This window comes from Mus caroli, unplaced genomic scaffold (genome assembly GCF_978045245.1).
Source record: "Mus caroli unplaced genomic scaffold, Mus_caroli_1 scaffold_13, whole genome shotgun sequence".
In the NCBI taxonomy this organism is placed as follows: domain Eukaryota; kingdom Metazoa; phylum Chordata; class Mammalia; order Rodentia; family Muridae; genus Mus; species Mus caroli.
This window is the reverse complement of record NW_028227268.1, coordinates 95,956,856-96,245,213: the sequence shown is the minus strand read 5'-3', so window position 1 is coordinate 96,245,213 and position 288,358 is coordinate 95,956,856. Positions and strand designations below refer to the sequence as shown.

At 39.0% G+C, this 288,358-nt stretch overlaps 1 non-coding gene across 1 annotated transcript; it reads right to left on the bottom strand.

Moving 5' to 3' along the window:
• Nucleotides 1–138,646: 138,646 nt before the first annotated feature.
• On the bottom strand, nucleotides 138,647–138,778 carry LOC115032695 (small nucleolar RNA SNORA17). The gene has a single exon (XR_003838323.1). It is a non-coding gene; the product is annotated as a small nucleolar RNA SNORA17 (small nucleolar RNA).
• Between the last annotated feature and the right edge of the window lie 149,580 nt (nucleotides 138,779–288,358).

Here is a 288,358-nt window from a genome sequence, read left to right as displayed (position 1 = left end):
CAGTTTTAGTTTAATACTAAAACTTCTGATAAGGAATAAATCTTATCTCAAGATTTGAAATACTAGTGGGTAACTTTCTGTACCTCAATATGCTAACATATTGGGTATGATTATAAATCTGTAACAAAAGCATCAACTTAAAACTCATAACACTTAGGTTGATAGTTAAAAATCTATACATATGCAATCTTAAAGCAAATGTGGCTTGCCATCATCATAGTTGCTGTCTCTACATTGGGATGAAGTCATGTGGCTGACAGCCATCTTCATTAGAGTTGGAAAGGGTGGATTTTGCTGTGTGACTTCATGCCCATCTTGAGTAAAAGTGATCACGTGGCCTAAGCCAACCAAGGAAAAATAACTCCTCCAGGCTGTGCAGCCCAAACCAGATGATTCCTCCACTGTTTCCAATCACACTAAGGAGCCTTCCCTTATTGTCCTCATCCCACAGTCCCTTCTCTCCTTCTCTGGCCTCTTCAGACTCCCTCTTCTTTCATAAGCTACTGAAATCAACACTCTTAGTGTTGCAAATTATTTAAATACCCCAGAAGTCATCCAGGGCAAACATGAAAACCTCTATCAATTCCTGGACTGTCTTACACAGGGCTTCCTACAGGATACAAATCTAGATCCTGAGACCCCAGATGGGAAATGACTCCTTATGATCTACTTCTCTCAGAGTTTCCCTGACATTAGGCAAAATCTGTGGATAAGAGAGCCCTGTCTTCACAAGAAAGAAGTCTTAGTGGTGGCCTTTAAGGTGTCCCATGGAAAAAATGAAAAAGACCCAAAACAAATATACCTGATGCTAGCTGTCCTAGCTAGGGTTTTACTGCTATGAACAGACACCGTGATCAAGGCAACTCTTATAAAGACAACATTTAATTGGGGCTAGCTTACAGGTACAGAGGTTCAGCCCATTTTCACCAAGGCAGGAAAATGGCTGTATCCAGGCAGCCATGGTACAGCTGGAGCTGAGAGTTCTACATCTTCATCTGAAGGCTACTGGTAGAATGCTGGCTTCCAAGCAACTAGTATGAGAGTCTTAAAGCCCACACCCACAGTGACACACCTACTTCAACAAGGTCACCCCTTCAAAAAGTGGCACTCCCTGGGTCAAGCATATATAAATCTTGACAGTAGTGAAGTTCTTTCAGCTTACCATAGCAACTCTCCAGGCTCCCTTGCCTAGAAACAAAACCTGAGGGCCTCTAGATTCATGCTTCAAACGTGGTCAGGAGGGTCACTGGACATAGGCTTACCCAAGCCCTTAAAATCCACTTCAACCACATCTAAAGTGTTATGATCATAAAAAGATAATGGGGTATTAATAAATGTTCTAAGGTGGTGTGGAGAGGTGTGGGGTAAGGGGATGTCTCAGCAGGTCCATGCCAAGGCATCCTTTCCCCCTGAGGGACCAGCCTCATGATGCTATAAAATAGAATAGAGTTTACTTAGGGAATGGGGAGAGGAGTTAAGAGGGTAGTAGAAGCAGAGAAGGGCAGAGAGAAGGAGAGAGTAGAGAAGTAGAGGCCGGCATGACCACGTGGAAAGAGGAGGAAAGGTAATGGGGAGAGAGGGGGAACAAAGGGGAAAAGGCAAGGAGTAAGAGAACAAGAGAGTGAGGAGGGGGCAAGCAGTCCCTCTTATAGTAGGCCAGGCCTATCTGGCAGTTGCCAGGTATCTTTGGGGAGGAGCATATCTGGCTATTGCCAGGTAAATGTGGGTATGGAGTCCAGACAGAGTACCAACACAAGGTGTCATCAAGGGTCACAATTGACTTTTAACTGTTCCATATCCTTTGCAGCATGAGGACATCAAGCCTAGACCATCCTCTAACTGACCTCCTAGGTCTGGCTATGGATAACTGTGGGAATCTGGGCTCCCTTGGCCTAGCCACTGCCATTTCTAATGGAGAGCCCCAGCTAGTCATCACAGTACTGTGAAGATCCATTTGCTTCCTTCTAACCGGGCACCTATTCAGTCCTGATGGAGTTTTGGGGATCCGCCTTTCCTTCTTGCTCTCCTAATGTTGGGGTAGGTGGAGAGCTTTACCAGCCTCACCCAAATCCTCCACTAAGCTGTACCTTTAGGAGCATTTCCTTGACCCACTCCTGCCTACTGCAACTAACTGTCCTGACCCTTTTCTGGGAAGGGATCTATTAGAACAAGTGGGGGCTTAAATTTCTTTTGTCCTTCTCCCCAACCTCATGTGTTTGACTCCAAATTTGTCATCTCTTCCTCCTCATTTTTATCCAAGATACATAGTCTGACACACCTTTTCCCTTATTGGCATCCCCAGTCATGGGTCACCAGAAACCCTTCTATAGCTAAATACCATCCCCTCTCATTATCCAACTACAAACTCAACCAAATACTTCACCCATGCTCGAAACCCACTCTCTTTCAAAAGTCTCAGGGGACTTAAACCTCTCATCTCTGATCTTGTAAGAAAAATATCTGTGCCTCACTTCTTCCCCCTTACTCCTGGTATAAAAAACAAATGGAATCTACTGCTTGGCTCAGAATCTCTGACTTCTCAGCTCATCAGCAGTTCCCTTTACCCTGTATACCCAACCACTTTACTCTCTCATCCATCATCCCCTCAGAGACCTCTCATTTCTCAGTCCTAGACCTCAAGTATGCCTTCTTTTCTAGTTTTCTTGACCACTGTCTGCCCCAACCAGCAGGAGAGTGAAAGAAGACCTGAAGAGAATGGGGGAACAAGATATGCAAAGAACAAAAAAATCTTATCAAGCTGACAAATTTTATTTTTCCCAGACAAGTTTTATACCCAATAGAAGGAGGATATGGGGTTGGGGATGATGCAGACTTGCTTTGTTTCTGGGGGAATGCACCTGTTCCCAAAAGCAGGATATTGGGTAGATAAAAGGTTCAACAGGAGGCACAGAACAGAGAGAGTTGCTAGGTACCTGTCCACAAGATCTATTGCTATTTGTTCTTAACTGGGGGTAGTGCTTTCCCACAGAGGCCTCAACTTTTCCCACAGAGATCTCAATGAAGCTAGTACTTTTTCACCAAGGCCAAGACTTTGTAAAAAGCACTTATGGCTAACAAGGCAGTTAAAATTCAAACAGGATTGCTACCAATATTTCCCCCTTCCTTTTAGTACAGAAGGACTGTGGTGATTTTATTCTTTGCCAAGGCGGGATAGAGGCCTGATCTCCAGTGACTAAAAGGGACCTTGTAATGACTCCTGTCCTCCTGGTGTTGTCCAGTGAGGCATGGGGGCCATATCATCCAGATATCTTTTTCCTGGAGAGGGGATAGTTTGGACATCAATCCCTATGCAGTCAGGCTTGTCCCTCAGGGAACCCAGAAAGATATTTTTAGTTTTTGCTTTATATTCCCTTGCAGTGCTTTGCCTTGCAGCCCAAGCAAGTCCACCAGTCAGAGGGGGTTCTGGATGGCCCCTCTCTACTTGGTCCTGGGGCAGAAGTCCCCTTTTTAGGTTGGGTAGACATGACCTTTGGGAAAACCCTGGATGGAATATCAACCCTGTCCTGAATTTCTTCAACCTCCAAAGCTAACTTATGCTAATGCACCTGCATAGATTTTGCTGTCCAATCATCTATCTGATATTTCACAAAATTGGTAAGTCTCCTACGGGCCAAAGGACCAAAAGAAATAAGCAAAAACAATCCAACTAATGGTCCCAAAATGGAAGGAGGTAGGGTTGAAGAGGTTGAAAACCAATTTTTATACTAGCTCTCTTCTCTCTCTCTCTCTCTCTCTGTCTTTTTTCTAAGGCTTCTCTTACTTTTCTTATGCTCTCCTTGACCATCCCTGTCTTATTTACTACATAAAAGCAACATAGCCCTCCCTTCTGTAAAAAGAGTAAGTCAAGTCCTCTATGATTTTGTAGGATGACTTCAGCTAAGGAGAAGAGCGAATCTGTGAAGTCACCAATTCCTTGATGTAGATGCTGGACACCTCTGTCAATGGTGACACTGAGTTATTGATACCTAAACTTAGAAAGAACATATGAAGAGATACCAGTCCCAGCACCAATGGCACCAAAGGCCGAGGAGGACTGAAATAGTGATGGCAGTTAGGGGCAAACCAGTGAAGGGGAGGAATCAGTGGACTGATCCCACTGAAATGAAAAAAAAAATCCTCTGAATGATAATAAATTAGTCGAGGGACCAATTGTACAAGAATGCAAAAAATCAGAACTTTTTGTAGAAAAGGCATTGGTTGAGAGGCAGGGGGTAAGGCCACCAAGGCAAACACACCAGGTATCACTTGGGGGAACTAAATACTGGCTACTAATATCAGGTGCAAGCGTAATATTACAAAGGTGGGCATACTGTGGATGGGATGTGTTAAAAGTCACATGGAGGCCCAATCCTGAGACCTGAGAGAAAGATAAACCATTCCACTCACCAGGTTGCCAGTGACAATGATGGGTATTATTTGTAGGGGTAAAATGGCCAGGAACAGCATTGCCTTCATAAAAAGGTAGTTGGGAATGGTAACACAGCCAGCAATTATCAACAAGATTAGGGGAGTATTGCAGTAAATCCCCTCCCAAATATGCCCCTGCAATGAAAACACAACACATTTAATATCATTACATGCTGTGTGCCTAGACTGGGCAGATCTACCTACCACTACACTACCATCTTCCACAACTTATGAGACTCCTTAGAACTTGTGGTTTCTCCAGGGCATATGTTTCTGCTCTGCTTTTCTTCATCTACCTCCTTCTCTCCATCCTCTCCCTCTTCCATTTTCTCCTTCTCTCTGCCTACCTTCCACTTCACTTTCCCTTTTAGCTGCCCAATCATCAGCTCTCCTTTATTTTACAAATTAAGGTGGGAAGCAGATTTACAGAAAGTCACCTGAGTGCTGATTCATTCCTTGTTCACAACCACTCACAGGAGAACAGACTTAACATCAAATATAATTCTCCCCAGGGCTATACACAACATTTCCCCCTTTCTGTCCAATTAAAAGACTATTTTATCTTAGATATAATTGAACATAACTATTACTATTTTGTAATTTTTAAAGTACAAGAGACCTAACACCCAGTCCATCATGTTTGTTAATTAAACAGATCCTCTGACATGTATCCTTTACTTAAAAGACTTATAATTCTAAAGCTGACTATGTCTTGGCTTTAAATTGAATGCAATCTGAAAACCATCCTCTCAAACTGTTCCTCTCAAAATAAAATGCCTGGGTTGGCTGGAAGACTATGTAGTTTTTCAACCCCATCAAAATCCAAGAATGACTGGTATTAACTGAAAATATATAGGAAGCCTAAAACAGCTTCCAAAACTTAGCCAATCCATAGAGGCCGCTAATCACCTGGAGAGTCCCTTACTTCAACACTTTGGAGCATCAGTCTTCAGCCTACTGGTTAGGGTCATGTGAGAAAAACAGGAATATGAAGGACTAGCCTATTCTGTCTCAGCAGAGTCAAGCTGTCCTAACCTGTAATTGTGTCCTTTCTTTGGACAGTATTATGTCTATAGATGAAATGAGGCAATTCTTGCCTAGTGGCTATTTTGTCACAACTGGAGTAACTCAAAGATGCTCAGTTTCTTCTTTGAATCCAAGACAGGAAAAGCTGTCAGGAGCAGACTGGTCTCAACAACAAATGAATAAATAACATTAAATGTCATATTCTGTGGACTTCTGATGTTTTTTAAAACCAACTATGTGAAGTAATCTAGACTGTTGTCTGTTAACTACTCTCAACCATTTCTAATTACAATAAATGAAAACACCCTAACAATAAATTCAGAGCCATGAATTTCCTATTTGGCTCTTAACTCACAGGCTTAAACATCTCAGATCTGTTTATAATAACAGCAATAGAAGGACTAGATCTTAGCCCTGTACTTCAAATTTTTAGAATCAAAGACAACCTATATAATTACCCCCAGCCCCAAAGATTAGGGAACTGGGATGACAACTCTTCATAACTTCTTCAAGCTGAATATGGATATTGAGATGTTTTTGAAGGGAGGGGGAAGGGTAGGGAAATGGAGTTATATGGCCTTAAGAAGGCCACAACAATGATTGCATTAGTCTCTGATGTCTGTGTCCTGACTGGATCCAGTTGAAAAACCAAGACATCAGGAGTTCAGGCAGGTCAGTTCAGCATGTTTGATGATGAAATTCACCAAGGTTGTATATTCTGTAATATATAAATCTCAAGACAAAATTTTAGTAGCATCAAGATAACCTTTTTGTTTGATTCTCTGGTATCTAGTTCTCAGGGCATCTCCTTCTATCAAATCTCATCCATATAACACTGGAAGGTGTAAGTACCTTAATCACCTTTTCCAAAAACACAGAGACAAAACCTTTTCTCCAAATCAGCTTATCCTTCAAGCAGTAACCAGGAAAACCTGTAGCTTGCCCTCTGTCCCAGAGGAACAATAAAACCACCACAATACTCAAAATCACACACATTTTAGCTGATTAAGTCTTTCCTAATTTGTCATATCAGGATTTAAACCCAAAATTCCCTTGGAGCGCATGTTAGACAGAATATGAGTTTCCTGCAGACTTCATTATACCATCTTTAAAACAATTGATCCACACTTCTATTTTCCTTTCCTCTTTCCTTTCCTCTCTTCTTTCCTCTCCTCAATTCTTTCCTCTCCTTTCCTCTCCTTTCCCCTCTCCTTTCCCCTCTCCTTTCCCCTCTCCTTTCCCCTCTCCTTTCCCCTCTCCTTTCCCCTCTCCTTTCCCCTCTCCTTTCCCCTCTCCTTTCCCCTCTCCTTTCCCCTCTCCTTTCCCCTCTCCTTTCCCCTCTCCTTTCCCCTCTCTTTTCCCCTCTCCTTTCCCCTCTCCTTTCCCCTCTCCTTTCCTCTCTCCTTTCCCCTCTCCTTTCCCCTCTCCTTTCCCCTCTCCTTTCCCCTCTCCTTTCCCCTCTCCTTTCCCCTCTCCTTTCCCCTCTCCTTTCCCCTCTCCTTTCCCCTCTCCTTTCCCCTCTCCTCTCCTCTCCTCTCCTCTCCTCTCCTCTCCTCTCCTCTCCTCTCCTCTCCTCTCCTCTCCTCTCCTCTCCTCTCCTCTCCTCTCCTCCCCTTTCCCTTCCTTTCCTTTCTATACTTGCATATAAGAATCAGCTTGTCACACAAGGATTTAAACCCAAAATTCCTGTGGAGCCCACGTTAGACAGAATATGAGTATCCCATAAGACTTATTAGGGCACTCTCTAACTTGAGCCACAGACATTTATTTAATTAATACCCATTATAATATCTATCTATTATGCTCTCTACCCGGAGCCACAGACTTCTATTAATTAATACCTATTTGTAGCAGGTGATTATCACTACTCTCTTTACTTGGAGTCAGGGACTTATATTCACTACCTAGTTCTGAACATGAAATTTCTCATAATTAATAAGCTCTTTGCCTAGAGCAGCCATCCTGTCTGTTGTGCTCTCTACCAGGAGCCACATTTATTTAACTAATACCTATTATAATTTCTATCTCTTATGCTCTTTACCTAGAGCCACAGACTTTTATTAATTAATACCTGTTCATAGCAGGTGATTATCACTGTTCTCTCTACTTGGGAGTCAGTGACTAATATTCCCTATCTGGTTCTGAACTGCAGGTGAACTTTCCCATCTTTAGGTACTATACCTACTTATAAGAGGCAGCTTTTTGTCAAACCAGGATTTAAACCAAAAATTCCTGTGGAGCCTACATTAGACAGAATATGAGTATCCTGTAAGACGTATTAGAGCAATATATCTTTATACCTTCTTTAAGTATCAAAAGGGTATATTTCTCTTTTTATAGAAATGAATTACCTGGTCTGGAGTCCTTTGTCCCTTTGTTTCCCAATTATTTATTCACAGGAAGAAGTTGAGTGTAAAAAGATCTGAATTATCTGTCTCTGTTTGGAGATGGGGGAGGCAGGGTGGGGAGTGAAGGATACAGGGAAGCAAACACAGAAAGACTCTCTCAAGCATAGATGCCTCTCTGCTGTTCTATGTAGGCCCTTTAAATCTAGTCAGCTTCAAATCCATACTACTACAGTCTAGGTCACTGTAGGCCCTTTAAATCTAGTCAGCTTCAAATCCATACTACTACAGTCTAGGTCACTGCCCAAGCCCCATTCAGGGGTTGGGGTTCAGTGAATTTTTATCTCAGGTTAGTTGAATTCAAATCAATATGTTGGGTGCCATTTTGTTGCAGTGAATCTCCTCCCAAATATGCCCCAGCAATGAAAACACAACACAGTTAATATCATTACATGCTGTGTGCCTAGATTGGGCAGATCTACTGTACTGCTACACTACCATCTTCCACAGCTTAGGAGACCCCTTAGAACTTTAGGTTTCTCCAGGCCATATGCTTCTGCTCTGCTTTTCTTCATCTTCCTCCTTCTCTCCATCCTCTCCCTCTTCCATTTTCTCCTTCTCTCTGCCTACCTCCCACTTCACCTTCCCTTTTAGCTGCTCTTTTATTTTACACATTAAGGTGGGAAGCAGGTTTACTGGAAATCACCTGAGTGCTGACTCATTCTTTGTTCACAACCACTCACAGGAGAACAGACTTAACATCAAATATAATTAGCCCCAGGGCTATCCACAACAGGGGAGGTGGCATTGCGGGTAAGAAAGGTTTGATTCACTAAGGTAAGGATAAGATTCTTGATCTGAATGAAGGCGGAAGAATCAGCTATGGGAGCAAGGGAAGTTTCTGAGGTAAAAACATGAGCTATTTCTGTAAAAGATAGAGGATCAGGTTTTATGGGTGGCTGTGGCTGGGAGACTAAAATAAGGTTGGGACCAATCTGAACTGACAATTTGGCATGAACAGATTCTTTAAGGAGCTTAATGGTAAAGGTGAGGCCAATATCTGCATATTTGATAAAGGCAGAGACCCCATGAGAACCTTCGTACCCAATTTTTGGACTTAGCATTGTCTGTAAATATAATGGATAGGGGGAGGCACCAACCCAAGGTAACATGGTCAGAATTTTTACAAGAAGAATTGACAAACAAGAACTCAGGGGAACTGAAAAATTTTGGGAGACAGTAATATAATCCCAGGAGGAGGTGGGATTCCAATAAACCGTCCCCAAGGTCTCACAACCCCAGCTAGCAGTAAAGGTCAGTTTGTCACCACAAATATGATAGAAGGAATGATCATGATGGTGCCATGGGCAGACATAAAAATCTGTGTCTTGAATTAAGGTTCACCTGATGGAATTATTGCAGCCAGGTTTGACTGACCGATGAACAGAAATAAATAACTCTTGAGGAGAAATAATATGGGAATCAGGCATATTATCTTCTGGAACCTCATATAAATCTAGCTGGGATTCAAGACCCCATGGGAATGCCCCTCCCTGTGCTAGTTTACAAAGATTGGTGATAAGTCTGGCTGGCCACCAAATATTGGTGGGAATCTTGGAAATGGCCCAGACATCATCATTTCTTTCGGAGAGGACCACTCAAGTGTAATTCCAAGGGAGGTATCTATAATTAGGAGATTTTGGTGGAGGCAGTTGAAGATTGGTGGTCATTCTGATCAGCCACATTGTGATGAATAGGCTCAGGAGGGTCTTCATTTGGAGCAGCATCTGGAAAAGAAATAAGATTTGTCTCAGGATGAAACAATTGCTCCATTCTGGACACAGATGAGTTAACAGTTTTTACTTGTTCCATTCTGGACACAGGTGGGTTAACAGTTTTTACTAGCCTCTCTTGTAACCATCTTGGGCCAGCATTTTCTTTGTCATAAATACAAGTGGACCCTTGTCCCCAAATAAGGATGGGATCTGGTCCATTCCACTGTCCAGTGAAGGGATCTCTCCATAACACTAGTGTGTGAGAATCTTGTGATTTAGGATGCCATAGGCAGTCAGCTGCTCACTTGCCTTCATTGTCTAGGGACAAGAAGTTAAGAGTAAAGAGAACATGATTGAACCTGTTTTGAGGCCTCAAGGGGGAGTTAGCATCTGTAACTTCAGTCAAACGCTGAAGAATATTTTTTAAAGTCTGATGGCCTTATTCTATGATGCCCTGGCCCTGAGGATTATAGGGAACACCAGTGACATGTTTAATGTCAAACTGGGAACAAAACTGTTGGAACTTGGTTCCTGTATAACCAGGGCCATTGTCAGTTTTAATGATCTGTGGTTTTCCCAAAGCAGCAATGCACTGTAAAGTATGTGTTATTACATGCCTTTTCAGAAAGGGGAGATGTGTGTATAAATCCACTATAGATATCAACTCTGACATGCACATATCTTAATTTTCCAAAGGAGGGAAAATGGGTAACATCCATCTGCCATCGTTCATTATGAATGAATCCCCTAAGGTTAACTCCCAGGTGAGGAACCAGCAACACAGTGGTACATCCACCACAGAACTTAACAATTTCTCTTGCTTGATCTCTAGAAACCTTGAACATTTGGTGCAAGATAGAAGCAATTGAATGATGCAAAGCATGAGCCCGTTTAGCCAAATCAATGGAATCAAGTAGGGTGGGGAATGCTACTCAGGTAGCCTCATTGGCTAGGGCATTTCCATGTGACAGAGGAACACCCAGGCCAGAATGGGCTCTCAAATGTCTCACAAAAAAATGGAACTGTCCTTTTAATAATTAGGAATTAAATCTCCACAAATAATTTGTAATCAGGCTTGATATATGGGACTGTCTCTAAGACAGGAATAGAATGAGCCACATAAGCACTATCAATACACAAATTAAATGGTGTCATTGGTAACCTTTTAAAAACCTGAAGAACTGCATACAATTCTACCAGTGGGGCAGAGGAATATGGGGACTGCACTGAAGTAACCTTATCTTGTACAACATAGGTGGCTTTGCCTGTTGAGGAACCATCTGTAAACACTAAGGTGCCTTCAAGGAATGGAGTTTTGGAGGTAACTTTGGGGAAAATCAAGAAGTGAATCTTTACAAATTGTATAAGGGGGTCATTTGGATAATGATTATCTGTAATGCTTGCAAAAGAGGCACAGGCCATGGCTTAATCATCATTAGATTGAAGAAGACATTCAACTTGATCTGAGATATAGGGAATAATGATAATATCAGGATCTTTGCCAAAATATTGTCTGGACATTCTTCTTGCTTTGGCAGTTATGGCGACAGACAAGGAATAATAAGTTTCCAAAACCTTACTTGGACTTGAGGGGAGATATACCCATAACAAAGGACAGCCCTTTTTGGTGGAAGTCTGGGACTGCTGCCAGAAGACCCCCACCAGAGTATGTGTTGTAGCACAAACTATAAAATAAAGTGGGGCAAGGAAATAAATTTGTAATGAGGTTTGGGAAGATATGGCTTGACTTATCTGCTGCAGGGTTGAAATGGCTTGGGGAGTGTGATGGTTTGGATATTCTTGGACCAGGGAGTGGCACCATTTGGAGGTGTGGCCTTGTTGAAATAGGTGTGTCACTGTGGGTGTGGGCATAAGATCCTCACCCTAGTAGCCTGGAAGTCAGTCTTCCACTAGCAGCCTTTCGATGAAGATGTAGAACTCTCAGCTCTGCCTGTGCCATGCCTGCCTGGATACTGCCATGATGATAATGGACCTGTAATCCAGCCCCAATTAAATGTTGTTTTTTATAAGACTTGCCTTAGTCATGGTGTCTGTTCACAGCAATAAAACCCTAACTAAGACGAAGTTGGTACCAGGAGTGGGGTATTGGTGTGATAGACCTGATCATGCTTTTATTTGAAAGAATGTGGATTTCGGGACTTTGGATTTGGAACACAGTGGAATGCTTTCAATGGGGTGTAATGGATCATTCTAGTAGGAATATGGAAGATTTTGTTGCTGGGAGTAATTTGAACTGTCAACACAGATTCAAAGAGATTTATTTCAAAGGAGAAGAATTTTAGAATGTGGCATAAAGACTGTTTTTGTGGTATTTTGGTGAAGAATCTGGCTACTTTTTGCCTTTGACTGAAAAGTCTGCCTGAGACTAAGGTGAAAAGACTCAGATTAATTGCATTGACAAAGGAAGTTTCAAAAAAGCCCAGCAGAGACTTTGTTTTCTGGTTAAGTCTTATGAAGAGAAGTTTGAACAAGCATAGCAAGCTTAGAAAGGAAAAATAAAAAATACATGGTGTGAGTATTAAAGGAGTACCAGGAAGTGAAATGGAGCAAAATCCTGTGTTCTAGGAGATTAACAGATTAAGGGAGTGGGACCTTGGGGCAAGATCCTACCCAGCTAAATTTAGATCCAGGCTTGGTGGTACACACCTTTAATCTCAGGAGACAGTCATGCTGATCTCTGCATTCAAGGTCAATCTACAGAGCAAGATCCAAAACAGCCAATCTTAGGTAGTGAAGGAGTTGGAGAACGGAAAGCTGGTGATAATGTAATAGAACAAGGGGGCCATGTTCCAGCTCCTGCAAGCAGCAGAACTCTGCAGCTTCAGCCATGTGGCTCTGGCTTTAGAATGAATAATAGAAGGGACAGCTTGGACAATTGATGCTGGTTAGCTGGAGCTAAGAAATTAGCAGTGATTAAGAGAGACCAGCATCACTGTGGTAAAATCTTCTGGGAAGTGTTTTCTGCGAGCACATAGAGGCTGTGTTCTAGAGATAGCCAAGGTTTTACCTCCAACTGCAGCTTTACTTGGTAATGGGAATGGATTCACTAAGGTGGTACAGGTTTTGAAAGGATGAAGGGGTTATGAAGAGTAGCCGAAGCTTGGTATTGTGAGAGGCCTTGGAAGACCATTGGTGAAGGTGCAGCCTCAGTTGAAGTTGATGGCCCAGGACTGAAGGGGTCATGGAAAGGATTTGAGGGTTGGCACCATGAAGAGAGCCTATGAGAGGCTATTCGTGAAGCCTAGTTGGAGTAGAACACCCTTGTGTATTGGAGATGTCAGTATCATGGGATGATCACCAAGAACAGAAGCTGTAGTGGAGTGAATCAACCTGAACTTAACTACAGAGGGCAGAGCTGGAGAAGTGATGCCAGCCCTTAGGAGGAGCTCAAAAGATCAAGTGGAATCCCAGACACTAAAACAAGAAGCTGTAAGATTGAAATTTCCTTGGAGTCTCAAAGATGCTAAAGATGCCAGAACCATGGGATACATGCTGAGGACTTTGAAAGTTGGACTAAATGCATTTTGCATTATGCTATGCTTAAGAATACCCCCCCCCCCCATAGACTCATGTGTTTGAACAAGTCTATGGGGGCCAGGTAGTGGAATGTGATGGTTTGTATATTCTTGGACCAGGGAGTGACATCATTTGGAGGTATGGCCTTGTTGGAATAGGTGTGACCTGGTTGGAGTAGGTGTGTTACTGTGGGTGTGGGCATGAGATCCTCACCCTAGTTGTGTGGAAGTCAGTTTTCTACTAGCAGCATTTTGATGAAGATGTAGAACTCTCAGCTCTGCCTGTGCCATGCCTGCCTGGATGTTGCCATGCTACCACCTTGATGATAATGGACTGAACTTCTGAACCTGTAAGCCAGCCCCAATTAAATTTTGTTTTTTATAAGACTTGCCTTGGTCATGGTGTCTGTTCACAGCAGTAAAATCCTAACTAAGACAGGGAGTAAGGCTACGAGGGGACAAAAGATGGGAATCTCCTGAAAGGAGTTCATTGAGGGGAACTAAAACCTTGAAAGGAATCTTTAAATAGGGGTGAACAAATTGAATGTTCCCAAGCATCTGTTGAAAATCATGCAAAGTCTTAAGGGAGGAAAGCTTAAGCTCAATCTTTGGGGTATGGACCTGTCCCAATTCAAGCTCATATCCCAGATAGAAATAAGGATCTTTCATTTGAATCTTTTAGGGGGCAATTTTAAGTCCTGTGAGCCTGTTGAAGTTACTGAAAACATGAAAGGGCCTGTTGTCTATTAGGGGCCACAAGCAAAATGTCATCTATCTAATGAATGATGTATATATGTGGCCAAGCACTCTTAACAGGCTGAATTACATTGGCTACATATTTCTGGGCCAAGGTAAGCCTTACTCCCCAAGTCATTTCATTCCTGCAGCAGATAAGTCAAGCCATATCTTCCCAAACCTCATTTCAAATTTATTACCCTGACCCACTCTATTTGCCATGCCCTGAGGGAGAAATCGCCACTGAAAGCAGTTCATGGGTCCTTGGAAGTTAATTTGAGGAAGGAAAAATGCAAAATGATGACAATCATCTGGATTAAGGGGTATGAAAAAAAAAGCAATCTTTTAAATCAATAACAATTTTAAAGAGATTTGCTGGGATGGCTGCAGGAGATGGAAGACCAGGCTGCAGGGATCCCATAGGAATTATGAATTAATCACATGGAGATCTTGCAAGAGTCTCCACTTGCCAAACTTTTTCTTAATAACAAAAATCGAGGTGTTCCGGGAGAGGAAAATGGCTCAATGTGACCAGCTGCTAACTGTTCCTGCCCTGTTTTGTAGCTGCTAGTTTATCTTGAGTTAGAGACCATTGATCAACCCAGACGAGTGCAGTATCTTTCCAGGAAATTTTCTCTGCATGAGTCTGGGAAGCAGGCATGACAGTGGCCACTAGGGAAAAGGCTGAGGCTGAAATTCCAAGTCTTGTTGGTCAAATTTCTGTGTCAGAGTCAAAAGTTCTTTTATGTCTTGTAAATCTTTTCCTAACCCTTGTCCTGGCAGGAATCCCAGCGCCAGCATTTGTTTTGTCAATGCTTTGTTGGGGCTGCACATGAAAACATTCATTTGGGAGAGAATACATCTCCCCCAGAGATTGACTGGTAAATCAGGAATCACATATGGAACTATAGTGCCTGAATTTCCTTCTTAATCTGCCCACCTAAGTGTCTGAGCGCTGACTTCAGGGTTTTTAGATTGCCCAATTCCCTGTAAATGGGAGGCTGAATTTGTCAGCGGCCAGGCAGCTGGCCAGAATTTGTCAGAAATGACAGTGGCATCAGCTCCTGAATCTAAGAGTCCTTGAAATGTTTTTCCATTTGATCTTAAAGTAAGCACAGGGCGAGAGGAAGTAATCTTTTGGGCCCAAAAAGTCTCTGTTATTCCCCTCTCGCCTGGGGCCCTGGTATCTTTATGATAGGGATTTGTAGTAAAGACCCTGGGGAAAAGCAACAATTGGGCAATGGTCTATTGTGCTGGTATAAACACAGGACCACCTGTGGTACTTGCAAGAATCTGAATTTCTCCCTGGTGACTGGAGTCTATGACACCAGGTGTGATCTGAAGTCCTTCTGAAGAAAGTGAGGTTCTTTCCAGGACCATGCCAAAGGTATTTGGGGGTAAGGGACCTGTAGGCATGGCTTGAATGCCTTCCTCAGAGGTCAATATTGTGCTGGAGGTGGCACAGAGGTCCAATCCTGGGCTGTTTTTTGTAGCTCGACAGAGTTGGGCAATGGACTGGGTGTGTCATGGGAAATCTGCTGTGGAATAAACCCTATTGCCCTGGGGTCTCTCTTGGAAGTTGGGGCTGGAGGCTGCCCCCTCAGGTAGTTTCCCGAATGCCATGGCAGTAAGGGATGCCCCTGGTTGTCTCTTTTGGATCTACACTCATTGGCCCAATGTCGGCCCCTATGGCAGCGGGGACACAGGGCAGTCAGTGGCGCTCACATAGGAAGGGTGTTTCCTTGGCCCCCAATGGAAAGCCTCTAAGTCTGGTGGGGATGAGGACATTCCTACAGAAAGTGACTGATCTGTTTGCAATTAAGTAAGTCCTTTGAGAATTATTCAAGCCTGCTCTCCGAAGGGCAGCGCAGCTTGCCAAGTCGATGGTGTGGCTAGTTCCAGCACCAGCATAAAGGCGGACATATTCTGCCAGCGGTTTAGAGCAAGTAGGATTGGCATTTTCAAAGGCAAGCTGTTTAATACAGGGTATCTCAGGTTCCTCTACCCCAAACAAGTGCTCAGCAGTCTCTGTAAGGTGGCTAATGAAAGAACTGAAAGATTCATCCGCTCCCTGCAGCACTTTAGTGAGTGTGGCAGAAGTGCATGATTTAGGGGGCAGCTTCTGCCAGGCGGCCAATCATGCCTGACTAACCTGAGCCAGGGGGCCAGGGGAAAAAAAACAAAAAACAAACAAACAAAAAAAACATTTGGAACTCTAAGGTATTATAAGGAGGCTCACCCAAAACCTTTTTCGCAGTCCATGAGTTAGTGTCAGCGATTTTTGGTTTCAATTCTTTTGCCGTTTCTGCTACTTCTGTTTTCCATAATACAAAGTCACCTCCAGTGAGTGCAGTTTGAGCGAGCTGCGAAAATTCTTTAGGTGTAAGCCATCTCTCTGTAGAGGATTCCAGGAGTGCCAAAGTAAATGGAGCAGTGGCGCCGTAATTACAACTGCCACTTTAAGTTTTTCCAAAATCTTAAAATCTAGCAGGCGATACTGATAACAGGGCGGGACATCGTCAAGTTCTGGAAGCGCCACAGGGGCATCGTTTGCCTCCTGAGAATCAGGCTGAAACTCATCATCTGTTTCTCCCTCCTCCTCACCAGCATTCTGGCTTTCTTCCAAATCAGCTTTGGGGACAGGGAATTTCTAGGGACTGTAGTTCCACTCCTTAGGGAAGCGGGGAAGGCTAGGACACTTTTTCTGAACTTTTTTAGTTTTAACAGAAACCTGAGGCAGTTACTGAGGGAAGGTGTTAAATCGATCAATTCATCCTCTAACTGCTGGAGAGCTCTGAGCAGCTGCCCTTGCTCCTTTTGGGTTTCTACCATGTTGGGCAAAGATGCCACCTTAGCAGTTAGCTGATGGCAGGCACCAGACATAGCAGGCAGATCAAAAACTGCATCTAAAATCCCATAGGGTGGTGGCAGAAAGAAAGATGGGAGAGTAGCAACATTTCTCAGTGGAGGAGCTGAGGCCAGGGCGATTGTAGCCCGTTTGGGTGGAGCTGCCCCTCCCGTGAGAGCTGCCTCGGGGCAGGTGGTAGCTCATTATCAAAATAAATGAGGGAAGGATAAAGGTCAGCTATCCTAATTTCCTCCCTAGGTGGGGGCAAAGAAAGGTCCATAACATCAGCCACAGAGGGCAAAGTGGGCAAGGATCATTCTCTTAAAGGGGACAAAGGAGGTATATGAGTCACTAGATTAGCAGAAGGAGAATGGGGGACAGGTTCTTTAAGAAACTGCTCTTCCAAGGTATAGCTTCAGCTGTAGTTGATAGCCCAGGACTGAAGGGGTCATGCAAAGGATTTGAGGCTTGGAATTCATGAAGAGAGGGAATGAGAGGCTATTGGTGAAGCCTAGTTGGAGTGGAACACCCCAGTATATTGGAGATGTCAGTACCATGGGATGATCACCAAGAACAGCAGCTGTAGTGGAGTAGATCAACCTGAGCTTAGAATGCTACAGAGAGCAGAGCTGGAGAAGTGATGCCAGCCCTTAGGAGGAGCCCAAAAGATCAAGTGGAATCCCAGACACTGAAACAAGAAGCTGTAACATTGAAATTGCCTTGGAGACTCAAAGATGTTAAAGATGCCAGAGCCATGGGATACATGCTGAGGAAAGCTGCTAACAGGGAGTGAAACCAGCCCAGGAGAAAGAAGTTTGTTGTAGTCAACAAAGATGAAAAAGGAGTGGAGATCTGAAGACCATTTTGACATCAGCCATGGAGATGCAGAGTTTGGAATTTGCCCAGCTGGTTTCCTGCCTTTCTTTGAGGATTACAGTTAAGTGATTGGATGAATCTCAGAAGAGACTTTTAACATTGGACTTTTAACATTGTTGAGACTGCTATAGACTATGAGGACTTTGAAATTTGGACTAAATGCATTTTGAATTTTGCTATGTTTAAATATGCCCCCTCATAGACTCATGTGTTTGAACAAGTCTATGGGGGCCAGGGAGTGGAATGTGATGGTTTGTATATTCTTTGGCCAGGGAGTGACACCATTTGGAGGTGTGACCTGGTTGGAGTAGGTGTGCCATTGTAGGTGTGGGCATAAGATCCTCATCCTAATTGCCTGGAAGTCAGTCTTCCACTAGCAGCCTTTGGATGAAGATATAGAACTCTCAGATCTGCTTGTGCCATGCCTGCCTGGATACTGCCATGCTCCCACCTTGATGATAATGGACTGAACCTCTGAACCTGTAAGCCATCCTCAATTAAATGTTGTTTTTATAAGAAAAAAAAAAGAAAAATGAAAAAAAGGAGAAAGAAACTGCTCTTTCAGTGATGAGCAGATTCCTTAAGAGATCATTCTCCCTCAGACACTAAATGTTGGAGATCTGGCCATTCAGGGGTGGTTCTAAGAATGTCATTAATGAGGGACCAGTAGCTAAAGGCAGTATCAGGTATCTTTGTAGGTCCAAATGCTTCATAATAATCCTTGAAGCAATCACCAACTCTGAGCCGATGTTTCTCATCAATTGTTCCCTCTTGGGGTAACCATTTCTTAACCCTTGACTCCTTGAGCCCTGCCACAAAATGTAACTGCTTAGAAAATGCATGGCCCATGCCTTACTGTATTTTTCCTAAGATCTGCACCGCTCTCCTCACGGACTGTCTCATGGCAGGTCAGATCATGGTGTTGAGCTGAACTGAAGTCGCTCTCTGGTGCTTCTCAAAATGAGCCGGTAGGCCTACCCTCCAATGATGAGCGGTGTGGTGTTCTGTTCGTCAGTGACCCCTGAGAAGCCCCACATTCTGGGTGCCAGTTTGTCCTGACCTGCAGGATGTGGTGAACAAGGACTGGGGAACCACTTGGAAGGGAATGGGGGAACACGAAATGCAAAGAACAAAGAACAGACAGCAAGACAAAAAAAAAAAAAAAACCTTATCAAGCTGACAAATTTTCCTGTGAAGAGCCGTGAGCAATCGCCATTACAAGATGGTGCCTAACTGGTAAACAAGTAATGTGCGCAGGTGCAAGAGTGAATTTGTGCCAAGTCACTGCCCATCCCGGGGCGTAGCAATGAGGCGATGGGCAAGCAACAAATTAGGTGCTGACAAGCCACTCCAAGGTGTATATAAGCAGCACCATTTTCCGGGGTTCGGGGTCTTCCTCCTAATGGAGCAATAAAGCTGGCTGTAGAAGAATCCGGTTGTCCGAGTGTGTTCTTGCTGGTGAGGCACTAGCTTGGGACATTTTCCCAGGCAGGTTTTATACCCAATAGAAGCAGGATATGGGGAGGGGTATGACACAGCATTGCTTTGTTTCTGGGAGAATGCACCTGTTCCCAAAAGCAGGATATTGGCTAGGTAAAAGGTTCAGCAGGAGGAACAGAACAGTGAGAGTTGCTGGGTATCTGTCCACAAGATCTATTGCTATTTCTTTTTAACTGGGAGTAGTTCTTTCCCACAGAGACCTCAACTTTCCCCACAGAAATCTCAATGAAGCCAGTATTTTTCCACTAAGGCCAAGACTTTGTAAGTAAGCACTTATGGCTGACAAGGCAATTAACATTCAAACAGGGTCGCTCCCAACACCTGTCACAAAATATTTTTGCCTTTACTTGGACCAACCTGGACACTTATATTTCTACCCAACTCACTTGGACCATCCTATACTAGGGGTTCTGAGAAAGACCACATCTATTTGTCCAGTCTCTAGCCTCTGACTTATTCTCTTTGCCTCTTCCTAAATCCAACCTGCTATAGCACATAATCTCCTTTTTAGTCCATACCCAAAACTTAAACAGATTGACACCTCTACCTAATTAAACTTTCTATCTTCTAAGGTCCAACCTTCTACTCCTCAGGTAACTTATCTGGGATTATTACTCTAATTGATAAGACCATTACCCTAGATAAGAAACTTCAAATCCAGTTATTTACATTATTCCAACCACCAAGGATGAAATTCTATCTTTCTTATAAATAGAATAATAGGCTAGCTTCTTATAGTCTTGAATTCCTTCTTTCTCTCTCCTCAATCACCCTTTAGATGAGACAATCCTTGTTTACTTACATGAACCTCTGATTGTACCCATTGCCAAACCCTTTAGTAATCTTCAGCAATCCCTCCTCCAGGTCTCAGTCCTACATCTTCCAGACTTACCTCGCCCCTTTTCTCTCTATATTACAGAAAAAGTGGAATATGTCCTTGTAGTCTTGGCTAACCAACTGGGATCTTCATATGCACTATTTGTATACTTATTGGAAAAACTAGACCATATTATTCAAGGATGTACATCTTCCTTGTTTGCTAATGCCACCGATAAACTGCATTGTGAATTCAAAGGTTAACCTACATGTTATACACTAGTTTCTTCTCTCTTCATCACCTCTTCCATACCCTAACATGCAAGAATTTCCATTGTGTTCTCTTTTTACGGGCAGCATTGGTACAAGATATTTTGTTTGCCTTTCAGCCATGCCCATGTTTCAACATTTTAAAATTTACTCAAGTTACTGATTTGACTCTCTTAAGGTTATGTATATATAGCATTTGATTCTGTGGCTTCTGTCACCCATCATATTTGGTTCCAAATTCTAGAGTCCACCTCTTGAACTGCTTTCTCCCTCCACCTGCTCTACCACACATCTTCCCTTGCCTTCTTTCTAAGTGTCCTCTGACTTGTGAAACCTGTTATTCCCTCTAGGGCTCCACCATTCAGGCAACTCTTGTGTTATTAAGACATTCCTCTTCCTCTGTTGGAACCTTTGCTGTTTTCTTGTCTTCTTTCCCCTAGGAGCTGCCTGCTAAGTCCTGCAGCTTCCTTAAGCTCTTCTGACATGAACAGATGGATCTACAAAAATATAAGAAATAGCTCAATGTCTCTGGCCAGTGGATCATTGACAGTCCATTATGGAATTGGATACTACTTATTATCACTCATTTTTCTTTTCTTAATCACACTACTTGTAGGAAAAGAAGTCTCATAAACTTGTCTAGACTCATTCAGCAGCATATCCAAAGATTTCTAACCAGACCTTTAATCAGTTGCTATTACAGGATTATCAGAACCCACCTATGATTGCTGATTACACCCTGATGGTAAAGATAGAGCTTGCCCCATGGACGTCAAAGGCCTCATACAGCAGTAAATAGTTTAATGATATTGTTACCCTATCTCCTGACCCCTGATTTTACTATTTTACTATTTTTATCAATAATAAACAAAAAGGGGGGGTGAGTGTAGAGTAAAAAGCCGGAGCTTAATTCTGTGGCTTGAAATCCTACCAATCCCCACCATGGAAAACTCCACCCCCATGAAACCCTATGAAAACCTGCCTCCCAATCAATTCTCTGCTGCTTTTTGCCCAAGCAGAGGCCATCCTCCTCCTGTAATTTTCTTAGTAAATCTCTTGTGCGAGGTTTGTTGTACCCTGTAACTTTGGAGTAATTCCTTGGCTCTTGATTGCCAGGATACCTTTCCTTCAGAACTGTAACACCTTCATTGGGGATAACTTTCCCTGTAGAGCTGGAATATTTATAATAACCACATAGGGAGTCCCAGAATATGTTTTCATCAGGTATTTGCTATGTGTTCTAACACCTTGCTCACTCAACCAACCATGGGAAGGCAGGGCTGAAGCTTTACTCACCCATTACCAGGGAAAGACAGGGTGGGCTCTTCCTACCTCTGGCTTTTCTCCTTTACAGAAAACCTGTCCTTTTTGAATAGAAAGAAAAGCCATTGTACTGTTCAGGGAAGTCTCTAGTCACTGGCTGACTGATTTGAGCAGTTTCCCTGGTTTGTTCTTATGGAGAGATGTCGAAAACCCCTTGTAGAAAATATGACTGTTTCTTTAAATACTTTCTTTACTCTTTGCCTCCTCAACCTTTTTGTTGTTGTTATTGTTGTTTGGGAAAAGGTGAGTTTTTGCCACATTGTAAATAACTTTTGCTTTTTAAATAATTTAAATAATCACCGCCCTAGATAAGTTAATCTTTTTTATGGATGAATTTATTGTTTTTGCTGGGGGTGGGGTCTAATCCAGGTTTTCAGAAATATTGAGCAAGCATTACGGCCCTGAGCCCCATCTAAACCCTCATTTGGTAGCTGCTAATTTATTTTCTGTATCTAAATGCATGCTATCTCTGTGCCCCTTAACAGAACCCTTTAGGTGTGTTCCTCCCTTTGACTATGGGGTTCTGTAAATAAATTAAGAAAAAAAAAAGGAATTATCGAATATCTGATGCTACATGATCTGTTTCTGCTTATATTTTCAGATATAAATTCACAATCTGCTATGGCTTTATAGGGGAAGCTTTAGAATAGACTTTTCATATGAAATCACAGTATTACAGATTTGTCTTTATTTGTAAAACAAGCATAAAAAATGAAAAAAACTTGCAGCTTTCAAATGTAGTGACACTTTGTTCATGTCAACCAAATATACTTTTAAGTATGTTTGGATGCTGAAGCCCCATAGAAATTGAAATTCTCTCTACCTACAAAATCTTCATACTAAGGTAAATAAGGTACTATACAAAAAGAAAACAGTTTGTGAATTATAATGAAGTCTGGAATGTAAAATGGACCACAAAGAACCAATTTTATAAAGAAATCCCTATATACTTGACAAGATTTTGTTAGTCCCTGTATCAATCATTGTGACAATTGCTTTTTCCAGCTAAATTCTTCTTGATTCTATCCCTTTCATTATCCTTGTGGAGAAACTAACAAGCAGTAAAATGTCCAAAATTTAAGAAGCAATTTACAACTCTTTTTCTAGAAGTAGTCCTTATGTAAATAAAAAGCATTTAGTCCCTAAATTAAATTTGCTTTAAGATAAATCACTAGACAATTTCTAATAAAAATGATAAATAGCATCTGTATTTTTACTGCTGTGAAAGCTTTGGAGATTTGCATAACTTCATAACAAGCAAAGATAAGCAAAGAGTTCAAGATGCATCCTCAGGAATTCTGGCCAGAATTATCTGTAGGTATTTAATGTGAACAACCCGCTGTTAAGCTCAGGTAGTATAAGAAATTCTGGTGCAGATGTAGAAACTCCCCTTGGGGTTAAAATTCCCAATAAAGAAGGATAGATTTCCTCTCAAGCTTATTCTCCAACTCCCAGGGGCAGCACTGCATATAGTAAAAAGGTTGGTAATTCTTCTCTTTGATTGGTCCTAACCTGAATCATAGTTTCCTGGGCCATATATTTCAAGCTTTGAATATATACTATATGTGCTAGAGAGCCTTTAATATCTCTGCCCAATACATTTTTCCCTTGTCTTTAAGGGGACTATTTCAAAGAAAAGCTTTAAGAAAACATGTGAAGAAGCAAGAGATATGGCTCCGAACTCAAGAGTTTGGATTGCAGGCACGGTTCCTAGCATCCACATGACTTCTCACAATCTTCTGTAATTCCAGTTCCAGGCTACACTATACTCTCTTCTGATATCCATGGCACCAGTCGTGTGCATGCTACACATACATCCTTGTAGGCAAAACACTCGCACAAGCATAAAATAGAGTAAATAAATCTAAAACTACAACAAAACAAAACAAAAAAGAAGAAAACATTAAAACCACAGCAAAGTCATTATGCAAACGGAAGGACTTAAAGCTATCCTGCATAGATGTGACAAGGAATGAAAATAATAAATAAAAGATAAATTTTTCTAGTGTAGTTCACAGAATTTTAAATATGTTAGATACCATTGTACAATTATGATTATTTTACTAAGCAATATATAATGTTCAATATATAAACTCTTTGTCAAACCCAAATGCCTCCATTTTTTTTCACCCCAGGATTACACTAATTTCTTCCAGGTAATGTCAGACATTGTCACCTACTGTCACACCCTCTTTTGGCTGTGTCTTAATTTAATAAAAAGCAATAGACCTGAGTAAAGAATGACAGTGGGGATTTTCCAAAAGGTTCCCCCATTCTTTCCTTTTCTGCAAAATCTTATGAAATTTCAAAATATTTAGAACACAATTGGTGGAACAAATTAAAATCTCCATCCAAAATAAAGGAACTGAATAGAACTTTAAGGCAGTCCATAAAGACAGGGGCACATGTTAACAAATTCAAAGGGACAGAATAAGAATTTCATCAAGCATGCTCTTAAACCTTAATTGATCACATTATGATAGAAGAAGTCATAGTAGTTGTTTGTATTCCTGCACAAAACCTCATGACCAAGAAACAAGTTGGGGCCGGGCTGTGGTGGCACATGCCTTTAATCCCAGCACTTGGGAGGCAAAGGCAGACCAGATTTGTGAGTTTGAGGCCAGCCTGGTCTAAAGAGTGAGTTCCAGGACAGCCAGGGATGCACAGAGAAACCCTGTCTAGAAAAACAAAACAAAACAACAACAAAAAAAAACCCAAACAACAACAACAACAAAAAGCAAGTTGGGGAGGAAAGGGTTCATTCAGTGTACACATCCACATTACTGTCCATCACCAAAGGAAGTTAGGACAGGAATTCACACAAGGCAGGATCTTGAAGGCAGGAGCTGATACAAAGGACATGGAGGGGTGCTGCATACTGACTTGCTTCTCCTGACTTGCTCAGCTTGCTTTCTTATAGAACCTAGAACTTCCAGCCCAGTGATGGTACCACCCATAATAGGCTGGGCCCTCCCTCCTTTATCACTAATTGAGAAAATGCCTTATTGTAGGATCTCATTCAGGCATTTTTCAAGGGAGGCTCCTTTCTCTGCCACAACTTCAGCTTGTGTCAAGTTAACCCATGAAACCAACCAATACAACTTGGTAATCAAAGAACATATTTATAGCATTTCATGGTTGTAATAGAGAACAGAAAGAACAAAAATCAATAATCTAATCTCCATCTTGAGAAAACTATATGAGCAGAAATTATGTCTGAGGTAAGTACAAGAAAGGATAATACTAATTAAAGGATAAATCAAAAGATTTGCAAGGAAATTACAGGGAAGCCAAAAACTTGTTCCTTGGAAAAATTAATAAAATTGCTAAATTTCTGTCTAAACTAACCAAGAAAACAAGTGACTAGTCATAAATTTATCTGTACTAAAAAAAAAAAAAAATCACTGCCCATCCCATTATAATGAAAGGCTGCTAAAGAAATATTCTGAGGAAATCTATTACAACAATCAGTTTTTCTCAAGTTAGTTTATGTAGATTCAGCATGGTATTGATTAGAATGTTAAAGACACATAGACAAACTAAGCTGAGAGGACTGTTAGTCAGAGCCAGCCTGACACCATGACAGGCTGCAAACTGGCAGTTTGGGAGACTAGGCCTATGTTTCTTTTTCCCAGAAATGACAGCCCAGATGCAGCCAACCACAGCCTCAGGCACCCAATCTGAGGACAGCTTGTCATTTGGCCTGAAGTAAGAATAGGTAGCTAGAATGAATAAGCAACCCCTGGGAAGTCTCCAGAGCCTAAGCAATTGTAGAATCATTTAGACCCCTAGAAATAGAACTAACAAACCAAAGCACATACCTTTTCTGACAATAAAAGCTGGAACTGCAAGTCCACTAGGGGTCTCCATTTCCGAATGGGGAAACCCCTGCATACAGGAAATTCAGCTAAATAAATACTCTTTGCTTTTGCATACTAGTTGAGTCTGGTGTATCATTCTTTGGTGATTCTTGAATGCTAACAAAACTAGGGTTCTGTGGGAAGTAAAACCCTAGAAAGCCAATGCAGTATTACCAGGCTTTCAGAATTACCATGACAGTAACTGATTACAAGAGTATGGGGTCAGTCAAAGAACAGGAAAAAAGATGCATGTAGCACAAGGAGGGCCAATCAAATGGTCTACCTACAGAAGAGCCTTGCCTGCATGGATTCTTTGGTTCGGTGCCTTTTGGAAGCTCTTCCTGTCTCCCCACTGGCTTTATTGTAAATATTAGGAACCTCTTATAAAAACAAGGTTAGCTATCCTCTAAGTATCTGCCACTCTGGGATTCTTTGTCTGCCTGATGCCATTTTAACAGTATACATATTTCTTATCTTTTCTGTAAAAACAAACAAAAAATGATATCACAAGCCTTGGTTAGTTCTGGGCTTAAACTTCTGGGTTGAGCACATGTCATAGCTGATGTCCTGTGCTCTCTGTGGTTTTGTCAGAATGGTTTCGCACAGGTTTTCATTCAGTCTTTCACTGAGGGAGAATTTTCTGAATCAAATACTTAATTAAAACTTGCAGAACTGAAATTTCTAAATACTCTTCCATGCTTACCAACTGTAATTTTTCTGTAAAGGTGGTTTTCTTCTTAAAACAGGTGGATTCTTAATTGCTTCCTTTTAATTGGTAACTGCTGTGCAAAGGTTGGTTCCTTAATTATTTCCAATTTTGTTAGTTTTTTGCATTATACCTATTTTTTTCAAATTTTTTCCTATAATCAGCTTCTAAACGCTGACACCATTGCATACACTAGCAAGATTTTGCTGAAAGGACCCAAATATAGCTGTCTCTTGTGAGACGATGCCGGGGCCTAGCAAACACAGGAGTGGATGTTCACAGTCAGCTATTGGATGTATCACAGGGCTCCCAATGGAGAAGCTAGAGAAAGTACCCAAGGAGCTAAAGGGATCTGCAACCCTATTGTTGGAACAACATGATGTACTAACCAGAACCCCGGAGCTCTTGTCTCTAGCTGCATATGTATCGAAAGATGGCCTAGTCGGCCATCAATGGAAAGAGAGGCCCATTGGACTTGCAAACTTTATATGCCCCAATATAGGGGAATGCCAGGGCCAAAAGAATGGGAATGGGTGGGTAGGGAAGTGGGGGGCGCTATGGGGGACTTTTGGGATAGCATTGGAAATGTAATTGAGGAAAATATGTAATAAAAATATTAAAAATCAAAAAAAGATATTTTCTTCATTTACATTTCAAATGTTATTCCCAAAGCCCCCTGTACCCTCCCCCACCCTGCCCCCCAACCCACCCACTCCTGCTTCCTGGCCCTGGCATTCCCCTGTACTGGGGCAAATGATCTTCCCAAGACCAAGGGCCTCTCCTCCCATTGATAGCCGACTAGACCATCCTCTGCTACATATGTAACTAGAGACACAGCTGGGGGATGGGGGAAGGAAGGAGTACTGGTTAGTTCATATTGTTGTTCCTCCTATAGGGTTGCAGACCCCTTTAGCTCCTTCTGCATTATATCTTGTAATATTCAGAATATTTTAAGATGTTATTATAAAAAGAGACTAATTTTTGTAAAACTTTTAACTGAATCTTTGTGAGTTTTTACTTCATGCACCCCAGTACCACTCATCTCTCCATCCCCTTATATCAGCTATCCACCCTTGCACCTCCCCCAAAATAAAACACACAAAATATAAACAAAACAAAGCATAAAAAACATCTCATCATGGAAGTTGTGGCAAGTTACAGTGTGGCCCACAATATACCCCTCTGTCTACACATCTTCACTTGTGAATGTTCACTGCAATGAATCATTGGTGTAATTGGAGGTCTCTGGCTTCTGTCACACCATCAATCTTCGATCCTCACAGGGATTCCTCCCAGTTATGCTGCTTTTCCTCTGTGTCATGGAGATCCTGCAGCTTTAGATCAGCAGGACCAGACTGTTCTCAGGCCCCAACAGTTAAATTGTGATGTAGATTTTGGGGTGGACCAATTCAAAACCCTGGATCTGGGCATGGGTCCAGCCTAGTGGCTTTCTTTTATCTACACCACTAGAGTAAGCTCTCCAGCACTGATCATCTGGAGGCAAGGTCAGCTCTCCTGCTCTCATGTCCTCAAGGCATCTCATCCTCACCTATGCTTCCAAAGCCAGCCTGGATGTTTTGCTCAGTCCAGGTAGTTGGCAGGTGTGTGTTGGGGGTGGGGGTTGAGGGTGGGAGTGAGGGTGGGGTGGGGGGACAGGGTGACATTGTTCCAAGTGCTGCAGTCAAGAACGCACTGGGATAGCTCTTCTGAGCTCAAGTTCTTTGGGCAGCTTACCCATATTTCTCTACCACAAGGGTACAATCTATTCCGCTACCTGGGTGAGGTGCAGGGCCCACTCTCTGGGTCTCATTAACTTGGGGCCCCATATTCCAACTACTGCAGGTGGCAAGGGGCAAAGCAGGGAGACATCACCCACATGCCCACTTGCCTCGAAATAGACAAGTGACAGGTCAGTTCTTCTGCACTCATCCTCAGAGGTATAGCTTACCCTCACTCACAACTCCAGAGCCAGCTCTACTGTGCTATTCGGGCTCTGCTAGCTTGTGTGCTGATTCCAGCAAAGGGAAAAACGAGTTCTTCTGCTCCCATGACCTCAGGGACAACAACACCTCATAGCAGAAGAGGGGTGGGGTTACTCTTTCAAGTATCACACCCTGGGCCTAGCTCACCCTGGTCCCTGCCACCGGAGCCAGCTCCACTCTGCTGCCCCTTCGAGGCACAGGGCCCACTCTCCTGAAAGCTAGCACTAGGAGAAGCTCTTCAGAGTGCAGGAACCAGAAAGTGGTGGTCCAGTTCTGCACAGCCCCTAGACAACCATGTGATCCCAGGCAGCTGCACAGACCAGGGACATCCCCATGTTCTCTCATGGTACAATGAGCCATGGACATTGACACCAACCCCTGATGCTGCATAGCCAAGGATCCAGGCATGGTCTACAGAGACAGCCCTGCCAGGGACTTCACCATGGTGTCCACCTGAGCTGTGCAGCTGCAGGCTGGGCCTCTGGTATCTTTCCTGGTCAGGTCTGTGGATGTTTCCTGACTTGACTTTTAACCTCCATTGCTATCAGCACAGCCTTGGAATTCTCATAGGCATGTCCACAGGTAAATTTGGTGGAGATAATTTTTCAGTTAAGGTCAAGTTGAAAATAAAAATCGACCAATATAACCCATCCCTACTCAACTTGATGCACAAACATATCACTGTAAGATTGCAACCTTCCCTTTACTGTTTGTCTCTAGGACCTCATGTTAATATTTTATTTGTAATATGGTAGAACTTTAAACACCCCAATAGTCTTTAAAAATTTCAAAACTTTCAGTTGGGAATAGTGGCACACAATGTTAATCTCAGGACTTGGAAAGAAAAGACTGATAGGATCTGAGGACAACATGGTCTACATAGTAGTTATAGGACAGTCAAGGCTACAGAGTAAGACTTTGCCTCAAACCACAAAACAAACCAATACCAACAGATTCCAGTTTTAAAAGTTCAAGTTCTTTAAAAATCTAAACTTTATTATTTGTGGGTTTTTATAGATGTAAAATGAATTATATATAATTTCTAATTCCAAGAAGAAATAACTAGGACATTGTTACCTCAAGATAACAGCAAAACTAGAATTCCAGAGAGGAAAAAGCTCAGAGACTAATATATTGGACCCACTGATTATCCTAGCTCCACTTCTCCAGCTTTCTCTTCTTGCAGCACCTTGCCAAGTTCAGCTTCTGGCTTGGGCCAAAGCTTTGACTCCCCAAGAACATACACAGATTTGAAATATGCTTGCTTGTTTCAACTTTTAGAAACATATTTTTAACAAAATTTATGATAAAGCAAAAATTAAATTTGTCCAGAAAAGTTGTACTTCTAATATCATTCCTGTGCCCATTCCTTTCTTCCCTCTCCATAGGCATTAACTTGTATTAGATGTAAGTTTATCAAATAGTATTTCTTTTTGTAAATACTAAAAGAGCACATTTTATTTATATTCATAGACTACTATTATATAGTATAATTTTATTTTTAACTTTCTGTTGCTTTTAATTAATAAATGAAGAAATACTAATAGTGATTATATTTCCTATTTTATAAATGATTTCCAAATATTTAAAAACATGTTGTTACAATGGAATATTTGTAGGAATATACACTTGAATAGTAACATGAGGTAAACTAAAGTGCACTCATGAATTTTTAATGGATGTTTTTGGGGATTTGTAATGCCTGATGATTCCCATATTCTAAAGACCTGAGCCAAGGCTGACTTCAAGTGTCAGTATGAAGTTTCTAAGAGTAGATGCTACTCTGATAAGAACTGGCTTCAGTACTACATTGTGCAGTGGCATGAGCTGATACTGAAGTGAAGGTGTCTCCATTAGTCCCTTTAGATTTTTTCTCTACTTCTGCCCACAGAGCCTTGAAACCCTGAGAAGCTGAGGAACCAGGCTGAGAAGCTGAGGGGTCAGTCTGATAATCGGCAACCCCTAAATCCAGGGCAAGAGAAGATGCTGATTGATGGTGATAGGGAGGAGGATGAGGAGGGAGAGGGAGAAGAGGATTACGTGATATCTCTCCCACCTTTGTTCAGGAGATCACCCTCATAAACATCCATTAATGTTTATCCTGCCCTCTGGACATCATTTAATGCAATCACATTGACACAACATGAAGCACAAAGATGCACATGCTCACTCCTGGTCCCTGGTTTCTACCTGTTTCTAGCAATGATACCTACAGTCTGGGGCTCAGATGGAAGGCAGAGATTGTGATCAGTCCTGTATTCCCAGCATTCCCAGGGCATCATTTCTGACTTGGTCAAGACTATCTCTCTGGGCTCTCTCTGAATGTTCTGTCCAGTTACTACTGTCTCCTTCCTTCTTCAAGCTTTTGAGCTGAACAGCACCTGAGTTTCCTGTATGAACTATTCCTCTTAGCTCTCAGGCCCTGTCAAATTCTTGTCATTTTTTAAATAAAGCCTCAGATTTCTGAATTCATTCTACAATTTTCCTGCTAGGATATTTGATGGTATAGAAGTTGATCCTGGAGAAAAATATTAGTTAAATTGAAATGTTGCCAAAGTATGAATATCAGTAAGCCCAATGTTCTCAATGATATTGTTCATTTGTATTTTGGTGACTGATCCATCACCTATATAGATATTATATCTAACATGTAGACACTGTAATTGGTCAATAAATTGAAATAAATTTGTAACATTTATTTGAGCAAATAAATCACTGTACATTTAAAGTCAGCAGCATTTCTATTTTTTAGGACTAATATGTTCTTATATGATCTATGTGGTCCAGTAAAGAGTAAGTTGAATAAGTAGATACAGTATCCATATCCCTAATGAATCAGTCATAACTAGTGTTATTTTCCATATATTATTCCACTTGTTAGTTTAATTTTTCTATGAAAGCAATGGCACTATTATAGAAATTATTAAGATGTGTAGCTGTAAGACCCCAACTCAATGTGTTTCTTAGACCCCTAGAAATGAAGCCCAGCATGGAGTACTTTGTTCTTTCACCTTCAGCCTGAAAGAACGATGGCCTCTGGGTGACCCACCCAGGCACCTTACCCATTGTATAAAGAACCAAGAATGTTTACTCAACTTCCCCAGTCTTTGTGATCTTATCTTTCCCTCACTTCATTCTTTAAAAACCCTCGACTACAACTGCTGGGGGTCCATCTCCTCTGCCCCTGTGCGGGTTACCTTGGCTTCAGCATGCTGATTCCTGATTAAACCTCATGCGATATTGCATCAAGAATGGTTTCTCTTGAGTTATTGGGGCGTTGGCTCATTCCAGGACTTAAGCGAGGGTCTCCCTGAAATGGGGGTCTTTCATAGCAAGAATTAATAATAACAATATAAAAACTACTTTGCAATCCATGAGATGAAATCTTAAATTCATCCACGGGGCAGATTAGTTTTAAATAATTATCTGTAGACAAAAGGTATCAGTCAACTGGAGGGGTAGAAGAACAGGTCATGGGGGTACAAATTTGATCAAAGTACATTGTTTACACTTACAAATGTCATTGGGAAACCTATTATCCTGTAATATTAGTACATGCTAGTGAAAACATTCAGAAAAGTTGACATCATTACCTCAACTCAGTCTCAAAGCATGTTTTAGATAAATATATTGGTAATTGAGGGGGAACAAATACAAGGCAGAGAACATTTAGGGGTCAAGTTTTTAATATGGATGGAGGTATGGACTACTGTAAGCTTCTCTTGAGTGTTTCTTCAGCCAGCCTGGAATGAAATCTGAAGCCTGTTTAACCTTCCCCAAGGGCAAACTGCTGACTTTTCTTATTCTGCTTTGGAGTGGTGCTTTGGAGTCTAAAATGTCACTCTCTCCCTTTTCAATTTCATTGGCAGATGAATAGATGTCTGACAGTGACTAGTGAATTTCAATTGCTATAAATTCTCTTTATTTTTTTCTGTCTCTGTAATTAGTCTTCATTAAGCAATTACAGTGAATTCTGACATCCAGATCCACATAGTAATACGTTATATATATCCACTAGATGGCAGTGTTTCCAAAGCAATACAATGAAATAGAGCCATCCCATTCCCGCCCCCCCCCCCGCCCCTAACTGTTTTTTCCTGTTTGCCTTTCTCTACCCTTCCTCCCCTGTGAATTTTGCTATAAAAATAAAATAGAATTACATTTCTGCACTCATTTTTAAAAATCCAATCTTTTTCGTCAAATAAATGTCAACTTCAATATTTTGTGTATTTTAAGATAAAAACTATAAAATAAAGAAATAGGGTTTTCTCCTTAATTCTCTATCATATAAATACCCATAAATCATTTGCAGCAAATGCTGCGAGCAAGGGAAGCCATGGGAGCACGGGAGACACATATCCATGCCAGCTTTTTCGTGTTCTGTAATTTAGAGAAAGTACTTCATCTGAAATTCTGTGAATAGTACAATTCAAGATAAGAGCACCTCTGTGAGAGTTCCAATAGAATCAAGCAGCATACTCCATGCCAAAACTCATCAACGCCTCTCAGGGGGCTCAGGGGACATAGGAAAAAAAAAAACTGTCTGTAGCAATTCTTTGACAGAAAACAATCAGTAATATTTTTCAAGGAAAGACAGTAAAGGAAGATATTACGTATATAGAAAGGTAAGTGTGTAACAAATGGTTTAACTGTAGTGCCAGGGAAATATTAGTGAACCCCCCAAAGTGGACAGGAGCTGATCGGATGCAAATCACAACAGGATCTTTATTCCAGCTAGCTCAGGTCCCCCAGGCCACCGTCAACATGTAGAACGGATTTGGTAGAAGGGAGTAGGGAATATCTAAAGTTTTATAGGAAGCAGAAAGAGGCCGATGGGTGTTTCTAGCCTGGCAAGCATCTAATTGGAGAGCTACCATGTCCTTTAGTGTAAACTGACTGGTACTGGGAGTCTAACCATAAACTTCACTTCACTTCTCTTTGTGTTGATGGTTATTAGTCAGGGGGCAGGGTTGTTGAAATTAACCTGGAAATGCTGGATTTGTTGGGGATTAGCCTAGAAACTGGAGTTTCTAGGTTTGGTTGGGGAGTAAATTGAAAACTAATGCCTTTTAGTTTACCTGAGTTCAAGTTTTCTGAAATGAAGTCTGAATTTAAGATTTGGTCTCTCTGGGCTGGAAAGATGGCTCAGCAACTGCTCTTCCAGAGGTCCGGAGTTCAAGTCCCAGCAACCAAGTGTTGGCTCACAACCATCTGTAATAGGATTTGATGCCCTCTTCCGGTGTGTCTGAAGAAAGCAATGACGTACTCATATACATAAGATAGATAGATAGATAGATAGATAGATAGATAGATAGATAGATAGATAGATAAATCTTTTTTCAAAAATCAAAAAAGATTTGGTCTCTCATAACAACTTTGTAGAATTTTATGATTCTTTATATTTTACAAACAGCAAGTGCTGCTTGCCAGTTGGACCGATATATAAACCAGACAATTTGCTATTTTGAAACATTAAAGTACAAATCCCTGCTTATTTTCTCTGCAATAGCAACAGCAAAGAAATACTTCCTGTGCTGACAATATCTATTATGTTATTTATTTCTGCTCTTTTGTTGTCAAGCCCTGATGTCAGTCATTATTCCAGCTGTTCTCTCTTAAACTACTATGACAGTTTCTTTGTCAGACTTTTTGTCTTTTATTTCCATCCCAACACAGAAATCCTACTGATATTCAGTGATCCTCCTTCCCTGCCTCAAAATCTGATTTTTATAGCTTGTCAGAAGATGTCTGAGCTGCTACCCAGGTTGAATCTCCAGATTATCATGAACTGAAATTGCTATGCATCAAGGCTTGTGTTCTGTCAAGATGCTGTTTCCCTTCCTTCAGCACAAATCTCCTGTATATTCCTTAACAAATTGCCACACTCCTCACAGCTTAAAACAACAGGATTTTATTCTCTCACTGCAGACATTCTGAAGCTCACCATTAGGATGTCAGATGTGTTGATTTTCTTGAGGGACCCTACGGGATTTTCCAGTCCCACACCCTCCTTACCACTTCCCCCTCCTGCCTGGAGTCAAGGCTAGGCCAAGTTCCATTCTCCACCCACAGGAACATTCCTGAGTAAAAATATCTCAGAATGTACTAACTGATAGTTACTTGACCCTCTGGAAAGTCTCAGGTAGAGTTCAAATGCCTGTCATGCTTGCTAGCCAATAGATTTAAAGGTCAATATGTTTAGACAACAAGTTTGAACTGTAACCTTGCTGATGAAACCTGTGCCCCTAAATATTATAAAAACTGCTCATAATAGCTATTTGGGGTCACCTTCTTAGTAATTTGCCTTGAGGAACTAATTGAAGGTCGACCCTGATACACCCAAAAATAAACCTCTTGGTTTTGCATAGATCTGCATATCTTTTTGGGCATCTCAAAGTAAGTACAATTGACAAAAGGTCAGTGTCTTACACTCTCAAGATTCCTTGAGATAGGTTCCCTATTCCATGTCTTTTGTTGGCTGCCAGAAATCCTTGGTTTCTGCATAAGCTCCATTTCTGCCCCCCTCTGCTTCACTGTGAGTGGTGGTTTGAATGAGAATGGTCCCTAAAGGCTCATAGATTAGAATGATTGATCAATAGGGAGTGGCACTACTTGAGCAAGATTAGCAGATACTATCTTGTTTGAGGAAGTGTGTCATTGCAGGTTGGACTTTAAGGTTTCAAATCACAAGCCAGGTCCAGGGTCTCTCTCTTTCTGTTGCCAGCTATCAGGATATGGAACTCTCAGCTACTTCTCAGGCACTATGTCTGCTTGTATGACTCTATGATTTTTGCCATGATGAAAATGGACTAGACCTTTGAAACATGAAGGAAGCTCAGTTAAATGCTTTCTTTTTTAAGAGTTGCTGTGGACATGGTGTCTCTTCACAGCAATAGAATACTAAGACAGAAACTGGTACCAGAGATCAGGTTATTGCTGTGGTAGGTCTGACCATGCTGTTTATTTAAGGAATGCTGAAGACTTTGGGACTTTGGGCTAGAAAACTAGATGAATGTTTTAAGCAAGATTAATGGGCCATCTTAGTAGGAACATAGAAGACAGTGGTACTGAAGATAGAGGAAGAAAACCTGAATAACATTGCTAGGTGGCCTAGAAACTGTTCTTGTGATAATTTAAAGGATGTGGCTGCTTTATATCCTTGTTGAGGAAATATGCCTGAGGCTAGTAACTCCTGTGACTATTTCTATTCATTCTTATGCAGATCAATAATGAAAAGGATCAAGCCATACAAGACAAAACACACAAAGTCCAATTTAACTAAGAAGTAGCATCAGGAAATATAATGAGTGAACTACAAGTGCTCAAGGACATAAAAGGTTTAAAGAAAAGCCTGATGCAGCCTGGAATAAAGAGAGTGGTTGGTGACTTCAGGGCAGGACCCCACCCAGCTAAGGTTCGAACTTGTAAAAAGGAATTAAAGCAAAATTGATGCACTATAATGAAGGAAGGGCCATATTCCAGCCCTACCAGGCAGCAGAACTTGGCAGCTTCAGGCATATGGTTCTGGCTTTAGAGTCAGGAAATCAAGAAAAAAAAATGGGATCTCTCTCCATGGCCAAGGAATGCCACTGAGGAATTCATGTTTCAGAAATGTCCCTGAGAGGCCATTCTGTGAAACTGTGAAGGTGAATTCTGTACTGTACTGGAGACCTCAAGATGTTAGTGGAAAAGTATAACATAAAAAACAAAAAAAAATTCTAGGCCTTTAGGCCCAGGCTTGAGAATGTGACCTTTGTGACTCAATGTGACTAATCATAAAACAGATATCGACATTCCTCCACCCACCCACTTCCTGGGTTCATGGAGTGTTTGTTCAAAGAAAGTCACCCTGACCCACCATGACCATTGCTGGAACCCACTATGCAAATGTGCTATTGTTAGAGGCTCATAGAAAACTGTCTTGACTTTCTACTTCCTCGTGACTCTTAACTGGTATTTTTGGTATTTTCCAACAACACCCTCCCCACCCCCTTGAGTTGTGGTTTCTTCCTTTAAATACTCCCTTACCCAGCTACTCGGGGTGCCACAGTCCTCTACCCCTGAGTGGCGTAAGATTGTGGGCCCCAGAGCACTTTGGAATAAAAAGTCCTCTTGCAGTTTGCATCAAGGCCGTTTCTCATGAGTGATTTGGGGTGTCACCTCTCCTGAGTCAGAACATGGGGGAGTCCTCACGTTGTGGGTTTTTCATTAGGACGACCAGAATCATGGGACATTTGCCAAAGAAAGCTGTAGACCATGTGTGGACTACTAAAGAGAGAGAAGAGTGTGGCTGTTAACAAAGCCAAAAGGAACCAGAGTTCTGAAGAGTACCTTTACTCAGAAATGGACATGTAGAAATTGGAGTTTGAATGGCTAATTTTCGATCTTATTTTGGTCCAATATTTCCTCAGTATGCTTCATTTCCTCTATTTTAGGATGTTAATGAATATTCTGTGCCATTAATGGTTGGAAGTATGTAATCTGCATTTTTATTTTTATTTATTTATAATTAAGAGAATGCCATGTGTCTCAGAATAGACTTGGAACTTTGCACTTTTAAATTGTGTTGAGATTATGATAGACTATGAGACATTTAAAGATGGACTAAATGCATTCTGTACTATGATATGGCTACAAGCCTAATGTGAGCCATGGAACAGAATGTGGTAGTTTGAATGAAATGGCCCCTATGGGATTATAGATTTGAATAGTTGGTCACCAGGAAGTTAGGATTAGGAGCTGTAGTCCTGTTGGAGGAAGTATGTCATTGGGTTTGAGTGCTGAAGTTTCAAATGCTCATGCTTGCTCAGACTCTGTCTGCTCCTATCTATTGCTATAAGATGCCACTATGCTCCCTTATGTGTCAATAATGGAATAGGTCACTCAAACTGTAAGCAAGCTCCAACAAAATGCTTTCTTTCTTTTGTTTTGTTTTGTTTTTCTTCCTGCCTATCTTGAAGAAAGACAAGGTGACTATGAGTAAATGTTTTAATCAAATATTGAGGGAAAAACACTTTTGGAAAGTATAACGGCTGGTGGAGTGTCAACTTGACACAAGCTGGAGTTATCATAGAGAAAGGAGCTTCAGTTGAGAAAATGCCTCCATGGGATCCAGCTGTAAGGCATTTTTGTCAATTAATGATTAAGGCAAGAAGGCCCCTTGTGGGTGATACCATCCCTGGGCTGTAGTCTTTGGTTCTATAAGAAAGCAAGCTGAGTAATCCAGTGGAAGCAAGCCAGTAAGAAACATCCCTCAATGTCCTCTTCATCTGCTCCTGTATCCTGACCTGCTTGAATTCCAGTCCCCCTTTGGGACTTTTGGACTTTCAAAATTCCACCAATTTGGAAGTGTAAGTTGAATAAATCCTTTCGTCTCCAACTTGCATCTTAGTCATGATGTTTTCTGCAGGAAAAGAAACCCCCGACTAAGACAGAAAGCATACAGGAAAAGGCTAACCCAATGCACCCTTGGTCAAGTTTTGCTTCCTAAATTCCTTGTCTGACTTCTGGTTCCAGTGCATGTGGAAAGGACAGGTGCCACAAGAGGAGTGCCAACCTGGGGTGTGCCCTTTCCGTAGCCTTAAGCAGGCTGGCTCAGACCTGGCTTGCCACAGTGGGCTAGCCCACCTAGGGTAGAGTCTTCCATTGTAGGTAAAGTCTATTGTCCTGCCACATCTACAGCTTTCCTCCAAGAGGACACTACCTGCTGAGAGGCTGAACCTGTTTTTCTGACACTATCCTGACAAAGTAAGGAGATTTTGTTATGGTGGGGGATGGGATCCCCACTCCCATCCCTTTATAAGCTCGGACTCATAAGTAAACCTTAGCTTTGATCAGAACCTTGTCTTGGCTTATTATTTCTCTGGCAGCCTTTCCCATCTAAAACCCTATTTTTCTTTTCAGGAACCCAGTAACCCATGGCTGCTGGTGGCTACACTGGGGTGTACTCAGGCAGCCTCTGCAGCTTATCCTCAGCCTCTATCACCACCGAGTGTAAATAGCCCACGGCCACCTGTTCGGAGAACTTGCTATCCAGAATCTTCAACTACTGAGTTGCAGTAGAAGACTTGGACTTGTGTTCGCATATCCCAGTTCTCTTAATGTTGTCAAAGGACCCCAACTGATGTACTCTCTTAGGTAGTAATGATGCTGCTGATCTTCCCGCAGGCAAGGCTCCAGGAAAGGCTCCTGATCTGCCAGCCACAGAGGTACTGCACTGCTTTTGGGTACGTGGTAGTCTCTTGGGATGTACTGGTGGCCCCACCAGCAAAACAGGGCACCCAATTCACTGACAGTGAAGGAGCATGTGTAGCCATCATAGATCTGGGTTGCACTATGTAGTCATGGAGTCATGCTGTCGCTTCACAACAATAGGACACTGACTAAGACACTGTCTTCTCTCTTCCTCTGTGCATCTCATCGGCCTTTCCTTTAGTGTATGAACCCCACTAACTGGACTTAGGTCCCAATAAATTCAGTATAGTCTTAGCTGAAGAAGCTTAACTGCATCTTCAAGGACCTAGTCTCCAAACATCATGTTCCCAGGTTCTGTAGGTAATGATTTAGACAGATTTCTTTAAGGACATTAAGCTCCAATTACTGTTTCTTCACCTTCAATGGCTACTGCATCATGCAAAACAAGTGTTCCCTCAAGTACATTTTTTTTACACACATTGTAATTAAGGTTTTTCTAGATGGTCTTAATTCTCCTTGTGAGAGGACAATATAGACCCCATTTGTCCTGATTTAAGGACCTCATTTGTCTCCACTTTGAAGAACAGGCCTGTTATTAGAAAGGGCCATAAGGCACCAGCTTCAGGAATAGACCCTTAGTCCTAGAAACTAGGTCATAAGACACCAGCTCTAGAAAAAGACTCATAAAATCATAAAACCCTCTCCCAAAAAGCAGCCTGGGAATAACCACAAAAATGGGGAAATATCGTATCTCAGAGTGGGTCCTCTGCAATGTACAGCCTTATTTCATCACATGATTGAGTACTCATGGCACAGGCATGTAGATCACTTGTCACCTGTGACATCCTAACACCCACTAAGGAAATTTTAGCCTACCTAATCCTTCTAGAGAGTTCACCCAGTTCTCTATAAGAAGGCCTGCCTGACTTTATCGGGGGTTGCCACTGTCACTCCTCCTCCTCCTCCTCACCCTTCTTCTCCTTACATTATTATGTATATTTTCACAACTTTTACATAAAAACTTAACACTTTCTTGAAAACCTCTAAAGACCCACTCAGCTGTATATGCCTAGAATTAAAAGATTTTACCCATGTTCCTCTATGTTGGTCTGTCACTCTTTTGAGACCCCAACTATAGTTATTTTATTATTTCTTTTCTTTTTTGTATCCTGGGATATTATTGTTGGGCAATAAAATTCTTCATGACTAATATCTTAGGGTTTCTATTCCTGCACAGATATCATGACCAAGAAGCAAGTTGGGGAGGAAAGGGTTTATTCAGCTTACAACTCTAAACTGCTATTCATTACCAAAGGAAGTCTGGACTGGAACTCAAGCAGGTCAGGAAGCAGGAGCTGATGCAGAGGCCATGGAGGGATGTTATTTACTGGTTTGCTTTCCCTGGCTTGCTGAGCTTGCTTCCTTATAGATCCCAAGACTCCCAGACCAGGGATGGTCCCACCCACAAGGGGCCTTTCCCCCTTGATCACTAATTCAGAAAATGCCTTACAGCTGGATCTCATGTAGGCATTTTCTCAACTGAAGCTCCTTTCTCTGTGAAAACTCCAGCCTGTGTCAAGTTGACACACAAAACCCACCAGAACAACTACAAAAGTAGATAATAATATTAAACACTAATCCTGGTACATGGTGTTACCTCAGGAATAGAATTACCACACACACAAGATAGAAAGGAAGGAAGGAAAGAAGAATAGAAGGAAGGAAGGAAGGAAGGAAGGAAGGAAGGAAGGAAGGAAGGAAGGAAGGAAGGAAGGAAGGAAGGGGGATATGAAGAATGAGAGAGAGAGAGAGAGAGAGAGAGAGAATGAGACTCAGATGAGGACTGTCTTAGAATTTTGTCAAAGAGTGGTAATAAACTTTAAGCCTAAAATGTCTAAGTGTTAAGAACTAACACTTAATTCAATGAAATTAAAAGGAAGAAAACACACTGTACCTTCAGTCTACATCAAGAACATTGAATTTTAATGGAGGTCACACAAATACAGGCTTCACAGAATATGAAGATTAAAGCAAATCTTAATAAAAGGAGATTTTGGAGGACATATACTTTACCTAATATGAGATCTGTGGCTCTTCAGTTAGTTCAGTGCACCTAAGCAACACCTACGGGAGACTTGTATTAACAACAATAACATCTGATTGCACAGAGTAATAGAACACGGAGCCTGTCAGACATGGCTTCCCATTGTTCTGGACTATGTCTTAACCATGTAACCTCAGTAAATTTCACAGTACTCTTTTTTTTTAATATTTTTTATTACATATTTTCCTCAATTACATTTCCAATGCTATCCCAATAGTCCCCCATACCGCCCCCCACTTCCCTACCCACCCATTCCCATTCTTTTGGCCCTGGCATTCCCCTATATTGGGGCATATAAAGTTTGCAAGTCCAATGGGCCTCTCTTTCCATTGATGGCCGACTAGGCCATCTTTCGATACATATGCAGCTAGAGACAAGAGCTCCGGGGTACTGGTTAGTTCATCATGTTGTTCCAACTATAGGGTTGCAGATCCCTTCAGCTCCTTGGGTACTTTCTCTAGCTTCCCCATTGGGAGCCCTGTGATCCATCCAATAGCTGACTGTGAGCATCCACTCCTGTGTTTGCTAGGCCCCGGCATAGTCTCACAAGAGACAGCTATATTTGGGTCCTTTCAGCAAAATCTTGCTAGTGTATGCAATGGTGTCAGCGTTTAGAAGCGGATTATGGGATGGATCCCTGGATATGGCAGTCTCTAGATGGTCCATCCTTTCATCACAGCTCCAAACTTTGTCTCTGTAACTCCTTCCATGGGTGTTTTGTTCCCAATTCTAAGAAGGGGCATATTGTCCACATTTTGGTCTTCATTCTTCGTGAGTTTCATGCGTTTAGCAAATTGTATCTTATATCTTGGGTATCCTAAGTTTTGGGCTAATATCCACTTATCAGTGAATACATATTGTGTGAGTTCCTTTGTGATTGTGTTACCTCACTCAAGATGATGCCCTCCAGGTCCATCCATTTGGCTAGGAATTTCATAAATTTATTCTTTTTAATAGCTGAGTAGTACTCCATTGTGTAAATGTACCATAATTTCTGTATCCATTCCTCTGTTGAGGGGCATCTGGGTTCTTTCCAGCTTCTGGCTATTATAAATAGGGCTGCTATGAACATAGTGGAGCATGTGTCCTTCTTACCGGTTGGGACATCTTCTGGATATATGCCCAGGAGAGGTATTGCTGGATCCTCAGGTAGTACTATGTCCAATTTTCTGAGGAACCGACAGACTGATTTCCAGAGTGGTTGTACAAGCTTGCAATCCCACCAACAATGGAGGAGTGTTCCTCTTTCTCCACATCCTAGCCAGCATCTGCTGTCACCTGAATTTTTGATCTTAGCCATTCTGACTGGTGTGAGGTGGAATCTCAGGGTTGTTTTGATTTGCATTTCCCTGATGATTAAGGATGTTGAACATTTTTTCAGGTGCTTCTCAGCCATTTGGTATTCCTTAGGTGAGAATTCTTTGTTTAGCTCTGAGCCCCATTTTTTAATGGGGTTATTTGACTTTCTGGAATCCACCTTCTTGAGTTCTTTATATATATTGGATATTAGTCCCTTATCTGATTTAGGATAGGTAAAGATCCTTTCCCAATCTGTTGGTGGTTTTTTTGTCTTATTGATGGTGTCTTTTGCCTTGCAGACGCTTTGCAGTTTCATGAGGTCCCACTTGTCAATTCTCAATCTTACAGCACAAACCATTGCTGTTCTATTCAAGAATTTTTCCCCTGTGCCCATATCTTCAAGGCTTTTCCCCACTTTCTCCTCTATCAGTTTCAGTGTCTCTGGTTTTATGTGAAGTTCCTTGATCCACTTAGACTTGACCTTAGTACAAGGAGATAGGAATGGATCGATTCCCATTCTTCTACATGATAACAACCAGTTGTGCCAGCACCATTTGTTGAAAATGCTGTCTTTCTTCCACTGGATGGTTTTAGCTCCCTTGTCGAAGGTCAAGTGACCATAGGTGTGTGGGTTCATATCTGGGTCTTCAATTCTATTCCATTGGTCTATTTGTCTGTCACTATACCAGTACCATGCCGTTTTTATCACAATTGCTCTGTAGTAAAGCTTTAGGTCCGGCATGGTGATTCCACCAGAGGTTCTTTTATCCTTGAGAAGAGTTTTTGCTATCCTAGGTTTTTTGTTATTCCAGATGAATTTGCAGATTGCACTTTCTAATTCGTTGAAGAATTGAGTTGGAATTTTGATGGGGATTGCATTGAATCTGTAGATTGCTTTTTACAAGATAGCCATTTTTACAATGTTGATCCTGCCAATCCATGAGCATGGGAGATCTTTCCATCTTCTGAGATCTTCTATAATTTCTTTTTTCAGAGACTTGAAGTTTTTATTATACAGATCTTTCACTTCCTTAGTTAGAGTCATGCCAAGATATTTTATATTATTTGTGACTATTGAGAAGGGTGTTGTTTCCCTAATTTCTTTCTCAGCGTGTTTATTCTTTGTGTAGAGAAAGGCCATTGATTTGTTTGAGTTAATTTTATATCCAGCTACTTCACCGAAGCTGTTTATCAGGTTTAGGAGTTCTCAGGTGGAATTTTTAGGGTCACTTATATATACTATCATATCATCTGCAAAAAGTGATATTTTGACTTCATCTTTTCCAATTTGTATCCCTTTGATCTCCTTTTGTTGTCGAATTGCTCTGGCTAGGACTTCAAGTACTATGTTGAATAGGTATGGAGAAAGTGGACAGCCTTGTCTAGTCCCTGATTTTAGAGGGATTGCTTCAAGCTTCTCACCATTTACTTTGATGTTGGCTACTGGTTTGCTGTAGATTGCTTTTATCATGTTTAGGTATGGGCCTTGAGTTCCTGATCTTTCCAAGACTTTTATCATGAATGGGTGTTAGATCTTGTCAAATGCTTTTTCCGCATCTAACGAGATGACCATGTGGTTTTTGTCTTTGAGTTTGATTATATACTGGATTACGTTGATGGATTTCCGTATATTGAACCATCCCTGCATCCCTGGGATGAAACCTACTTGGTCAGGATGAATAATTGTTTTGATGTGTTCTTGGATTCGGTTAGCAAGAAATTTATTGAGGATTTTTGCATCAATATTTATAAGGGATATTGGTCTGAAGTTTTCTATCTTTGTTGGGTCTTTTTGTGGTTTAGGTATCAGAGTAATTGTGGCTTCATAGAATGAGTTGGGTAGAGTACCTTCTGTTTCTATTTTGTGGAATAGTTTGTGAAGAACTGGGATTAGATCTTCTTTGAAGGTCTGATAGAACTCTGCACTAAACCCATCTGGTCCTGGGCTTTTTTTGTTGGGAGACTATTAATGACTGCTTCTATTTCTTTGGGGGATATAGGGCTGTTTAGATCATTAACCTGATCTTGATTCAACTTTGGTACCTGGTATCTGTCTAGGAACTTCTCCATTTCATCCAGGTTCTCCAGTTTTGTTGAGTATAGTCTTTGGTAGAAGAATCTGATGGTGTTTTGGATGTCTTCAGGATCTGTTGTTATGTCTCCTTTTTCATTTCTGATTTTGTTAATTAGAATGCTTTCCCTGTGCCCTCTAGTGAGTCTGGATAAGGGTTTATCTATCTTGTTGATTTTCTCAAAGAACCAGCTCCTTGATTGGTTGATTCTTTGAATAGTTCTTCTTGTTTCCACTTGATTGATTTCGCCCCTGAGTTTGATTATTTCCTGCCGTCTACTCCTCTTGGGTGAATTTGCTTCCTTTTGTTCTAGTGCTTTTAGGTGTGTTGTCAAGCTGCTAATGTGTGCTCTCTCTAGTTTCTTTTTGGAGGCACTCAGAGCTATGAGTTTTCCTCTTAGAAATGCTTTCATTGTGTCCCATAAGTTTGGGTATGTTGTGGCTTCATTTTCATTGAACTCTAAAAAGTCCTTAATTTCTTTCTTTATTCCTTCATTGACCAAGATATCATTGAGAAGAGTGTTGTTCAGTTTCCACGTGAATGTTGGCTTTCTAATATTTATTTTGTTATTGAAGATCAGCCTTAGTCCATGGTGATCTGATAAGATGCATGGGACAATTTCAATATTTTTGTATCTGTTGAGGCCTGTTTTGTGACCAATTATGTGGTCAATTTTGGAGAAGGTACCATGAGGTGCTGAGTTCGGTGGAGTCCCGGAGCCAAGACGGCGCTCCCTGCAGGGCGGACCTCTGTCCTCCTGCTGGGAGGGTGCCGGATGTCTGCAGCCCCAAAAGGCTGCTGCCTCAGCGGCTCTGTGGCTCCCGCCTGTCCCAGAAGCTGTCTGCCTCTGTGGTCCTCACTCTCACCTGTGCAGACTAAGTTCAGAGGAGTCCCAGAGCCAAGATGGCGCTCCCTGCAGGGTGGACCTCTCTTCACAGTACTCTTATCTTCATTTTTATTAATGTGGTAATATGAAATCCTGGCTATCCTAGGATCACACGACATAAAGCAATAGTACTATTGAATGTATCTTGTTAATGTCTTAGTCAAGAAGATTGCATCTATGTCCTGTGTGTCTTGTTTACTTTTTCTTTTCTTTTTTTCTTCTTAGTGTACTTTATGCTTGTACCAGGGTATATCAAGATGATGCTAATATATATCTTATTAGGTGGTTTGAGTTAAAGATTAAGAATGCATAGAACTGTTGTAACTTTAGCTAGAAAGCATGCTGATTATTTCAGTGCGTTGTCATGTCACATAATATGGGAAGGTCATGATAACCAGATTATACTATTGCTTAGCCAACCAAATCCCTCCTCAGGAAATAGCGAGGAGAGCACAGTGCTTGTTCAGACTTAAGAGCCTCTCCATTGAAAAGTGCTAGATGTGCCATGAGTTGGTAACTGTCTGAAGTAAAAACATCAACTTTAGTTTGCTGGTTTTTCTCTGGGAGTGGGTGGATTGGGAAGTAGGGGGAAGGGGCAGGGGAGGAGGGGGGAGGGGATTTTTGGAGGGGAAACTAGGAAAGGGGATAACATTTGAAATACAGATAAATAAAATATCTAAAAGAAAAAAAAAGCTGGGAAAAAATAAAGTCTTCATTTTGTGAAGTTCCAAAAGAGCAAAACAGGGTAACTTATCTCTTAATGTTCTGGTATAACTACAGTGTGTCCTATCAACAGAAATGAATGTGAGACTTCCTGGAGAAGTTATTAAGGTCAGGCTCCTAGGCACTCATTTCCTGGCCTAACATTTTAGGCAGTCTGGAAGAATCCAGAACATGTGATCATCTGAGTTTCTGACATACTCATCAGTACAGCATGGCTGGTTGTAAGACTTATGTTTTGGGAAAACAACAATTCACAAAGGGTTTTGTCTTTCTGGTGATAGCATGTAACTGGCATCTATTCATGTAAAATAAAGAAAGAAACAGATAGATTCCTTTATTCTTACAGAGAAGACACAACTGCCTCATTTTTTCACTGCTACTACCTATTTATTCTACAGGTCCTGTGAATGCCGTTGTTTCCATGCTTCAAAAACACAGTGTGGCTTACATAACAAGGAAATTCCAACAGGTTGGTATAAGTTACTTGAAATACAATGTAAAGAAAGAGGCTGACTTTAGGATTTTCAGATAAAATGCAAAATGCCCAAAGAATCTCCAAAGAAACATATACTTGTCAAAGTTAGTCTTTGGCAATACTAGAATGTTGTGTTGTTACCATTCAGGAATAGATGAAGGAAGACCCCAGACTCAAATAGTATGCAAGAACAAAAAAGCATTTATTCTGCAGAAATAACTACCATGCTGGGTCACCAGTGCATCAAAACCAGCAACTACCCCCAAGAGAAAGGCATGCAGGCCTTCTTACAGGGAAAAGGGGAAACTCTCTAGAAGGATTAGGTAATCTGTAATGTGATTTGCAGGGGCCAAAGCCCTGACATTAGTACAAATTTAATTGACTACTATGTTAGAGTTAGGTCTTCTAAAACCTCATTATTTGGTACCAGGGTGACCTAAATGAACTGCATTCCTATGTCACGAATGACAACCACTAGTTGGGCTTCTCAGTATAGATGGCCTATTTCAAGGTAAGCTATCTTCCGTTTGTGTGGCTCTCTTCAGTCTATTCCTCCGTTGGGATTTTTATTGTCTTATTACTGGACTTAGGGGTCTTCTTCAGGAGCAGATGGCTTATGGTCTAGTTTCTGAGTGGAGACAAAAATGTAATGAATGGACCTCTTCAGTGTAATAGGCTTTTTCTGGGGCACACAGTTCCATTCTCCCTCAAAACGGAACTCACATAAGACTGAAGTAACTATTACATCAGAGTTCAACTTGGAGGTCTAATGAGTTAGGGTTATTAATAGAAATACTGATGCGGAGTTACAGGATCAAGGATGAGTTAAAGTAACAACTGCATCATGAAAGAGCACAAGCCAGGATGGGTGATTGTTCCAGAAGAATACAAACCTGAAAGCCTGCAGGAACATAGCCCAAGGATTTCTCTTTACCTTTGCAGCAGTTCATTCTTTTTTTTTTGTACTGCTGAGGAGGCAGCATGGAGAACTTTCCATGTTTCTGTTTTCCAAGGCATATGACACTGTTTATCTGGTAAATCTTATAAGCTGTTTTCTCCCTCCTGATTCAGAAGACATTGATTGAAAGCTAGTTTTAAATGTCAACTCAATGCAAGCTAGAGTATCTGAGAGGATACTCTGCTTTATGTTTCTGTCCTGTTTGAGTTTATACTCTTATTTCCCTGGATAATAGCTGTGATCTGGAACTATATACACTGAAATAAATCCTTTCTTCCCTAAGTTGCTTTTGGTCACAGTATTTCGTCATAGCAACAGCAACTTTAGTGAAGACACAGAAACATAATTTTATTTTTTAATTTATTAATTATTAAAATTTATTAATTTTTTCTCTTGAAATTAAAATTTTAACTGGCTATCTTACATTTTTAAAGCTTTAAATGGCTGTCCTGCTGATGGGTTGCTCCAGAATAAAAGGCATTATGAAATGATTTTGACTTGCCGCATGTATTCCTGAACTATTAGTAAGGACAAATGGTTGGGTATACAAACAAGTTAAAACAATATTTACAACTAGAATTCCCTATCAGTCAGTCATGTGTACTAAATTTGAAGGCCTTACCTTCAGCAGAGGAGAACAGAGATACACTTTCTGATAGAGTATTTCAATGACTTGTAGTAGCCATCAATCTGCTAGTCATCACTTGGAATCCATGGAGTCTGGCATGTAAAGGGAGAGTGAGGACAAACAACTTCTGGGGTAAGTGATGTATCATTTTGTGATAATTGCCCTGATAGTGAAAGACATCAATTGCTCTAGAATTAAAGCTTCATTTCTTTCACCAAACAAACATTTGCCACTAAGCCAGTCTCAGCCTCACAAACAAGCTTCTGGAGAAAAGACCATAGGATTCACTTGTACTTTTCTTATGAGTTTCATCCAACAGTTTCAAACAGACTCTTCTAATACTGTCAGTTTCTAGTTGTTGTTTATCAGATCCCTGGTAGTTCTCTCTATATTAAATATTTTAAGTGAAATTTTTTATTCTTTAATATCCTGAATAAATTAGAAGTACAGTTAGACTCTTTAATAAAACACTCCCTATCACTGAAATGCTGTTATCAAGAACATTAATTCCCAATGTGGGGAACAGAATCAGATAAGCAATGAGGAATATGTTGCGTCTATTATAAGAGCATATCTTTTACTAAAAAAAAAAAGCAACTATTCTAAAAGAAAACAAAAAAAGTTTTATACATTAAAATTTAAGAAATTGCCAGGTATGGTAGCACATAGCTGTCACTCCAATGAGAGGATTCTGAGTTCTAGGCCAGCTTGAGATATTTGTGGAGAAGTGGCTTCTCAAAAAACCAACAAACAACCACTACAACAAAAATGTAATCATAAAACTATGACTACCATCAAATTAAAATTTGATGTAATACACTCCCCTACTCACAAAATGTGAACTATTTTATATACTTTCTCTTTTATTCTTTTTAATATGACATATTCCATGGTTTAATTTAAAGCTTCTTACGGTATATATAAAATCCTGAGCATGTTGCCTCACAGGTTATCTACCATTGTATGATTTGTAAATGCTATGGAAATAAAATATTATGAAGTAAATATTTCTGTCACCTCCCCCATTTATATAATGAATCCCCAATCTCCAGGGTAATGTATTTGAAAGTGAGGCCTATAGAAAATAACTTAGGTTAGATGGGATCAGGAGGATGTTTTCATTCCATAATACCCTTCTGATCTTCCTTTATGAAGACATAGGTAGTCCTAGGGAGATAGCTCAGTTGGTAATGTATTTGCCATATGGTGGCCTGAGTTCTTTCTCCAAAGCCCACATGAAAAGTTGATCATATGGCATGGATGCTTACAGTCCTACCCTCAGGGAAGCAGAGGCAGGAGAATCAGAAGTTCAAAAGCAGCCTGGACCACCTGAGATTCCCACCTTCAAAACCAACAAACAAAACCACAACTATTACCACCCCCATCCCCGACATATACATCTCAAAAAGCATCAGCAACAATGAAACAAGATGAATGGACCAATGTTTTGTTTCATCTTTCCCCACCATATAATGATACCATGAGAAGGAAGACAGATATTAAGCAAGAACCAGACCACATCCTGAGGCCAGCAACCTAACCTCAAAAGTTTATCTCTCATGACTGTAAGCCACACCACTGATAAATATGATTTCTCCTATATGCAGTCTTTAACTGACTCTATCATATAGGAAGAGTGGGTCCTTATGAGATCCTCCTGAATCCATGATGGAATGTCAGTGAGATCAAGGTTTTTTCCAGGTAGTCATAGATACTGTGAGTTCATGAGTAAATAGACTGGTCATAGTGGTATATACCTTTAACCCATGTACTTGGGATGCAGAGACAAGTGTATCTTTGTGAATTTGAAATCTACCTGTTCTATATAATGAGTTCCTGACCAGCTAGGGCTATACAGTAACATTTTGTTTCAATAACAACAACAATAGAAAGAGGAAGAGGGAGAGCAAAGGGAGAGAGGAAGGGGGAAGAAGGAAGGGGAGGAAGGAGGGAGGGGAGGAGAAGTGAAGGAGGGAGAGAAATATATGTATCTGTGAGACAGAGAGAGGTTCAGAGGTCCTCATGCAGAAGATCTGGGTTCTGTTCCCAGCACCCACATGAATGCTCAAAGCCATTAGCAACTTCAGTTCTCATCTCAGTGAGTACTCATGTACACAATATATTTATACAAACAGGTGAAACACCCATACACATTCAATAAAAATAAATCTTAAAAAATTACATTCTTATTCCATGACTGTGCACACTATCTTGATTTTGTCCAAATAAGAGAAACAGGTGAAAGTTTCAGAAGATAAGGAAAGGAGCTATGGGTTTGAAAACCCAAGGAACAACAGTATAAGTTTTCTGGACATTCCTTTGCCTCACATGCTGCAGATGGAGCAGTGGATAATCAGAGGAAAAGCTTGGAAATGCCCAAGGACAATGAGAGAGGAACAGGTGCCCATTCCAAAGTTCATTGCCCATAATCAGAGGACAGGGAAAGGAGAAGTAGACAAGAACTTCTCCTGATGTCTCAATATTTAACTTGTACTGTGGCTTTGGTTCCTACCCCTGGGGAAGACAGAGTTGAAGTTGTAGGCTAATTCTTTCCTACTTTATTCTGTCATCTTATTCTATTTTTGACAGATCTCCTGACACCTCATCTTGATTCCCAGTGTCACCCTACTTTTCTATCTTTAGAATATATTTTTGTCTTTGTGACCTGGCTCTTCATACTCATTGTGTTGTGCAGAGAAAGTGTCTAAACCACTATCTAGAATCCACCTGTATGTGGAGACATATGCTTGACTCTTCCCTTAAGAGTCAATTCAGTGGTCAGATCACAGGAACCATCCTAGAAAGGTGGGTACACCTGGAGAAAACAGTCTTTTCTTTCTGAGGCTTCCCATACTCTATTGTAGTCCGTATAAGCTCCGGAGAAGTTTGGATAGGTTGGCTCTCTATTTCCCCCCCTTTTGTCCTTTTCTTTCAGATGCTCATGCAGCCTTGTACCTTCCCTAATGCTTTGGATTTCCTTACTCATTTTACAAAGCTCCCCTCCTACCTGCCATTTTGCTGACTTTCATGTTAGCTTATTTCAAATGGCGTGGCAGTTTTCACTTGTTTTCATTCTCTTCCTTTCTGGTGACTTGTGAGACTTACAGAGTGCCTGAACTTCTTCTTTCTTTAAACTCTAGTAAATTGCTCTTGAGCTTCACTTTGAATCTATTCATATTTTTTTCACTAATGAGACAAGGAACAGACAGAGGGACCCTGATTTCTATTGGAAACCCAATGATTCCTGGCATCACATTTTTTCTGCATCCTATTTCCCTCATTAGTGAAGAAAATGAATTAGTTCCTTCACTCCAGATGACATTAGCATTTGACAATGACTTTACCCTAGCAGATTACAATCTGAACCACATCATATATATAAACTAGAGTTATACACTCACCAGACCACAATGAGTCACTTAGCTCTTTTGCAAGAACAGTGACAGACAAGGCCAAATAGACAGGTGGACTTTCAATAACACTGTATTAAATGAAATAATTACTCTCAATTATTCCTAGCAAAAGTCCTGTGATAAGCAGTAATCATTTAGAAAGCAAGACACTCACTCTCACCATATCAGGAACATGGTTGTCTGCCTTAGAACACTAGTGAGAAGGGATTAAAGAGTTTAGAAGGCAAGGCTTTGTGTTTGCTAATCACACAAAAGTCAGACTGTAATCTGGTCTCTCCTGATTGTTATGTATACAGTTTATAATCTATGAGAATCAGTGGACACCGACCATGGAAAAGAAAAGTAAATAATACATTGAACTCAATAAGTAACACAAAGCAACATATGTTTATAAACATATAGTTATAGTATTGAAGAGACACAGAAAGCCTTCTTCTGCATCTTCTTGCCACTTGCACAGAGCTCCCCTCCCCTTTGTGATTTCTCATCGCTTGCACAGAGCTCCCACCCTTCTCTGAGAGGGCCAACCTGGTGCTGAAATATTGCTATCCCTGTTTTCATGGTGGCACTCCCTAACAACCCCCCCCAACTCCCCCGGGAGTGTCAGATGCCAGCTTGGTAATAGACAAATGGCAAGATCTCTCAGCTGCCATTATATACACTTAGACCCCAAGGTAACTGAGAATTCTAAAAAAGTGGTGCTGGTGTTTATAAATCAGTCAGCACTAGACATTAGAAGGAAGTTACAAAAGTTAGAAAGACTAGGGAAGAAGTCATTGAGAGATTTAGTAGAGGTTGTAGAGAAAGTGTATCATAACAGGGAAACTAAAGATGAGAAGAAGATCAAGACAGGGAAAATATTAAACAGATCTAGCCAAAATCCTGCTTGTTGATGGTAACCCAGACTGAAGAAAGAGAAAGTGCCAGCTCCAGAACATTACTGAGGGGGAGAGTTGGCCAGAGCCTAGAAAAGGTCATCGACCAACTTGAGGTAAGAAACAATGTTCCTATGGTAAGGAGGAAAGACCATAGGCCAGAAAATGCCCAAGGAAAAAGCCCCCAAACAAGACTATGGTCACCAAAGAAGAAGAATACTGAGGGTGTTGGGGCTCAGACTCCCCTTCCCGAGTTCAGTGTAATCTTTAGAGTATGTGGGGGGCTCTAGATTTTCTGGTGGATACTAAAGTCCAACATTTAATGGTTGTAAAGACTAAAGGGCCATTGTCTAATAAAAATCCTGGGTCCAAAGAGCCACAAACATCAAACAATATTCCTGGACTACCTGAAAAACAGTGGACTTGGGAATGGGATGAGTATCTCATTCATTCATAGTTATTCATGAATACCCCTACACCTTACTGGGGAGAGATCTGCTGGCCAAAATGAGAGCCCATATTCTTTTTAACCCTGGGGATATGTGGCTAATGAACCAGAACAGTGATCCAATCCAGGTGCTGACACTTGATCTGGCTTCTAAGACTGAGTATATACTATATGAGTCACCAGCTACCCCTGAAAAAGACTTGGATGTCTGACTGGCAAAGTTTTCCTAGGCATGGAAAGAAACTGGAAACATGAGATTGAAAAAATATAGACTCCCTATACTTGTGGAGCTTAAACTAGGTGCAGACCCAGTATGGGTCTTCTAATATCCCATGTTCTAAGCAATATGGAAGAGGATCATCCCCCATGTTTGAAAACTGCTGGCCTTGAGAGTCCTTAAGCCATGCTACTCAGCATGGAACACCCCATTATTGTGAAGAAGTCAAAGTCCAATGACTATTGCCCTGTCCAGGACCTATGGAAAGTTAACCACAGAGTGATGGGCACACATGCCACAGTGCCTAATCTCTCAAAAGGGTATACCCTTTTGAGCTCTCTACCTCCAGATTGGAAATAGTATTCTTGACCTAAAGAATACTTTCTTCAGCTTACTTTTGGGCCCCCAAAGTCACAAATAATTTGCCTTTAAATGGCATGATCTTGAAAGAGGTATTAATGGGCAAGTCACCTGGACCTGCCTACCTCAAGGCTACAAGAATTCACCCACTATTTTTGATGAAGCTTTACATGAGGACATGAGATTCAACAACCTAGACATAACCCTTATACAGTATGTAGATGATCTTCTAATTGCAGCAAAAACCAAAGAGGGGTGCAAGAAAGGGACCCAGAATCTCCTACAGGCTCTGGGAGACGTGGGATATTGGGTGTCTGCCAAGAACACCCTATCTTGCAATCTCTACAAGACTGTCACCTATCTTGGCTATATTCTAAAAGAGGGCCAGCAGTGGCTGTCTACAACAGAAAAAAGAGACTGTTCTCATCACACACACACACACACACACACACACACACACACACACACACACACAAGAACCCAAGACAGGTAAGACAGTTCTTGGAGTCCACAGGTTTTTCAGACTATGGATTCCAGGTTTCTCTGAAATAGCCAAACCTTTATATGAAGCCACCAGAAAAGCCAAAGACTTTGTTCAGGCTCAAGATCATCAAAGGACTTTTGAAAAAATAAAGCAAGCCCTGCTGTCAGCTCCTACTTTGGGGCTATCAAACATCATTAAGCCATTTCACTTCTACATAGACAAATGGACAAGAATAGCCAAAGGGGTTCTGACTCAAACTTTGGGGCTGTGGAAACAGCCTCTGGTTTATTTGTCAAAGAAATTAGACCCACTGGCAGTAGGATGGCCACTTTGCCTGCGTATCATTGTGGCTATGACATTATTGGTTAAGGATGCAGATAAATTGACTTTGGGACAAAATTTAGCCATGACTACTCCCCATAAAATGAAAGGGGTACTGAAACAGCCACATGGCAGGTGGCTCAATAATGCCAACATGACTCATTATCAGATCTTACTAATTAACCCTGGCCAAGTTACTTTCCAGCTGCCTGCTTCCTTAAATACCCTTCTCTCTGACCCTGATTTGGACCATGTTCTCCACCAATGCAGTGGAATCCTAGCCCAATTAAACAGTACTTGACCTGACCTAAAGGACTCCCCTCTGTGATGGGTAGAACAGACTTAGTTCACAGGCAGAACCAGTTTCACTTGAGAGGGTCAGAGGAAAGCAGGAGCAGTGGTAACCATGGAAACAAAGGTAATTTGGGCTCAGTTCTTACTCCCAGGTACCTTAGCTCAAAGGGATGAACTGATAGCACCTTTATCATAGGAAAAGGGCTGGCTGTCAACATCTATATGAACAGCTGATACACATTTGCAACTTCTCACATACATAGAACCATATACCAAGAGAGGACTATAACTATAGAGGGAAAAACTATTAAAAACAAAGATGAGATCCTACAATTACTCAAAGCTTCCAAAGAGAGTGGTGATCATACATTGTTCAGGCTATCAGAAAGAAATAATGGCAGTGGCTAGAGGTAACAATTTAGCTGTCAATGTGGCCAAAGAGGTGGCCCTAGAAGAAACAACTGCCTCCATGTTGGCTGTGACCCTACAAGAACTGCCCAACCCCAACTAGCTGAATGCTGAGTCTATACGAAAGAAGAGAACAAATGGGCCAAGAATCAGTCCATGAGCCTGTTCAGAGGTCTGGTGGCATATGGCTGAAGGTAAGTTAATATTAACCACTTCCCTGTCAAGATCTATCCTCAGGAAAATCTATAGAGTCACTCACATGGGAGTGATATGGATGGCTGACAAAGTGAGACAATTTAAAGTGACTTTCAGAAAGATGCAACATACTATCAAGAACTCAGTGTCACACTGCAAAGCTTGCCAATTGTCCAACACCCACAACACTGCCAAACATCCTGGCTCTCTTCTGTAAGGTAAGAGATTGGGGCCTACTGAGAAGTTGGTTTTACAGAAATAAAACCAGGAAAGTATGGGTACAAGTACTTACTGGTGTTCATGGACAACTTCTCTGGATAGACAGAAACATTTCTAAGAAAAGCTGAAACTGCAAAGGTAGTGGCTAAGAATTTTCTAGAAGATATCCTACCCAGGTATAGATTCCCTCATATGATAGGGCAGATAATGAGCCAACATTTGTGTCCAAAGTAAACCAGAATATATCGAGATTTTTTGGGGCAGATTGAAAATTACATTGTGCATGCCAATCCCAAAGTTCAGGCCAGGTAGAAAAGATAAATACAATGTTAAAAGAGACCTTGACCAAATTATCCATGGAAACTGGCAGTGAGTGGGTAACGCTCCTTTCCTTTGCTTTGTATAGGGTGAGGAGCAGTCTCTTTTTTTCTTTTGTAACATCAGTTCGGCTATCCCAGTACCTGCTCAGACTCTCCTTACTGGATGGAATCGACCCCCTTTAAAATTATATATGGTGTCCTCGTTCCTATCATGCCTAACCTTCAGTCAGCAGGTATTGCAGAATTAAAAAGATGATAAGTTAATAACTAAGTCAGAACAACCCTGTGGGCTCACAAGCAGGTTTGACCTAAACTGCTTGCCTTCTATGAAGCAGGCCCGTTTCTGGAATCACATTAGTTTTGACCCAGAGAGAGATTTCACTGGGACCTGCTGGAGCCCAGGTGGAGAGGATCCTACGTTGTCTTGCTGACCATGCAGACTGCCTTTAAAGTGGAAGGGATCACTGCCTGGGTACACTGCACTCATGTGAGACCAGATAATCCCCCCTCCTCAGAGGAAAACTGCTTGACTTCACCACCGCAGATAGAGTAGAGAGTTCAAAAGGGCACCACCAATCCCATCAAGTTAAAATTAACCCAATCTTACACTTGCTGTTTTTCCTAACTATGTGTGCCCCTAGCCCATTCCTCCATTTGGAGACTGGAAACCCACACCAGCCTTTTGACCTGACTTAGAAAATTGAGAATCCTGAGACTGGCTATCATGCCCAATTGGGTCATACAAAGAAGCCATTTGGGACTCCCTGTTTCCCAGATTTGACCTATGATCTGTGCCAGTTGTCTGATAACTTATGGCCTGACACTCAAAAAAGACTTTATGACATTCGTAGTCCCAATGTCGATAGAAAACTTTTTTTATATGTTCCAGAGAGAAAATGACTGTTACATGTGGGGGTCCAGAACAATTTTACTGTGCTTTTTGGGGATATGAAAAATCAATCACAGGGATAAGGAGATAGAGGGTGTCAAGGAAAGACCTTATCACAGTTGCCCAACAGGGGGACAACTCCAAAGTTTTACTGAGATTCACAAATAAAGAGAAATGAGCAAAGAGATGGGAAGCTGAGAGATCTTGAAGCCTCCGCGGCTCCACATCATAGGAGGAGTTAATCCCAGACTCCTTTTTAGTTAGACTCTTGATAAAACCATTTGTAAATCTTCTGCCTGTAGCTGTAGGACCAAATCAGATTTTGACAAACCATAAAACTCTATGGGAAAGCCCTGCACGGAGAAAATCTGTGCCCATGCCATTACTCAGACTAGTGGCTACTGTTCTTCCAGTCATTCCTCCCACTCATTCACCCCACCCCCCACCCCCCCCGCCCCTAGCACAGGGATCTTCAGCTCTGGAGTTTTTCCTGAAATACACAGAACCAGTGGACCCCCTCTGGTCAATGATGTTAAAGGCCTTCCAAATTCTAAATGTCTCCCAGCCAGAGCTAACCACCTTTTGTTGGTTATGTCATAATGCTAGACCCCCTTTTTTATGAAGATATCAGATTAATATCCAAGTACATTGAGTCTGAGAAGGACACTGCCTGTAGGTGGTCCCAGGAAGGCTCGGCCTTAACTCTACGGACCATATGGAGACATGGCACATGCCTAGGAAAAGTTCCTCTGTCATATCAGCACCTCTATGACCGAACAATACCTGCTATTCATTCCAAATAGATTAATCCCCCCCCCCAAACAAGCATGTAGATGAGGCATCCTTAACATTTCAGAACAAGACAAAGAAACAAAGAAGAGAGATGTGACCATAGTCAAGTAGGCTCAAAACAGAGTTCTCTGTACTATTGAGGTATATAGAGGTCTAAACCACAACAGCCACCAAGCCTATGTCTGTGAAGATAAGGACAATCATGCCTGCTGAGACAAGCCAGAGCTAGCCCCACCCCACCCTCCACCTTTCCCCCAGCTCTGGGCAAGATGCTACCCCCAGCCCACTGGCTCCCTGACTCACAGCAGTGCCTGGATATCCAAAAGTCTGAGAACCACAAGGTTCTGGCCTTGTCACAGGTCCAGGGAACCCTGTACCAGCTCCAGCTTTCCATGTCTCAGACTGTGCTTTACCACCCCCAGAGCAGTGTTTTACTTTTCCCTACAGCCCAGCACACACCCTTGTGTTGGGGTGGAGTAAGTGTAGTCAAACTCTCCAAATCTCACTTCCCCTAGTGATTGTGTCCAGTGGTGGAGTGGATGCAGCTACAACCCTATAACTGTAGACCCCCAAAAATCCTTAAAAAGCAAAACAATCCATTATAGTAATAAAGGAACCAAATCACTTCATACCAGTTTATTCAGAAAATGTATTTTTGTAAAATTCACAACAAAAACAACAAAGACATAGAAAGTACACTTTAAAACTTGATAGAAAGAACCACAGTTGCCATCATGTTAGGTGGTGAAAAGTTGATTTATTTTCAAATTATATCTTTTCTCCCTATTATTACCCAATATAGCATTGTAAATCCTACAATGTAAACCAGAATAACAGAACTAAAAATAATTAAAAGGAACACCAATCATATATGTATAATTGTATTTGAGGTTGAGATGACATTAAATCATAAATCTGAGGAATTTACAATGAAAGCTGGAGATTTCATGGGTAAGTTCAGTGAGTTTTTCATGTATGAATCAACCTACAGAATCAATTATATCTCTACATTGCTATGAACATATGGAATCTTGTTTAACTAGGAACACTTGCTCAAGTAAGTTTATAGCAGCTTTATTGGTAATAGCCAGAAAGTGGAAACAACCTAGATGTTCCTCAACTTAAGAGTGGATAAAGAAAATGTGGACTTCTATACAATGGGATAGTACTCAGCTTTGAAACAAAGACATCATGAAATTTGTAGGCAAATCATTGGAACAAGAAAATATAAACCTGATAAAGGAACTCAGACACAGAAAGACACACATGGCATGTATTCATTTATAAGTGGACGTTAGCTATAAAGTATATGATAGTTATGCTGTACTCCACAGATCCAAAGAAACTAAGTAATAAAGATGGCCCAAGGGAGGAATCATTAGTCTCACTCAATAGAGAAACTAAAATCGATATTGGAGATGGATAGAGGAAAGAAATTTGGGAGAAGATGTGGCAAGGAAGATGATGGAGATGGGGATCAGGTGTGAGTAGGATGGCAGAAGAGGGCAGGGAGAAAATCAGAAATTGTTGAGGGCCATCTCTGGAACTAGCTGTAGATCTGAGATGGGGGAAGCTCTGGAGCGTCTATGGGCATGGCCCTAACTGAGACTTTTGACATCCTGGTATATGGATACTGAAGTGGCTACTTCCTGTAGCAAGGGTGAGACTTTTACTGGAGGAAGGGGACATTAACTCATCCTTAAAACATCTGACCCAAAATTTGTCCTGCCTATAAGATGAGTATGAATAAAGATGGAGCAGAGGTTGAAGAAACAGACAACCAATGACTGGCCCAACTTTAGTCCCATCCCACGGGAGAGAGCTAACCCCTGAAAATGTTAATGATAATTTTCTATGCTTGCAGACAGGAGCCTAACATAACTGTCTTCTGGGAGTCTCCATCCAGCAGCAGATGTAAACATATTCAGAGACTTGAATCAAACATGAGGTGGAGCTCAGGGAGTCATATGGTAGAGTGGGGAGTTGGAGAAGTCAAGGACATCACAAGAAGACCTACAGTGTCAACTAACCTGGGCCCATCTGGGCTCACAGAGATTAGACCACCAACCAAAGAGTATGCAGGAGCTGGTCCTAGGTCACCTAGACATTTGTAGCAGATGTAAAGCTTGGCCTTCATGTGGGTCACCTAACAATTAGAATGGAGACAGTCTGATTCTGTTGCCTGCCCTTGGATCCCCTTCCTCTTGCCTGATCAGTCCTCAGTGTAGAAAATATGCTTAGTCCTTCTGTGACTTTATATCTCAGGAGAGTGGTGGTGATACCTAAGGGGGGGGGGTGGCTTTCCCTTTCTTGAGGAGAAAGAGATAAGGAAATGGAGGAATGGACTTGTAAGGGTGGGAATGGGGGAGAAGCAGTGGTGTGGTACATGGGATTGTGACCGGGATGTAAAGCAATCAAATCGATTAAAGAAAAAGCTGTATGAAAGTATAAATCTTGCAAAAAGTGACAAATAGGTATATGGTGAAAACTTCAAAATGGGGATAACCATAGTATGTTCATGAACTGTGTGAGTGAATGTAACAATGATGGCAATTCATGTAAATCCTTGGGATGGAGAGGAACACATTAAACAGCAAAGGAGAATTGAGAAATACATAATAAAATCTGACAAACGAAATTTTGAAAATATGAAAAATCTATTAAGTATAAGACAGAGAGCATTGCTAAAAAACAATGCTAGAGCAATTTTATACTCATTATAATGAAACTAATCTCAACCTACTTCTCTTACCCTACACAGAAATTAAATTTGATTATGGACTTAAATAGGAAGCATGAAATAAATTAGCATAATATCATTTACTTCGAGTCCATCATGACTACATAAAATCTAAATTAGGTCTCTCTTACACAATCATTAGTTCCTCTGTCTAAGAGGACATTTTACATCAATTTAATTCTCTAGATTTCTCCTACTGAAAGACCCACAACGTGAGGACTCCCTCACGTTCTGACTCAGGAGAGGCGACACCCCAAAATCACCCACAAGAAACGATCTTGCTGCAACTGCAAGAGGATTTTTATTCGAGAGCGTTCTCGGGCCCATGGTCATACACCACGCAGGGGTAGAGGACCATGGCGCCCCGAGTAGTTGAGTAAGGGGGTATTTAAAGGAAGAAACCACAATTCATGGAGGTGGGGAGGGCGTTGTTGGAAAATACCAAAAATACCAGTTAAGAGTCACAAGGAAGTATAAAGTCACAAGTGTCAGGTTATCTCTCAAGACAGTTTCTAAGAGCCCCTAACAATCTAAGAGCCCCTAAAGATAGCACATTTGCATTGCAGGTTCCAGTAATGGTCAGGGTGCCATTCTTTGAATTGAACCCAGGAAGCGGGTAGGTGGAGGAAGGAATGTCGCTATCTGTTTTATGACCAGTACCTGGAGCACTAAGCCACAAAGACTACACTCCCAAGCCTGGGCCCAAAAGCCTCGAATTTTGTTTTTACTTTGCTATACTTTTTTAATACTTCTTCATTCCCCACTTCTTCTAGTTAATAGTTCTAATCTTAGAACTAGACACTATCTTCTCCCTGACATAGTTGATCCTTTAGGGCATGGTACTGTTATCTCAAAACTAAAAGCCACACTGCATTAATTCTTGTTTTAATAAAGGTGACTTGCCTATTTAACACACATGGACCTATAATGAAAAGCAGAAGCAAAATCAAAAGGGGTCCCATAAAGGTAGAAAGTAGGGTGGTCAAGAGTACAAGATAAGGGCCTTTCCACCCGAGTCTCAAGGTTTTCTGCATGGAGATGTCTAGCAGGTCTTCTGGAGCAGGCCTTCTGGAGCTGCTTTTTTGCTCGCTGTCTCACTCACTGGAGCACCTTGAGCCTAGAGAACAAAGGCTGGGAAAGCAGCATGTCAGCACTATGTACAGAGGCTATTTTTACCAGTGGAGGGGGCCCCCTGTAGAGTAATTTATAAGGGGGTCAGTCTAAACTGTCCAGGGGTGTTTCTATCCCTGAAGAGCAAAGGGTAGGAGAGGAGAGCTATCCAATCATTAGCGCCAGTCTCCGCTGTCAATTTGGTAAGGGTCTCTTAATGGTTTTATTTATTCTCTCTACCTGTCCTGAGCTTTGGGCCTGCATGCACAATGTAACTTCTAACCGATCTCTAATATCTTGGCCAGTCCCTGATTTACCTGGGCAACAAAGGCAGGTCCATTACCTTGGGAAGATTTCTTTTAGAAATTCTACCTCATCATAGCACAGGCCTTGCAGCTTTTGGCTATTTCTTCTGCCAAGTCAGAGAGTCCTGTAACATAGTAGTCAAAGGACCTAACCACACCTTTTAATTTCTTGGCCCCCAGGCGAGTCAAATACTGTCCATAACTTGATAGTGCTCAGGAGTGTATCTAAAGCTGGTCTCTCTGATGTCATAATAATTTTTAGGCTCCTTGACTGCCAGGATCATTGCTCCTTGAGTCACCTGTTTGGCAGTTAGATCTGCTATCTGATTTTCTTTAGCCACAGCATCTTAGGTCTTTCTCTGCAGATGTCAACAGCCCTCTTTGTCTGTATATTGCTCCGTACAGTGGCAAAAGCATACCTGCTGTCAGTGTAGACTTTTCTTTTGCCATTTATGGACCTTGTCTCAAAGTCACAAGTTCAGCTTTCTGGGCCGACGTCCCTTCAGGGAGGCTGCTGGCCTAGATCACTTGCTTTCTGTCCACCACCATACTGCTGTCCCCGCCTTCTGCTTACCTTTAACCTTGAGGCTGCTGTCATCAGTGTACCAGCTCGAACCCTCAGGCCAAGGCTGATCTGATCCTTCAGATCATGTCAGCGCAGTGGTGAGTAGGTGCAGTCTCACGCAGTGGGACAGCAGGTGGAACGAAGCGAAGGTCACTCGTTCAGTCAACAAAAAGCTCTGATGTGTCACAGGAGCGTTGGTAGTCATCCATCAGTCAGGGGGCTTTTGGATAATGCTTTCAAGAGCGTGGGATGCCATTACAGCTAGTTACTGTCCCAGAGTGAGCTTATCAGCATCCTTGACAAGCAGATTATGGCAGCAATAGCTTTCAGGCAAGAAAATCACCCGCTGGCAACAGGGTGTAACTTCTTGGATAGGTAAGCCACTGGCCTTTTTCAAAGTCCCAAAGTCTGAGAAAGGACTCCTCTGGTGACCCCTGGTCTCTCTTCCACATAAAGAGTGAAAGGCTTGGTTAGGTCAGACAAAGGCTGGCCATCAGTAGGGCCTGTTTTATTTCTCTAAAGGCTTTCAGGTGATCTGGGATCCACACAAACACTTCCCCTTCCTTGGTTAGGAGGTACAATGGGAAGCTAAGGTCGCCAACCCAGGTGTCTAGAGTCTGTAGAAGCCAGCAAGTACCCAAGAATTTTCTTACTTGCCTTGGTGTAGTTAGCCACTACTTCCCGTCTCGAAGGGTGTATCTCAAGTAAGTAACTTCAGTCTGACACAGCTGAGTCTTTTTAGCTGAGGCTCGGTCTTCAGTTGCCCAGGTTTCCTGTCTAGATCCTGTCTTTTTCTTTCTCTCCTATCAAATTTCTCTCTTGTCTAAGATCCCTCCTGTTTTCTCTTTCTTCTGCCTCCCGCCTCTCTCTCTCTCACACACACACTTTCTCTGCCTCTTTCACTAATCACATAACTGTCTCCCTCTCATAATACACCTTCTAATCTCTGAAGTTTCTTTCTAGGTAAGATCAAAGGGAGTGAACTGCCTGAAGGCTTCCATAAGCCTTTCAAGGAACATTGAGGGAGGTTCGATCGGCCCCTGCATTACCTCTTACCTTAGCCAAATTAGTGGGCCTGTCTCGAGGCACCTTGGAGACCAGAGCCTGGCGTTAGATTTTCAAGCTCTCCTTACCTTCAGCCATGTCGCAGTCGCAACTGGGGCGAGTCAAAAGGAATCCCATGTCGATCTCATTTTGTAGCTGTGTAGACCGCCATTGGCTTCCGTGCCATTTTTCTAGCCTCTAACAGAATTCTCTCTCGCTCTTCGGTTGTTAAGAGCATCTGCAACAGCTGTTGATAATCATCTCAAGTAGGCTGATGAGAAAACATAAGGAACTCTACCAACCCTGTGAGGCGTTGGGGATCCTGAGAAAGGGGGTGGTTAGTTTTTCAGTTATAAATACCAGCAGAGGAAAATGACCAGTACTGAAGGGTTAAAGTTTGGGCGGGTCCACCAGAGTCCGCCCGGATGTGCTCTGCAGCTCCATGTACCCGCAGCGGTCCGTCTCTCAACACCCCGAGGGGTTTGGGGTTCCCTCCGAGGCTGGGGTTGAGGCTGTGGATAAGGGGAAGGTTGTGGACTAGGCCACTCAGGAGGCTTCATACAACCACAATTTTGAGAAGCAAAACCAAATTTTAAACAATCTATTTTTTTTTAAATGAACTCTAAAAACATTACTTGCTACAAAGTTTGGCTGTCCGTTCCTGCACACAAACACAAGAAGGTGTAGCCGCCAATATATCTGTTACAAATCGGGTTTCTAGGATAAGAATTAAAACATATTTATACTTTTGAAACTATTTAGAAACAAAAATGAAATGGCCGTATACATTCGCTCATTTAAACCAAACAAAATTCTTAATTTTTCTAGCTTTAATTTCAAGAGAGGAGCACCTTGTCACCTGATGAATCTAATTTAGAAGCTGCTGGTCCCTATAAGAGCAGCGTTTATAATCAGCTCCTAGCAGGGCTTCTCCAGCCACACTAGATTCCTAACTACAGGTGCAGGGCTCCAAAGACCAATTAAAACTGTTTATTTTATTTTTTTTTTTACCAAATTATCCCCAGATAGTCGGAGAGTATTGCTTTTCTCAAAACCCATTCTCTCACATCTCAGGTGTAAACTATCTCTAGTCAGGGTATAAAGCACCTATGAGAATTACCTTTGCTTTTCTAGATTTTCACATAGCTCTAAACACATACACAAAAACACAAAAAACAGAAAAAAACAGATCCAGAAACATTTGACCCTTTCTTGTCCTCTACAAGCAGGCAAAAGAATTAGACGATTTTGGAGGGGGAAGCTTCCGCTTCAACAGAACTCGGTCCCTCTGACCGATCCGGAGACGGCCAGGCGTCCCTGGCTCTCCTTACCTCCCAGGGCGTCCCCCAGGGCCACAGCCTGTGGTCCTCCTAGCACGTCTGCCGACCACAGTCCTCCGGTCCTTACGGCCCAAAAGGACAGCTGCAAATACCGACCGCGCGCGCATTTCAGACCCCATCACCCCATCGTCTACAAACACCAGCATCCATTTCTACCTAGACGACCAAAACCAGAGAAGCACACTTGTTCCTCACTCTGCCAGGTGTAAAACCAAGGCACGAGGTGGGACTCGAACCCACGATCTCGCAAATTGAAAACCAAGACACAAATTCAATAAACTCAGATGGATCCGAACTCAGACTTCGCCATGCTTCAGAAACATAGGACAAGACACAAACAACCCAACACAACAAGCACATGTTCCAATGTTCGTTTCAGAAAACAGACACTCAAAACAGAGACACCGGCCGGCACACACACAAGAGGGGATCCCCATACCTCCAAGTCGGTTCTCGGGTGTGAGGGGTGGTCGCGTTTCCCGGCCAACGCACCAAATGAAAGACCCACAACGTGAGGACTCCCTCACGTTCTGACTCAGGAGAGGTGACACCCCAAAATCACCCACAAGAAACGATCTTGCTGCAACTGCAAGAGGATTTTTATTCGAGAGCGTTCTCGGGCCCATGGTCATACACCACGCAGGGGTAGAGGACCATGGCGCCCCGAGTAGTTGAGTAAGGGGGTATTTAAAGGAAGAAACCACAATTCATGGAGGTGGGGAGGGCGTTGTTGGAAAATACCAAAAATACCAGTTAAGAGTCACAAGGAAGTATAAAGTCACAAGTGTCAGGTTATCTCTCAAGACAGTTTCTAAGAGCCCCTAACAATCTAAGAGCCCCTAAAGATAGCACATTTGCATTGCAGGTTCCAGTAATGGTCAGGGTGCCATTCTTTGAATTGAACCCAGGAAGCGGGTAGGTGGAGGAAGGAATGTCGCTATCTGTTTTATGACCAGTACCTGGAGCACTAAGCCACAAAGACTACACTCCCAAGCCTGGGCCCAAAAGCCTCGAATTTTGTTTTTACTTTGCTATACTTTTTTAATACTTCTTCACTACAAAGTAAGTATATTCAATAATTATGAGGTTGCTATGTTGCTATTGCCACTAAAGTGAGACAATGCAGTAAACTGTATGTAATCTACACTCAAGGTTAGTGTCTCATATTTACATGAACACAGTTTTGAAATTATATGGCTTCTAATCTGAGAAACTAAATACTTTAAAACTAATTAACAAATACCAAATAAAATTTATTAAAATATTGTTTTTATAACTGCACATTTAATTTCTGTAAATAAATTAAATATTTGTACAATAAGAATGTGCTCTATTGGGCTGGTGAGATGGCTCAGTGGGTAGGAGCACCCGACTGCTCTTCCGAAGGTCCAGAGTTCAACTCCCAGCAACCACATGATGGCTCACAACCATCCGTAATGAGATCTGGCGCCCTCTTCTGGAGTTTCTGAAGACAGCCACAGTGTACTTACATATAATAAATAAATAAATCTTTAAAAAAAAATGTGCTCTATTCTAAGTCAAAAGCCAAGAAAAGTTTATGACAGAGATAAGTCCAAAGTGAATGAACTCATGGAAGTATAAATCTCAAAATGTTTTTTTTTTTTAAATATGCTATGAGGGGAGATAGCACATAAACACTTGAATCATAACTTCCATATTTTTATTTATTTACTTATCATACTTTGCCTTCCTAGTATACTTTAATGTCACTAGGCATGGGTTCTGGGTACCTTCTTATATCCACAGTGCTAAGGACAGAAGTACATTAAATCCTTGTCTTCAGAACTATGTCATATACACTTAAAGAGTGGTAATTTACTTCTACAACTAAAGTGAAAACCAAATAATACTTTTCTTTTGAAGATTTAAAAGTAAAGGGTGATGGACTTCTCTTTAGGTAGATTTAATCTTCAGTTACACAAATGAAGGCTTTCTGCTTTTGGTATCCAGTTGCAGTCAGTGATGGCTACCATAAGTTGCTTATTTTTTGTGTGAGTTAGACATTGTTAAAATACTTTTCAAGATGTACCTTTAAATTATGCATCTGTGTTTGTGTTTTTCACATGTGTGCAGGTGTCCTCAGAGGCCAGAAGAGAGTGGTATATCACCTGGAGCTGTAGTTGGCTATCGCAGACTACCTGACATAGTTGCAGGAAAGTGAATTCACATTCTCTGCAAGAACATCCGAATCTATTAATTGTCAAGCCATCTCTGCATCTACTCAAAAACATTACTAATGTTTAGATTTATAGTGATCCTCTGACATAGATTATTTTTACTTAATATGATATATAAACTGATTTTCCCCCAAAGCTACAAAATCACTGTTTAAATTGGAACTAAACTTTGACCCAGCCCATACTTCCTGCTTCCATATGGCTTCACAATCAAAGTCCTTTTTTGTTTGTTTTAGTTCATTTTAAAAGATGGTAGGTTGCTTAATAGAAAATATTTGTCCTTTAGCATTTGTCTCATAAGTGATGGATATTCACGCCATTAACCTTATGAGTGTTTGCAATACAGAAGCTGGATTTATTAAAAATTATTGAGGAAAAAGATAAATTAGAAAAATTAAAAGAAATTCTGAGTGTGCAAAGAGTATATATGAAACATAGAAGACACTTGAGCTTCTGGTCCAGAGTTTTCATAGGGACATGGCAGAAACTGGACACAGAATGAGGCAATTTCTATTAAAAATAGTTAATACACTGAACTATCAATCAATAGCTAGCCAGTGGAAGGTCTACATGCTCTGTGCATACTCCCTTGGTTTTTTCAAGGATATGACTGCACATCACAACTACATTTTGGGCTGATACTACAGTTGTGATAATATTAGGTATCCGGCCAATAGATTATGATTTAACATAGATATTTGGGATTTTAAGTTTATATAGAGTATTTGGAGAATATTTTGAAACATATTTTGTTCTTACTTGAAAAACACAACTAATAGTAATCATATAAAATGCTTTCTTACTGATCTTTTACAATTTTAGTAAATGTAATGAGTAACCAGCACTGACTCACGTATAGAGGTAAAGCTATTTAAAATGTGTATTCCCTGACAGTGTCCACCATCTCTTTCTATTGTTAGACTCCCTGGGTATTAAAGGCTGATATATTCTCCTTCATATCCCAGAAGTTACTTCAAAATGGTTAATCAGAAATTTCTAATGAGATTGGTTAAAACATTTAGAGCTCACTCAAATGCACTGTATCAGAAACCTTCAGGGTGTCTCTTAGGAATTTGTATACTAACTCCTGCCCTGTTAGTTCCACAGTAGTAGTTCCTTTTATGATTAATACAAGTTTTTAGTATAATAGATAACTTGTTAGGTGAAAATAGTTGTATAATTATCAGGACTTGAGACATTTGTCTCTTTTTACATTTAAAATATTTTTAAAATTTATGATAAAATATATTTGATCATATTCCCACCCCCAACTCCTTTCATATTTTCTCCACCTCCTTGCTCATCCAATTTAATAATCTTTTTCTTTAAAAATACAAAATTAAAATGCAAAAGAAGAAAACAAAACAAAACCCATTGACAAAAACAACAGTAAACAAACAAAGAAAGAAACAAACCACCAAAAGCTGAGAGATGGGAGTCATGTGTATATTTATATGGGATGCCTTTAATCCCATACTCAGAAGGCAAAAGCAGAAGTATATCTGTAAGTTTGAGGCCAGCATGTGTACAAAGCCAGTTTCAGGGCAGCCATAGCTACATAGAAAAACCCATTCTCAAAACCCCCAAAACAAACAAACATACAAGTAATAGCAACAACAAAATTAAACCACAAGAAACAACATGGAGTCTGTTGTGTGTTGACCAACTGCTTCTGACCATGAGGCCTGCCAGGACTGTGGTTGATATATCTGGTATCACTCCACTAGAGAAAACTGTTTTTACCTTTCCAAGCAGATATTAATTCTAAGTCAGGGGTTTGTGGCCACTTCCCTTTCTGTCTCTGTGCTGGAATTTTGTTTGACTTTAATTTGTGTAGGTTTTGTGTAACAGTCTGTGGATCTCTGTATCTGCTCCCATCAGTTTCAAGATGAAGAGTCCCTTTTGGCAATTATGGTACTCTCCAGTCTACTAATTTAGCAGAGTATCATAGCAGTCATTTTCTAAATGTCTCTGGGCTATCCAACCTCTGGTTCCTGGCTCTCCAGAAAGTGTCAGGCTTAGGCTCCCTCTTCTGGCATGGGTCTCAAGTTGAACTAGTCTCTGTTGGCTACTCCCACATGTTCTGTGCCACCTTTATCTCAGAACCTCTTGTAGGCAGGACAAATTGTAGGTTGAAGGTTTTGAGGCTGTCCTTGTCTCTGCATTGGAAGTCTTGCCTGGTTATAGGTGATGGCTGGTACAGGATCTGTATCTCCCATTACTGGGAATATTAGCTAGGGCCACCCTCATAGATTTCTGGGAGTTTCCAGTGAACTAGTTTCAACCTCTCTATGGAAATGCTCTTTAATTCCAGTTGTCTATCCCAGTACTTTCTCCTTCTACCTGTCTTCAAATATTTTTAATGAAGCTGATCTCTGAGATGTTGTTTGCTTATTCATATTTCTTTAAAAGCCTGGAAGCAGTCATGAGGCAAAGAGTTTCATGGAAACAGCCTCCTGGAACCTTGGCATTCCAATAGACCATATACTCAAAACCTGTCCCCATGTTAGTCTGGTGTACTGGATCATGTGCTCTCTTTCAGGAGTGTTTTATTATAAATGTCTTTAAGGATTGATTTTGACATATAGCCAAGCCTTCGCCAGTATTCCAATGTCCTAGGCAGTCCTTGAAGCCTACCCTGAGCTTGGAATTCAGTAAGAATGTTACCTATTTAGTAACATTCAAATTCTAGTAGAGACAGTGAAACTAATTAGGTATTACTATTTACTCAAACAGAGCTAGAAAAGCTCAGGGCTAGTCTACATAGTAATTACTTAGGACAATAGCTGAGTCACACCCAAACAGGACTACACAATGGCCTAGGAAATAGGTGGGTTGCCACATGAAAGGGTTAGTAGAAGGTAATTACCCTGGTTCAGTTTTTTCACTAGGCCCAGAGGAATAGCATAATCAGGTATTTACTAAAGAACCCCTGGTGGTGGGTTTAACAATAGACTAGCATTGCATCAGAGCATTCACCTGGCTCCTGTGTTTAGCTGATCTTTTAAATTAAGGGTTGTTCCTATTCTCAGTGGCCTGGCTCCTGCCATCTTTTTTTTTTTTTTTTTAAGATTTGTTTATTTATTATATGTAAGTACACTGTAGCTGTCTTCGGACACTCCAGAAGAGGGCGCCAGATTTCGTTACGGATGGTTGTGAGCCACCACGTGGTTACTGGGATTTGAACTCTGGACCTTCGGAAGAACAGTCGGGTGCTCTTACCCACTGAGCCATCTCACCAGCCCCCTCCTGCCATCTTTTTATGTATGCATTCTTTCTTGTTTTGTGTTAATGTAACTTGGTGGATGTGTTCGCCTGGTTGTCTTGTTTTTCTTCTGTATTAAAAGTCTGGTGTTTGTTTGGACTAAATACATTCAGATTCAGCACTCCCCCTTGAGTCTGCATCTGTTTGTCAATTCTCACCAACCCTTGTTCACCTGCAACCAGAAACCCGTTCCCCACAGATAGGAGACCCAATAGAGGTTATTCTGTGTCATTTAAGCACAAACATTTTATTCAGGTTAAACCAAGGTTATGTAGATTTTGGGGAAGGACAGGAGAATATCGAAGGAGTGAAAGGTCATTGGCAGAAGGCTAAGGTTACTGAGTTGCCTCATTAGTATAGGGAGGTGTTCTAGGTATTTGGTATGTGACTGCCTGCCTGTGATAGCCTGGTTGGATGTCCTCTGGGTACAGGCACAGAAACAGGGAAGGAGCTAGCTTTACTATTGATCTCAAGTTCTGAGATTTCTGGGATTTGAACTTGTTCTACCTCACCAGTCCTTTGCTAATTTGTCTGGTGGCATGGTCCACATGCTCTACATCAGTTTGTGTGTGTGTGTGTGTGTGTGTGTGTGTGTGTGATGTTTTCATGGGTGTAGTAAACCTTTTTGGATTGGAATTTTTTTCTAATATCTTCTGTAGGACTGGATTTTAACATTATTTAAATTTGATTTTGTCATGGAATATCTTGTTTTATCCATCTATGGTGATTGAATGTTTTGCTGGGAATGGTAGTCTAAGGTGTTATTTATGGTCTCTTAGAGTCTTAATCCATATGCTCAGGTCCTTCTTGCTTTTAGAGTCTCTGTTGATAACTTCAGTATAACTTTTATAGGCCTCTCTTTATATGTTACTTGGCTCTTTCTCCTTGCAGCCTTTAATGATCTTTATTTGTTCTTTAAGTTTAGTGTTTTGGTTATTAACAAGGAATTTTCTTTTCTGGCCCAATCTATTTGGTGTTCTATAAGCTTCTCGTACCTTTTATAGTCCTGTTCTTAACATCAGGGAACTTTTTTTCTACAATTTTTATTAAAAATATTTTCTTGGCCTTTGAGCTGGGATCCTTCTCTTTGTTTTTTTCCAATTATTCTTAGCTTTGGTATTTTCATAGAGCCCCAGATTTCTTGGATGTTTTATGTTAGGAATTTATTAGATTTAACTTTTTTTTTGACAAATCTATCAATTTCTTCTATTATATCTTTTACACCTGAGATTCTTTCTCCTATCTATTGTATTCTGTTGGTGATGTTGGCATCTGTAGCTCCTGTTAGCTTAATAGCTCTTCTATTTCCAGTATTTCCTCAGCTTATATTTTCTTTATTGTTTCTATTTATACTTTCAGGTTTTGAGGTTTTATCTGTTTACTCCACCTGTTTGTTTGCTTTTTCTTCCCTTAAAGGGGTTTATTCATTTCCTCCTATTGTTTACATTTTCCTGGATTTCTTTAAAGGATTTATTCATTTCCTTTTAAAAGAACTCTATCATCTTCATAAAGGTCATTTTAAGGTCATTTTCTTGTGCTTCACCTGTTTTGGAATATCAGGGTTTGTTATAGTGGGATGACTGGGCTGTAGTCAGAACACATTATCCTGATTGTTGTTTATTGTGTTCTTAAATTGGCAGGTAGGCATCTGGGCTTGGGATAAATATAGGTCTAAGTGCCACCTTTTGAGTTTCTATTAGTTGAATGGGTTTTTGTATCTTGGCTTCTGTTTCTTCTTTTGTCTTCCAGTCTTTTGGGTTTGTATTTCTGGCAGGTCACATGGCCTCTGGTTCAGCAAAGAGTTGAGGGCTGGTCTTCTGACAACCAGTGTGGCCTTTGGTCCATCAGGGGTTCTCTGTTTTTCTGATTGGAGTGGCTTGCACCTATTATGACTGGTGTGACTTGTACCTGAGTAGTGAATATGTTGGTTTTCATTTTTATTTTTTAACAGCTCATTGTTACCTTGTGTAAATTCCACATTTTCAGTATCCATCTATCCATTCATGAATATTTAGGCTGTTTGCAATCCTAGGTGTTTTGAATAGAGCAGCATTGCAAATGGTTGAGCAAATGTAGTAGAATGTACAGTCTTTTGTTATATGCCCAAAATTGGTATGGCTGGATCTTGATGTAGTCTAATTCCACCTTCCCAAGGAACAGCCACACCAATTTCCATAGTGGGTATGCAAGTTTGCACTCTCACCAGCAATAGATTAGTGTTCTCCTTATTCATTCTTGCAAGCATAGGCAATTTTTAATTGATCTTAGTCATACTGATGGTTGTAAGAGGAAATCTCAAAGTAGTTTTTATTTTCATTTTTGTGATGACTATTGATGTTGAGCATCTCTTTGTTTCTCAGCCATTTGCGTTTTCTATTTAGAGAATTCTCTGTTTACCTATTTACATAAATTTTAATTTGGATATTTATTTTCTGGGTGTCAAGTTTTTGAGTTCTTCATATATTTAGGTATTAGTCACCTATTGGAAGTGGAGTTGGTAAATTTTTTTTTCCATTCTGTAGACTGCTGCTTATTCTGAACAATGGTATGCTTTTCCTTACAGAAGCTTTTTTAGTAAAATGAGGCTTTGTCTAATAATTTTTATCTTGCTTCCTGTGCTATCAGTGCCCTATTCAGAAATTCTTTTCTGGTGCTAATGAGTTCAAGACAATTACTCACTTTCTTTTCTATAAGATTTAGTGTGTCTTGTCTTTTTTGAGGTCTGTCGTTTGAATATGCTTGGCCCAGGAAGTGACACTTATTAGAAAATATGGCTTTGTTGGAGTAGGTATGACCTTGATGTATGTAACTGTGGAGGTGGGCTTTGAGAGACTCTTCTCCGAGTTGCTTCAAAGACAATCTTCTCTTGGTTGCCTTCGAATCAAGATGTAGAACTCTCACCTCCTCCAGTGTTATGCCTGCCTGTATGTTGCCAGGGTTCCTGCCTTGATGATAATAGACCAATCTTCTGAACATGTAAGCCAGTACCAAATAAATGGTATCCTTTATAAGAGTTATCTTGGTCATGGTGTCTCTTCATAGCAAAGGAAACCCTATCTAAGACAAGGTTCTTGGTTCATTTAAAGTTGAGTTTTGTGCAGGAAGGTAAGTGTGGATCTATTTGCATCTATCTATATGTCCTCATCCATATACTGAACAATATGATACTGATTATGGAAGATATTATTGATTTTTTTTCAGCATGCATTTCTAGTTGCTTCATTAAAAAAATCAGGTGTCAATAGGTGATGGATGTATATCCAGGTCTTCAGTTCTATTTCCTGAACAATGTGTCTATTTTTATGCCAGAATCAATCAGGTTTTATGAGTATAGCTCTGCAGTACAATTTGAGATGATCTTATCTACAGGAATTCTTTTATTATTCAGCACTGTTAAGGGAAGCACTTCCCACATACCCAATAGTAAATAGCCAACACCAAATTAACTCAAAGGTCATTTTGGATATTTTTCCTTTATAGATCTTTTGCATATATATATATATATATATATATATATATATATATATATATGTGTGTGTGTGTGTGTGTGTGCATTCTAATTTTGTTTTTATGAGTTCCGTGTGTATGGTGTGGTGGGGAATCTGTGTTTGTTGTGCTTTTTCATTGGCTTTTTTTTTGTTTTTTTATTTTATAATATCCTGGTTTGTTTGTTTTTATGTTTTCTTATTTCATTTTAGTATCATAATTTTAATGAGACTTGATTGCATTCTAATGAGAAAGAGAAAGAAAGGTTAGATGGGGAAGTAGGGAGATTATGAAAATAATTCAGGGAGGGGGAACTTAATCAGAATATGTAGTATGGTAATTCTATTTTTAAGAAAAAATAAGATTATATAAGGGAGATCTGGCAATCTGACTGAAATGCAATGTTACCAGCTGTCTCATATTCCTAACTCCATGATTTTTCACTCCCTATTGGAATCCCTTGAAATGTGAGTGAATATAAATCCATATTTCTGTATGTTACTTTATCAGGTATTGTTTTAGTCCAACAAGTAATAACACAACTGTGAGGAAACTACAATTCCCTTGAGCTCAATTCAACTTCCATTGAGCTACATTGTTAACTCTTTAACATTATTTTTGAACAGAGTATTGATATGTTGATCATCCCAGGCTAGAAATTTTTCTATTGCCTAGGCAATCCTTTGCCTGGCGATCTTCCTTCTCTACCTCTATGTATTCAGCATCACAGGCCTTTACCATGAGCTACATGCACTTCATCACTAGCTGCAGTATAGAAGTTTATATGACTTAAACTATGGTAATATTTTGACTTAATACAGAGTTCCTTCTTAAGTACCTACTCAATGTTCAGAACTATGCTTTATGTTATATGTTGAATGTTTTAACCAATGAGGTTCAAGGGACAGAGTCCCATGGAGCTGAGGGTATTTGTAGAGCATTTGATATAGGATGGTACTGACTATAAACACAAGAGTTAACCAAAGGTGCATGAGTCTAGAAAATAAATATTTAGCTTAGCTGAACTGCAGAACATTGAGATTGCTTTTAGGTGGAGACATTCTTTGAATTGGACAGATCAAATTGGACCAGCCTGAAGGAAACACATATGGATGGGAAACCACCTCTGGTTTAACCAGGAGTGTTTCTTTTGGCAGTGAGTCCAGTTGGGCAAAAAGATTGGAAAGGCATTTTGGGTTCTGTTGATTTGACAGGGCCTACAGTGACTGGGTGCATTTGGATTTGACTCTGTAGACAGTGGAAAATATATGAATTGGGAGATAATTACTGTCAGGCATATAATTAAGGCAACATCATAGGAGCCAAAAGGGAACAGCTGTGGTGCTGGTGTAGCAAACCTGCAAAGAAAGTGGAACAGTACCAATAGAGGTGGTTACATAGATAGTACATGGAAAAGTCCATTTTCGAGATTTGCAAGTTAGCGAGTTAGACTTTCCACACAAAATTTTGCCAAGAGAGGAGTGAGTAACAGACTTGAGGGATAGTTTGGTTTTATATTAGAAACTTTGGGGTACACAAAAACTCCCAGGTGATAGATAAATGCTTAGCTGGCAGAATGAAGCTCAGGCGAGTCTTGTTTGGAAGAGGCTTCTCAGCCCTAAGGCCTGGGCAACTAGATCCCAGCATTCCAGTGACTTTCAGGTTGTGGCTTCATCAAATACTCAGTTCTTTTTGTCATTTTGAAACAAACAAACAAAAAAAAAAACAAACAAAAACAAAACAAAACATGGCAGCCTTTTTGAAATCTGGATTCTCTCTTTGTGAGCTGAAATTAGTCTTGGAGAGAAAAGAATCTTAAACGACAAATGTTTCAAATGTTGGTAGGCTTTCTCAAGACAAAGTTCAAGAGAAAAATCTCCAGTTGGAAGCCAGTAATTTTGGTTTGCTGCATATAAAAAACAGCCAGTGAACTAACCAGACAACTCTTTGGCTTCCTGAAGAGGGAATTTAAGTGAGAGGTGGAAAAAAATTAGACTTAGGTTTGGGGAAGGCAGCTGCCACCAGAGGGCAGTCGCACCTTGAGATGAGATAAACAAAGAAATTCTGCCATGGTTTTGTAATGGAGTGCTTGGTTACCAGGGAAATGTGCCATGTGACACCAATCACCAGGACAGCCACTTCTAGAGGACAGAGCTGGAGAATCCCACAGACACCTAAGTAGGCAAGCAATTTGATGTTTGCTCAGTAATTTAGAATAAACCAGTTCCCAATTTCTCTACATAGAAAATTGGTTTGTTGTTTTCTCTCAGTAAGAGGAATCACCTCTAGCTTTGTCTACAGCAGTGTCAGACCAAATCTGATTGGCAATATTTTTTGTATCTTAGGAGGCTGTTATGATTACAGTCACAGACGATGCCAACATTTACAAAAATGTTAATCTGTAAAGGTGGCCCCTCTATGTTGGATTCAGAAGACAACACATGATACCCTGTTTAGTAGCAGCTGTGCTTTCTAAAGAGTCAAAAATAATAGGAACTTCCCTTCAATGACTCTATAACAATGCCACAAGCCATGCCATAAAGCTTTATTTGACAGAAGGACAAAGGGTGCCTTGGAGAACATATATTACAAATTGTCAAAAGTAGAAAATAGTAAGAGTGACTTGAACAGATATGTTTTGTTCCCATGTCTTATATCTCTGTAAGTTCTCCACCTTGGATCTAGAACTTCTTGAGAAGCATGAAGAGGGAGAGGGCAGGAATGAGATATGAGAATGTGGGCAGGCAAACATTTAATTTGTCCTCATGTCTTTTTTTTTTTTTTTTTTTTTGAGACAGGGTTCCTCGGTGTAGCTCTGGCTGTCCTGGAACTTACTTTGTAGACCAGGCTGGCCTCAAACTCAGAAATCCGCCTGCCTCTGCCTCCCGAGTGCTGGGATTAAAGGCATGGGCCACCACGCCCGGCGGTGTCCTCATGTCTTGATTCAGAACAATGTACATGCTTCTTCAAGGAGGTAGCAGCAGCAATAAGGTTTTCAGGTAGCACTGTGGGCCGTATGAATCTTCAGTTGAGATCTTCCCTCATCTTACTCTGGAAATTAAATCATACATTCCCCCAGCTATATTTTTAATAAGCACAGGCATCTCCAGTGGACAAAGGAAGTGTCTAGAATTCAGAATGAAAGAGGCCCAGCAAAGAGAAAGAAATAGGTTAAGTATTCTCAGATTTCCAGAGAATGAACACTTTGTAGCAGCTTCTCTAAGTTGCATGCTAGAAGAACAAATACTTTTCATTCCATTCCACAAATCACAGAAGGAAATAGAGGAGGGGTTGTCCCTTATAATCTCAAAGTGAATGGTACTGCAGTCATGAGTCAAAGGTGGGGCTCCCTACTCTTCAGCTTTTGAAGCTAACTAATCTTTTGTAACAATAATGATGATGATTCCAATAGTTGTGGGTACCATTCCCTGAATAAACACAAAATATACACCATTTTCAATATTGGAATAATGTTAAAAGTATGATGCTCTTCATAGAAAACAGTAATTTCAAACAGCATCAAGACCAAATGACCCTGTTTTCAGCTCCTCTTCCCCCACCCTCCCTTGATGTCACCGCTTGGTGCTGTTTCAGTACATTGAACACAAGAGCATATGCAGCATTTTGTTTGGTATAAATGTTTGGAAGCTGGTGTTGCTATGCTATGACTAATTTCAAATGAAAAAATATATACTTCTGGAAAATGTGCTTGCTCCAACCTTCATGCCACTGAGGGGATAACATTTGAAAGGTAATTAAAGAAAATATCTTAAAAAAATAAATAAATAAAAAAGAAAGAAAGAAAGAAAGAAAGAAACAAACAAACAAAGAAACAAAGAAAGTCAGTCAGTCTAGGGAAAGACTTTCTACTGTGAGATGTAACACAAGAACAACATATAGGGCATCTCCTAATCAGACCAGACCAAACCCAAAGGACTGGGTAGCAAAGGGTTGTGTGTCAGCTTTATTTTAAGAACTTCTAAGGATATTAAAATTGTCCTACCGAGATAGAGATTTGTTAAATAAATAATATTAGACCTTTCTGTTTATTTTCTAAGTTTCTATTAAGACCCTATTTCATTGTATAAATATCACTTTAGGTAATATATTTTATACTGAAGACTCATAGATAAGTACAAGAATCTACACTGTAAAATAAAATGTAATTATGTTTTTATACACGAAACTATTGTTATTTTTCATATTTTAGAAAAAGTATTTTCATTTCAGGCATATATACAAAATAACACATGTACATGCATGCACACATATGTGTGCACACATACAGAGACAACTCTGGCACAAGAGGAGTTTTAGAGATGGCAAAAGCAACAGGCAAAGATGAGGGAGGCAAAGGGACTGACATGTGCAGTCTGACAGGAATAGTCTCAGGCCCAGGTCTCTTTGCCTGAGATATTTCACTATTGTTATTCATTTCTGTGCCTCTTATTTTATAACTCTCAAACTACAACCTTTACTTCTCTCAGTGTCATCTTCGCAGAAATTTATTTACATAATTTTGTGTCTTGTTCTTTTTAATAAAGTCAAAGTACACATTCTACTCTCTAGCTACGGAAAACCCTTGCTATTTTGTTTAAAAATATTATCGTGCTCACTTTTATGCTTTTCACAGTTCTATATGCATATGTTGAGTAAATTGCCTTATAGTCCTTTACAGGAGGGATAAAAACCTTTCTCCTTCAGAGACAACCATGTTTTCACATGTTGGTCAATCATAATGATTTCTAACTAAGTTGGTTATATTGTAGCCTCTTGACTTTCCATTCTCAATAGTTAGATGAACTCTGCTTTAAGTAAGGATTTAGAAGTTTTATGTATATATGTATGTATGTATATGTATATGTATATGTATATGTATATGTATATGTATATGTATATGTATATGTATATGTATATGTATATGTATATATGTATGTTAGTGTGTGGAGGGCAGAGATCAGTCTCATGTTTTGTTCAATTGTTCTTTTTCTTTTTAATTTAATTTAATTTTAAAAATTATTCACTTTACATTCTTCTCATTGCCCCGTCCAAGTCACCCCCTCCCACAACCCTTTTCCCCTCCCCCATCCCTTTTTCCTCTGAGCAGGTGGGGTCCCCCTGGGTATTCCGCAACCCTGACACTTTTAGTCTTTGCAAGGCTGGCTGCTTCCTCTTACACTGAGGCCAGACAAGGCAGCCCAACCAGAAAAAAATATATCTCAGGTAGGCAATAACTTTTGGGATAGCCCCTCTCCAGTTGTTTGTAACCCACATGAAGACCAAGCTGCACATCTGCTATATATGTGAGGGAAGGCCTAGGCCCAGCCAGTGTATGTTCTTTAGTTGGTGGCTCAGTCTGAGAATCCCAAGAGTCCAAGTTAGTCGATTCTGTTAGCCTTCCTGTGGAGTAACTATCCCCTTCTAGGCCTGCGATCTTTTCTCCTGTTCTTCCATAAGAATTCCCAAGCTCCACCTACTGTTTGGCTGTGGGTGTCTGTATCTGTTTGAGTTAGCTGCTGGGTAGAGCTTCTCAGGGAACAACATGTCCATTTGTTTCTCAACACAGCCTGGAGTTTGCACAGTAGACTAGAATCCAGGAAATGCCAGTGATCTTTCAGTGTTTACCTTCCCAGTATTGGACTAACAAACACATCCAGCATATCTGACCTTTTAGCATGAGTATGAAAAATATTAGGCCTTCATGTGTGGCAAGTACACTCCTGGTCAGCCTATTTCACTAGTCCCTAGGAATTAGACCTTTATTTTTTCTCATCACAATTTCCACCATACATAAATGCTATTCTTATACTTCATCCTCTCAATCTCATCCTATAGAAATTTATATGTAATGATTATTAAGTACTTCATTATCATACTATGCTAATGAAAATGTTGTTCATAGTTGAACCAGTTAATAAGTTGCATTTTTCTCCTCCTAGGGATACTTTCTATATTCCTGAGTGCAATTGTTGTTGTTGTTGTTTTTTATCTATGTTTTTTTGTTTTTTAGGTGAACTTATTAGTAACAAGATTTCATCAATTTCTGAAATCTACACTGAGAACATTTGCTTGTTTTACATATTCTGGCTATCTCGTCTCTCAATGCAGTTACTTTTCTCATGTGATCTGGTTGTTCACCTTGTTTGGTATAGCACTATTTTCCTGGGCCCTAACTGTATGTGTACTCCAGAATTCCTTCAATTGCTGACATGTTGCTATGTCATTATCTTTCTATGTTTATGACTCTGTCTTCATAGAACACATTCTTCTGCAATTTTCTTTGAAGGCTGTGTTAAACCTAACACATTAAAAGTACCATAATGAAGCAAACATTAATAGCTTGCATGCTATTATTTCTATTTATTTACATATTATTTGTGAGACATTATAGGAAATCTAGAGATGATTTAAAGAACTTAGGAAGACATGTTTAGATTATATGCAAATAAATACTTCATACAATTAACTTGATTTCCTGGGGATTTTGACATCTGCAGCATAGTCTGGAGCCAATCTTCTATAGACACTGAGCAGCAATTGTATCTATGGGCAGGATAGGAAAAAATTCTACCACAATGAATAAAGAAACAAACTACAACAAGAGAAGCAATGTGATGCATACTGTAACAAGGCAGGAAAGGGAGAGAAGATGGGGAGAATTTCAGAATAATGTGTAAAGCCTAAGACACCTATCTTGTCTTTAATACAAAAGCCAATCTCCAGATATTCTCTTTGATCAAATCTCTTCCTATATCATGAGAAGCAACAGTCATTCTTCCAGGCCTCACTAAGGCTTGTGTGCAGTGCCTTTATAACTTCAAGGGTACAGCTATTTCATAATTGTGTGTATTTTTCTGTGACAACAAGTAACTTTGTTGTTTTTTCATTTTCTACAACTTGAAGAACAATAAGTAACAGAGTAATGAATATCTTTAAAACAGAAGAAAGGTGTTATGTGGGAGGAGTTAAAGGCAACACAAAAATACTAAAATTAAGTAATACTTAAGTGAGTTACTTTGCAAGTTTAAAATATTTATTACTTTTTAATATTTCAAATTTTTAAATTAAAATTTACTGATAGTATCTTCCTTCCTTCTTCCTATTCTAGCTGCTCCCAAGTCACCTTTCTCTAACTTGCTCATGTTCATTTAAATATCGTAATATAAAATAGACTAATTTTCTATTACTTGTAAAGTAAATCAACATTAATAGATAAAATTTTAATATTAGAAGAAAGAAGCAGATAATAGGTCTTAGAAATATAAAAGATCTAGACCTCTATTCTACAGGAGAGCCAAAGAAATGCAGATTCTCACTCAAGAATTTAATTTCTGCAGAGAAGAGAGGAGATATTCTGCATTTCTAAAACAACAAAAGGTATCATGCATTAGGGACTGCCCAAAAGCTTGATTTTCTTTCCATGGTCAAGTTCAGGCTGTCACCTGACACTTCAGTCCTCTCTGTGGAACTAAATAAGTGTTGGTCAACTATTGTCAGATACCTAGAGAAAGAAAGCTATATTGCAATTGAGATGCTCTTGGAAACTGTGCAGTGGAGCAATAAGGAGACCAATTTTCTTTTCCCAAAAGGTCAGCTAAAAGAGCTAAGGATCTTTAGTGGATATGGTATTACAAAATGGCTACAGTTTCTGAGGATTAAAAAAAGTTATCTTTCCAAATAAAAGAATTAGAAATCCTTTATAACTGGATATGTGTAGTGAGTTGTTGGCTCTCAAATAATCCTGAAGACAAGACTCACCCTTAGATAAGAAGCTATGGGCAATTGATGGCTGCTGGAGGAGGGGGAACCAGGTTTATTCAGAGATGTAGCACCTGAAAGGCTACCCATGGTTCAGTAGATGATTTTACTCCCAAGCACATAGTGTTATCAGTAAGTGGGCTAAATAGCTTTGAAAGATGGGAGAGGAAAGTGGTAGAGGGATAGGGTAAGTATTGTATTTCTGTTGAATCAATCCCCATTACCCTTTCCAGATAGGAGGATAATGGGGGTTGACTTAATAGAAATACATTATATATATGTATGTATAAAGTGCTTTATTAAAAGAGAATCTGGGTCTAGATATTTTCTCGGTTCACAGTGTTGAGAGCTAACTTAGAAGTAGATTAAGTAAAATCTTTCCCCATCCCTTATGATTCTAATGTGATGGCACATCCTTATGCAGGGATCTTTGAATTTGAGTGATTCTAAGTGATGTCACCTATCATAATTCAGAGAAATTATAAGGAAATGATAGTTCTGATTTTAGGGTCTAAAAATAAAAATAATAATTTTTTGCCTTCTCTCTTGGAGAGAAGGCAAAAGGAAATCATCCTCCATATTGGAAGGACACATTTGCAGCCCCAGAAAAATTCTCAAAGCAAGGAACTGAGGCTGTGGTCAGTATTCAACAATAGCTTCTCATGAGTCGACTCAGAGTTTTTTTGTTTTTTGTTTTTTGTTTTTTTTTTTTTAATGTAGATCTATCCCACCAGTCATTCAAGTCAGGTTTGTTCAGGGATGACTAAAGAAGACCTGGCTGACATCTTAAGTTCAACCCAGTAGAAGATAGTGAATTGGGAAGCCCTTTCTAAGCTGTGCACTCAAATGGCGTGAGATAATACATGTTTATTATTGTTTACTTGTTAAAGCTTCAGCTAATTTGTCTTAATGAGACAGTTTTGATGTCATCATAATTTGGCTTCTCTCTGACTGTCATTCTGATCTTTGATTCTTTCCTTTGGTTGCTTGCTATTTTTTAGATTTCATAATCAATTTAGGAGCAGCTTTTCTAGTTCTATTTCAAAAATATATCTTTATTATGATTACAATTTCATTTGCATATTGATGGTAGTACAAATTATATAGGCTATTATAACCAATATCTAAGTTTTCCCATCTTGCTCCCAGAATAAGTATATGCACACACACACACACACACACACACACACACACACACACACACACACACACACGTTTCTTAACTATCATCTGAGTTTGAGACTTCTTGTCCTAGCCTAACTCACCCATTCTAATTCAGAATGGGTTTTCCTTTTGTGACACTATTTGAGTCAAATCCCTCTGCCCTGCATTCCAGCCTCACTGATGGTTTTTGATGGTTTTAATGCATGGCAGCTATATTACCACTGTAAAACTTCCTTGCAGTGGTTCCAGTCTTTCATAATACTTCTCCCAGGCAGAGCATGGCTGGCCAGCTTTGAGTGTGGCTGGCTCCACACTGTTTATTCTCTCTCTGACTACTACATTTCTAGTTCTACACAGACTTCTAGATACTCTTTGTTCCATTACTCTCTTATGGTCTTTATAACATTTATTACTACTTGATTTTATAGCATTTTTGCATGTAATGCCTATATCCCTTCTGTGGAATATAAACTTTAACAGAATGTAAACTTCATGTCTTCTTCAATATATTCACTTTTTCTTATACTTCTACTCACCAACTTCTTTTGATACTTTTAAGTTGAGAAACTATATACATACATACATACATACATATATATTCAGGGTTTTTTTTCTGTGTAGTCTTAGATTGTTTTTCTAGTTTTGTCTTCCCCATCCACTCACTTCTAATTATACTCCCTCTATGTTGTTTTTTTAGAAGAAATATTTCCTTTCCTCATGACATTTAGATTTTGGCAAATTAAAAAACTGCTTTATTGTGAATGAACTCTTCTTTCAAGATATTTTCTATATAACAATGATATAATGTGGATATATTTCTCTCCAGATTGCTGCACAAATAATAGGTTCAGATATCTTTTCTTTATTCTGTTTAGTTAATTGTTCCTTACTATCAAAAACTTGGTTTAGATTACTGTTCTTCATTTCATAAATGTATTCTGATCAATTCTGTACCATGGTATTTTCTTGTTTACTTGATCAGAAATGCTAATTTATTTAGAAGCCTGGTAAATAAGATATCTGTGTAAGATGTGATCCACAATGCTAGATTTCTGTGGTTTGTCTGAGAATTTTAATCTTATCCTTTAAAATGAAAAGTATTGGAGGGGGACTTCGTCATGACAACTGTGATTGTCTTTCAACCTATGCCCTCTTTCTCATATTGGTCATTCACCAGTTGCTGGGGCTATGTTCATCATAATTCATAAGTCCAACTCTGGCAAAGCATCAAGGTTCCAAAGAACACCTATATATATATATATATATATATATATATATATATATATATTTTATATATATATATATATAATATATAATATATAATATACTATATACTATATACTATATACTATATACTATATACTATATACTATATACTATATACTATATACTATATACTATATACTATATACTATATACTATATACTATATACTATATACTATATACTATATACTATATACTATATACTATATACTATATACTATATACTATATACTATATACTATATACTATATACTATATACTATATACTATATACTATATACTATATACTATATACTATATACTATATACTATATACTATATAATATATAATATATAATATATAATATATAATATATAATATATAATATATAATATATAATATATAATATATAATATATATATATATAATTTACATTTGACAATTGTGGACTAACCTCTCTAACTATCTACTAGCTATTTCTAAAGCTGCAATTGTATCTAGTTTTAATAAACAGAAAATCTCTACTATCTATGTTTTTATTTCCGTCTTCATTTTGCTATTTTCTCATTGTTGAGCTTTGGTGCTTCCCTATAATTAACTGCTTAATGTCACTATCAGCAAAAACACTCCCTTCATGAAATCAGATATAAGTCCATTTATATTACTTATTTTCAACACCTAAAGGAAAGTAATGTGAGATACCCAAGACATAGTAAACATCATGAATATACACTAAATGCTTGAGTGAGGAAGGAATAATTAAATCTGTTTTTGTTTGATTGATTTTGGTCTCCTTACTTCAGCAGGGCTCAAAAAGATGTCTAAGTTTTAAGTTGGACAGGGAAATTAACTCAGTGGTATAGTTCTTCTCTAGTACGTGAATGGCTCTATGTTCAAACTCCCACACCACAATAAGAAGAAAAAGAATTGAAGGAAAGTGTTAACTGTGTCCAGAGTATGAAGCAAAAGCAGGTACTTTGCCCTCAATCACATGGCCAAAGCTGAGCCTGATATATTTTTGATGCCTGTGGTATTCTACATACCATCAACCAAGGCAGAAACACAGAAAAATTATAGTTAAGAGATGATTTTTTTAGGAGGGGACTATTTAAATCAGATGTATTATATTACCCCCTTAACTAAAAGAATACATATTCAGGGCACATTTCCTGAGTCAGAGTTCACATAGGAACCAGAGGAGTATGAAGCTTTTCTGCAAGCCATGTTAAAGGAGCCACTTATTGCCTTTATTTCTTCATCCTCCATATGGAAAGCACTTTCAGAAGTGTAAAGTAGTCCCTGGTCTCGAATGAGTACTCATCATAGCAGACAAGCTCATTTAAGATTATTGTGCCCTTAGATGCTCATCACAGGCCCTGAATGAGTTAGCTGACTCTATGAATGGAAAAAAATAGACATACTTTGAATGGGATAAGATGTGTCAAAAATACCCAATTGCTTCACATTCTATGTCACTTACAATTAAAAAAGAAAAAAAAGCATGACACAATTGGAATGGTACCTTTATTTATTACAGCTTTTTTTTTTTAGTGTAGACTTTATATATATATATATATATATATATATATATATATATAATGTATTTTCCTCAATTACATTTCCAATGCTATCCCAAAAGTCCCCCCATACCCCCCCCCCACTCTCCTACCCACTTATTCCCACTTTTTGTCTCTGGCGTTCCCCTGTACTGGGGCATATAAAGTTTGCATGTCCAATGGGCCTCTCTTTCCAGTGATGGCCTACTAGGCCATCTTTTGATACATATGCAGCTAGAGTCAAGAGCTCTGGTGTACTGGTTAGTTCATAATGTTGTTGCACCTACAGGGTTGCAGATCTCTTTAGCTCCTTGGATACTTTCTCTAGCTCCTTCATTGGGGGCCCTGTGATCCATCCAATAGCTGACTGTGAGCATCCACTTATGTGTTTGCTAGGCCCTGGCCTAGTCTCACAAGAGACAGCTATATCAGGGTCAGCAAATGCTTGCTAGTGTATGCAATAGTGTCATCGTTTGGAGGCTAATTATGGGATGGATCCCTGGATATGGCAGTCTCTAGATGGTCCATCCTTTTGTCTCAGCTCCAAACTTTGTGGACCGGAAGGGACTTGTGCCCCTGATCAGGCCAGTCTATCGGCTTCCCTAGTTAATGAAGTCTCAGGTCCGGAGCGATTGGATTGGAGCAGACACTGTGCTCCACTCACCAGAGGTCTTAGGATCCCATGGGGGATCCTGTGTGGGTCCTTGTGGGTGTCCAGAGACTCTGTGGGCAAGGCACCCTGGTGCTGGAGTCTCATTAGAATTTTCTTAACAACAATGAATATTGTAATGCTCTTATATATGCTTGTTGCAATTTATTCAATTTAAGGAGTTTAATCCAAGACCACATCTTGTGTAAAACTTCTCTCCCATGGTAAAAATGTAATAGTGTATTTTATAGAAAGAACACAAAATTGTTAAGCTTTAGATTTAAGTTAACGTCAGAAAACTAATTTTAAAGCTGTATTTCTCAACCATCCTAGTGCTGTTACCCTTTAATACAGTTCTTTTTGTTGTGGTGACCCCCAGCCATAAAATTATTTCTGTTATGAATAGTAATATAAATATATGATATGCAGGATATCTGCTATGTAACCCCTGTGAAAGTGTAGTTCCACCCCCAATTGGGTCACATCCCACAGGTTGAAAACCACTTTAAAGTTTAAAACACACACACACACAAACACACACACACACACACACACTAAATAACTTCAATGGCTACAATTCATAGGCCTGAAAACACAAGGTTTCGATGACTGAACAATTTAATCATGCTAAGTTTATATTGTTTTATTTTTCTTCTCACATAACAATGAGCGAATTTAGGTTTTATAAACTCATTAAAACTGTGAAGATAGATAATAATCTCAGCTATTCCCTCCTATACTGGAGGCCTGGCTTTGATGAATTTCTTTGCTCTATTTTCCTTACCACTGTGGTCTGTCATTATTCAACTTGATTTGTTACTGAGCTACCTAATGTGATTAACAAGTGATCTTTCCTCTAGGCAGAAACTAAATCATGTACTTAGAAATATGATGGAGACATTTCTGTATGAAATGTCTGGCTATACTAGAAGAATTACATACAACATATTTATTCAAACTGTCTTCTCAACAGAAAGAAAAAAAGTTAGACTCTTGGAATGACAGGAACCTTCCTACTCTAAAGTAAGACATCAGAAGTACAGGCAGGTTTTGGTGAAAAACAAATGCATTTGCTTTACAATAAGTTGAGGTTTTCTAGAAGAACAGAACACACACACACACACACACACACCAATAAATATAGGTTCATTAGAATGGCTTACAGGCTATGGTTCAGCTAACCTAACAATGACTCTCTAAGAATAGAAGGTCCAAAAGCCCAGTAATTATCACAAGGCTGGATGTCTCATCTAGTCTTTAGTATTCACCAGAATCCTGAAGAAATAGGCTGTAATGCCAGTTAAGAAATGGACTTGCCAGAGAGAGGGAGAGCAAGCAGGTACAGAGAGTAAGCTTTCTTCTGCCTAGTCCTCTAAATAGGTTGCTCACAGAATGTGTGGGCCATGGGAGGAGTGAATCTTCCCACCTTAAAAGATCTAGATTAAAAGTGGGTCTTCCCAGTACAAATGATTTGATTTTAAAAAATCCCTGTCATATGTTTCCAGCATCTTGGAGTTTAGTTAGTTCCAGATTTAGTCTATTGACACCAAGCATACATCACAGTCATAACCAATCTTTAAGCCCAGGAATTATCTTCTCAGAAAATTCCCACTTTTTCTTCTGGCTAGTGTTCAGGGCACACATGGTAGTTTCAGTATACTAAGTTAGTGTTCAAGTTCTCAAGGCAAATGTTTCCTCTTGGTTTCTTCCTTTCCTTAGTAGAATAATGTTGAATTTAAACAATTTCTTGATTTCAGTGACTAGCACCAAACCATTGATCACCTGGCTGTCCCTGTCAGGAGTGGGTCACAAAACAAAACAAACAAACCCAAGAATCAAAGGGATTACAAGACTGGGACTAAGATAAGAGAGTGTATGGGACAGATTAACCAGAATTCATTATATAAATTTATAAATTCTCAAAGATCACACAATTAAAAAATGAAAGAAATCTCTCTTATTTAGTATTTCTGCATTGTATATCTTATAATCAAAGACATTTAATGAAATAATGTTCTTGCATAATCCCAGTTCAAATAAAACCATGCCAAATTTAGAGTAGCTCCTCTGCTGTGGCTGACATGGACATAAATAAAATGTCAAATAAACTACAACAAATTCACTATATCCTATTTTTATTGAGTTTTGTCTATGATAGTCAATAAAAGATAATGAAAGTAAAACTATTTAATCTACATTCTAAGCCACTTTATAATTTTGTTAATATTTAAATTTATGAGCACCCCATAAAATATTGCTGGCAATATTCTAAACAAATTTATTTTTAAATTATGTTCAATTTATTTAATCATTTTTGTTTGTTTTATTTTTCTTATTTTTGATTGTTTCACACATATAAATTTTTGTAAATGTGTATATAAATATAAATATTGAGATTATATTTACTCCTTCCCCATTGCATTTTATAATGTCTTTCTTTCCCTTATATCTCTTTTTTTTCCCATCTAGTCCCCCAGTGGTTTTTAATCACTAGAGTAAATGACACCTCCTTCTATTGCAATCATCAACAGTAACTAGCTTTTTAGGAGTGAGTTCTCAAGGGCACCTCCTCTAGCCATAGTGGAATGTTGGAGAACTCAGTGTTCTGCATATATCCACAGCTGCTGTATGTTTATGATTGTAATTCCATTATTAAATCTAGAAAGCAGGTTCCTCTGGTAGGTACCAGTGTGGTGTCACCTTGGGTGTGAACTCACCAGACAGTCCCGTGGTCCCCAGAGGACTCTTTACCCTCTAGGCCCCCTATCATGCCCAGGATCACTGGTGAATAGAACATAACATCTGTTCCAACACCACCAGGAGTGCCTGGGGCCAGCAGGAGCAGGGACACAGGAACTCCACCTGACAAGTGGCTCAGGTTTCTTCCAGTCAACATTGGTCTACCTTGGTTTCAAACTCAGTGGACGGGCCCATTGCCCCCAGAGGAGCTACCACTTCCAGGAGTTCTAACAAGCCCAGCATCTTAGGATCCCTGGATCCCAGGATCCCAGGAGCTTGGTCACCCCAGGGTCTCAGGGTCTCAGAGGAAGCTTGGCTGTCAAGAATCTCAGAATCGAGGCAGAGGCAGGCGGATTTCTGAGTTCGAGGCCAGCCTGGTCTACAAAGTGAGTGCCAGGACAGCCAGGGCTACACAGAGAAACCCTGTCTCGAAAAACTAAAAAAAAAAAAAAAAAAGAATCTCAGAATCACAGAGAAAGCTGGACTCTGAGGAGTTCTAACTCAACTGGGATTATAGGAAGGACAGGCTCCAATCAGATATATCAAGGGTAGGGAGCACTTGAGATAATCAGATGGCAAGAGGCAAGCATAAGAACAGAAGCAACAGAAACCAAGGTTGCTTGGCATCATCAAAACACAACTCTCCCAACATAGCAAGTCCTGGATACACCATGACACCAGAAAAGAAGATATGGATCTAAAGTCATTTCTCATGATGTTGATGGAGGACAGTAAGGATATAAATAACTCCCCAAAAGAAATACAGGAGAACACAAGTAAACTGCTAGAAGCCCTTTAAAGAGGAAACACAAAAATCCCTTAAAGAATTACAGGAAAATACATCCAAACAAGTGAAAGAATTGAAAAAACCATCCAGGATCTAAAAATGAAAGTAGAAATAAATAAAAATCACAAAGGGAGACCACTCTGGAGATAGAAAACCTAGGAAATAAGTCAGGAGCCACAGATGCAAGCATCACCAACAGAATATAAGAGATAGAAGAGTGAATCTGAAATGCAAAAAGATCCTAATCCAAAACATCCAGGAAATCCAGGACACATGAGAAGACCAAACCTAAGGATAATAGGCATAGGCGAGAAGGAAGATTACCAAGGGCTAGTAAATACCTTCAACAAAATTTTAGAAGAAAACTTCCCCAACCTAAGAAAAAGATGCCCATGAACATACAAGAAGCCTACAGAACTCCAAATAGGTTAGACCAGAAAAGAAATTCCTCCTGTCACATTAAAAAAAAAAAAAACACCAAGTGCACAAAAAAAGAATATTAAAAGCAGAAAGGGAATAAGGTCAAGTAACACATAAAGGCAGAGCTATGAAAATTATACCTGACTTCTCACCAGAGACTATGAAAATCAGAAGATCCTGGGTAGATATAATACAGATCCTTAGAGAACATAAATGCTACCCCAGGCTGCTATACCCAACAAGCCTCACAATTACCATAGATGGAGAAACCAAAGTATTCCATGACAAACCAAATGTTCACATTATCTTTCCACAAATCCTGCCTGTCAAAGAATAAGAAAGGGAAAACTCCAACACGAGGAGAGAAACTATGCTGTAGAAAAACCAAGAAAGTAATCTTTCAACAAACCTAAAAACAAAATAGCCACATGAATAGAATTCCAACACTAACAACAAAAATAACAGGAAGCTACAATGACTTTTCCTTAATATCTCTTAATATCAACAGACTCAATTCACCAATGAAAAGACATAGACTAACAGACGAGTTACATAAATAGGACTCAACATTTTGCTGCATACAGGAAACCCACCTCAGTGACAAAGACAGACACTACCTCAGAGTAAAAGTCTGGAAAACAATTTTCCAAGCAAATGGTCCCAAGAAACAAGCTGGAGTAGTCATTCCAATATCTAATAAAATCAAATTTCATCCTAAAGTTATCAAAAAGGATAAGAAGGGACACTTCATACTCATCAAAGGTAAAATTTTATAAGATGACCTCTCAATTCTGAACATCTATGCTCCAAATGCAAGGGCAACCACATTCATTAAAGAAACTTTACTAAAGGTCAATTCACATTTAACACCGCACACAATAATAATGGGAAACTTCAACACCTCACTCTCATCAATGGATAGGTCATGGAAACAGAAACTGAACAGAGACACAGTATAAATAACAGAAGTTATGAATGGATTTAATAGATATCTATACAACATTTTATCCTAAAACAAAAGGATATACCTTCTTCTCAGCACCTCATGGTACCTTCTCCAAAATTGACCATATAATAGGTCACAAAACTGGCCTCAACAGATACAAGATGATACAAATTATCTCATGCATCCTATCAGATCACCATGGACTAAGGCTGATCTTCAGTAACAACATAAATAATAGAAAGCCCACATACATGTGGAAGCTGATCAACACTCTACTGAATGATAACTTGGTCAAGGAAGAAATAAAGAAAGAAATTAGAGACATTTAGAGTATAGTGAAAATGAAGACACAACATACCCAAATTTATGGGACACAATGAAGGCAGCCCTAAGAGGAAAACTCATAGCACTGAGAGCCTCCAAAAAGAACCTGGAGAGAGCATACACTTGTAGCTTGACAGCACATCTGCAAGCTCTAGTGTGAGGAGCTGCCCTCACATTCGCCATTACAAGATGGTGCCGACATCCTGTGTTCTAAGTAGTAAACAAATAATCTGCTCATGTGCCGGGGTAGTTTTCCACTCCATGTGCTCTGCCTTCCCCGTGACGACAATTTGGTCAATGGGCTGCAGCCAATCAGGGAGCGACACGTCCAAGGCGGAGGGCAATCCTCCATAAAAGGGACAGGGTTTTGCCATTCGCCCCTCTTCTCCTCTCACTCCTGAAGAAGTAAGCAATAAAGTTTTTGCTGCAGAAGATTCCGATTGTCCTGAGCGTGTTCTTGCAGGTGGGGACAAAAGCTCGGGATACTCTAGCACAAAAAGAAGCAAATTCACCCAAGAGGAGTAGACAGCAGGAAATAATCAAAATCAGGGCTGAACTCAACAAGTTTGTTTCAAGTTGAAACAAAAAGGACCATAAAAAGGATCAACCAAATCAGGAGCTTGTTCTTTGAGAAAATCAACCAGATAAACCCTTAGCCAGACTAAGTAGAGGGCACAAAAACATTATCCTCATCAACAAAATAAAAAATGAAAGGGTTTCATAAATTAATTGTTTTTAATAGCTGAGTAGTACTCCATTGTGTAATGTACCACATTTTCTGTATCCATTCCTCTGTTTCGAGACATCTGGGTTCTTTCCAGCTTTGGCTATTATAAATAAGACTGCTATTAACATAGTGGAACATGTGTTCTTATTACCAGTTGGGACATCTTCTGAATTTATGCCCAGGAGAGATATTGCTAGATCCTCCCGTAGTACTATGTCCAATTTTCTGAGGAACCACCAGGCTGATTTCCAGAGGGATTGTACCAGCTTGCAATCCCACCAGCAATGGAGGAGTGTTCCTCTTTCTCCACATCCTTGCCAGCATCTGCTGTCCACCTCAATTTTTGATCTTAGCCATTCTGACTGGTTTGAGGTGGAATTTCAGAGTTGTTTTGATTTGCATTTCCCTGATGATTAAGGGTATGGAGTACTACTCAGCTATTAAAAACAATGAATTTATGAAATTCCTAGGCAAATTGATGGATCTGGACGGTATCATCCTGAGTGAGGAACCCAATTACAAAAGAAATCACATGATATGCACTCACTGATAAGTAGATATTAGCCCAGAAACTTAGAATACCCAAGATACAATTTGCAAAACATATGAAACTCAAGAAGAAGGAATACCAAAGTGTGGATACTTTGTCCCTCCTTAGAACGGGGAACAAAATACCCATGTAAGGAGTTATAAAGACAGACAAAAGTTTGGAGATGAGATGGAAGGAAGGACAATGCAGAGACTGCCCCATTCGAGGATCCATACCATAACCAACCACGGAATGCACACATAATGTCATATGCCAAAAAGATTTTGCCTACTGGATCCTGATATAGCTGACTCTAGTGATGCTATGCCAGTGCCTGGCAAATACAAAAGTGGAGGCTCAGAGTCATCTATTGGATGGAACACATGGCCCCTAATGGAGGAGCAAGAGAAAGTATCCAAGGAGCTGAAGGGGTCTGTAACCATATAGGAGGAACAGCAATATGAACTAACCAGTACCCCCTGAGCTCATGTCTCCAGCTGCATATGTAGCAGAAGATGGCCTAATTGACCATCATTGGGAGGAGAGGTCCTTGGTCTTGCAAAGATTATATGCCCCAATACAGGGGAATACCAAGGCCAGAAAGTAGGAGTGGGTGGGTTGGAGAGCAGGGTGGGGATAGGGTATAAGGGAATTTGGGAATAGCATTTGAATTGTAAATAAAGAAAATATTTAATAAAAAATTGTTAAAAAAAAGATATGAAAAAGGAGCTATAATGTCTGATTCTGGGGAAAGCCAAAACCAAACCAAACCAAACCAAACCAAACCAAACCAAACCAAACCAAACCAAAACCAAACCAAACCAAACCAAACCAAAAAAACTCCATCAGATCCTACTATAAAATCCTATACTCAACAAAACTGGGATACTGGGGTGAAATAGACAACTTTCTAGACAGGTAGCAGGTACAAATGTTAAATCAGGATTAGATTACTGTTTTAAACAGTCCCATATACCCTAAAGAAATAGAAACTGTCATTAATAGTCTCCCAAAGAAACAAAACAACAACAACAAAAAAAACCTGTAGCCTCACCCAGCCTGAAGCAGGCTGGTACAAACCTTGTCAGCACTGAGGTGGGGCCACCTGTGGTGCAGTTTTCTGACTTGGCTGGCTTCTTTTTGAAGTGACAACTGCCCTGCTCTTCTGCTACCTGCGGAGAGGCTGAACTTGTCTTCCTGAGACATTCCTGAATAGGCAACCAGCCTGGCAACCGTTTGCTGACAGAATGGCTCCAGGCACCAAGTGTGGATTGGCAGGGGGTGGGGGATGGGAATGGGGGGGGATGGGCCTTCCTCCTTATAAGCATGGTCTCTTAGTAAACTCGTGAACTTTGAAAAGAAAATGTGTCTTGGTATCCATTAATTTCTCTCGCAGTCTAAGTCTCTTTCAGCCCCAGCCTGCCTCCCAAGTATACACAGTTCATGTAGGCCCTGGGTCGGCATACAACAGATATTTCATCTGAACAGGGACCTTGGGAAACAGCGGGAAAACACTGAGGGAATCGCTCTCTTGTATGGAGTTCCAAGAGAAGGAAAGAATCAGAGGATCATATCAGGCACAGTGAGCAACAGGTATTTATGCTAGCACTGGTTTAAACTTCATTTTTTAAAGTGTTGCTGGAGGTACAATAGGATATGGGCTAAGTTTGGAACAGTGCTGACCTGGCGTTAGGTTCACTTAGGTTTGACAGTGAAATATGTGTGGGACTAGAAACTTCAAATCAGACAGTTGTCTTCAGCTTTCAAAAGCTGTTTCAGGCTCTTCCAGTCAGAACAGCACCGGGGTAGCTAGGGCGCAGGGTCGGCTGACACCCGCCAGCTACCCACGACACCCACCACAGGATTTTGAGACTTCTGGTGAGTGGAACACAGCTTTTGCTCCAGTCCAATTACGCGGGACCTGAGACTGCTTTGGTTGGGGAGGCAGAAATCCGGCCTGAGTAGGGCCACAAGCCTCTTCCAGTCAGAACAGCACCAGGGTAGCTAGGGCGCAGGGTTGGCTGACACTCACCAGCTACCCACAACACCCGCCACAGGATCTTAAGACTTCTGGTGAGTGGAACACAGCTTCTGCTCCAATCCAATTGCGCGTGGGACCTGAGACTGCATTAGTTAGGGAAGCAGAAAACCGGCCTGAGTAGGGCCACAGGCCTCTTCCGGCCGAACCAGCACCGGAGTGCAGGGTCAGCTGACACCCGCCAGCTACCCACGACACCCACCACAGGATTTTGAGACTTCGGGTGAGTGGAACACAGAGTCTGCTCCAATCTTTAAACAGTGACAACGATAACAACTAACCCCAGAGATTACCAGATGGCAAAAGATAAACGTAATAATCTTACTAACAGAAACCAAGACCACTCACCATTATCAGAACCCAGCACTCCCACTTCGCCCAGTCCAGGGCACCCCAACACACCGGAAAAGCTAGACACGGATCTAAAAGCATATCTCATGATGATGGTAGAGGACATCAAGAAGAATTTTAATAACTCACTTAAAGAATTACAGGAGAACATGGCTAAAGAGTTACAAGTCCTTAAAGAAAAACAGGATAACACAATCAAACAGGTAGAAGTCCTTAAAGAAAAACAGGATAACACAATCAAACAGGTAGAAGTCCTTAAAGAAAAACAGGAAAACACATCCAAACAGATGATGGAAATGAACAAAACCATACTAGACCTAAAAAGGGAAGTAGACACAATAAAGAAAACCCAAAATGAGGCAACACTGGAGATAGAAAACTAGGAAAGAAATCTGGAACCATAGGTACGAGCATCAGCAACAGAATACAAGAGATGAAAGAGAGAATCTCAGGTGCAGAAGATTCCATAGAGAACATCGGCACAACAATCAAGGAAAATGTAAAACGCAAAAAGATCCTAACTCAAAACATCCAAGAAATACAGGACACAATGAGAAGACCAAACCTACGGATAATAGGAGTGGATGAGAATGAAGATTTTCAACTCAAAGGACCAGCAAACATCTTCAACAAAATTATAGAAGAAAACTTCCCAAACCTAAAGAAAGAGATGACCATGAACATATAAGAAGCCTACAGAACTCCAAATAGACTGGACCAGAAAAGAAATACCTCCCGACACATAATAATCAGAACAACAAATGCACTAAATAAAGATAGAATACTAAAAGCAGTAAGAGAAAAAGGCCAAGTAACATATAAAGGCAAGCCTATCAGAATTACACCAGATTTTTCACCAGAGACTATGAAAGCCAGAAGATCCTGGACAGATGTTATACAGACACTAAAAGAACACAAATTCCAGCCCAGGCTACTATACCCAGCCAAACTCTCAATTAACATAGATGGAGAAACCAAAGTACTCCACGACAAAACCAAATTCACACATTATCTCTCCAAGAATCCAGCCCTTCAAAGGATAATAACAGGAAAAAAACCAATACAAGGACAGGAACCACGCCCTAGAAACAACAAGAAGGTAATCCCTCAACAAACCTAAAAGAAGACAGCCACAAGAACAGAATGCCAACTTTAACAACAAAAATAACAGGAAACAACAATTACTTTTCCTTAATATCTCTTAATATCAATGGACTCAACTCCCCGATAAAAAGACATAGACTAACAAACTGGCTACACAAACAAGACCCAACATTTTGCTGCTTACAGGAAACTCATCTCAGAGAAAAAGATAGACACTACCTCAGAATGAAAGGCTGGAAAACAATTTTCCAAGCAAATGGTATGAAGAAACAAGCTGGAGTAGCCATTCTAATATCTGATAAGATTGAATTCCAACCCAAAGTCATCAAAAAAGACAGGGAGGGGCACTTCATACTCATCAGAGGTAAAAATCCTCCAAGAGGAACTATCAATCCTATCTATGCTCCATATCTATGCTCCAAATACAAAGGCAGCCACATTCATTAAAGAAACTTTAGTAAATCTCAAAGCACACATTGCACCTCATATAATAATAGTGGGAGACTTCAACACACCACTTTCACCAATGGACAGATCATGGAAACAGAAACTAAACAGGGACATAGTGAAACTAACAGAAATTATGAATCAAATGGATCTGGCAGATATCTACAGAATATTCTATCCTAAAACAAAAGGATATACCTTCTTCTCAGCACCTCATGGTACCTTCTCCAAAATTGACCACATAATTGGTCACAAAACAGTCCTCAACAGATACAATAATATTGAAATTGTCCCATGCATCCTATCAGATCACCATGGACTAAGGCTGATCTTCAATAACAAAATAAATAATAGAAAGCCAACATTCACGTGGAAACTGAACAACACTCTTCTCAATGATACCTTGGTCAAGGAAGAAATAAAGAAAGAAATTAAGGACTTTTTAGAGTTCAATGAAAATGAAGCCACAACATACCCAAACTTATGGGACGCAATGAAAGCATTTCTAAGAGGAAAACTCATAGCTCTGAGTGCCTCCAAAAAGAAACTAGAGAGAGCACACATTAGCAACTTGACAACACACCTAAAAGCACTAGAACAAAAGGAAGCAAACTCAACCAAGAGGAGTAGACTGCAGGAAATAATCAAACTCAGGGGCGAAATCAACCAAGTGGAAACAAGAAGAACTATTCAAAGAATCAACCAATCAAGGAGCTGGTTCTTTGAGAAAATCAACAAGATAGATAAACCCTTATCCAGACTCCCTAGAGGGCACAGGGAAAGCATCCTAATTAACAAAATCAGAAATGAAAAAGGAGACATAACAACAGATCCTGAAGACATCCAAAACACCATCAGATCCTTCTACCAAAGGCTATACTCAACAAAACTGGAGAACCTGGATGAAATGGAGAAGTTCCTAGACAGATACCAGGTACCAAAGTTGAATCAAGATCAGGTTAATGATCTAAACAGCCCTATATCCCCCAAAGAAATAGAAGCAGTCATTAATAGTCTCCCAACCAAAAAAAGCCCAGGACCAGATGGGTTAATGCAGAGTTCTATCAGACCTTCAAAGAAGATCTAATCCCAGTTCTTCACAAACTATTCCACAAAATAGAAACAGAAGGTACTCTACCCAACTCATTCTATGAAGCCACAATTACTCTGATACCTAAACCACAAAAAGACCCAACAAAGATAGAAAACTTCAGACCAATATCCCTTATGAATATTGATGCAAAAATCCTCAATAAAGTTCTTGCTAACCGAATCCAAGAACACATCAAAACAATCATCCATCCTGACCAAGTAGGTTTCATCCCAGGGATGCAAGGATGGTTCAATACACGGAAATCCATTTGTATATAAACAAATTCAAAGACAAAAACCACATGGTCATCTCGTTAGATGCCGAAAAAGCATTTGACAAGATCCAACACCCATTCATGATAAAAGTCTTGGAAAGATCAGGAACTCAAGGCCCATAACTAAACATAATAAAAGCAATCTACAGCAAACCAGTAGCCAACATCAAAGTAAATGGTGAGAAGCTTGAAGCAATCCCTCTAAAATCAGGGACTAGACAAGGCTGTCCACTTTCTCCATACCTATTCAACATTGTACTTGAAGTCCTAGCCAGAGCAATTCGACAACAAAAGGAGATCAAAGGGATACAAATTGGAAAAGATGAAGTCAAAATATCACTTTTTGCAGATGATATGATAGAATACATAAGTGACCCTAAAAATTCCACCAGAGAACTCCTAAACCTGATAAACAGCTTCGGTGAAGTAGCTGGATATAAAATTAACTCAAACAAATCAATGGCCTTTCTCTACCCAAAGAATAAACAGGCCGAGAAAGAAATTAGGGAAACAACCCCCTTCTCAATAGTCACAAATAATATAAAATATCTTGGCATGACTCTAACTAAGGAAGTGAAAGATCTGTATAATAAAAACTTCAAGTCTCTGAAGAAAGAAATTATAGAAGATCTCAGAAGATGGAAAGATCTCCCATGCTCATGGATTGGCAGGATCAACATTGTAAAAATGGTTATCTTGTCAAAAGCAATATACAGATTCAATGCAATCCCCATCAAAATTCCAACTCAATTCTTCAACGAATTAGAAAGTGCAATCTGCAAATTCATCTGGAATAACAAAAAAACCTAGGATAGCAAAAACTCTTCTCAAGGATAAAAGAACCTCTAGTGGAATCACCATGCCGGACCTAAAGCTTTACTACAGAGCTGTGATAAAAACTGCATGGTACTGGTATAGTGACAGACAAATAGACCAATGGAATAGAATTGAAGACCCAGAAATGAACCCACACACCTACGGTCACTTGATCTTCGACAAGGGAGCTAAAAACATCCAGTGGAAGAAAGACAGCATTTTCAACAAATGGTGCTGGCACAACTGGTTGTTAACATGTAGAAGAATGCGAATCAATCCATTCCTATCTCCTTGTACTAAGGTCAAGTCTATGTGGATCAAGGAACTTCACATAAAACCAGAGACACTGAAACTGATAGAGGAGAAAGTGGGGAAAAGCCTTGAAGATATGGGTACAGGGGAAAAATTCTTGAATAGAACAGCAATGGCTTGTGTTGTAAGATCGAGAATTGACAAGTGGGACCTCATGAAACTGCAAAGCTTCTGCAAGGAAAAGACACCATCAATAAGACAAAAAAACCACCAACAGATTGGGAAAGGATCTTTACCTATCCTAAATCAGATAAGGGACTAATATCCAATATATATAAAGAACTCAAAAAGGTGGACTCCAGAAAGTCAAATAACCCCATTAAAAAATGGGGCTCAGAACTGAACAAAGAATTCTCACCTGAAGAATACCGAATGGCAGAGAAGCACCTGAAAGAATGTTCAACATCCTTAATCATCAGGGAAATGCAAATCAAAACAACCCTGAGATTCTACCTCATACCAGTCAGAATGGCTAAGATCAAAAATTCAGGTGACAGCAGATGCTGGCGAGGATGTGGAGAAAGAGGAACACTCCTCCATTGTTGGTGGGATTGCAAGCTTGTACAACCACTCTGGAAATCAGTCTGGCGGTTCCTCAGAAAATTGGACATAGTACTACCGGAGGATCCAGCAATACCTCTCCTGGGCATATATCCAGAAGATTTCCCAACCGGTAAGAAGGACACATGCTCCACTATGTTCATAGCAGCCCTATTTATAATAGCCAGAATCTGGAAAGAACCCAGATGTCCCTCAACATCGGAATGGATACAGAAATTATGGTACATTTACACAATGGAGTACTACTCAGCTATTAAAAAGAATGAATTTATGAAATTCCTAGCCAAATGGATGGACCTGGAGTGCATCATCTTGGGTGAGGTAACACAATCACAAAGGAACTCACACAATATGTATTCACTGATAAGTGGATATTAGCCCAAAACTTAGGATACCCAAGATATAAGATACAATTTGCTAAACGCATGAAACTCAAGAAGAATGAAGACCAAAATGTGGACACTGTGCCCCTTCTTAGAATTGGGAACAAAACACCCATGGAAGGAGTTACAGAGACAAAGTTTGGAGCTGTGATGAAAGGATGGACCATCAAGAGACTGCCGTATCCAGGGATCCATCCCATAATCAGCTTCTAAACGCGGACACCATTGCATACACTAGCAAGATTTTGCTGAAAGGACCCAAATATAGCTGTCTCTTGTGAGACTATGCAAGGGCCTAGCAAACACAGGAGTGGATGCTCACAGTCAGCTATTGGATGTATCACAGGGCTCCCAATGGAGAAGCTAGAGAAAGTACCCAAGGAGCTAAAGGGATCTGCAACCCTATAGTTGGAACAACATGATGAACTAACCAGTACCCCAGAGCTCTTGTCTCTAGCTGCATATGTATCGAAAGATGGCCTAGTCGGCCATCAATGGAAAGAGAGGCCCATTGGACTTGCAAACTTTATATGCCCCAATATAGGGGAATGCCAGGGCCAAAAGAATGGGAATGGGTGGGTAGGGAAGTGGGGGGCGCTATGTGGGACTTTTGGGATAGCATTGGAAATGTAATTGAGGAAAATATGTAATAAAAAATATTAAAAATTTAAAAAAAAAATAGCTGTTTCAGGTGAGATGAATAGGGTTTAAAATAATGAAACAGGCGGTTGTCCACAGTCAAGCACTGCATCAAGCTAGTGGAATAGAGTTTAAGATAATAAAATAAAATAAAATAAAATAAAATAAAATAAAATAAAATAGATGAAAATGGATTTTGAAACTCTCCCAGAGACAGAGAGAAATTGGGGGGTGCCATGCTTTATTCTATTTGGTTCTACAGCTGACGTTCTCTGCCTCTTTGTGCTGTCTAATGTCTAGTGCACTGGCCGGTTTACATGTGAAAGACCCACAACCTGAGGACTCCCCCAAGTTCTGACTCAGGAGAGGCAGACACCCCAAATCACACAAGAAACGGTCTTGCTGCAACTGCAAGAGGATTTTTATTCAAGAGCACTCTAGGGCCCATGGTCATACACCACACAGGGGTAGAAGACCATGGCGCCCCGAGTAGCTGAGTAAGGGGGTATTTAAAGGAAGAAACCACAACTCATGGAGGTGGGGAGGGCGTTGTTGGAAAATACCAAAAATACCAGTTAAGAGTCACAAGGAAGTACAAAGTCACAAGTGTCAGGTTATCTCTCAAGACAGTTTCTAAGAGCCCCTAAAGATAGCACATTTGCATTGCAGGTTCCAGCAATGGTCAGGGTGGGTCAGGGTGACTTTCTTTGAATGAACACTCTTTGAACCCAGGAAGCCGGTGGGTGGAGGAAAGAATGTCGCTATCAGTTTTATGACTAGCACCTGGAGCACTAAGCCACAAAAGCCACACTCCCAAGCCTGGGCCCAAAAGCCTCGAATTTTGTTTTTACTTTGCTATACTTTTTAAATACTTCTTCACATGTCGATTTATGTGTGTTTTGTTTCGTTGTCTGAATGACTGAATGTTCTGTGTTTCATGTTGGAAAATAAAAATGGCTAAGACTTTATCTGCTGGTTCAGCCAAGCCCGAGAGTGGCCATAATTTAGCCAGGGATCAGGCACAGCAGGGGAGCCACTGCTGGAAAAAGCTGCTTTCAAAGAAAGGGAGTCTGCAGCTTCTTAGTTTTGGGGCACAAAAGCTGAGAGTTGTTTTTTTCCTAGAAAATTCTCTTCAATCTTGATTATTGTGTTTAGCAAATGACAAAGTGCTTTTTTAATCTTATAATTATAGCTATAAAAAGTAAAATTCTTTGATTGGTCTAAATTTATAGGATTCCTGTAGCCAGTTAAATTAGCTTTTACTGGTCTTAAAGATATAATATGCTCTGCGTGTCTTCATCATAGAATATTAGCTTATAAGTTATTGGGTATGATTTAAAAGGTGTAAGACAGCTTTGAATTGGTGACTCAGGTTTGGAGTCTTTTAAACACGTGGCATAAAGCAGACCAAAACAAACAAACAAACAAACAAACAAACAAACAAAAACAAAACAAACCAAAACCAAAACCAAAACCAAAACCAAAACCAAAACCAAAACCAAAACCAAAACCAAAACCAAAACCAAAACCAAAACCAAAACCAAAACCAAAACCAAAACCAAAAAAAACTAGGCCTCTAAGGGATACTTCTAGTTGAGATAATATTTAATTCGATTCTTATCCTAAAGGGTAGACTTAGAGATAAGATTTAAAACGATGTCTCTTTAATGAAGCATTAATATTTGCACTGTCATGCATTCATAGGTATAAATTGGCAGCCAAACTTCGTAACATGATAGTAATGCTTCTAATATTGATTTTAATGATGATAAATTGTTTTAAAATTGGGTTTTGCTTTCCCAAGTTTGTAGATATCATCCTTTCATTGCAAAAGAAACTTGAAAATTATGGTTAAAACTGCCAGTGTTCCATTGACTGCAGCTTGCAGTTTGATCGCAAATTTAAGATTTTCTACTCACCCATATATTGTTAATTATGATTATTACAAGAGTAATCATCTTATGAGAGCACTAATACAGCTCTCTGTGGCCATACAGCCAGACAAAGCTCAGAGTAGCCTCACAGAGGCTTGTGTGATTTTCTTTTGTCTTGCAAATGGTGCCTAAGGAAGCTCTTGAAACTTACCTCTCCCTGCCTCCATGGGAATTTTCTTTTAGCTAAAAGAACACTGTTGCAGATCTATCCAGATGTTGTTCTAAATAAAGTTCAAATTCAAAGTTTATAAAAGGTCAATCAGGCTGTAGAACTTATAAAGGCATTATTATCTGGCTTGCCTACTTCATGTAAAGTTATTATAGATTTAAAAGTTTGTTTTTTCCTTTGCATTCTGACAATTGTAAAGTGTTTTCTCTTCTAGTGAACTGATGATCACTCGAAAAATTTGCCTCTAGGTATGACTAATATAGCTTTATATTATGTAAGAAAAAATTTTACTGTCTCTGCTTCTATACAAGAAGCTAACAGTTTGAATCTTTCAGTGTATATTGTTTCCTAAGTGGAAAGTATTTTATTAGCTAATGCCTCTCAAGGGAAGTTCACTTCAAATCTTTGCTCTCACACAATGAGCTTTAAAGTTCTGGGAAGTAGTTGTTGCTCCAGAAAATATTCAGAGACTATATCTTTATAATATTTAGGTTTTTATTTATACTAGAAAATTGTGGTACAGAAAATCTAAGAGGAAGAAATTGATTTGCTTCAAAATTTTATTTTCAAAACCTGCCAGGAGATGTTAATTGACTAAGACCTCACCTTAAACTCACCACAGGAGAACTTAAGCCCTTGTTAGATGCTATCTAGTGAGATTCATATTAACTGGTGAGAAACAAAAAGGCTTTACAGAAAGTAGAAAAAACTTCTGTGATCAATTATTATTAATTATGATCTATGGTAATCAAATATTAGCTGCTTATTTTAGTTAGGGTTATTAAATGTGCCCACAGCGATTCTCTGACAAGAGAAAACGTTATTGTAAAGTCATCTTTCTTCACCTCCCGGCCAATTGTTGGCCTACGCGGAAAGCTGATCCGCCAGCTGCTGGCTGCTGCAAGGCAGGGCCGTGGGGGTGCAGCTGCAGCACGGCTTTCCCTGAGTGGTGAAGGCGCTGTAGGGTGCCAGAAAATGGGCACCTTTGTAGTGGACTCAGCGGCGGGCGCACGCTGTGGCCCCCATGGCATCCGCCTGTCCCCACTGGGGGTGGCCATATTTTTTCTGCTGGGGCTCTGGGTGCTCCACTACCGCCTGGGCTTCCTGGCCAGCTGCTTCGGCCTCTTTGGCCAGGCCAAGGTGTCGTTCACCTCAAAGCAAAGTTTTGACATCCTATTACAGCTGCTGTGGTGCTAATAAAGAATTGTAAGATAAATTCATATACTTTAGAAAACCTAAAACAAAAAATTGTGACTTAAGAACCTGACAAAGTGTCTGTTCCTTGTTCCAAACAGCAATTAATTTGGTTATTATAGAATATTGATATTTGGCCTATTGCATACTATCATTTTAAATAAAATTGATAGTTACTATACAAAAGATAAGTTTAAAATTGTTTTTATGCATGCTTTTGTACCTTCTATAAATTCATGCATGCATCCCATTTACTGTGTTTAAAAACAGCCCTTCTATGGGAGAAAAGTATATGTGAATTGGATCACACACTTATTCTTTTTCAGTTTCCTCCTGCTTCAGCTAATTAAATTGTGTGCTGTAGATAGTGTTTTAAAATGTTGAATAATCAAGCTTTAATTTGTATATTTATCAATATATATCTCAGAGCTTATAATTGCTTAAAATTGTTCATCCCCCAGATACTTAAATTCTCAAATTGGCAATGGTTTATGCATATACAACTCATAAGAAAAAATGCTGTCCTTTTTAGAAGACTGTTTTTGGACATTTAAAATTTTGTTCTAGATTGCTTGTACAAGACCCCTTAAGGCAATGTCATGCTAGATTTATATCTTAGGCAGATTACAGACCTTACATAAGAGTAATCTCGTTCTTTATATAATCAAAACAGCAATGGCTTAAGATAATATTTTGGTATTTTTAGAGAATGTGCATGTCAAATTGAAAAAAAAATTGTTCTTGGTGTCCTCAGATTCTACCTGTTTCCACCATAATGGTGTTACTTCTTGAGGACTTATACTTAATTGCTGCAAAAGAATGCTCTTATTTCTGATTAATAAATAAATAAATTATTCACATGTGACTATTAATAACTTCTCAAGCCTTCTAGTTACAACCGTGAAAGACCCACAACGTGAGGACTCACCCACATTCTGACTCAGGAGAGGCGACACCCCAAATCACACAAGAAACGGTCTTGCTGCAACTTGCAAGAGGATTTTTATTCGAGAGCGTTCTCGGGCCCATGGTCATACACCACGCAGGGGTAGAGGACCATGGCGCCCCGAGTAGCTGAGTAAGGGGGTATTTAAAGGAAGAAACCACAACTCAAGGAAGTGGGGAGGGGTTGTTGGAAAAATACCAAAGATACCAGTTAAGAGTCATAAGGAAGTGTAAAGTCACAAGAGTCACAGAGAATACCTGGTAATTGTTTTGGTTAACTCTCAGTTTCTAAGAGCCCCTAACAATAGCACATTTGCATGGCAGTTTCCGGGTTGGTCAGGGTGACTTTCTTTGAATGAACACTCTTTGAACTCAGGAAGCAGGTAGGTGGAGGAAGGAATGTCGCTATCAAGGTATGATTAGCATACCTTGGAGCAATGAGTCACAAAGGTTACATTCCCAAGCCTCGACCTAAAGGCCTAGAATTTTGTTACTTCTTCATTCCCCCCCCTTTTTTTTTTTTGTTAATAGTTCTAATCTTAGAACTAGACACTATCTTTTCTCTGACATATTTGATCCTTTAGGGCATAGTACTGTTGTCTCAAAACTAAAAGCCGCACTGCACTAATTCTTGTTCTAATAAAGGTGACTTGTCTATTTAACACACATGCACCTATAATTAAAAGCAGAAGCAAAATCAAAAGGGGTATCATAAAGGTAGAAAGTAGGGTGGTCAAGAGTACAAGATAAGGGCCTTTCCACCGGAGTCTCAAGGTTTTCTGTGCAGAGACGTCTAATGTAGCAGGTCTTCTTCTCTTGAGTAGGCCTTCTGGAGCTGCTTTTTTGCTCGCTGTCTCACTCACTGGAGCACCTTGAGCCTAGAGAACAAAGGCTGGGATAGCAGCATGTCAGCACTATGTACAGAGGCTATTTTTACCAGTGGAGGGGGCCCCCTGTAGAGTAATTCATAAGGGGGTCAGTCTAAACTGTCCAGGGGTGTTTCTAACCCTGAAGAGCAAAGGGTAGGAGAGCTATCCAATCATTAGCGCCAGTCTCTGTTGTCAATTTGGTAAGGGTCTCTTAATGGTTCTATTTATTTTCTCTACCTGTCCTGAGCTTTGGGCCTGTATGCACAATGTAACTTCTAACCGATCTCTAATATCTTGGCCAGTCCCTGATTTACCTGGGCAACAAAGGCAGGTCCATTACCTTGGGAAGATTTCTTTTAGGATCTTCAGTCCTGGTAGGAAAAGCTTCTATCCATCTTGAAACGGTGTCTATAAACACTAACAAGTACTTGTTGCAATATCTAGCTGGCTTAATTTCTGTAAATTCTACCTCGTCATAGCACAGGCCTTGCAGCTTTTGACTATTTCTTCTGCCAAGTCAGAGAGTCCTGTAACATAGTAGTCGAAGGACCTAACCACACCTTTGAATTTCTTGGCCCCCAGGTGGGTCAAATACTGTCCAAACTTGATAGTGCTCAGGGGTGTATCTAAAGCTGGTCTCTCTGATGTCATAATAATCTTTAGGCTCCTTGACTGCCAGGATCATTGCTCCTTGAGTCACCTGTTTGGCAGTTAGATCTGCTATCTGATTTTCTTTAGCCACAGCATCTTAGGTCTTTTTCTGCAGATGTCAACAGCCCTCTTTGTCTGTATATTGCTCTGTCCACCACCATACTGCTGTCCCCGCCTTCTGCTTACCTTTAACCTTGAGGCTGCTGTCATCAGTGTACCAGCTCGAACCCTCAGGCCAAGGCTGATCTGATCCTTCAGATCATTTCAGCGCAGTGGTGAGTAGGTGCAGTCTCACACAGTGGGACAGCAGGTGGAATGAAGCGAAGTTCAACAAAAAGTTCTGATGTGTCACAGGAGCATTGGTAGTCATCCATCAGTCAGGGGGCTTTCAGATAATGCTTTCAAGAGCGTGGGATGCCATTACAGCCAGTTGCTGTCCCAGAGTGAGCTTATCAGCATCCTTGACAAGCAGATTATGGCAGTAATAGCTTACAGGCAAGAAAACCACCCGCTGGCAACAGGGTGTAACTTCTTGGTTAGGTAAGCCACTGGCCTTTTTCAAAGTCCCAAAGTCTGAGCAAGAACTCCTCTGGCGACCCCTGATCTCTCTTCCACATAAAGAGTGAAAGGCTTGGTTAGGTCAGGCAAAGGCTGGCCATCAAGAGGGCCTTTTTAATTTTTTAAAGGCTTTCTGGCAATCCGGGATCCACAAAACACCTCCCCTTTCTTGGTTAGGGGGTACAACAGGGCAGCTAAGGTCGCCAACCCAGGTGTCTAGAGTCTGTAGAAGCCAGCAGTACCCAAGAATTTTCTTACTTGCCTTGGTGTAGTTAGCCACTACTTCCCGTCTCGAAGGGTGTCTCTCAAATAAGTAACTTCAGTTTGACACAGCTGAGCCTTTTTAGCTGAGGCTCGGTCTTCAGTTGCCCAGGTTTCCTGTCTAGATCCTGTCTTTTTCTTTCTCTCCTATCACTGTGGCCAAGATTCTAGTCAAATTTTTTCTTGTCTATGATCCCTCCTGTTTTCTCTTTCTTCTGCCTCCCGCCTCTCTCTCTCTCACACACACACTTTCTCTGCCTCTTTCACTAGACTGCCTAACTGTCTCCCTCTTTTCTCTGAAGCTTCTTTCTGATATCGGGGGCCAACTGCCTTATGAAGGCCAGCCAGGCCACTGAGGCCTTCTGGGCTTCCGAGGTAAGATTAAAGGGAGTGAACTGCCTGAAGGCTTCCATAAGTCTTTCAAGGAACATTGAGGGAGGTTCAATCGGCCCCTGCATTACCTCTTACCTTAGCCAAATTAGTGGGCCCATCTTGAGGCACCTTGGAGACCAGAGCCTGGCGTTAGATTTTCAAGCTCTCCTTACCTTCAGCCATGCCGCAGTCGCAACTGGGGCGAGTCAAAAGGAATCCCATGTCGATCTCATTTTGTAGCTGTGTAGACCTCCGTTGGCTTCCGGGCCATTTTTCTAGCTTCTAACAGAATTCTCTCTCGCTCTTCGGTTGTTAAGAGCATCTGCAACAGCTGTTGATAATCATCTCAAGTAGGCTGATGAGAAAACATAAGGAACTCTACCAACCCTGTGAGGCGTTGGGGATCCTGAGAAAGGGGGTGGTTAGTTTTTCAGTTATAAATACCAACAGAGGAAAATGACCAGTACTGAAGGGTTTAAAGTTTGGGCGGGTCCACCAGAGTCCACCCGGACTCTGTGCTCTGCTGTTCCATGTACCACAGCGGTCCGCCTCTCGACAACCCGAGGGGTTTAGGGTTCCCTCGGCAGCTGGGGTTGAGGCTGTGGATAAGGGGAAGGTTGTGGACTAGGCCACTCAGGAGGCTTCATACAACCACAATTTTGAGAAGCAAAACCAAATTTTAACAGTGAAAACAATCTAGTTTTTCTTTAAAAATGAACTTCAAAAACATTACTTGCTACAAATTTTGGCTGCCTGTTCCTGCACACAAACACAAGAAGGTGTAGTCGCCAATATTTCAAAAAGACACTACCCTAAATCTTATCTTTTATAAATCGGATTTCTAGGATAAGAATTACATAGAATATTACTCAATTTAGGCGTATCTTTAGAGACCTGTTCCCATGGATTGTCTCATGCTGCATGTTGTTGTTCTAAATTACTCTAACCCAGAGTTACCAGTTTAAGTCAACTTTTTGTTACCAGTGTTACAAATTTTTAATCATAACTAATAACTTATGAGCCACTAATCTATAACCAAGACATATAAAAACATATTTATACTTTTGAAACTATTTAGAAACAAAAATGAAATGGCCGCATACATTTGTTCATTTAAACCAAACAAAATTCTTAATTTTTCTAGCTGTAATTTCAAGAGAGGAGCACCTTGTCACCTGATGAATCCAATAATCACAAGCACAGAGATTTTTGTAGGAAAAACAGCCATTTGTTCCCTTACCATAGAACTTAAGAACTTGAGAAGCTGGTGGTCCCTATAAGAGCAGCGTTTATAATCAGCTCCTAGCAGGGCTTCTCTAGCCACACTAGATTCCTAACTACAGGTGCAGGGCTCCAAAGACCAATTAAAACTGTTTATTTTATTTTATTTTTTTTACCAAATTATCCCCAGATAGTCGGAGAGTACTGCTTTTCTCAAAACCCATTCTCTCACATCTCAGGTGTAAACTATCTCTAGTCAGGGTATAAAGCACCTATGAGAATTACCTTTGCTTTTCTAGATTTTCACATAGCTCTAAACACATACACAAAAACACATAAAACAGAAACCAACAGATCCAGACACATTCGACCCTTTCTTGTCCTCTACAAGTAGGCAAGAGAATTAGACGATTTTGGAGGGGGAAGCTTCCGCTTCAACAGAACTCGGTCCCTCTGACCGATCCGGAGACGGCCAGGCGTCCCTGGCTCTCCTTACCTCCCAGGGCGTCCCCCAGGGCCACAGCCTGTGGTCCTCCTAGCACGTCTGCCGACCACAGTCCTCCGGTCCTTACGGCCCAAAAGGACAGCTGCAAATACCGACCGCGCGCGCATTTCAGACCCCATCACCCCATCGTCTACAAACACCAGCATCCATTTCTACCTAGACGACCAAAACCAGAGAAGCACACTTGTTCCTCACTCTGCCAGGTGTAAAACCAAGGCACGAGGTGGGACTCGAACCCACGATCTCGCAACCCGAAAACCAAGACACAAATTTCACTCTGCTAGGTGTAAAACCAAGGCACGAGGTGGGACTCGAACCCACGATCTCGCAACCCGAAAACCAAGACACAAATTTAATAAACTCAGATGGATCCGAACTCAGACTTCGCCATGCTTCAGAAACATAGGACAAGACACAAACAACCCAACACAACAAGCACATGTTCCAATGTTCGTTTCAGAAAACAGACACTCAAAACAGAGACACCGGCCGGCACACACACAAGAGGGGATCCCCATACCTCCAAGTCGGTTCTCGGGTGTGAGGGGTGGTCGCGTTTCCCGGCCAACGCACCAAATGAAAGACCCACAACGTGAGGACTCCCCCACATTCTGACTCAGGAGAGGCGACACCCCAAATCACACAAGAAACGGTCTTGCTGCAACTTGCAAGAGGATTTTTATTCGAGAGCGTTCTCGGGCCCATGGTCATACACCACGCAGGGGTAGAGGACCATGGCGCCCCGAGTAGCTGAGTAAGGGGGTATTTAAAGGAAGAAACCACAACTCAAGGAAGTGGGGAGGGGTTGTTGGAAAAATACCAAAGATACCAGTTAAGAGTCATAAGGAAGTGTAAAGTCACAAGAGTCACAGAGAATACCTGGTAATTGTTTTGGTTAACTCTCAGTTTCTAAGAGCCCCTAACAATAGCACATTTGCATGGCAGTTTCCGGGTTGGTCAGGGTGACTTTCTTTGAATGAACACTCTTTGAACTCAGGAAGCAGGTAGGTGGAGGAAGGAATGTCGCTATCAAGGTATGATTAGCATACCTTGGAGCAATGAGTCACAAAGGTTACATTCCCAAGCCTCGACCTAAAGGCCTAGAATTTTGTTACTTCTTCACCGCTCATCAAGAGAAACAACTGAAAGTGTAATTAGTCACTGCCCATGTTAAAACTAACTATAACAGTCAAGTATTTGAGATGTTTTGTCAACAATCTAATAATTCTCAAAGACAAGGTATTAAACTATAGCTTCTGAAAAACAAAGAAGGGGAGGAATTATATCCTTGCGCACATTACTTAAATCATATTTTTATTTTAAGAATTTTGAAATTTGGATGCCAAAGAACTTAATAAATGCCTTATAGAATCTTAAAACTAGACATAATCATGTCTAGGTGAGATGAAATGAATATACTTATTGGCATATGGCTTGATCCTGAACAGCTACCCTATTGAGGAAAGGGGAAAGCTTAGGTTCTCTCCACAGAATGCTGCAGAAGCTTGACAACTGTCAGAAGGATTCGTGTGACAAGCTGACCTGTGAGTTTGCTGAGTGTCCTAACTGTGGTGACAAGAAAGCTGAATTGGGTATAAGTTTTTGACCCACCTTTGCTTGCCTTTGTCCCAGATTGTTGCAAAGGTGCCTTGCTTCAAGCTTTTTAACCTTATGGGACATAGAACGTGAGAGACTGTGGAATCTGACTTAGAAGGATTATTTATAAGAAAGAGTTATAATGATTCCTTTCTTTCCTTCAATGTGACCAGTTATTCTAACTCAATCTTGGACTGGTCTAGTAATAATTCCAATATTAGAGATTCCTATTGAAGATAGCTAAAAATCTTAATTACCTAGCAAATTTAACTTGGAGATTATTCTATTACATGAGAAACAGCCTTTCTGTTAATTCTCAAAGCCAGCTCCCCCACACCAGGAGGTCAGAGTCTGAGCTTGATAGTTGCTAATTTGCAACTGAATAAAGTACCTGGGCTTCCACAAAGAAGATTTTATCCTGTTGCTTTTCACTGTCTCGACTTTGTTTTTCAAGCAAGTCAGTCAATGCCTCATAGTGTGATTTCAGCAATCATGCAGCCTCACCTCCAGCAAGCGCGGGTGGCAGAAATTAATCAATATGAAGAAGCATATTCAGTGTATATTGTAGCTTTGGTCTGATTTGGGAATAAGGTGTGCTTTGAGGGCCAGACAGTCAATGATGGGCAACCAGATTTCGGAGCCATATCACTCTAAGACAGAGGTATATGACAAGAGGCCGTGGTTTGTTAATAGTACACCACAGAGCCATATTTGTGCAAAATAAACACAAACAAGCTGCATATATTCTCCTTGATGGATAAGAATGGCTGGGGAAAATCTGAGATCCTAAAACAGGCACAGCCAGCAGCCACCATAACTCCCAGGCAGGACTATGGAACATAAATAAATCTTATGTCTCTGTCTAGCTATTTTTATTATATAATCAGGGAGGAATTGTAGCCTCCCCAGCCTGAAGCAGGCTGGTACAAACCTTGTCACCACTGAGGTGGGGCCACCTGTGGTGCAGCTTTCCAACTTGACTGGCTCCTTTTTGAAGTGACAACTGCCCTGCTCTTCTGCTACCTGCCTAGAGGCTGAACCTGTCTTCCTGAGACATTCTTAATAAGCAACCAGCCTGGCGACCAAATGCTGACAGAATGGCTCCAGGTACCAAGAGTGGACTGGTGGGGTGGGGTGGGGTGGGGTGGGCCTTCCCCATAATAAGCACAGTCTCTTAGTAAACTTGTGGGCCTTGAACAGAAAATGTGTTTTGGTCTCCATTAATTTCTCTCGAAGTCTAAGTCTCTTTCAGCCCCAGCCTGCCTCCCAGGTGTACCCGGTTCACATAGGCTGTGGGCCAGCATACAACAAATGCCCAGGACCAGATGGGTTTAGTGTAGAGTTCTATCAAACTTTCAAAGAAGACAATTACCAATACTCCTCATACTATTCCACAAAATAGATAAAGAAGGTACTCTACCCAATTCATTCTATGAAGCCACAGTTACTCTGATACCTAAACCACAGAAAGACCCAACCAAAAAAAAAAAAAAAAAAAAGAAGAGAATTTCATACCAATTTTCCTTGTGAATATAGATGCAAAACTACTCAATAAAATCTCACAAACCGAATTCAAGAATCCATTAAAAGGACCATCCATCATGATAAAATAGGCTTCATTCCAGGGTTGCAGGGATGGTTCAATATACAGAAAGATTCCATCAATGTAATCCACTATATAAACAAACTGAAAGAAAAAAAAATGATCATCTCAGTAGATGCTGAGAAATCATTTGACAAAATCCAACACCTGTTCATGGTAAAAGGCTTGGGAAGTTCAGGAATTCAAGACCCATACATAAACATAGTAAAAGCTATATACAGCAAACCAGTAGCCAACATCAAAATAAATGGATAGAAACTTGAAGCAATCTCAATAAAATCAGGAACTAGGTAAGACTGCCCACTCTTTCCCTACCTATTCAATATAGTACTTGATGTCCTAGTCAGACCAATTAGACAACGAAAGGAGATCCAAGAGATACAAATGAGAAAGGAAGAAGTCAAAGTATCATTATTTGCAGATGATATGATAGTATACTTAAGTGACCCTCAAAATTTGACCAGAAAACTCCTAAACCTGCTAAACAAGTTCAGTAAAGTGGCCGTATATAAAACTAATTCAAACAAATCAGTGACCTTCCTCTACAGAAAGGATGAATAGGCTGAGAAAGAGATTAGGGAAACAACACCCTTTACAATAGTCACAAATAATACAAAATATCTTGGCATGAATCTAACAAAGCAAGTGAAAGACATGTATAACAAGAACTTCAAGTCTCTGAAGAAAGAAATCGAAGAAGATCTCAGAAAATAGAAAGACCTTCCATGCTCATGGATTGACAGGATTAATATAGTAAAAATGGCAATCTTTCCCAAAGCTATCTTCCTATTCAATGCAATCCCCATCAAAATTTCAACTCAATTCTTCATAGATTTAGAAAGAGCAATTTCCAAATTCATCAGGAATAACATAAAACCCAGAATAGAAAAACTATTCCCAACAATAAAAGAACTTCTGGGGGAATCATTATCTCTGACCTCAAGATATACTAAAGAAAAATTGTGATAAAAACTGCATGGTATTGGTACAGTGGCAGACAGGTACAATGGAATTGAATTGAAGATCTAGAAACAAACCACCACACCTCTTGTCCCTTGATCTTTGACAAAGGAGCTTCTTTCCATCCAGTGGAAAGAAGACAACATTTTCAAAAAATAGTGCTGGCTCAACTGGCAGATAGCATATAGAAAAAGGAAAACTGACCCATTCTTATCTCCTTGTACAAAGCTCAATTCCCAGCGGATCAAGGACCTTCACATGAAATCAGATACACTGAAACTTATTGAAGAGAAAGTAGGGAAGAGCCTTGAACATATGGGCACAGGGGGAATATTTCTGAACAGAACACCAATGCTTGTGATATAAGATCAAGAATCCCCAATGAAGGACCTGAAGGGATATGTAACCCCATATGAGGAACAACAATATGAACTAGCCAGTATCCCCAGAGCTCCCATGGACTAAAACACCAACCTAAGAGAACACATTTTGGGACTCATAGCTCCAGCTGCATATGCAGCAGAGGATAAGAAGAGAGGCCCTTTGTCCTATGAAGGCTGTATGCTCTATGGTAGAGGAATGCCAGAGCTAAGAAGAGGGAGTTGGTGGGTTGGTGAGCAGAGGAGGGGGGAGGGGGTTGGGAAGGGTGTTTTTTGGAGGGGAAACCAGGAAAGGGGATAACATTTGATATGTAAATAAAGAAAATATCCATTAAAAAAAAAAAAGAAAAAAGAATCTGGAAAGCAGAGTGCCATGACACTTTTCCCTTTCTCTGATCATATTTTCTATACTTCCTCTTCAGTGATATTCTCTAGGACTCAGTGAGGATATTGACGTAGATGTCCAGTTTAATACTGAGTGCTCATCAATTCATTACCTTAACAATTGTGAGTGTTTACAGTGCTCATCTTTCACAGAACACAGGAGTGTCTCTTCCCCAGGCTAAGTGGGGCACCAGTCTATGAACACAAATATTTAGGCAGCCATTTGACAACTATGCCAGTAAATTTCCCCTCTTGTGTCCTTCTGTTCTCCAGTCAAAAGTTTTTGGTCAGAAAGCAAGTTGACTCTTTTGTTTCTTGTAGTATTAACTTTCTGTAAGTGTGGCCCTAATCCCAGCTTCCTCATCAGGTATGGGAGAGGGTTTGGGTTTATTTTCTATAATAGTAAGTGCAAAGAGGCATGGAAAGAGTCACCTTTACAGCTTTTAAAACAGGTTGAAATGCTTATTGTCGAGATCTCTGCAGCAAGTATTCTCCCTTTCCCCTTATTTTAGTTTTTGCTAGTCCTTCACAGATGGCACAGAATGCGTGAGAGCTCAAGCTGCAGACAACAGCATTTTTTTTTCCTAATCAGCAAAACAACATTCTTTCCTTAGAGAGAGAATTAACTTTTGAAGTCTTATAGAAGCTACTTATCTCTTAAAGAGACAGTTGTCAAAATACGTATCTAAATTTACTTAATATTTTGTTTTCATTCTGCCATTCTAGATGCAACAGATAAGTTAATTAAAAGCCCCAATATTCTACAATTGTTTACTGAACAACTATCATGTGCATAGATTTTGATAATGTGTGTGTGTGTGTGCATGTGTGTGTGTGCAGCTGTGTCTGTGTGAGATAAGATTGTGAAGTGAGTGAATGAGTGAAGGATGGAGGGAGGGGGACACACATGCACACACACACACACACACACACCCACACACACACACACACACACACACACAGATACTTTATGTACAAAAAGAGAACTTTTCTCCGAATCATAAATAATTTACTATGAGATACAAAATACAATACTACCAATCTTAAACATATGGTGTAACAAAGCTAAAAGTACATAAAATTAATTGCAGACTACAAAAGCATGAATAATTTCTTGTGGAACAGAAGAGATGAAGCTCCCTTGGAACTACCTACATATTGTATTGATGCTATTCTTCAAGGAAGAAAGGGTGATGTTTTATACTTTTCAGGATAGCATTTAAACTTATTGGAGCAGAGGTGGATATTTGCCATGGCAAGTTATTTAATGACTTGAAAAATATCATATGCTGTTACTTTACATTGAAAGTAATTGTGTTTATCTATTGATTTCTTATTAAGATAATAAGGTGTTCAAAAATGTTTAAATACAACAGCACAGAACTAAATATGTACTCATTGAAAGGACAATCTATATTACTCATAAGCACATTTCTAATTGAAAAGAATTCTACGAAAAGCAAGTAGTGAAGAGACCTGTGCACTGTGGGATGCCCCCTTCTCTACCCCAAATTAAGCACAGAACACCAATTCCTAGCACAAAGAAATCCTGTATTAAGCATCACAAAGAGACAAGTTAGCTTAGGCTTAGTGGAGAGACTCAAGTAGTGTACAAAGTAAGAAATGTTAATCCTTAGAAACAGCACCAGATACTGTTTCAGATTCATCTTCTTTAAAGTCCATGTGGTCAAATGATCTAAAGCCAGTATTTGATTTTCCATGATAGGTATCAGGAAAGGCACATCAATTCGGGCTTGTTTTAAGGATGTGTTTTATGAGGAAAGTAAGATATTTAGTCTACACACCAAATTATTTTGTTACTTAATAGGCATTTAAATATGTGAGTTTCATGTTGGTCAACTACTCCTTAGCATGGGGCCTTCCCTGGAGTGTGATTGATATAGCCAGTAACACTCCATTAGAGTAAACTGATTTTCCTTTTGCCAGTACATATCAATTGAAAGTAGCTTCCCTTGGTTAGAGTGGGACTTTGTGTCTGTTTCTCATTCTCAGTGCTTGAACCCCTTTTGGCTTGAACCCATGCAAGCCTATGTGTACTGCCATAGGCTCCGTGAATTCACATGTACTGTTGCATCTGGTGTGCTCTGTTACCTCTGGCTCTTACACTCTTTCCACATCCTCTGATCACCATAAGCCACAATAGGAGGGGCCTGACAAAGACATCGAATGTAAAAATAAGTGCTTCAAAATTTCTCAATAAATCACAAATTAGTATGTGGTGCCATGACTACAACAAATATTAGAATAAAATATATAAATAACTTCATTGTAGAAAATGTACTTCAAATGCATAAAGACAAACATTTTATGAAAAAGGGCAGCTGATGAAACAATGACATTAAAAGAAAGCTAACTACTAAAATATAAAATAAAGTTAGATTAATAAAATGAATCTGGTGTTGATATAAACCAACAATACACAATTTGATCCCTGGAAACCAGGTCTATTAAAATGTAGATTCTAGTATAGCTGAGGGAATTTGAGTTTTGTCTTTCAGCCAGAAACATATAGGCTTGCTTAAGAAATGTACTAAGTATTATGTTGCTGTATATTGCTTTTATTATGTTTAGGTATGTGCCTTGAATCCCTGATCTTCCCAAGACTTTTAACATGAAGGGCTGTTGTATTGTGTCAAAGGATTTTTCTGCATCTTATGAGATGATTATGTTTTTTTTTTCTTTGAGTTTGTTTATATAGTGAATTTCATTGATGAATTTCTGTATATTGAATCATCCCCACGTCCCTGGGATGAAGCCTACTTAATCATGGTGAATGATCATTTTGATGTGTTCTTGGATTCTGTTTGCAAAAATTTATTGAGCATTTTTGCATTGATGAATATAAGGGAAATTAGTCTGATGCTCTCTCTCTCTCTCTCTCTCTCTCTCTCTCACTCTCTCTCTTTCTCTCTCTCTTTCTCTCTTGTCTTTGTGTGGTTTAGGTGTCAGGGTAACTGTGGCTTCATAGAACAAATTAGGTAGTGTTCCTTCTGTTTCTGTTTTGTGGAATAGTTAGATAAGTATTGGTATTAGGTCTTATTTGAAGGCCTGATATAATTCTGCACTAAAATAATCTGGCCTTGGGCTGGTTTTAGTTGGGAGACTTTTATGACTGCTTTTATTTCCTTAGGGATTATGCGGGTGTTTAGATTTATCTGATCCTGATTTAATGTTGATACCTGATATATGTCTAGAAATATCATCCATTTAATCTAGATTTTCCAGTTTTGTTTTTGTAGTAGGATCTGATGATATTTTGAATTTCCTCAGTTTCTGTTATGTCTCCTTTTTCATTTTTGATTTTTTTAATTTGGATACTGTCTCTGTACACTACAGTTAGTGTGGCTAAGGGTTTGCCTAAACATAATTAAAGTAATATGCAGCAAACCAATGGCCAACATCAAACTAAATGGAGAGAAACTTGAAGCAATCCCACTAAAATTAAGGACAAGACAAGGCTGCCCACTTTCTGTCTATCTTTAGATTATAGTAGTCAAAGTTATAGCCAGAACAATTAGACAACAAAAGGAAGTCAAAGAGATACAAATTGGAAAGGAAGAAGTAAAAATATCACTATTTGCAGATGATATGATAGTAAACATAAGTGACGCCCAAAATTTCCCTAGCAAACTCTGACAGTTGATAAACAACTTGAGCAAAGTGGCTGGATATAAAGTTAAATCAAACAAAATAGTAGCCTTTCTCTTCTCAAAAGTATAAAGGGCTGAGGAAGAAATTAGGGAAATGACACCCTTCACAATAGTCACAAATAATATAAAATATTTTGGTGTGACTCTAACCAAGCACCGAATTTACAGGAGCAGCAAGAAGCTATAGACCTCACACAAAGTTGGTGAATTTTTCTCTATGAGGTCACCACAAGTGAAGCTCAGCAATGCAATGTCAGGTGAAATAGTACATGTATATCCTCAGCAAAAGACTAATGAGGTGGAGCAAAGCAAACCAATGCTCAACCTCTCACTCTCTGAAGGGTCATATTCATATTCTTTTAGATATCTGTGTCCTTTCACATGTTTGCTATAGCAAAACATTCTTGTAACCTAACAGTCTCCAAAGAAACCATAAATTGCCACTTTATGCCAGTGTCTGATACAGTCTATCAAGCTAATATAAGCTTTGATTTCTGTGGTACTGGAATGAATGTTTCAGTGCCTTTGGTGCATGGAAAGTAGTGATGAAAAGATGTACTTGTTTGTTTGTTTGTTTGTTTTCAGATGATCTCCGATGGAAATCGATTTATCACCAAAGAGCACTTCATGCAGGTTACATTTCATGCTTCTTTCTTAATTTTATCTCAGATGTCTGTCCATTGCTCATACTGCTGTGTTAAAGTGCTTTGCTTTACTGTACTTGAGTCTGTTCATACTTTAGTGTTATTGTTATTTGCTTTTGGAATTGTGTGAACATATAAGAAATATTGAAGGACCAAACTCAGCATTACATAGTGACCTCTGTTTCTTTGGCTGGATTAGATTTAAAATTAATTTAGATATAATTTAAAAATAATTGCATCTACATTCATTTGGATTCTATTTACAGGAAATATTTTACCTCTTCAGGCCTAGTTCTTAGAGGTAAAGAAATATTTTATGGCCCTTAGACATTTAATCTATCCCAACAGTCTGGCGTGTTTTAACTGTAATGAGGTTGGCCAAGGTTTAGGGCAGCACTAGACTATGGGTATTGTCATAAACATCTTGAAGGCAGTTGGTCAGATCATTTAGCAGCACAACAATTGCAGGTCCACCCCTGGGCCTGTGACTTCTAAAGTCATGAGCTTTCAAACAGATATATAGTATCAGGCAATAATTCTTTCCTGTAGAACAGGCTTTATGTCCAATTCCAAAGTGATTGGTTACACCTATAACCTCCATGACATTATTGTGGCAGATCTTACTGGGAGATCAATATTGTACATTGCCAGTTGTGTGAAACTTTCCACTGATATCCCTATTTTAAAAAGTAACCTGCATAACACTTTCTGACTATAAATACTGGAGGAAATTCTCAGGTCAATTCCAATTTAATTTCTCTATATTCTATAACCAGAATGTCTGTGTCTTCAGTGACAGAGTCTTACTATGTGGTTCTGCTGGGTGATCAAGAGCAATGGCAATGGCATGTGTTGTCTAGGAGCCTCTGTGAGGCCTCTGAGCCATGTAGCAAGGGTTCCCACACTGAGGTTTTTATTTAAAAACTCATGACTTTTGGAGTAATCATTGTCCACCCCTGCAGGATGTCTGTATTCAAAATATCCTTTGTGTTTTGAATTCATATATTCCAATTAGCTCATAAATGATTAGGTTTCTACTGTGTTTAATCATACATACTTTGCTTCACTTATATCCCACCCCTTCCTCTTGCCTCTACTTTCATACCTGCTTAAACCTTTAACTCCACACTGTATCTATTTAATGTGTTTTACTGTCTTCTGCATTATTTCCTTTTTTTTCTTTTTCTTTTTCTTTTTTTTTTTTTTTTTTTTTTTGGTTACGTTGGATTCTGATTTAATTATAAAAGGTTGCTTTTGAGATATTTATTTTTTATTTTTTTATTAGGTATTTATTTCATTTACATTTCCAATGCTATCCCAAAAGTCCCCCACCTGCTCCCCCACCCACTCTCCCACCCACCTACTCCCACTTATTGGCCCTGGCGTTCCCCTGTACTGAGGCAGATAAAGTTTGCACGAGCAATGGTCCACTGATGGCTGACTAGGCCATCTTCTGATACATATGCAGCTAGAGACACGAGCTCCGGGGGGTACTGGTTAGTTCATATTGTTGTTCCACCTATAGGGTTGCAGATACCTTTAGCTCCTTGGATACTTTCTCTAGCTCCTCCATTGGGGGCCCTGTGATCCATCCAATAGCTGACTGTGGGCATCCACTTCTGTGTTTGCCAGGCACTGGCTTAGCCTCACAAGAGACAGCTATATCAGGGTCCTTTCAGCAAAATCTTGCTAGTGTATGCAATGGTGTCAGCGTTTGGAGGCTGATTATGGAATGGATCCCCGGATATGGCAGTCTCTAGATGGTCCATCCTTTTGTCTCAGCTCCAAACTTTGTCTCTGTAATGCATTATTTCTTCTATTGAAGAACATTAAAGAACAAACAACAGGTTTTACTACATACATTATTTTTATTCTTCCATCTATACAAACTACAATTTCCATGCCCACTTCTACTTAATCTATTTGTCATATATATTAGAACTCTTTCCACAAGATGAGTACAGTTCATTCCTTTTCCTTGGCTGTGAGTTCTGCATCATGTGTTTTAGTTAGTATAAAGCTATTACATCTGGAAATCAGTATTTAACCCTTCAGAACCTTGGTATCTAAGAGTTCCTATATGCTCCTTTTTATGTGGTTCCATGCCTTTTCTTTCAGTGGGAAAATTACATATCTGAGCCTTTTATTTCTAGGAAGAAAGGGGGAAATAGAGGTACAGAGATTCCATATTAACCTCAGCCTAGAATAACCAATTGCCTAAGTGCCTCTTAGTGAATATAAAAATTTGGCTTAAGTCCATTCATCTTTTCAATAGTTTGCTATACAACAGAAATCATAAAACTATATACATATGTTTGAAAGATTACAGAGCATGTTTGGGAAACCTGACAGCACATGCCCAACAGCTCAGCAGTCACTGTTTGCGTTTTCTTACATGAAATAGCAGGGATATCTCCAAATCAATTGGTTACCATGCATTGGCAAGTTGAAAATGAATATGAAATTAAGTTTTCTTTTTCCTTTCCTGTAAGTGCAGGAACAATACATATACACATACATATGCATATGCTCATGCACATATACATGTCTATCTATCTATCTATCTATCTATCTATCTATCTATCTATCTTGGTGTGTGTGTGTGTGTGTGTGTTTGTGTGTGTGTGTGATTCACTCAAATGAATCACAATTTCCCTTTTTGATTTGTACCATACTTGTGATACAATATTAACTTAATTTAAATTTCTATTCCTCTGAGTGGAGTGAACCATAGTCACTATCTTCTTTATTTGGTACACAACATCACAAAATATTCTAGAATTATTGTTTAGCTATGAGGAAACTCATATCTGATATGTTATGTAATTTCCTCAATAGTACACAACTGAAAACAGCATAACTAAAATATGACTCCAAGCAGCATAGTTCAGCGTTCTCTCTGTGAATCTGTTGAGTGTCTTGCTTGTGCTTGTGAATTTATAGAGTCACCTTCATCTTGGCAATCACTGTTCTATCATCACACCTTAGTGAACAGCTGAGTTGTTGAAAGATTTACTTGAGCCAATGAATCACATACACTATGAAAAGAAGAGGATGTTCCCCACCAAAATATGTCTTCTAAGTAGTCTTAGAGTACATCTGTTTAATAGGAAACACTTCTTCAAAGATCTGATAGGTGGGAGAAGCAACAGAAAATATAGGTAAGACAGGACATAAGAGCCTCAAAGCAGGATAAAGCCTTTCTCTGGTTCCAATGCTGTCTGAATTTACCCTTCCATAGTCATGTTGACTAAAACTTGAAGGCTACTTCACAAAAAAATAATTTTCTATGAAAAAATATTCTTAAGGTTGTCAGTCATTGAGAAAATAAATTAGAACTACAATGAGGAGAAATTGGGCACACTCAGGTTACTGTGATATGAGATGTTAATTTTTCCAGTGCTGCAGCCACTGGTAAGTTGCTCTTGATCCAGTAAATAACCTTGATATATGCTCAGACAAGACATCTTAATTAAATTCTATGTGTCACATACCTCAGGAAGATATGAAAGAATGAGGGAGACTTCTTGAAAGGAAGAACTCAAGTGGAAGATAAGGTAAAAGAGATGGGCACAGGGCCTGGAAATAGCTCAAATTTATTATATAAGTGTATGAAACAATCAAACAACAAAAATTACTATACAGATACTATCATTTTAATCAGAATGGAGAAAATTATCATTGATAATGTCAATCTGTTCTCACAGGCAGAGAACAATGATGTCCTTCCTAGAGCCATGAATGAGGCTCAGTAAGATTCAGTCACTTACGGAGTTAGACATAGCAAGTAATGTACAGCCATTAAAGTTATACCCTTTGATATCCAAAGCAGTTTTTATTCGCAACAATATCATCCAAAAGACAAAACCCTTTAAATAGGAAAATGGATGAGAATTTGTTGTATAGTGGGTAGAAATGAGGCTAAGATGATCATTAATATTTCCACCCTCTAATATAAATATATTTGCTCTATTCAGTTCACTTCCTTGAGTATGGGGATGACCTGCAGGTATAATCAGTTATTAGTCCTGTAATGAGGTCATGTCATCTATCTAAGTAAGAGATATTTTCAGATAATTAATATTCTACATCATTTTTATTTTAAGTAAATTAATTTGAGATTATTTAAGGAGACCTGATTTAATTAGGTAGAAGTTCTTAAAAGTCACAAGTGGTTCTTTTTGAAGAGAGAAAATTCTCTTACTCGCTTTGAAGAAGTGAGCTCCAAGTTGGTATCATTCTTTTTCAAAGCCCACTGATGAAGAGCTGAAAGTCCTCCAGAAACTGATAGCATCCCGTGGTGAACAGAAAACTGTAGAAATAGGAGCCTTACTCCCACAGCCACAAGTAACTTAGATCAGTAAATAGTCATTGGATGAGAAAAAGTCACTAGCTTCAGAAAGCAGTGTGGTTAACATCAAATGGAAAAATTGAAAATGTTTTGTACTGAGTAAAAAATAGGACAGAATTCCTGGTTTTGCTAAGATGAGAAAAGTACAAGCTACCATGTTTTCTTATACTGTAGAAACTAATAGAAGTGCTGTTGGAAAATGTACCCGCAAAGTCTGTTGCTTAGGTTCCAGAGTAAATACAAAATTATACCATTTATCTTTATGTCATGACTACTCCCTGGGTCTAAGCCTTCATCATCTTTCTTATACCACCACAGTATGTATCCTGCTTCTTCAAGTTTTTCCTGGTCAATGCTCACGTGGGATAGACAGTTTAAAAATTCCCTAATTGCTTTTCTCAGAGACCTTCAAGAATTTCTCATTGTTTTGAAATAAAATGAAATATAAAGGGATCAATAGAGCCTGACTCATCTATATTTTAATCATACTTATTTCTTACTACTTATTGATCCAGTTCTTACATATTACTGTGTAACACCATTCATAGGGATATGGGAACAAATGTCTATTCACTCACAATAGAGAGCTGAGGATAGACCACAGTACAGATGCCAACAAAATCCAATATTGTGACACAATGACTTTTTTGTGATTGCCAACAGGAGTATGGTTGAAAGATTAATTATAGAAACTGACATAACTCAATAACAGCTCATAAAAGCTGGAAACCTGGCATGCCTTATAGGCTGCTCAACAGGTTAGAGGTGTCTCTTTTGGACAACTCAAGTAGTTTGAGTACCTTCTAAACAGCTCCTGTTGTCTGTGAACATCTCCCAGCACTCCTAACTGCTTATGTATGTTTGTATCAGGTGTATCCTACTAAATTTGGTCAATTTCAAGAGTTTCCTAAATCTATGGAGATACTGTCTTTCTGAATTTTAAAGAACTTCCCTTTAGGATGGAATACTTCATCTTTGTATACAATATATTATGTCTTTTTTTTTTTTTTTTAATTTGGTTTTTCAAGACAGGGTTTCTCTGTGTAGCCCTGGCTGTCCTGGCACTCACTTTGTAGACCAGGCTGGCCTCGAACTCAGAAATCCGCCTGCCTCTGCCTCCCGAGTGCTGGGATTAAAGGCGTGCGCCACCACGCCGGGCAATATATTATGTCTTAATTAGCTTCACTCCCAATATTTTATCTAGGGGGAATAGCTACAGAGTACTTCTTTTGGCAGCAATAATTCATTCAACTTTTTTGTGCATATTGTATTTTATGCCAAAAGAAGTTACATCTGCTGTTAAATTTGATTATTAGCACTTCTAAACATATCACACACTCATCATCTATGAATTTATTTGTTCATATATGCATTTCCAAGTATTTGCATATAGGGGCAATTAACTACCGTGCATTTCAGCAAGATGTTACATTATATGAGCATTAAGAATTATTTTGATTTTTAAAATTATTTTTATTAGATATTTTCTTCATTTACATTTCAAATGCTATCCCCAAAGTCCCCTATACATTCTCCCTGCCCTGCTCCCCTACCCACTCACTCCCACTTCTTGGCCCTGGCATTCCCCTGTACTGAGGCATATAAAGTTTGCAAGACCAAGGGGCCTTTCTTCCCATTGATGGCTGACTGGGCCATCTTCTGCTACATATGCAGCTAGAGACACAAGCTTTGGGGGTACTTATTAGTTCATATTGTTGTACCACATATAGGGTTGCAGACCCCCAAAAACAAAAAACAAAACAAAACAAAATAAGGAATTATTTTAATGATAAGATCAACAGTTAAAGACATTTGCTGCCAAAACTGTGAGTATGATCCCTGGGACAAGTGCAATAGAAAGAGCACCAACTCATACATGTCGTCAAGTCTCCACACCTGAAAGCTCCATGTGGTTCCTGGCCTGTAAATAAAATAATGTAGGGTTTTGAAATAAAAATGTTTTGAGAAAAAATATCTACAAAATGAAAACAGTAAGTATGAATCTTAATAATTATATATGATGTAAAAAAATTAAAATCTCATGAGACATAAATATTACCTTTTCTACAAAGGTTCCTTATGCCTTTTCTAAGTTCTTAGCCCCATTTCTCTATTAATAGTCATTTCTAATTTTCTAATGCCTTGAATGATTGTTTTATTTATTGGTTATTTTGTCTATCTACATTTCAAATGATGTCCTGCTTCCCATTTCCCCTCTGCAAATCCCCTATCCCATTCCCCCTCTCCCCTGTTTCTATGAGGGTGCTGCCCCACTCACCTACCCACACCTGTGTCATTGCCATGTAATATCCCACACCTTATACTGTCTCTGCCTTCCCCACCTCTCCCAGGTCCTTCCTTCCCTCTACTGCCCATGATTATTTTGTTTCTCTTTCTAAGTAGGACTGAAGCATTCATACTTTGCTCTTCCTTCTTCTTGAGCTTCATATGGTCTTTGAGTTGTATCATGGGTATTCCCAGATTTTGAGCTAATATACACTTATGAGTGAGTACATGCCATATGTGTTCATTTGTGACTGGGTTACCTTAGTCAGTATAATATTTTCTAGTTTCATCCATTTGCCTTCACATTTCATAAAGTCATTGTTTTTAATAGCTTCATTTTGTAAAGTACTTCATTTTGTTAATGTACCACATTTTCTGTAGCCATTCTATTGAGGAACATCTGGGTTGTTTTCAACATCTGGCTATTATAAACAAGGCTGCTATGAACATAATGGAGCATGTATCCTTGTTGTATGCATCAAGGCATATACCCAGAGCATCTTCTGAGTATATGCCTAGGTCCTCAGGTAGAACTATTTCCAATTTTCTGAGGAAGCACCAGACAGATTTCCAGAGTGGTTGTACCTGTTTGCAATCCCACCAGCAATGGAGGAGTATTTATCTTTCTCCACATCCTCTCCAGCATCTGTTATCACCTGAATTTTTTATCTTACCCCTTCTGACAGGTGTGAGGTGGAATCTCAGAGTTGTTTTGATTTGCATTTTCCTGGTAACTAAAGATGTTGATCATTTCTTTAGAGGCTTCTTGGCCATTCAAGATTTCTCAGTTGAGAATTCTTTGTTTAGTTATGTACCCCATTTTTAATAGGGTTATTTGGTTCTCTGAAGTCTATCTTCTTAAGTTCTTTGTATATTTTGGATATTAACCCTCTATCAGATGCAGGATTGGTAAAGATCTTTTCCCAATCTATAGGTTGACGTATTGCCCTCTTGTCAGTGTCTGTTTCCTTACAGAAGCTTTTCAGATTTGAGCTCCCATTTGTCAGTAGTTGATCTTAGAACCTGAGCCACTGCTATTCTGTTCAGGAAAATTTCCCCTGTGTTGATGTGTTTTAGGCTCCTTCCCACATTCTCTTCTATTAGATTCAGTGCATCTGTTTTTTTTTTTTTTTTTTTTTTTTTTTTTTTTTTTTTTTTTTTGTGGAGGTCCTTGATCCACTTGGACTTCAGCTTTGTACAAGGCGATAAGAATAGATCAATTTGCATTCTTCTACATGCTGACCACCAGTTAAACCAGCACCATTTGTTGAAAATGTTTTCTTTTTTCCACAGGATGGTTTTTGTTTCTTTGTCAAAGACCAGGTTACTATACGTGTGTGGGTTCATTTCTGGATCTTATATTCTATTCTATTGATCTATCTGTCTGATACTGTGCCAATTTCATGTGTTTTTTTGTTGTTGTTGTTTTGTTTTTTATCACTATTGCTCTGTAGTATAGCTTGAGATCAGTGGCTGTGATTACCCCAGAAATTCTTTTATTGTTGTGAATAATTTTCACTATCCTGGGCTTTTTGCTATTCTAGATGAATTTGTGAATTGCTCTTTCTATCTCTATGAAGACTTGAGTTGGAGTTTTGATGTGGATTGCATTGAATCTGTAAATTGCTTTTGGTAAGCTAGACATTTTTACTATGTTTAATCCTTCCAATCCATGAGCATGGGTGATTTGCCTTCAATGATTATTTTTCTAGAACTTCAAATAAGTAGAATGATTTTGGAGAGGCTTTTGTTTCTTATATTGTTGTTTCCCTTCAAAATAAATACCATGTTTGTGGTTTTGTCTATACTGCTCACTGAACTGTGAACTCCAAGACAATAAGAGCCATTTGCTGTTGATTTACCTTTTCCCTCATTGTCTCTAAAAACATTCTTGACACATAGGAAGGATTATATTGCATTTGCTGAGTGAACAACTATACAGTGGATAGAGGTACAAAAGATGTGTCTTGATTGAAAGCAGTTTTTTCTTAGCACTCGAAGTGTCTGTATATTAGCAAAATAGAAAGCAAGGAGCCTTTTTTAAGCTTTACACTTTTACTGCCAGAGATGTGTAGACACACAGCCATCATTTGGGGACTAAATCTGATAGGAATAATAGTCTGAAACTAAAAATAATTTGCAACATATAGAAAAAACTAGTGTCTAGTTTGCTTCCCAACTCAGACATCCAAGTGGACTTTGAAATTTTATAGCTGTTCCTATTGAAGTAGTTTCCAGTTGTGGTTTATAGAACAGGGAAATGCCTACATTAGTTAAATCCTGAATGTATTTGTGTTTTGACATGGGCACAGACAAAGGCTTCGGATCCACTGGACAACTTGCAGAGTTGTACTCATGCACTTGGTCCAGGCTCAAGAGGTACAACAAAGCTGTTGATGAACCATTGATAATGGTGTGGAAAGTCTATATTAGTAACAGCGTCCTTCTCCTTGATCTTTAGTCTGAGACTGCTTTCTAGAGGCACTTCTTACCTAGACTTGTCAACTCCTCCCATGGCTCTACTGAGTGTAAACACACTGGGGTTCCAAATGCACTGGCAGTGATAGCAGAACCCCAGCTGATCCCAAATTCTCTGCCAGTGACTATCTTTTCTTCAGTCCCTCACGGTCCATAGCTAGCATTCCATGACCTAAGCTGTACAGAATGCTACACATGTCCTTTCCTAGTCATGGCTGTTCTTTCCTCTGGATGTTGGTCTGCACATTTGCATACTTTGAAGGGCACCTTCAGATGTTATAGGCTACCTGAACCTGCTTTTAAGATTTTATTTGCATATGCATAAAACCATATGTTAGTGCATCAGACCTGTGATTGGGCAGGGAAAATGGAGGTTGCAGTTGATAAGGTTGCAGGAGATAAGAGTTGCAGAGACAGAGAGTATCTTAGGAGAGGAAAAAGAGCATATATGGAGGTAGACAGACAGAAAGAAGAACCTAAACCAGCATGGCTTTAAATAACCACAGGTAGTTATGATATCATAAAGGTTAGAATAATTGGAATAATTTGTCTAATATAGGTGGACAGCTTTTATCCTTATGATTGGTTTTGAAATTTTTTTTCTCTTTTTTTTAATTTATTTTTTAATTAGGTATTTTCCTCATTTATATTTCCAATACTATCCCAAAAGTCCCCCATACCCTCCCCCCAACCCCCTTACCCACCCACTCCCAATTTTTGGCCCTGGCATTCCCCTGTACTGGGGCATATAAAGTTTGCAATTCCAATGGGCCTCTCTTTCCAGTGATGGCCGACTAGGCCATCTTTTGATACATATGCAGCTAGAGACAAGAGCTCCGGGGTACTGGTTAGTTCATAATGTTGTTCCACCTATAGGGTTGCAGATCCCTTTAACTCCTTGGGTACTTTCTCTAGCTCCTCCATTGGGGGCCGTGTGATCCATCCAATAGCTGACTGTGATCATCCACTTCTGTGTTTGCTAGGCCCCGGCATAGTCTCACAAGAGACAGCTATATCAGGGTCCTTTCAGCAAAATCTTGCTAGTGTATGCAATGGTGTCAGCGTTTGGAAGCTGATTATGGGATGGATCCCTGCATATGGCAATCACTAGATGGTCCATCCTTTCGTCACAGATCCAAATTTTGTCTCTGTAATTCCTTCCATGGTTGTTTTGTTCCCATTTCTAAGAAGGGGCAAATTGTCCACACTTTGGTCTTCATTCTTCTTGAATTTCATGCGTTTACCAAATTGTATCTTATATCTTGGGTATCCTAAGTTTCTGGGCTAATATCCACTTATCAGTGAATACATATTGTGCGAGTTCCTTTGTGATTGGGTTACCTCACTCAGGATGATGCCCTCCAGGTCCATCCATTTGCCTAGGAATTTCATAAATTCATTTTTTTTAATAGCTGAGTAGTACTCCATTGTGTAAATGTACCACATTTTCTGTATCCATTCCTCTGTTGAGGGGCATCTAGGTTCTGAAACTTATAGAGGAGAAAGTAGGGAAAAGCCTCGAAGATATGGGTACAGGGGAAAAATTCCTGAATAGAACAGCAATGGCTTATGCTGTAAGATTGAGAATCGATAAATGGGACCTCATAAAATTGCAAATCTTCTGCAAGGCAAAAGACACCGTCAATAAGACAAAAAGGCCACCAACAGATTGGGAAAGGATCTTTACCTATCCCAAATCAGATAGGGGACTAATATCCAATATATATAAAGAACTCAAGAAGGTGGACTCCAGAAAATCAAATAACCCCATTAAAAAATGGGGCTCAGAGCTGAACGAAGAATTCTCACCTGAGGAATACCGAATGGCTGAGAAGCACCTGAAAAAGTGTTCAACATCCTTAATCATCAGGGAAATGCAAATCAAAACAACCCTGAGATTCCACTTCACTCCAGTCAGAATGGCTAAGATCAAAAATTCAGGTGATAGCAGATGCTGGCGAGGATGTGGAGAAAGAAGAACACTCCTCCATTGTTGGTGGGATTGCAAGCTTGTACAACCACTCTGGAAATCAGTCTGGCAGTTCCTCAGAAAATTGGACATAGTACTACCGGAGGATCCAGCAATATCTCTCCTGGGCATATATCCAGAAGATGTCCCAACCGGTAAGAAGGACACATGCTCCACTATGTTCATAGCAGCCTTATTTATAATAGCCAGAAGCTGGTTTTGAAATTATTGTACTGGCATCTTGTGAACTGAGAATGTATTGATATATAAATCTGATTTGTTAATTATAATCTTTGAGAGCTTTAATTTACTTGGTCAATAGAATGTGAGACTACAGGGGTTTATGGCTAAGAAGGAATGAGCAGCTCCAGAGACAAGGGACCAGAGCTGGGAACACAGCAATTGGTCGCTGGAAGGATTAGCTAGAGACAGAGCCAGTGGGACCATGCTGGGGCAGAGAGTTTCTCGGCAGTAGCAAGGGAACTTATCAGGTCTTTTTAAATATTTTCTGCAACATATTTTATGTTAAAGTCATTTGTTATTTTATTGGTTCATGTTTTACTTGTATTTCAATGGTTATATAAGGACTTTTAAAATACAGAGGTTTTATGTGTGCTCCTGATTTACTAACTTAAATCTTCACCTCTGCTTAAACGTAAGGAAGAGATAACAGATATGTCCCAACCACATGATTGATGATATACGTTTCTGTACCTCACAAGGAAGAAGTATATTTCCTCAGCACAAACAAATAAAAATGTTAAGAGATGCAGATACAATTTACAAATTAATTTTAACAACACCTAGAATATCTGGCAGATATTCATAGTAAATATTTTAAAAATCTATGAAATGATTGCAACCCTCTCTTCTCCATTACACACTGTGTGTCACTCATATAGAGAAAACACATATGGCTTTTTAATTGTATACTGTTTCTGGAAATTGCTTTTAGAATATCTCCCTAGAATTCTTTGTGTTGTTAAGAGATTCTCATTCGAAAATACTTTAAAATGTTTCTGAACCTGCATAGCTGTGTGGTGAGGCACTATTAAAATATTGCTTCTTTCTATTTGCTCTCTGAGGAAAATCAGGGTAAAGTCCCCATAGAGTAAAGGTACAGATTTGTGAACATGAGTGGTGATAGGTAAAACAAATTGTTTTGCTTTAGACTCTTCACAATCTTTGTTTTTCATTCTTCTTCATATACTATATCTCCCCATCTCCTTCTAGTCCCTTCCCATTATCTCCACTCTCCCTTAGATCCACTCCTTCTCCATTTCCCTTCAGAAAAAAGCAAGCCTTCCAGAAATATCAACCAAAAAAAGCATAACAAGTTACAATAGGACGAGGTACAAACTCTCATCCTCAGAGCAGGCAAAAGAGTCAGAGACAGCCCCCACTTCTACTGTTATGAGTCCCATAAAAAGACCAGCCTATACAACCATCACACACACACACACACACACACACAGAGACACACACAAACACACACACACACACACAAACACACACACACACACACACACACACACACACACACACACACACACACATACACACGACCTCTTGAGGATCCATATAGGCTCCCTGATTGTTCCTTCCATCTCTGTTAACCTCTATGAACTCTGTATAGTTGATTATGTGGGCTTTGTTCTTATGGTATCCTTGACAGCTCTGGCTTCTACAATCCTTTCTTCCCCTCTTCCACACTTGATACTTTCAAAAGTGTTAAGGCCTGAAAGATAGTTTGAAAATACTTTTTTGCAAAATGGAAAAAGTGTATAAGGAGTTGGTTTTAAAAATAAGTTTTAGACTAAACCAATTTAAGTAAGCAAAGAAAGAGTTATAACTGGCCAGTTTTCAGAAACAGGGAAGATTCTGTAAGCCTGTGCTTAGGTTGTGAACTAAAAGACATTTGGGAGAAGAAAAAAAAATGAAAGTGGTGGAATGAGAGGAGTCAGAGCCAAAGAAAGCTGTATTGGTTCCAAGTTGTCTTTGCTTTATTTTAATGTTCTTTGAAGAACTATCATTCTGTTCTTTATTGAAGTGTTACTGCTTGAGTTAGTTGAGTCTCACTGCAGGTACAAATCTCTAGATCAGGTTTAACTTTAAGTAGCACAACAACTAGGCTGCTGTACATTACAGTAGGAATTAGCTATGTGAGAAGAGAGGTCCTCTTAACAGTTCAGTTTTATTTACTAGGGATGATTATGTTTGAGATTCAAAAATACAGTGGTGCCACATGGTACTAAATGTATCCTTTTCTTCTTTGACAATGTGATTAGGGTGATACTTTAAACCATTAATGATATTTTCTCATTTACTTTTGTTGTATGTAGACTTAGAAATCAAGTTGTTTTCTTCTGCAAACATCTATAATTTTGGGAGCATACTATGATTAGTGAGAGAACATTATAGACTTTATTAAGAAAGGATTACACAGGCCGGGCAGTGGTGGCGCACGCCTTTGATCCCAGAATTTGGGACGCAGAGGCAGGCAGATTTCTGAGTTTGAGGCCAGCCTGGGCTACAGAGTGAGTTTCAGGATAGCCAGGGCAATACACACACACACACACACAAAGAAAGAAAGAAAGAAAGAAAGAAAGAAAGAAAGAAAGAAAGAAAGAAAGAAAGAAAGAAAAAGAAAGAAAGAAAGGATTACACAAAATTTTGTTATGAACATATTTCTGAGGCATGTGATATCATATCACATATATCCATTGAAATAGAATGAAACTTGCCATTTTTTTCTTGCATAGAATTTTCCTTCCTTCACTTATCCTTTCATTGTTTGATGTCAAAGATAAAACAGCAAAATCCTTCTCAGAAATTGAGATATATGTAGATATAATATGCTTTTTGTCAGTGACAGAGAACCTTTCTCTTGTGGAAAAAAAATGACTTGTAGAATTAAAAGAAAAAGCCTATTTCTGTCCTGAAGAGCTGTGAGATGAAAGAAAAGAGAAACATCTTGTATACGGCCTTTAGTTTGAGACATTCCATGTATGCACGTACGTGTGTGTGTGTGTGTGTGTGTGCATGTGTGTGTATTTTACATACATTTTAAATCCTAACCTATGAATTGAGTTTCATGTATTGAGTGGGATCAGAGCACATTGTATAATATGCCTAAATAATTGATAAAATATTATGGTGTGGAAAAAATATGATGATATTTTAAGCGACATTTATTACAAACAGTTATTCAAGGACAGTATCAAACATTTAAAAATCTTCTTACAACAAAAGAAAGTAGCCTCTGTGAGGGGTGGTATGCTGTTGGTAAGTTCACTTACTCAACAGTTAGTTCATTGATCAATGAAGGCTACTGACTTCTCATTTACTTGAGCAAATTTGACTTTCTAAAAGAAACTTAGTTTCTAGGCTTTGTGATTTTAACCTGTCCTGTGTGCTGTTAGGGCAGCATGCTAGAAGATGAACTACCTTGATGCTAAACTGTTGCATGTTTTGAAGATATCTTTGCCTTTTATTGCTCTGTAAAAGCACCTAAAGGATTATAGTCGTGATAAAGAGAAATGGAGAATGGTTACCTTGGATTTCAGATGCAGACTTTTTCATAGAAGCAATCTGTTCTTTTGTTTTTGGCATCGCTGGATGCTAATAATGGAAGCTATGAGGCCTTGAGATGTTAGAAGACAGACAGCTCTGTTGTTCTTCAAACTTAATTTTTAACAGCATTGATTATAGGAGCTTGTGTCCTCATGTTAATTATGTTACCCAAAAACCTGTTTGTAGTACCCCACAGATAGAACTAAAGAAAGCCTGCCCTGAGTTGGTTTTTGACTGGTCAATAAAGTTACCAGCAGCCAATGTCTGGACAAAAAGACAGAGGTGGATCTTTTAGGATTCCAGGGAAGGGACAGAGAGGATGAAGAAAGGACTCTGCTATGAGGAGGGTGTAGAAGACAGAAAGGTGCAGGAGGGAGATACTGCTGACATGTCTGTAAATGGGGGACGCAGCCTCGGGAGGGCTGTTCATCAAGGTCCAGGGCCCCAAAGATAAAATATAGATTCTAGTAAGTAATAACTAAGGAATATCAGAGTTATAGCCACGTGCAGTTAGGGGGTGTCCCAGTCACTGACCTGCTTAGGGTATATTACATATAATGTTGTGCATGTGTGTCTTTCACTTCAGAATCCAGATCATTGGAATGGGTAGTGATGAGTGTGCTTGTACGACCAGGGAGTTTTGAGTGATGAACGTTTTACCACATCATTATTTTCATTGAGACTTATGACAAAACGAACAGCGACTAAGAAATTGAAATGTTTAATCCTGTGGCTGATCAAGAGATATTTCTTCATGGATAGATTTAATCTGGGACATGATCCATGTATCATCTTGGAGAAAGCCATTAGTGATTAAGGAAGAGCTAGTACTAAGGTCCTAAGTGTAGTTTTTGTTTTTTAAGAACTAAAACCAAACTCTAGCTTGGCCAGCACAGAGGCAGCAAGGGACAGAACAGGGATGCTTGCAATGAGATCCCTTGGCTTCACCACAGGCTTCAGATTATTTTTTCAATTGTGTTTTATAGTAATTAGCATTATAATACTGTATAAAACATGGTTGAATTTTGCTTGAGGAACATTTTAAATCACTTGTTTATTAAGAAACATATAGTCATACCATGTACTGCCCTGGGAAAGCTCTCAGTAATCATTGAAGACTTAAAGCCCAAAGGGATAATAGCTTGCTCAATAAAGAAGGCTGGTGGTTCAACCTGACCTTTGCTCCACACATAATTTGGGCCTTTCAGGGGCTTTCTCTTGGTGTTTCTGTGTGCCCATATGGTTCTGCTGTGTTGTTGTTCATCTTAAATTGTTCATTATTTTAACCATGTATCTTACTGGTTCTGAGGCAATCATTTCTTTTGACAAGATGTGACTGGTCAGGAATTAGAGATATTGAAGCTTAGATGAAACTGGTTCCCATCTCTATGTGAAGATGCTTCCTTACAGGAGGTGTCCCTGGATCTTATCTTGTGAAGATAAATTCTATGTCATAAATCTACATTTTGAAACTATGGAAAAAAATTGGAAAAATGCAAATAAAAGAATAATTCTTATGTACACTTTGAAGAATATTTTCTTTGTGATCATTTTTACTCAACTAAATTATAAACTATTGACTTCCATTAATATTGTTACTTTGACTTTAACCAGGGAGTTGTTTAATTACCTATATAAGATGGAATAAAATCCAGATGGAACACAGGGTCACCAATGGAGGAGCTAAATAAAGTTCCCAAGGAACTGAAGGAGTCTGCAACCTATAGGTGCAACAACAATATGAACTAACCAGTACTCCCAGAGCTCGTGTCTCTAGCTGCATATGTAGCAGAAGATGGCCCAGTCGGCCAGCACTGGGAAGAGAGGCTCCTTGGTCTTGCAAACTTTGTATGCCTCAGTACAGGGGATGTCACAGCCAAGAAGTGGGAGTGGGTGGGTAGGGGAGCAGGCCAGGGGTAGGGTATTTTGAATTTTGAAAAAAAATCCAGAACCAAGGACTATGATTCTGTGATAGCACTTCACTAAGTAAAGTGTTACGTAACTTCCCCTCTGTTAAAAAGCTGAAATTTTTCTCTAGGTTTCCTTTCAACATGGAAAGATAGGAACTAATGTTTTGATCTTTTATGGGAGGGGAGTGAAGCCCAGAGACACCACTCTTTCTCCAAGACACAGCAAGTGGTCATTTCAAACTATATATTTTTTTCCAAGTGTCAAGACCATGACCTTTCTGTGACTTTTTGCTAGTTTCATTTGTAGGACAACTTTTTAATATTATGCTAAATAACTTGGAACTCTCCCAATCCATACGCCATCATTTTAAAATAAAGGTTCAAAAGAATAGTTCATAGATTCTGGGTAGCCTAGTGCCAACAGTTTGACAGGTAAAGAACTGTCTGAATTAGTTTCCATCCTCTCAAACTAGTGTCCTTGAGCTTTGAGGGGAACAGTAGTGTATACATTGAGAGAGATAAAAGTATATTACATCAACCTGTAATCTAAATTGTCTATTTAATGTGTGGAAAACCAATTAGTGATTTGAGATACAATGGAATGAAAAATGCTTAGTTTGCTTGTAAGTTTGGTTATTTAAATATTTGATTTTTTCCTGGCATGGTTTGAATGTAAAGTTTTTTGTTTCTTCTGATGAATGTTGTATTCCCTTGCTAATATTGGGCTTCATATCAGCTTATAAAGGAATTCAACTTTGCTTTGACCCAGCAACACTTTCTTAATTCTTAAAGCTACGTAAAGTAAATGCTCATTTTAAAGTCAATTTATAATACTTCTTTATTAATTTAAAGTTTTACCTGTGAAATTCTATACAGAAATAATAATGACTGTCCAGAGTATGCATGCTAGAAAACACAGTTACTGACCTAAGGCAGCAATGATTACAAGACATAAAACATCAGCCCCATTTAGTTGTTGATCATGATTTCATAAAATGCTTGCTACTTATCTATTATCTATCTATCTGTCTGTCCTCTGGCCTGTGTTTCTATCTATCTAGTGTTGTGTGTGTTGGCGGCATACATGCCATATTGTCTTTGGGAAAAGAGAGGACAACTTGAGTTTTACAGGTAAGAATCAAGTTCAGATTCTTGGGTTTGTCAGTAGGTGCTTTAAGCTCTGAGTCAAAGGGTGGGTCCTAATCTGTCTCTGCCTATCTCTGAAGAGACTCTGACCAGCCAGGGCTTGGCAAACAAGGCTCAGGCAGGCCTTTCCCTTTTTCCCCAATTCCCTCTGGCTTGCTAAAAACCATTAAATAACATATTAAAAGCTTCTCACCAAGGTCTATTCCCTTATTTGACCCCTTCCTCTTCCTGAGGCTGACTATCAAGGTCCACCTGTCTAGCAATAAAAAGCCCCCTGTGGTTCTCCTAATTAACACGACTAATCAAAACATACCACTGCATACTAGCCCATTATAACACAGATTTTTCCTTTTTTTCTCTCCTTAAAAATTATACCTGCAAGGTCATTTGCTGCTGGTTTGCTTCTTGAGTCAGAAAGTAGACATCTTAACCTTTCTTTCCTGCTCAGTAAAGGATCTCTCTGAAAAGACATGCTATGGCTTGGTTTGTGCCTAGTCTGGCGACCAGGAAGGAATTCCCATTATTCATTGCTGTATGTGTATTTTAATTACTATTATGATTGCTTGAATCAGAGGGAATATGAAGCTATGGAGCTGGGAAATGAGGTTGGAATGTCATTCTGAAATGATGTCCAGCATGTGGATTTTGAGGCTGGTACAATGTTGCATGACTTCCTCTGCCTTTCTATTCTATTATAAATTTTACTTTAGAGTTTACCTGCTGTGTGTAATGCTCCAGGTGAGGGATGCCAACATCATTCTAGTCTTAGCATTCATTAGATTCTGGACGTTTCACGAAGGAGATCTGACTCCAGTCCTGGTTAAAACCTGCATGAAATATAACAACTTGATGAGACCACTCACTATGATCCTTTTTTACATTTGAATTTCTTCAATATTAGTGAATGACCAAAGCTCTTACATTTGAAAAACCACATGCTATTAAAGAACAATGAAAGAAGGTGTTGGTATAAGCCAAAGGATTTGAAATATGGAAGTGACCAGTGAAGATCATATGTCTATGAAGAGGTTTGCAGAGAAAAACAAATTAATTAGCTAGGTATTGAAGGAAGAATATGCATAAATTCATTTTGTGACAGTGTACATCCATTGCTCAAGTCAAGTATTATGGCACCCAGTAGAAGAATATTTCCTGTATATTCCAAGGACACTATTAAAATAAATTATGAACAAAGAAGTTAGTAACAATTGTGAGATCAAACCATTTACTTGTGACTATCATTTTATCTTGAATCACATCAGCCAAAAATACAAAAGTATTATGAATAAAATAAACAAAAATACCCTGAATTTGGACTATCTAGAATAGTTAAAGGCTATTTGTTGAAAAAAGAAGATAAAAAGGTGTTCCATTGCTGTATTAATAATTTATAAAGAAGGGAAGTTACACAATTAATTGTAACTGTGGTTAGGATCACTGGCTACTTTTGCAGTGGACTTGGTTCTGTCCCACATTTGTTGCTCATTCCTTATACAGTCTTAGTTCTAGGGGATCAAGTACTCTCTTCTGACCCTTGTCTCACCTGGATGTACAGACATACCTGTACACAAAATATCCATACACATAAGATAAAATAAATTTAAAAATAAAAACTGATATTATGTATACTGTTGTTCTTATTTCTTTAGTTTTGAAACTATTTATTTAGTAAGTGTTTGTGTGTGCACTGGGAAGTTACCTGTTACAACTCACACGTGAAGGTCAGTAAGAGTCAGATGTTCCCTTCACCTCATTGGCTCTGGGGATTGGATTCAAGTATTTAGGCCCCAGGTCTATGTGACTTATCTACTGGGCCAGCTAGGCAGCCCTATCTCTAAAATATGTTTTCCTTAAATGTTTTATTGATTCTTGTGAATTTCATGCTATTCACTCCAATCCCATTCATCTCTCCCTCTCTTGTAGGTGTCCTCTACCCTTGCAACCTCCCCAAAAAGAGAAAAAAGGAAAAAATTATTTGTTCTGGAAGCTGCAGTGTGTCACAATGTGTCCCCTATTGTCCATGCTGCTTGCGAATGTTCATTGCAATGACTCATTGATCTGGTATAAGGCCTGGTTCTGCTAGAACCTCACCGGGACTACTCTTAGATATCCTATTTTTGCCCACTATCATGGAGATCTTGTAGTTTTGCATTTGTAGGACCAGTTCATATACTCAAGCATTTCATCAATGGGGCAGATATTGTGGTGGGCCAAATCAAATCTCTGGATCTGGGCCTAAGAGGTAGTAGCTAAGGTAATCAGCCAGCTGGCTCTTCCACTCTCACACACTCAGGGCTGGGACACCAGCAACTCCCACAGCCAGGGTCACTTCTACCCTAGTATTCATGTGAGGTTTAGGGCCACTCTCCTGAGTGTTGCAACTGGTAAGTGACATGGCCAGTTCGCCTACTCTCATGATCCAGGGACCAGTTTCCTACCATACTCACCATAGGTGTTGAGGGATGAGGGAGGGGAATAGGGCATCTCTTCATCATCCAGGGCCAGATCTTCTGCTCTTATTACCTAGGAGCCAGCTCTCCTTTCTGCTGTAGTTCGCAAGGGGTGGTAGGGGTAGAGGAGGCTAGCTCTCCCTCATGTATATTACAACATAATAAACAAGCAGTAGGCCAGCTCTCCAGGGCTTACACCCTCAGGATAGCTCACTAATGCCTCACCCCATCAGTTTCAGCTCTGTTGTGCTGTCCAGGTATACAAGACCTGCAATCCCAAGTGCTGCAGCTGATGAGGGGCAGGGAAAGCTCTCCTGCTCTCATGACCCTGGGGACAGGTCTCCCAACTGTCACATGTGGTCAGACACAAGAGGGTATGAGGGTATCTCTCCCTTGCCTATTTCATTACATGGGCCAGCTCTTCCATGTACATATCATCCTCAGAGCCAGCTCACTCACAACTTTCACAATGTGCAGGGACATTTTTCTGAGTACTGGAGATGGCTAGGGGTAGGGTCAATTTATCTGCTCTCAAGTTCCAGGGATTGGCTCTCTTATGACACCCAGGTGATAGGTAAGGCCATGTTCCTGGACATCAGCTCAGACCAAGTACATTTACCTCACTATTGATGGTAACAAACCTCTGCTGCTATAAGGCCACGGACCCAGATGTAGGCCCTGGTGGCAGCACAGGCCAGAACCCCACTATGATCCAAGGTGGCATCACTGGCTATACATATCTGGCTATTCCTCACTATCCTCAAATGTCTAGTCTCTTCGTTGAGAAATGAAATGTCATTGTTCTCTTCATTGTGCCCACATCCATGTTCCTCCTTCTTTTCCATTTCTCCAACACTTACTTGCTTCTCTTAGTACTGCCCAGGGTCTCTGAGAATCTGATGACATCTCAGCATTTGTCTCGAAATGTGTACATTATGGCATTGAGCAGGGATCATCTTGGGCATGCCCTACCCAGACCTGTGCTGCACTGGACTGGTAGTCATCTCCAGCTTGCTTTTTTTCAGGGAATTCTAGACTGCATTTAGATGTTTCAGGGAATTCTAGACTGCATTTAGATGTTCACAGGTCAGAACACTGAGTGTAGACATAGCCTCTCTCCTCTCTGCAACCCACTGATGCACATGTGACACAGCAGCCATACCTGTAATGTTTCTAGAAGAAGGTAAAAGTATAACTTTAATTGAAATAAAATTACATAACCTTCTTTCCTCTTTTTCTTCCTCCATCCCTCTGTGCTACCCTCCCACTAATGCCTACAATACTATCAAACTATTAAATTGATAGCCATTTTTTCTTTATTATTAATGCATACATATATGTGTATATGTATATATGTCTATCTATGCAAATACACCAGATTCTTAGTTTATACCTTATTTACTTTTAATCAGTAACAATTCTGCCAAGTTATTCCACTATATTCACTATAATCCATATACTCATTTATGGTTTATAAATCCTAAGCATTTATTGTTTCACACTTTTTTAAAATAGAAAAACAGTGTTGAGAAGTTTTGTAACAAACCTTTCCCTGAATATATAAGATTTCAGCTTCATTCAACTTCTGATTTTACATTGTTATTGTCTTCTAATTTAACTAAGCTAATGTAGGAGATGTATCTTACTTGCACCAAATTTATGAACATATACTGCTGGTGTTTATTGTCTTGCTTATAAGAAAATAGTCATATTTTCTAGTGATACAGGAGTCTGATGTGCCTGATGAAAATATTAGCCCATTGTTTGAAAATTTAACATTTTAGGACTAGACGTTCAATGTATATATTTCATTAAATCTGCTTGTATTATAATAATTTATTCCTTTGATATGTTTTTAAGCTACTGTGTTAATTTAATCCTTTAATGTATACTTAATATGGAAAACACCTAGAAATGTATTCAACTGCATAGTAGGGATAAATTATAGAGGTGACATTTCCTACTACAAGTAAATTGTTGTATTATTTGGTAAGCTACTGAGTCCATTTGGGTTAAAATAAAAAAGAAAACTAAAAACTACATTACAATATTTTTTCCTGCACTTTTATATTTCATTAAAGACATATTTTAAATGAAACCATAAAGTAACTGAAAAATATATACATACATATATGTGTGTGTGTGTGTGTGTATATCAATGGAAAATCATGTTGATTTGTAATGTACACCATAAGAGTCAGTAGGGCTTTTCATGTGGAAATAGATAAACATACCAATGAGATAACTGAAGAAATACAAGTAACTGTAAACTGTGTTAGCAGGGTTGTTACGCATGCAAAGTAAAGGAACCATTAGTTCACTGAAGGCCATTGGCCCCACCTGACCTCAAGGCTGGGAGCAGGAGCTTTAGGAAGGAGCTGTCTCACAAACACCACAGTCTGAAGCAAAGTTACACAGCCCAGCAGATAGAGTTTCAAGAGGATAAGTATTGAAAAGCATTGAAAATCCTCTTTGCCTGTTCTTTACTCTTCCACTCTCTATATTTACCCAGGGCAAAGCCAATCAAAATGTGCAGAAAATAAATCTTCTGAAACCCCAAGTGATATGTGAGAAGGAAAAACTCCTACTGTGTACATTGTTCTTAGAGTGAAAATTGTCATCTCACAATAACAAAAAGCAACACACTTGCCTGTTATTATCTCACCAGGGGGCCTTTGCCTCTACTATTGGCAGGATAAATATTCAATAATGATGGTAGCAGACCAGGTTTTGTACATAAAACCATAGCATTGACTCTGTTGTGTCCATGGAAACAGAAAGATAGTAGCCAAGAGGAGGGGCATCCAGAGATTCAGTCATTGATTTTGCCTTGCTGTTTGAAGCCTTTCTGGTGATGGTTCCTTTATTACCATATTAGGAGTATGCCTTTATGTGGATGCCTGAATCCATATCTTAGAGCCAACAGAAGAGATTGCTTCTCTCCTGTTATCAATCTGTGAACTCCCTGTTCTAAGTCTATTTATATTAGTTTTCCTATCTTGAGATATTTATTATTAGGTGTTGCCCATGAATTAGTGCATATCAATATTTCAGAGGTGTCCAGGGCTGTGCTTTCTGAACAAAAAACGGTTTTAAACTCATGGAATTTGCCCCACTGGTTAGCACAACCATGATGGGTGTGTCTTAGAGAGGTACAGCTCTGATGACTATGTGTACTGAGGACTTCATGCTGTTGTGGGATTTTGCTCTGATTGTTGCCTTCACATCCTCTTAATCTAAGAATTTTAAGAAAACTCAAAGGGGGCTTCCAGCCTCTCACTGGTGAGTATTATCGGCACTCACAATAATAGTATTTGATTGTTTTTAGGTATTTCTACTAGAGTTCAGTCACCATCCTCAGAAAGAACTTAGAAAATATAAATTGTCAGCAATGACCACTACCCTAAGAGAGCAGTGGGAAAAATGAATTGTTAATGAAGTTAGGTTAAGATGTTTTTGCTAGTGTCTCTAATATAGAAAATCTTAGGGAATAATTTGAAGTTCAGAAGAATACACTTATTCGTTGAGCTAGGGACTAGGGACTTTTTGAGGTTAGGCAACAACATGAATGGCAGTCTATCCAGCAAGCATTGGCTGACGTGACTCTCACTGAGGCTGGACTAGTGTTGATTGATCTATTGTACTCAATTTTTTGCCCCCGGATTTCTGATATGATTTAATAAAAATTGCAAACACATAGTTGTACATTCTGAGAAGCTAAAGGAGAAATGGCTGGTTGTTTTTGCATAAAAATTTAGATTTGTGATTTCTTTAAGATTTTTATGATTACTGTTAAAAATAAATAATGAAATAACCACTCTTTTCTTTGTAACTGCAAATTGCTGCCTGCCAGTCAGAGAAACTGGGTGAGAAAATAACCTTGCTTGCTCACACTTGGTCACTCTACAAAAAGTTGCTTAGTTACCAATGTACATAGGTTCTTAGAAATAATTTGTTTTCTTTACCTCTGCTATATAATGTTTTTTAATATAAAGTATTGGAGAACATACTGTTTTTTCATAGTAATTTACTAAGAAAAATAGAATGCAATCACATTGTAATTCTATATTGCTTGAAAGATTTGGCTGAGATACATAAACTGTGGAAGAAAAAATAATGTGTTGGAGCTTGTTGGAAGTTTTCTCCATTCAATCACAAAATGCATGTATGTATGTAAAGTGGTTGGAGCTTGCTCCATTCCACCCAATGTATGAATGTGTATGAATGTGTAATGTATGTATGTATGTATGTATGTATGTATGTAAAATGGTTGGATCTTGCTAAAACTTAGCTCCATCTACCAAAAATGTATATGAATGTGAAGTTGTTGGGACTGTTTCTTCTGTCAAATCTGTATGTATGAATATATGCGAAGTTTGTTGAAACTTTGCTCCACCTATTCAAGCTATATAGGTCTGTCTGGCCATATGCATGCATGCATGTATGTACGTATGTATGTATGTATGTATGTACTATACATACGTATGTATTTTATACACAACCCAAGGGAAAGTACAGCAAGAAAATAAGTACCTCTCATACAGCTTTGTAGTGCGTTTTGGGATGCTTACACTTATACTATTATTACTTCATAATGGAATGCTGCTGTGGAGTTTTAACTCTACAGTTTGAAGGATTACATAGTGATCAGAACATGGAAGACTGAGTAGGATACACTTCACCAAGTGCATTGAAGTTTACAGTGTTATCACTGCTTGAACTTAGAAGTTTTGAAAGCAGACTTTGGGGTTTGTTTGATTGTCTTATTGGATATTTTCTTTATTTACATTTCAAACGTTACCCTCTTTCCTGGTTTTCTCCCCCAGGAAACCCCTTATCTCCTCCCTCTTCCCCTGCTTCTATAAGAGTGTTCCCATGCCACCCACACACCCACTTTCACCTCCTCTCTTTCACATTCCTCTATATTGGGTCATTGAGCTTTCACAGGACCAAGGGCCTCTTCTGCCATTGATGCCCAACAAGGCTATCCTATGCTACAAAGGCAAATGGAGCCATGTTTACTCTTTGGTTGGTGGTTTAGTCCCTTAGAGCTCTGGGTGCATCAGGTTGGTTGATATTGTTGTTCTTCCTATGGGGTTGCAAACCCCTTCAGCTCCTTCAGTCTTTTCTCTAACTCCTCCATTGAGGTCCCCATGCTCAGTCCAATGTTTGGCTGCAAGCAACCACCTCCATATTTGTCAGGCTCTGGCAGAGCCTCTCAGGAGACAGTTATATCAGGATCCTGTCAGCATGTACTTTTTAGCATCCACAATAGTGTCTGGGTTTAGTGACTGTATATGGGATAGATCCCCAGGTGGGCCAGTCTCTGGATGGCCTTTCCTTCAGACTCTGCTCCACATTTTGTCTCTTTACTTGCTCCCATTTTTTTTTTTAACTTAAAAACTTGATCTAACCCCAAGACTTGTGTTGACTGTTGTATTTTGGTTTCCCAAAGAATGAATATGTGTATTCCAAAGAATAAATATATATCCTTAGTCTATTACAGACATTTTTGATAGATTTGCTCAGCTAATCAAAAGGCTTGAAGAGCAAGATAACTTGCGCCAGAATTTGAACTGCTGAAGAAGGGCTAATGCCTTAGACATTGCTAGAAATAGCCAGCCTAGTAAGTAAGCTTAAACACTGTTGCAATGTAGTAAATTCTTCCTTCAAAATTTGAAATGAAACAGATTCTGAATCTTCATTTTCTATCTCTATATTCTATCATCTCTCTCTCTCTCTCTCTCTCTCTCTCTCTCTCTCTCTCTCTCTCTCTCTCATCTATCTATCATTTTCTATGTATTTGGATTTATTTATTTATCTATCTATCTATCTATTTATTATTCTCTCATACAATATCCTGACAGAAATTTCTCTTCCCTCCATTCCTCTCAAACACCCCACATCTCCCTTATCCCTCCACATCCTCTTCTGTTTTCCTTCAGAATAGAGCAGGTCTCCTTATTCCTGTCAAACACAGCATAACAAGATACAATAAAACTGGGCACAGACCCTCATAGCAAGGCTGGACAAGGCAATCCTGTAGGGGGGAAATTGTCCCAGAAGCAGAGAAATGAGTCAGAGGCTCCCTATCCCAACTCCCACTGTTAGGAGTTCCATAAAAGCACCAAGCTAAAACAACCATTACATTCATGCAGAGGATCTAGCACAGACCCATACAGGCTCTGTGTTTATGACTTCAGTTTCTAAAAGTGACTATGAGCCTTGCTTATTTGGCTCTGTTTTCTGTGTCCTCATGGTGTTCTTGACCTCCCTGGCTCCTTTTTCTTAAGGTTCTGTAGTTCCAACTAAAGTTGGTCTGAGTCTCTGTATCTTTTGCCATTAACTGTTCTCATTACTGTTCTCACCAGATGAAGCCTCTCTGATGATTGGCAGAATATTATTACTTACCTTTTTTTTTTTTTTTAAATTTTGGCTTGTTGCTTTTTGCTTTTTATTTATGTCTAGTCATGTTTGTGTCTAGCCAGCATTCTGGGCAATACAGATCCTGGTCATACAAGCAGTGTCATGTGGGCCTCTACTTAGACCAGACATTGATTGTCTACCTTTACAAGTTCTGTGCCACCATTGCTTGCAGCATATGTTTCATGCAGGACAAATTGTAGGTTAAGGTTTTGTGGCTGAGTTGGTGCCCTAATCCCTGCTCTGGAAGACTTGACTGGTTACAGAAGATAGCCAGGTTCTGTTTCTAGAATATGGCCTGTTTAGGCTCCATATACCCTATTACTAGGAATACTTGTTAAGATGACCCTTGCAGACCCCAGGGAGTTTCCACTGCACCAGGTTTCCATATCACTGTCTCAAAATGATGCTCCCCTCTTTTTCAGTTGTCTCTCCGTGTAGGCACTCCCTTCATCCCTCTCCCCAACATGATCCCTCCTTTTACCATCCCTACCTTTTCCCAGTTCACTTGAAAAATCTTGTCTATTTTCTCTTCACAAGGAGACCTTCTTAGTTGGGAGGTCATGGAATGTAAGGTAATCCTTTTGCTTACTGATCATATTTTAGAATCTCCCAACTATAAAGCTTTTAGAATCCCCCCCAACCTTTTTTTTTTTTGAGACAGGATTTCTCTGTATAGCCCTGGCTGTCCTGGAACTCACTATGTAGACCAGGCTGGCCTTGAACTCAGAAATCTGCCTGCTTCTGCCTCCCGAGTGTTACTTCCTTCCAGCCTAGCTAGGCTGGCTGAGACCATCTGCCACGGAGGCGGAGCCACGTACTGTGCTGCTTCTCATCCCTCTCCTTTAATATGCCCCTACCTGCCACCTGCCTGAGGCCGAACATGCTCACCAAGATCTTCTAGAGTTAACACCAAACTGTGATCTTCATGAGTTCCTACTAAAAGACTGATCTGACTACTTCAAAGGATCTTTGCGTGACTGGGAATGGGCCTCCCTTCTTCTTTATAAAGCAAGTTTGTCGACATTAAAGTTGAAACTTGATCAGACTATTTGTCTTGGTTCCATTCTTTCTCTGGTCGCCTAGATTCCCTCTTTTCTTCCATATTCCAAAATGCCTTCTAGGCTCGAACCCGGACATGTGAGCCGCTGGCTAGCCCCAACACCCGAACGCTGGGATTAAAGGTGTGCACCACCATGCCTGGCTCCTTCATACACTTAATGTCATCAATATAGTGAAAGTGTATTTTAATTTATACCACCTCATGAAAATTAGAGTATCTTTATGTACACTGTATTTAAAAACCCACTGGTAAATTATGTAGCTTATTCCTGTCTCTCCTCCATGACTGAAAACTGACTCAATTTGTCTTTATTGATAAGCACTGATATGAAAAAGTATTGTTAAGGAAGCATTAGCATATTTTGCAGTGTATTAACTAAATATCTTGTACTTTGAGTTTCATGTTGTAAAATTTCCATCTCTGCTTCTAACACTACATTCAACACCTATGAAACATTGTTTCCAATTTGAGCACACTAAGTCAGTTCACTGGTTCCCTAACTCTTGTTCTAGGATGTCATTGTACCAGTGAAGTGCAATCACTTACTGACATTTTCCTAGAAGTGTATATCCAATAGAAGTGGTTTTTGTGTGACTTGGTGTGGCTTCTCATGGTACCTTTTAAATCATTTGTTACTAATATGCTATTAATCTTAGAAAATTCTGAAAATTTTCTTTTTAACATTTATATTTTTTTCATTGGAAAGTATAATTTCAACTTAGCTTTTTAAGTAGATTATTTTCTTAATGATTTTAGAAACCAGGATTTTTCTTCTAAAAAGGTAATTGTATTTTTAATTGCATTTTATCATGCCATGCTTTTGCATAGAGTGCAAATAGTTTTTATAATAATATATTAGGAGAGATTATTTCTGTGTAAACATTAATTTAATGACATTAAATTATTAGGTGCTTTTCTATGTTTACATGTGGTCTGAATTATTCATCCATAATAAATCTTCTATTTTTCAGAAAATGACGTAAAGTTATAGCCCTCCCTTTGCCTTATAAAACTGAAAACTGCTTTTCTGCTTAGCCTCAACTGATGTGTGATGTTTGCTATATTTGATGTTTTTTCCAGTCTCTTAAAGGCTCCAAATAGCTTAGATTCATATTAGGTGTGATTTCCTGTCATCTCACAAGCATGTTGTTCACTAATGCTACTGTGCTGAAATGTCTTATGAGAAACTCTTATACTTATATCAGGGTGCTTATATTACAAATATTGATGGTGGAAATAATTTCTAAGCCAATAGAATGTACCGTATATATTTTGTTACTCTTCTGTTCAACACAGTGACTTAGAAAATTCTATGAAGGTATAATACCAGAGATAATTAAATGTAATTTTAATATTTTTCAAAGTATAAATTATTTAAAACTTGAGCTGTACACAGCAGATGCTATTGTTGGGAAAAATATATAGAGGGGGATTTTATAATTTTTTACAATTTTTTAATTTTCTGGATCTGATGTGCAATTTAATGATTTGCAGTGTCACTTATTCATTCAAACTGATACATTTTTTTCAGTTATTAATCTGAAGTAAACTGCATACATCATCTTCCTGGTATCTGTATCTGCTCTGATGACTGTTTTGCTTCCTCAGAGTGAAAAAGATGAATTAGTAAAATCATGAGTTTTTACAGTGCCAGCAGGAAACTTGACTGTCTTAGTTAGGGTTTCTATTCCTGCACAAACATCATGACCAAGAAGCAAGTTGGGGAGGAAAGGGTTTATTCGGCTTACACTTCCATACTGCTGTTCATCACCAAGGAAGTCAGGACTGGAACTCAAGAAGGTCAGGAAGCAGGAGCTGATGCAGAGGCCATGGAGGGATGTTCCTTACTGGATTGCTTCCCCTGGCTTGCTCAGCCTGCTCTCTTATAGAACCCAAGACTGCCAGCCCAGAGATGGTCCCACCCACAAGGGCCTTTCCCCCTTCATCACTAATTGAGAAAATGCCTTACAATTGTATCTCATGGAGGCATTTCCTCAACTGAAGCTCCTTTCTCTGTGATAACTTCAGCTGTGTCAAGTTCACACAAAACTAGCCAGTACACTTGACTTAAGATAACTAATTTTTTTTCCTTTTTTTCTTTAAATTACTAAGCAGTTTCTGTTTTACTTTAAGAATCTCTAATATTGATCACAAAGGGAGAAATGCTCATTAAATATGCTAAGATATAGAACATTCTAAAAGCTCTAGAACTTTCTAACTAGAAACAGAAAAATCTACTTTATCTCTAACAGATATTAGAACATCTTTATTCTGTTCCTATACAAAATTAATTTCTTTTATCATTTTTATTACTTCCCACTAAATCAAATTTAAGCACAGCAGTAGAGGTACACACCTTTAACTCCTGCCCTTGGGAAGAAGTAAGCCAGGCAGATCTATATGAGTTCAAGACCAGTGTGGTCTATAAAGTGAATTTCAGGACACCCATTGCTACATAGAGAAACACTATCTTGGAAAAAAAAAAGAGGTTTATTTTGAAAATTTCATGTATATGCCTACAAATCCACACCCATTTTTTGCCTCTCCAGTTTTTAAAAAATTATCATTGTTACGTGTATATACATATATGTGTGTATGCTATTCCCAGATTGCAAGACTCCCAAAGAGACCACCAGGGACCACAACTCTGCTGCAAACACACAAGAGTTTTTATTCAGGCTCAAGCCTGGCCCACAAACCTTCCTGAAGGAACACTATAGGAGAGCAGCTCAAGCTTTAGGGGAGTGGGGCTTATAAAAGTAAAAATAGCAAGTGGAGATTTCCATTCCTTGGCATTACATGATTGGGTAAGAGGGTAAAGGAATGTTGGCCTTTAAGCTGATTGTGTCACTGCATCTGGTCAAACCACAAGGAAGGACCACACATATAAAAGGTGCATCTTGACCAAAGAATGATTCATGTTTACTTAGCCCACTGTGTTATTATCAGCTGGTCACATCTGTTATATCTATTTTTACAACTGCCAAGAATATCTAATGTTTTTTCCCAGAACTCAATGGTTGGGGCCATGTCACTCTGAGGGCAAGTTTGCTTAGTGAAGTCTAAAAAACAAAATGAAGTTTGTTCTGCTAATCTTCATGTATATATACATATACATATATGTATACATGTATATATTTTTTCAACATGTATTGATGTCTTCCAAGTTGATCAGTATTGCCCTCACCCTAGTGATGTAATTTATTTAAACAGTATATCTATGTATATGCATACACAGGTATTTATATATTACATGTAATTTTAGGCAAACAAAAGGTAATTTGATTCTCCATATTTTATCTCATATCTGATAAATTAGACTTCAAACTGAGAGAAATCTGAAGGGCATTTCACTCAAATTAAAAGAGCCATTATCTAAGAAGATTTTGCAATCCTAAACATAGATCCATCAAATTTTGACATATCCAACTTCATAAGAGTTCTCTAACCAACTTTTGGTTTGTCATTTACTTATGTTATTTTGTCTTAGATATGTAAAAGTTTTCAAATACACAAATTTATCATTTTCATATATGTACTCTTTATTTTAAAGACTGACAGCATAAATAAAATTTCTTAAAATAAAATAAAATTATAATACTGAAGTTAATTGGCTTCTAATCTTTAGTGGCAGCAGAGCCAAGGTTCCTCAGAAATAAACAAACTTGGGCGTAATGGAATACCAATTACTATGATTTTGTTTTATGTATTGACATATTTTTATTGTTTTCACATTTACTGTTGCTCAGCAGTACTATCTCTAATCCATTATAATAATGACATGGCTTGTTTTGAGAATAAATATAGTTGAAAAATTAAGAACTCATTATTCTATACTGGAGAGACAAAGACTGTCAGTCATCAGTTTATTTGTATCTCAAGTATGTGAATATTTCAATATATACATATATATATATATATATATATATATATATCCTTTTATTGGTTTTGATAGAACTTTGAGTGTTAAAACAATACAGATAAGGTAAACATGATGCTGAGAACAGCAATAAATCAGTATACAATTGTGTCCATAAAGAGTGAAGCCTTCAAGTTGAGGTTTGTTGAAAATCATGAGACAAAATTAAAACGAGATAATATTGTAAATGATACATTATAAAAATGCTGAGAGTAGCAAATTTAACTTTATTAACCTTCAGTGAAATACAAATCACAACAAAAACTAAATATTACCACATTCTAACAGCTTACAAGAAGAAAATGGGAGCAAGGAACAACAGACCCTTCATGTATTTGTGGTAAATTGACATGATAACTTTAGAAATATTTGTCTTTCATAAAATTAGTCTTTGTACGATGTGATGAAATAAACCCCAGACGATCTATATTTCTGAATTCTGCTGTTATATCTTAAAAGGCCTCTATAGAACTCTTAAGACCAATGACCTGGTACTGGTTTCAAAAGGAGATAATGTGGTTTGACAGGATTTTTGCATGCAAACCTAGCTTCCCAAATAGGGTCTAACCTGAAAACAAGATGCCACTATTCATTCTGGAAAGATAACCATGACTGCTCTATATTACCTGTATTTCTGAAAAGCAGTTAGATCTTATAAATAATTTGTGGTCAAATTAAATTACATTGAGTTTATCTGGGAAACCTTACAGAAAAACGTCTAGGGCTCTATCCCAGTAAACTGTGATTCGTTGTGGAAAGCAGGGTTTTGGAATCATCACTCCTAATAGGCTCTTAAGTTTTGCATTGATGATAGTGAAAGGTTTCATAAGCCACTCTGTATTAATGCATTAACCTATGTTTTTTTTTATTCATGGAATTTAATGCATGTAATGGTCAATTATATTTATGATAGTAGAGACCATACTGCTATGCTGATATTATGAAAATATAAATTTTCATAAAATATAATTAAAACTGATATGTAAAAAAATACAAATATTTAGCTGAAGTCAGGAGAACAACTTTTTCATATACATAATTTTAATCAACTTCATAATTATTGTTTTTGTTCTGGGCGTCATAATAATTAAGTTCTAAGTGATAAAATATTGGTTCAGTAATTTTAGAAAAAAACTAAATTTCACAATCTAGATAAATGAGTGTGTTTTTACATTGTCTTCCTGTTTCTATAAATAATGTATTTAAAATACTTATCTGGAACTGATCTTATTTGAGAACAAATTATTATCCATAAATGCATAAATCAATGATCAGTTTATTTCCAACTAATAGCACTCCATTAATTTTTCAGTTGATCTTGGAACTCCTTTTCAATAAATACATAAATAAAATAAATAAATAAATAAATATGCTCAAATTAGAGGTTCCTCCAAACACTCAGAAAAAAAACAAAACAATTTATCAAATAAATAAATAAAATAAAAATAAAAAAGAGGGGCTGGTGAGATGGCTCAGTGGGTAAGAGCACCCGAATGCTCTTCCAAAGGTCGGGAGTTCAAATACCAGCAACCACATGGTGGCTCACAACCATCTGTAACAAGATCGGACTCCTTCTTCTGGAGTGTCTGAAGACAGCTACAGTGTACTTACATATAATAAATAAATAAATCTTTAAAAAAAAGAAAGAACTTTTACTTGATATAAATGAATTTCTTAGATTGTGTATTTCAAGTAAATTAACTTCCTATAATGTAGGTAATGTGAATATCCTGTCTATCTAATAGCATATTTTAAGATATTTGCCTTCAAGTTTATAGTCAGATGTTAACTGAATGAATACAAAAAAAGGAGAGAGGAAATATATGTGTCAAGGGGCTATTTTCTTCTCAGTTTAACCATTCTGAGTTAAATTTTTCAACAAGTAAAACCAACTTCATGACAAATTTTAAATGCTTCTTTAGTATGCCCTGTGTACCAGATACATTTTCTAATGTCCCACACACTATTTTCACTGACTCAAGGTATTTACAATTCTCAGTTCTTTCATATACTAATTATCAGATGTCAGGAACACAACCCAAAACTTTAGATGGAGGAATATAATGAATAAAAATAACTGCAGACAAATAAGACAAGGAGGTAGAGACTTTTTCACAGTTAGGATAAGGAAATACAACTGCTGATCATGGAACTGATAAGTGATTGAATCCAAAATGTGAATATCATCTAAACTCAATAGTAAATACAGAACCAAGAGATACTCAATAGAAATTGAAAAAGACTTGAATAAAAATTAGTCAAGATAAGAAATTTCCATCAAATACACAAAACATCCTGAACTTTACTAATTGCCCCAAGCATCATTAATGACTCTCCCAGGCATCCAAATAAAATGTCATCAGGACCTCAAAGAAATGTATGCAGTGCCAAGTTCACAGATGCATCATTCACTGTAGGCAAAAGGTATATCTAGCTATAAGCCAATGAGTGATTGAACAACGAAAGCAAATCTGCTTATGAATATAATGCAATTTTGCAATTAGAAAGTTCAATTTGCTTACAGTGTGGGCTGGCAACTATGCTGATTTAAATAAATCAGCTGAAGATAGATTAATACTGTTAGATTCTTTTTACATAAAATATTTGTTAGTTATGTTCAGAGCAAGGAAGGAGCATACTAATGTTTTTTTGGGGAAGAATTGCTGTGTTGCTGTTCAGAAAATGTGTAGTTTCAGTAGCAACAATAAAACTCAGAGAGCTGCTAGTCAGTAATGTACATATGATCCACAGTGCTGCCCAGTAAATCTAACACTCTTCCAGCTAAGAAATCTCATGTAAGCTTCTATCATGGTAAAGGAGCAGACAAGGTCTTGACAAACTAATGTGAAGGAGGAGAAGAATCAGATTCCATTGGCTTGGTGTCATCAACATTTCCTGAAATAGTGCTGCCACACTGCTTGTCCTTCAAAAGAAAATGAATAAGATGTAGAAATCCAGAATAGGAAATAAAGGAAGATATTAATGCAGAAGGCTAGAAACTTTTTATGTAGTTGTTTAATTATAGACACAAGAGAAAGGTCAAAGCAAGATTATCAATGTAAAGCTAAAAGATATTTTGAAATCTTCTGCAAAAGCAAGGAGCTTTGGAATGACATTTAAAAGGTTTGGGTTTTGTATTAGTAGTCCATTACATGGATGATATTATGATTGTACTTCCTAGCCTGCCCCATCTTGAAAAGGTATCCTCTCAACAGTTGCTTAACTTAGAAAAGCCCAACTTGAGGGTTGCTCCCAAAAAGATTCAAAGAGTTACCTGATATGTCTTCCTGGGCTTTTTTTCTATTTCTGACAAGATTAAGCCTCTGGTCTTCTGCATCATGGCAAAAGAATCTTCCTTCCTTGTGGAACTACAACAACTGCATTAAACTCTCAACTTGCTCAAACCTTGTTTATTCTGGATCAGGACATGAGTCACCTCTTTTCTCTCTTGGAGAGGCTTAGCAAACCCTCACCTGAGGTAAACTACCATCTGAGGCTAGTCACCTACTACAGAATGGTATGATGCTCCTTTCTGTATCAACTCTGGAACTGCATGATCCAAGGAAATTCCTTTTGGGCATAATTCTCTGGTCCCTTGATGAGGTCCTAGGAGTGTTATGCCAGAATGGGCCCCTCATGTGGTTGCACGAGGCATACTCTGATTTACTTAAGGTTACTTCAAAGTTTGAGATTGCCTTTTGCCTCAACCTTAAGGCGAGAGGTTTAGCAAGGAGAACTTATAACAGAGAACAGACAAAATAATTCTACCACTCTCCTTATGATATTCTCATTCATTATGGACAGATCCTATCAGCTTTCAAGAAATGGTGATGGGGTGCACAGGTTCCTTGGATAATCACATGCCACCATACAAGTGTCTTTCTGCTTTATCCCAGCTGCCAATTATAGTTAAAACCTTAGCATACCTAGCTCATGCCTCATTCCCAAAGCAACTATGGTTTTTTCTGATGTAAATAAAGCCAGATATGTGTAATTATCTAAAGACATGGAGAAAAGCACACAACTACCATTCTCCCTAATCCTAGCTCAGTGTAACTAGGTGAATTATTTGGACTCCTGAAAAATTTTGAGTGTTGCCAACAAGAGGCAGTTAATATTTTCTCATACAGCCAATATGCAGTACAAGTTGTCCTTACCCTGTTCTTCTCCTATATTAAAGATTAAACCATCTCTATAGATGTCTTCATGAGATGTATCCAGAAGGATCTTGAGAATAGGGCACATCACTGGTTCATTTCACACATAAGATCACATTCTAAATTGCCTGGCATATTAGCAGAAGGAAATGTGATAACTGATACCCTGATTATGGCTGTAGACATGGAATGCTAGGAGAAGCAAGAATGTAACACCAGCAATTTTATCTTTCCCCACAAAATTTGCATAAGCTCTTACTCAAATTGCCCATGTTGCACTGTAAATATCATACAAGGTCCTGTGCAAAGTGTGTACTTCTTGCATCATTGGGGCCCCTTGGCAGATCAGAAGTTAACCCTAGAGGTGTGCTCCCCAGTTTAATCTGGAAAATGGATGTCAACCATTACCCAGCTTTTGGTTGTGGTAGCTACTTTCTCCACCTTAATGGGTTGGTGACCATTGCAGGTAAAAAGACCTTTGATGCCATTAAAGCCATGAAATTAGCATTGCTGGTGATTGGAATGCCTTAGGAACTCAAGACTTATAGTAGATCTGCCTACTCATCTCAGCAGTTCAGTGTCCTTTTATCCTCATGGAGGGTCAGTCACTCCTTTGGGATACCCTATAATCTCCAAGGCCAAGCAATTGTAGAAAGAGAAATTCTCTCCTTGAAGGAAGCACTTGCTCAGGTCACCTCCCAAGAGTCTAAAGGAGATTCACACCTAGCATTGATGGAAAGTTCCATATGAACTTTCTCTTTGGTGAGGAAGGGCTGAGCCCTGCTTATAAACATTGGGCATTTTTGCCGCAGGACTCTCCCTTCCTCTTAGTTAGATGGAGGGTTCTAATAACTTCTCAATGGCAACCATCAAGCTCCACTTCTAACAAGTTGGTGAGATTATGTTTTTGTTTTTCTCCAGAATGCAAGTGCACCAATATGGACACCCTCAAGAGAAGTTTGCTTGGCCATGGACCAGAGGATGATTAAGTAGCCAGAAGAAGACCAGAACCAAGAGATATAATGTACATATTGTTTTTATTAATTTTTCTTCAGCCTGGGAGTGTTAATGAGCTCTGGGCTTTGGAGCCCCTGCCCTCCATTCTTTTGCTTGTGGCAGTAAACACCCAACTCTATCCTGTTTTTTGTTTTTTGTTTTTTTTTATTTTCCAGTGTGAGTTTGGGTTTGGCCTTCTTGGACTTAGTTACAACTACATGATGATTAGAAGATACCTGGCCATGGGGGAAATTCTCTTCTCTTCTGTTGGCCCTTGTATCCAATTGACCACAGGGGACTTTAACCTGTGGCAATCTAACCTATGGCACCATGTCAGGCATGGGACTTCAAGTTCCCCTTACTGATTACAAATCCACAAAAGATTCCCAAGCATATCATGTCCAAAATATATTCTGATTCAAGAAATTTGACACCAACAAATCCGAAAACTCAATTTAAAAATGGGTCACAGAATTAAACAAAATTCTTAATAAAGGAACCTTGAATAGCATAAAAATACTTAATGTGCAATGTCTTTAGTCATCAAAGAAATGTAAATCAAAACTACTCTGAATTCTACCTTACACCCACTAAAATAGCTAAGATCAAAAACTCAAGTGACAGCACATTCTGCTGAGGATGTAGAACATGTGGAACAGTCCTGTTTTGCTGATCAAACAAACTTGAAAACTTGTACATCACCAAGGAAATCAATTTGGCAGTTTCTCAGAAAATTAGGAATAGTTGTACCTCAAGACTCAGCTATACCACTTCTGGGTATACCCAAAAGTTGTTCCACCATGCCACAAGTACACTTGCTCAACTATGTTTATAGCAGTTTTATTTGTAGTAGTCAGAAAGTAGAAACAACCCAGATGTTCCTCAGTTGAAGAATGAATAAAGAAAATGTGGTTCATTTACAAAATGAAATACTATTTTACAGGCATATTTATGGAACTAGAAAATATCATCCTAAGTTAGCCCAGATCCAAAAGGACACACATGGAATGTTCTCAAAGGTGGAGAGTATCCATAAAGTACAGGGTAACAATGCTACACTCCATAGACCCAAAGAAGCAAATATCAAGGACCCAAGGGGGGATACTTGAGTTTCCCTCAGAAGTGAAAATAAAGCAGTCATCAGAGGTAGATGAAAGGGGTGTGTGGCTGTTTGGGGGAGGGAATGGGGAAGAGAATAAGGTGGGAGAGAGGTAATGGAAATCAGAAATGGGGGATCTCTAGGATATACCCAGGACTGTGGAGGCTGTTGTGAATCAATGGGGGTGGTTGTAGCTGAGAGTCCTAGCAATGGGAGATATGGAACCTAAAGTGGTTACCTCCTATAGTTATGGAGGACTTCCAATATAGGGATAAGGACAGCATCCCACCCACAAAACCTTCTACCTAAAGTCTGGCCTACCTACAAGTTGTATAGAGACAACAATGGAACAGACTTGAAGGGTATAGCCAACCAATGACTGGCCCAATTTGAAACCTATCCCATGGGTGTAAACTAATCCCTCACACTATTAATGATACTCTGTTATGCTTTCAGGTAGGAGTCTACCATAACTGTCTTCTGAGAGGTTCCATTCAACAGTTGATGGAAACAGATGCAGATACTTACAGCCAAAACATTGGATGGAGCTCAGAGAGTCTTGTGGAAGGATTGAGGGACCAGAAGGAGATAGGGACTCTACAGGAAGACCAACTGAATCAACTAACCTAGATCCTTGGCATCTTGCAGAGACTAAAACAGTAATCAAAGAGCATACATGCACTAGACATATACGTAGCACATATCCAGCTTAACATTTATGTGGCTCCCCCAACAACTGGAACAGAAGCTGTTCCTAACTCTGTTGCCTACCTGTGTATCTTGTTATTTTCATTGGGCCACCATGTCTGGCCTCAGTAGAATTGGATGAGCCTAATCCTGCAGCGAGTTCTTGTGCCAGGTTGGTTGATGTCCAGGGGAGATTCTTCCTTTTCTCAGAGGGGAAAGGGAGGGGATTAAGGGAAAACCTATGTGAGAAGAGGGACTGGGAGGAAGGGGCTGGGGATATGTCAGGATATAAACTAAATAATGAAAAAAAAAAAACTTCTATTTTAAAATTCTTTTTCACTAGTTAATTTGACCTTTACCTAGAAATAATTATTTCTAATATGCTGTGATGGTTTATATATCCTTGGACCAGGGAGTGGCACCATCTGAAGGTGTGGCCTTGTTGGAATAGGTGTGGCCTGGTTGGAATGGGTGTGTACTATGGGTGTGGGTATAAGACCCTACCCTAGTTGCCTGGAAGTCAGTCTTCCACTAGCAGCCTTTGGATGAAGACATAGAACTCTCAGCTCTTGCTCCTGCGCCTGCTTGCTGTGTGAGACTGAGTAACTGCTAGATCCTTGGACTTCCATTCACAGCTGCGACTGAACCATTGTTGGGAATTGGGCTGCCGACTGTAAGTCATCAATAAATTCTTTTACTATATAGAGACTATCCATAAGTTCTGTGACTCTAGAGAACCCTGACTAATACAGAAGTTGGTACCAGAAGTGGGGTATTGCTGTGATAGGCCTGACCATGCTTTTATTTGAAAGAATGTGGATTTTGGGACTTTGGATTTGGAAAGCAGTGGAATGCTTTAAATGGGGCTTAATGGGTCATCCTAGTAGGAATATGGAAGACTTTGTTGCTGGGAGTAATTTGAACTGTGTTGACCTGGCCCAAGAGATTTCAAAGGAGAAGAATTTCAGAATGTGGCATAAAGACTGGTTTTGTGGTATTTTGGTGAAGAATGTGGCTACTTTTTGCCCTTGTCTGAAAAGTTTGCCTGAGGCTAAGGTGAAGAGACTTGGATTAATTGCATTGACAAAAGAAGTTTCAAAAAAGCCCAGCAGAGACTTTGTTCTCTGGTTAAGTCTTATGAAGAAAAGTTTGAACAAGCATAGCAAGCTTAGAAAGGAAAAATATAAAATATATGGTTTGAGTATTAAAGGAGTACCAGGAAGTGAAATGGAGCAAAATCTTGTGTTCTAGGAGATAAAGATTAAGGGAGTGGGACCTTGGGGCAAGATCCTACCCAGCTAAATTAGATCCAGGCATGGAGGTACACACCTTTAATCCCATGAGACAAGCATGCTGATCTTTACATTCAAGGTCAATCTACAGAGCAAGAACCAGGATAGCCAAGCTTAGGCAGTGAAGGATTTAGAAAACATAAAGCTAGTGATAATGTAATAATACAAGGGGATCATGTTCTAGTTGCTGTAAGCAGCAGAACTCAGCAGCTTCAGCCATGTGCCTCTGGCTCTAGAGTTAAGAATGGAAGGAACTACTGGGAAAATTGATGCTGATTAGCTGGAGCTAAGGAATTAGCGGTGATTAAGAAGAGACCAGCATCGTTGAGGTGAAATCTTCTGGAAATTGTTTTCTGGGAGCACAAAGAAGCTATGTTCCAGAGATACCCAAGGTTGTACCTCATGCTGTGGCTGGACTTGGTAATGTGTAAGAGTCACTCAGGTGGTACTGCTTGTGAAGGAATGAAGGGATCATGGAGAGAAGCTGAGGCTTAGCACTGTGAGAGGCCAGGGAAGGCCATTGGAGAAGGTGAAGCCTCAGCTGTAATTGATGGCCCAGGACTGAAGGGGTCATGCAAAGGATTTGAGGCTTGGCACCCTGAAGAGAGCCTATGAGAGGCTATTGGTGAAGCCTAGTTGGAGTGGAACACCCCAGTGTGTTGGAGATGTCAGTACCATGGGATGATCACCAAGAACAGCAGCCGTAGTGGAGTGGATCAACCTGAGCATAGAGTGCTACAGAGGACAGAGATGGAGAAGTGATGCCAGCCCTGAGGAGGAGTCCAAAAGATCAAGTGGAATCCTAAACACTGAAACAAGAAGCTGTAACATTGAAATTGCCTTGGAGACTCAAACATGTTAAAGATGCCAGAGCCATGGGATACATGCTGAGGAAAGCTGCTCACAGGGAGTGGAATCAGCCCAGGAGAAAGCAGTTTGTTGCAGTCAACATAGATGAAAAATGAGTGGAGATCTGAAGACTGCTTTGATATCAGCCATGGAGATGCAGAGTTTGGAGTTTGCCCAGCTGGTTTCCTGCCTTGTTTTGGGGATTACAGTTAATTAAGTTGAATGAATCTCAGAAGAGTCCTTGAAATTTGGACTTTTAACATTGTTGCGACTGCTATAGACTATGAGGACTTTGAAAGTTGGACTACATGCATTTTGCATTATGCTATGTTTAAGTATGGCCCCCATAGACTCATGTTTTTTAACAAGTCTATGGGGACCAGGGAGTGGAATGTGATGGTTTATATATCCTTGGACCAGGGAGTGGCACCATCTGAAGGTGTGGCCTTGTTGGAATAGGTGTGGCCTGGTTGGAATGGGTGTGTACTATGGGTGTGGGTATAAGACCCTACCCTAGTTGCCTGGAAGTCAGTCTTCCACTAGCAGCCTTTGGATGAAGACATAGAACTCTCAGCTCCTCCTGCGCCGTGCCTGCCTTGCTCCCACCTTGATGATAATGGACTGAACCTTTGAACCTGTAAGCCAGCCCCAATTAAATGTTGTTTTTTTTATATAAGACTTGCCTTGGTCATGGTGTCTGTTCACAGCAGTAAAACCCTAACTAAGACAGAAGTGTTTTAAATTTATTGACTCATTCATACATTTATGCTAGTATCAACTCATCTATTTTAATTTCATATTTCATTTATTTATTACTACATCAATGCCAATTATAGTTTTAAATGTGTCATTTGTCTTGTATTCAGCATGTGTCATATCTTTTTGTGTATGAGCTAACTCATTGCTAAAAGAAGTGTTATCCTGTTGTCCATTTTTCATTTTCTAGTTCTGACATCAGACCTAATTGTATATATTGTGGATGATCAAGCTATACCTTAGAGCCCCAGAGCACCAGAGCAGATAAGTAACAAGGAGGGCTCAAGGTGGGGAGGGGGGGACATATGGATCTTCCTGGGAAGGGGACAAAATATAGATTTAGTTTGTGGTCTAGGAAAGAGTGGGAATGAGAACAGGGGGGATAAGGTACAGGGGTGGAGAATGGAGAAAAACAGTACATGGAGATGAATGGGTCTAGAGGGCATTTGGGGGTTGATCTAGACACATAGTACAATGGAAAATCCATTGAATCTAAGATGATGACTGTAGCAGAGACTCCTAGTAATGGAGGATAAGGAGGCTAAATCGACTATTCTCTGTAACCTACCAAGGCTTTCAGTGAACTTTCTAGGACACCAACTCAACCACAAAAACTTTGATATGCAATTTGCCATGATTTCAAGATGTTCTGGAGTAAAATGGCACAGAATTTGTGGGAGTAGCCAACTAATGACTGGCCCAAGAAGTAGGGAGCACATGCCAACACTACCTCGATGGCCAGGAACCAGATGCAAATAACCCAGAAACCTAGGATTTGAGGAAACCAGACTGTCAAAAATAGTCAGTGAAATGATTCTTAATAATATTCTACTGTATTCCTAGACAAAGTCTTGCCATAATTTTTATCAGAGAGGCTTCATCCAGCAGTTGATATGAGCAAATACAGAAATACACAGCCAGGTCAAGGACATCACAAAAAACCTGACTCACAAAATCATGTAAGCAGGGCTCATAGTGGCTCACAGCAAATCTGACCTAGTTCCTTTGCATATAAGTTATGGTTGTGAGCTGTGCAGTGGTGGTGCATGCCTTTAATCCCAACACTTGTGAGGCAGAGGCAGGCAGATTTCTGAGATTGAGGACAGTATGGTGTACAGAGTGAGTTCCAGGACAGCCAGGAGTACGGAGAGAAACCCTGTCTCAACTCCCCCCCTCAAAAAAAATAAAGTTATGACTGTGCCATTCAGAACTTGCAACAGGGGGAGTGGGGTTGTCTCTGACACTTTTCTCTGGTTTTGGGATCCCCTTTCTTCCCATTGGGTTGCCTTATCCTGCCTTGATATGAAGGTAAGTTCCAATTCTTATTGTAATTTAATATTCTATATTCAGTTTATACCCCTGGGAGACCTGTTCTTTTCTGAAAGTAAAGGAATAAGGCTTAGATTTTGGCAGGAGGGGAGGTGGGATGTAGGTACTGGGAGGAAAGGAGAATGGGGAAACTGCAGTCAGAATGTAATATATGAGAGAAGATTAAATAAATTAATTAAAATTTAAAAAGCCAAGAACTTCTTTTAAGTGGACTGTGTATTTAAAGGAGACTCATGTGTCTGAGCTTCAGTCAGGATTCTTGAACTGAAACTCCAAAAGCTGTATAATAGAAACAATTTAGCATATTTTTGCCTTGGTCCTAATCTTAATTGAAGTATACTTGTCAAAATTGAATTACCTACTGTGCTGATAAATTTTGATAGTTAATTTGATAAAATCTAGAATCTCTTGATTAAGGAATAGTCTAGATTTGGTTACCCTTTTGGTGTGTCTTCATAGCACAGATCAAAATGGTATGTAGAAACAGCTCATTTTGGGTGGCACCATTCCATAGGCCAGGGACACTGAACTATATAAAGGAGAGGTGAAAGTTAGATGAACAAGCAATTAGGCAGCACTGTTTCATTTGTTTCTCACTGTATTGGCTATTCCTGTTTGTCAACTTGACTATATTTGGATTGAACTACAATCCAGAATTGGAAGGCTCACCAGTGACCCTTATCTGGAGACTTGGAGATAGAAGTTTCTGATCTGGATCTTGGTATGGAGATCTTGAGCCATAGTGGCTATGGATTCCAGAAAATTAAATCTCTGAGTTCAAGGTCGTCTGGGATTAAAGGTGTGGTGGAACACACCTTTAATCTGGGCTACACCTTCTGCTGGAGACAATATAAGGACATTAGAAGAAGGAAGTCTTGCTCTTGCTCCTTTGCCTGCTTGCTGTGTGAGACTGAGTAACTGCTAGATCCTTGGACTTCCATTCACAGCTACTACTGAAATTTTTTTACTATATAGAGACTATCCATAAGTTCTGTGATTCTAGAGAACCCTGACTAATACACTCACTATTCTTCACTGTGGTTATTGTGTAACCATCTCAAGCTCCTACCACTGTAATTTCCTTACAGTGATGGACTGAATCCTGGAATTATAAGCCAAAATAAATCCCTTCCTCTCATAAATTGCCTTTGGGCAGATTATTATATCATGGCAACAGACATGAAACTAGGTCTCATATACAGAAAGCAAATAGTAAACAATGTGGAACTTAAGATTTTGACACAAATATTCCTCATTTACTTGTTCTTACTTTGAATTTTTCTACTAATTTGATATAGCATCTTTCCTAGAAGGATACCTACCATCACCATTTAAATAAATATGCTGGTATTATCTTAATAGAGAATTGTCACATCTTCTTGGCCTTGTATGCTCAATGCTTTCTCTGCGTCTATGAAGACCTCTAAAGGATTCTTGGCATCTGAAGTGCCAGTACTTGCACTGAGCACTGAAGTGCAGCATTAATTGGCCAATTCACAAAGCTAAGGATGGAAAGACATTGTTGTGCACTATTAATTAAGACACCAATCATCCACATTTCAAATGTGAGCCAGGGCACTTGTGTAACCATATCAAAAGGAGACTGAGCCTTGCCAATTATTTAAGCTATATTATTTTACTTTATTTTATATTAATTTCCCATTACCTATAAATGTTAAGGTATAAGATTCAAATAAAATAGAAAATTAGAGCATAAAATATTTTGGTCTAGTATTTTCATCAATGCATTTCTGGCTGCAGTGAAACATTTGCAATGGTTTTAAAATTTATATTTTCTTTTATTATAGTCTAGCATGAGATAGCTCTTATGTTATTTTTTTTCCTCTTGCCTTTTGTTAGAATTTAAGTCAACTCAGTGAAAAGATTGATAATTTCTTTTTATACTTCTCTAAAATTTTAATAGAAAAAGACTAAGATAGTGGAAAATTACCATTTAATAAGTGCAATTTATTTACCAGCTAACAATTTTATAATACATATTCTTTAGAAATAATTAAATGTAAACCTAGTTGTTTTCATATGCCCTCAGAGCAGACACATATTTAAAACCAAATAGGGCACTACAGGAACCAAAAATGTCATATAACAAAAATGAATAATATTTCAGTATTGGGTAGAGGGTAGGAGAAACAAAAAATTTATTGAGCTTATAAGAACAGTCTTTCAAGAACATTCCAGAAAGGAAAAAAATAGATGAACTCTAGTCAGAGTACTTTTACTTAGGGGGACAATTCAATAATTTCTGGAACTGCTCTATCTGTGATCTAAAAACCAAATGTAAGAAAATGCAACAAAGTGAAAAAACTTACTAACCACTAATGCATAAAAAGAGCCAACATTTATAAACAAATATAGTTCAACACTGAACATTAAAAAGTATTCAACATTTGAAAGCCCATTTGATTAATTTTCTAAAGCTTAATTTGGGTTATAAATATTAAGCCGTATACTGTGTAAATATATCAAATTTTAAAGTATGGCAGGTTGTTTTGTTGTTTGTTTTGAAAGATGCTGACAGAATATAAAAGTACATAGAAGCCCTGAAATTGGTTAGATAAATGTCAGTGTTAGCAGAACTAGCTTCACTGATTTAGAAAAATAGAGGTGCACAATGCTCTGGCCACTCCTCGAACCTGTGTATCTGCCAATGTTCTGACCAGGTGTGTGCCCATTGCTGCACCTTCATTAGACTCTTTCCTTGTACCCCTCCCATACCCATTTCTTGAAAATAGACATTGTTTAGATCTGGAAATCCCCTACTCCCCCCTTCTCCTTTCCCCCCTGAGGGCCTATAAAAACTGGGACCTCTTTCCCCTCAAGGTCGACTCCTCTGCCCCTGCATGGGATATGAGTCGTCCCCAGAGCTCTGGCTTTCCCTGAATAAAGCTTCATGTGGTTTGCAACAAGCTGGGTCTATCGTGAGTTCTTGGGTGTCCGCTATTGTCCTGTGGACTGAGCGAGGGGCTCCTCTCGAAGTCTTTCACTTTGGTTGGTTCAGTTTTTTTGAGACAGGGTTTTTCTGTGTAGCCTTGGCTGTCCTGGAACTCACTTCATAGACCAGGCTGGCCTCTAACTCAGAAATCCACCTGCCTCTGCCTCCTGAGTGATGGGATTAAAGGTGTGTACCACCATGCCCTGCAGCATGGCAGGTTTTATATTTGCATTTTTTCTTTGATTCCTTAGTTCTATAATACATAAAAGTAAAACTACTTGGCTCAGCATAATTGTCACTTTCTCATTTTGGAAAATGGGCTCTCACTGTCATGCTTTCACCTTAATTATAATGGATTGAACATCTAAACCAATAACCCAACCCCAATTAAAAGTCCTTATAAGAGTTGCCTTGGTCATGGTGTCTATTAACAGCAGTAAAATTCTAAGATAAAAGTTGGTAGAAAGGACTGGGGTATTTCTGTGATAGGCCTGGCTGTGCTTTTGTTTGGAAGAATGTAGATTTGGTGACTTTGAATTTGGAAAGCCCTTAATGGGTTGTACTAGTGGGAATATGGAAAAATTGTTGCTGAGAGTGATTTGAACTGTGCAGACCTGGCTCAAGAAACATCAGTAGAGCAGAGTTTCAGTATGTGGCCTAGAGTCTGTTTTGTGGTATTTTGTTGAAGAATGTGACTGCTTTTTGACCTTCTCTGAAAAGTCTACCTGAAGCTAAGATAAAGAGGTTTATATTAATTATATTGACAAAGGAATTCACAAAAAAGCACAGACATGACTTTGTTCTCTGGTTAGTCTCAGGAGGAATATTCTGATCAAGAACAACAAGCTCACAAAATAAAAGTACAAAATGTATGGTTCAACCAATAATAAATGGGTACCAGGAAGTGAAATAGAACTGAATTGTGTTCAAGGAGATAAAGAGATGAAGAAAGTGGTGATTCCAGGGCAAGGTCCTACTCAGCTAAGTTTATTGTTTGTATTTTCATTTGAACAAGCAGTATTTTGGACTTTTAATCTGCAAAGAACTACAATCTAGAAATGAAGGACACACAGGAGATCCAGATCTTGAGATTAGAAGACACAGGCTTTTGATGCAGATCTTGAAGAATCATAGCCATGAAAGCTTGGGCTCATGCATGGTGGTATATATCTTTAATTCCAGAAGATCATGTGTAGATCCCAGACAATGGAATAAGAAGCTATGAGATTGAAGTTGCCTTAGAGACACCAAAATGTTAGAAAAATATCAGAGTCATGGGATATGTGCTGAGGAAAGCTGGTAACAGGGAGTACAACCAGCTGAAGAGAAAGACGTTTGTTGCAGTCAACAAAGATAAAGGAGGTAGAGATCTGAAGAAAGCTTTGGCTTCAGACATGGAGATGCTGAAGTTGGAGTTTGTCTAACTGTCTTTTGGTCTTGCTTTGGTCCAGTATTTTTTACCCTGACAGTTTAGAGATTGCATGCATCTCAAAATAGACTTTGAACTTTGGTTATAGACTATGGTACTTCTGAAGTTGTACTAAATCTATTTTGCATTATGGTATGCCTAGGAATGGCTCACATAGACTCATGTGTTTGAAATAGTTTATGGGGACCACAGAGTAGAATGTGATGGTTAAATATGGTTGACCCAGGGCATGGCACTATTAGGAGGTATGGCCTTATGGGAGTAGGTATGACCTTATTGGAGGAAGTGTGTCACTGTGGGGGTAGGCAATGAGACACTCGTCCTAACTTTGTGGGAGTCAGTGTTCTCCTAGTGATATTTAAATGAATATATAGAACTCTTATCTCCTCCTGTACTATGTCTATCTGTGTCCTGCCATGCTTTCTCCTTGATGATCATGGACTGTACCTCTGACCCTGTAAGCCAACCCCAATTAAATGTTGTCCTTATAAGAGTTGCCTTGGTCATGGTGTCTGTTCACATCAGTAAAACCCTAACTAAGACAACAGTTTGTGGGCATTATATTAAAAATTTTAAAGTATCATGTAGAAAACACTATCACCGTGCATTTGAATCTTTTTAGATAAAAAGTAAAATCAATACATGGTTTGGTTATCACTAAAGCTACTTTTTTGTTTGTTTGGTTGGTTTTTTTGTTTTGTTTTTGTTTGTTTGTTTCTTTGTTTGTTTTTTTGAGACAGGGTTTCCCTGAATAGTCCTGGCTGTCCTGGAACTTACTCTGTAGACCAGGCTGGCCTTGAACTCAGAAATTCGCCTCCCTCTGCCTCCCGAGTGCTGGGATTAAAGACGTGCGCCACCATGCCCAGCTAATTTCCACCATGCCCGGCTAAGTTTATTGTTTTATACGATGGTTGAGAAATGGGTCTAATATATCTGGTCAGTCTTAGGAATGTTCTGAAACTTTTGAGAAGTTTACTTCCTGGCCTTTATTAATCCTCACATTAGAACTTATTGACATATAATGAGTTTTCATAAAATTATGAAAAGTTTCAACTCTGGCTCTTTTGAATATGTTGAATCTTAATGAGCATCTACTCAAAATGTGAGGAAAATGCTATATAGGAATGGGGCAGACCTACTTGCTCTGTGATATCTCCCTGATGATTTGACTGATGCTCCAGTATCAGTGTTGCTAAAACAGTGTTTGCCACATAGAGAAAAGGAATAATGTGTCTTGTTATCTCTGTTTCCCTTCTGAAAACATTTCAAGTTTTAATGTCCAATTCCAGTGCTCATGCCCATGCTTCAAAATTTCACAGAAGCACCCTTTTATCCTCTCTTGCCTCACTTTCTCACAGTGAGACTTAATCCTCCTTGACAGAGATGTCATTCATACATTACTTTGAAAATTGATTTAAAGTTTTTTTATACAGTTGTAAATGTAGGTGACAAGGAATGAAATTTAGCAAGATATGATTACTTATAATCCCTCACATTTCTAAGAGATAACAATATTTATATAAAGCTGTGTTTTATATATTTTATAGTTAATAAAACATTTACACACAAAACCTAGTCTCCTAAACATTCATAAGAAGTAGATATTAGCATAGTTATTTCTGAAAGTTGGATATGAAGATGAGATTTGTTGGTGAGGGTAAGATACTAATTAATGAGAGTCAGAACTCATACAGCCATTGTATATTTCCCTTTGTTTTGCTTTCTTGAGAACATAGTAATTAGGTTAAACTTTCGGAAAAGCAAAAAGTTCTAGGAAAACATGAGTTAAGAAATTTTTGTTGTCACCATGCTTGATAATAAGTAAAGAAAGTGGGATCAATAAATATGAAGACATTTAACTTTGTTTTACTTATGTAAATGATGCCCTTTTCTCTATTTGAACCTCATCATGCTCATGTGAATTAACAGTAATACTATGGGAATGTCTTTTGCATGAGTACTTCCCTTGACTTTCAGAGACAGAAAGGAACTGAAAGGATAAAAACATCTGGACATGGACAGGAGTTGTAATACTTAAAATATATGCATTTAAGTGGCTTGTTTCTAAGGTGGTCATGTGTAGACTTGATGTAGAATGAGTTCTACATGTGGTATAAACTGAATCTGAAAGAAAATTGTCCAGAATTCTCATTACTACATTTCTAAAGTCTGAAGCCATGAAAAATGTTATCCAACAGAATTTTTTATCCCCAAATCATGAAAAAAAAAAAAAGCAAATGATAAGAGGTTGATGGAATAACAAATGAGAAAGCAATCAAATGTAATACAACATTCTTGGAGCTCAGACCATGTAGATTTTAGTTAATAGGTATTCCCAGGGATACCTATCAGTAAGGCTCATTCTGTATGTCAAATATTCACAGATGGCTAACATGTCATATATGTTAAGTCCTTTCTTGGCTCTAGGAAGCTTCTTAATCATTCTACATCTTTTAAAAAATATATGCATTGACAATCAGATATGAGTTTACTATGCTAATTTGAAGCTTTAGGGTAAAGTATGTAAACTTCTGAATTATGCTTGTAGACCATTTTTAAATGAAACAGACTCAGTTGCCAAAGTTAATACTAATTAAAACAGATTTATCTGTATCTTTGATATAACACAAAGTTGCTTAAGTTGCCTTTCCCACAAGGAGATGTTTTTAGCTTGAGAAGATTTTGAAAATATCACATTGGCATGTATTTTACTGCTGCGATATGTTAGTACAACTAGATGGACTTACTGAAACTAAATATTCCTTCTGAAAGCCTCTAGAATCATAATTATCTACACTGACAGGAAAGGAGACCTTTCGCTGCTGATATGAACTACACTGATTAATTAGTAATTGAATCTGCCAAGCAAAGCTGACGTTACAGCTTCAGAACCAGTGGCTTTCTCGATCCTTCACAGCTTATTAGTCTGTCTGCCTACACACAGCAACAGGATAATACCTATTATGGATTACCTTTCAGTGAAGAAGGTATTTAAAGGCCAGACGTGTACAAAAATAGCTTTACATGGTGTTAAGAGAGTGCCAGGTTTTGCACTGCAGTATCCCTAAACTGTAATCTAAATTTTCCCTGTTAGTTTTAGTCCTGTAGCTAAAATTGAAATAGAGTGAAATAAACTCTGAAGACAGTTTCTAACTTAAATATAGTACTAAGCAAAGAACTCAACATTTTCGGCATTTCTATTCATCCTGACATCAGATCAATATGAAGGAGCACAGGAAGAATAAAATGATGGCGGGTTGCACAAAGATGTTTGTTGGCTCCAAATTAACTAGAAACAATTTCATCTTATTCCAAAATTCAAAACAGAAATTATTTTCCCTTTATGATTTTTAGCATTCTTTGAATCATCTTTGCAATAGAATATAAAAGTGTATTTAGAACTTTGAGATGGCTCTATATTTTGATATCTGAAGGGGGTGATCCCATGAAATGCACTGTGAAGTTTAAAATATAGTCAAGTCATAGAATTCTGTATATGGAACCTCATGAATGTGGTGTAGAACATGTTTGTGCATGTGTAAAAATTTGAGTAGCTTAGTTGTTCACATTGCATTTGAGAAGGCATTGGATTCTCTCTTTAGAGTAACCCTGTAGGCTTAGATTTTTGAGTCCTATTTTAATATGGGTTTTTAAATGGTTTGAACCCCCCCCCCTTCTAGTCCACCATCCAAAGGAAGGGGAGAAAAGATGGTAAATAGGACAAGGAAATGTGAACCTGCATAGAAGTAGTTTTTCAGGAGTGATTACAATTTCAGTTTGTCAGTCCAGTTCAGTAGTGTCTGGATAGCAAATATGAATCAGCAGTTGTGCCAGCATCCACCAGAACAAGTCAGGTCTCTGTCAAATTTGCATGAGTCAGTGTGAACCACTAGGGCCAGCCAGGATGCCAGAAGTTCTCTACAATGCTTCTTTCAATGAAGATCAGCAAAAACATCAGACTAACAAAGCATTGCAAAACTAGTTATGCAAACATGCAATCACTCTTTGTTGAGTCATATATATTCTCTCGAAACATCACATGTCCTCCCAAGTGTCTTGCCTCAGTAAAACACCATGAGAGTTTGTATTACCTGACACTATCATAGTCTTCCACTTCATAACCCTTTATAGACCCTGTAGAAGCTATTTTCTTCCCTTTTCTCAATTTAGAGATAGATCAAATGCTGAGAGAACTGTGGGACTCTAAAGACAAATTCAAAGAATGAGTGAAGGAAATTAATTTTTTTCTATTTTAAGTAAATCATAGTTTATACAGTTATCATGTTAAAACTATTCCCTTTACTATTTGTCCAACATGTACCTTAACTGTATTTTCAATATTTACTTGTCTCCTCTTTCTCTTGTGATTTATTCCATTTGAAGGGAGACATTGCTCCAGTTTTTTTTTTCCAGGTGTTACTGCTGCTTTTTATCTGCCTGTAACAACACTAGCTGTGAAAGCAAACCAAGGAACAGGTTGTAAGCAAGTCATTGGCTCTGTGTTTTCCTCAAACCATAAGTGTAGAACAGAAGGCAGATTTAGAATTACCAATATCTATTTGCAATGTTATCTTCCACTGCTTCTCCATTATTTTCTGAAGCCTAAGGCAAGAGAAAGAGCTCAAATGGTTATCTATCCATCTATCTATCTATCTATCTATCTATCTATCTATCTATCTATCTATCTATCTATCTTTTATTTATTTATTTATTTATTTATTTATTTATTTATTTATTTATATTGCAGATTGTTGCCTCCAGAACACAGCAATTAACTGTTGCTGTGAAACTGAAACCTTATTTTTGATTAATAGTACAAATTTTGTAAATGAAAGTACAAAATCTTTTGTGTGTAAATAAATAAAAATGACTCAATAGCAGGGCATGTTTCAGTAAATAAGAGTCAGGTCCATCACTTTCATTTGGTAAGAATTCACAGATAGGTTGGGTGGTGGTGGCACACGCCTTTAATCCCAGCACTTGGGAGGCAGAGGCAGGTGGATTTCTGGTCTACAAAGTGAGTTCCAGGACAGCCAGGGCTATACAGAGAAACCCTGTTTCAGAAAACCAAAAAACCAAAAAAGAAAAAGAAAAACAAAACCCAAAGAATTCATCATAGAAAGTGAGGGAAAAATGGAGAGAAAAAAGATTTCCAGAATGAAATGAGTGGGAATTGCTGGAGTAAAGTGTGTACATTTGTGAATTAGAAGAATATCCTGTATAGTTTAAGGAGTAAATTCTACTAGCTATTTATCTACAAACAGCAAAGAAAAACAAAATGGGAAGGTGGAAATCATTGGTTAAGCTTTGGTCACCCTGGTGATTTTTTCAGTGGTTCTGGATGCTGTAAACTGTCTGCAAAGAGGTTACAGGTCTAACTATTATTTTATATCTTCTTTTTAAATATTTTATTAGGTATTTTCCTCATTTATATTTCCAATGCTATCCCAAAAGTCCCCCATACCCTCCCCCCCACCCCCTTACCACCCACTCCCACTTTTTGGCCCTGGCATTCCCCTGTACTGGGGCATATAAAGTTTGCAATTCCAATGGGCCTCTGTTTCCAGTGATGGCCTACTAGGCCATCTTTTGATACATATGCAGCTAGAGACAAGAGCTCCGGGGTACTGGTTAGTTCATAATGTTGTTCCACCTATAGGGTTGCAGATCCTTTTAGCTCCTTGGGTACTTTCTCTAGCTCCTCCATTGGGGGCCTTGTGATCCATCCACTAGCTGACTGTGAGCATCCACTTCTGTGTTTGCTAGGCCCCGGCATAGTCTCACAGGAGACAGATATATCTGGGTCCTTTTAGCAAAATCTTGCTAGTGTATGCAATGGTGTCAGCGTTTGGAAGCTGATTATGGGATGGATCCCTGGATATGGCAGTCTCTAGATGGTCCATCCTTTCGTCACAGCTCCAAACTTTGTCTCTGTAATCCTTCTATGGGTGTTTTGTTCCCAATTCTAAGAAGGGGCAAAGTGTCCACACTTTGGTCTTCATTCTTCTTGAGTTTCATGCATTTAGCAAATTGTATCTTATATCTTGGGTATCCTAAGTTTCTGGGCTAATATCCACTTATCAGTGAGTACATAATGTGTGAGTTCCTTTGTGATTGTGTTACCTCACTCAGGATGATGCCCTCCAGGTCCATTCATTTGCCTAGGAATTTCATAAATTCATTCTTTTTAATAGCTGAGTAGTACTCCATTGTGTAAATGTACCACATTAAAAAATGGGGCTCAGAGTTGAACAAAGAATTCTCACCTGAGGAATACCGAATGGCAGAGAAGCACCTGAAAAAATGTTCAACATCCTTAATCATCAGGGAAATGCAAATCAAAACAACCCTGAGATTCCACCTCACACCAGTCAAAATGGCTAAGAGCAAAAATTCAGGTGACAGCAGATGCTGGCGAGGATGTGGGGAAAGAGGAACACTCCTCCATTGTTGGTGGGATTGCAAGCTTGTACAACCACTTTGGAAATCAGTCTGGCGGTTCCTCAGAAAATTGGACATAGTACAACCAGAGGATCCGCAATACCTCTCCTGGGCATATATCCAGAAGATGTCCCAACCGGTAAGAAGGACACATGCTCCACTATGTTCATAGCAGCCTTATTTATAATAGCCAGAAGCTGGAAAGAACCCAGATGCCCCTCAACAGAGGAATAGATACAGGTCTAACTTTTATTATCATCTATGATCCATTCTTTCATTTGTATATTCAGGGTCTTGGGTATTGCACATAAATTTGCCTCTTGATTTTCCTGGAACTACATAATCTTGGCTTAAGTATTTCTCTTAGAACCTTGGGTTTATTACCTAGAAAATAAGAATCATAATATTTAATTGAGTCATAATAAGAGTAAAGTAAAATTTAGCGTAGCTACCATAGGCTTTTACTATCACAATAAGTAAAATACTTAAATTCTTTCTGTGCTATATCAGTTTTTACATTTTATTCTTAGATGCATCAATAAGATTCTCCTTTTGAAGCTTATATATCCAAATGCAGTTGGTTGAGGTATGAAATAATAAAGATACTTACAGATGTTGATGAAGTAGCATTAAAACAATTTTTCTAAATCTTTCACATACTTTTCCTGAATCACTCAAAGACTGAAATTCTATGCCTTCTAATACTGTTCTTCATTTTTTTGTTTCTACTATTCTCATCTCCATTTAGCCACTATTATCAATCTTTTACATAGAAACTGATAATTTTAACATTATTTTATTTTACAGATATATAGCTATAATTCATCCCATACTGATTTAGTAGTTCCTGATGAAACTTACAAAAGAAATAAGCAATGTCAAATTTTACTGTTTTCACTTTTCTTCCTATAGAATCACTGATTTATCTAGAGTTATTAACTTTGATTCAAATATGTTAAATTCTTTTAAAATGAGGCAGGTGTCTAGTTCATATAATATATTGTTTACCTTCCTCAAACACATTTTAGCATATCCTTATCCTTTTTCTATGTTCTCTATTATACTGGCTAGTTTATGGCATATAATTCTTGGTAGAAGACATTTTCTTTGTAGGGTTCTCTGTCCACTGTGAATTCTAGACTGGTGGGTCCTAGGATTTGGCACAGAACCATCCTCTACTGTTTCCATCAAATGTTTTCTTTGCTATTTTCTTTTGTATCTATGTCATTCTCTGGTTTATTTATTTACATTATATAGCCTTCTAACTAACAGTTTAAAAATTTTTTAAAAAGGTACATTGTCAGAAGCCATCTAGGAAAGGCAAATACATTTTCTGGATATGTCTGTTTTGCATGATTTTGATGTCTAAGCTCAAGATTCACTTTCACATAGTACTGTTGTGTAGATGAATTGATGATTTCATAATTCCTGATATTGATTTTATAGAACTCCTAAATTGATACAAGATGAGGGACAATGGACCATGCCAGGAAGCCTGTTAAGGTAGAGACATTTTAGACCCTGGAAACTCGAGTACTCAACAGGAATGATAGGTGCCTCCTTGCTCCCTGCCAGATTCCTAGCCTAGAATATGTATCACACTCTGCACATCTGTCATTGTAGCCTAAAACACAATTCTCCATGCTAATGAGCTACCTAGATGCCCTGAGGATTTAGCCAATAAGCTCCCCTTCCTGAGCATTTCCCTTTGAAAAAGATATTTAATCTCTTGTCCACTCTGAAAAGTTGGTATGCATCCATTTTCCATGATTAACAACAAATAAACAATTTGGAACCAAGGACTACCTCTTTCATTGATATGAAATAATGCTCCATGGGGAGCATAGAGAAAGCCTTTCCCTACAGAAAAACATCTTAAATTTTCTTTTGAAGGCCCATCTGTGCCTCCAGACAACCACCACTATCTTTGCCAATGAACTACGCTAGAGTGCCCATGCCTTTAGTCCAGGGCTATTCATCATACTCAGCCTGATCACCCTTGATTCCACTCTGAACTCCTCATGACTCAGTGATGCCTGGATGTCCAGGAGTTTGGGAGTACCCAGTGCCAGCCCATGGCCCCCCAATGTTTTGTTTCTGACTTCTCTGTATGGTTCTTCCAACTGGAAGCCCAGAAATCAGGGAACCCCAACTTTGGTTCTCCACATCTCAGAATGTGTTTTTCTACCCCCATAGCAGTATATCCGTGCTTTCCTGAAGCCTGGCACCCATAGGCAGAGGCTTGAAATAAGTGCAGTTAAGCTTACCACATAAACACAGTCCCACAACAAGTAATCTCAATTAAATAATAGCTTCAAATAGTGCTCTATAAATATTCTGTATCACAGGTTAATTGCATAGGAAAAGAAAGCAGACTTGAAACAAACATATGATCAAGGAAAGCACTCCTTCTAGGTTAGTTGTGAGACCATTATTGAGTAGCTAAAAGTCTTAAGCTGGAAGTGGACTTGACTAGTTTATCTATACAAAACTTCAAACTAATAAATTACTAGGCAGATGATTTGTCTCCTGGCAAAACTGTGCTAAATTGTGATATAAAAAGTATTGCTTTAAACTTCTACTTCTAATGAACTTATGAGTCTAGATGATAGATAATGAATATTTAGCAAGGTACTAGTCTTAATGGAAAGACATGTAAACAGTTCTGTTGCAATTCTTTAAGTCTTACTGATTTATGACTTAAATTATTGCCTTAAACTCTCAGTGTGAACTTACTGGAATGTAAAGTATTTAGAAAGTCATGTAATCAATTATCCTGCTGTAATGATTCTGCCTGATAGTTGTATGAGGTAATTTTTAAAGAGACAACATTATACACTGAGAACAGGAAATAAAGGTTGTTGGAGCTTGACTTTCTCTGCTTTATCCAGAATATGTGTTTTTTCCTGTGTGTGATAAGGATTGATTGGAGAATCTTTTCTCTGTTTCATCCAGAGCAAGTGAATATTTTTTTCTGTATGTATGAATAAATGAATATCTTTTCTGCATGCATGACTTCCTTCTTTTTCCTTTTTTTAAAATTTTTAATTTTAATTTTATTTTTTTTGGCTCAAAAATAGTTAATGAATTCTGAACCTCATTCCTGATCAGTGAGGTGCTGAGATTCAAAGAACAAAAAGCCAGAGTGGTTATTTTGTTTGTTTGTTTGTTTTATTGATTATTGTTATTATTATTAATTGTTATTAATTTTGATTCCCTGATGTTAAAAGCAGGAATTAATTGGCTTTTAGCCTCAGAATAACAAGAGAGTGTTACATTTCTACAAGCCATCAGCTTCTGGCTCCCAAAAGAGTGAGAGAGAATTACAAAGCCAGAGATGGCCTTTGTCCAATATTGTGTCCTACTCAGCATTATCAAGAGATTAAAATCTTAATACTTGATACTACTTAGATATATAAATTAAACATAATATATTTGGTTGTGACAGTTTTAGTGTTATAACTTTGAAGACACTTTGCTGTTATCCACCTATGGAGATTGAAAGTATTTGATCTGCCTAATCTTGTTTGGTTAAGTAGTTGGGAGTTACTACAGAGTGATTGGTGACATTTAGAAATAAAGAACTATGGACCACCTCTAAAAGGGATGTAAGGAAAGAAGAAATTGAGAAATGTGGTTTAAATCCACTCTAGTGATATCACTTGCTCTATTAGTGATCAGTCTAAGTACTTTATTTCCAGTTGAGGACCCAATCACTTTAAAATAGAAAATATTGGAGGACTTTTCAGTTCACAAGTCTCCAACTGAGACTTTGCAACCTTGGTTCTTCACAGGAAAGGGGTAATAAGTGTTGTAGGTACCATCTGGAAGTAGGCAAAATCTAGGAGTGGAACAATCATGGGCATAGAGTGATAATCTGGCAGGATCTTGAAGAGGAGCTATATAGAAGCACAAAGGTATGTGCTGTCATGATTTGGGAGCAAGGTAGACTTGGGGCACAGAAGTCAAACCAGCACCTCTTGATATGGTTGGTGGGAATTAATTATATTCAGGTGGAGTGGTCTCAACAAGACTGAGGCTGAGACAAGTTTATTGCAAGCAATCAGACTTTTTATAGTCTTATCAAAACCATAGTACAAATTTAGAATGTGGTCAGAATTAACCAATACCTATTCTGTATCTTTTTTACTTTGTTACACTTATCACATTTAGGGTATAGTCTGGAGGACTTTATTTTGGTGTCTATTTGATTTCTACAGGAATGCCTACAGTAGAAATTAACATTTTGACAGCATTTTATAATAAATCCACTCATGCTGTTTTGATGGAATCTTATTTGGTATTTATACATTAATTATCTTTAAAAAATGTTGGATAGAATCTGACTATTTTCATCAAATTAAAAAATATAGGCTAATAAATAATCTTTAAAATATAAACAAAATATACTGAACATATATACTTTTAGCACAAATATGTCTGTGTAATATTTGTGACACTTATACAGAACACTTTTTTATTTGCTAGAATTTAGACATGAGCATACTTCTTGAATTTATTCAGCAACTTGATTTCCACCCTTTGGTATATATAACTTTTTTTCTTACTTAATATAATTTGTATTTTTCAGAAAAATCAATGAACTAACTTGTCCACTGAAAACTCTCCTAAGATTGCTTTTATTTGTTGTCTTCATTTAGATTGAGTTCATTCTTCATTATTTATTAAATAAAGTCTAAAAAAGAAGTAGATGGTAATGTTGAGGCAGAATTGGCATTTGTAAGTTCCTATTTGGAATGCTTTTAAAAATTACCTGTTATCCTCCTAGCAATGGGCAAAGACACACTTTTTCGGTGTTGTTCTTATATCAGACAGAAGCAGAGCAGATAGCAGTCTTTTGTTCATCCTAGCTTGATGCCTGGCTCAAAGGCCAAAGCTGTCTTATTCCTATGATTCATAAAAATCAACTCAAATCCAGATAGCACAGCATGGGAAGAGGAAGACAGAGAGACCTGTAGATCATCCTGCTTCCCAAGACCTCCCTCCAGCACACAGCACATGTGGGCCATAGACACCCATTTACTGCCACATCAAGAAGCATAGATGGAGGATGTCACCCAGTGGTTCTCTAGCCACTTGGCCAGCCTACAGTAGTAGGGTATGACAATGTATGAGTATGTGGTGGTCAAATAGGACAGAAAGAGAAGTAGAACAGTTCCATCATTATGAAGATGAAATTGGAGTCTCAAGAGTAAAGAGGAATAGGCTACTTTGAGGGGTTAGCTCCAATATCTGGGGCCACAAAGAAGTACCAGCACAAGCTGCCACTGAAGGCCATGTCTGAGTTCATGCTTATGCAGTGTCAGGTGTCAGTGGTAATGTCCTTGGCTCATATTACCACTAGATAACAAAGGGGTGTCCTTTGTCCAGACATCTGCTCAGGACCATGTAGATATCCAGAAGGGTGGGGCCATGAAAGGCAGCCTATTTTGGTCGAATGAGGCTAGCTCCAGCTATCCAGTAGAAAACTCTACAAGTCCCCTATTTGATTTAGGATTGGTAAAGATCCTGTCCCAATCTGTCAGTTACATTTTTATCTTATTGACAATGTCTTTTGCCTTACAGAAACTTTGCAATTTTATGAGGACCCGTTTGTTGATTCTCAATCTTACAGCACAAGCCATTGCTGTTTTTTCAGTAATTTTTCTCCTGTGCCTATAAAGAACTCAAAAAGATGGACTCCATAAAATAAAATAACCCTATTAAAAATGGGGTACAGAGCTAAACAAATAATTCTCAACTGAGGAATACAGAATGTCTGAGAAGCACCTGAGAAAAGGTTCAACATCCTTAATCATCAGGGAAATGCAAATCAAAACAATCCTGAGATTCCACCTCATACCAGTCAGAATGGCTAAGATCAAAAATTTGTGTGACAGCAAATGCTGGTGAGGATGTGGACAAAGAGGAACACTCCTCCATTGTAGGTTAGATTGCAAACTGGTACAACAACTCTGGAAATCAGTCTGGTGGTTCCTCAGAAAATTGGACATAGTACTACTGGAAGATCCAGCAATTCCACTCCTGGGCATATACCCAGAAGATGTTCCATCTTGTAATAAGGCCACATGCTCCACTCTGTTCATAGGACCCTTATTTATAATAGCCAGAAGCTGGAAAGAACCCAGATGTTCCTCAACAGAGGAATGGATACAGAAAATATGGTACATTTACACAATGGAGTACTACTCAGATATTAACAACAATGAATTTATGAAATTCTTAGGCAAATGGATGCATCTGGAGGGAATCATCCTGAGTGAGGTAACCTAATCACAAAAGAACACACATGATATGCACTCGTTGATAAGTGGATATTAGCCCAGAAACTTAGACTAACCAAGATACAATTTGCAAAACACATGAAACTCAAGAAGGAAGAACAAAGTGAGAATGCTTCGTTCCATCTTAGAATGGGGAACAAAATACCCATGGAAGGAGTTACAGAGACAAATTTCAAAGCTGAGATGGAAGAAAGGACCATCCAGAGACTGCCCCACCTAGGGATCCATCCCACATATAAACACCAAACCCAGACACTATTGCATATGCCAGCAAGATTTTGCTGACAGGATCCTGGTACAGCTATCTCTTGTGAGGAGCCTGTGCCTGTGCCTGGTAAATACAGAAGTGGATGCTCACAGTCACCTATTGGGTAGAACACAGGGGCCCCTAATGAAGGAGCTAGAGAAAGTACCCAAGGAGCTAAAGGGGTCTACAACCCTATAGAAGGGTCAACAATATGAACTAAACAGTTCCCCACCCCACCCCCAGAACTGTGTCTCTAGTTGCATATGTAGCAGAGGATGGCCTAGTCGGCCATCAATGGGAGGATAGGCCCTTGGTCTTGCAAAGGTCATATGTCCCAGTACAGGGGAATGGCTCGGCCAGGAAGCAGGAGTGTGTGAGTTGGAGAGCAGGGGAGGGGGAGGGTATAGGGGACTTTCGGGATAGCATTTGAAATGTAAATGAAGAAAATATCTAATAAGGAAAAAAAAAAGAAAAAGAAAGAAAGAAAGAAAGAAAGAAAGCTCTAAAAAGGACAGAACATTGAGCCACATTCCCAGAAACAGGTGCCTGACACCACAGAGCCCCCAGCTCCATAATTCAGACATGCAGATAATGCCCCAAGCTTCTGGCATTCTGACTGGACTTCACCCACACAGTTACCTGACTATAGCCAGGTATGCTCCTTCCCATAGTTACCTGGCAACAGCAAGATAGTCCAGCCCACTATAAAAGGGGCTGCTTTGTCCCTCCTTACTCTCTTTAAGCTCTAACCCTTTCTTACTCCCCTCTCTAGCCCTCTCTAGCCCTCTCTCTCTCTCTCTCTCTCTCTCTCTCTCCCTTCCCTCATGTCTCCATGTGCCCATGGCCAGCCTCTCTCCCTCTTTCTACCTTCTTTCTTTCTTCCTGCCTTTTAAAAATGAAGCTGTAGAACCATAGACTGTCTCTGCTCATCCAGGGTCACCTTGCTTGAATGATGGGATAGGTTTTCCCCTAAAGAGCGTATCTAACCTCCCACTGGAATGCCTTCCTGTGCTCCAGTCACAGACTGGACCAAGGACTCTCGAACAAGTGGGAACCACCCAGCACCCTGCTCTCCCCCTGCCCTCTCCTCCCTTTGGCTCAGGGGCTGACTGAGGCCACCCACACCCACCCCCGGCGGCTCCTGTTATGTTCTCAGATCTTCGGCGGTGTCCAGGGGTGTCTGAGATGCCCGAGACTGAGAACCTGTTACTTAGGACTGCCCCTTGTCCACCCCCGGTTAGCTGGGATTCCGTGGCTTCTCTCAGCCATACACCCACCTGGGGCCATGTGGAAAGCATGTAGTGGTCCTTCTGCATCTGCCCACCCAAAGCACAGGAACTTTGGAGGTATGTGGGTTTTCTCCCACTTCCTTTATTCCTCCACCCCAGGCGCCCAACATAGAAACTATGCATAACTGGCCCCACAGCTCACTGGATGGAGGCACTCTGGATAGCTTGGCCCATTTCTGACCTGCAGCAACACTTTGGAGGACAGGCTTTTTACCTCACCCAGGAAGCACAGTGGACGGCTCTGGTGTGTGTGTGTGTGTATGTGTGTGTGTGTGTGTGTGTGTGTGTGTGTGTGTGTGTGTGTGTTGTCCCCAAGAGTTTGAATGTGTGAAAGCTGAATGCACAGCATCTGCTGTGGAATGACACAGGTGCAGAAATGAATATTGCACCTCCCTCCCCTCTACTGACACTCACTACTTCTGGCAGTCTGGAAAGCTGCCCACAAGGTCATGAGCCCAGAAGAGCCAATCCTTTTCCTCACCAGATGCAGCACCTGCCAGAGTAGGTGCTGAATCTTACTTGGATATCACAGCAAAGCTGACCTTGGTGGTAGGTGAGCCACCCTGTGGACAAGAGCATGGAAGAACTGGCTTCACCACCCCCTTTCCATGACGTGACATGGGGGGAAGATGCTCTCTGCTCCTTGCCCCTCATCACCTGAGGGGAAGTGAAGAGATCTGACCCCAGGATCAGGAGAGCCCCATGAGCTGTCCCTGCCCTTTACCAGCTGCAGCACTTGGGAGAGTGGGTCCTGAATCTCACCTGACCAACATGGTGGAGCTGGCTCTGATGGCCAGCCCTGAGTGTGAGAAAGAAAGAGAGCTGTTCCAGTCTCTCAAAGGCTACAGCAGTTGGGAGAATAGGGCACACTCCTTGGCTGGGTAGAACAGTGATATTTGGCTCTGGTGGCATGGGTGCAGATGAGCTAGGCCAAAAGGCCTAGCAGGAGAGGTGATCCCGTCTTCTGCCAATGGTAGCATTAGATGGCCTAGCCAAAACAGTGCTGGAGAGTTCACCCTGGTAGTGTGGGTACGGGAGAGTAGGCAGGGTTAGCGTCTCAGCTACCACCCAGGATCAGATCCAGAACATTGAAATGACCAATCCCAAAATCTGTATCAAGAGCAACAACAGAATAACCAGGAGGAGTGCAGATGAGGATTCACTTAAAATGTTGAGTCTAAGTAAGATTCAAACTGAATGAGTTATGCCATAAAGCAAGTGTGATATTAAGGTGGTATATTCTGAAACAAAGAATATTCAGAAAGCACATTTTGTGCATGTAATTTAAAAGAAAAGAACATTTTATAGATTTCTTAATGAATATATGAAAATAATTTTATGTACACACAATCATTTTCCCTAGGAAATGATAGATTTCTAAGTGAAAAAATAATTTCTTTGCTGGCAGAAATTATTCTTAAGCTTGAAAATCAGTAAACAAAAGTATGTTTATTATGTTTGTATGGATGGGATATGGGTAAAAAAGAAATGACTACTTTCTGGTCTTTAACAGATGTCCATGAAGCCATGGGTATAAAGAATGCACTTCAGTATTTGGGAGCTGAATTTATATGCCATAAGAATCATTTGCTGTGGCTGAATAAATTGAGCTATGAGACATCCTTGTGATAAAGAATGCCAAAATGATCAAATTAGCCTTCCATTGATTTATAGAGCCATGTCTAATTACATAATACTTCTCTTTGATAGAACTTTGATTTGGGGATTGGATAAGTGAATGAGAGTGATAAGAAGTGATTTCTGCTTTGATGAATTATTGGACTCATTCAAGATGAAGAACAATATCAATTATAAAAACAGGTGATCTACCTTGGGAAAATCATGAGGTGAAACAAAAAAAAAATCATGAACTAAACTGCTTCACAGTTAGTATTTCCTAGTAAGGTAGAAGATACAGAGTCTCCAGACTCTGTATCTTATCAGATACAGAGATTATAATCAAGGAATTCTTACTTAGAAAATTGTTTTCTGTGGGAGGCACAGAGATGGATATTTACAGCATTTTTCACACATTAGCCAAAGACAAATAAGAACATGGAATATGAAGAATCAATAATTAAATATCATGCTTACAAAATACCTCATTTTAGTAAATATGAAAATGTGGAACTACTTCCATTAATGTAAATTAAAAAATTGTATATTAGATATAGAGGTGAAACACAGGTAAGAATATTTAAAATATGACTTAGTTTACTCTCATTTTTATAAATAGTAAAAATTAATATCTGAGAAGAGATGGAATTTAAGTGTAATTCTACTGTGCTTTTCACAGATGGCTAGGGATATAAACAATTTTAAGCATATGTTTACTAGTGTGGTAGTTTGAATATAATTGGCCGAGGGAATGATACTATGAGGAGGTGTAGCTTTGTTGGAGTAGATTTGGCTTTGTGGAAGGAAGCATGTCACTGTTGGGAGGGCTTTGAGACCTTCTTCCTAGACTAGTGAGAGCCACGTCTCCTCCTGTTTGCCTTCAGAACAAGATGGTGAAGTCTCAGTTCTTCAGGCATCATGCTTACTTGACTTTCTCATATTTCTGCCTTGATGATAATGGACTGAAATTCTGAACTTGTGAGTCAGTCCCAATTAAATATTGTCTTTTTAGGAGTTGCCTTTGTCATGGTGTCTGTTCACAGTAGTAAAAGCCTAACGAAGACATTGGCCACTTGTGATTCATGATTTTGGACATGCCATGCCATCAGTTAGTTTAAAGAGGGTTGTTTAGGTTTTGGTTTTAGGTTTTTTTGTTTAGAGGAATTCATTGATTCTGAACAAATTAGTTGTTTAGATATGAAGGATTTTCTTATGTATTGCAGGCTATATCTTCAGTTTCTAGCCCTGATGTGGATATATTTATGTATTATTTTTAGTAACCTATCACTCATTAACCAATTAATAACAAATTAATTAACTTTCAGTCTAGTGTGAATGAGATTATTTTCCTTATTTTTTCTAGTCTGATTGTTGTTAGAATTTAGGCACATGTCAGAAGTTTGCATGTTGATTTTCATATCTTATGTCTTTGTTGAGAGTAGTTAGTTCTAAGACATTTACAGGGTAAGGAATCATATATATAAGATTAAATTATTTTCAAATGGAGATAATTTTGCTGTTTTATGTTTGTACTTATAGATCTTTAACTGGGCACATAGGTGTTTCCAAATATTATTCACTAATATCATATATTTTAACATTTACATTTATATTAATTACATTTTATTCTGAGAAAACTGAATTTCAAGGAAAAAAGACATGTGTATTTATCAGCTGTATCCTTCACTTGTATAAATAAATAATCAAGGCAAACATACTTTGTCCTCTTTTCCTAAATCCAAATTTTAGCAGTCTAATGATAAATATACTAAAATGAACAATCAACTGCACTAATTGATCAAAATACCTGTTAAAGCCATTCATTTATCCTTGTGAGATCAAGGAGTAAACACAGTAAATTTTGTGTTATAAAAGTAACACCATGTCTGACACTAAGCTGTACTACAGAGCAATTGTGATTAAAAACTGCATGGTACTGTACAATGACAGCCAGGTTGATCAATGGAATAGAATTGAAGACCCAGAAATGAAACACTTATCAGGTGACAGCAGATGCTGGTGAGGATGTGGGCAAAGAGGAACACTCCTCCATTGCTGGTGGGATTGCAAGCTGGTACAATCACTCTGGAAATCAGTCTGGGTGTTCCTCAGAATATTGGACATAAGATCCAGCAATTCCTCTCCTGGGCATATACCCAGAAGATGTTCCCACTGGAAATAAGGCCACATACTCCACTATGTTCATAGCAGCCTTATTTATAATAGCCAGAAGTTGGAAAGAACCCAGACATCCTTCAACAGAGGAATAGATACAGAAAATTTGGTACATTTACACAATGGAGTATTGCTCAGCTATTAAGAACAATGAATTTATGATTTTTTTTTTTGGGCAAATGGATGTATCTAGAGGATATCATCCTGAGTGAGGTAACCCAATCTCAAAAGAAGTCACTTGATATGCATTCACTGATAACTGGATATTAGCCCAGAAACTTAGAATACCCAAGATGCAATTTGTAAAACACAAGAAAATCTAGAAGAAGAAAGACCAATGTGTGGATACTTCATTCCTCCTTAGAATAGGGAACAAAATACCCATGGAGGGATTTACAGAGACAAAGTTTGGAGCTAAGACGAAGGATGGAACAACCAGATACTACCCCACCCGGGGATCCATTCCATAATCAGCCACCAAACTCAGACAATATTACACATGCCAGCAAAATTTTGCTGAAAGGACCCTGATATAGCTGTCTCTTGTGAGGTTATTCCAGTGCCTGGCAAATACAGAAGTGGATGCTCACAGTCATCTATTGGATGGAACACAGGACCCCCAATGGAGGAGCTAGAGAAGGTACCCAAGGAGCTGAAGGGGTCTGCAACGGTATAGGCAGAACAACAATATGAACTAACCAGTACCACCAGAGCTCATGTCTCTAGTTGCATATGTAGTAGAAGATGGCCTAGTCAGCCATCATGGGGAAGAGAGTCCCCTTGGTCTTGCAAACTTTATATGCCCAAGGACAGGGGAATGCCAGGGCCCAGAAGTGGGAGTGGGTAGGTAGGGGAGCAGGGAAGGGGGTAAGGTATAGGGAACTTTCAGGATAGCATTTGAAATGTAAATGAAGAAAATATCTAATAAAAAATTGAAGAAAAAAAAATACTCCCACCCATAGTGGGGCAACCCATGGACTGCTCCCATGGCCCTAGATAACTATGAAAACCAGGCCATAGAGAGCGTGTGTATCCATGCGAGTGATAAAGAAATGCATGAAATAATGTGTGGAGTGCCCTAGTTGCAATTGGCTGAATTTAGCTTAAAAATTCTGGTCTGACTTGGCAAAATTACTTACCTCCAGAGGGCTCAGCTGAGAAATCTTGAGTTGGGAAATAATCTTCATGGAACCCATGAGGAGGCTCATGTGGACTTCCACTGTTTAGACAAGAAAGCCTGTACTACCTCAGCTCAGCTCCAGAGGATCCAAAGCAAGGAACATCTAGTCACATTTTACCTGCGTGCTGCCAGGATCTAAGCTATGCTTGTCTGACTGGAAAGGTTAGTGAGAAAGAGTGTGTGTGAACGAAGGAGTGGGGGGCCATTTTACCATTTGTTTGCTTTTTGTTGTTTATGATAAAATAAAGTACTAGAACCTTTTCCACCGGATTGCAAGAAATTTGCTTTATTCCATGCTTTACTGCAACTGCAACAGAGCCTAAATATTTGTATGAGTTCTCTTTCTGTAAATTGGTCTATACATGCATAGAATTCCAATATAAATTCTGGTGTTTTGAGACTTGTTTATTTTATTACATTTTATGTATGTTTGTTTTGTCTGCATTTATATTTTTGCACCAAATAAATGCAGTGCCCACAGAGGTCAAAAGAGAGCATCTGATTCCATGGAACTGCAGTTATAGGTGGTGGTTGCAACCAATGGGTGCTGGGAGTAAAGCCTGGAAGAGCAGCCAATGCTCTTCTCCATTAAGCCAACTCTCTTACAGAACCTGCCCCAACTATCCCAAAATTCGGCTTTAAAAGAGATTTTTACAAGTAATACTAAGATTTGTTCAGATAAACAACCTATAAACATGAGGCTAGTGTTAAAGTAGAGGGTTTACATCATAGAAACACACAGAGATACCATTGATGTCAGTAAAACATCTTGAAGAACCTAACACATTCAGAGAGAGTTAGCATTGTTGTCAGATTGATGGAGTGGCCAGAGCAGCACAGTAGAGAACTTGGGAGTTGCCAGTTTTTTATGCAAACCATGAGAAAGGAAGGAATAGTTATGCAAAATGTATAGATGAGATAATCGGTTAAACACAGGGAATAAAGTATAAAGTAGTGATTGAACTTTGATTTGTATAGTAACTCAAATAGTATTTATTTTCACAGTTATATAAAAACAAAAATTAAACGACTATTTTAGAAGACAGTATTACATATACATATATACCTGTGTGCATCTCTGTGAGGATGTGTATTCAAATGGAATGTCTGTATTCTGTGCACATGAATGTATGTGCCTATGCTTACAAATACAGAAACCCATTGCACCACAAGGCTCTTACTGTGTAGGCACAATACATATGTCTTCTCTTCCCAGAGAGGAAACCACAACAGATCAATATACAGATACCATCAAAGTTCAACTTGGTGAACCTTCAGTTTATTGCAATTTCTTACAAGAATATGGACGAAAGTTTATTTATAGGAGCATAAATGACTCAAAAACAAGTACAATCACCAAAAGCCATACTAGCATGGGTGACTGCTTACAAAACCTGGGAAACTGGAGCACATTCCACATCCTTCAGGAAATTCAACAGATTGAAGAAGATCCTCTCCAAGAGACTCAGTTAATCAAAGCCTCTTTCAGGTAGCTTCACTGTTCTCTGATTTTTCCAGGCTTCTAGTTTTGTCTCAGAGTCTTTTTTCCAATTCTGCTTGTCTAAGAACTGCTTTCAGCAGTCTTTGGGAGGTAGGAACCTAGGGAATCTCTTCTATTGGAACTTCCTGAAGCATGTTCAGTTGTTTACATTCTGGCTTAAGAACCTTCTCTGCAGAATGAACTGTTTCAATCTTCATAGAAACTATTACACAACAAACTAGAGTTGGTTGTCACCTGTCTTCTTCTAATGTTCCTCATTAATATCTTGATAAAGGGTCTCTCACTGAAAGAGAAAGTTGTCATTTCAGCTGATTCTAGTCCTGAGCATCTATCTGTTTCTGCCTGCCATGGCTGAAATTGCAGGTAGGTTGTGCTATGCCCAACATTTTACATATGTCTTAGTGATTCAAATCCAGGTTCTTATACCTACAGAGCAATCACTAATTACCCACAGAACTGTCTCCCTGTGTCCCTGATACATTAAATTTAGAAGAAATTAAAGTGTATTGTATGTAAACCCCCTTATATTTATAGATATTTTTAGCAATATGAAAATATAAGGTTTTGTGTGGAAGATACTTATTTGTGACAGATTTTTGCATGTAAACACACACATATGTTTATAGAATTTATATATACATATAGTATTTATGGTATAATTTAATAGTAGAGGAAGGACCATGTAGTGACCTGAATAGGTGCCAGAGGCCATGCATCAGCTGTTTTCTCTTTTTGGTTCTCTCTTGAAGGTAAGCCAATGATAGGGAGAACATTGGAGGGCATGGGATATTCAGAGTTGCTGTTTAATAAAACATTTAACATGCTTAAGTCTAAGTCACTTTGCTGCAGTAACTGGTCTGCCTATTTGAGTTCCTCTCAGGCCAGAAACAGCTGTCTCTAGCATCCTCATCCTAAAACCGGAGGAGATTAAGTAATGGATTAATTGCTAGTGTCTTTTTCCTCTTGTCCAAATACCTCTCTCTTGTCAACCTAGAGGGTAGTTTGGAGCACTAAGCTTCTGTTGAACCAGGAGAAGAGAGGCATGTGCATAGAAGGAAGATTTTTTTAAAAACTTATTCTTTAATCTTTTTTACAGTCCAGTCTTTATCCCCCTCCCAGTCCACCTTCTGACTGTTCCACATCCCATATCTCCTTCCCCCATCTCTAAGAAGATGTCCCCACTCCCCCAACTCCCTGGTTGGTGGCTATGAACATAGTAGAACATGTTTTCTTGTTACATGTTGGAGCATCTCTGGGTATATGCCCAGGAGTTACCACTGGGTAACTCAGGTATTATTAGTCCAATTTTCTGAGGAACCCCCAGACTGATTTCCAGAGTGGTTGTACCAGTTTGTAATTCCACCAGCAATGGACAAATGTTCCTCTCTCTCCACATCCTCGCCAACATGTGCTTTTACTTGAGTTTTTGACCTTAGCAATTCTGATTGATATAAGGTAGAATCCCAGGGTTGTTTTCATTTGCATTTCCATGGAGACTAGGGACTTTGAATATTTAAGTTCTTCTCAGCCATTTGAGATGCAACTGTTGTGAATTCTCTGTTTAGTTCTATACTCCATTTTTTTGAGTTGTTTGGTTTTTTGAGTTGATTGAGTTGTTTGGTTTCTGGGTGGTTAGCTTCTTGAGTTATTTTTATATATTATGGATATTAGTCTTCTATCAGTTGTGGGTTTAGTGAAAAATTTTCCCAATCTATAGGTTAATGTTTTGTCCTAACTACTATGTAGACTTACAGAAGTTTTCCAATTTCATGAGGTCCCATTTATCAATTCTTGATCTTAAAGAATGAGCCATTGGAGTTTTGCTTAAGAAATTTCCTCCTGTGCCAATGAGTTCATGGCTCTTTCCCACTTTTTCTTCTATTAGATTTAGTGTATCTGGTTTTGTTGAGGTCTTTGATCCACTCAAACTTGAGCTTTGTGAAAGGTGACAAATATGGATCTATTTCATTTTTCTACATACAGACTGTCAGTTAGACCAGCACCATATATTGAAGATTATTTCCATTTTTCCTTTTTTTTTTGGCTTCTTTGTCAAAGATCAAGTGAGCATAAGCATGTGGCTTTATTTCTGGTTCTTCAATTTTATTCCATGTCTGTCCCTGTAACAGTACCATGCAGTTTTTAATCACTAGTGCTCTCTACTACAGCTTGAGGTCAAGGATGGTGATTCCCCCAGCCATTCTTGTATTATTAAGAATTGTTTTCTCCTTGTTTTTTTGCTTTTCCAGGTGAAATTGAGAATTGCTTTTTCCATGTCTTTGAAGAATTTTGTTGGGATTTTGATATGGATTGCTTTGAATCTGTTGATTGCCTTTAGTAGGATGGCCATTTTTACTATGTTAATTCTGCCAATCCATGAGCATAAGAAATCTCTCCATTTTCTGAGAATTTCTCCAATTTGAATAGATATGATAAGAGTGGGCATCTTTGTCTTGTCCCTGATTATACTGGGATTGCTTCAAGTGTCTGTCCATTTAATTTGATATTGACTGTTGGGTTGCTGTAATTTGCTTTTCTTAGGTATGGGTCTTGAATTCTTAATCTCTCAAGTATTTTTAGCATGAAGGGGTGTTGTATTTTGTCAACTACTTTTTCAGTATCTAAGGGAATGATCATGTGATTTTTTTCCTTTGAGTTTGTTTATACAGTGGATTATGTTAATGGATTTTCATATTTTGAATGAACCTTGCATCCCTGGGATGAAGCATACTTGACCATGGTGAATGTTGGTTTTAATGAGTTCTTGGATTCTGTTTGGGAGAATTTTATTGAGTATTTTTGCATTGAGATTTATAAGTGATATTGGTCTGAAGTTGTCTTTTTTGTTCAGTTCTTGTGTGGTTGAGGTATCAGAGTAATTGTGGCTTCACTGAATGAATTAGGTAGTGTTCCTTCTGTTTCTCTTTTATAGAATAGTATGAGAAACACTGGTAGTAACTCTGCTTTGAAGGTCTAATAGAATTCTGCACTAAATACATCTGGCCCTTGGTTTTTGTTGTTGTTGTTGTTGGGAGGATTTTAATGACTTCTATTTCCTTAGGGGATATGTCTCTGTTTAGATAGTTTACCTGCTCTTGATTTAACTTTGGCATGAGGTATTTGTTTAGAAAATATTCCATTTAATCTAGATTTTCCAGTTGTGTTGAGTATAAGTTTTTGCAGTAGGATCTGATGATTTTTTTAAATTTCTTCAGGTTATGTTGTTATGTTTCCCTTTTTATTTCTGATATTATTAAGTTGGATACCATTTCTGAGTCCTTTAGTTAGGTTGGCTAGAGGTCTATCTATCTTGTTGATTATCTCAGAGAACCAGCTTATGGTTTTGTTGATTCTTTTTATCATTCTCTTTGTTTCTATTTAGCTGATTTTAGCTCAGAGTTTGTCTATTTTCTGGTGTCTACTTCTCTTGGGTATATTTGATTCTTCTTGCTCTAGAGCTGTCAAGTGTGCTGTTAAGTTGCTAAAGTAGGATATCTCTATTTTCTTTACCAGGCCACTTAGTGCTATGAATTTTCCTGTTAGCACTGCTTTCATTGTGTCCCAAAAGTTTGGGTATGCTGTATCATCATTTTCATTGAATTCTAGGAAGTCTTTTAATTTCTTCATTTATTTCTTCCCTGACCAAGTTATCACTAAGTAGAGAGTTGTTCAATTTCCATGGGTATGTGGATTTTCTGTTGTTTTTATTGTTATTGAAGACCAGCTTTAGTCCATGCTGATCTGATAGGATGTATGGGATAATTTCAATCTTCTTGTATCAGATAAGGCTTCTTTTGTGATGAATTACATGGTCAATTTTGGAGAAGGTACCATTAGGTGTTGAGAAGCAGTTGCTTTAGGGTGAAATGTTCTGAAGATATCTATTAAATACATTTGGTTCATAACCTCTCTTATTTTTACTGTGTCTCTGTTCAGTTTCTGTTTAAATGACCTGTTCATTAGTGAGAGTGGTATGTTGAAGTCTCCCATTATAATTGTGTGGGGTCCGATGTTTGTTTTGAGCTTTAGCAAAGTTTCTTTTATGAATGTGGCTACCCTTGCATTTGGGGCATAGATGTTCAGAATTGAGACTTTCTCTTTTTCTTTGATGAATATGAAGTGTCCTTCCTCATTTCCCTTGGAACTTTTGGTTGAATATCTATTTTATTGTATATTAGGATTGCAACTCTACCTTGTTTCTTGGTACCATTTGCTTGGAAGACATTTTTCCAGCCTTTTACTCTGATTTAGTTTCTGTCTTCATTATTGAGGGGTGTTTCTTGTATGAAGGAAAATACTGGATACTGGTTGCATATCTAGTCTGTTAGTTTATGCCATTTTATAGGTGATTTGAATGTATTAATATTGAGATATATTAAAGACAGATGATTGTTAGTTACTGTTGTACTTGTTATGGTAGTTGTCATTATTTGCATGTGATTCTAAACTTTCATTTTTGTTGTGTGATGATTAACATCTTATTTTTTTTCTTGGGTGTACGTATCCTCCTTGTGTTTAGGTTTTCCTTTGTAGGGTTGGATTAGTAGATAGATATTATTGATAGATATTATTTACATTTGGTTTTATCCTGGAATATTTTGGTTTCTCCACTTATGTTGATTGATAGTTTTGTTGGGTATAGTAGGCTGAGTTGGCATTTGTGTTCTCTTAGTGTCTGCAAGACCTCTTTCCAGGTTTTTCTGACATATAATATCTCTGTTGAAAATCTGGTGTAATTCTGATATGTCTGTCTTTATAATTTTCTTGTCCTTTTCCCATTGCACCTTTAAATATTCTTTCTTTGTTCTATTCATTTAGAGTTTTAATTATTATGTGAGGAGTAGACTTCCTCTTCTGGACCAATTTATTTGGTGTTCTATGGGCTTCTTGTACATTTATGGTCATTTCTTTCTTTATGTTGGGACATTTTTCTTCTATGATTTTGTTGAAGAAAATTTTGTGTCCTTTGATTTGAGAATCTTCGCTCTCCTCTATACCTATTATGCTAAGATTTGGTCTTTTCATTGTGTTCTGGATTTCCTGGATGTTTTGGGTTAGAAAGTTTTTTTTTTATGTTTTGAATTTTCTTTGACAGTTCTGTCAATATGTTCTAAGGTATGTTCTACACCTGAGATTCTCTCTTCTTTCTCTTGCCCGCTGTTGATGATGCTTCCATCTGTGATTCCTGGCCTCTTTCCTAGGTTTTCCATTTCCAGGTTTTCCTCCATTTATGTTCTCTTTATTGTTTCTACTTTCACTTTTAGGTCTTAAACTGGTTTGTTTGATTCCTTCACCTGTTTGTGTTTTCTATTATTTCTTTAAGGGATTTATTTCCTCTTTAAGGGCTTCTACCTGTTTACCTTTGTTTTCCTGTATGTCTTTCAGTGAGTTATTTATATCCTCCTTAAAGGACTCTATTATCTTCATGAGATAGAATTTTAGATCAGCTTCCAGATTTTTCAGGTATGTTGGTGTACCTGGGGATTTTTGTAATGGGAATTTGCCTTCTGATTATGCCAAAGTATATTGGCTTCTGTTGCTTATGATATTGCATTTGCCTCTCACCATCTGGTTATCCCTGGTGTTTGCTGGTCTGGATATTTCTGTCTGGAACCTCCCTCTGTGTCCCTGATTTGCTTCAGGTCTCCTGGTATGCCTGTGATCCTGGATGTAGCAGACCTCCTTGGGGGTCTTCAAAATGTGGAGTTTTCAGAAGGGCAGAGAATCTGCTAATGTGTTGCCCTGGCTCCAGCAGATCTCCTGAGAGGCCTTCAGACTGTTGGGTCTTTAAAGCAGCAGACAAGTTGTTGCCTTGTTTGTAGCTCTTTCCAGGAACATCTTCAGACTACTGGATCTGTTACCCAGTTTCTCTGTGTTCAGTGGAACTCCTGGGATGCCATCAGTCTGTGGTGTCTTCATCTGAGAAGAAAGCTGGTGGTCTGGCCATTTGCCCTGCATGCAGTGGAATATCTGGGATTCCTTCAGGCTATGGTTTCTTCAGGGGAGTGGTAAGCTGGGGATCTGCCCTGTCAGAAGTTGCCAGCCAGAAGGGGAGTAGAATTCAGGGGGTGGGAGATTGTGGGAGGGTGATGTGTCCTGAATCCCTTGGCTCTCTGTGGCTGTGGGCCTTCAGGGGATGGGAGGAAGAACTTTTATACAAGCAAATATGGATTAAACTCACATAAATTCATATCCAGAATCAGGCATACACATTCTTAAATCTTCACTTGAACCAGTTGGCCCCAGCTTTCATACTATCTCATAATTGCATACTTAAACACACACACACACACATGCAGACACACACACATATCCATAATTATATATGTATATGGAACAAAAAACCAAGTGCCAGCACAGAAAGAACTCACTCATTCTGGATGAAAAATGAGCACAATCTTTATTGTATAGAGAAAGGAAAAGGTCTTATCCTATTATTAATAAATGAATTAAAACCAAGTCTGTAAGAAGCTTTGTTCTCTTTAGTAAGACTAAGTCTGTCTTGCTATTAAGAAAGGATCCGTTCTGTCCCATGGTAAGGAGAAGATTTCCTGATCCTTCTACTCTTTCTGCAGCTTTTTTTATTTCCCTCTGCCTTTTGAATAATGCTCTCTTAATTTTTAAATTTGCCTTGTAGTTTCTAAGTTATTCCAATCTGCATTCTCCTTCTAATATTGCTTTCTCCTCCTGCTCTGATGGAACAATTCTCTTACTCCCAATGCCTTTACATCTATGTTCTTCTTTTGTTCAGTACTGCCTTAAAAGAACTCCTCAGTTTTGTTTCCTTTGTCCTCAGCACTAATACATCTTTTAGAATACAACATCACATGATAAAAATTCTACCAAAAGTTTACATATAATTTCAAACCATAAATCAAATAAGAAGTTTACAACATGCATATCCATTAAGACTGATTTGATTATCTGACTAAACATTCATTATCATAAGCTGAACAGGTTCATATAAAGTTAAAACCCATATTTTTTGTGATTAAAGTATTACTGACGTTTTGTATAGTCAAACCCAGTCAATATTTTATGTTCGGTCCTGGACCTATAGTAAATCCTTAGTTCTTTTTTAATTTTTTTATTAGATATTTTCCTCATTTACATTTACAATGCTATCCCAAAAGTTCCCCATACCCTCCCCCCACTGCCCTACCCACCCACTCCCACTTCTTGACTCTTGTATTCCCCTGTACTGAAGCATCTAAAGTTTTCAAGACCAATGGGCCTCTCTTTCCAATGATGGCCAACTAGGCCATCTTCTGATACATATGCAGCTAGAGACACGAACTCCAGGGGGTACCTATCCTAGTTCATATTGTTGTTTCACCTATAGGGTTGCAGATCTCTTTAGCTCCTTGGATATTTTCTCTAGCTCCTCCACTGGGGGCCCTGTGATCCATCCAAAAGCCAACTGTGAGCAACCACTTCTGTGTTTGCTAGGCCCCGGCATAGCCTCACAGCTATGTCTGGGTCCTTTCAGCAAAATCTTGCTAGTGTATGCAATGGTGTCAGCGTTTGGAGGCTGATTATGGGATGGATCCTTGGGTATGGCATTCTCTATAGGGTCCATCCTTTCATCTCAGCTCCAAACTTTGTCTATGTAACTCCTTCCATGGGTGTTTTGTTCCCAATTCTAAGAAGGGGCAAACTGTCCACACTTTGGTCTTCGTTCTTCTTGAGTTTCATGTGTTTGCAAATTGTGTCTTGTATCTTGGGTATTCTACATTTCTGGGCTAATATCTGCTTATCAGTGAGTAAATATCATGTGAGTTCTTTTGTGATTGGGTTACCTCACTCAGGTTGATGCCCTCCAGGTTCATTGATCCATTCCTATCTCCCTGTACTAAGGTTAAATCTAAGTGGATCAAGGAACTCCACATAAAACCAGAGACAGTGAAACTTATAGAAGAGAAAGTGGGGAAAATCCTAGAAGACATGGACAAAGGGGGAAAAATCCTAAATAGAACAGCAATGGCTTGTGCTGTAAGATTGAGAATTGACAAATGGGACCTCATAAAATTGCAAAGCTTCTATAAGGAAAAAGACACCATCAATAAGACAAAAAGACCACCAACAGATTAGGAAAGGATCTTTACCTATCCTAAATCAGATAGGGGACAGATATCCAATATATACAAAGAGCTCAAGAAGCTGGACTCCAGAAATTCAAATAACCCTATTAAAAAATGAGGTTCAGAGCTATAACAAAGAATTCTCACCTGAGGAATACCGAATGGCTGAGACGCACCTGAAAAAATGTTCAGCATCCTTAATCATCAGGGAAATGCAAATCAAAACAACCCTGAGATTTCACTTCACACCATTCAGAATGACTAAGATCAAAAATTCAGGTGACAGCAGATGCTAGCGAGGATGTGGAGAAAGAGGAACACTCCTCCATTGTTGGTGGAATTGCAAGCTTATATAACCACTCTGGAAATCAGTCTGGTGGTTCCTCAGAAAATTGGACATAGTACTACTGCAGGATCCCGCAATACCTCTCCTGGGCATATATCCAGAAGATGTTCCAACTGGTAAGAAAGACAGATGCTCCACTATGTTCATAGCAGCCTTATTTTTAATAGCCAGAAGCTGGAAAGAATCCAGGTGTCCCTCATCAGAGGAATGGATACAGAAAATGTGGTACATTTACACGATGGAGTACTACTCAGCTATTAAAAAGAATGAACTTAGTTCTCTTTTTATGGCCTTTGATTAATGGTTTTACAGCCTCTTGGAATGTGCTCTGAGTACTTGATGCCTGATTTCTATTTCAAAAGCAATATACTCATGACTCTTGGAAGCTGTCAGAGTTCTCATTGTAGTTTTGACATTAGAAAAGATTTAATAGCAGTCATATTATAAAAGAGCTTAATAATTACTATAATTTTAGGAATTCTTATTGGATCATCATTAAAAATTAAAAAATCATCTATTTGTGTATATATCGTTACTACAAGAGAATACATCTGTATAGTTCTGCAGAGATCTGCTCAAAAGGGTGGGATAACACTTAGTGATTTATATGTATGAATATATATATATATATATATACATATATATATACATATATATATATATATACACACACATATATATGTGTGTGTGTGTGTGTTTGTGTGTGTGTGTGTGAGTGTGTACAGGAAAAGCATATTTACAACAGGAATCTTTTAATTTATAGGACATTTAAGAGCTCATACTACTTAGCCTGGTCCCCTTAGTTAGAACAATGCCACAGCAGATTTGCATACCAAAGAGATTATAGGACTTACATAGGAAAAATTATCCTTACAGTCTCATTCGTTACATCGTCAAATTAGTAATGCCTTGAAAGAACAATTTGGTATTTCTAGTGAATGTACATATCAAATTGTAAAGACTTGTCATGAATGTCCTCAATTTCTTCCTGTACCACATAATGCTGTTTATCCTCGAGGACTTGTACCTAATCAATTATGGCAAATGGATGTTACTTATATTTCTGATTTTGGAAAATTAAAACATGTACATGTAACTCTTAGCATCTTTTCAGGCTTCCTTGTTGCAACTTTTTTAAGATCAGAAAAAACTAAAAATATAATTACTCATTGCTTACATTGTCTGTCTATGCTGGGTGTTCCAAACTAGATTAAAACAGATAATGGAACTGCTATTGCAGTCAAGCATTTGAGACATTTTGTTGACAATTTAATATTACCCATATTACTGGGATTCCTTATACCTCAAGGACAAGGTATTGTGGAATGGGCCCATGAAACTTTAAAGCAATATTTTCATAAAATAAAAAAGGGGAGTTATAACCCTGTACCCCACACATTTATTTAAATCATGTTCCTTTTATTTAAAAAAAATTAAATTTTGGATGCAAAGGAACTCTCTGTGTGTCTATGGAATTTTTACTTTTCACACAATTTCAATGTGTCTGTGAAAAGGTGTAACATTAAACAAAACAAAACAAAACAAAACAAAACAAAACAAAACAATACAAAACCCCAAAAAACAAAAAAAAACTAGGCCTTTAGGCTCAGGCTAGAGAATGTGATCTTTGTGACTCAATGCTCCAAGTCATGCTAATCATAAAACAGATAGCAACATTCCTCCACCCACCTGCTTCCTGGATTCAGGGAGTGTTTGTTCAAAAAATGGTCACCCTGACCATTCTTGGAACCTGCTATGCAAATGTGCTATTGTTAGAGGCTCATAGAAACTGTCTTGAGAAATAACCACACAATTATCAGGTATTATTCCTTGTGACTTTCACTTCCTTGTAACTCTTAACTGGTATTTCTGGTATTTTCCAATAACGCCCTCCCCACCCCCTTGAGTTGTGGTTTCTTCCTTTAAATACCCCCTTTCCCAGCTACTCAGGGCCCACATGGTCTTCTACCACTGCATCTTATATGAATGTGGGCCCCACAGCACATCTGGAATAAAAGTCCTCTTGCAGTTTGCATCAAGACCGTTTCTCGTGAGTGATTTGGGGTATCGCCTCTCCTGAGTCAGAATGTGGGGGAGTCCTCATGTTGTGGGTCTTTCATCTGTAACTGCTGTTGGCCACGTCTTTCTGCCACTGCCTCACTTCTGTGGGTTTAGTCTCTTTTTGCTACTCAGGTACCACAATCATGCAGACTGCTGGCTTCTGTGTTTAACCCCATCAGGTTGGTCCCTATATCTGCTCAGTTCTCATGAATGTAGACTTTTCGATGAACCCAAATTAGGCTGTGGTTTTCCCATGGGCTGCCTTGCTCTCTTTATTGTGCCCTACAACCCTTTTCTGTAACCATGCAATGATTGGGAGAAGCCACAGCTTCTGTGATCTGAAACTGTAGTAGAGGAGCTAGCTTTTCTATTCATCAGGAACTTCCAAAAGAAAAATTTATTATTATTATTATTATTATTATTATTATTATTATTATTATTATTATTAAATTATGTACTTTACATCTAGCTCACTGCCCAACTCCTGGACACCTCCTTCCACAATCCTCCTCTGGGCAGGTTGGGGCTCCCCTGAGTGTCCCCCAACCTAGCACTTCAAATATCTGTGAGGCTAGGCACTTCCTCTCCTACTAAGGCCAGACTAGGCAGTCTAGCTAGAAGAGCATATCCCGCATACAGGCAATAGCTTTTGGGATAGCTGCCCACATGAAGACCACGCTGCACATCTGCTACATATGGATGGAAATGCCTAGACTTCTTCATTTACATTTCAAGTGCTATCCCCAAAGTCCCCTATACTCTCCCCCTGCCCTGCTCTCCAACCCACCCACTCCCACTTCCCAGTCCTGGCATTCCCCTGTACTGGGTCATATGATCTTTGCAATACCAAGGGCCTCTCCTCCCATTGATGGCTGACTAGGGCATCCTCTGCTACATATGCAACTAGAGACAGCTCTGAGGGGTACTGGTTAGTTCACATTCATATTCCTCTTATAGGGTTGCAGACCCATTTAGCTCCTTGGGTACTTTCTCTAGCTCCTTCATCGGGGGCCTTGTGTTCCATCCTATAGATGACTGTGAGCATCCACTTCTGTATTTGCCAGGCATTGGCATAGACTCATAAGTGAGAGTTATGACAGGGTCCTGTAAGCAAAATCTTTCTGGCATATGCAATAGTGTCTGGGTTTGGTGGTTGTGTATGGGATGGATGCCCTGGTGGGGCAGTCTCTGGATGGTCTTTTCTTCTGTCTTAGCTCTGAACTTTGTCTCTGTAACTCCTTCCAGGGGTATTTTGTTCCTCATTCTAAGAAGAAACAAAGTATCCACACTTTGGTCTTCCTTCTTCTTGAGTTTCATTCTTTCTTGGTGATTCAGACTCTGAGAGCCCTAAGTGTCCAGGTTAGTTGACTGTTCATGTTCCCGTGGAGTTCCTATCCCCTTAGTAATTTATAATCCTTCCTCCTATTCTTGCATAAGAATACCTAAGCTACACCCATTCTTTGGCTATGGGCATCTGTATCTGTCTAAGTCAGCTGCTGAGTGGAACTTCTCAGAGGATAACTTGCTCTTGTCTACAAGCATAATAGTGTTAGTGATTGGTGCTTGTCCATGGCATGGGTGTCATTTTTGGGCTTGTTATTGATTGGAAATTCCCTCAGTCTCTGCTCTTTCCCCCATGCCTACATTATTTGTAGACAGGATAAATTTTGGGTTAAAAGTTTTGTGGTTGGGTTTGTGTGTCTATTGCTCACCTGAGTTTCCTGTCTAGATATAAGAGGTCACCACTTCAGGTTCTACATCCCAAATGTAATGAGTCAAATCTAAGATCACTCCCATTGGTTCTTGGGTGCCTCCATTGTTGTAGTCCATGTTTTGTCCAAGAGATGCCCCTCAGCACTGACTTTTTAAAGAAACAACCTTCTGCACTGCCTCCGTATGATTTTCTAAACCACCATTTGTAGAAACCTCCTTCTGCCTGGTAATCCTCAGGATCTAAGCCTGGATTCTAAGAGCCCTTATGTTGGATGTCATTTTTAACTTTTTGTCTTTCTTATACTCCCTCAGTTCTGGAATAATGACAGGGTGAATTATTTATGTACTTATGTCTTTGGCCCTAAGTAGGCTTGGTCCTCATTTAGCTGTTAATTAATAATATTCCTTTTATACTTTTCTATGTCTGTCACATGGCTCAGTTCCACAAGTTATTCAGAGTCCAGGTAGAAAATATTCTGTGTTTATTTCCTAGAATTCCTGGTTTTCTTCCAGATGTCCCACCTTCTAATCTTGCCTTAAATTATGGGCAATCAAATTTTTATTAATAGGTGATTCTTCCATACAGTGCCCAAGAGTTCATCCCTCTAGATGTTCACAGAGAGTTTATAGGCTGTGAAACATTTTCTTAACAGGTAGCACTTGGCTTTTAAGCATGATGTAAAACAGAGATATTCGGGTTGCTCCTTCAGTCTTGGCACAAGAAAATTGAGTTCCTGTCCTGGGACACTGGCTTGTTATTTTTCAATATCATCCATTTTGATTGTATTGTCATTATTGTTAAAATTATGTGCAAAAAGGCAGGTTCTCAGTCAAAGAAAAAATATTGAACAGTGAAAATGATTACTCATCTAAACCAGGGACAACATCTTGAAAAGACATTCACAAAATTCTTCAGTTTTTATTTTAACATTTGTATAGAATAAACTGTTTCTTGACTGTTTTGTGTGCTGAGTATTAAATTTAAAATGATACCTCAACATTAGGTATACCTGAAAAGATATCTTGGTTTGTCCTACAGATTTATAGATGCTCTGATGACTGTTTAATATACATGCCAGGTTACGAAAGGCCGACGAAAGACCAGAGAGGAAACAGGAACCAATGAACAAAAACACTTATCCAACAAATACCAACTCAGATATTGGCACTGAGAACTATAATCCTGGATGCCTAGATGGCAGTGTAAGAACAAAATCAACAGCAATCAAGGTAGTATGTTACCAACAAAACTCAGCTATCCTACTACAGTAAGCCCTGAATATACCAACACAGGTGAAACTCAAGAAAAGAATCTTAAAACTAATTTTTTGAAAATGATAGTGGTTCTTAAGGAGGTAGTGGATAAATCCCTTAAAGAAAGTTAAGAAAAAACAAATAGGTGAAGGCAAGGAATAAAACTGTTAAAGATCGGAAAACAGAGACAGAAACAATAAAGAAAACACACACTGAGGGAATTCTGGAAATGGATGATCTAGATAAGTGAATAGGAACTACAAATGCAAGTATCACCAACATAACACAAGAGATTACAAAGAGAATCTTGGATGTTGAAAATATGGTAGAAGAAAAAGAAATATTAATCAGAGAAAATGATTAACATACAAAAAAATCTAGCAAAAAGCAAACAGGGAATTTGGAACACTATGAAAAGACACTATGAAAAGACCTTAGAATAATAGCAGCAGAAAATGAACTCAGCTCAAAGGCCCAGAAGATTTATTTAACAAAATCATAGAAGAAAAATTTCCTACCCAAAGGATATGTTTATAATGTTATAAGAAGCCGGCAGAAAAACAAATTGATTTGATGAAAAAAATAAAAGTCCGCTTGTCACATAATAGTCAGAATACTAAATATACAAAATTATGAAAGACCACTAAAAGCTGTAAGGCAAATAGTCTTAGGAACATACAAGGCAGATGTACTAGAATTATACCTTACTTGTCAATCGAGATTCCAAAAGCCAGAATGGCCTAGACAGATGTGCTACAGACTTTAAGAGATCACAGATGCCAGCCCAGAGTACTACTGAAGGTAAAACTTTCAATCACCATAGATGGAGGGATACAGGGGACATACCTAAACATATTAAAGGTAACATACTACAAGTTTATAGTGAACATCAAATTGAATGGAGAGAAATTCAAAGCAATTCCACTAAAATCATGAGCAAGAGAAATTTGTCCACTCTGTCCATATCTATTCAATACAGTACTTGAAGTCTTAACTAGAACAATAAGAAAACAGAAGGATATCAAAGAAAGGAAAATTGGAAAGGAAAAACTCAAAATATCATTACTGAGATATGATAGTATGCATAAGTGACCCTAAATATTCCACCAGGGAACTGCTACAGCTTATAAACACTTTCAGCAAAGTGTCTAGAAAAACAATAATGCCCCATTATAAGTAGCTCTCCTGTATACAAATGATTTGGTCAGTGAAATTTATCAGGGAAACAATACATTTTACAGTACTCACAAATAATATAAAATATCTAGCAGTAACTTTAACCAAACAAGTGTGTGGTTTGTATGACAAAGACTTCAATTCTTTGGATAAAGAATTTGAAAAGATATGAGAAGGTGAAAAGATCACCCATGCTCATGAATTGGAAGGATTAATATAGTAAAATTGACTATCTTACAAAAAGCAATCTACAGATTCAATGCAAGACTTCAATTCTTTGGATAAAGAATTTGAAAAGATATGAGAAGTTGAAAAGATCACTCATGCTCATGAATTAGAAGGATTAATATAGTAAAACTGACTATCTTACAAAAAGCAATCTACAGATTCAATGCAAATCCCATCAAAATTTCAATAAAATTTGTACGGACCTTTAAAGGATAATACTCATCTTCATATGTAAAAACTAATGAAAAACAAAGCAAAGCAAAAAATAACAGCATACCTAAAACAACCCTATGCAATTAAAGAACTCCCTGATTTCAATCTGTACTACAGAACCATTATAATTAATACATGATATACATATGGAATACATGGTTTAAAAAATAGGTTGATCAATGGAAATGAACCTAAGTTCCAGTGGTAAATCCATACACCTATAGACCTTTGATTTTTGATTAAGGAGTCACGAGAATACAATGAAAAACAGAAATCATCTGCAGCAATGGCACTGGATGTTGATTTGTAGAAGACTGCAAATAGACTAATCTCTATCACCATGCACAAAACACAAGTCTAAGTGGATCAAAGACCTAGACATAAAATCTAGATACACTGAACCTGACAGAAGAGAAAGTGGGGAATAGCTTTGAATGCATTGGTATACAAGATAATTTCCTGAAGAGAACACTAGTAGCACAGATACTAAGATTGAAAATAAATGGATCAAATGAATATGGAAAGGTATCCTTCAAGGTAAAGGATGCAATCAATAGAACAAAACAGCAGCCTACAGAATAAAAAACATTTTCAAGGATTCCACATCTGACAAAGGGCAAATATTCAGAATACAGAAAATATTCAAGAAACTCAGTATCAACAAACCAAATATTCCAATTTAAAAATTGAGTACAGATCTAAAAAGAGAATTCTCAACAGAGGAATTTCAAATTGCCAATAAACACTTAAAGAATTATTCAACATCTTTATTCATTAGAGAAATGTAGATCAAAAGGATGACTCAAGATACCATCTTACACATGTCAGAATGGCTAAGATAAAAATTTTAAATTACAGTTCATACCGGTGAGGATAAGTATCAAGAGGAAGACTCCTTTATTAGTGGTCAAAGTGCAAACAACTACAGCCACTGTGGAAATCAATATGGCAATTCCTCAGAAAATTGGGAATTAAACTACCAGTTCCACCACCCTTTTACATATATGCAAAGAATGATTCATCATACCACAAGGACACTTCCACAAATATATTGATAGCAGCTTTGTTAATAATGGTCAGAATCTAGAAATGATCTAGATGTCCCTCGATGGAAGAATGGACAGACAAAATGTGATACATTTACAGAATCAAGTATTAGTAAGCTTTTAAGAATGACAAGAAATTTGCAGGTAAATAGAAAAATCATTCTCTGTGAGGTAGCCCAGACCCAGAAAGATGTAAATCATGTCTACTTACTTATTGGTGGACATTAGTTTTTAAATAAAGTATAATCATGCTATAATACATAGACAGAAGCTAAGTAACAAGGAAAGTTCAAGAAGCGAACCTATGGATCTTCCTGAGAACAGGATTATGTGAATGGGCTGGGGCCAAATTTGTTGTCAACAGAGAGGATCAGTTGGGGAAGGGAGTGATGAAGGGACAGAGTACTGGGAGAGCTGACTACAACTGGAAAGCATTTGGGGATGGGTGTGGAAATCTAGTACAGTAGAAATTCCCTGGAATTTATGAGGGTGACCCTTGAGAAGACTCCTACTGTGGCATATGGAGCCTGAGCAGGTCGCCTTCTATAACCAGATAAGACTTCCAGCAGAGGGGTTGGGATATTAACTCAGCCACAAAATCCTTTAACCAACTACTTGTCCTGTCTATACTACACAATGTGCTGGAGTACTGGTGGCATAGAACTTGTGGGAGTGGCCAACTAATAACTGGTTCAACTATATGCCTACTGCCACTAGAGTGAGTCCATAACTGACTCTGGCTGGATGGTCAGGAACAACAGGACAGCTCAGAGACCTAGAGACTCAAAAGAGAACCAACACAGTTGTAAAAACAAAAAACAAACAAACAAAGAAACAAAACCAAATGTTCGATGAAATTATTTCTAATATTCTGCTATATACATAAATTGGTGCCTAGCCTAATTGTCATCAGAGAGGCTTAATCCAGCAGATGCAAAGATCCAGAGCCAAACATTAGACAGAGCCAGAATCCTGCAGAAACTGGGAGAATGGATTGCAGGAGCCAGAGGGCTTGAGAACACCAGGGACACAAAATCAACTTTTAAGCAGGGTTTATAGGGACTCACAAAGTCTTGAAGTGAGAATCCTAGAGTCTGTATGGATCTCAGCTAGGCCCTCTGTATATAACTTTTTGTTGTGTAGCTTAGTGATCTTGTAGGATTCCTAACAGTTGCCTAGGAGTAATTGTCTTTGAGTCTCTTTTTTGTTCTTGGTATCCTTTTCCTCCTACTGAGTTCCTCATTCAGCCTTGAAATGAGGGTATGTGCCTAGTCTCACTGTGACTTGTTATGCCATATTCTGTTGATATTCCTGGAAGGGTCACTTTTTTGAAAAAGTGAAACAAAGGAGGAATGAATGCAGGGAGAGAGGAGGTAGAGGGGAGACTGGAAAAAGTGTAAAGTGGGAAACAGGCCTAATGTATGAGAGAAGAATTAAAGAAGCAATAAAGAGCTAAACAAAGAATTCTCAACTGAGGAATACCAAATGGCTGATAAGCTCCTAAAAAAATGTTTAACATCCTTAGGCATCAGGGAAATGCAAATCAAAACAATCCTGAGATTCCACTTCACACCAGAAAGAATGGTTAGGATCAAAAACTCAGGTGATAGCAGATGCTGGCGAGGATGTGGAGAAAGAGGAACACTTCTCTATCGCTGGTTGGATTGCAAGCTGGTACGACCACTCTGGAAATCAGTTTGGCAATTCCTCAGAAAATTGGACATAGTACTACTGGAAGATCCAGACATAACACTCCTGGGCATATACCCAGAAGATATTCCAACTTATAATAAGGCCACCTGCTCCACTGTGTTCATAGCAGCCTTATCTATAATAGCCAGAAGCTGGAAAGAACCCAGGTGTCCCTCAACAGAGGAATGGATACAAAAAATGTGGTACATTTACACAGTGGAGTACTACTCAGCTATTAAAAACAATGAATTTATGAAATTCTTAGAAAAATGGATGGATCTGGAGGATATCATCCTGAGTGAGGTAACTCAATACAAAAGAATACACATGATATGCACTCACTGAAAAGTGGATATTAGCCCAGAAACTTAGAATACCCAAGATTCTATGTTTCTGGGCTAATATCCACTTATCAGTGAAACTCAAGAAGAAGGAAGACCAAAGTGTGGATACTTCGTTCCTTCTTAGAATGGGGAACAAAATACCCATGGAAGGAGTTACAGAGACAAAGTTCAGAGCTGAGACTGAAGGAATGACGATCCAGACACTGCCCCACCTGGAGATCCATCCCATAAACAACCACCAAACCCAGACAGTATTGCATATCCCAACATTTTGCTGACAGGACACTGATACAACTGTCTCCTCTGAGGCTATGCCAGTGCCTGGCAAATACAGAAGTGTATTCCCACAGTCATCTATTGGATGGAACGCAAGGTCCCCAATAAAGGAGCTAGAGAAAGTACCTAAGGAAGGTACTGCAATCCTATAAGAGGAGCAACAGTATGAACTAACCAGTACCCCCAAAGCTCATGTCTCTAGCTGCATATGTAGCAGAGGATAGCCTAGTTGGGCATCAATGGGAGGAGAGGCCCTTGGTCTTGCGAAGATTATATGCCCCAATGTAGGGGAATGGCAGGGACAGAAAGCGGGAGTGGGTGGGTTGGGAGCAGGGGGAGGGTGGAGGGTATCGGGGATTTTCAGAGAGGAAACTAGGAAAGGGGATAGCATTTGAAATGGGAATGAAGAAACTATCTAATAAAACTATTAGTATATTTAAAAAAATAAATAAATTGCAAAAAGAAAAAAATTGTGTGCCCTGGGTTATAAGCAGCTGGGGTTATACAGAAATATTCACATTTATAAAGTTATCACACATTATTTACTGAAGATAGGGATAGAATACATAATGATTAGCATATTATTGTACATAGAAGTTCAGGCATTTTGTTTAATATTTCAGAGGTCTACTGTAGTAAGGGTAAGCAATCATAAAGGTTAATCAATTTAGTAAATATAGTCGTTATGCTATGTAATAGAAAAGTATAGTTCACAAAACATCACTATAAAATCAGTAATTTGATAACATTAAAATTATCAAAGAACAATGAACATGTGAGTTTATACTTAAAATGATTAGAAAAGCTAAATTCAATAGAGTAAGAAGGGAGTTTACTAATTACATAATCTCTACAAATTCCTGCAGAGTAACTTTAAAATCACCGCTTAGTGTAAACTTTGATTTGTGATTAAAATACATTTAATATTGTATCTCTTCAAACATAAAGGCTTAAATTGAATTCCTGAAGATTCATTTAAAAAAATAGGACAGTTCTTTTACTATTTTGTATGTTCCTACAAAAAATCATTACCTAGAAAACTGTAAAATCTTTTAGAAAACTAACAAATCAAATAGAAGTTCAACACAGGTTTTCATAGGCTTTTTCTTGAAAAATTACCTTTTAGTGAAAACTCCTTTCGTAGCTGATAGTAAGGAGCTGGGTGTTTCAATTCACCCCAATTTCCAGCTTTCTCTTTGTACTTAAACACTGAGGTTTTCAATGCAGATTTAAGTTTGTCTTCAGTTCTGCAGTTGAGTAATATTCTCAACTTTCTCAAACACAGAAATGCTATATTTCTTTTCTCTGGCAAACTTTCCCACCAACTTGTACACTGCCCCAGTTCTAAAATTACTTTACTGCATTATATCACAGATTACCTTCCAAGGACTCTTTGTATTTTCAACTTCTTAGTGAAAAATTTAAAAAGTCAATTTTTAGTTTTTACTTATTTTTTTTCCATTTGACTACTAACTATCTAAGAAAAAGTAACTAATAAGTTAAAAGTAATCTAAATACTAATTGTTTTAAAGCCACTTAAGTTCTACTAAATTAAAAATCCTAATTAAAATCATCATCAATAATAATAATAATAATAATAATAATAATAAACTAAAAATCCCAATTTTTCATAAGCTAGCCTAATTCTTCTATAGGAAGTTGGGTATTTATGCAGTCACCACAAGTGACATGCTTAGCACTCACTGTATATCTGTACTCCAACTTTTAATTTGGCCCCCTGTCATTAAAAATAAAAAACATACTTCTAATCTCAAATGCAGATAGACTTTCTTGAGCATAAGTATTGAGCAAGGATCTTGGAAAGCCTCTTTTAAATAATCAAAATTATATGTGGCTAGCATAATTTTACTGGTGTGCCCTTTATGTTAAACTGTCAGGTCAGTTCTCTAGAGCATAAGTTTAGCTGCCACTTTGGCCTTGAGACTGGAACCCATGTAGTGGCATAATGCTAAGCACTTATACGTAAGAGTGGTAAATTCACAACTGCATAAAGCTAATAGAACAGGCAAGATATCCATAGTAACTTCTCCTTAAGGTATGAAATGATATCCTTGAGTGTGGAAAGCATGAAATTTTAATATCATGTTATTTTAAGTCTAGTGTGACCCCTAACTGATGAGGAGATAAAGATTAAAAGGAGCAATACCGTTACAAGTGCAATGCACTTCTTTTTGTCTGTATGCAGTGCAGAAAAAAAAAAAGAAAAACAAAACAAACAAAAAACAAAAACCAACCTATGTTGTATCTTATCACATATTATTCATCTATTTATTTAAAAGAAATAAAAATAAAAACTTAATGAGAAACTGATCAAAGTAGTTTAACTTGCAGGCATTGTGGTACATGTACTGTCCTTTGAATGTTGGCCATGCTCCTTCTGAAATGATCTCTTTTAGGTTTCAGAGTATCAGCAACCATTTCTAATTTTATGAGTTTTTCATTAGCCGTCCTGTTTGGCATTTCTTTTCTCATGGGACCTCAGATGCTATGCCTCCCGAGAGTTTCATTTTGTACTTTCCTATATTAATTATTGATGTCCTGAGTGAGTTCTTCAGTTGAGTAAGTCTCAAATCATCAATGCAGTGGATGATTCTATACCATGTCTTTTAAATTTTTTTGAGTTATGAAGCCTCCTCAATATGCTTCTTCTATAGAAGCCTCCACATTGATTGTCGGTACCACCTTACCCTCTCAACTGTAACCTTGAATTTTAAGTACTTCTCCCACCTCATTATACTATTATCTCTTGATTGTGCCACACAAATGGAGGGTGACCATACTGCTTTGCCCCTATCTAACTCCTTCTTGAATTATGCCATTAATTGCTATGGCAACCTCCTTTGTATTTGCATGGATCAGACTCACTGAAACTCATCATATCACTGCCAATTTAGTTTTTAAAAAACTAAGCTGAAAGAAATATGTCATGAGATCATGTTTATTGATTGTTTCTCACCTATAGATCAAAGTTTAGATTCTGTTTTGCTGTGGAGGTCTACTCTAGTGCACCTTCAGTATTCTATTCTACATCGTAGCAGATATGGAGCTCCTCAAATGTACCATGGCCTTTTATACTGAACACTGATATGGCCTGTATTTAAAAGCTTTAGTCAATTCTCTTGAAGAACAGGAGTTTTCTTGTCTTTGGTACCATTGATTTTACGAGAGTAAAATATTATTAAACACATATGACCTATGGAATTTGCCTTCCATACTAGACCTGAGAAACCATAAAGACATGTTTATATTAAAATCGTGTTTTCCTAAGATTTAAAAGTATGTTAAAAATGAGTTTTCTGTCTTTTCTTTTACCAGTGATAAAAATGGAATTGAGAAATATAGTCAATCTTTAGAAGTATAAGACAAGAGTCAATAATGATATCTAGGAATGTGACTTTTCTTTTAAAATTGAGTTTAGAAAGTTTTTAGTGGCTAATTACAACACAAAGGACAAGTATTAGTTGCTGCAATATTTGAATGAGTTCAAGAACTCTATAGTCTTTTAAAAATCAAATTCACTCAGTTATCTTGCCTTAATGACCATGGAACTGCAGCCTTTCCTCCTGAGCAAGGTGCATCAGAAAAGTTACTCCAATGAGTTCAACTTCTATGATTAATAGGACATTTGACTGTTCATAGAATTTTAAATCATTCTTTTCATCTTACTTTCAAAGTTTGAAGAGGCCAGCCTGTCACTTTTGCTTTTGTCTGCACTGATTGTATTGCTTCTGAAAGACTACATTCTAGCTTTGAAGTCTAGGATCCTGATTTAGACAAAGAAGAGGATAAGAAAAACCGCTTCAGTGGAGTTTTCATTTACAGAACAACCTGACCTGATTTTGAAGTTGAGTGATTGTAGGAGTTAGTTTTCAATCTCTGTTAATACCAAATGGATGCCTTGGCCACTGTCCTTTGAAGGAGTGAACAGAAATTTCAAAAATGACTAATAACACTTTCCCATAGTTATCTTTTCAATCGAACTCAGAATCAAAGATTGATTCTAAAAAAACCCAAAAAATCATTACATCTTGATTTGCCCAGGCTCAGAGGAATCCATTCTTTCACACAGTAGTTTCTTCAGCAGCCATCTCCTCACTAAAGAGCATTTGTAACATCAAAATGGAATTGATCCAGAAGTCAGAAATCACAATAGGCTGTATCAATCAAGGAACATTATCACATGACTTTTAAGAATATACTTCTTTCTGACAGTATTGCTTTTCTTTCTAAAAATATCACTAATATCTAAGAATTTCTGTTTCTCATTTTATAAAAGTTCCATACAGACATATATCCATCCATCCATCCATGCATACATCCATTCATACATATATACATATACAAACATATATACATACATGCTCAGAGTATTCTAGATGAGGTGCAAGCCGACATGTGTTCAGATGCTGTTTGAACATCTGGAGCTGCTGATTTCTGTCCCCAGACTGAGTTATTTCCACAGGGAAAAAAATAAGTGGCTACTACTTATTTATCTTTAAAACGTCCTCATGCTTCTGTACACCTCTCTTTAAAGGAGACAAGATGGCATATATTTACTCTGTAAGGAGATAATGAAGATTTTCCAAAAGAAATTAATCTTAGGTTTAGTAGAACTGACAATTTTTTCAGGCTTAAAGCTTTAGTTAATTTTTACAATTTATTAGTTGTAATTGTATATTCAATCATCAGTCTAGAGGACTGAAAATCACAAGAATGGTGAAATCTGTGTTTAATTGGCCAAATTTAAAAATAGATTTAAGTATTTGTTCAGAACATATATGTTTTGTGGTAATTTGGCAGGATTTTCTCACAGAGGATTAAGGTTATTTTTAAAAAAAAAATATATATATATATATAATTTTACTGCTATTAAGGCAAGTGAGAAACATGCTCAGCATTTACATGATCAGCTGTTAAGTCTTAGTTTATCTAGCAAAAAATGAATATATTGGGTCTTGACTAATATTTAAAAGCCCCATTGCTGTAAGCAGATGTATCAGTTTTATCACAGCATGTTACATTTTGTCCATACGAACATTAATAGCTTTAGATAAAAGATCAAATTAGGATTATCTGTATTTTCAAATTTCAAGATATACCTGTTCATATTTTATTAAAACCTCGATTACCTTAAATATTTATATAACAATATATATCCTGACATGCCCACACATATACCTTGGTATATCAGTATACATCTTTAAATTTAAGCCTATATCTCTAATGCAAATTAGCCATAGATTTTTATTCAGTTTTTAATGGACATAAACAGATCATGTAAAATATATTAAATAAAACTGTTAGGAAGACATATGATACCTGGCCAGTACATGACTTAGCATGTAACTTGGCTGCACTTAACCACAGAGTTGAGCAAAGGACAGAGTAGAAGGCTTTGGATATTCCACATTGCTGCAGACAAACCTCTATTGGGTCTCTGATGTGAAGGGAACAGGGTTATGGTTGCATGTGAGCAAGAAATGAATGACAAATGGACACAGACACAAGGCAGTGCTGTATCTGGATGTATTTTCAGAAAGTGGACACCAATTTTATACAGTACAGAAAACAAAAGAGTAGGGTGTTACAGCAGGCAAGATACATTGAAGTATCTGACACAAAACAGAGGAATGTGCTCAAAGGACTGACAGAAACCAGATAATGTTTACCTTAAAGATAAAACAGCCCTGCCTAGAGTCAGCTAATGACTGGTATGGATTTCACAACCTAGTCACAATTTATGCTACTCCTTTGTGCCTTGTGAAAGCTAGCACCAGGGGGTTCTTATCATGAATAATGCAATACCACAACCCCCCTTTTTTCTAGGCCTTGGTAAATACTTTCATATGAGAATAACTTGGCTGTCTCCATTTGTCAGAAGAATTCACCAACTTTCTTCTAATATGCAATGTAGTCTGCTATACCTGGCTGTAATGAAGATTCTAAGTATACTTTGCTAAGCTTACCCTGAGATTTCTAACTCTTATCCAGTAAAATACTGTAAGAAAGCATGCAAGACCCTCCACAATATTGCAGGGACAAATCTGGGACATTTGAGCTATGGGAATCCCAGGGTTCCAGGAGGCTAAGTTTCCATGAAACTCTTTGCCTCATGACCACTTCCAGGCTTTTAGGCTTGCCAAGGGAGTCACTACTGGAGTGGATGTAGCACCACATGAAGTTGTTTTAGGAGAATATATAGGAACATTTAACCAATCCAGGGAAGTTCTACTACCTAAGTAGTAGAACCTTTTGTATTATTATTAATTATTATTATTATTAGTGTTTTCACTCTGGTTGAAAGGCTTGTTATGTTTTGTTGGTGTGACTGAGAAGTGTGCTTTGTGCACAGACACAATTAAAACACTGTGTCTCTAGTATATAAGTCCTCGGAATCCTGAAGGGAGGTGAAGATGTTGTTGAGACTTTTGCAGGTTACAGAAGCAATTTGCATTACTTGCTTGCTTGATTAAAATATGTATTTTGTTGATAGATCAGAGGGTGGGAGGAAGAAAAACATGAGAGAGTCCATTTGGGATCAAACTGACTCCCAGGAGTAAAATATGGTTTCATTCTGGCCATAGGTAAACAGTGAGGGAGGGATAGACTCACTACCCGATAATCTGAATATTTGATACTCACTTCATTCTGCTCAGAAAGGGAACTTGCAAGTGGAGATATAATGGATATTTCCTTGAGAAGGAGGGCTGAGGAGAGGGGCAACACTGGAGATGGGTACCTGCATAGAGGGAGATGAAGAACTGATGTATGGTAGGTGCCAGTGATACCCAGGGAAAGAAGCAGGAAGTTTCGGGAATTGTGAACATTTTAATAGAAAATCTCTTGGGAGGAAAAATTAGCATCTATAAAGCACTCCATATCTGAAGAGAAAGAGAACCTCAGTGCTGCCATCCTGGGCAGGCAGGGCTGTTCAGGGTCTGGCTAGGAAGGAGGCTGTGCTAACTTCTGCAGAGAAAAAGTGCAGTCTTCAAACTGCTATGGAAGAAGGCTTTTGAGAGGATTAGATCTTAAGTATTATAATGGAGATTAGAGACTTACAGAAAATCCTTTTGGCAAGGTGCCTGTCAGATCCCCATAGCAGTGGAAACTATAGAATCAGCTATAAAGGTAAAGAAAAAAGGAGGGTTTTTGTATTGTAGGTGTGTATATGTGTGTGTGTGTGTGTGTGTATGCAGTGTGTGGTATGTATGTATGTGTCCTAGGTAACTCATAGCTCAAAACTAAGAGTAGAAATATGTAAGTATTTTCCCAAACAAATATTCTAATAGCCTAGGAAATAATGTCAAGAATTGAAAATTGAGATTGTATAAAATTTAAAAGAATCCAATGCAGCAAGGGAATCAAATAATTAACTAAAACACACCTCACAGACAGGACGAAAATCTTTGTTAGCAGTACATGTGACATAATTAATATTTATAATATGCAAATAATTTTAAATACAAACAAAAAAAAACAAGCAAATCATTAATAAATAGGCTAATGAAATAGACATTTCTTAAAAGATGAAACACAGATGACTAATAAGCCCAGGAAAAAACATTCAACATACTTAGCTAACAGGAAAACCATATTAAAAGTATATTAAGATTTAATCTTTCTCTAGATAGAATGGCCACCATTTAGAAGATAAGCAAAAAATGCTGACAAGGATATAAGGCAGAGAAAACTCCTACTTAACTGCTGATAAGAATGCAAATGGTCTAACCAATATAAAAATCAGTGGAGTTTTGGGCTTCCGTATAAGTCAACATTACTTCAGTAAGTTGGTGCCAAAATATCATAAGGCAACATAATCAAAAAGGCATCTGTTAATTTATCCTTATTCTATCATTGTTTTAAATCACTAAGTTTTGGTACTAATATAGCTCTGTTAACAGATAAGTAGATGATTAAAGTGCTGTAGATCAAAATAGAGTAGGACTCAGCCATGTGAAGAATAGAATTCTGTGATTTGTCTGGAAAACAAATACAGCTGGAGACATTCATTTTTAGCTAAATAAATCTAAGCCTATAAATATTTTATTCAATTACATAATTACATGAGGAAAATTTTACTCTGTTTGCCATAGAGTTTTGTGAGTTTTGAAAAAGACGTAAAGTTGCACAAGTAATGCCTCAGTCTGAATACGAAATAGGAGTCTCCCTATAAAATAGACCTTGTTGTATGCTTCAGTTAGCCTTGGCTGTTTTGAATATTTTTATTGGTATGTGTTTTTATGCTCTTAAGATAAGAAAGTTGTATTTTTTCATAAACTCCATTCAACTTAATTAGTACTATAAATTATTGTTTTTTATTTATTTTGTTATGCTATGCTGTTTAATGTGTTTGAGTGTTTTACCTATACTGTATGCACATGGATAACATGAATGCAGTGACCACAGAGGCCAGAAGAAGGCATTGGAATATCTGGTACTAGCATTAGGGTTGTGAACTGCCATGTGGGTTCTGGGAATGAGCAGAAAGTACTTTTAACCACTGAGATATCTCTCCAGCTCCATATTTTAATTTAATAAAGTCTTTTTAATTAGTATGTAAATAATAGACTGCACAATGACATTTTCATGATAGTGAAATTTAAGGAACAGAAATTTAAATTTTAGTATTATGTTTAATATTTTTCTCATGATGGTTTGTGTTTGACTAACTCATTTTGCTTAAATTATATCTATTCTTTCTAACAGGGCCTATAATTATAATGCTTTTAGTTTAACAGGATTTATTATTTTAATTATTTGAAGAGAAAGTGGAGTGTCTGGCATAAAGGAAACATCAATTTGTAGACTAGTGAGATTGTTCGTGGGTAAAGAGCTTGCTGCACAATTGTGAACCAGACCCTTCAGAGCTAATAAAAGCTAGACTCTATGATACACCAACAACCCCACTGTAGGAAGAAAGGAGAATCCTGCAAGGCTCTCAAGTTAGATATCTTGGTGTACATAGCCATCAATGAAGTAATACCCTCTCTCTAAGAAGGAGGTGAGGATTGATGTTCAAGCTTGATTTGTTGCATCTACACATGAACCATGGCAAATGTATACTTCATACAGTAACATATGCACATGTGTACAAACACAAGCATACAGAGTATACACATAGACACACACAGATCATTTTTGTTTGTTTTAGAATTAATATGTAACATGATTGTTGTGGAGGGCTATGTTCTGGAGAGGGCACTTTACTCTGATATTATTGAATATCTGCTGTTGTTTGGTAATAAATTCTTGACATCTTTCCTAGGAATCCTGGACTTTTAAACAGAAATTGGTTTATAATTTTGGCCAATGCTTATTTATCTGTGCCATTTGAAATCATCATAGCTACCACTGATGTGTTCTGCTAATGCAGCATTTTAAATTGATTTGGTTTTCTGATGTCAAACTGACCTTTTTCATTGCTAGAATAAATTCTACTTTATTAGGTTCAATTTGCTATATATTTTACTAAGTATACTTGAAATTGTATTCATGAGAATGTTGGTTTATAACTTTCTTTTCATGTGTTGTTGCCTTATTTTCATAGGAGGAAATTCTGGCCTACTAACACAAGTTGGGGAGTGTACTTCCCCCATGCCTCTGGCTTGGTAATAATAATATTGATCTTGGTTCATTTTTTAATACTTAGTGTTTGCCTGGTAAAGGAACTTGGTTTGAAATTAACTATGTGCCAAGATTATAATTATAAATTAACAATTATATTTACAGGCTATATATTTACAGATATTCTAGAATCTGATTTAGTAACAATTGATTTTAATTTTTTTCATTTTTCTCTATGTTATGAAAACTTTATGAATTAGACAATATTTATAGAATGAGACTCCTGCTATGTTGTTTATATGCATCCTCCTCTACTGCCATTGTTCTGTATGTGAGCATTCTGTTTACATATATTTGATTTTCATAATTTATGTCATTGGATATTTACTAGCATCTATTTTGTGAATTATAGATATATAAATATATAAGACATATAAGATGTGTGTGTGTGTGTATGTGTGTGTGAGATCTTTATCTTTTTCTTCCACCCATCCTGACTGTGGAGGTTTTCTTCTAAGTATGCTTATTTATGAGTTTTAATTATAAAGTAACTATGTATTTCCTAAGAGTATTAGATTTTATTTAGTAAAGCAATCAATAGGTACTCCTGTTGCGGCCCGCCCGCGGTCCACAACACGAACGGTTCAACTGAGAATGGCAGTTCCCTGCAAAGAGAGGTAACTAGATAGGGCGGAAGAAAAGAATGAAGCCAGGACAACAAGTTCTGATCGAGGCTCAATTTAATATTTCCAAACACTCAGTTTATAAAGGAAGGGGGAGGGAACCCAATTTCCCGCCAAGTAACTCAGGGTCCAGTAGCAGGACAAACACGTGTGTGCCTCCAGGCAGCAGAGTCAGGTTCCAGCAGTGGGCGTGGCAGGACGAATGAGCCGGTAGCTCCACCCTAGAGCAGGCAGGTTCCAAGCTGGGGGAAGAGAGGCCACATTTCCCCCCATTAGATAACAAAAATAAAAATAAAAAAGGGGTGGCCTGTGGCAGAAAAATTATCTATGTTCAATAGTTCTGCCTAAGTTCCTAGGGCTAAAGAAAAAACCTATTTCCGTGGGATTTCTTAACTATTCTAATGGTAAACTGTATCTGGCTAAGGCTGTAGGCTCTGACTTTATAATGCTAATTAGTGCTGAATAGGTAGCTACCTGTTTGCCTTTTAAGTAGGGCGTTGGAACCCTGGCTGAGTTTAGCTAAACAATTTTAGAATAACACTGAACTGATAATTATCCACAATTTTGGGTGACAGGCAGGGGAAACAGTGAGAAGCGATTAAGACTGGCTGGCTCCTAGTACAAGGCCAATTGGCTTTTTTATTTTTTGGGTGGGAGGCAGTGAAGGGCCTGCTCTTACAACAGCAAGGTCTCCAATCTCTCTCCCCCCTATTAATTAAGTTTAAATAGGCAATGCTTAACAGAGGTGATCAAAAGATTTTCTCATCCGTAGATGAGTGGGCCTTTAACCTTGACTTGGGTGGACATTAACCTGATTCCTCCCGTGAGTATCATAACAACTCACATCTGTGGCTCTTGGTATCTTTTGGGGAGGGGAGGCAGAGCCGTAAGTATTTTTAGTGTTTAGCTGGAGTCGGATACCAACCTCTTTCAAATCAGGTGTGTCGCACAGGGAACTCAGAAACGGTCAAACTGGACCTTCCCTCCGCAGTGATCTCCTGCGCCAAGCGGTACCCATACCGTATTCATATGATTATGAATCAGTATCGCAATTCTGAGTTATTGCGAGGCCTCTATGTGAGACTTGTCAACCTCAGATTTAGCAAGGCCTAGACAAGAATTATGTCAGTATTAACACCGTTAATTTTGGTTAAAATAGGAGCTAAAAGTCTTTTCTCTTCATCTCTGTTATTCCCAGTAGCCTGAGGAACTAAGGACACCTTGCAGTAACAGCAAGGGTGAAAAGCCAGAGGCCAGTTAAGGGACTAAGCCTATATCTATCAAAATAAGAACTAATCTTTGTAAATATATATGAAATTTCTACTTCCCTAGCTCTCCTGGTAAATCTAAATCTTATCTTAGACTGAAAGGCCACATGCTGGGATGTCCTTGGAAGGGAGATTAGCAGAACCACCTGTTTGCTCTTAGGGGCTGGGCGGAGAACCGGAGAATGTAGATTGACCTGCTTGAGAGAAGGAAGAATACTAAACAATTAGAGTGTAGTAATGTAAATTTTCTGTTTGGAGAAGTCAAGGTACTTTATTTGGATGCAAATTGTAAAGCTAAAGTTTATCTCCGGCCTTTTGTAGGGGAATTGGCTCAGAGGAAACAGTGTTTTTTGAGAGCTTCCACTCCCAGCTCAAGAGGAATTTTAGTCCTCAAGGTGATACTTACGAGGAGAGACAGAATCTGTGTTTACCTGACGAATTAATCTCTCTGGTAGCCACCGTGCTTCATCTTCATCTCGTGAAAAAACACAAACCGACCCTCTTCCCCAAATTAGGACTGGATCTGGACCCTTCCATTTATTAGTCAGGGGGTCCTTCCATTTTGCCAATGCATAAGAATTAGAAGTAACTGGGTGCCAGTGGCGTTCCGCTGCAGACTGACCTTTAATGTCAGTTTGCAAAAAGTTTAGGACAAATAAGGTAAAGGCAAGGTGAGCCTTTGGTGACCTTGGGGGATATAGATGCCCCTCTTTTGTTTTAAAAAGCCAATTTTTTAAGGTGCTATGAGCACGTTCAACTATTCCTTGTCCCATGGGGTTGTAAGGAATTCCAGTTTTATGTTTGATACCGAATTCTTTACAGAATGTACTAAAGTTTTTACTAGAATAAGATGGCCCGTTATCTGTCTTAATAAGCTTAGCAACCCCATGGTATTAAAGGCTTGTAGGCAATGATCAATTACGTTTATTGAAGCCTCCCCTGTATGCAGGGAAGCAAAGAGAAATCCTGAACAGGTATCAATGCAAACATGTATATATTTTAGTTTTCCAAATTCTGCATAATGGGTTATATCCATTTGCCAAATATGATTAGGCATAAGGCCTCTAGGATTGACTCCTAGATGTGGCACTGGGGATAATGTAATACATTTAGGACATTGTTTTACAATCATTCTTGCTTGCTCCTTAGTGATTTTATGTCGGAGCCTTAGGGTGTGGCTAGAGAGGTGAAACCTTTCATGATCACGTTGGGCCAGAGCCACAGGATTTGAAACTAAGGCTTCTCCTATTAGAGCCCTGTCAATGCGATCATTACCCTCGGCCAGAGGCCCAGGAAGACCAGAGTGAGACCGTATGTGGCCAATATAAAACGGATTTTTCCGGGCAAGAATGATGTTTTGCAATTCTGAAAATAAGGATCCTGATGGCGTATTGAAGTTAAACGTGCCACAGGTTTCTAATAAGGGTACTGATTGAGCAACATATAAACTGTCAGTAAAAATATTAAAAGCCTCATGTACAGACTGAAAGACCTTTAGCACTGCTGTTAATTCGGCTAGCTGAGCCGAGAGACCAGGAGTCTCTACAGTAACCTGTTGATCATTAATAAGATATCCAGCTCGCCCTTTAGAGGAGCCATCAGTAAAAATCAATAGAGCATTATTTAAAGGCTGTAAAGAAGTCATCTTAGGAAATACCATATCATTTACATTTAAAAATTTTATTAACCTATCTTGAGGGTAGTGGTTGTCTATAATTCCACTAAACCCTATTTGTGCAAGCAACCAATCTGTACTATGCTGTTTCAGCCAAGTGTCTTGACTTACGCTGTAAGGCTGAACAATGATATCTGGCTCTTTTCCGAAATAAGTCAATGCCTGCCTTCTTCCAGTGATAATCATCTGAGCCACTGCTTCGTGATATGGCAAAATATTACGTTTGGGAGAAATCCTTGAATGTATCCACATTATAGGAAATTTTTGCCATAGCAGTCCCGTAGGCACATGAGTTGTATTAAAAATTAACAGGTGCAGCGGCAGGGAGTAATCTATATAGGTAACGAATTGCTCTTCAATAGACTTTTCCACTAGTTGTAAGGCCAGCAATCCTTCTGAGGTTAGGGATCTAGGGGAAGTGGGATCAGAACTCCCTTTAAGAATATCAAATAAAGGTTTTAACTCCCCTGTAGTAAGCTTTAAATAGGGGCGAAGCCAATTAATATCACCCAACAATTTTTGAAAATCATTTAAGGTCTTTAAGTTATCTCTACGAATAACGATCTTTTGGGGAAAAACAGCTTGATCAGTGAGTCTAAAACCCAAATAATTATAAGGATCCTGAGTTTGTACCTTTTCAGAAGCAATTTGCAATCCCTTATCAGCTAGGGCTTTTTGTAAACCTTTATAACACAAAAGCAATTCTTGGGGGTCCTTTCCCGCCATCAAGACATCGTCTGTGAAATGAACGATGTAAATATTTGGCCATTGTTGTCTAACAGGCTGAATTGCTTTCGCCACAAACCTTTGACATAATGTGGGACTATTAGCCATCCCCTGCGGAAGGACTGTCCATTGATATCTTTTCATGGGTTCCTTGAAATTTACAGAAGGAACACTAAAAGCAAACCTCTCACAATCCTTTGGATGCAAAGGGATGGTAAAGAAACAATCTTTCAAATCTATAACAATCTTATAATATCCCTTAGGAATGGCCACTGGGGAGGGGAGCCCTGGTTGTAAGGTTCCCATAAGTACCATGGTCTCATTAACTTTTCTTAAATCTTGTAACAGTCTCCATTTTCCAGACTTCTTTCTGATAATGAAAATGGGTGTATTCCAGGGAGAGTGAGACTCTACCAAATGTCCTGCTTCTAACTGCTCCTGCACTAGCAAAGAAGCAGCCTCTATTTTCTCTTTGGGTAAAGACCACTGATCTACCCACACCGGAATATCATTACGCCATTGAATTTTTTCCGCGTGGGATGCAGGCAAGATAGTGGTCGCTATTGAAAATACTTTAAACCTCTCATGTTAGAGTGGGGTTTAAGATCCTTAAAGGTCTCAATTCCCTGTCCTTTTTTTACTAGTTCACGAGCAGGCAGGTGTCCCTGCCTGAATGTCTGTCCAGTCACCATCTCCTTAGAACTGCACAGAACAACACCCATCTGTGACAACAGATCTCTTCCCCACAGGGTCACAGGCAAATTTGACATAACATACGGCTGAATCTTTCCTGATTTCCCTTCCTCATCTCTCCAGGTTAGCAATTTGGAACTACGTTTTGGGTTACTGGCGTACCCAATTCCTTGAAGATGAGTCAAGGAAGCAGTTAAGGGCCAGTTTGAGGGCCAGTCCTGCCCTCTAATAATTGTTACGTCGGCCCCGGTATCTATTAATCCTTCAAAGCCTTTTCCATCAAGAGTCAATTTAAGGTTAGGTCTTTGATTTGTGATGGATTTCACCCAATTTACGCCCGAGGAGTCAAAATTATTTTGTCCTTCCTCACTTTTAAGGAATCTATACAGTAACTGGCGTAAAGGGATCAAAGTAAGTTGAGCAATTTTTTGATTAGCAGGTATAGTTATAACACCACGAGAGCAAGCGGCTATGATTTTAAGTTCTCCCTCATAATCATTATTTATAACACCTGGAAAAATCTGCAGGCCTTCTACAATAGAACTGCTTCGTCCCAAGAGAAAGCCACAGGTTTCTGTGGGCAGTGGTCCAAAGACTCCGGTAGGCAGAGTTTGGACTCCCATTTCTGGGGTTAATACTGCGTGGACAGTGGAACAGAGGTCCAGTCTTGCATTTCCTGGGTTTGACCTGACAAGTTCAAGAACTGATCTTGTTGGCTGGGCAGCAGATTTATGGCCCCATAAGCTGTCCTCTTTGAGTAATTCGGGGCCTGGGGCTGACCCCTTTCCTCGTTTCCCGGCACCGGGCGGCTCAAAACCCTTGGTTTATGCTTACAATCTTTTGCCCAGTGGCGGCCTTTCCCACACTTGGGACAAATTCCTGGGGTACGGCCTGTTTGTCTACCCTTGGCGCCCTTGTTCTTAGGACAATTACTTCTAAAATGATCCAAACTTCCACAATTAAAGCATGCATTATTTTCTCGTTTCCTCGAGAACATTGCTTGCGCGTGGGTTCCCTGCGAGAACTCGCAGGAAGGCCCGATGTCTGCGCAAAGACGGACATATCCCGCCAAATCTGTCTGTCCCTTATGCGGTTGAATTGCAGCTCGGCAAGCTGCGTTAGCATTCTCATAAGCCAGCTGCATAACAAAGGGACTACCTGTGTCTGGACTTCCAAGGATTCTACTAGCGGAAATCAACAGCCTGTCCACAAAGTCCTGATATGGTTCATCAGAACCCTGCCGAATGCTAGCTAAACCTCCACTAGCATCTCCTTTAACTGGCAACTTTCCCCAAGCACGGCGTGTGGCTGTCGCAACTTGCACATACACTGCAACGGGAAAATCAATCTGATTTGTCTGTCCCTCATATGGACCCTCTCCCAAAAGCATGTTGGTATCCCAGTCTGGGTTACCAGCGTGAGCATTAGAAGCAGCAGTTTTCTTACTGGCGTCTCGCCATTCAGAATCCCAAAGCAAGAAATCTCCTCCTGACAGGGTAGCCTTGGACAGAGTCTTCCAATCTGAGGGGGTTAAGTTTGACTCTGCCACTGTGTCCAGTAATGCTTGAGTGAATGGGGCTGAAGGACCATATTGCACAACAGCTGCCTTTAACTCTTTTAACAACTTGAAATCCAAGATCTGGTAATGTCTGGTCCTAGCATCTTGCTGATCAACTGCCTCGACCACAGGAAAGGCCAGCGTATTAGACGAATTCTGTCCTTTCCCACGAGTCTGACTAACAACTCTTTCTAGCGGCACCTGGTGAACTACAGAAGAGTTACTCTTCTCCGCTTCTGAGATCTTTTTTAGTTCCCGAAGCTCATTAGTCAGCCTCTGAAGCTTAATTTCAAATTCTAACTCAATTAGCCGTGTGTCCCTATGCGTAGCACCTCCCGAAGTGGTGACTGTGGGTGGAGCGGGAGATTCGCAAGAGGACCAATTCTCATTAGGGTAATGGGCCATTCCTCTATCTGAGTGATTTTTGTTAAAATTCAGTCCATCATCAGAGTTTCCACAATTATCAATTTTTGAGTTAAGAAGATCTTTTCCTGAGGAGGCCTTCTCTGATAGGCACTCCTCCTGAGATACCACAAGCTCCGCCTGAGGGCAATTTAGCCCTGGGGAAGTTGCATTTTTCATAGCATCATTTACAAGCGCCCAGAGACCTAGGGTAAAATTATCTGTCTGAGCGATATTCAGGGCCTCACCAACTTTTTCCCAGGTTCCACAATCTATCGTTTCTTCTTCTTTGAACCATGGACAACAGCTATCTATCTTATCTAAAAAATTTCTTACTAATTGTACTTCAAGCCTTACTCCTTTTTCCTTAAGCAACTCCTGAAAACTAAACACAATTGCCTGATCCATGTTTTAGAACCCTTCTTTCTTCCACCTAAGCAGCTTTCTAAAAAAAAACTGCGGCACACCGCCTGTCTCCTTATCTAGTTCCGATTTACGAACTGCTGACCCCAAGTAGAACCAGTGTTGGGTTAGCACTGCTTCAAACTTGCTTCGTATCCTACTGCATCCCCGCAACACTTTCAAAACTGAAATTTTTTTGGGCTAGCGCTAGCATGTGTACCTGTCCGTTGCTCCGATGCTCCTCCTCCGATACGAAGATTCTTTCCTTTCTTGTGGAGCTCCACACAGCAATCGTTTCTCTTAGCATCTCTCTGCCATTCTTCAGGTCCCAGTTCTGGCGCCAACTGTTGCGGCCCGCCCGCGGTCCACAACACAAACGGTTCAACTGAGAATGGCAGTTCCCTGCAAAGAGAGGTAACTAGATAGGGCGGAAGAAAAGAATGAAGCCAGGACAACAAGTTCTGATCGAGGCTCAATTTAATATTTCCAAACACTCAGTTTATAAAGGAAGGGGGAGGGAACCCAATTTCCCGCCAAGTAACTCAGGGTCCAGTAGCAGGACAAACACGTGTGTGCCTCCAGGCAGCAGAGTCAGGTTCCAGCAGTGGGCGTGGCAGGACGAATGAGCCGGTAGCTCCACCCTAGAGCAGGCAGGTTCCAAGCTGGGGGAAGGGAGGCCACATACTCCAACTAACAATACATGTTTACACAAAAAAATGTTATGCCTGTCTAAAACAGTAAGTCATTTATTTCTCTGATTCTACTATTTAGGTCTTGTACTTTCCTATTAAGATATGCATAATTATTTTTAAATTATATAAAGTGTATTTAATATGCAATAAGAGTTAATCGTGTAATTTCTCTTTCACTTTCCTTATAAATGTGCATATATATGATTATGTATTCTTTTTTTTAATTGGGTATTTATTTCATTTACATTTCCAATGCTATCTGAAAAGTCCTACACACACTCCCCCCCCCATTCCCCCACCCACCCACTCACACTTCTTGGCCCTGTCATTCTCCTGTACTGAGGCATACAAAGTTTGCACGACCAATGGGCCTCTCTTTCCACTGATGGCCGAATAGGACATTTTCTGATTCATATGCATCTAGAGACACGAGCTCCAGAAGGGTACTGGTTAGTTCATATTGTTGTACTACCTATAGGATTGCAGATCCCTTCAGATCCTTGGGTACTTTCTCTAGTTCCTCCATTGGGGGCACTGTGATCCATCCAATAGCTGACTGTGAGCATCTACTTCTGTGTTTGCTAGGCCCTGGCATAGTCTCACAAGAGACAGCTATATCTGGGTCCTTTCAGCAAAATCTTGCTAGTGTATGCAATGGTGTCAGTGTTTGGAAGTTGATTATGGGATGGATCCCTGGATATGGCAGTCTCTGGATGGTCCATCCTTTTATCACAGCTCCAAACTTTGTCTCTATAACTCCTTCTATGGGTGTTTTGTTCCCAATTCTAAGAAGGGGCAAAGTGTCCACACTTTGGTCTTCGTTCTTCTTGAGTTTCATGCGTTTAGCAGATTGTATCTTATATCTTGGGTATCCTAAGATTCCGGGCTAATATCCACTTATCAGTGAGTACATATTGTATGAGTTCCATTGTGATTGGGATACCTCACTCAGGATGATGCCCTCCAGGTCCATCCATTTGCCTACGAATTTCATAAATTCATTCTTTTTAATAGCTGAGTAGTACTCCATTGTGTAAATGTACCATATTTTCTGTACCAATTCCTCTGTTGAGGGGTATCTGGGTTCTTTCCAGCTTCTGGCTATTATAAATAAGGCTGCTATGAACATAGTGGAGCATGTGTCCTTCTTACCTGTTGGGACATCTTCTGGATATATGCCCAGGGGATGTATTGCGGGATCCTCCAGTAGTACAATGTCCAATTTTCTGAGGAACCGCTAGACTGATTTCCAGAGTGGTTGTACAAGCTTGCAATCCCACCATCAATGGAGGAGTGTTCCCCTTTCTCCACATCCTCGCTAGCATCTGCTGTCACCTGAATTTTTGATCATAGCCTTTCTGACTGGTGTGAGGTAGAATCTCAGGGTTGTTTTGATTTGCATTTCCCTGATGATTAAGGATGTTGAACATTTTTTTTTTTTGAGGTGATTCTCAGCCATTCGGTATTCCTCAGGTGAGAATTCTTTGTTCACCTGTGAGGCCCATTTTTAAATGGGGTTATTTGAATTTTCTGGAGTCCACCTTCTAGAGTTCTTTATATATATTGGATATTAGTCCCCTATCTGATTTAGGATAGGTAAAGATTCCCAATCTGTTGGTGGTCTTTTTGTCTTATTGACAGTGTCTTTTGCCTTGCAGAAGCTTTGCAACTTGATGAGGTCCCATTTGTCAATTCTCGATCTTACAGCACAAGACATTGCTGTTCTATTCAGGAATTTTCCCTCTATACCCATATCATTGAGGCATTTCCCTATTTTCTCCTTTATAAGTTTCAGTGTCTCTGGTTTTATGTGGAGTTCCTTGATCCACTTAGATTTGACCTTAGTACAAGGAGATAGGAATGGATCGATTCGCATTCTTCTACATGAAAACCGACAGTTGTGCCAGCACCATTTGTTGAAAATGCTGTCTTTTTTCTACTGGATGGTTTTAGCTCCCTTGTCAAAGATCAAGTGACCATAGGTGTATGGGTTCATCTCTGGGTCTTCAATTCTATTCCATTGGTCTACTTGTCTGTCACAATACCAATACCATGCAGTTTTTATCACAATTGCTCTGTAGTACAGCTTTAGGTCAGGCATGGTGATTCCACCAGAGGTACTTTTATCCTTGAGAAGAGTATTTGCTATCCTAGGTTTTTTGTTATTCCAGATGAATTTGCAGATTGCACTTTCTAATTCGTTGAAGAATTGAGTTGGAATTTTGATGCGGATTGCATTGAATCTGTAGATTGCTTTTGGCAAGATAGCCATTTATACTATATTGATCCTGCCAATCCATGAGCATGGGATATTTCCATCTTCTGAGATCTTCTTTAATTTCTTTCTTCTGAGACTGAAGTTTTTATTTTACAGATCTTTCACTTCCTTAGTTAGAGTCACGCCAAGGTATTTTATATTATTTGTGAGTATTGTGAAGGGTGTTGTTTCCCTAATTTCTTTCTCAGCCTGTTTATCCTTTGTGTACAGAAAGGACATTGACTTGTTTGAATCAATTTTAAATCAGCTACTTCATTGAAGTTGTTTATCAGGCTTAGGAGTTCTCTGGTGGAATTTTTAGGGTCACTTATATGTACTATCATATCATCTGCAAAAAGTGATATTTTGACTTCTTCCTTTCCAATTTGTATCCCCTTGATCTCCTTTTGTTGTCAAATTGCTTTGGCTAGGACTTCAAGTACAATGTTGAATAAGTAGGGAGAGTGTGGGCAGCCTTGTCTAGTCCCTGATTTTAGTAGGATTGCTTCCAGCTTCTCTCCATTTACTTTGATGTTGGCTACTGATTTGTTGTAGATTGCTTTTATCGTGTTTAGGTATGGCATAGAATTCCCAATCTTTCCAAAACTTTTATCATGAATGGGTGTTGGATTTTGTTAAATGCTTTCTCCACATCTAATGAGATGATCATGTGGTTTTTGTCTTTGAGTTTGTTTATATACTGGATTATGTTGATGGATTTCCGTATATTGAACCATCCCTGCATCCCTGGGATGAAACCTACTTGGTCAGCATAGATGATTGTTTTGATGTGCTCTTGGATTAGGTTAGTGAGAACTTTATTGAGGATTTTTGCATTGATATTAATAAGGGAATTTGGTCTGAAGTTCTCTGTCTTTGTTGGGTCTTTTTGTGATTTAGATATTAGAGTAATTGTGGCTTCATAGAATGAGTTAGGTAGAGTACCTTCTGTTTCTATTTTGTGGAATGGTTTGTAAAGAACTGGGATTAGATCTTCTTTGAAGATCTGAGAAAACCCTGCACTAAACCCTTCTGGTCTGGGTTTTTTTTGGTTGGGAGACTTTTAATGACTGCTTCTATTTCTTTAGGGGATATAGGACTGTTTAGATCATTAACCTGATCTTGATTTAACTTTGGTACCTGGTATCTGTCTAGAAACTTGTCCATTTCACCCAGCCTCTCCAATTTTGTTGAGTATAGCCTTTTGTAGAAGGATCTGATGGTGTTTTGGATTTTTTCAGGAACTGTTGTTATGTTTCCCTTTTCATAACTGATTTTGTTAATTAGGATGCTTTCCCTGTGCCCTCTAGTGAGTCTGTCTAAGGGTTTATCTATCTTGTTGATTTTCTCAAAAAACCAGCTCCTTGTTTGGTTGATTCTTTGAAGAGTTTTTCTTGTTTCCACTTGGTTGATTTCGCCTCTGAGTTTGATTATTACCTGCTGTCTACTCCTCTAGGGTGAATTTGCTTCCTTTTGTCCTAGAGCTTTTAGGTCTGTTGTCAATCTGCTAATATGTGCTGTCTCTAGTTTCTTTTTGAAGGCACTGAGAGCTATGAGTTTTCCCCTTAGAAATGCTTTCATTGTGTTCCATAAGTTTGGGTATGTTGTGGCTTCATTTTCATTAAACTCTAAAAAGTCTTTCATTTCTTTCTTTATTCCTTCCTTGACCAAGGTACCATTGAGAAGAGTGTTGTTTATTTTCCACCTGAATGTTGGCTTTCCATTATTTATGTTGTTATTGAAGATCAGCCTTAGTCCTTGGTGATCTGATAGGATGCATGGGATAATTTCAGTAGTTTTGTGTCTGTTGAGGCCTGTTTTGTGACCAATTATATGGTCGGTTTTGGAGAAGAGTACCATGAGGTGCTGAGAAGAAGGTATATCCTTTTGTTTTAGGATAAAATGTTCTGTAGATATCTGTTAGATCCATTTGTTTCATAACTTCTGTTAGTTTCACTGTGTCCCTGTTTAGTTTCTCTTTCCACAATCTGTTCATTGATGAAAGTGGTGTGTTGTAACCTCCCACTATTATTGTGTGAGGTACAATGTGTGCTTTGTGCTTTACTAAATTTTCTTTAATGAATGTGGCTGCCCTTGTATTTGGAGCATAGATATTCAGAATTGAGAGTTCCTCTTGGAAGGTTTTACCTTTGATGTGTATGAAGTGCCCCTCTTGTCTTTTTTGATGACTTTGGGTTGGAAGTTGATTTTATTAGATATTAGAATGGCTACTCCAGCTTGTTTCTTCAAACCATTTGCTTGTAAAATTGTTTTCCAGCCTTTCATTCTGAGGTAGTGTCTATCTGTTTCCCTGAGATGAGTTTCCTGTAAGCAGCAAAATGTTGGGTCCTGTATGTATAGCCAATTTGTTAGTCTATGTCTTTTTATTGGGGAGTTGAGTACATTGATATTAAGAGGTATTAAGGAAAAATAATTGTTGCTTCCTATTATTTTTGTTGTTAAAGTTGGCATTGTGTTCTTGTGGCTGTTTTCTTTTAGGTTGAGGGATTATCTTCTTGCTTTTTCTAGGACTTGGTTTCCCTCCTTGTATTGTTTTTTTTTTTTTTTTCTCTCTTATTATCCATTGAAGGGTGGGATTCGTTGAAAGTTAATATGTGAACTTGGTTCTGTCATGGAATACTTTAGTTTCTCCCTCTATGGTAATTGAGAGTTTGGCTGGGTATAGTAGCCTGGGCTGGCATTTGTGTTCTCTTAGTGTCTGCATAACATCTGTCCAGGTTTTTCTGGCTTTCATAGTGTCTGGTGAAAAATCTGGTGTAATTCTGATAGGCTTGCCTTTATATGTTACTTGACCTTTTGCCCTTACTGCTTTTAATATTCTTTCTTTATTTCGTGCATTTTTGTTCTGATTATTATGTGTCAGGAGGAATTTCTTTTCTGGTCCATTGTATTTGTTGGTCTGTAGCCTTCTTGTATGTTCATGGGCATCTCTTTCTTTAGGTTTGGGAAGTTTTCTTCTATAATTTTGTTGAAGATATTTGCTGGTCCTTTGAGTTGAAAATCTTCATTCTCATCTACTCCTATTACCCTTAGGTTTGATCTTCTCATTGTGTCCTGGATTTCCTGGATGTTTTGAGTTAGGATCTTTTTGCATTTTCTATTTTCTTTGATTGTTGTGTGGATGTTCTCTATGGAATCTTCTGCACCTGAGATTCTCTCTTCCATCTCTTGTATTCTTTTGCTGATGCTCACATCTATGGTTCCAGATTTCTTTCCTATGGTTTCTTTCTCCAGTGTTGCCTCACTTTGGGCTTTCTTTATTGTCTCTACTTCCCTTTTTAGGTCTGGGATGGTTTTATTCAATTCCATCACCTCTTTGGTTGTGTTTTCCTGCATTTCTTTAAGGGATTTTTGTGCCTCCTCTTTAAGCTCTTCTACATGTTTACCAGTGTTCTCCTGTATTTCTTTGAGTGAGTTATTAAAGTCCTTTTTGATGTCCTCTACTATCATCTTGAGATATGCTTTTATATCCAGGTCTAGCTTTTCGGGTGTGTTGGGGTGCCCTGCACTGGGTAAAGTGGGAGTGCTGGGTTCTGATGATGGTGAGTGGTCTTGGTTTCTGTTAGTAAGATTCTTATGTTTACCTTTCATCATCTGGTAATCTCTGGAGTTAGTTGTTTTAGTTGTCTCTGGTTAGAGATTGTTCCTCTGATGATTATGTTAGCCTCTATCAGCAGACCTGGGAGACTAGCTCTCTCCTCTGAGTTTCAGTGGTCAGAGCATTCTCTGTAGGCAAGCTCTCCTCTTACAGGGAAGGTGCACAGATATCTGGAATTCGGACCTCCCTCCTGGCCAATGATGAAGGCCCAAAACAGGACCTGTCCCTGAAGCTGTGTTGCTTTGGCCTGTCCCAGAATCTGTTAGCTTCTGTAGTGCACACTCTCACTTGTGCAGACTACTTTTGGTGGAGTCCCAGAACCAAGATGGCTCCCACCGATGCTGAGGCAATGCCCTCCTGAGCTGTGGGACACCTATCCTCTGGCTGGGAAGGTACCCAGATGTCTGGAGCCGGAAAATGTGGCTGCCTCAGAAGCTCTGTGGCTCTCGCCTCTCCCAGAAGCTGTTATCTTCTGTAGAGCACAGAGACCTATGCAGACTACTTTTGTTGGAGTCCCATATCCAAGATGGCTCCCACAGATGCTGAGACAAAGCCCTCCTGCATAATTATGTATTTTTAACTGATAATATAAAATACATCTCTTCTTAGACACAGTAATTTATCCTTAGATTAATTTCGGGTACCATTTATGTGGTCTTTTCTATTTTTTCTCATTATTTTAATACCTTTGATTTTAACACCTTAGTATCATTTCTAAAGGGTGTTTGCTCTGCCTGTGCATAAATGGAACACTCTAAAAAGCAGTCTGATGAATTGTTTTTTTTTTTTTTTATGTGCAGTTTATTTGCTTTGAAGCTAAACCCTTTCCTTTTTTAAATAAACATATTTTTCTGTTCTTTTTCTTATTCTTTATTTTTCTTTCTTTTCATCTGTAGTATACTTTCCCATTTGGTAATCAATTTAATCTTCATTTTTGGAATTTTAATATTAGTCTTTGTTATATTTTATCCCCCCTTCTGTGTGTGTGTGTGTGTGTGTGTGTGTGTATGTGTGTGTGTGTCATACCAGTTACCATTTGACCTTTAAACTACTAATTTGATAGGCAGTTAGATTACCTAGGATTTCTAATACCTCAGCCTCTGCCTCCCAAATGCTAAAATTACAGTAATACAGAATCACACATCTGGCTTCTAGAGTGCTGGGGGTCCAACTCAGGGATTTATACATGCTAAAAGACACTCTCACAACTGAGATTCATCCCAAGTCCTTTCAGTAATTATCTCTTACTTATTATAATATCCCTTTAATGATATTAATCTGGTCTGTGCATAATTTTAAGAAAATACTTGTAACATTTTTGGAATACTCTTTGGTATCTTTCCTATTATTTTTAACATTCTATGCTGGTTGTGGGTTTATGTTTATTTTTTGTAAGATTGGAGAATCAAAAATTTTCTCTATTTCATTTAGATTTTTAATACACATCTACTACAGCTTTCTCTATTTCTCTGTTTGTTTCCTGTTGGCTTCTGATTCATCTCTTGCTGTTGCTTGTTCAGTAGGGCCAATGATTTCTCAGTCTCATTTATATTTTCAAAGAACCAGCTTTTAGAATCTTTGGTTCATTGTGTTAGAATTTTTTTTGTTTGTTTCATTAATTTCTGTTTTGATTTCTTCTTCTTTTTTTTTTTTTTCTTTTTTTGCAGTATACTGGGTTTGGGATTGATTTGTTTTTATTTTTCTAAATACTTGAGTTACATCCTTAAGTTTTTGTTTTTGTTTTTTTATTTTTTTCTGGCATTTCTAGATTGTTTGTTTGTTTGTTTCATAACTGTAGTTACCCAGGGCTACAAACTTCCCTCTAAGAATCGATTTTTTAAGGCCTCCTGAGGTTTTCAGTGCATTTTGTTCATTGCCATTTAGTTCTCAGTAAACTTTGCTTTCTTTTGTGAACTCTTCTTTGACCCACTCATCATAAAGTAATGAGTTTTTTTAAGCTCCCTTGGGTTTTTGCACTTACTAGAGTTTTGTTTGCTCTCAATTTAAATTTCACTGCCCAATGGTCAAACAGGGTTTAGGATTATTTCCTGTTTTTGTTTTTGTTTGTTTTGTGGGTTATCAAGTTCTCTGTTCTAGCATGTACTGCTGAGTGGATTGTATTTCCTCTTTGTTTGAGTAGAATATTCTGTAGATATCTGGTAGGCTCATTTGCTATAAGATGCCATTTAATTTTGAGGATTCACTATTCCCCCTCCCTCCTCCTCAGATAACTTATGTTCTGGAGAAAATATCATTTTAACTTGAAGACTGTTTGGACAAATATTGGGATGGAAATGCCTACTTGCTTCCTGATCCTGTTTGGTTAGAATATGTCACTAAATGGAATATGTCACCTAATTAGGACATGTTTCAGTTTCAAAAGTTTAGTCTGTTATCATCACTCCCCTCATGGTAGAAAGCTTGGTGACCTATAGCCAGACATGATATTGGAGTAAGCTGAGAGTTCTACTGTTTGAATCTCAAGAGATCAGAAGAGAGAGCCATTGGGCCTAATTTGGTTTTTTAAATTTCAAAACCTACCTTCAGTGACATACTTCCTGCTGAGCTCAGTGTGGCCTTGGAAAGGACAGAGTTCCTGCCCCTGGGACAGGGCCCATGTGTGAGCCTCCAAGAGTGTCAATGGCTGCTGTGGGCATAAGGCTTGTTTTTAATATATATAGTTTCTCAACTATGCAAAAAAAGGATATAATATAAATTATGAGGGGCTTTGTGAATCTAAAGGAACAAAGGCAACAACATTATGAGTCAGCTTGTCAGAAAGATACAAAGGCAGACAGATTCCTGAGTTCAAGGTCAGCCAAGGACAGAGGGAGGTTAGGCCCTGGTGTGGTAGAGATAGTAATTTCAGGGCATGGTCTTACCCAACTAGCTTACCTATCCTTTTTGCTTAACAAAGGCAGACATATCTCTGAATTCTTTTGCAATGTTTAGAAACAATGTATGCTTGCTGTCTCCTAAGAATCAAAGGGCTGGGATAAAGGGATACTGATGCATAAGATAAACCAAAGAAACCTGAAGTAAATGCCTGGATTGATATATGAAATAAAAGACTACAACTATGTTCTTCAGCAGATGAACTATGCAGAGAACAGACAGACAGACAGACAGGCAGACAGACAGACAGACACACACACACACACACATATACTGAGGGACCTTAAGGGCTTTTTCTAGTCCCATACCCTCCTTACAGCTATCCCCTCCTGCCTGGAGTCAAGGCTAGATCAAGTTCTAGGATCATTCTTGAGTAAAAAAATTCTCAGAATGTACTCACTGATATTTACCTGGCCATATGGAAAGTCCCAGGTAGAGTTCAAATGCTGTCATGCTTGCTAGCCAATAGATGTGAAGGTCAATATGCTTAGACAATAAGTTTGAACTGTAACCTTGCTGATGTAGCCTGTGCCCCTAAAAAATATAAGAACTGCTTTTAATAGCCATTTGGGGTCACTTTCTTAGTAATTCCCCTTGAGGGACTAATTGAAGGTCGACCTGGAATGCCAGAAAATGAACTTCTTGCTTTTGCATAGATCAGCAAATCATTGTCACTCTTAGGGCATCTTAAAGTAAATGCCACTGACCAAGGGTCAGGATCTTACACTCTCAAGATTACTTGAGAGAGGTTTCCTATTCCATGTCTTATTATTGTCTTTTGTTGGCTGCCAGAAACCTTCAGTTTCTGCATAAACTCCATTTCTGCCCCCTCCCCCCCTTTCACTGTGTGTGGCGGTTTGAATGAGAGTGGTCCCTAAAGGCTTATAGATTAGAATGATTGATCAACAGGGAGTGGCACTACTTGAGCAAGATTAGGAGATACTATCTTGTTCGAGGAAGTGTGTCATTGCAGGTTGGACTTTAAGGTTTCAAATCACAAGCCAGGTCCAGTGTCTCTCTCTTCTTGTTGCCAGCTATTAGGATATAGAACTCTCAGCTACTTCTCTGACACTATGTCTGCTTGTATGACTATGGTTTTTGTCATGATGATAATTGACTAAACCTCTGAAACAGTAAGGAAGCTCAGTTAAATGTTTTCTTTTTATAAGAGTTGCTGTGGACATGGTGTCTCTTCACAGTAATAGAACACTAAGACAGAAACTGGTACCAGAGATTAGGTTATTGCTGTGGTAGGTCTAACCATACTGTTTATTTAAGGAATACTGAAGACTTTGGGACTTTGGGCTAGAAAACTAGTTGAATGTTTTAAGCAAGATTAATGGGCCATCTTAGTAGGAACATAGAAGACAGTGGTGCTGAAGATAATTTGAACTGTGAAGCTTTAGACGAGAAAAACCTGAATAACATTGAATTCTTACCTGAGAAATACCAAATGGCTGAGAAGCACCTGAAAAAATGTTCAGCATCCTTAATCATCAGGGAAATACAAATCAAAACAACACTGAGATTCCACCTCATACCAGTCAGAATGGCTAATATCAAAAATTTAGTTCACAGCAGATGCTGGGGAGGATGTGGAGAAAGAGGAACACTCTTCCAGTGTTGGTAGGATTGCAAGCTTGTACAACCACTCTGGAAATTAGTCTGGCAGTTCCTCAGAATATTGGACATAGTACTACTGGAGTATCCCCCAATACCACTCCTAGGCATATATCCTGAAGATGTTTCAACTGATAAGAAAGACATTTGCTCCACTATGTTCCTATCAGCCTTATTTATAATAGCCAGAAGCTGGAAAGAGCCCAGATGTCCCTCGACAGAGGAATGGATACAGAAAATGTACACAATGGAGTACTATTTAGCTATTAAAAAGAATAAATTTATGAAATTCCTAGGCAAATGAATGGACCTGTAGGGCATCATCCTGAGTGAGGTAACCTAATTCCAAAAGCATTCACATGATATGTACTCACTGATAAGTGGATATTAGCCCAGAAACTTAGAATACCCAAGATACAAGATACAATTTGCAAAACACATGGAACTCAAAATGAAAGAAGACCAAAGTGTGGACACTTTGCCCCTTTAAGAATTGGGAACAAAACACCCATGGAAGGAGTTATAGAGACAAATTTGGAGCTGAAACGAAAGGATGAACCATGTAGAGACTGCCACACCCGGGGATCTATCCCATAATCATCCTCAAAATGCTGACACTACTGCATACCCCAGCAAGATTTTGCTGAAAGGGCCCTGATATAGCTGTATCTTGTGAGGCTCTGCCATTGCCTGGCAAACACAGAAGTGGATACTCACAGTCAGCTACTGAATGGAACACAGGGCTCTCAATGGAGGAGCTAGAGAAAGTGCCCAAGGAGTTAAAGGGTTCTGCCTCCCTATAGGTGGAACAACAATATGAACTAACAAGTAGCTCGTGTCTCTAGCTGCATATGTATCAAAAGATGGCCTAGTTGGCCATCATTGGGAAGAGAGGCCCCTTGGTATTGCAAACTTTATATGCCTCAATACAGGAGAATGCCAGGGCTCAGAAGTGGCAGTGGGTGGGTAGGGGAGTGGGAGGGGGTCATGGAGGCTGTGGGGGACTTTCAGGATAGCATTTGAAATGTAAATGAAGAAAATACCTAATTAAAAATAATGATATCTGTACCAAAGAAAGGACAAGATATTAAGCTTCTCACAACAAAGTCAAAAGCAGAGAGCCACAAGCACATAAAACCACTTACAAAAACAAACGTATCAGAAAACAACAGTCATTTCTCTTTAATATCTCTCAATATTAATGGACTCAATTCACCTATAAAAAGACATAAGCTAACAGATTGGTTACACAAACAAGATCCAGCAATTTGCTGCATACTAGAAACACACCTCAACAACAAAGACAGCCATTATCTCAGAGTAAAAGTATGGAAAAAAATCTTTCAAGCAAAAGGTCCAATGAAACAAGCAGGAGTAGTGTCCTAATATCCAATAAAATAGACTTTCAAACAAAAATTATCAAGCATGTTGAAGGACACTTCATATTTATCAAGGGGAAAATCCACCAAGAGTCTCATTTCTGACCATCTATGTCCCAAATGCAAGAGCACCCAAATTCATAAAAAGAAACTTTACTAAAACTCAAAACTCACATTGCACCCCTCACAATAATAGTGGGAGGTTTCAGCACCCCACTCTCACCAATGGACAGGTCACTAAAACAGAAACTAAACAGAGACACAGTGAAACTAAGAAAGGTTATGAACCATGTGGATTTGACAGTTATCTACGGAACATTTCACCCTAAAAGAAAAGAATACACATTCTTCTCAGCACCTCATGCTACCTTCGTCAAAATTGAGCATATAACTGGTCACAAAACAGCCCTCAACAGATAAAAGAAGATTAAAATAATCCCATGCACCCTATCAGACCATCATGACCAAGAGGCAGATCCTAATTAATACAACCAGAAATGAAAAGTGAGACATAACAGAAATGGAGGTAATTTTAAAAAGTCATTAGATCCTCCTATAAAAGCTTATACTCAATGAAACTGGAAAACCTAGATAAAATGGGTTGTTTTCTAGACAAATGCCACATTCCAAAGTTAACTCGAGATCAGGTAAACTATCTAAACAGGCCCATATCACACAAGGAAATAGAAGTCGTTAAAAACCTCCCAATCAATAAGAGCCCAGAGCCAGATGGATTTAATGCAAAATTCTACCAGTCCTTCAAAGAAGACCTGATACCAATTTTCCTCAAACTATTCCATAAAATAGAAACAGAAGAAATACTACCTAACTTGTTCCATGAAGCCACAATTACTCTGATACCTAAACTACACAAGGACCCAACCCAAAAAGAGAGCTTCAGACCAATCTTCCTCATAAATATCAATGCAAAAATTCTCAATTTAATTCTTCTATACTGAATCCAAGAACACATCAAAAACATGATTCACCATGATCAAGTAGGCTTCATCACAGGGATATAAGGTTGGTTTAATATAAGGAAATCCATCAACAAAATCTACTTCATAAATAAACTTAGCAGAAAAAAAAACACTTGATTATCTTCTTAGATACTGAAAAAACATTTAACAAAATACAACACCCCTTCATGTTAAAAGTATTGGAGAGATCAGGAATTCAATACCTATACCTAAACATAATAAAAGCAATTTATTGCAAACCAACAGACAATATCAAATAAAATGAAGACATATTTGAAGCAATCCACTGAAATCAGGGACAAGATAAGGATGCCTACTCTTGCTCATCCGGCCGGATCAGCGCCGGGGTAGCGGGAGCCCAGGGTTGCCTGACACCCACCAGCTACCCACGACCCCCGCCTCAGGATTTTGGGACTGCTGGTGAGTGGAACACAGCTTCTGCTCCAATCCAATTGCGCGGGACCTGAGACTGCATTAGTTAGGGAAGCAGAAACCGGCCTGAGTAGGGCCACAGGCCTCATCCGGCCGGATCAGCGCCGGGGTAGCGGGAGCACAGGGCTGCCTGACACCCGCCAGCTACCCACAACCCCCGCCGCAGGATTTTGGGACTGCTGGTGAGTGGAACACAGCTTCTGCTCCAATCCAATTGCGCGGGACCTGAGACTGCATTAGTTAGGGAAGCAGAAACCGGCCTGAGTAGGGCCACAGGCCTCATCCGGCTGGATCAGCGCCGGGGTAGCGGGAGCACAGGGTTGCCTGACACCCTCCAGCTACCCATGACCCCCGCCGCAGGACTTTGGGACTGCTGGTGAGTGGAACACAGCTTCTGCTCCAGTCCAATCACGCGGGACCTGAGACTGCTCTGGTTGGGGAGAGAGAAATCCGGCCTACATAGGGCCACAACCCTCTTCCGGTCAGAAAAGCACCAGGGCAGCTGGGGCACAGGGTCGGCTGACACTCACCAGCTACCCACAACACCCACCACAGGATCTTAAGACTTCTGGAGAGTGGAACACAGCTTCTGCTCCAATCCAATTGCACGCGGGACCAGAGACTGCATTAGTTAGGGAAGCAGAAAAACGGCCTGTGTAGGACCACAGGCCTCTTCCGGCTGGACCAGCACCGGGGTACCGTCAGCTACCCACGACCCCCGCCGCAGGATTTAGAGACTGCTGGTGAGTGGAACACAGCTTCTGCTCCAATTTTTAAACAGTGACAACGATAACAACTAACCCCAGAGATTACCAGATGGCGAAAGGTAAACATAATAATCTTACTAACAGAAACCAAGACCACTCACCATCATCAGAACCCAGCACCCCCACTTCGCCCAGTCCAGGGCACCCCAACACACCGGAAAAGCTAGACACGGATTTAAAAGCATATCTCCTGATGATGATAGAGAACTTCAAGAAGGACTTTAATAACACACTTAAAGAAATGCAGGAGAACACTGCTAAACAGGCAGAAGACAATAAAGAGAAAGCACAAAAATCCCTTAAAGAATTGCAGGAGAACACTGCTAAAGAGTTACAAATCCTTAAAGAAAAACACGATAACATAATCAAACAGGTAGAAGTCATTACAGAAAAACAGGAAAACACATCCAAACAGATGATGGAAATGAACAAAACCATACTAGACCTAAAAAGGGAAGTAGACACAATAAAGAAAACCCAAAATGAGGCAACACTGGAGATAGAAACCCTAGGAAAGAAATCTGGAACCATAGATACGAGAATCAGCAACAGAATACAAGAGATGGAAGAGAGAATCTCAGGTGCAGAAGATTCCATAGAGAACATCGGCACCACAATCAAGGAAAATGTAAAATGCAAAAAGATCCTAACTCAAAACATCCAAGAAATACAGGACGCAATGAGAAGACCAAACCTACGGATAATAGGAGTGGATGAGAATGAAGATTTTCAACTCAAAGGACCAGCAAACATCTTCAACAAAATCATAGAAGAAAACTTCCCAAATCTAAAGAAAGAGATGCCCATGAACATACAAGAAGCCTACAGAACTCCAAATAGACTGGACCAGAAAAGAAATACCTCCCGACACATAATAATCAGAGCAACAAATGCTCTTAATAAAGATAGAATACTAAAAGCAGTAAGAGAAAAAGGCCAAGTAACATATAAAGGCAAGCCTATCAGAATTACACCAGATTTTTCACCAGAGACTATGAAAGCCAGAAGATCCTGGACGGATGTTATACAGACACTAAAAGAACACAAATTCCAGCCCAGGCTACTATACCCAGCCAAACTCTCAATTAACATAGATGGAGAAACCAAAGTATTCCACGACAAAACCAAATTCACACATTATCTCTCCATGAATCCAGCCCTTCAAAGGATAATAACAGAAAAAAACCAATACAAGGACAGGAACCACGCCCTAGAAACAACAAGAAGGTGATCCCTCAACAAACCTAAAAGAAGACAGCCACAAGAACAAAATGCCAACTTTAACAACAAAAATAACAGGAAACAACAATTACTTTTCCTTAATATCTCTTAATATCAATGGACTCAACTCCCCGATAAAAAGACATAGACTAACAAACTGGCTACACAAACAAGACCCAACATTTTGCTGCTTACAGGAAACTCATCTCAGAGAAAAGGATAGACACTACCTCAGAATGAAAGGCTGGAAAACAATTTTCCAAGCAAATGGCATGAAGAAACAAGCTGGAGTAGCCATTCTAATATCTGATAAGATTGACTTCCAACCCAAAGTCATTAAAAAAGACAGGGAGGGACACTTCATACTCATCAAAGGTAAAATCCTCCAAGAGGAACTATCAATCCTGAATATCTATGCTCCAAATACAAAGGCAGCCACATTCATTAAAGAAACTTTAGTAAAGCTCAAAGCACACATTGCACCTCATACAATAATAGTGGGAGACTTCAACACACCACTTTCACCAATGGACAGATCATGGAAACAGAAACTAAACAGGGACACAGTGAAACTAAGAGAAATTATGAATCAAATGGATCTGGCAGATATCTACAGAACATTCTATCCTAAAACAAAAGGATATACCTTCTTCTCAGCACCTCATGGTACCTTCTCCAAAATTGACCACATAATTGGTCACAAAGCAGGCCTCAACAGATATAAAAATATTGAAATTGTCCCATGCATCCTATCAGATCACCATGGACTAAGGCTGATCTTCAATAACAAAATAAATAATAGAAAGCCAACCTTCACGTGGAAACTGAACAACACTCTTCTCAATGATACCTTGGTCAAGGAAGGAATAAAGAAAGAAATTAAGGACTTTTTAGAGTTCAATGAAAATGAAGCCACAACATACCCAAACTTATGGGACGCAATGAAAGCATTTCTAAGAGGAAAACTCATAGCTATGAGTGCCTCCAAAAGGAAACTAGAGAGAGCACACATTAGCAGCTTGACAACACACCTAAAAGCACTAGAACAAAAGGAAGCAAATTCACCCAAGAGGAGTAGACGGCAGGAAATAATCAAACTCAGGGGTGAAATCAACCAAGTGGAAACAAGAAAAACTATTCAAAGAATCAACCAATCAAGGAGCTGGTTCTTTGAGAAAATCAACAAGATAGATAAACCCTTAGCCAGACTCACTAGAGGGCACAGGGAAAGCATCCTAATTAACAAAATCAGAAATGAAAAAGGAGACATAACAACAGATCCTGAAGACATCCAAAACACCATCAGATCCTTCTACCAAAGGCTATACTCAACAAAACTGGAGAACCTGGATGAAATGGAGAAGTTCCTAGACAGATACCAGGTACCAAAGTTGAATCAAGATCAGGTTAATGATCTAAACAGCCCTATATCCCCCAAAGAAATAGAAGCAGTCATTAATAGTCTCCCAACTAAAAAAAGCCCAGGACCAGATGGGTTTAGTGCAGAGTTCTATCAGACCTTCAAAGAAGATCTAATCCCAGTTCTTCACAAACTATTCCACAAAATAGAAACAGAAGGTCCTCTACCCAACTCATTCTATGAAGCCACAATTACTCTGATACCTAAGCCACAAAAAGACCCAACAAAGATAGAAAACTTCAGACCAATATCCCTTATGAATATTGATGCAAAAATCCTCAATAAAGTTCTTGCTAACCGAATCCAAGAACACATCAAAACAATCATCCATCCTGACCAAGTAGGTTTCATCCCAGGGATGCAGGGATGGTTCAATATTCGGAAATCCATCAATGTAATCCAGTATATAAACAAACTCAAAGACAAAAACCACATGGTCATCTCGTTAGATGCGGAAAAAGCATTTGACAAGATCCAACACCCATTCATGATAAAAGTCTTGGAAAGATCAGGAATTCAAGGCCCATACCTAAACATGATAAAAGCAATCTACAGCAAACCAGTAGCCAACATCAAAGTAAATGGTGAGAAGCTTGAAGCAATCCCTCTAAAATCAGGGACTAGACAAGGCTGTCCACTTTCTCCATACCTATTCAACATTGTACTTGAAGTCCTAGCCAGAGCAATTCGACAACAAAAGGAGATCAAAGGGATACAAATTGGAAAAGATGAAGTCAAAATATCACTTTTTGCAGATGATATGATAGTATATATAAGTGACCCTAAAAATTCCACCAGAGAACTCCTAAGCCTGATAAACAGCTTCGGTGAAGTAGCTGGATATAAAATTAACTCAAACAAATCAATGGCCTTTCTCTACACAAAGAATAAACAGGCTGAGAAAGAAATTAGGGAAACAACACCCTTCTCAATAGCCACAAATAATATAAAATATCTTGGCGTGACTCTAACTAAGGAAGTGAAAGATCTGTATAATAAAAACTTCAAGTCTCTGAAGAAAGAAATTATAGAAGATCTCAGAAGATGGAAAGATCTCCCATGCTCATGGATTGGCAGGATCAACATTGTAAAAATGGCTATCTTGCCAAAAGCAATCTACAGATTCAATGCAATCCCCATCAAAATTCCAAATCAATTCTTCAACGAATTAGAAAGTGCAATCTGCAAATTCATCTGGAATAACAAAAAACCTAGGATAGCAAAAACTCTTCTCAAGGATAAAAGAACCTCTGGTGGAATCACCATGCCGGACCTAAAGCTCTACTACAGAGCAATTGTGATAAAAACTGCATGGTACTGGTATAGTGACAGACAAATAGACCAATGGAATAGAATTGAAGACCCAGAAATGAACCAACACACCTATGGTCACTTGATCTTCGACAAGGGAGCTAAAAACATCCAGTGGAAGAAAGACAGCATTTTCAACAAATGGTGCTGGCACAACTGGTTGTTAACATGTAGAAGAATGCGAATTGATCCATTCCTATCTCCTTGTACTAAGGTCAAGTCTAAGTGGATCAAGGAACTTCACATAAAACCAGAGACACTGAAACTTATAGAGGAGAAAGTGGGGAAAAGCCTTGAAGATATGGGCACAGGGGAAAAATTCCTGAATAGAACAGTAATGGCTTGTGCTGTAAGATCGAGAATTGACAAGTGGGACCTCATGAAACTACAAAGCTTCTGCAAGGCTAAAGACACCATCAATAAGACAAAAAAACCTCCAACAGATTGGGAAAGGATCTTCACCTATCCTAAATCAGATAAGGGACTAATATCCAATATATATAAAGAACTCAAGAAGGTGGACTCCAGAAAGTCAAATAACCCCATTAAAAAATGGGGCTCAGAACTGAACAAAGAATTCTCACCTGAGGAATACCGAATGGCAGAGAAGCACCTGAAAAAATGTTCAACATCCTTAATCATCAGGGAAATGCAAATCAAAACAACCCTGAGATTCCACCTCACACCAGTCAGAATGGCTAAGATCAAAAATTCAGGTGACAGCAGATGCTGGCGAGGATGTGGAGAAAGAGGAACACTCCTCCATTGTTGGTGGGATTGCAAGCTTGTACAACCACTCTGGAAATCAGTCTGGCGGTTCCTCAGAAAATTGGACATAGTACTACCGGAGGATCCAGCAATACCTCTCCTGGGCATATATCCAGAAGATGTCCCAACCGGTAAAAAGGACACATGCTCCACTATGTTCATAGCAGCCCTATTTATAATAGCCAGAAGCTGGAAAGAACCCAGATGTCCCTCAACAGAGGAATGGATACAGAAATTATGGTACATTTACACAATGGAGTACTACTCAGCTATTAAAAAGAATGAATTTATGAAATTCCTAGCCAAATGGATGGACCTGGAGGGCATCATCTTGAGTGAAGTAACACAATCACAAAAGAACTCACACAATATGTATTCATTGATAAGTGGATATTAGCCCAAAACTTAGGATACCCAAGATATAAGATACAATTTGATAAACGCATGAAACTCAAGAAGAATGAAGACCAAAGTGGGGACACTGTGCACCTTCTTAGAATTGGGAACAAAACACCCAGGGAAGGAGTTACAGAGACAAAGTTCGTAGCTGTGATGAAAGGATGGACCATTTAGAGACTGCTGTATCCAGGGATCCGTCCCATAATCAGCTTCTAAACGCTGACACCATTGCATACACTAGCAAGATTTTGCTGAAAGGACCCAAATATAGCTGTCTCTTGTGAGATGATGCCGGGGCCTAGCAAACACAGGAGTGGATGTTCACAGTCAGCTATTGGATGTATCACAGGGCTCCCAAAGGAGAAGCTAGAGAAAGTACCCAAGGAGCTAAAGGGATCTGCAACCCTATTGTTGGAACAACATGATGTACTAACCAGAACCCTGGAGCTCTTGTCTCTAGCTGCATATGTATCGAAAGATGGCCTAGTCGGCCATCAATGGAAAGAGAGGCCCATTGGACTTGCAAACTTTATATGCCCCAATATAGGGGAATGCCAGGGCCAAAAGAATGGGAATGGGTGGGTAGGGAAGTGGGGGGCGCTATGGGGGACTTTTGGGATAGTATTGGAAATGTAATTGAGGAAAATATGTAATAAAAATATTAAAAAAAAAAAAAGGATGCCTACTCTTCACATATCTATTCAATATAGTACTTGAAGTGTTAGGTACAACAATAAGGCAACAAATAGAGATCAAGGGAATACAAATTGGTAAAGAAGAAATAAATATAACACTATTTGGAGATGATTTGGTAGTATACATAAGCGACACCAAAAATTCTACCAGAAAACTTCTCCAGCTGATAAACAACTTCAGGAAAGTGGCTGGATATAAAATTAACTCAAATAAATTAGTTGCTTTCCTTTATACAAAAGATAAACAGGCTGAGAAAGAAATTAGGGAAACAATTCTCTTCACAATAGCCACAAATAATATAAAATATATTGAGGTATCTCTAACCAAACAAGTAAAAGACCTATATGACAATAACTTCAAGTTTCTAAAGAAAGAAACTGAAGATCTCAGAAAATTGAGAGATATTCCATGCTCATGGATTGGCACAATTAACATAGTAAAAATGGCCATTCTACCAAAGACAATCAACAGATTCAATACAATCCCGATCAAAATCCCAACACAATTCTTCAAAAACATGGAAAGAGCAATTCTCAAATTCATCTGGAAAAGCAAAAAACCCAGAATAGGGAAAACAACTCTTAACAATGAAAGAACAGCTGGGACAAGCACCTTCCCTGACCTGAAGCTTTACTACAGAGCAGTAGTGATAAAAACTGCATGATATTGGTATAGAGACAGATATGCTGATCAATGGAATAGAATTGAAGACCCAGAAATAAAACCACACACTTACCATCACTTGATCTTTGACAAAGACACCAAAAATATACAACGGAAAAAAGAAAGCATCTTCAATAAATGGTGCTGCTCTAACTGGCTGTCTGTATGTAGAAGAATGAAAATAGACCCATATTTGCCACCTTGTGCAAAGCTCATATCCAAGTGGATCAAGGACCTCAACATAAAACCAGATACAATGAATCTATTAGAAGAGAAACTGGAAAAGAGTCTTGAACTCATTGGCACAGGGGGAAATTTCCTAAACAGAACTCTAATGGCTCATGTTCTAAGATCAAGAATCGATAAATTGGACCTCATAAAACTGGAAAGATTTAGGACATATTCGATAAGACAAATTAGCCACCTACTGATTAGGAAAAAAAAAATCTTCACACATTCAATAGTGGGCTAATATCCAAAATATAAAAAGAACTCAAGAAGTTAATCACAAAAAAGCCAAACAACCTAATAAAAAAATGGGGTATAAAACTAAACCTAGAATTCACAATGGAGGAATCTCAAATGGCTGAGAAACAACTAAAGAAATGTTCAGTGTCCTTAGGGATCAGTTAAATGCAAATCAAAATGACCCTGAGATTCCACCTTACACTAGTCAGAATGGCTAAGATCAAAATCTCAGGTGACAACACATGTTGGAGAAGATTTGGAGAAAGAGGAACACTCCTCCATTGCAGGTAGAATTGCAAACTAGTATAACCACTCTGGAAATCAATTTGGTTCCTCAGAAAATTGGAACTAGATCTACCTGAAGATCCAGTTATACCACTCTTTGGAAATATACCCAAAAGGTGCCCCACCATGCTACAGGGGCACATGTTCCACTATGTTCATAGCAGCCCCATTTTTATAGCCAAAAGCTGGAAACCAACTAGATGTCCCATGAAAGAAGAATGGGTACAGAAAATGTGGTTCATTTACTCATGGAATATTACTCAGCCATTAAGAAAGAGGACATCCTGACTTGTTTCAGGTAAATGGATAGAACAAGAAAATATTCTGAGTGAGGGAACTCAGCCCAAAAGGATATGCATGGTATGTACTCACTAATAATTGGATATTAGCCAAAAATAGAAAAAGAAAAAAGGAAAAAAAACTCATACAGAATACCCAAGATATAGTCCACAGAACTCAAAAAGATCAACAAGCTGAAGGGCCTAAGTAAGAACACCCCAGTTCCACTTCAGAGAGAGAAGAAAGCAATCACAAGTGGGGAGACAGGGAGGGGCTTGGGAGGGAAAGTGGATGGGGAGGAGGTTGGGAGTGTGGAGTGGAGGGGAACCTGATCTGTTAATGGGTGAGGGCTAACAATAAGAATGAAAACAGGCAGCCTCAGGAAATAGGATGTTGGGGGTCCCCCTAGAATGTACCAGAGACCTGGGAGGTGAGAGACTCCCAGGTCTCATAGGGAGGAACCTTTGATGAAATGCCCGAAAATAAGGAGTGGGAACTTATACAGCCCACCTCTAGCAGGAAGACAGGACATCAAGTGAGGGATGGGGTTGTCAATCCACAATTACACCTCCACCCATAATTGTTTTTATCTGAAAGAATTACAGGGACGGAAATGGAGAGGAGCCTGAGGAAAAGAAGGTCCAGTGACAGGCCCAAAGTGAGATCAAGCTCATGGGGAAGACCCAAGGCCTAACACTATTATTGAGGTTATGGTGAAAGACCCACAACATGAGGACTCCTCCATGTTCTGACTCAGGAGAGGAGACACCCTAAATCACTCATGAGAAACGGTCTTGCTGCAAACTGCAAGAGGACTTTTAATTCAAGAGTGCTCTCGGGTCCGTGGTCATACACCACGCAGGGGTAGAGAACCGTGGCGCCCAGAGTAGCTGGGTATAGGGGTATTTAAAGGAAGACACCACAACTCAAGGAAGTGGGGAGGGAGTTGTTGGAAAATACCAAAGATACCAGTTAAGAGTCACAAGGAAGTGCAAAGTCACAAGAGTCACAAGGAATACCTGATAATTGTTAGGGTTATCTCTCAAGACAGTTTCTAAGAGCCCCTAACAATAGCACATTCTTTGAATGAACATTATTTGAATCCAGGAAGTAGGTGGGTGGAGGAATGTCGCTATCTGTTTTATGATTAGCATACCTTGGAGCATTGAGTCACAGAGGTCACATTCCCAAGCCTTGGACTAAAGGTCTAGAATTTTGCTTTCATATTTTTTTAAATGGAACACTCACAAAAAGAGATCTATCATGGCTTCCTTCTGAAAGACCCAGCAAGCAGCTGAAAAAGTCAGATGCATTATTTGCACCCAACCAATGTATAGAAGCAGCTGGCCCCTGTTGTTGAATTAGGGAAGGCTGAAAGAATTTGAGGAGAAGGGCAATTCTGTAGAAGGATCAGCAGTCTTAATTAATCTGGACCCCTGATATCTTTCAAAAACTGGACCACCAAACAGACAGGATATACCAGCTGATATGAGACTCCCAATACACATCCATGGGAGGAAATACAGAGACCAAGTGTGGAGTAGATACTGAAGGAAAGGCTGTAGTGGCTATTCCTGTTTGTCAACTTGACTCTATCTGGAACCAAGTACAATCGAGAATTGGAAGACTCACCAGTGATCCTAATCTGGAGGTTAGGAGATACAAGTTTCTGACCTGTATCTAGGCATGGAGATCTTGATGCATAGTGGCTATGAATTCCAGAAGATTAAGATAGGGAGATCTCTGAGTTCAAGTTCATCTGGGATTAAAGGCATGGTGGCACACACCCTTAATCTTGGCCACACCTTCTGCTTGAGACCTACATAAGGACATTATTAATGGGCTTGTTTAGGACTGAGTAGCTGCTAGATCCTTATACTACCATTCACAACTGCTGCTGGCTGTTGTTGGGAGTTGGACTGTAAATCTTCCACAAACTTCCTTACTATATAGAGACTACCCATAAGTTCTGTGACTCCAGATAACCCTGACTAATACAGAAGTTAGTACTGGGAGTGGTTCTAGAAGTATAAGGATGAGTCTTTTAAAAATCTGGAGTTGGTTTGATGATTCACCTGCACCTTCAACTACTGAAATCTCTCCAGATTCTCTCACTCCTGTGAGCTCAGAGAATATTGAAGACTAGAGGTAGAAACTATATATCAAGCTTAAAGAAGCTAATACCTTTGATTATCTTGATGATTTTGCTGGCTGATTGCTATTAGCAACTCTGGAAAAAATGATGAAAGAAAAGAAATTGTTGTATTTTAAAATCAAATGGCTACAGACTCAAGTAAACAATCTAAAAGTTGCTAAGTGTGTCTTTTAAGAGAATCTTCTCTCCAGCAGCCATAGAGCTCAAGTTGCAGAAAAACAAACGGAAACCCTCATTATAAAGTTATCTGAATTATAGTGAAAATTCAAGTCTCAGCCTCAGAGGGTGTCAGAAGTTAAAGGGCATTAGTTGGCAAAGAATAGGATCCTATAACTTGGAATAGGGATGTGTGGGAAGACCCTGTTGAAGCTGAGAATTTTGATTCTTCAGATTTTCAAGGGTTTGCCCCACCTGAGGAAGTAGTATCCTCAGCCCTAACTTTTGAAATAATGCCGCGCTCACATGAGGAAATTAATCCCTCAGAGTCTGATAAACCAGTGAAGAAAATGCCAGACAAGACAATATTGATGTTTCCCAAGGCCCACCAATAGTTTCTTCTAAATCTATAACCATATGCAAGACAAAACAGACCCCTACAAGGGAGGTAGAAAGTATAGTCCATGAGGAAATTTGCTACACTACTAAGAAGCTTAATGAGTTTGCTAATTCATTTAAGCAGAAGTCTGGGGAATACTTGTAGGAATGGATTTTAAGGGTGTGGGATAATGGTGAAAGGAACATAAAATTAGAGCAAGCTGAGTTTATTGACATTGACCTTTTGAGTGCAGATTCTAGGTTTAATATGGAAGCTCACACAGTTAAAAAATGATGTCAGAAGTTTGTTTGAATGGTTAGCTGAAGTGTTTATCAAAATATGACATACTGAAAAGGAATGCCTGAAATTTTTTGGCTTTGAGTTGACGAAGGGATTTTAAGGCTTAGAGAAAGTGCTAGAGTGGATACATTGTGTAAAACTTAATCCTCCACATGGGAAGTTCCAGAAGATATGCCCTTCACCAGTGCTATAAGACAAACTGGTGAGAGGGGCACCAGTACATTTGGAGAGTTTTGTTCTTGCCCCTTTTCTTTTTTTTTATGTTTTTTTTTTAATTGGGTGTTTATTTCATTTACATTTCCAATGCTATCCCAAAAGTCCCCCACACGCTCCCCCACCCACTCCCACTTCTTCACCCTGTCGTTCCCCTGTACTGAGGCATATAAAGTTCTTGTGCCAGACCTTTGGGTTGGAGATACTTCTGCCCAATTAGATGAATTGGGCCCCGAGGTAACAAGGGCCAGGTGGCAGCATTGAATTGCCAGAGACATGGTGATCATAGTTATAATGGACAGCATAGACAAAACAATGTTTATAATGACTTACCCCATAATGGTGAGCATAGGAGAGGTGAAATTTATAATGGCATGACTCATTTGGACCTTTGGTACTGGCTAATCAGTCATGGCATTTCCAGGCATGAAATATATAGGAAGTATACAGAATATCTCTTTAATCTATATAAGCAGAAAACTTCTTAAACAAGTGAAAGATAGGCTACATTGGATTGTGACAAAAGCAATCTTGGCCAGTAAATCAATTTCCAGACTTGATCCAGTTTGCAGATCCAGAAATCCTTGAATGAAGGGGTGGCCAGGTTCCTTTGAGGAAGGATCTTGCTAAGACACCTAAAAGTTTTGCTGTTACCCTTTCTGCAATTCTTCCCAAGAGGGTCCTACGGCCTTTTGCAAGGGTAACTGAACACTGGGAGAAAGGAAGTAATCAGACTTTCTGGGGTTTATTGGATAATGGTTCTGAATTGACACTGATCCTAGGAGATTCCATGAAACATTGTGGCTCTCCAGTTAAAGTAGGGCCTTATGGAGGACAGGTGATTAATGGAGTTTTGGCTGATGTCCAACTCACAGTGTTGGAGTTCGTCAAAAGCCCTCACTCACAAAGACTACAGAGACCGCCATTGCTACAAACCGCATGAGGATTTTTCATTATTCCAACATGTTGGAGACTCCCCTCTCCACAGGAAGGCCAGAGGAGAGACCCAGAACAAAGACAGAACACACTTTTTATACCTTTGTAAGGGACAGATTTGAGCAACAGGGTAGCTGGCTTATTCTCATTGGTGTAACAAGTAACCTTTTCAGGCATTGGTTGGTTTGCATAGTGACTACCTCTGGCCTAATCAGTCACTTTGCTTGCCTCCATGGTGGGTTATTATGATTTTGTCAGCAAAGCAATAGTATAGTTTGAACGTATGGATCAGTTATTAATGTCACAGGAAGTTTTAGCAAGGTCAGGGTGGTCTGTGATCTTTCTCAGAATTCAGTGTGGGGTGCGGTAGGGGGATTCTTCTTGGAACTGTTATCTTATTATGGTTATTTCTCTGAGAACAGCTAATATTATTTTGGCAGCTTGTAGGCTTAATCTTTTGACTGCTAAAACTATGTTTTTACACTTGTTTAGTTATTGAGCTTCTTTATCTGGCTCTGCACTTGGCCTGCCAGTACAGTTTGGAAAGTCCTTTTTGAAGGGGGAAGGTACTGGATAGTCTTGAATTGATTTTGGATATTACAACAGTAGGTCCAATAGATCCCCGAACACATCCTGTGGTCATTTCCCCAGTTCCAGAATGTATAATTGGGATACATATACTCAGAAATTGGAAGAATTCTCAAATTAGTTCCCTGATCTGTGGAGTGAGGGGTATTATGGTTGGAAAGGCTAAATGGAAGCCTTTAGAGTTACCTCTGCCAAAGAAAATAGTGAATCAAAAACAGTATCATATTCCTAGAGGAACTGCAGAATTTACTGCCACTATCAAGGACTTGAAAGATGCAGGGGTAGTCATTCCCACCACATCTCCCTTTAATTCTCATATATGGCCAGTGAAGAAGACAGATGGATCATGGAGAATGACAGTTGACTATCAGATGTTTTTTGTTTGTTTGTTTTTGTTTGTTTTTAAATAAAACTAAATCAGGTAGTAACTCCAATTGCAGCTTTTGTACCAGATGTAGTTTCATTACTTGAACAAACTAACACATCTCCTGGTACCTGATATGCAGCTATTGATCTAGTAAATGCCTTCTTCTCAGTACCTGTCCATAAGGACCACCAGAAGCAATTTGCTTTCAGTTGATAAGGCCAGCAGTATACATTTACAGGTTTGCCTCAAGGATATATTAACTCTCTTGCCCTGAGTCATAACTTAGTTAGAAGGGATCTTGATCATTTGTTCCTTACACAAAATATTACACTGGTGCACTATATTCACGACATTACGCGGATTGGACCAAGTGAGCAGGAAGTAGCAACCACTTTGGACTCATTGGTAACACACATGCATGTCAGCAGATGGAAAATAAATCCAAACAAAATTTAAGGACCATCTACCTCAGTAAAATTCTTAGGAGTCCAGTGGTGTGGGGCATGCAGAGATATTCCTTTTAAGTGAAAGATAAGTTATTGCATCTGGCCCCTCCCACCACCAAGAAAGAAGCACAACCTTTAGTGGCTCTATTTGGATTCTGGAGACAACACATTCCTCACTTAGGTATGTTACTCAGGACTATTTACCAAGTGAATAGGAAAGCTGCTAGCATTGTGTGGGGCCTGGAACAGGAGAAGGCTCTTTTGCAGGTGCAGGCTTCTCTAACACTTGGACCATATGATCCAAGAGACCCAATGGTACTTGAGGTGTTGGTGGCTGATAGAGATGCTGTTTTGGAGGATCTGGCAGGCCCCTGAAGGTGAATCACAGAAGAGACCTTTGGGATTTTGAAGCAAAGCTCTACAATCATCTGCAGATAACTATTCTCCCTTTGAAAAACAGCTCTTGGCCTGCTATTGGGCCTTAGTGGAAACTGAATATTTGACAATAGGATACCAAGTTACCATGAGACCTGAACTACCTATCATGAGCTCAGACCCTTCAAGTAATAAAGTGGTATGTGCACAGCAGCAGTCTATTATCAAGTGGAAGTGGTATATAGGTAATCGGGCCAGAGCAAGTCCTGAAGGCACAAGCAAGTTACATGAAAATGTTGCTCAAATGCCTATGGTTTCTACTCCTTAAATTGCCATCCGCTGCGAAGCATGTGCCCATAGGCTCATGGTGTGTTTCCTATGATTGAAGAAGAGAAGACTAAGACCTAGTTTACTGATGGCTCTGCATGTTATGCAGGCATCACCCAGAAGTGGACAGCTGCAGCATCACAAGCCCTTTCCGGGACAACCCTGAAAGATACAGGTGAAGGAAAATCTTCACAGTGGTCAGAACTTTGGGGAGTATACATGGTATTAAAATTTGTTTGGAAGAAGAAATGGCCAGATGTAAGATTGTTCACTGACTGTAGCCAAATGGATTGGCTGGATGTTCACGGACTTGGAAAGATCACAATAGAAAAGATTGGTGAGAAAGACATCTGGGGAAGAAATATGTGGATAGATCCTCCAAATGGGCAAAAGATGTGAAGATATGTATTTGTGTCCCATGTAAATGCTCACCAAAAGGTGACTTCAGCTAAAGAGGATTTTGGTAATCAAGGGGATAGGATGACCTGTTCTGTGGACAGTCAACCCCTTTCCCCAGCTGTCCTGGTCATTGCTCAACAAAGTGGCCATGGTGGCCGAGATGGAGGTTAGGCTTGGGCTCAACAACATGGACTTCCTCTCACCAAGGCTTACCTAGCTACAGCTGCTGCTGAATACCAGACCTGCCAACAGCAGAAACCAACACTGTGCCCCAGTTATGGCACCATTGCTTGATGTGACTGGCCAGCAACCTGTTGGCAGGTTGATTACATTGGATCACTTCCTCAGTGGTAAGGATAGCATTTTGCTCTTAATGGAGTGGATACTTATTCTAGTTACGGATTTGCCTTTCCTGCACCTAATGCTTCAGCTAAAACCACCATCCATGGACTCACAGAATGCCTTATATATAGGTATGGTATTCCACATAGTTTTGCTTCTGACCAAGGAAAAAAATTTCACAGCTGGAGAAGTGCAACAGTGGGCCCACGATCATGGAATTCACTGGTCTTAACATGTTCCCCATCATCCTAAAGCAGCTGGTCTGATAGAAAGATGGAATGGACAAAATAGAAACAAAAAGTACTCTACCAAATTTCTTCTATGAAACCACAATTACTCTGATGCCTAAACCACACAAAGACTCAACAACAACAAAAAAAGAACTTCAGAAAAATTTCCCTTATAAATATTCAGCAAAAAAAAAAAAAACCCTCAATAAAATGCTTGAAAACCAAATCCAATAAGATATCAAAATGATCATCCATCATGATCATGTAGACTTCATCCTAGGGGTGCAAGGATAGTTCAAAATAAGGAAATCCATCAACATAATCTACTATATAAACAAACTCAAAGACAAAAACCACATGATCATCTCATTAGATACTGAGAAAGTATTCTACAAAGTCCAACACCACTTCATGATAAAAGTCTTGGAAAGATCAGGAATACAAGGTCCATACATAAACATAATAAAAGCAATATAAAGCAAACCAGTAGCCAACATCAAACTAAATGGTGAGAAACTGGAAGCAATCCCACTAAAATCAGGAACCAGACAAGGCTGCCCACTTTCTCTCTAGCCAGAGCAATTGGAGAACAAAGGAGATTAATGGGATACAACTTGGAAAGGAGCAAGTCAAAATATCACTATTTGCAGATGATATCATAGTATATATAAGTGACCCCAAAAATATCACCCAGAAACTCCTAAACTTGATAAAGAACTTCAGTGAAGTAGCTGTATATATAATTAACTCAAACAAAGACAGTGGCCTTTCTCTACACAAAGGATAAACAGGATGAGAAAGAAAGTAGGGAAACAACACCCTTCAATATAGTCCCAAATAATATGAAATACCTTGGTGTGATTCTAACTAAGGAAGTAAAAGATCTGTATGATAAGAACTTAAAGTTTTTGAGGAAAGCAATCAAAGATCTCAGAAGATGGAGCGATCTCCCATGTTCATGGATTGGAAGTATTAATATAATAAATATGGCTATCTTGCTGAAAGCCACCTACAGATTCAATGAGATCCCCATCAAAATTCCAACTAAATTTTTTAAAGAGTTAGAAAAGGCAATTTGCAAATTCATCTGGAATAAAAAAAACCTAGGATAGCAAAAAATTTTTTCAACAATAAAAGAACCTCTGGGGGAATCACCATGCCTGACCTCAAACTGTACTACAGAGCAATTGTGATAAAAACTGCATGGTATTGGTACAGTGACAGACAGGTAGATCAATGGAACAGAATAGAAGTCTCAGAAATGAAACCACACATCTATGGTCACTTGATCTTTGACAAAGGAGCTAAAACCATCCAGTGGAAAAAACACAGCATTTTCAACAAATGGTGCTGGCTCAACTGGCAGCTATCATGTAGAAGAATGGGAATTGATCCATTCTTATCTCCTTGAACAAAGCTCAAGTCTAAGTGGATCAAGAAACCCCACATAAAACCAGAGACACTGAAACATACAGAGGAGGAAGTGGGGAAGAGCCTTGAAGATATGGTCACAAGGGAAAGATTCTTTAACAGAACAGCAAAGGCTTGTGTTGTATGATCAAGAATAATCAACTGGGACCTCATAAAATCGCAAAGCTTCTGTAAGGCAAAAGACACCATCAATAAGACAAAAAGCCAACCAACAGATTGGGAAAAGATCTTTACCAATCCTAAATCTGATAGAGGGCTAATATCCAATATATATAAAGAACTCAAGAAGTTGGACTCCAGAAAACCAAATAACCCTTTTAAAAATGGTGCACACAGCTAAGCAAAACATTCTCAACTAAGGAATACCAAATGGCTGAGAAGCACCTAAAAAAATGTTCAAATTCCTTAATCATCAGGGAAATGCAAATCAAAACAACCCTGAGATTCTACCTCACACTAGTCAGAATGGCTAAGATCAAAAACTGAGATGACAGCAGATGCTGGCAAGGATGTGGAGAAAGGAAAACTCCTCCATTGTTGGTGGGACTGCAAGCTGGTACAACCACTCTGGAAATCAGTTTGGTTGTTCCTCAGGAAATTGGACATAGTTCTACTAGAAGATCCAGCAATACCAGTCTTGGGCATGTATCCAGAAGATGCTCCAACATGTAATAAGGTACACATGCTCCACTATGTTCATAGCAGCCTTATTTATAATAGCCAGAAGCTAGAAAGAACCCAGATATCCCTCAACAGAAAAATGGATACAGAAAATGTGATAAATTTACACAATGGAGTACTATGCAGCTATTAACAACATTGAATTTATGCAATTCTTAGACAAATGAATGGATCTGGAAGATATCATCTTTAATGAGGTAACTCAGTCACAAAAGAACACGCATGATGTGCACTAACTGATAAGTGGATATTAGCCCAGAAGCTCAGAATCCTTCTTAGAAGGGGGAGCAAAATACACATGGAAGGAGTTACAGAGACAAAGTTCAGAGCAGAGACTGAAGGAATGAGCATCCAGAGACTGCCCCACTTGGGGATCCATGCCACAAACAACCACCAAATCCAGACACTGTAGCAGATGCCAACAAGAGTCTGCTGACAGGAGCCTGATATAGATGTCTCCTGAGGCCTGGCAAATACAGATGGATGCTCACAATCATCTATTGGACAGAGCACAAGGTCCACAGTGAAGGAGCTAGAGAATGTACCCAAGGAGCTGAAGGGGTCTGAAGCCTCATAGGAGGAAGATCAATATGAACTAAGTAGTACCCCCAAAGCTCCTTGGAACTAAACCACCAATCAAAGAAAACACATGCTGTAACTTGTGGTTCTAGCTGTATGTGTAGCAGTAGATGGTGAAGTCAGTCATCAATGGGAGGAGAGGCCCTAGGTCTTGTGAAGGTTCTATGCCCCAGTATAGGGGAATGCCAGGACTGAATGGGAGTGAGTGGGTTGGGGAGCAGGGGGAGAGGGGAGGGGATAGGGTATTTTCAGAGGGGAAACTAGGAAAGGGGATAACATTTGAAATGTAAATAAAGAAAATATCTAATAAAATATATATACATATAAAAAAACAGATGCTACAGAAAAGAGAGTTAATAAAAATAAAGAAAGGAAGGAAGGAAGAGAGAGAGAGAGAGAGAGAGAGAGAGAGAGAGAAAGAAAGGGAGAAGAAGAAAAAAAAGAAAGATGGAATGGCCTTTTAAAGACACAGTTACAGCCCCAATTAGGTTGTAGGACTGTGGCAGAGTTCTTCAGAAGGCAGTTTATGCTTTGAATCATTTTCCCCTAAAGCCAGGATCCATGGGTCCAGGAATCAAGGGGTAGAAAAGGGAATGGTTTACTCACTATCACTCCTAGTGACCCTCTAGGAAAGGTTTTGCTTCCTGTCCCCACAACTCTAAGTTTTGCTGGCCCAGAAGTTTTGGTTCCAGAGGGGAGAGTGTTCCTGCTAGGAGCCACAACAAACATCCCATTGAATTGGAAACTCAGATTTTCCCCTGGTCATTTGGGCTTTTTAATGCTCTTAAACCAACATGCTAAGAAAGGAATAACTGTTAGAATGGGTGATAGATCTAGATTATCATGGGGAAATTGGATTGGCTCTCCACAATGGAGGTAAGGAGAATTATGTCTGGAGTGCAAGAGTTCCCTTTGGGCATCTCATAGTGCTAACATGTCCGGTGATTAAAGTCAATGGGAAACTACAACAGGCAAATCCAAGCAGGATGACAAAGGACGCAGACCCATTAGGAATGAAGGGTATGGATCTTTGTCCAGGAAAGGATCCAAGACCTGTGGAGGTGCTTCCTGAGGGTGAAGGAAATACAGAATGGGTAGTAGACAAAAGTAATTATAAATGCCAGCTAAGGCCATGTAACCAGTTGGAGAAATGAGGATCATAAAGTAATATGAATGCTTCTGTCTTGCTTTGTTAAGAATACATTTGTCTTTGTTCCAATTTCTTTAACATCAAATGGTATTTAAGTTGAGACACGAAGAGAGGGACATTGCCCCATTGTAAATTTACAAATACATTTGTGATTGTATGAGGAATAGTTATATCATGTTGGGTGTATTCATGACATTGTTGTTGCTTCATGTGGACATGTGATATTATTCGTGTCAAATTGACAGGGGTGGATTTGGAAGACTCCAAGAGGAGCCCATCTCTGAGGCCTCAGGACAATAGCGGACCCTCAAGAACTCATGAGAGACCAAGCTTGATGCAAACCACATGAGGTTTCATTCAGGGGAAAGCCAGAGCTCTGGGGACGACTCATATACCATGCAGGGTTAGAGGAGTCGACCTCGAGGGGAAAGGGGTCCCAGTTTTTATAGACACTCAGGGGGGAAAGGAGAAAGGGGGAGTAGGGGATTTCCAGATCTCAAGAAATGGGTATGGGATGGGTACAAGGAAAGAGTCTGGTGCAGGTGTAGCAACTCCAGATTGGCCCGGCTGTGGTTGCTGGGGAGATTTTCCGACTCTTCCTCAGCAACCAATATCACAAACACCTGGCAATGGGCTTCATCAGTGGGCACACATATGGGTTCAAGGAATGGTCAAAACATTGGCAGACACACGGGTTCAAGGAGAGGCCAGAGCATTGTGCACCTCTATTTTTCTACATCAGTGAAGCTAGTTCTGCTAACAATGAAATCTATTTTGCCAATTTCAGGGCTTCTGTGACCTTTTACATTCTGTCAGGATCTTTCAGATTGTAGTGGCTATTCCTGGTTGTCAACTTGACTATATCTGGAAGGAACTACAATCCAGAATTGGAAGGCTCACCAGTGATCCTAATCTGGAGGCTGGGAGACACAAATTTCTGACCTGGATCTCAGCATGGAGATCTTGAGGCATAGTGGCTACGAATTCCAGAAAATTAAGACAGGGAGAGCTCTGAGTTCAAGGTCATCTGGAATTAAATGCGTGGTGGCACACACCTTTAATCTTGGCTACCCCTTTTGCTGGAGACTTATGTAAGGACATGAGACAAAGGAAGATTTACTCTCTTCTTTGCCTGCTTGCCTTGTGGGACTGAGCAACTACTAAATCCTTGGACTTCCATTCACAGCTGCTGCTGACCATTGTTGGGAGTTGGACTACAGACTGTAAGTCATCAACAAACTCCCTGTCTTAGTCAAGGTTTCTATTCCTGCACAAACATGACCAAGAAGCATATTGGGGAGAAAAGGGTTCAGCTTACATTTCCACATTGCTGTTCATCACTAAAGGAAGTCGGGACTGGAACTCAAACAAGTCAGAAATCAGAAGCTAATGCAGAGGTCATGGAAGTATGTTCTTTACTGGCTGCCTCCCCTGGCTTGCTCAGCCTGCTCTCTTATAGAACTCAAGATTACCAGCCCAGGGATGGTCCCACCCACAAGGGGCCATTCCCCCTTGATCACTAATTGAGAAAATGCCCCACAGCTGGATCTCATAGAGGCACTTCCCCAACTAAAGCTCCTTTCTGTGATAACTCCAGCTTGTGTCAAATTGACACACAAAACCAGCTAGTACACTCCTTTACTATATAGACACTATGCATATGTTTTGTGACTCTAGAGAACCCTGACTAATACAAAGGGTATCCAGAGACTGCCCACCTGGGGATCTATCCCATATACACTCACGAAACCCAAACACTATTGTGGATGCTAAGAAGTGTTTGGTGACAGGAGCCTGATATAGGTATTTCCTGAGAGACTCTGCCAGAGCATGACAAGTACAGAGTCAGATGCTTGAAGCCAGTCATTGGACTGAGCACAGGGTCCTCAATAGAGTAGTTAGAGAAAGGACTGAAGGAGCTGAAGAGGTTTGCAACCCCATAGGAAGAACAACAATATCAACCAACCTGACACTACAGAGCTCCCAGGGATTAAACCACCAACAAAAGAGCCATGGAGGAACCCATGGCTCCAGCCACATATGTATCAGAGGATGGTCTTATTGGGCATCAATGGGAGGAGAAGCCTTTGGTCTTGTGAAGTCTGTATGCTGCAGTGTAAGGGAATTCTGGGTCAGGGGGCAGGAGTGGATGGGTGGTTGGGGGAATATACTCATTGAAGCAGGGGGAGGGGAAATGCGATAGGGAGTTTCCTGGAAAGAAACCAGGAAAGGGGATAGCTAATATTTGAAATGTAAATAAAGACAATATCCAATAAGAAAAAAGAGTCTTAATTTACCAAAGGGGAATAACATTTTTATTGTTATTTCTTTCCTTATGCTTCATTTGTAGATTGTCCTAATTTGATGTGTCGTTCCAAATTAAAATCCATTACCTTGGACTAAAAAATCTATTTAGCTTCAATATGACCTCTTTCTGGCTCAACTAATTAGATGTCCATTGATCTTATTCACAAAAAGTCCATTTTCTGAGGTATTGGGTGTTTGCATGTCCGTATATTAATTTGGAGGAGGAATTATTCAACTCACAGTGGACTGTGAATTGGAAAAACATTGACTTAAAGTACCACATCTTTCATTGGTAAGACAGTGCAGTGCCAACAGGTGTGGAGTTCTGGCAAAGAGCCCATGGTGAGAGAGGCCTAGCAGAGAATAATATCTCAGCACTCAATCTTCATTACCATGTTAGAACTCTTTCTGTATCACTAGAACTGATTCTATCTCGGATATTGAGGGACTCAAATCTGACAATTTTTTCAGTAATTTCAACTGGGTGTACACTCTGGAAATATAAGTTTTAACCTGAATTTTACATTTCCTGAGAAGAATTCTAGCCCCAGATACACTAGTAAGATTGTTTCATAAAAGGAACCTTGGCAGCTCATCCCATCTCAATTGTAATTCTAAAGAAATTAAGCATCAATTTAATGCCTTCATTTATATCAAATAACTCTTCTGTGCATGGGCAGCAAACATAACTAATTTTCTTATATTGTGCACAATAAGTCATCAGTGAAATAACTCCCAATTTTTATCATCCATGGTATTTCTAGAAAGTACCCGCTTCACTGAAACATCTTCAGGTTTAATGCTATCTCCATTATAGTAGTAATTTAGCTGCTTAAAATCATCATTCTGATGGCTAGCTTCTGAGGCTAATATAATGCATTAAAATAATATTCATAGGACAGGATGTCAGTTCGCAAATGACAAACAAGTGTCATTTATTGCTTCCATCTTCACATGTCTCTCAATGAAAATGAAAATATTTATTTATCTAGTAAAAATCTGTGTTCGTTTATTTGTCATACATATGACAAAGCAGTTAATGCTTTAAAGAACAATTAAGACTGCCAATCATAGTTAGGGTTTCATTGTTGTGAAGAGACACTATGACCAAGGCAACTCTTGGATAAATATTTTAATTTGGGCTGGTTTACAGTTTCAGAGGTTTAGTTTGTTATCATCATGGTGAAAAGAATGGCAACATGCAGGCACAGCATACAAAGTTCTGGAAGTGGAGCTGGGGTTCTACATCTTGATCCATGGGCATCAGAAGAAAACTATGTCATTGGATGTAGGTTGACCTTAGGAGATCTCAAAGCCCACTCTCAGTGACATATTTCCTCCAACACAATTACAATTCCTAATAATGCCATTCCCTATGGACTAAGATTCAGACACATGAGTCTAAGGGAGCCATACCTGTTTAAACCACCATACTGCCTAAAACTATCAGCAACTATCATAGACCAAGAAATATTCCACAATTACATAGTTGTAACACCAAAAGGGCTATTTTTTTTTACCCTTAGAATATGTCTCTCTTCCATATTTATTATAAATTAAATTAGGATGAAAGAGAATGGATGATTTTTTAGGGGAAGCTCTTTCAATAGTCAAATGTGTATAACTAATTGGTGAAATTTGATTCCTTATGAAAGGCTGCACATTGAAGACAGCAGGTATAACTTCATTATTAAAAGATAAAACTCGGGATTATGTCCCATAAAACTTCCCATCTGTATCTAACTGGAATGGTTGTTCTAAGATCATCAAGTGTCATAGCTTTAATTTAAACACTTGCAAGAAAATAAAGTTATAAACATAGGAAAGCCGTATACTGTAAAATGTAAGATGACATTGCAGCTCAAGAAAGAAAAGTAAAGATTGCTTTTTAACCTAAAAATGAGTGTTTCTCTAATGTTTTGATTAAAGTCAGAATGTCATAAGTAATTAAACATTTGAGTTCAATTTTTAGTGAGATGTATATGGTTTTAATATAAAAATATAATGTTTAATATAAAAATAAACTAATATGAAAGTAATACTGTTTAGGACTACTAGTAAATTAAATGTTTGAAATCAGAGAAAATAGTAATCTTTCCACAGTCTCTTAAATCGACTGTTATGAAAAAGCCATTTATTTATGTCACTTTACACCATGGGACTATATTAATAAATTATAAATGCATAAAATGTCAAATTTACCATACTCGGTTTTTTTTTTTTCGGTCAGAAATAGGAGTTTTTCCTCTTACAATATTTTTCAGGGAAACTCCTCTTAAATTCAGAGTGAACTATGCTTTTAAGTAATCAGACTATGACAGGCAGCTTCCAGGTATGCAGTTTCCAGGTATGAAGATTGCCTCTGGTGCAATCTTTAGGACTTTTTTTCTGTTACAGCTTCCAAATGCACAAAGCCAATATTGCTGCCAAGGTGTTTCCAGAGGAAGCATCTCTGCATTTGCAGACAATGGTACCAAATATGTGCTGGGAGACTAGGAATCTGCACTGCTCCTGGGTATGCAGAGTCATAAACAGCAAAGAAGGAAATGGCCCTGAGACACCAGTTTCTGGGGCCATTGCTGTACTGAATTTATGTGACAAATTCTTCCTATTTTCTCCTGGTTACTTAAAAAATACAAATATTATAAGAGAGGTGCAAGGGTTATTGGAGTGACTAGTTGGATTAAATTTACTGACAAACCTGTATGTATGACCTTGTCAAGTATGACCTTGACTGTGTCATTCAGAAGTGCTGGTTGCCCTCTGAGCAGTTTGTTTTCTTTGTCTTCACAAACTGTGCTTGAAAAAGAAGAGAAACTGTTTTTAGCCTACAGATTTGAACTGCCTCATTAATGTCTCATTAGAAAATGAAAGGTCAGGACAAATGACTTGGAAGTTCTTCTCCCAAATGATGATTCTGAAGATGACTGAAATCTGTGGACATTTAACAATATTTAACAATGTTGCATTGTCTAATCCATAAATAACAGAAGGAAAAGATCCATCTATGCCCAACAAGATGGGACCAATTTGGAAAGAGCTGTTTAATATACAATATGCAATATTTGCATCCTAATAAAAACATTACACCAACAGAAAGGACTAGCAAGTGTAAGATCAGGGTTTCTGCACATGTACACATGTCTTCTCCCTAAGATTCGTTACTCCTTCTTCCAGATACATGTTACCATTGTAGGTGGTGGTGACAAGCTGTACCTCCTTCTTTCCTCTTCCTCTCTACAGAAGCCCCAAAAGCCAAATCCTCTGCTCATAATAGACCTGAGTGTGCAGATAGCCTCTTGTTTCTTTGACTTTTTTCTTAAACAGATCTGCATTCTTCTGAACGATGAAAGCAGTTTCTCTTTTATTTACTGCTCTGTTTTGCTCAATCAACATTTTTCTCTGAACATAAAACTAGAAAGAGATGCACATAATTTTGCATGACTGTGCCTGTTCCCTGTGCCATAGCCTCTGCAGCATGAGTTTTTTTTTCTACTCTGCCCTTCTTTTCATCCATATTCCATCCATTTGTTGCTGTAGTAGTATTATGTCTACTTTGTACAAAGCTCATAATGTTGACATATTATTCTTTTGCCCTTATAGTTCACTTTAGTGCCCTCTTATGTACACAGTTCCTGAAAGTAAACATTTGATTTCAGTCCATTCTTGGTTATTTGAGTAATTCTTTATTGAGAGAAAATTCATCCTTTCAGAAAACTGTTATAGTCAAGAATACAATGTTTTGGAACCCTGTTTTGTGTTATGTTTTCTTCATATGGACTTGATATATTTCCATTTGATTACATATAAAAAGTTTGATTGTAAAATGTGTTCCTTGAATTACCCAAAATGGTTATATTTGCCATTAATGTGCTGTTTCCATAACAAGTTATGACCCACTGCTTATTTCCCATTAATACTTCCTGCTGTCCTTTGTATAACTGGTTTATGTATAAAGTTTTACTTTTATTTCTAATGATGTGTGTGTGTGTGTGTGTGTGTGTACTTCACAGAAAGGTGTAGTTGCACACATACATGGATAAGCCATGTTTGTATATGTATAAGTATGATAAACATATATAGTAATATAGTAAATAGCAATAACTATTTTCTATGTGGATAAAGCTTATGTGGGAAAATGAGCTTCATAATCAAAGTTTTTCATTCATCTGGTCAATAACATTCATTCATATGGGCAGCTAAAACTATGTTAGTATTTGAACATTGTGGCTAGGCCAACATTGAATAAACTTTTAGAGAACAATAGTCTAGTCTGTTTTATGGACACTAACTCTTAAAAATAATTTAAAAAATGAAGACCTCTGGGATTATTTTAATAAAAGGAACAAGTAAATAAAAGACACAACTCTTGGCAGCAGAAAACTCCTACAGACATCTCCTGCAGTCTCCAGGGACTCGGTTGCTCATTTACCTCATGTGTCCAGATTTAAAATTACAACCTGAGCACTGCTAATGAAGGAAATGATGAGCAAATATTGCCAAATGATGTGTGGGCTAAGCATTCAAATAACACAGCAATAAGATTTCAATATGGGCTCAATAATGAAAGCTCTTAGTTGCTATAATTTAAGTGATTTGTAATACCTATTATAAAAAGTTAAGTATAGCTGTTTCATCTGTTATCACTTTAAATTTGAAAATATTTGCCATAGATCTGCAATTTTGTGGATACTCACTGAAATGTAAAAGTAACTTCAAGAAGTTCCCAAGAGGGCATATGGGTATTTTCTAGATCATAATGTGAATGAGATTTATTTTTTACTCTAAACTAGTTAACCTTAATATATTATTTAATTTAGCATTTCATAGTTATATGTAAAATGTGAAATATTTTATTCTTTGAGAGGTCTAATACATTTTAGGGTAAATTTCATCCTTTGTAATTAATGTTAATAATTAGAACATGTTTAAAGATTTTGTGTGATTGCTTTAATCAAGTATACCATTTTACACTAGTTCTAGAGATGATTAGACCAATTGTTTTCATTCATTAATTTATTCAATCACTTTTTAAGTCATTCATGCTGTGTTTCAGGGAAGATCTGTGTTCTTCCCATTGAAAATACTTGTATCAAGAACTGCTCATAGGAGGCAGTGTTTTGTTGTTGTTGTTGTTGTTCTTTTTGTTGTTTGTTTTTCCACTGTTGGTCCTAAGGAGTGAACTCAGATTTTTTCAGGCTTGGCTGGGATACCATTATCTGCTGACCCATCACAAAGATTCTCTTTTTTTTTTAATTATTGGCTATTTTGTCCCCCACCCACAAACTGACTCCTGTTCCACCACCCTAGCATTCCTTATGCTGGGGCATCAAGACTTCACAGGACCAAGGGCCTCCCTTCCCTTTAATGCTAGACAAGGCCATCCTCTGCTACATATGCAGCTGGAGCCATGGGTCCCTCCATATGTTTTCTTTGGTTGGTGGATTAGTCTCTGGGAGCTCTGGGGAATCTAGTTGTTTGATATTGTTGTTCTTCCTATGGGGTTAAACCCCCTTTCAGCCCTTTCCCTTACTCTTCCATTGGGGTCTCCCTGCTCAGTCTGATGATTGCCTGCAATAATCTGCTTTTGTATCAGTAAGGCTCTGGCAGAGCCTCTCAGAAAATAGCTATATCAGGCTCCTGTCAGCAAGTACTTCTTGGCATCAGAATAGTGTCTGAGTTTGGTGTCTGCATATGGGATGTATCCCCAAGTGGAGCAGTCTCTGGATGGCCTTTCCTTCAGTCTCTGTTCCACTCTTTGTCCTCATATTTCCTTTAGATAGAAGAGATTTCTGTAGAGACCATATCTAGAGGGTAGGCATGGCCCCATGTTGAGGGATGGGGCTACCCACCCTTCTCAAAACTTTAACCCAGAATTGCTCCTGTCTTCAAAATCTCATTTATTAAAAAACTGTAATTGTTTGAGAATTTTATGTGTGATATTTTGTTCATATTCATGGATGTGTTTCTCTCTGGCTTCTAAAAGAGCCCCCCTTTTTTTACCCTTCTCTACTTCACATTCTTTAATTTTTTAATTTATTGTTTTTTAGAACCCATTGAGTCAAGTCATGTGCATGCACATGAATGTGAGGCCACACCCTAGAGTTTGGTCAACTTTCCAGGACCCACACACAAAAGAAGAGTGTATCATCCTGTTTGCAATAAATTTATGGTTAATAGCATCTCAGGTAGAGGTGGTACACATGAATGCTGGCATATTGCCTGTTATAAGCTTTTGCAGACCACTATAGTAGCTGTGAGTTCACAAGGACAATGGTTCCATTATGTCTAGAATATACTGTTTGATCTCAGGCCTTAGCCTCATTTGTAATATTTCCTGAGTCTTGGGGTATGTGGTATAGATGTATGATTTATTGCTGAGCATTCAACTGAAACTTATTCTCTGCAGTTTTACCAGCTGTGAGTCTATATATCAACCATCAGCCAATGCACGAAGAAGCTTTTTTGATAAATAGAGATGCATTAATATATGGACACAGAGATACATATTCTAAAGGTAGTGTTATTCTAAATCAGTCTAGGAAAATAATAATAGTAGCCTGACCCCTAAGACCTATAAACTTTCCAGCATAGGTTTTGTCTTGGTTTACTTCACCATGCACACTTTTCTTCTTGTGAAGTAAGCCTTAAATTCAATCAGTAAGTAGATAGTTGTTCCTATAAAATTCATATTACTTTTGTATCCATAGGCATATTTTATCCAGGCTGATCTTATTATGGCTCACAGAATTTTTGTCTGAGTAAGATTATTATTGACCCTTTTCCCAGCAGGCTACAAAATACTATGAAAGCTAGTCAGCTGGCACGTGGCTATCCAGTCAGTATCAGCTTGATGTTTTCATGTCTTGCTTCATCCACGTTATGATTCTATCATGGAGTAAGGCAAATCATCTGCATATGATATTGCACATGAGATATCTGTGTTCTATTATAGTCCCTGGCAATTAATACATGGGTAAAATTTCTTTGAGCCTTGAGTCTTCAAAGCTCTATGTAACTAACCAAACAAGAAAAAAGTACAATTTTATTGGTGGCTGGGGATCATGATGGACAAAATTGTAAATTATTAGATTGACTTATAATACAGTTGACTCATTTCAAGTTTTTAGCATCTTGGACATATCTTATTCCCTTACTGGAATTATCCCTGATGTGAAATATATTTGTTCAAATAATTTAATATTATAATGACTGACTAATGATAAATAATGTATTTTAATAGTATAATCTGTTTAAGTGATCTTATTGACTAAGCTTTTAGTAACATTGAGTCTAATAGAGCAAATTCAAAGGAAAGGGCAAATCTCCAACAAATGAGTGGAAATCACATCTGAAACCTTTCTGAAATTCTGGGATTCCACACTCTTCTGAGCTCCTGGTATATCCCAGACAATGTGCTCTAATGATTTAGCATGGAAAGGTCAGTGGGACATATTCCTTGCACATGGCCTTGTGATAGAGCTTTAAACTCCATGACATTCTTTTTAGAACAGTAAGGAAAAATGGAACATTAGATCAAATATGTGAAAGGTACATTTTTAAAAGAGTCTTTTGTATTGCTTTTTTATTTCATACCAGTGTGCAGAGCAAGAAAAAAAGCAGTTGTAAGGAAAACCTGATTCCCTTGATTAGGTAGGAATTATACTTGAACACAGAGTCATTATGTTATAGGTAATGCTTATATTTCTACCAATGTGAGCTGGGATTTCAACTACTTTAAATTTTATTAATTCAAAAGCAATCCTGTAAGCATTCTTTAGAAACTCATGTGGACAGCACTGATGAAGTGTTTCTGCCTTGCACATGACATAATAAAGTCAGGTGTGATAGACTTTCCATTTACAGAGCAACAGTTATTCTTGGCCCTCTAAGAACATGAAAATCACAGTTCTGCATTCACTAGTAGTTTGGTTATGTGATTGTTTTTTCGTCTAAGGACAAAGATTATATTCCTTAATATAAAGATGTCATTTAAAAATTTTATAACTTCAATAATTTTTGAGAGAAAAATGATGCAGGCTAATATTATATAAAATAAGACCAGAAAAATGTTACAGACAACCTGAGGCCACTCTTTTATTCCATATTTAACCATGACAAGCACCAGACTTATCATTCAACCTAAAATATGTGATTTCTAAGTCCCCATTACAGTGTAAGACTTTAAGATTCATCTCAACTCCTTGTTTCTGTTGAATGAGGTCATAGGTGGTTATGGCCTTGAACTTCCTTTCAAAGGCTATGCCTCTAGCAAACTAAGTTTTATCATTCTTCAAAGTATCTCCAAGAATGATTCCCATTGTACTGTGTGAAGCAAAGTTATTATTGTATAATGTTTTCAGAGATTATTTTTTAACTTCTTAAAAACATATTTTAAATAATTTTTTAGTAAGAATTATATCATTTACATACAATGTCTGTACTGGCTAGAGTTATCACAGAGAAAGGAGCTTCAGTTGGGAAAATGCCTCCATGAGATGAAGCTGGAAGGCATTTTCTCAATTAGTTATCAAGGGGGGAGGTCCCCTTGTGGGTGGTGTCATCTCTGGGCTGATAGTCTTGGGTTCTATAAGAGAGCAGGCTGAGCAAGCCAGGGGAAGCAAGCCAGTAAAGAACATCCTTCCATGGCCTCTGTATCAGCTCCTGCTTTCTGACCTGCTTGAGTTCCAGTCCTGACTTCCTTTGGTGATGAACAGCAGTATGGAAGTGTAAGCCAAATAAACCCTTTCCTCCCCAACTTGCTTCTTGGTCATGATGTTTTGTCTAGGAATAGAAACGCTGACTAAGACAATGTCTATGTTAATAAAATGTCTATGTAATCTTCAAAAATGTCTAATTACCTTTTTGGCAGATCATTCAAAAGTAGAGTATGTCAATTAATTATTTGACTCTTTTTATGAAATCCCAAATTATCCATAGTATCAATAACAATATTTATGTGTTTAATTTCACCATATTTAACCTCATGAAGCTTGATCTCCCTGTGAAATCAAGAAAAGTTTTATGTAGGTTACTCTCTCTGATATACTTTTGAAGGAATATGGGTATTGAAACCCTCAATTTACCTCAATTTGTATGTGTATATTATACACATATAAACTAAGGTTCTTGTAGGCTAAACTTTTTCTACCATGATGTGAGCAGTAGAGAAAGAGTTTGAGTTTGTTAGAAAAATATAAGCATTAAACAAAAATGCCTTTTTAATGTAGCAGAAATCTCTGGAAAAGCCATAAAGGGAAAAAAATAAAGTCTTCAGTTTGAGCAGCAAACAAAATTGTGATACTCAGCATAGGGAATCAACTCAAAAGATCTCAGAGCCACAAAGAAATCACATTCGAGGAAACATGGCCTGACCAGGGTCACAAGTCCCTTCTGGTCGGCGCCAGCACTGGGTCACCTTGGCCATGGAGTTGGCAGACACCCCCAAGGTCCCCTAGAGGACTCTCTAAGTGACCTGAGGACCACTGGTGAGTAGAACACAACTTCTGTTGCAATCCAATCGCTGCGGGACCTGAGACAGCATTAGGGAAGCAGAAAACCCAGCCTTACCAGGGTCACAAGTCCCTTCTGGTTGGTGCCAGAACCGGGTCACCTGGGCACAGAGTCGGTGGACACCTCCAAGGTCCCTAGAGGACAGCTTCTGAGACAGACCCCGTCTTAAGCTCCAGACATCTGGGCACCTTCCCTGCCAGAGGAGAGGTGTCCACCCTGCCTGGGAGGGCTTTGCCAGAGCACCGGAGGAGCCATCTTGGTTCCCGGATTCCTCTGAGACTAGTCTACATAGGTGAGTGTGTGGACGAGAGAAACTAACAGCTTCTGTGACAGGCCGAAGCAACACAGCTTCTGGGACAGGTCTTGTTTCGGGGCCTTCATCTTCTGCCAGGAGGCAGGTCCAAACTCCAGATATCTGTGCACCTTCCATGTAAGAGGAGAGTTTGCCTGCAGAGAGTGCTCTGACCACTGAAACTCAGAGGAGAGAACTAATCTCCCAGGTCTGCTGATAGAGGCTAACAGAATCATGAGAGCAACAATCTCTAACCAGAGACAACTATAACAACTAACTCCAGAGATTACCAGATGGTGAAAGGCAAACATAAGAATCTTACTAACAGAAACCAAGACCACTCACCATCATCAGTACGCAGCACTCCCACCTCACCCAGTCCTGGGCACCCTAACACACCCTCAAAGCTAGACTGGGATTTAAAAGCATATCTCATGATGATGGTAGAGGACATCAAGAAGGACTTTAATAACTCCTGTAAAGAAATACAGGAGAACACTGCTAAAGATTTACAAGTCCTTAAAGAAAAACAGGAAAACACAACCAAACAGGTAGAAGTCCTTTAAAAAAAACCTGGAAAACACATCCAAACAGGTGATGTAAATGAGCCGAACAATACTAGACCTAAAAAGAGAAGTAGACACAATTAAAAAAAAAACCCAAAAAACAAAAAAACAAAGTGAGGAAATGCTGGAGATAGAAACCCTAGAAAAGAAATCTGGAACCATAGATGGGAGCATCAGAAACAGAATATAAGATATAGAAGAGAAAATCTCAGGTGCAGAAGATTCCATAGAGAACATCAGCACAAAATCAAAGACAATGCAAAATGCAAAAAGAATCTAACTCAAAACATCCAGTAAATCCAGAACAAAATGAGAAGACCAAACCTACAGATAATAAGAGTAGATGAGAATGAAGACTTTCAACTTAAAGGGCCAGCAAATATCTTCAACAAAATTCTAGAAGAAAACTTCCCAAACCTAAAGAAAGAGATGCCCATGATCATACAAGAAGCCTACAGAACTCCAAATAGACTGGACCAGGAAAGAAATTCCTCCCGACACATAATAATCAGAACAACAAATGCACTAAATAAAGATAGAATATTAAAAGCAGTAAGGGAAAAAGGTCAAGTAACATATAAAGGCAGGCCTATCAGAATTACACCAGATTTTTCACCAGACTATGAAAGCCAGAAGATCCTGGACAGATGATATACAGACACTAAGAGAACACAAATGCCAGCCCAGGTTACTATACCCAGCCAAACTTTCAATTACAATAGGTGGAGAAACCAAAGTATTCCACGACAAAACCAAATTCACACATTATCTTTCCACGAATCCAGCCCTTCAAAGGATAATAGCAGAAAATAAGCAATACAAGGAAAGAAACCATATCCTAGAAAAAGCAAGAAAGTAATCCTTCAACAAACCTAAAAGAAGAAAGCCACAAGAAAAGAATGCCAATTCTAACAACAAAAATAATAGGAAGCAACAATTACTTTTCCTTAATATCTATTAATATCAATGGACTCAATTCCCCAATAAAAAGACATAGACTAACAGACTGGCTACACAAACAGGACCCAGCATTCTGCTGCTTACAGGAAAAGAATCTCAGGGAAAAATACAGAAAATACTTCAGAATGAAAGGTTGGAAAACAATTTTCCAAGCAAATGGTCTGAAGAAACAAGCTGGAATAGCCATTCTAATTTCAAATAAAATCCACTTCCTACCCAAAGTTATCAAAATAGACAAAGAGTGACACTTCATACTCATCAAGGTAAAATCTTCCAAGAGGAACTCTAAATTCTGAACATCTATGCTCCAAAGGCAAGGGCAGCCACATTCATTAAAGAAACTTTAGTAAAGCTCAAAGCACACATTGCACCTCACACAATAATAGTGGGAGACTTCAACACACCATTTTCATCAATGGAAAAATCATGGAACAGAAACTAAACAGAGGCACAGTGAAACTAACAGAAGTTATGAAACAAATGGATTTAACAGATATCTATAGAACATTTTACACTAAAACAAAAGGATATACCTTCTTCTCAACACCTCAGGGTACCTTCTCCAAAACTGACCATATATTTGGTCACAAAATAGGCCTCAGCAGATACAAAAATATTGAAATTGTCTCATGCATCCAATCAGATCACCATGGACTAAGGCTGATCTTCAATAACAACATAAATAACAGAAAGCCAACATTCACATGGAAAATGAACAACACTCTTCTCAATGGTACCTTGGTCAAGGAAGGAATAACGAAAGAAATTAAAGACTTTTTAGAGTTATTGAAAATGAAGCCACAACATACCCAAACTTATGAGACACAAATGAAAGCATTTCTAAGAGGAAAACTCATAGCTCTGAGTGCTTCCAAAAAGAAACTAGAGAGAGCACACACTAGCAGCTAGACAACACACATAAAAGCTCCAGCACAAAAGGAAACAAAATTCACTCATGAGGAATAGAAAGCAGGAAATAATCAAACTCAGGGGCAAAATCAACCAAATGTAAACAAGAGGAACTATTCAAAGGATCAACCAAAGGAGGAGTTGATTCTTGGAGAAAAACAATAAGATAGATAAACCCTTAGCCAGACTCACTAGAGGGCAAGGGACATCCTAATCAACAAAATCAGAAATGAAAAGGAAGACATAATAACAGATCCTGAAGAAATCCCAGACACCATCAGATCCTTCTACAAAAGGCTATACTCAACAAAACTGGGAAACCTGGATGAAATGGACAAATTTCTAGACAGATACCAGGTACCAAAGTTAAATAAGGATCAGGTTAATGATCTAAACAGTCCTATATACCCTAAAGAAATAGATGCAGTCACTTATAGTCTCCCAACCAAAAAAAGCCCAGGACCAGATGGGTTTAGTGCAGAGTTCTATCAGACCTTCAAAAAAGATCTAATTCCAGTTCTTCACAAACTATTCCACAAAATAGAAGCAGAAGGTACTCTGCCCAATTCATTCCATGAAGCCACAATTACTCTGATACCTAAACCACAGAAAGACCCAACAAAGATAGAGAATTTCAGACCATGTTCCCTTATGAATATCGATGCAAAAATACTCAATAAAATTTCCCCTAACTGAATCTAAGAACACATCAAAATAATTTTCCATCCTGAACAAGTAGGTTTCATTCCAGTGATGCAGGGATGGTTTAATATATGGAAAGTCATCAACATAATCCACTATATAAACAAACTCAATGACAAAAAACACATGATCATCTCATTTGATGTGGAGAAAGCATTTGACAAAATCCAATGCTCACTCATGATAAAAGTCTTGGAAAGATCAGGTATTCAAGGCTGATACCTACACATGATAAAGCAATCTACAGCAAACCCGTAGCCAACATTAAAGTCAATGGTGAGAAGCTGGAAGCAATATCACTACAATCATGGACAAGGCTGCCCATTTTCTCCATACCTATTCAACATAGAATTTGAAGTCCTAGCCAGTGCAATTCGACAACAAAAGGAGATCAAGGTATACAAATTGGAAAGGAAGAAGTCAAAATATCACTTTTTGCAGATAATATGATAGTATATATAAGTGACCCTAAAAATTCCACCAGAGAACGCCTAAACCTGATAAATAACCCCATTAAAAATGGGGCTCAGAGTTAAACAAAGAATTCTGACCTGAGGAATACCGAATGGTTGAGAAGCACCTTAAAAAATGTTCAGCATCCTTAATCATCAGGGAAATGCAAATCAAAGCAACCCGGAGATTACACCCCACACCAGTCAGAGTGGCTAAGATCAAAAACTCAAGTGACAGCAGATGCTGGTGAGGATGTTGAGAAAGAGCAACACTCCTTCATTGTTGGTGGAATTGCAAGCTTGTACAACCAATCTGGAAATCAGTCTGGTGTTTCCTCAGAAAATTGGACATAGTACTACCGGAGGATCCAGCTTTACCTCTCCTGGGCATATATCCAGAAGATGTTCTAACTAGTAAGAAGGACACATGTTCCACTATGTTCATAGCAGCCTTATGTATAATAGCCAGAAGCTGGAAAGAACCCAGATGTCCCTCATCAGAGTAATGGATACAGAAAATGTGGTACATTTACACAATGGAGTACTACTCAGCTATTAAACAGAATGAATTTATGAAATTCCTACGCAAATGAATGGGCCTGGAGGGCATCATCCTGAGTGAGGTCACCCAATCACAAAAGAACTCACATGACATGTACTCACTGATAAGTGGATATTAGCCCAGAAACTTAGAATACCCATGATACAAGATACAATTTGCAAAACACATGAAACTCAAGAAGAAAGAAGACCAAAGTGTGGATACTTTGCCCCTTCTTAGAATTTGGAACAAAACACTCATGGAAGGAGTTACAGAGACAAAGTTTGGAGCTGAGACGAAAGGATGGACCATCTAGAGATTGCCATACCCAGGGATCCATCCTATAATCAGCCTCCAAATGCTGACACCATTGCATACACTAGCAAGATTTTGCTGAAAGGACCCAGATATAGCTGTCTCTGGTGAGGCTATGCAGGGGCCTAGCAAACACAGAAGTGGGTGCTCACAGTCAGCTATTGGATGGATCACAGGGCCCCCAGTGTAGGAGCTAGAGAAATTACCCAAGGAGCTAAAGGGATCTGCAACCCTATAGGTGGAACAACAATATGAAATAACCAGTACCCCCCTCCCCAGAGCTGGTGATTCTAGCTGCATATTTTTCAGAAGATGGCATAGTCGCCCATCATTAGAAAGAGAGGCCCATCGATCTTGCAAAGTTTAAATGCCTCAGTACAGGGGAACTCCAGAACCAAGAAGTGGGAGAGGGTGGTTAGGGGCTTGGGGCGGGGGAGGGTATGGGGAAACTTTTGGGATAGCATTGGAAATGTAAATGAAGAAAATACCTAATTAAAAAAACAAAAACAAAAACAAAAATAGACAAGCTCAAAAAAACAAAAACAAACAAACAAAAAAAAAGAAATCATACTCTTTCATAAACGAGTATGTCAAGCTGAATCCACAGTTTTATATATGAATACTTATAATTTCTCAAGAATAGCCGTGGTAGTTTTTCTGTACCCTTAAATCACCTGGTAATAATAGTCATGATCTGTTTGATAATTTCCTTTACTCAAACGGAGATTAATTCACCTAAATTTGACAAAGGTGACAGATTTGCAACTTAAATCCAGTTGGTGATGTAAAATTGAGACTCAGAGATGCTATGTTCCTGCATCATTTCATTTCAATGAAATTATTTCTGGATGCTTTACAAAGATATCCCTGAGTCTTAAAACTGACAGGAGGTAATGCAATGTTAATATATGAAGTTATTAATAAACATGTATTAGGTTTTTGAAGGGACAAAGAAAGAATACCCATTTTTTATATTACTGAATCAAATGCATTCAGAAATGAGATTAGGAGAAGCTTCTAAACTTTTTCTTTGGGACAACTGAGGTTCATTTCTTCTCTTTAATCTGCACTTTTCACTACAGGAGGGAATGATTATGGTAGATGTGTGTTTTTATAACTTTATTAGATTGTCCCTTATTGAGCTTAATCTAAATGTCTGGATCCACATTTAGAAGTAGTACACTTAATTTAAGTACAGTTCTGAACCTTTGAGATTTTTCTTTAGAATACATCTCTTTTCATGTGTGTTTATCACTATAAATTTCTTACCATGTCCTATGAGAGAGATGATATATGAAACATTTATAATCTGCATCTCTTTCTTTATAAGTAAGTAAAGCCCATATATTAGCCTCCTGGATAGAAAATCTTTCTGTATTCAAGGGCAATGTGATTAATGAAAATTGTAAACCAGATAAGGCAATCATTTGCATCTATTCTTATAATGCAATGGGTTTTAGATATTTGAAATTCACACCTTATTAACAAGTTATTAAGATATTTTTCTTTTGTGGTTCCAATGTAACTGAAAGTATTGAAAAGGAATTTTGTAAAAATTAAATAAAAGCTAAAAAGAAAAGAAAAGGAATTTTGTGGCTTTATCATTACCATCATCATCATTTTTTAAAAATAATCTGCATTAGAACTAGAATAAGAATAAAACATTCTGATCACATTCAAGAGAAATACACATGGGTGTGCATGGACTAATAAACATACTGAGAATGAAATATAATGCCACATTCAACAGGGAGATGAACATTGGAATGATAATTATATTCTATCATCACATTTCTGGAAGACAAAATAATATGTGGTTAATGCAGAGACTCATATCTGGTAAAAGGGCTCAGAATGAAGTAGCATGAGTGTTCCACTGAAGATGGACTGTCATTGGATTACAGTTTGAAACCCTGTAATTATAGTGAATTTGGAAGTTGTAAGACCCAAAGAGCCTTATGTCTGAAATCTCCTACTCACAGAAACACAGAGACAGAGATCAATGGAATAAGCAAGAGGTTTATTAATCCCACACTCCAAGGTCACCCAGCAACTGGGGCAGAGGTGACCTCGAATCTCCTAAGTATACACTTTTTATACAGTTTAAGGGTAGGGCTTGATAACAATATGAGTTGGTTTAATCCCAGTGTTGGCCTGAGCTGACGTTTTCATTTCCCCATTTAGAAATGGTAATTAGCCTCTCCATTCCAGAGAGGCAAGTGTTTCAAGACCTTCTCTAAGCAGCATTGATGGCCCTGGGTGAGGTGAGGCCAGAAGAGGGAACGGAAACCTTCTTGGTCATTATGTGCACCTTCCTTTTGGTTGGGGCTTTCTTCTAAAACTTGTTTCATTGGGTCATTCCAGTAAGGGAGTGTTCATCACAACCTTCTAGCAGAAGTTCCCCAGAATGCTAGTCTAGCAAGGTCTTTCAGCAGTCATCTTATGTTCTCTACGTTCACACATTTCCACAGAAATAAGTCAATGAATGTATTATATTTGCGTTATTGTCCTCTCAAAATTATCATACAACAGAGGTTGATGTATTTTTCTGAGCTGTGACCATTGTAATAGTGGATAACAAAAATTTAAAAAGTAGAGATATTTCTGAAACAGAACCTGAGGAAAGTATAGCTTAGATGACCAGCACATCAAGGAAAGAGAGAAATTAAAGAAAGTCATGGAGTAGCAGCCAAGAAGATGATCCCCAGTTATGCACATCTGCATCAGACATTCTGAAAGGCAATGTAGGTAAGGAAAAGACACTCTGAGCAAATAAAAAGGTATTTTGATGAATTTTAGAGAGGAAACAAATGAGATTCACCTACTTAAGACATTCAATTATTTTATAATTAAGAAGGGATTTACGTAAAAGTACTTTTTATATTATTTTCCTCACTAATATTTTTGGGAAATTTAGCCTTTTGATATCAGGTGCAATTGAACATACTGTTTCACCCTGTAAGGGACTATTAATTCAACATAAGTAGAACACAAAACAAAGAAATATATGCAGGTATAATTTCTTACTTATGAAAGGTTTAAAATTTGGGCCAGACTAATTTATCAACCTACAGTTTTCCACAAATTTTATAGAATATTATCCATTTATGGCTCTTTGATTGTCTTGCAAAATATAAATCTAATATAAACTCTTACAAATTGAAGAAAAACTAAAAGGAGTTAAAAAGTAAATTACTTTTGTGATTTCATATGCATCTTTTGTAACTACATATAAATTATGTATCTTTATTTATCCATAGTGAACCTAGAATTTAAATTCCAGAATTTGTAGGTTCTCAGTAAATCATAATTTTAAATGAGATTTTTTTTAAACTTAGACTTTTCTATTCAAATAGTTTTGCAACACTAAAAATATCACTGAATTGATTTCATTCCAATCTAGAAATAGTTTTCAGATCAACTAGAAAATAAATCAGACCTATGTCTCATTAATGAGAAACTCTCACCTTGTCTTTTTGTTGTTGTTGTTTTTCGAGACAGGGTTTCTCTGTGTAGCCCTGGCTGTTCTGGAACTCACTCTGTGGAACAGGCTGGCCTCGAACTCAGAAATCTGCCTGCCTCTGCCTCCCAAGTGCTGGGATTAAAGGTGTGTGCCACACTGCCGGGCCTTACCTTGTCTTTTAATGAAGTAGATTGATTCAATTTTACTGTATTGATTTTGAAGTTTCAGTGCTAGAATTTCAATTAGTAGTGGCACCTGGAATGAACTTATTTCTCTGCCCCTAACATTTCTCCTCAGAAAGTCTATTTAAGATATATATTTAATTGGTTGGTTAACAAAAAATGGAACCCTTTGCTTCCATTTCCAACTGTCCTTCAATTATAGGACTTAATAGCACACAAGGTGATAGAGGATCAAAGTGCTGTTAGAAGAGTGGAAGATTCTGAGACTGAAAGTATGACTTGCTAAATATATTGGAGGATTTTAAAAATTATGCCTGTATGTATACATGTATGAACATGGGTGGGGTGGATGTGCTGGGGTGGGACAGAGAAATAGAAGTCCATAAACCATTGAATCATGTCTCTTTAATTTGATTACAAAATATAATCCACAGACTCATTTTTTGGATGATTGGTTCTTAACTGCTAGTGGTGTTTTTGGATGTGCCCTTCCCCCAGCCTTGAGCAGGCTGCTCAGACCTGGCTTGCCACAGTTGCTAGCCCATCTATGGTGGAGTCTTCCAACCTAGGTAAAGTCTATTGTCCTGCCATATCTGCAGCTTTCCTCCAAGACACCACTACCTGCTGACAAAGCAGGGATCTTGAAAAACAATGAGATCCTGGTGTGGTGAAGGATGGGTTCCCCCTTTAAAAGTCCAGACTCATAAATCTACATTGGCCTTGATCAGAGAACTTTGTCTTGGCTTGTTATTTCTCTCACAGCCTTTCCCATCCAAAACCCCATCTTTCCTTTCAGAAACCCAGTAACCTGTGGGTGCTGGTGGCTACATTTGGAGGTTCTGGAATCTTTAGAAGATGGGCCCTAGACAAATGAATAGGTCACTGATGATAGATCTTTTTGGATATCTTGCCCCAATCTGTTTGTGTTTATATATATGGTATGAGTTGAAAACATTTTCTGCAACATGTTTCTGATGCCATGATATTTTGACTAGGGACTTTGGATTGAGACTTCAACACACTTCTGTCTCTAGGGATGGTTTTTTTGCCTGGTTTGCAGCTTTGCTTGGCAAGTGTCTTATGGCTCTGGCATCTCAAACAAAGTCTCCAACACAATCGAAGCTTCATGGAATAGCCTGTTCTAGGGACTGGACCAGGAAATGCCTGGCCTCAACAGCTTTCCTTAACTACAGGGGAAGATTTCATAATTCTCTTTCTATTTCCTTCTTGTCTCCGGATAACATTCTGTGGAAGCTGCCAAAGTCTGCTTTTTGCTTCAGGTGAAACCTGGCTCTTTGGAAGACTTGTATTTTCATAAGCTTTGACTTGTTGATGGTTTCTAGACCAGAGAAATTCCTCAGGCCTTTCCTTTCAGGTTGCAGGAGTAGGTGGGTGAAGCCTTGCCCTAAGGTTACCACTTTCTTTATCACCTTTCTAAGCAATCTTTTTATCTTTTTTTAAATCGTTTTATCTCCAGACTTGCCTCCAACATTTCATTTCCTTGTGCTCCTTTTTCTCCTCAAACTGTACAGTTAATATTTTCTTTCTGCCATGCTTGCTCATTTTTCATTGTAAATCTGCATAAAAGTGATCACTAATAACGATCAATACTAAACTGTCTTGAAATCTCTACCAAGATTATTAGTCTAAAACTCTTACATTTAGCCTTTATCAAATTTTATGACAAGGGCAAAATGCAGTTACATTTTTTTTTTTTGCCAAAATATCACAGGAATATCTTCTCTGAAACCTTTTGAGCTGGATCTGCATTATCTACAGTACCCTTAATGTTGTCTTCCATGTTCCTACTAGGTTGGCCCATTAAGTTCCTCTTTAAGCATTCAACTACTTTTCTAATCCAAAGTTTCAAAATCATTCACATTTCTCCAAAGCAGCAGTATGGTAAGGCCTAACACAGCAATATGCCACTCTTAGGTTCCAACTTTTGTTAATATCCTATTGCTGTGGAAAGACACTATGATGAAAACAAGCTTTATAAAAGGAAATATTTCATTGTGGGCTTGCCTGCATGTTTTGAGGGTTAGTCCATGATCATCATGGAAAAAAAAAAGCTGACTGGCATGGTCCTGAAGCAATAGCTGAGGGCTTATTCCTTCTTTATAGGCACTAAGTAGAGAAAGTCAACTCTGCCTACAAGGTGCTTTTCTAATTCTTTCTGACCAGTTCATCAACTGGGGACTAAGCATGCAAATACATGAGCCTATGGGCACCACTATCATTTAAACCACTATATTAGTAATACAAAATTAATATTTCATGATACTGGAATAAACCTATAGTAAATGCTTTGTTTGGAAGTTGTGTGGTACAATTAATGTTCTATTGATCTCATCTCTCCAATTAAATTCTACTAATAGTGAGTTAATATCACTGCATTCCATTAGTCCTTTTTCGTTTAACTATAAGGAGAGTTTGTAACTTTAAATTTTTTCAAACATTAATTTTAATAATGGTTCTTAAACACTTTAACCTCCATTTTAGCCCACCACCCACCAGAGGTAGTGGGAAAGAAAGGATAAGGGAAAAATAGACCTGTTTAAAAAGGTTCTTTGGAGCAACTCCTGTCTGTGTTGTCTGGAAATCAGCAGTTCATTTCACAGGTTAGGAGTTGCAGCTTGATCCCCACACACATACTTCACAGACACACCAACAGTTCAGTTAGGTAAGGTAGAGTCGGGATAACAAAACATGAATTAGCAGTTGTGGCACTACCTAGCAGAGACAGCAAGTCTTCAGAGGAACCAGCACAAACTCCAGGAGAAGTTGTCAGATGAACCTCTGTCAACGAAGTGAAGATCAGCAAAGACTTGAGACCCAAAAGCATTACACATCTAGCTCAATAAGCTTGCTAAACTCCAACTCCATTAGTGTCCATCGAGTCCTATTTTTACCCAGCAAACATCAGTGTCCTCCAAAGGTCTTGCATCAGCACATATATCTATCTCAGCTGACAGCACTCTGCCAATTAGCTCAATTTCGCAGAAGCCACAAGGAACTACAGTACACTGTCATGAAGTTTTTAGTACATTTCTCTCTATGGGGTCCAAAAAATGCAGCACAACTACACAATGTAAGGCAGATCAATACATATGTGCCATTATTGAAGAATTCTTCATCACATGTCCTTTCACTACTTGCTGTAGCAGACATCCTTTCTCCTGTGTCTGCTTCTGCCAAACTTCACTAAAACTGCTTCACTATTTTGCCCTAGACTTTCACCCGTGTCCACGTTACTTCAGATGTTTGCCCTAGCCAAACTACATAGAACTACTAATTTTTCAAAGAATGCTTATGTTTCTATTTTAAGAATTAAGTAATTTGAGGGTTCATTCAGGTCGGTGCCAGACCCACCTTTGGCTCGAACTCAGCAGATGGCCCCACGGTCCCTAGAGGACTCTCCACATTGCAGGTGCCCTAGCACACCTGGAATCTTGGGACCATTGGTGAGTGGAATGCAAAATCGATTCCAAAATAACCAGAAGGGGATTGTGCCAACAGGACAAGGGGCACAGGAAACCTGCTTGACGAGCAGCTGGGGTTTCTTCCAATTGGTGCCAGCCCCACGCCACCATGGGTGAGAACTCAGCAGATGGTCCCACAGTCTCCAGAGGACTCTCCACGTCACAGGTGCCCTAGCACACCCAGGATCTTAGAATCACTGAGGAGAGTCTGCACCAGAGAGGACTCTGATCCTGGGACTCAGGTGAGAGCGCCATCTTGTGTCAAGTTTCTCTCAGAGACCAGTCTTCTATAGAGAGCTATCAGGCAGCAGAAGCAACAGAGCTTCTTGGACAGGGTTCCTTCATTCCCCAAATCATCAGCCAGGAGGCAGATCTGAGCCCCAGGCCTCTGTGCACTTTCCCTGAAAGAAGAAAGCTTGCCTGCACTGGGACTCAGGAGAGAGTTGGACTCCCTGGAGTGCTGACAGAGGCTAACAAAATCACAGGAGGAACAAAATCCAGCCAGAGACAGTTATAACAACTAACACCAGAGTTTACCAGATGGTGAAAGGCAAAGATAAGAATCTTACTAACAGAAACTAAGACCACTCGGCACCATCAGAACCCAGTACTCCCACGACAGCAAGTCCTGGATATCCCAAAACACTCAAAAAGCAAGATTCAGATTTAAAACCATATCTCATGATGCTTGTAGAGGATTTGAAGAAGGGCATTAATAGCTCACTTCAAGAAATACAGGAGAATAATGCTAAAGCGGTAGAAGGCCTTAAAGAAGAAGCACAGAAATCCCTCAAAGAATTACAGGAAAACACTGCTAAACACGTAAAAGTCCTTAAAGAGGAAACACAAAAAATCCCTTAACGAATTACAGCAAAACACAACCAAACAGGTGATGGAATTGAACAAAACCATCCAAGATCTAAAAAGGGAAGGAGAAACAATAAAGAAAACCCAAAGGGAGACAATTCTGGAGATAGAAATCCTAGGAAAGAAATCAAGAACCATTGATAATAGCATCAACAACAGAATATAAGAGATGGAAGAGAGAATATCAGGTGCCAAAGATTACATAGAACACATGGACACAACAACCAATGAAAATGCAAAATGCAAAAAAACATCCTAACTCAAAACATCCAGGAAATCCAGGACACAATTTCCCAATAAAAAGGCATAGACTAACAGACTGGCTACATAAACAAGACCCAACATTTTGTTACATACAGGAAACCCAACTGAGGACAAAGACAGACACGACCTCAAAGTAAAAGACTGGAAAACAAATTTCAAAGCAAACGATCCCAAGAAACAAGCTGGAGTAGCCATTCTTATATCGAATAAAATCGACTTCCAAACCAAAGTTATCAAAAAAGGCAAGAAGGGGCACTTCATACTCATCAAAGGTAAAATCTTCCAAGATGAACTCTCAATTCTGAATATCTATGCTCCAAATGCAAGAGCAGCAACATGCATTAAGGAAACTTTAGTAAAGCTCAAAGCAGACATTGCTCCTCACACAATAATAGTGGGAGACTTCAACACTGCACTCTCATCAATGGACAGATCCTGGAAACAGAAACTAAACAGGGACACAGTGAAACTAACAGAAGTTATGAAACAAATAGACTTAACAAATATCTAAAGAACATTTTATCCTAAAACAGAAGGATATACCTTCTCAGCACCTCATGGAACCTTCCCCAAAACTGAAAATGTAATTGGTCACAAAACAGGCCTCAACAGATACAAGAAGATTGATATAATCCCATGCATCCTATCAGATTGCCACAGACTAAGGCTGATCTTCAATAACAACATAAATAATAGAAAGCCAACATTCATGAGGAAGCTGAACAACATTCTATTTAATGATAACTTGGTCAAGGAAGAAATAAAGAAAGAAATTAAAGACTTTTTAGAGTTTAATGAAAATGAATCCACAATATGTCCAAACTTATGGGACACAATGAAAACAGTCCTGAGAGGAAAACTCATAAAGAGCTGGGTTCATGAGTGGCAGGCCGGAGCTGTAAGAGAGAGAATGGCAAGAGAAGAAATGGGACCAAGACAGCTTTCTGATCAAGGCCTAATGTTTACTGAAATTCTGTCCTTATAAAGGGTAAAAGCCCATCTTCTGCTGATCCACTCTTGATGCCTGACACCAGCCAGTAAGCAATTAGGCTGAATAAATAATAGAACCCAGCATTCACTTGTAAGCTGAACAACACTCTACTCAACAATAACTTGGTAATGGAAGAAATTAAAAAGTTTTTAGATATTAATGAAAATGAAACACAACATAATGAAGCCACAATATACCCAAACATATGGGACACAATGAAAGCAGTCCTAAGAGAAACTCATAGCTCTGAGTACCTCCAAAAACAAACTAGAGGGAGCATTCACTAACAGCTTGACAGCACACCTAAAAGCTCTAGAACTAAAGGAAGCAAATTCACCTAAGAGGAGTACACAGCAGGAAATAATCAAACTTAGGGCTGAAATCAACCAAGAGGAAACAAAAAGAACTATACAAAAAATCAACCAAACCAGGAGCTGGTTTTTGAGAAAATCAACAAGACAGATCAACCCTTAGCCAGACTAACTAGAGGGCACAGGGACAGTATCCTAATCAATAACATCAAAAATGAAAAAGGAGACATAACACCAGAACTTGAGAAAACCCGAAACATCATCAGATCCTACAAGAAAAGGCTATACTCAAAACTGGAATACATGGATCAAATGGACAATTTTTTAGACAGATACAAGGTAACAAAATTAAGTCAGGATCAGATTAATGATCTAAACAGTCTATTTCCCCTAAAGATAGAGAAGTAGTCATTAATAGTCTCCCAACCAAAAAAAAAAAAATCCCAGGACCATCTGTTTAGTGCAGAGTTCAATCAGACCTTCAACGAAGACCTAATTCCAATTCTCCTCAGACTATTCCACAAAATAGAAACAGAAGGTACTCTACCCAATTCAGTCTCTGAAGTCACAATTAAGTTAAACCACATAAAGACCCAACAAAGAAAGACAATTTCAGGCCAATTTCCTTTATGAATATCAAAGCAAAAACATTCAATAAAATTCTCACAAACCCAATCCAAAAAAACATCAAAACGATCAGCCAACATCATCAAGTAGACGTTATTCCAGAAATGCAGGGATGGTTTAATATACAGAAATCCCTTAAGGTAATCCACTATATAAACAAACTGAAAGACAAAAAACACATGATCATCTTGTTAGATGTTGAGAAAGCATTTGACAAAATCCCAAACCCATTCATGATAAAAGTCTTGGAAAGATCAGGAATTCAAGGCCCATACCTAAACATAATAAAAGCAATCTACAGCAAACCAGTAGCCAACATCAAACTAAATGGAGAGAAATTTGAAAAAATCCCACTAAAATCAGGGACCAGACAAGGCTGCCCACTTTCTCCCTACCTGTTCAATATAGTAGTTAAGGTCCTAGACAGAGAAATTAGACAACAAAAGGAGATCAATGGGATACAAATTAGAAAGGAAGAAGTCAAAATATTACTATTTGCATAATAGTATATATAAATGACCCTAAAAATTCTACCAGAGAACTCCTAAACCTTATAAACAGCTTCAGTGAAGTATCTGGATATAAATTAATTCAAACAAATCAGTGGCCTTTTCTCTACACAAAGAAAAAACAGAGAAAGAAATTAGTTAAACAACACCCTTCAAAATAGTCACAAATAATATAAAATACCTTGGTGTAATTCTAACTAAGGAAGTAAAAGACCTGTATGATAAGAACTTCAAGTCTCTGAAGAAAGAAATTGAACATCTCAGACGATGGAGAGATCTCCCATGCTCATGGATTGGTAGTATTAATATAGTAAAAATGGCTGTCTTGCTGAAAGTAATCTACAGATTCAATGCAATTCCCATCAAAATTCAAAATTAATTCTTTACAGAGTTAGAAAGGGCAATTTGCAAATTCATTTGGAAAAACAAAAATCCTAGGGTAACAAAAACTATTCTCAATAAAAGAACCTCTGGGAGAATCACCATGCCGGACCCCAAACTGTACCAAGCAATTATGATAAAAACTGCATGATACTGGTACAGTGGCAGTCAGGTACATCAATAGAACAGAAAGGAGCTAAAAACCATCCAGTGGAAAGAAGATAGCATTTTTAACAAATCGTGCTGTCTCAATTGGCAGTTATCATGTAGAAGACTGGGAATTGATTTATTCTTATCTCCTTGTACAAAGTTGAAGTCTAATTGGATCAAGGAACTTCACATAAAACCAGAGACACTAAAACTTATAGAGGAGAAAGTGTGGAAAAGCCTCGAAGATATGGGCACAGAGGAAAATTCCTGAACATAACAGCAATGGCTTGTGCTGTAAGATCAAGAATCAACAAGTGGGACCTCACAAAATTGCAAAGCTTCTGTAAGGCAAAAGTCACTGTCAATAAAACAAAAAGGCCACCAACAGATTGGGAAAGGAACTTTATCAATTCTAAATCTGATAGGGGACTAGTATCCAATATCTACAAAGGACTCAAGAGGCTGGACTCCAGAAAATCAAATAACCCCATTAAAAATGTGGTACAGTCCTAAACAATGAATTCTCAACTAAGGAATATTGAATGGCCGCGAAACACCTGAAAAAATGTTCAACATCCTTAATCATCAGGGAAATGCAAATCAAAGCAACCCTGTGATTCTACCCGACGCCAGTCAGAATGGATGGCTAAGATAAAAAATTTAGGTGACAGCAGATGCTGGCAAAGATGTGGTGCAAGAGAAACACCCCTCCATTGCTGGACATCAGTCTGGTGGTTCCTCAGAAATTTGGAAATAGTACTACTGGAAGATCCAGTAATAACTCTCCAGGGCCAGAAGATGTTGCAACTTGTAATAAGGACACATGCTCCACTATGTTCATAGCAGCCTTATTTATAATAGCCAGAAGCTGGATAGAATCCAGATGTCCCTCAACAGAGGAATGTACACAGAAAATATGGTACATTTACACAATGTAGTACTACTTAGCTATTAAAAACTATGTATCTATGAAATTCTTATGTAAATGGATGGATCTGGAGGATATTATCCTCAGTGAGGTAACCCAATCACAAAATAACTCACATGATATGCACTCACTGATAAGTGTATATTAGCCCAGAAACTTAGAATACCCAAGATACAATTTGCAAAACACAAGAAACTCAAGAGGATTGAAGACCAAATTGTGCTTACTTCATTCCTCCTGAGGATGGGGAACAAAATATTCACTGAAGGAATTACAGAGACAAAGTTTGGAGCTAAGACAGAAGGAAAAAACATCCAGAGACTGATCCACCCAGGAATTCATCCCATAGACAGCCACCAAAGCCAGACACTATTGCATATGCCAGCAAGATTATGCTGACAGGACCCTGATATAGCTGTCTCTTGTGAGGCTATGCCAGTGCCTGGCAAACACAGAAGTGGATGCTCACAGTCATGTATTAGTTGGAAGCCCCCCAATGAAGGAACTAGAGAAAGTACCCAAGGAGTTGAAGGGGTCTGCAACCCTATAGGAGGAACAACAATATGAACTAACCAGTACCCCCGCAACTCATGTTTCTAGCTGCATATGTAGCAGAAGATGACCTAGTTGGCCATCACTGGGAGGATAGGTCCTTGGTCTTGTGAAGATTATATGCCCCAGTACAGGGGATTTCCAGAGCCAGAAAGTGGAAGTGGGTGGGTTGGGGAGCAAAGGAGCAATACTAGGGGAGGGTATAGGGGACTTTCAGAATAGTATTTGAAATGTAAATTAAGAAAATATCTAATAAAAATTGTTCAAAAAAAAAGAACAAAATATTAACAAAAAAAAAAAAAGGAAAGAATAAAATAATTCAGCTTTAGTTTTGACCTGATCACTGAAGATACAGGATGAATCCTGTCAGTGACTCGTTGTATATGTTTTTCTTCCAGGTTTTCTATTCCCAGATTTATTTAGCTTATCCATAGCCCTGTTACTGGTAAAGAACTTTGGCATCAATTTTCACTCATCTCAATTCTTCTATTTGCCAACTAGTTAATCCACTCTCTAATCATTGTTTGTACTTCTAAGTGCTTTATGTTGATGTTAGTCATTGTAAAATTTGCCTGTTTGCCTTGTAAAATTTTCTGAAGGATAGATATCTTTATTATGAATGTTAACGAATTTAATGATAACAAGTTTAAATGGGGTCTCTAATGTCTTCTATCTGATCTGTTTGCTTTCCTTTCCACTTAATATACAGTATTAATCTCCGCAGTATTTATTCCGTTTTGAAATCAGGAAGTATTACTCATTCAAGTTTGATTTTTCTCATCTTATTTTATAAAATAATTCTTGTTGGTCTCAATTAGTGATTGTTATAATATATGATACTTAAATAGATTTGACAAATACATTTTCTTAATTGTGTAAGCTAGTTTTGTAAACTTGGGATCTCAGATTCTTTTTTTATTTTTTTGTGGTTCTTTATATATATATATAAATATCTTTTTTATTAGGTATTTATTTCATTTACATTTCCAATGCTATCCCAAAAGTCCCCCACCCGCTCCTCCCCCCACTCCCCCCCATTCCCACTTCTTGGCCCTGGCGGTCCCCTGTACTGAGGCAGATAAAGTTTTCAGGGCTCCCGGAACTCTGAAGGGAGCACTTTAATGAAGACATCCCATTTAGCCGAGAGATACAAGGCCTTGCACTCCCTGCATAATGTCTGACTTACTCTTTTTGTTCTAGAGTTTCAAGGTATGTAGTTAAATTACTAAGGTAAGATCTCTCTTATATTTTATATAGGCATTTAGTACCATGAACTTATCTCTTAGAATTGCCTTCATTGTGTTTCATAAGTTTGGAATGTTGGTGTTTTGTTTTCCTCTCAATTCAGGAAAGTATTTAGTTTTTTCTTAATTAGAAGGGGAGACATATTATTCACAGGAGCAAATATGGAGACAAAGTGTGGAGCAGAGACTGAAGGAAAAGCCATTTAGAGACTGCCCCACCTAGGGAGCCATCCCACATACAATAAATTATAACAAAATAAAATGTAAGAAGATAAATAAAAATAAAATCACATTAAACTTGGACAAGATAAAGCAACAGAAGGAAAAGAGCCCAAGAGAAGGCACACAATCAGAGACCCACTCATTTGAAAGCCATAATATATATGCAGAGAACCTAGGGCAGACCTGTATATTTATATGTATTTGTCAGAGCCTGACAAATACAGAAGCAGATGCTTGCAGCCAACCATCAGACTGAGCACAGGGTCCCCAGTGGAGGAGTTAGAGAAAGGACTGAAGCAGCTGAAGGGGTCTGCAACACCTTAGGAAGAACAACAATACAGATCAACCAGGACACCCACCTCCCACCCCCACTCCCATCCTGAAATCCCAGGGACTAAGCCACCAACCAAAGAGTACCAAGCAGCATATGTAACAGAGGATGGAAATTTACTCCTGTTGATTGCAGAAGGATTAGGAAAAGAAACTGAGTTACTTCAGCTCTTTACACTTTGATTCAGGGGTCGCTTACTGATCAGGCCAGAGGCTCAGAGTTCATTCTTTGTGAACCAGAGAGAAAGGAAAAAGAAAGAAAAAAAAGAAAAAAAGAGAGACAGAAAGAAAAAAAAAGAAAAGGAGAGAGAGAGAAAGGAAGAAAGGAAGGAAGGAAGGAAGGAAGGAAGGAAGGAAGGAAGGAAGGAAGGAAGGAAGGAAGGAAGGATAAAAGGAAGAAGAAAGGAACAAAGGAAGGAAGGAAGAAAGGAAGAAAGAAAGAAAGAGAGAGAGAGAGAGGAAGGAAGGAAGGAAGGAAGGAAGGAAGGAAGGAAGGAAGGAAGGAAGGAAGGAAGGAAGGAAGAAAGGAAGGAAGGAAGGAAGGAAGGAGGGAAACAAACATGCCACACACATACACATACAAACATGCTGGATGAAGCAGAAAAAGGTTACCACCACTTTATTGTTGTTCTTAGTTTTTATCCTTCTCAGGATAATTGATTACGTGGATTTCTAAGCACTTTTACATTATATAAATTCATAATAAATTTAAGGCAATAGTTCACATTATATATTGATAAGGTTTAAGAAGTTACAGCAGAATTATTTACATGTCTTTCAATTAAGACTGCCAACTTTCATTCATTATCTATTTCCTGTGTTTACAAGTTGTTTATAAGTTTAATACAATGGTTTTTATGTCACAAGTTAGAAGAATTTTCTCAAGGGATAGATTATCTGCCTTGTGTCTTATTATTTTGAAATCTCATGTGGATAAACAAGTCAATCTTTTATTTTCTGTCAGTGCACCTACAATAAATTGCCCATTCCCAGTTTATGACCTTTAGTTACTAGATAGTGTTTTCTTTTGTACCCTAAAGGGATTGTTTTCCTTGATTGTAAATTTGTTACAAGCCTGTTTTCTTTTTCTAGTGCAATTAGCCCATATGAACATAGGAGTTCTATAAAATCATTATCAGGAATCATGATACCATCAATTCATCTACACAGCATTACTGCACATAAGTATATCTTCATATTGATTCTGCAGAAAATCTGCCCAATAGGGAGGGCTGATGTCTAGGAATCATTAGACTATGTAATAATGGCAGGAAAGTCATATCAGTAGTGAGAAGCAATCCTTAGATGATGTCCCTGGTAACCTTGCCTCCAGAGGATGCCCATCACAGCCACTCAGAATGGTGGGGCATCTCCATAAAACTCCCTGAGTGTTTTGGAGAAAGTTTCATGAGGTGCTGAAAAGAAGCTATGTTTTTTGTTTTTGGTTAAAATGTTCAGATAATATCATTAGGTCCATTTGGTTCATATCATCACTTTTCAAGGATTTATCCATTTGCTTTTTGTTTGGATGACCTGTCTGTTAGTGAGAGTCGGTTAGTGAAGTCCCCCACTATCAATATGCAAGAATCAGTATGAAATTTAACTCACTTAATACTATTGGAATAGTATTGTTTTTCAAACTTGGTTGCCCTTTGTTTGGGGCACCAATGTGTTTGAGGCAGAGATGTTAAGAATTGTAATGTTCTCTTAGTAGGCAGAGATTGTGATTATATAGTGTCTGTCCCTGATTAGTTTTGGTTTAAGGTCTAGTTTGTTACATATTAAAACAGTACAATAGTCTCTGATGTCATTTGCTTGGAATATCCTTTTACTTTGAGGTGATATCTATCCTTGATGTTAAGATGTGTTTCTTAGATGAAAGAGAAAGAGGAGTCCCAAGCCAGGCATAGTGGCACAAGCCTTTTAATCCCAGCACTCAGGAGGCAGAGGCAGGCAGATTTCTGAGTTCAAGGCCAGCCTGGTCTACAAAGTAAGTTCAGGATAGCCAGAGCTATACAGAGAAACCTTAACTCGAAAAACCAAAAGCCAAAAGCCAAAAGCCAAAAAAAAAAAAAGGAAGGATGAGTCCTGTTTTCATATCAATTCTCCTAGTTTCTGTCTTTTATTGGAGAATTGAAACCACTGATGTTGAGCAATATCAATGAACAAATATTGCTGATTCTCATTAATTGTTGTTTTGGTTCTTGAAGTGTTTGTTGTTGGTGCTGGTGCTGGTGCTGGTGCTGTTGGTGGTGGTGGTGGTGTGTGTGTGTATCCTCCTCCTTTTGATTTTGTTTTTCTTACATTATTTATTCCCTGTGTTTTCTTGGATGATTTTGTTGACCTCCTTTTAGGTTGGGATTTTCCTTTTACCATCTTCTATAGAGCTGGATTTGTAGATAAACATTGCTTACATTTGGTTTTATCATGGACTGTCTTATTTTCTCCATCTATGGTATGTGTTTTGTTGGGTATGGTAATCTGGGCTGACATCCTTCTTTTTTGAATCTACAGCACATCTACCCTGGCACTTCTGGATTTTAGAGTCTTTATGAAGAAGGCATAGGTAAATCTGATAGTTTTTATATGTTGCTTGGTGATATTCCCTTACAGCTTTTAATACTCTTTCTCTGTTCCAAGTGTTTAGTGTTTTGATTATTATGTGCCAAATTCTATTTCCAGGAAATTCTTTTTCCTGGTTTAATCCATTTGATATGCATGCTTCTTTTCCATTGATAGACATCTCCTTTATGTTAGAATTTTTTTTTTATGGCTTTAAGGCATTTTCAATGCTCTTGACCTGCCTTTATTCCTCTTCCCATATTCCTCTTATTCTCAAATTTAGTCATTTCTGGATGTTTGTACCAAAAGTTGTTTTAGATTTAATATTTTCTTTAGCCAGTTTATCTGTTTGTTCTATTGTAACTTTAAAGGTTGAGAGTTTCTCTTTCATCTCTTGTATTCTATTATTGAGAACTGCCTCCCTGGTTCCTCTTCTAATTCCTGATTATTTTTTCCATTTCAAAATATCTCTCTCTTAGAGTTTTTGTTAGGATTTGATTTCTACTTTCAGGTCTTGAATGCTATTATTCAATTTCTTCCATTTTGTCTTTGTATTTTCATAGTTTTCTCTAAGGGATTTATTTATTTTCTCTTTAAAGACATCAATCACATTCATAAAAGCTGTATTAAGATCTTTTTTCTTGTGTGTCAGTCATTTAAAAATATTCGAAGTCTGTTGTAGTAAGGTTGCTAGGCTGTAGTGGAGACACACAGTCCTGGCTGCTATTGATTGTGTTTTTATGCTGCAATTTGGGCTTCTAGCATTGGGAAGATTATAATTCTAGGTGCTGGTTTTATCTTTCTTGGG